Source organism: Salmo salar, chromosome ssa28, assembly GCF_905237065.1.
Source record: "Salmo salar chromosome ssa28, Ssal_v3.1, whole genome shotgun sequence".
NCBI classification, from domain to species: Eukaryota; Metazoa; Chordata; class Actinopteri; order Salmoniformes; family Salmonidae; genus Salmo; species Salmo salar.
This window is the reverse complement of record NC_059469.1, coordinates 2,020,726-2,227,477: the sequence shown is the minus strand read 5'-3', so window position 1 is coordinate 2,227,477 and position 206,752 is coordinate 2,020,726. Positions and strand designations below refer to the sequence as shown.

General features: G+C 43.4%; 1 protein-coding gene across 3 annotated transcripts; it reads right to left on the bottom strand.

Annotated features, from left to right (window-relative positions):
- Positions 1 to 12,518: 12,518 nt before the first annotated feature.
- Positions 12,519 to 205,983, bottom strand: LOC106589304 (thyroid hormone receptor alpha). 3 transcript variants are annotated; one of them, XM_014179099.2, is made up of 10 exons: positions 205,492 to 205,983; positions 128,159 to 128,233; positions 66,617 to 66,867; positions 48,979 to 49,040; positions 38,899 to 38,999; positions 38,166 to 38,313; positions 37,771 to 37,973; positions 28,077 to 28,223; positions 26,580 to 26,838; positions 12,519 to 23,041 (listed from the first exon to the last, which is right to left on the bottom strand). In XM_014179099.2, exons 3-10 carry the CDS (start codon positions 66,670 to 66,672, stop codon positions 22,791 to 22,793), a joined length of 1,227 nt encoding a protein of 408 aa, XP_014034574.1. In that variant the 5' UTR covers positions 66,673 to 66,867; positions 128,159 to 128,233; positions 205,492 to 205,983; the 3' UTR covers positions 12,519 to 22,790. The 3 variants fall into 3 exon arrangements, with proteins under 3 accessions (XP_014034574.1, XP_045566069.1, XP_014034575.1); XM_045710113.1 differs by lacking the exon at positions 205,492 to 205,983 and adding an exon at positions 128,389 to 128,583; XM_014179100.2 differs by lacking the exons at positions 66,617 to 66,867; positions 128,159 to 128,233; positions 205,492 to 205,983 and adding an exon at positions 57,761 to 58,068.
- Positions 205,984 to 206,752: the final 769 nt, after the last annotated feature.

The following is a 206,752-nucleotide window of genomic DNA, read 5'->3' as shown; positions in this document are numbered from 1 at the left end:
ATGGACACCGACAGGATGTTATGACTGCCACAATGACAGACATACACCTTGCTTTACAGCTCTAGTCAGTTCACACATGGCCTTGAATTACAGGACACAGCGAACTGTGTGACATACATTGTAGTTTTTGAGAGCAGTTGTGTTTTTTGTTTTTGCTGACTCTCATGCCCTGATGACAAGAAAAAGCCACATATTACATCTTCAAAAAGAGAGACCTGTACATTTCTCTCTACATATCTTTCTCTCACTCTCTGCGTTATGTAATAGATGGCTGCTATGTAATAGATCCTTCCTGCACGTCCTAACCATAGCCCACCCTCCTCTGCTTCCTCTCTCTGCACGTCCTAACCATAACCCACCCTCCTCTGCTTCCTCTCTCTGCAAGTCCTAACCATAACCCACCCTCTGCTTCCTCTCTCTGCACGTCTGCACCCATTGACTCAGTCCCAGGACCCCTGCTTCCTCTCATCTGTCTGTCTACTTATCCTCTCTCTCCTTGGGCCATAAGCGCCTTATGCCCCATCTAGCATATTGCCATAACTTATTCATAAACACACACGCAGGGTTGGGAAGTAACTGATTACAAAAAAAACTGTAAATGTAATCAGTTAAATTACAAGCAAAAATATTGTCATCAGATTAGACACTTTTGAAAAACTAGATGATTACTTCTTGGATTACTTTTAAATTCAGAAATGATTACACACTTTTAAATACATTATGACACATTGAAAAACTAGATGATTACTTCTTGGATGACTTTTAAAATCAGAAATGACACTTAAATACATTGACACATTTAAGTTTGTTCTACCTGAGCGAGTCTGACCACAGGTCAGAGACCACTATAATGAGACACCAAATGCATTTGGGGCGGCAGGTAGCCTAGTGGTTAGAGCGTTGGACTAGTAACCGAAAGGTTGCTAGATCGAATCCCTGAGCTGACAATGTCGTTCTGCCCCTGAACAAGGCAGCTAACCCACTGTTCCTAGGCTGTCATTGAAAATAAGAATTTGTTCTTAACTGACTTGCCTAGTTAAATAAATAAATACAAATTAAAAAAGGGAAAGTAACTGAAAGTAATCAGATTACATAAATGAGTTTGGGTAATCCAAAAGTTGTTACTGATTACAATTCTGGACAGGTAACTAATGGATTACATTTAGAAAGCAACCTGCCCAACCCTGAACACGGAGCTGCACTGAATCACTGCTATCTAGGAAGAGCTGCTGCCACAAGTGCATCATCTCTCTTACGACACACTCTTTTAATGGGTTTTTATAACTCTAGACATAACTGAATAGCTTTCCTTGTCTTATTTTATGTATGATGAGTTACCCAACTTCCCTGAATTTCAAACTTTTTCTTTGCACTGCCGTCTCTGAGAACCATCTCCTTCCCTTCAAGAGTCCCACTTGCTCCTCTTCTAAAGTCTCTTTCCTCTCCTCCTTCATTAAAGATTTGTGTATCCTTTATCCCCTTCAATTCTCTACCCCCTGGCTCACTGCTTAGGTCCCAGCCAAGGGCTTGTATAATCATCCCCTACTTCCCTCTTCACTTTTCCAGCATAGTGTAGCCTACATATTCCTATGTGTTTTGAAATGGATCTTGGGAGGGGGTGGTGCAGCTGACCCCCTCTCTTGTCCTTACCTGACCCAGCGGAGTGGAGCTGAGGAAGGAGTAGAGACTCTTTGATAATGGACTTATACCTGTGTGGGTTTAGCCTATGTGTATGCGAGAGAGAGAGAGAGAAAGAGCGAGGGATGGAGTGAAAGAGAGAGTGCTGGCAGAGAGAGCGAGAGAGTACCACTGTCAGAGTACATTCTTTCCTGATTGTTTACAACCAACTCGGGGGGGAGGAAGGGGGGCGGGCAACAGGCAGTCATCTCCGTGTCTGTTTTTACATTCCCCTGTTTAACCATCATGGGAAAAGATCCCCGCACTCATACATAAAAAAAAACTGGATGGAATGCAGGTTTTTTTCCCAGTGTTTATATGCTCTGGCACCCCAATGGTGGAACAAGCTCCCTCACGACGCCAGGACAGCGGAGTCAATCACCACCTTCCGGAGACACCTGAAACCCCACCTCTTTAAGGAATACCTAGGATAGGATAAAGTAATCCTTCTAACCCCCCCCTTAAAAGATTTAGATGCACTATTGTAAAGTGGTTGTTCCACTGGATATCATAAGGTGAATGCACCAATTTGTAAGTCGCTCTGGATAAGAGCGTCTGCTAAATGACTTAAATGTAAATGTTGTCACTTCATCCAAGGTCTTTGCTACATTAGTGAGCGTGGGGCAAAAAAAAAGAGCGGCAAGATGGGGTTCCAAACAAATGTGCCGTTGACCTACAGGCAGGAAGTGGATTCACAGTGGTGCTATATGTTCAGTATGGCGATGTGTTTGTGTCAGAGAACGAGCGAGTGAGAGAGGGGAGGAGTGTACGAGAGAGAGGTGAAGCCTCTGTATGCGCCTACACATGCGTGCATATACTTCAATTGACAGCACAGCTGGCTGCGATGTTTGCCTGCCGCTGAGTGGAAAATTCCTGCTACAACTGAGGATGGAGAGAGGGAGGAGAGGAGGAGGGGGCCGCTGAGGGGGCCGTGCTAGGGTCCGAAAAGCAAGGGAGGGATTGGTTGGCGGAAAAGCTGCCTTTGTGAGATCACAGCCCCCACAACAGCTTCCCACCCACATGATGAGTGAGCGGGCTCCCTGCTAAAGATTCTGAGACAAGAAAAGTATCAATGAGAATGCGCATCTGTTATTATACATTTACATTTACATTTAAGTCATTTAGCAGACGCTCTTATCCAGAGCGACTATTTAGGCCTATTTATATTTATTATGTGACGCATTCATATTTACTGGCTAATGGACTGACATTCACATTGATGAACATGTGTTTAAGTAGAGCTAGGCCTTGTAAAAAAAAAAGGAACATTTCATCATATATTGTCCACCCACTTCTGATTTTTGTTCAGTCATGTCAGGTGTATATGTGTGCTAAGGTGATAGCTTGCCCATACTCTTTTTTTTAAATTATCTTGCACATGCTGACCTGAAGCTGTCAAGCTTGGGTGATGCAGTATTTCCACCACCAGAGGGTGACACAGAGTCAGACTGGCCATGTACTCACCTGAGGGACCGTCACATCATCCTGTCTGGGATTGTGAAATTGGGACGTTACCCACCCGCATCAAGTGTTTATTGCTAGATTTCACCTGCAATCTAGCACATGCAATCATCAAAAAACAACATGAAAACGTGAAGAAAACTCAGACAGCACTTCTAACACACGTCAGAGTTGATCAGTCATGGGGGAGAATGCAGTGTGACGTACTGATGAACTGAACAGTGGTAGCAGTCCCTTCCATTCAGTCCCATAGCAATGTGACATGACAGGTTCTGTGTACTCAAACATTTGCTACAATTCGTGCATGATGCATTTCTATCCTTGGCTGACTGTAAACGTGAACTGAGCTTAGCAATGGTGCATTTCCAATGAGGATTTACCCCTGTGTTTTACCCAAAAGGCTCAGACTTTTCTGTTTCCATCTACAGTGCGCGGGCTGGCACCCGTCCATGGCTCCGGTGGACTAATTTAGGACCAAAGCCAGGCCACTGGTACTTTAACTGGCATTGACATCACAATGGCAAACTGTGAACTTTAACACCTTCTCACAAAGCAACAGTCTTGAATGATGCGGAGTTTGTTGCTTCTGCTCACCGCAAGCCTTGAGTGTTACACTCCTGATGGAAACACAATAACACTTGAGGAAACATGAGCATAAAACAGTGGTGACCCACTGGTGTGGGGGTAAGTCTAATTGGAAAAGCACCACAAATGTACTTTTTCCCCCAGAACATTTCTGAAAGCCTTGAAGATCAAAAAAATATAAAAGGGCAGTGCAACTGTATAGTCTGTTTTATATGTGTTGTTATTGAAGTGAAAATGTATGGTGTATGGAAATACAAAGATCCCAGTAAGCAAATTGATGTTGAAAATACATAGTTTAGATGTCTTTTCCAGACGTTGATGTCAGGCGCATTTTAGGTGCTGAATGAAAGTTGAAGATATTTTTCCGGATGTTGAAAATGCATACTTTTCGGACGTTGAAATCAGGTGCATTTTAGGTGCTGAATGAAATATGTAATTTACAGACATTGAAAATACATATTTATCTGTCATTGATTTTATGGCTGAATTTCAACTGCACTTAGAGTACCAGTCAAATGTTTGGACACACCTACTCATTCAAGGGTTTTCCTTTATTTGTACTATTTTCTACATTGTAGAATAAAGACATCAAAATTATGAAATAACACATATGGAATTATGTAGTAACCAAAAAAGTGTAAACAAATCAAAATATATTTTATATTTGAGATTCTTCAAAGTAGCCACCCTTTGCCTTTGACAGCTTTGCACACTCTTGGCATCCCCTCAACCAGCTTCACCTAAAATGCTTTTCCAACAGTCTTGAAGGAGTTCCCACATATGTTGAGCACTTGTTAGCTGCTTTTCCTTCACTCTGCAGTCCAACTCATCCCAAACCATCTCAATTGGGTTGAGGTCGGGTGATTTGTGGAGGCCAGGTCATCTGATGCAGCACTCCATCACTCTCCTTGGTCAAATAGCCCTTAGACAGCCTGGAGGTGTGTTGGGTTATTGTCCTGTTGAAAAACAAATGATAGTCCCACTAAGCGAAAACGATATGGGATGGTGTATCGCTGCAGAATGCTGTGGTATCCATGCTGGTTAAGTGTGCCTTGAATTCTAAATAAATCACTGACAGTGTCACCAGCAAAGCACCCCCATACCATCACACCTCCTCCTCCATGCATTACGGTGGGAACCACCCATGCGGAGATCATCCGTTCACCTACTCTGTGTCTCACAAAGACACAGCGGTCGGAACCAAAAATCTCAAATTTGGACTCATCAGACCAAAGGACAGATTTCCATCTCTCTAATATCCATTGCTTGTGTTTCTTGGCCCAAGCAAGTCTCTTCATCTTATTGGTGTCCTTAAGTAGTGATTCTTTGCAGCAATTCGACCATGAAGGCCTGATTCACAGTCTCCTCTGAACAGTTGACGTTGTGTCTGTTACTTGAACTTTGTAAAGCATTTAGTTGGGCTGCAATTTCTGAGGCTGGTAACTCGAATGAACTTATCCTCTGCAGCAGAGGTAACTCTGGGTCTTCCTTTCCTGTGGCGGTCCTCATGAGAGCCAGTTTCATCATAGCGCTTGATGGTTTTTGCGACTGCACTTGAAACTTTCAATGTTCTTCTGAACCAAACATAGACCTCTGTAATTGGTTCAGATTTGGTCCAGTTCAAACCAAAAATCTACGTCCTTGGACGTTGAAATCAAGGCCAGTCCGAACAGGACCAAATGATTAGTAGTATAAAAAGACATCCAAAAGATGTCTCCTTCGATAAATGCTTAGTGGGATGGGTCCCAAACACTCCTCAGGGAGCCAATGTGCGCTCATAATCTGTCTTGGCTTTATATACAGTGGCAAGAAAAAGTATGTGAACCCTTTGGAAATACCTGGATTTCTGCATAAATTGGTCATAAAATTTGATCTGATCTTCATCTAGGTCACAACAATAGACAAACACAGACTGCTTAAATTAATAACACAAACAATTATGTTGTTTTCATGTCTTTATTGAACACACCGTGTAAACATTCACAGTGCAGGGTGGAAAAAGTATGTGAACCCTTGGATTAAATAACTGGTTGACCCTGCTTTGGCAGCAATAACCTCAACCAAACGTTTTCTGTAGTTACGGATCAGACCTGCACAACGGTCAGGAGGAATTTTGGACCATTCCTTGAGGTCAGGCCACAGCATTTTAAATCGGGTTGAGGTCAGGACTCTGAATGGGCCACTCCAGAAGGCACATTTTCTTCTGTTGAAGCCATTCTGTTGTTGATTTGCTTCTGTGTTTTGTGTCGTTGTCCTGTTGCATCACCCAACTTCTGAGCTTCAATTGGCGGACAGATAGCTTAATATTCTCCTGCAAAATGTCTTGATAAACTTGGGAATTACTTTTTCCGTCAATGATAGCAAGCTGTCCAGGCCCTGAGGCAGCAAAGCAGCCCCAAACCATGATGCTCCCTCCACCATACTTTACAGTTGGGATGAGATTTTGATGTTGGTGTGCTGTGCTGTGCCGTTTTTTCTTCACAAATAGTGTTGTGTGTACAACTCAACTGTAGTTTCATCTGTCCACAGAATATGTTGCCAGTAACCCTGTGGAACATCCAGGTGCACTTTTGCAAACTTAAAACTGGCAGCAATGTTTTTTTTGGACAGCAGTGGGCTTCTTCCGTGGTGTCCTGCCATTAACACCATTCTTGTTTAGTGTTTTAGATATCGTAGACTCGTCAGAGATTTTAGCATGTTCCAGAGATTTCTGTAAGTCTTTAGTTGACACTCTAGGATTATTTTTAATCTCATTGAGCATTCTGCACTGTGCTCTTGCAGTCATCTTTGCAGGATGGCCACTCCTAGGGAGAGTAGCAACAGCACTGAACTTTCTCAATTTATAGACAATTTGTCTTACCATGGACTGATGAACATCAAGACTGTTAGAGATGCTTTTGTAACACTTTACAGCTTTATGCAAGTCAACAATTCTTCATCTTAGGTCTTCTGAGATCTCTTTTGTTCAAGGCATGGTTCACATCAGGCAATGCTTCTTGTGAATAGCAAACTCACATTTTGTGAGTGTTTTTTTATAGGGCAAGGCAGCTCTAACCAACATCTCCAATCTCGTCGGATTGATTGGACTCCAGGTTCGCTGACTCCTGACTCCAATTAGCTTTTGGAGAAGTCATTAGCCTAGGGGTTCACATACTTTTTCCAACCTACACTGTGAATGTTTAAATGATGTATTCAATATAGACAAGAAAAATACAATAATTTGTGTGCTATTAGTTTATGCACACTGTGTTTGTCTATTGTTGTGACTTAGATGAAGATCAGATCAAATTTGATGACAAATTTATGCAGAAATCCAGGTAATTCCAAAGGGTTCACATACTTTTTCTTGCCATGGTACGTGCTCAGTAAAGCAGTGTCTGGAAGGGATGGAGAGAAGGGTTAGGGGTTCTGGTGGGGGGACACTGGTAAGCACTATTTGCTTTAGTTGCCAGGCCTTTCTTTGTGTGTAAGACAAACAATCAGTCAGCTCTAGAATTCCCCTGTTTACATTCCCATGGCGGTGTCTTTTCCTCAGGAGGGTGATGGGGTCACTGACTGAATGGGGAAATGAAGACTTTGATGTGTCTATGTCAGGTCACCCTCTCCGGGGTCGGCAACAACTGTATGCATCTGGTTTTCAGGGGAAATGGAAAGAGAGCCTGTGACGCAAATTCCGCTTTTGGACGTCAACAAAGTGACAACATAACTCCTCCTCCACATTTGACTGGATTGGTACAATAGTGTAGAAGAGAACCTCGCCCAACAGTGTTTTTTTTTTATTCTCATCCGGACCATAAAGAAAGAAACACCGCTCAGGCATTTCTTTTACGCCTGCTACGTTAGGTTAATGTCAGGTAAACATGGGTGAAGTCCAGACGCAACCACCCTCCCACCTTCCCTACCCAAGCATTCTTTTATAGTGGTCCGCTGTCCACAGATGTATCACAATAGGCCAGGCTACACTCAGTAATACTGTATGTCTAGCTGTGCTGCAATAGGAAACACTGGATCTAAAATTACATTTCCAATGTGAGCTTCACATCTACCCAACTATCACAATTACTAGTCATGAATTCAAATGACAATCAGCAGTTTACCTGCCAGCTACTATTATATAATACCCACTCTGCAATGCACGGGCACAGAAATAGCTCGCTAAGCTGATACAAAGCTTTTTTTCTGATATATCTGCTTACCCAATGATATTGGCAGTCTCAGGTAACCAACTGTTAACAAAGGGATGGAGGAGGAAGCAATAACAGACCAGGGAGCGAGGGAATGTAAATTTAGTCACATATTTATTACATAAATATATAGTAAAATAGACCAGCGACAATTACCATAAAAATATCTTCCTTTAAAATCCTGACCATAAACAAAAGGTTTGAAAAAAATCACATACTGACATTTACAAACACGCTGATTGTCTGGACCTGTCATAAGCAGCCCACCACAAAAACCTGACATCACACCACCCACTGGATTCTTGGCGGAAGGGGGGGGGGGATGGACGAGGGTACAGGTTCAGGAGGAAGGGGGTGAGGACCGAGTTTGAGAAACCCTGCCATAGCTACATATGAGGACACCGAGGTGTATTTTATTTATTTTTTAAATGTGGAACTCAGTCGGGGTCTCAACTTACCGATGAATTAGAATAGTACTATTTCAAAACTTTGTTGTGCATTAGCAGTTTCCTCTTGTTATATGTAACTCACTGTCAGTCAATCAATTAGCCCATGTCAGTTAACAATATTTAGATTGGTAAATTAAGGTAGTTAGCTGGCTAGACTATCTAAACTTGTTGTAAGGGGCCCTGACCCCTAGGGGGCCCCCATTTGATTTTGGTAGCAAATCTCAGATATCATATTAACATGTCATGGCAAAATGTGTGGGTGGGGGAGGACCTGGAAGTGCCTGCGACACTCCAGGACCAGGGTTGCCTACTCCTGGTCACTGGTTATGCTGGTCTTACCAGCATCGTCTAGCTGGCAGACACGCCTTCGTTGTGTTTTTGCTGGTGATCAGCGGTTTTTGTTTTTATGCTGGTGACCAGTCTTCATTGTGGTTTCGCTTGTGACCTGCCTTCGTTGTGTTTTTGCTGGTGATCAGCCTTTGTTGTGTTTTCACTGTTGACCACACTGTAAAAACCATAACTTGTTTCTACAGTAACTTACTGGCAGCCAGTTACCTGGTTTAACAGTACATTACTGTAAAAAAAAAAATGTATTGTTAAACCAAGTTTCTTTGGAATTTACAGTAACATACTGTAACGTTTTGCACAGTAACGTACAGGTAACTGGCTGCCAGTAAGTTACCATAAAAACAACTTGCTGTTTTTTACAGTGTACTTTTAGTTTGTTTTTCGCAGCTTTTTATCCATTAGCCAATCAGCATTTCTCCACGTGTTTAAAGGACGTGAATGCATCTAACTGGTATTTACAACTTCACAACTGGAAAATGTTCACTTCCCACTTGGTTACAAACGTAACATTACTTTCACAGTACTTTGAAATGTAGGTGGGGCAATGTGCAGGTGAGGGCTCATTAGCATATTTGGGGGTATGGTCTAAAATATGTTGTATTTGTCCCAACCATTAGTGGAAGTGTTGTACCAGTTTAAGTGGTTTTATCGTTATGTTAATAAAGGTTGAGTACCTCATTTATCCACTCCCAGTTCTGTAGTATTTGTGAGAGCTTGTGACAATCAAGAGCTGCATTGTTAAGAGGTGACTGTGCATGTTCCAATAACATAATGGCAGTTGGTTACTGGGAAGTTCATGTTCAATAACATACTGTCAGCTTGTGGGAAGTAGTTATTGGAAAATTCACAGTAACTGATCTCTGACACAACCAAAAGGTTGAGGCAAGTTTAGGCTGGGTCTCAAAGACTGCGTATTAGTTGTCAGCTAATGTTATAAGCTTTCTTGTAATCAGTGAAAGATAGTGTGAGCTTCTGGCAGCTAGTAAGTTACTGTGCTTTTTACAATAACATCTTACTGGCAGTTAAGGCTGCTAGTAAGTTACTGGTAGTTAGTTTCTAACAGTTACTGGCTATTTAGTTAATGTGAATTTGACAACTTTCTGACTGCTGGTTGCCAATTAGGTAATACAAAATTCGCAGCAACTTCCAGGCAACTAACTTCCATTAAGTTAGTGTGAAATGCACAGTAACCTCTTTACAGTGCAGCTCTTTAATGTCACATGCTCTTTACAAAGATTCCAGAATTGACAGTGTTAAAAGAGGTGCTCAACCTTTGACAACATAACCATCATCCAATTAAACTGGTAAAACACTTCTACTGACGGTTGGCACAAATACATGTATTTTAGATCACACACACAAATATGCTAATGAGCCCCACCAGTACATTGCCACCACCTGGATTTCAAAGTGCAGCGATGATTGTACCTTATATTCAAAATATTGGGTAGGAAAATGTGACATTATACTAGATAATCTGCACATGTCCCCTAAAAAGGAAACGACAAGTACCATGTGAGTATGACCTTTTTTGTACCCCAGGGAACAACACTGTAGCCTAACCGTATCCTAATTTTGAGAGTTTGTGGTTATACAGTGCCTTCGGAAAGTATTGAGACCTATTGACCTTTTCCCCATTTTGTTACGTTACAACCTTATTTTAAAATGGATGGAATAAAAAAAAAACTCAGCTATCTATACCTCATTATGACAAAGCGAAAACAGGTTTTTAGAAATTATTGCAAATGTATTAAAAATGAAAAACAGATACCTTATTTACATAAGTATTCAGACCCTTTGCTATAAGACTACAAAATTGAGCTCAGGTGCATCCTGTTTCCATTGATCATTCTTAAGATGTTTCTACAACTTGATTGGAGTCCACCTGTGGTAAATTCAATTGATTGGGCATGATTTGGAAAGGCACACACCTGTCTATATAAGGTCCCACAGTTGACAATGCATGTCAGAGAAAAAACCAAGCCGTGAGGTCGAAGGAATTGTCCGTAGTGTCGTTGTGTCGAGGCACAGATCTGGGGAAGGGTATCAAAAATTGTCTGCAGCATTGAAGGGGCCCAAGAACAAAATGCCTCCATCATTCTTAAATGGAAGTAGTTTGGAACCACCAAGACTCTTCCTAGAGCTGGCCGCCCGGCCAAACTGAGCAGTCGGGGGAGAAGGGCCTTGGTCAGGGAGGTGACCAAGAACCCGATGGTCACTCTGACAGAGCTCTAGAGTTCCTCTGTGGAGATGGGATAACCTTCCAAAAGGACAACCATCTCTGCAGCACTCCACCAATTAGGCCTTTATGGTAGAGTGGCCAGACGGAAGCCACTCCTCAGTAAAAAGGCACATGACAGCCCGCTCGGAGTTTGCCAAAAGGCACCTAAAGACTCTCAGACCATGACAAATAAGAATCTCTGGTCTGATGAAACCAAGATTGAGGACTTTGGCTTGAATGCCAAGTGTCACATCTGGAGGAAACCTGGTACCATCCCACACTGAAGCATGGTGGTGGCAGCATCATGCTGTGGGGCTGTTTTTCAGCGGCAGGGACTGGGAGACTAGTCAGGAATGAGGCAAAGACGAACAGAGCAAAGTACAGAGAGATCCTTGATGAAAACCTGCTCCAGAGCACTTAGGACCTCAGACTGGGGCAGGACAATAACCCTAAGCACACAGCCAAGACAATACAGGAGTGGCTTCGGGACAAGTCTCTGAAATGTCTTTGAGTGGCCCAGCCAGAGCCTGATCTTGAACCCGATCGAACATCTCTGGAGAGACCTGAAAATAGCTGTGCAGCAACACTCCCCATCCAACCTGACAGAGCTTGAGAGGATCTGCAGAGAAGAATGGGAGAAACTCCCCAAATACAGGTGTGCCAAGTTTGTAGCGTCATACCAAAGAAGACTTGAGGCTGTAATCGCTGCCAAAGGTGCTTCAACAAAGTATTGAGTAAAGGGTCTGAGTATTTATGTAAATGCAATATTTCAGTTAATTATTTAATACATTTTAGAATAAGGCTGTAACCTAACAAAATGTGGAAAAAGTGAAGGGGTCTGAATACTTTCCTAAGGCTCTGTATGTTCTTGGTAATAAAGGTGTACCTGGTGGCACTGCTGAAACATTAATGCACTTCAGCCCAAAAGCTTACAAGTTCAAATCCCCAAAGCAATTATGCACACTTTTCATCAAGTGTCCCTGAGCACTGCTATTTTTAAATTTGTGTTGTCAGATTATCTGACAATTATTGACCTGATTCTGGGATAACTTTTAGCAAGGTGCAGAAATGTATTCTTGCCATTAAATCTATGGCCAATCTCTGTCATGCCCACAGACCTGGCGGTGTAGCAGGAAATTCAGGTCATTAGCAACCAAGAGATGGTGAGTTCAAATCCAAGTGAGGTATAGTCTCAGGTAACCAGCATTCAGCAGCATACTGTCCTTTTACAGCAATAACGCCTTAATTCAGCTGTAAAACATCTGTAACTTGTTGTCGTTTAGCATACTTTCATTGAAACCAGTAGCTGTACACTGTAGTGTACTGTAAAATTACAGGAACTTTAAGTGTAGCATTTTCATTGCATGAAAGGAAAACATGGTGGAGAGGGAAAGAACAGGATGGTTCTTCACAACCATCACAGCAGTAAAGAACCCTTCCTGATATGCCTGTATACTTTGGTCCAGCATTGTCTAGCTGGCCAAGCTGGTCTGCTAAACCACGCCCATAATAATCCTATTTCCCAGCATGCCCTATTGCAGTTTTATTTATATAATTGTTTGTTTCAATATCTGTGTTTTTGCATGTACGTTGATTTATTAATCAATTCATTACACAAAGATAAATAACGTTTTCTAAACTAATCCAATCTGTTAGTTGGATTTATTGCACCCGTTACTGAAATGGTTGTTCCAGTTTAGATGGTTTAGGTAGTCTCTTTTATTTATCTTTTTAACCCAGGCAGTCATTCTGAAAGCAGATTGTGGGTGAATAAAATAGTGAATTGTTGGCTATCCCCACTCAGACTGGATTCCAGTTAAGTAATAAGGCACAAGGGGGTGTGGTATATGGCCAGTATACCACAGCTTAGGGCTGTTCTTATGCGTGACGCATCATGGAGTGCCTGGACACAGCCCTTCGCCTTTGTATATTGGCCATATACCACAAACCCCCAAGGTGCCTTATTATTATTATTATTATAATAAACTGGTTACCAACCTAATAGGACAGTAAAAATAAATGTTTTGTCATACCCGTGGTATACGGTCTGATATACCACTGCTGTCAGCCAATCAGCATTCAGGCCTCGACCCACCCAGTTTATAATAGGAATTAGACGTCACCTTGCATAATGTGATTTTACGCAGGTTTTGTGGGTGACCAGCATATGCTGGTACGCTGGTGACCAGTTTCCAAAACACCGATAAGGCTGGTCACCAGCAACAACACAGAGAAGGCTGGTCACCAGTCTATGCCGTTTTTTTCAGCAGGGTACTGTGTGCTCTCTGGCCACCACCAGTTACGGCAGTCTCAGATTAAGACTACAGCCTTGATAGATTTACATGTACTGCTGGCTGAAGGTTTTTGAATTCTGTTTTATGTAACAATAACCACAAATATAATGAGAAGTTAGCTAACGGACTGGTTAAACAATAATTAGAAAAAGGACAGAAATATCCATAAAAACAACATCGAGTGACAAAAAAATGACTCGAACCAGAGAAAATAAAATCCAACCCAGCCATATTGAGGCTCGCCTCTGCGTCTTTCCATTGGTCAGATTTGGTACGATAAAACCCATAGCTTTGGATCAGGTGTTATGTTGTTTTTGAATAAAATTGGCACACGTGGCCTTTCTCTGGATAGAACAGTGGATTGCAAAAGTTCAGGTGATAGACGTCAAAAAGATCACACACACCCGTACAACAAAACATCGCCCAGAGTGTAGTCCCTGTTCCAGGACTGGAGAACAGTGGAGACAGTAAGAGAGGCAGTTTGACATGGACCCTTCTGTCAGGACCAGCTACTGTAGACTGGATTGAGCAGTGGGTATTTGTGAACTATGGACTCAATTAGACCCCTCTGTTTCTGTGTGGAACTTCTCTGTGAGAACATTTGATCCCTTTTGCTGGATTTCTAAACTAGCTTAACAGAGTATATCACTGGCTGTCCATACAATAAAAAGGCTATAGTAGAGTATTGGTCAATGGGACTGAAGTTTGATCTGTGCTAGGAGGGTACATGTCAGAGCAGTGCCATGAAAAAGACAGGAGACACATTTGATGGACAGCATGGGAAGAGGAGGGGTTAAGGAAAGCACCCTTTGAGGCCTCACATTCAAACCTGATCAGTCCCAACCGATCAAACCCGTTTTCAAACTGACAAACTTTGCATATGCATTCATACATATGGCGTGCTAATTCTCGAAATCAATTTTTTCATTAATAATTCCTTGCTGTCTAGGCGTAACATTTCCGCCGCACCTTTTACAAAAATATCTCCACGATTTACACATTTCAATAGACACATAGGAAGTCCAAGCAGCATAAAGCCGACCAACCAACTATAATCACCTGCCTTTAAAAGCTCCTGAAGGCACTACCTAATAGTGCTAATAACTAATTGGAAAAATATTTGAAAAATGTGGCCTAGTAAGTAACAGACTCAGTACATCACAACCGGACGAATCGCCAGAGCAATCGCTTCACTCCCACTCCCATCCCATTCAAAGATCTTCCCACGTTCTAACATGCACCGCTGTCCATGCCTGAGACAGTGAGCAGGCCACAGTACAGGTCAATGTGCCATAGAAGGGTCATAGTGCTTTTTAATGATTACAGTCATGTGCTCACTCTTACTCAACTTACTACTTGTACACAAGCACATCTAGAGGAGGGCATACCAACACCTAACAGTCACGACTTTGAACACTCCAAGCGCTGCACAATACAAAATGTAGTCGCATAGAGCTGCGTGACCTACTTCTTTCTCTATATCATGCATACACACACGCATGGACGCAGGCGTGCACACACACACACACTAACTCCCTTTTTCCTGTTATCGTTGGCAGGATTAACATGGCAATCTGGTGATTTCATTAGATCCCTCTGATCTCTGAACTCGAAAAATAGTTTTTCTGTTGCATCAGAATTGCCTTCATGGGGGTGTTTGCTCTTGTCATTTCTACTTCTGTGACGATATCCTCATAATGTTATTCTTAGGAAACCGAAGCTGGAAAAACCAAGCAAACATACATATAGGCCTATCTTTCCCCCAAGATCCCAACTCTATTGTCTGCATTTTTTCAAAGAAAACCAATGAAAGTCCACACAAATCATCGATCTCTACATAAAATTCCTGCAGTACAGTTTCACATGGGAGCAATACAAAACACAATCAATAAGGCAGCCGTTTCAAAACCTGCAATGCCAAAAACAAGAGAACTCAGGACAGAGGTAACACTATCAACAGTCTGGTTTCCATTTGCAAGCATAAAAGTCATTCCAGCTGAGCCCCTTTTTTAAAGCATTCCTACCAGCTCACATTCTGCACTTGTGAGTTACAACCCCCCCCTCACCCACCCCCGAACGGTTCAGGGTAATGGAACAGTAACCGAAAGGTTTCTAGTTCAGAATCCCTGAGCCGAAAAGGTGAAAAATCTGTCGATCTGCCCTTGAGGAAGGCACTTAACCCTAATTGCTCCAGGGTCACCGTCAATAATGGCTGATCCCTGACTGCGACCCCACTCTTTGAGGGTGCCTCAGGGGGAGTTGGGAAATGCAACAAAAAAAAAACATTTCCACACTCATCCAGGTTACCCACTTGTACATGGACCCGAAACAGGACAAATGTAAGCACCCCTATTTGACCTATTGAACACGTTATTGGCTACATTCTTCAAGGGAAATAAAAATGTGAGTTTATGACAAGGCTGTTTTTCAGAAATCTGTCTCGTACTGCGGCCTCAAAAGATGCTTAGGGAGTTGGGGAGAACAAAGCAGTGCATGTTCAACACACACATACAAACCGACGAAGACGGACACACACACATACACCACAAACAAATTTGAGCCATACCAAGCTTCCAATGTATCACTAAGTATTGGCATTAAGCACACCTAAATAGAACACGTCTGTGGACAGAGGTGCAAAGCTTTTCCTCAGATGGTGAATTGCTGCCATATTGGATGGATCTGTGATTGTTACAATCTGTTTTGTACACTGTATGCGTGTCTGTATGTAGTAAGCAAAGGTGAGACGTGATTCCTTCTGGACCATAGGGTATAATTATTTTTGTCTGCGGGCAAGGAACTGGCCCAAATACAGAAAAGTCCTGCGTGAGTCAGAGTGTTTATCACCAAACACACGCACGTACATTCACCCACCGACACACATACACACACACCGAAGCAGACAGACATTATGAATACAGAAAGACGGATATACGCACAAACCGACACACGCGGGCAGAAGTCCCCTCTCATTTGAACAAAGCTATGAGGATACGGTGCAGTTTCTTTGTATGAGGAAGGGTAAAGGGGGAAAGAACTGGGGAAACCAACGAGAGGGAGCACAGTGCAAACAGTACATAGCATAACATTCTCCATCCATAGGGCAACAAATATGAGCTAACAATTGTGGTTCATCTAAGGTCTATCATCATTTATTTAGAAAATGTTATTTTGTACCTGAGAGAATCCTTCAATAGCTTTCTTACCCAGTCCGGAGAAACAAGGTGCGTGTCTGCGAGCGTGCATGTTTAGAGTAGGTGTTCTAGCCAACACTCTCATGGGTCATGCATGTTAAAACCAGCCATGCAAATTCATATTGTCTCCCAGTAAATCGCCTAATAGGGTCTGACAAGACTAGTTATACTACAGCACCACTCGCTCACATAACGCACTTCATTCAAAACATTTGTAAAAAAAAGAATGTTGTCAACTGCTGAGGCTACAGCGACACTAATATAACGGTTCAACTAATTCTAAGTAATAGTTGAAATGTTGCAAGCGCTATTTGGTCATTATCGGGTCCAATCAGTATATTTAAACTATTTACGCTGACACAATCATTAACTGCTTTTATATTATTATATTCTCCGGAAAGACTCGAGAATCGAGGCTACTGAAAGTGCGTCTCAACTACGTATATGCTGCTATGTCAGTGTACAGTGGGTTAAAGCTGTCCTGTTTATGTGTGGCGACTTGGTTTGTTCAATGATTGTGCATCAGTGCATTCGCTCGTGCCTCTGAGTGGTCTGGCTTTTGACCTCCATGAGGAGAGGTGAGAGATCATCCGGCCATTGCACAAGTGACTCGCATCTCGCCAATCGTACGTCGCCCACTGAGCGCCATGACGTCTTCAATGACGTTCCTTTGGCCGCTAGATTAAATATTTTAAAGCTCATCTATGCCAGCGGTTTTTCTTTTTTTTCACTCATCTTTCTAAAAGAACGATACAAAAATGTAGGGAGTCGTCTGAGGCTGCTTGGGCCTTGTTAGGTAGCACCGAATCGATCTGCTGAACCATGAGAGCGTTGTATCATGTAGACAAATACTGTAACACAGATAGACACATATCACACACACACACACACACACACACTGATTCTGGAGCAGTTAACAACAGCACAACTTTTCTATGACAGTGCCCTTCCAACACTTGGCCTTTTGTCATTTCAACAAGTGGACTTGTTGGACCCCAGGGACCAGCCGGTGAGCTGGGTCATGGTTGGAGACAGAGCCTTTGAGTATCCCGTCAACCCTGGGCCCCACTCATTTGACAGCCCTGACCCTCAGCCCGCACAGAGTAGCAAGGGCCTTTGTACCCAGATCAAATCAAGACCAGTGGGATTCATGCAGTTGAGTTGGGTCAGGGGAATCCGGACAAGGTTGAAACTGCTTTAATTTAAACATGACTGCCAGTCTGTCTCACCAGTAAAGGGAGCACGCTTTTGGAGTGGTTGTAAGGGATTTGCATAGGCATCTTGCTACTTGCGTTTCTTTTTTTGTTTTCACAAAACTCTACATTTGACATATATGTGGAGCAAACGCAGCCCCCCCCAAAAAAACCGAAACATCACAGACAATCTCCTCCCTCTCCCCATGTTTCAGCCTGTTGGACTGAACCATGCTAAGACTGCTGATGAAAGGACAGGGTAGTTGGGGGATTCCATGAAATGGGCTATCCCAAATTAACATGTAGCCAGGCAAGCTGTGGTTTACGCGTAGCTTTTATATTGAGAATATTGACTGATTTCTCTTTTAGCGAAGTCTTGTAATCCCCCCTCCCCTTCTAAACGGCAATATCCACTACACCTTCACATCCTCTGTCTACTGTGGCTGCTACCCACTCCCGTCGTTAACCTGGAGAGACCAGTCAGTTGGTGGACACACAGTGTATAGCCTTGACTGTATAGCGCTTTGAGCTGTGGCCAGGACATAATGTAGGGATGGCTAGCTATCTCTTTGCAAAGAATAGGAGGCACAGGGATGCTTAACGTCACGGGGTCACTTCTGAATACGGATCGACAAGCGCGTGTGAGAGTGCACACACAAGCACACAGATGTACAGTATGAAGCGTTAATATACATTGCATTCCCCCCCCGCTTATTTTACAAGATGGTGGGACGCAGGTGCCGGCAAAGTTGGTGCTCAAGCCTCAACATCCAGTTTGTGAGTGTTGCATATGTTTTTACATATACTGGTTTTTCATATTTCATATTTTTTTGTATTTACATCCTTGGTTGTGGCCAAATTAAAACAAACAAAAAAATTATAAAAAAAACAAAAGTATTTACAAAAAAACATACTGTATATATTGCACCTTGCAGATGGGCAATATTCTCAGTTTGTTTGCGTGTAACGTTTATGTGACACCACTGTCCATTCTGCTGGTGAGCGGAAGTGAGGTTGTGGGTACCGGGCTCAGATCCAGCCCCGTCCTATCAGCTACATTCAATACCATATAGCACTCAGCCATTACAAAAGACCCCCCCAAGCTCTGGGCCATTCACATTTGACGTCACTATCTATGGTCGTGGATACACCTGGGAGGGGCCAACTGCCAGCAATCCATTTCAGCACCTGTTGATGATGCGAGACTTTACTTTATGTTGTGTCCACAATCCTCCCAGAACCAATTTAATAGGTAGCGAGCGCCAAGGCTTGTGGGTGAGTCTTTTTGTAATTGCTGCAGATGCGTACATGCCACAAGCACATATATACCTCAATGTTATTTTTTGAATGTATTTACGCACTTCCACATGTGCCTGTGAATCATCACTCCTCCCAAGTTCCTTTTGAGTTTTGTGTTGTGCGAGGTATGAGAAGATTGTGTTTCAGTTTCGGTTGCATTATTTTTCCTGTTTGTGATTTTTTTTCAAAGTCTTCTTTCATAAAAAAGGAAACAACATACATACATACACATATATAAAATAAAAAAAATATTCCTGTTTTTTGTTTGATGTAAATTCCTCCTGAAAAAAGGGACGGACAATCAGACAGATACACAGACAACAGAACAGTTGGCTTATCAACACAAACTATAGGTGATGTGAAATGTCTATGTTACGCTGCACGCATGGTCAAAAAGTGACTACGGCTGTTCTTTTTTTCTCTTTTACGCAAAGCAGTTTAAGCGTAAAAAAAATACAGAAACATCACCAAAAAAAAAAACGTTGAGATAAAATGAAGGAAAAAAGATCTCCAAGCGTTTAACTTTTGTTCAGGAGTCTTTTTTTTTAAAGTCCTATTTTTCTCATTTCACTTTTCTGGGTTCATAATCATTATCATCATATATTTCTTTCTCAATAAAAATTCAACTCAGAAGGTAAAAGCAGCATTTCAACCAACCATTTCACACACACACACACACACCCAATAGGCTCACAAGAACTATGGACCTTTTTTTCCTGTCATTTACACTGGTTCTTTGTCAAAGAAGCTTGGAGTTTCATACCAGCTTCCATTGAATGGCGGTTCTGTTTCTGTTGCCGATCGTCTCCATGTGAAAGTTGGTGGCTCTCCTTTATGGAGAGCTGAAGGTGGGGACTCATGTCTCAATGAGGGAGTTAAGGGGTTCATAACGGTGCTTTGACAATGGGTGACAATCCCCCCCTCGAACCCACGCCATATGAAGGACGGAAGGAAGGGCTGATGCCCCCCAGCTTCTTTCTGTCCCGCTCCCTTACGCTCTCTCGTTCACCTCGCTCCCATTGCTGCTTTGCCGTTCACATTCATTCGGTAACGCCGCTCTAAGTGAGCGGTTATGGCCAGCCTTGTCTCACAAGGGAGAGGCATGGATTCAGTTTGGTGTACATTTTTCAGACCTACCGTTGGCCTCCTACATTGAGTTGGGTGAATGGGTGGTTGGGCAGGGGAAGGAGTATGTATGGGGGGGCTGGATCTGGGTAGACTTGGAGACCAATGCTGAGAGGAGAGTGTATGAGTGACAAACAGACCTCGGACCATCCCTCCCTCACCCAGGGACGTCTCCAGCCCAGAGTGGATGAGGGTTGGGGAGGAGGGCTGTTGGTTTAATACTGAAAATGTGACAGGGTTGGTTGGGAGCCCTGTCCCAGTGGCCTATGTTATACAGAGTAGGCCAGGACTCTCAGAGGAGGGGGCATGCCTGACAGATGACTTGGGGCTAGGTTTGAGGATTAGGGGTTGTATAGTTGCTGATGAGGGTGGGGGGAGGGGTTGGGACTACTGCAGTAGTGTGAGGGGGCTCTGGCTGCTCCACTAGAGTGCTCTGAAGTCTGGTAACAGTCGATTTTGGGTTGATTCCACCTACGGCGGTTGAGGTTGCTGCAGTTAGGCTTGGCCGTCTGCTATGAGTACCCGCCATCCTGATCCCACTCACCGCTCGGCTCCGTGTCCTCACGCGTTCCTCCACATGCTCCCGGAATACTGAAACGCATCCATCCATTCATCCCTCCCGCCGCCTCGTTCAGTCGTTCACAAACTGCTGCTTAGCGTTCAATGAAAATTGGTTGTCTCTTTCAACCTTTTTTTCCCCCTCAACAGTGCTAAACCTGCCCGTCTTACGGCCTGGTAACCTTGGGGTTCTCCGCTTGCTCGCGGTGTATCGCTCCTCCAGCCAATCCTCTTCCAGGGCGACAGCCGGACTGTACATGCAATTTCCTCCGTCGTGTGATTTATTGGCTTCGGTTTCAACTGAAAGAAAAAAAAAGAGGGGCTCCAAATTCGAAAAGTGACACGTGGTCCCGCATAACAAAAAAGAGAAAAGCCGGACGTAATGGCTACGTTCCCCCGAAAAAGAGGAGAGAAGTCAGTGAAACCAATGAGGTCCCCATAGGGAAGGGCAGGCCCTCCTGTCTTCAGTGGTATTTCATTACAACTGAGTGGTAGTACTGAGATTGTGTGTTTGAGGGATTTGTCTTAATGTATGTGTGCTTATGAGTTTCCACCCATGCACATGCACCTATGTGTGTTTGTTGAGTATCCTTAAGAGAGTGTGTGTGTGTGTGTGTGTGTGTGTGTGTGTGTGTGTGTGTGTGTGTGTGTGTGTGTGTGTGTGTGTGTGTGTGTGTGTGTGTGTGTGTGTGTGTGTGTGTGTGTGTGTGTGAGGAGGCTGGGGGCTGCTGTCCTGTGTCCAGAGGTGAGGTAGAGCCTGTCGGCACAGGAGCAATGGTGGCGCCCCAGCCTTGAAGGTGTGCCCACTTTGAGGTAAATGGCAGACGTCATTGACCTTGCCCTTTCTCAGTGACTGCTACACTAACAACTGAGTATGGAAGCTTGGAGGGGCCATACTGAGCTGAGTCACACATGCGCAGACTCGGACTAACTTACCCTGCAGGTCAGGGCTACATCACTGCAATGTGTACAGTAAACATGGCATTTGAGTTTCTGAGGTGTGTGTGTGAGACATGAGTTGCCTGCCTTGTTCACTGCTATTCAGACAGGGTGTGGGAGTCTGTATGGATGCTGTTCAGTCTCCAGCCACTGAATCTACTTGCCAGCAATTTAACTCTCTCTCTCTCTCCCTATTCCTCCCCTCTTCTTTCACTCTTACTCCTCTGAGAAAACTCCCGTCAGTGGGCCCCCTTCCATCTTCCCCTCTTTCCTTCGCTGCGATAACTTTCATTGGAGAGAGAAGGGCTCAATTGTCATTCATAAGAGGGTCTACTGCTGGCACCAGCAGCACGGGCAATGACAAGGCACGTCTGCCGTGTGTGTGTGTGTGTGTGTGTGTGTGTGTGTGTGTGTGTGTGTGTGTGTGTGTGTGTGTGTGTGTGTGTGTGTGTGTGTGTGTGTGTGTGTGTGTGTGTATCAGTCACAGGAACCGGCCTAATGACAGAACTGAAGGTAGATACGGAGCCACGGTCTGTAGTTTTACACATTTCAGACAATTAAAGGAGACTTATAAATATAGCACCTGACTTGTTTCAAACATGATCACGCTCATGGCTCAGTTGCGTTGGGAGGTGATAGTAGGTACTGGTAGCTTTGCTCTATGGTAGGCGCTATACGGCACACGCTCAGGACCTCTGTTTGTGTGTGACAGCGTCTCCTGAATTCTTGTTTTACACTAATTCTGAGACTGAAATTAGCGGACCAGTTTAAAACATGGTTGCCATCATTTCAAACAGGTGCAAAGCTGTGAAGACCACCATCTAGTGGCACAGAGTGACAACTGAGGTGCCTCCAATATGGCCCTGGGAAGGGACCCAGAGTGTGTGTGTGTGTGTGTGTGTGTGTGTGTGTGTGTGTGTGTGTGTGTGTGTGTGTGTGTGTGTGTGTGTGTGTGTGTGTGTGTGTGTGTGTGTGTGTGTGTGTGTGTGTGCGTGGGATGGGGATGCAACTCCCACTGGATAAGACTGCTCAGACAGGGAGGGCCGCCAAACTGATTCCCCAAAACAGGTATGAAGAGGTGGTTGGTTAAAAGCAAAAATCATTGTTTGTTTGACTCCTGCTGCTGGTGTGTGGTTGTTGCCTGTTATTTACCACGTAAATGTCGGCGAAACACAAGTCCTGCCTAAACCCTTCCCCGCTCCAGAAAAACGACCATTCCTTTCCCAAGTTGCCCCACTACTATTCGGCAGCGGGCAGCGCCACTCACACTTCCTGGTCCTCGAAGACCTCCAGGAAGAGCGGGGGGAAAAGTTCAGTTGGGCACTCCACCTTCATGTGGAGGAAGCGGCTGGCGTGACACGCCCCAATCATACGCAGGTCCGTCACCTTCATCAGCAGCTTGGGCCAGAAGTGGGGAATGTTGTGTTTGCGGTAGTTGATGTAGTGTTCAAACGCCAGCAGGTAGGTCTCCTGGCACTTCTCGATCTTGTCACTGCTCGTGAGGCCCGAGCGGTCTGTGACCGAAGGCAAGGGGAGGAAGAGGGTGGGAGGGAGGGAGAAGAAGGTGTGTGTCAGTAAACAGAGAGGGTAAAATTTCACCTAGCCTATCATAGGAAAGGAGGACAAAAAGAAAACATATTTTTGTTACATACATACATTTTACATACTACCTTCATTGTACTTTTATATACAACATGATTGGACTCCCAATCACGGCCCGGATGTGATACAGCCTTGATTCGAACCAGGGACTGTAGTGACATCTCTTGCACTGAGATGCAGTGCATTAGACCATAGATGCCACCTTTCCAACAAGTCAGTTTGTCAAATGCCTGCCCTGCTAGAGCTGCCACGGTCAACTGTAAGTGCTGTTATTGTGAAGTGGAAACGTCTAGGAGCAACAATAGCTCAGCCGCGAAGTGGTAATCCACACAAGCTCACAGAATGGGACTGCCGAGTGCTGAAGCACATAGAGCATAAAAATCGTCTGTCCTCGGTTGCCACACTCACTACTGAGTTTCAAACTGCCTTTGGAAGCAACGTCAGCACAATAACTGTCCGTCTGGAGCTTAATGAAATGGGTTTCCATTGCAGCCGTACACAAGCCTAAGATGCGCAATGCCAAGCGTCGGCTGGATTGGTGTAAAGCTTGCCGCCATTGGACTCGAGCAGTGGAAATGCATTCTCTGGAGTGATGAATCACGCTTCACTATCTGGCAGTCCGACGGAAGAATCTGGGTTTGGCGGAAGCCAGGAGAACCCGAATGAATAGTGCTAATTAAAGTTTGGTGGAGGAGGAATAATGATCTGAGGCTGTTTTTCATGGTTTGGGCTAGGCCTCTTAGTTCCAGTGAAGGGAAATCTTAACGCTAAGGCATACAATGGCATTCTAGACGATTCAGTGCTTCCAACTTTGTGGCAACAGTTTGTTGAAGGCCATTTCCTGTTTCAGCATGACAATGCCTCCGTGCACAAAGTGAGGTCCATATAGAAATGGTTTGTCGTGATCGGTGTGGAAGAATTTGACTGGCTTGCACAGAGCCCTGACCTCAACCCCATCGAACACCTTTGGGCTGAATTGGAACGCCAACTGCAAGCCAGGCCTAATAGCCCAACATCAGTGCCCGACCTCACTAATGCTCTTGTGGCTGAATGGAAGCAAGTCCCCGCAGCAATGTTCCAACATCTAGTGGAAATCCAGAAGAGTGGAGGCTGTTATAGAGGGGGGACCAACTCCATATTAATGCCCATGATTTTAAAATGAGACTTTTGACGAGTAGGTATCCACAAACTTTTGGCCACGTAGTGTATATCAATGGATAGATGGATGGCTAGATGTATATACTGAACAAAAATATAAATGCAACAATTTAAAATATTTTACTGAGTTACAGTTCATATACGGAAATCATCAATTTAAATAAATTCATTAGGCACTAATCTATGGATTTCACATGACTTGGCTGGGGCACAGCCATTCAGAATGAGTTTTTCCCTACAAAAGGACTTTTACAGACATACTTCTCAGACACAGATCTGGGGAAGGGTACCAAAACATTTCTGCAGCATAGAAGGTTCCCAAGAACACAGTGGCCTCCGTTATTCTTAAATGAAGAAGTTTGGAACCACCAAGACTCTTCCTAGAGCTGGCCGCCCGGCCAAACTGAGCAATCGGAGGAGAAGGGACTTGGTCAGGCAGGTGACCAAGAACCCGATGGTCACTCTGGCAGAGCTCCAGAGTTCCTCTATGGGATGGGAGAACATTCCAGAACGACAACCGTCTCTGCAGCACTCCACCAAGCAGGCCTTTATGGTAGAGTGCCAGACTGAAGAAACTCCTCAGTAAAAGGCACTGCTTGGAGTTTGCCAAAAGGCACCTAAGGACTCTCAGACCATGAGAAACAAGATTCTCTGGTCTGAAGAAACCAAGATTGAACTCATTGGCCTAAATGCCAAGCATCACATCTGGAGGAGACCTGACAACATCCCTGCGATGGCAGCACCATGCTGTGGGGATGTTTTTCAGTGACAGGGACTGGAAGACTAGTCAGGATCGAGGGAAAGATGAACAGAGCAAAGTACAGAGAGATCCTTGATGAAAACCTGCCCCGGTGCACTACTGAGCAAGAGGACAAGTACATAAGAGTGTCTAGTTTGAGAAACAGACTCCTCACAAGTCCTCAACTGGCAAATTGAGACTGGTGTTTTGCGGGTACTATTTAATGAAGCTGCCAGTTGAGGACTTGAGGCGTCTGTTTCTCAAACTAGACACTCTAATGTACTTGTCCTCTTGCTTAGTGGTGCACCGGGGCCTCCCACTCCTCTTTCTATTCTGGTTAGAGCCAGTTTGCGCTGTTCTGTGAAGGGAGTAGTACACATCGTTGTATGAGATCTTCAGTTTCTTGTCAATTTCTCGCATGGAATAGCCTTAATTTCTCTAATACATGACAGACAAGCAAGTTCCCTACCTTCTCCCTCTTCCACTTGCCTCCTCCATTTTTGCAGTAATGCTGCAATCGGTTGGTTGTGATTTTGGATTGAGCAAACGTTCCTATATATTTTCAATAGCTGCATGTGTGACAACTCCACCAATCCTATTCATAATATCATTAATAAATATAATACCACAAAAAACGGTATATTTGAGTTTAACCATAATATTTGAGTTTAACCATTTGTTGTAATATTTATTCTGTCTTTTCTGGAGGATAAAATAGAAATTGTAACCAGCTTTGTACGGCTTGTTTAAGAAAGGGCGATACTTTGAACAAAGTTTAATTTTCATATAATCAAAATTGAGAAGTCGTAATCCGTATAAATGCAAAAAAGCATTTTCTTTGATTTTTGAACAAAGGATTAATCTTTCTTAGTAATCTACTGCAGAACCAGTTCGGGTTTAAGCATATCTTATGTATGAGTGAAGCTTTTAGTGAGAGGTGTAATGCTTTAATATTTAATAATTTCAGCCTCCCAAAGTCATATTCATTATTTAAATAAGCACGTTTAATTTTGTCTGCTTAGCGTTCCAAATAAAGTGTCATTTTTTTTTCTCCCTCATATGATTTAAAAAACTAGTTGTCTGGAGTAGGCAGAGCCCTAAGTAAGTAAGTCAACTGTGATCGGACTAAAGAGTTAATCAATGTGAGTTTTCCATAAATAGACAGGTATTTACCTATCCATGGTTGCAGAATCTTGCCTATTTTTGCTAACTTTCTATTGAAATTGGTTGTGGTAAGTTCATTTCTATCTTTAGGGATATGAATACCAATTATGTCTACGTCACCATCAGCCCATTTTATTGGTAAATTACAAGAAAATGGTGTCTTTTTAACGATCCAATATGTAATATGGTACACTTATCACAATTGGGATTTAGCCTAGTTACCTTCATCTAATAGTACAGCAACTTTTACTCATTCTTACTTATAATTCGTTTAGATCCACACAAAGTGCCTAGGTGGTAGCGGATGGATTTGGAACTCGTCCTGAATCCTCTCTGACCTGAATGACCTCAATTGACCTCTGTCCATTGACCCTTGACCCGGTCCTCACCTGAGCTCATGAGCAGCACAGCCTGCAGCAGCGCCACCTCCGTGTCGTCCAGATTGAACTGTGCCAGGCTCTTGCCCAGGTCGAAGATGGCATCCGACACCACGCCCAAGCCCCCGTTCTTCAGCTGCTCCCGCTTGACCGCCATCTCGCCACTCAGGGTCAGCGTCTCGCTCTCTGCGTCGTAACGCACGGCGGCTCGCAGCGACATGATCTCCATACAGCAGCCTTTTAATAGGATGATCTGGTCCTCACAAGGCAGCTGGACGGAGGAGAGGAGAGAGGGAGAAGGGAGGGAAAAGGAGGAGAGTAATAGTATAGTTTATTGGTTGCTCGCCGTCATAGACTGTACACCAATTTACAATCAGATTTTTATCAAATAGTAAGATCCTAAAAAAACACCATCATTCTAATACAATCCTATATGAAAAATACAATACAATAATTCTACAACGACCAATATTCGGAGTGGTAGGTTTAAAAACAACAACGATTCTAATTTTGAGTTCTTTGGTAGACTTCTCAAAAGCCACTGGGCTGTGAGGTGCTTGTGCATTGATCAGTTTGGTGAAGAATGGGATAGGAAAGATCTGCTAGAATCCTGTTTGTTTTATTGGAGTTTTCAGGTGGAGGAAGGGAGGGCGAGAGAGACTGTTACTGAATGTAAACAAAGTGAACTTTAAAGGCACTCTTCCATCCTTCGATTGGAATTTAAAAGTATAGTTACGTAAGCCTACATGCTTCCCAGCTGCAGTGGTGTAGGCTTTGCGTGTGGAGTTCCAAGTCTGTATATATCATTCTGTTATATCAGCTTCACTCTGACTGAATCCCAAACCCCCCCCCCCCCCCTTCCCCTCAGCCCTCTATTTACGTGTGTCTCCGCCATATGCACAAGTGTCAAATACTCCAGCTATCCAAGTCATAAACTGTTCTCTCTGCTACCGCACGGCAAGTGATACCGATAAGTCTGGAACCAACAGGACCCTGAACAGCTTCTACCCCCAAGCCAAAAGACTGCTAAATAGTTAACCAAATAGCTCCCCGGACTATCTGCATTGACCTCTTTTGCACTAACTCTTTTGACTCATCACATATGCTTCTGCTACTGCTTATTATCTATCCTAGGCTTGAGGCCCTGGGTCTCAACCCCGCCCTGTGCAATTGGGTCCTGGACTTCCTGACGGGCCGCCCCCAGGTGGTGAAGGTAGGACACAACATCTCCACTTCGCTGAGCACTTGTTGGCTGCTGATCCTGCTAATGACCATAGTAATCATACTGTCATTAGTAGCAACAACACTGCAGCAACGACAGAATCTATACCTAATTAAGTCAACACCAAACACAATGCAGGCTCATTATTGAGGAAAGACTCAGAGACTCAGGTCAACAGGCTTCAATTCAAACACACAAACAAAGACACAGGCAGTCTTTAGAACTGATATAAGGAAGACCGACACATCCCAACACACACACACATACACACACACTTAGGGCCTTACCCCCGAGAACATGGGAAGTTTTTTGGCAAAGTCGACGACGCGGGTGATGGCAGGGGTGATAATCTTGGTGAACTCACTGAAGGCCTCCAGATCCACCTTGTCTCCGTCCGACGTGGGGACCACGGGAGACTGACCTATGTCCTCCGGCTAGGGGACAGGACAGGGGACACATGGACACAACACATGTCAACAGATAGCCCGCAGCTGAGGTTAGGAACACGAGTCAAGAGACTTGAGTTAAGGCCGTTGTTATTCCATGAGAGTTCATTCATTTGTTTGCTGGTAAGATGACACATTTAAGCACATTCGACAAAAGTATGGAATTAGACCTAGCAGACACATTACAATGACTGAATCGTTTTTATTTTTAAGTAAGGGTTGACATCATTGAGGAAGATCAGATCATGTGTAGTAAACAACTGTGCAAAAAGAGAATACACATAGAGATGCAAAGCACATGGTCAAATTCGGTATCAGCGGTTGATTTACATGCAAGACTAGCAGATGTGATTCTATGGACTCGGGCTCCCAAGTGGCGCAGCGGTCTAAGGCACTGCATCTCAGTGCTCGAGGCAGCAGTACAGACACTCTGGTTCGAATCCAGGCTGCATCCCAACCGGCCGTGATTGGGAGTCCCATTGGCCCAGCGTTGGCCAGTGTAGGCTGTCATTGTAAATAGGAATTTGTTCTTAAGAGACTTGCTTAATTAAATAGAAAATAAATAAAAGGTACATCAGACTCAAACTCTTAATGTTGGTCCAGCCAATTTCATTGGGAGTTGAGAAAGGGCTGAAATGTAACATAACAAAAGGCATTATAGGCTGAGGGAAACTGAGGGTTGGGATGTGGAACTGGAGACAAGTGGGAGTGGAGTTGCCTGGTGGGGGTTAGAATGACAGTCAAAGATAAACGTTTTTAAGAAAGTACGTTTGAATGGCACTGAGGGGGAACGCTGTTACATCCAATGCCTGTTTGCCTGAGGCTGATGCCGTGCAGGTGCTTGCACGGGTGTATACCTGCATACACACACACACTTGCTTTAAAACGCACACCTGCATACACACATGTCAATAGTGCCATTCATGCACTAAAATGCATATAGTTGGCCTTGCTGTTTAGATTTTTGCTGTCCGTGATGCCTTTTGTTTTTGCATTGTTGTTTTCCTTAGTTTTTTTCTCTTTTTGTTCATTTTGTTGGTTGTTGGCGCAATGGTGTGGGTGGTTGTTTCGGTTGGGTTGGAGGGGTACAGCGACTTGGGGGGGGGGGCAGTGGAGATGGGGAGGGAGTGGAGGGGGAGGTTTTTCGGGGGGGACTGTGGGTGGGGTCTCGGATGGTTGAGATACAGCTCTCTGGGAACTGTGGGGGGGGGGTCTTGGATGGCGGTTGGGAGCTTGGGCTGGGGGCCGATTGGTCGCTGGTTCGGGTCCCCGAATTGATGCATGACCCTGGTTGCTCCTGTGGGTCTCTCTGGATGGGAGCGTCTGCTAGATGACTGAATGTAATGTAAATGTTGAGCGGCTTCACTGTAGGTAGATTGTATGTTACAAAAAAACATTATCCTTTTAAACAATGAATGACACACAATCTATACAGAGCTTATGGGCGTGACTGATTCAGACTTGAAGCAATGTGGAGTATGCACCCGAGAGTCTCGCAATTACCTGGAATAATACAACAATGGCTTTGACAACAGTACACACATTTGTCTCATCCTAAATAAGTCAGAGTTAAAAAATGTCAGGGTCAGCCGTGTTTGTTTCAGAGTTAAGAAATAGCTCTCTCTTGACAGAACAAAAAAACAAACTGCAAAACTAACCTGTCTAGGGTTCGAAGGTTCACAAGGTCATTCAGGGCCTAAAGATGGTAAACATAAGTATGCTAACCCTGTCTATGTCGCTTGTTAAAATCGGTCAAAGATCAAGCAAATAAACAAAACCAACTTGCACTTACTATGACTGTGATATGTGGTTGTCTCACCTAGCTATCTTAAGATGAATGTACTAAACTGTGAGTCGCTCTGGATAAGAGCGTCTGCTAAATGACTCAAATGTAAATGTCTGTTAAACCCCTAGCAGCAAACTGGGTTTGAAACTAGGTTGGTTGACTACAGTGGTATTTCAGGGGGCACTGGCACACAACGGACAAGTAATAGTCCAAAATCCATTGCAACCAATGCCCTGAAACAACTTCATTATCACTCATGTGGAGCAATTTAATTCAGCGATTTACAGAGGGCCTCTTTCCATACTCACCTTCAATCAAATAGGTGAGACAAAATGTATGGGTCCTCTCCAGGACACAGGGCTGGAGGAGGGAGATGCAGTGGACTGGAGCTTTATTGATTTGGTCGGGTGACTTTGATTCCAAGTGGATGAAGGCAGTCTACAGCTTGTAAATAAGAATTTGTTCTTAACTGACTTGCCTAGTTAAATAAATAAAAATGTAACTGTTAAATGCAAGCTATTTACTAGCATTCATTCTTGTCCAGAGCGACTTACCGCAAGTGTAAACAAAATGCATTTCATACAGTATAAAATGGATGTTAAGTGCTAGATATATCCTTAGGGCATTACATACTGCATATGGATTTTACGAAGTAAGTAGGGAGGTAGTTACTGGCTAATAACATTAAAAATATTCAAAGGGGAGTAGTGTAATCATCTGTTAGGTTAATCATGTGACTTCAGGCTAGATGTGTTATTTTGGTAGTTGGTGTGGTTCGGGAATGCTCTCGGCATTCTTCTAATGCCTGGTATTTGAGTCCCATTTAAATCATTTCTGCTGTGTATAGAGCCACAGATGTTTTGTATCGCTGAGTGTTGTAGGCTATTTGTGGGATGTTCATGTATATATTCATGTTCATGTTCATTTTATTTTTATTTTGTATTTTTTTTCTACTGCATCATTGATTGTATGTTGTTTTACTCCATGTGTAACTCTGTGTTTTTGTATGTTGTCGAACTGCTTTGCTTTATCTTGGCCAGGTCGCAATTGTAAATGAGAACTTGTTCTCAACTTGCCTACCTGGTTAAATAAAGGTGAAATAAATAAAAATAAAATAAATAAAATACCACTGAGTACACCAACATTAGGAAAAACCTTCCTAATACCGAGTTTGCCCTCAGAACAGACTCAGTTCATCGGGGCATGGACTCTACAAGGTCTTGAAAGCGTTCCACAGGGATGCTGGTCCATGTGGACTCCAATGCTTCCCACAGTTGTGTCAAGTTGGCTCAGTGTCCTACGGGCGGTGGACCATTCTTGATACAGGAAACTATTGCGTGTGAAAAACCCAGCAGCGTTGCGGTTCTTGACACAAACCAGTGTGCCTGGTACCTACTACTCATACCCCGTTCAAAGGCACTTACATTTTTTTGTCTTGCCCATTCATCCTCTGAATGGCACACATACACAATCCACGTCTCAATTTTCTCAAGGCTTAAAAATCCTTCTTTAAGAGCAGGTGTTCTTAATGTTTTGTATACTCCGTGTATAAGTTGATAGGACATTTTTATGTTACGGTGTGGTGTCATTGTCGCTGTGTCCTGTCACTTTCTCCGGGCTTTGAGCATTCTGATGTAAATTACACACTGCACTCCCAGCTGTCGGAACTGGCTGCTGTTCCCTGCTCACGCAAAAGCAAACTTACAGATCTGACGTGACTGTTTTAGTCACGGTAATTAGGCTTCTCCAAGGTCTGATGCTGCTGGTGGTCATTAGTAGCCTACCAAACTTGCTAACTGCCTGGTACTCAGCACTCTATTGTCCCTCTAATCACTCTAACATCAATGCAAATGTGATCGACAATCTAATCAAACACTTCATGAGAGCCCATGAGCTCATGTTGATCAACATTTCTATAGGCTATGGAATTGCGGGAGAAAACACAGTGATGGATTCTATAAAAAAAAAAACAGTAGTATAGCCTACCTGGCTGGTATGAAAATGAACCATGGGAAAAGCGTCCTCCATTCGCTATTTAAGTGCATCGATATTTAAGTGCATCGACATGTGTTTTTCCCCTGCCCCTGTTTTGAGACAGGTGCATGATAATGGTCCATTCTAAATCAAAACAAATGTCACACATATCATTTTGTCACGTCCTGGCCAGTATAAGGGTTAATTGTCATTTTAGTTTGGTCAGGATGTGGCAGAGGGTATTTGTTTTATGTGGTTCAGGGTGGTGTGTTAGTTAGGAGGGCGTTTGATTTATTATTTCCGGGTTTTGAGTTATGGTCTATGTTGGTGTATTTCTATGTGTAGTCTGGTTGATCTATTTCTATGTTGAGTTAATTGGAAGTCCTATATTAGTTGGGTGTGTTTGTCTGTGTGTTTGTGGGAGATTGTTCTGTGTTTAGCCTTGTGCCTTGCCAGACTGTCTGTTGATCGTTCGTTCTCTTGTTTGTTAAAATAAACGTCAAGAGTTAATAAACGTCAAGATGAGCTTACACATACCTGCTGCGTTTTGGTCCTCCATTACCAACGACAATCGTGACACATTTAGTAGATGTAAAGACAGGATTAAATCAAGAACAGTCTGATGGGTGACAATATTAGCCTACCACTTTGAATTATATAGTGTATTATGATGCCCAGTGTGCAGTAAGGCAAGAAACAGCATATGCCTTTTTTTTTTGCGTGTTTTTCAAATCATAGTCGCACACCTCATGTAGCCTAGCCCACATGCTTAATATGTTTTGATAAGGTCTGAACTAAAGTGGCCAAATAACATCTTAAAATGAAGCACATTAATCCGCTTTACCACGGATGTAAAGCCTAACTGGCATACATACACAGCTCGTGAGTTTCAAGTTTGGGGAAGATCATTTTCACCATAAAAATGCACCTTTTATAATAAAAGCATTGCATCCATAATCGCATTTGTGGTCACTTTTGAAAATGGTGTTTTCCCGCTAATTGATTGCATTTTGGAACATTCGCGCTTAGAGCCTACTGCAGTGTGCGCATTGCTGCGCTGCGTTCTGATCTGTTGCGTCAGTCTCGTTGCTTAAAACAGTTTTTTTTATGCTAGTGGTTGTATTATTAAACTGTCTCAGACTATGTTTGGAATATTTATTTCTTGCACAGAATAGAATAGGTCGACTTTTATACTATGGGGGACAGTAGAGTGACATAGGCTAGTGCTTTTGCTGTTCATTAGGCCTACTCATCTTGTTGGCTGACGAAAAGTAAATGTGGACAGTTCTTCCAATATATAATTTGTAAGTCGCTCTGGATAAGAGCGTCTGCTAAATGACTAAAATGTAAAAATGTAAAAAATATCTTCAATGTGCACCTTGGAATTGGATGAGGACACGAGCAGTTGTGTCCCCGATGTGTCTATCTTCACTTGTAGCCTGTGAGAAAGACCCGATCAAGTGACGGGCATTGGCTAATAAGAATTGAGCTATCTGAGAGAGCCATGTGAGTGAGAGGTGCTTCGGCGCAAGCAGCCTGGAGAAGGGAATTATAATTATTATATTCAGCCCAAGGGCACAACGGCCACTGGCCGCAAAAGGCATGGATTTTTTTAGGGGGCATTACGGCCATACAAAGGGGATGCAGCCGGGAAATTCGAGGCATTATTAAGTGCTTGTCAAATTGTGAATGAGAGAAATGTGTGCAGCCTGTGCTATTTTATTCAGCTGTGTTCGGATGTATTTGTCATACTATAAAATAATGCCACGGAATTCTAAGCAAATCTTGTCTGCTAAATGAACTAGTGTAGCTCACAGCGATTTGGCATAGCCAGAGTATGCTATTCGGTTCTTCTGAAATAGACTACATTTTCTTCATATCATGTTTCTTTAGACCTGTCTAAAATAAATAATGGATTTATTGTGAAGGTGTAGACTATATCATATGGATTTATTGTACTTTTTAAAATGTAGACGTTCCAAAGGTCTTCATCGGTGGCTAGTAGGCTGTGTGTGGAAGCCAGGAGATGCTGAATGTGTTGATGTTAATTAACGGTCAATTACCGTGAGACCAGTAGTTATTTGCTTGACAATCCCCGGCTGAAAAAATGTCATGACCGCCACAGCCCTATATCCCTAGTTTCCATTTTTTTTTTAACCTTTATTTAATTAGGCAAGTCGGTTAAGAACAAATTCTTATTTTCAATGATGGCCTAGGAACAGTGGGTTAATTGCCTTGTTCAGGGGCAAAACGGCAGATTTTTACCTTGTCAGCTCGGGGATTCGATCTTGCAACCTTTCGGTTACTAGTCCAATGCTCTAACCACTAGGCTACCTGCCGCCCCATGTTGTCCGGGCTAGCCCTGTCAGGATACTCTGTGGTAGTACTGGTAGGCCTATTGATCTGATGTGCTATTCATGGGCCAGGTGGCTCTGGGCACACAGCGGCAGGAGGTTGTAGCTAGGGATTAGGCCTAGCAGGTGCTGAGCTGTCAGCTGGGCGCTTCACTCACTCACAGCATGGCTGACACTAAGCCTTGGCAAGAAGCAGGGGGCTTTATTAGCAACCTGCCCCATGAATGGGTGATCTACCTGGGAGGAAGATCAGAGGAAAAGGGGGTGGTCCTGGTGGGGGTTCCCGAGGCTCACTGTGATTGGAAGGTGTGGTAAGAATTGCAAGGCAACTGTGTTCAACAAGTGGCGTGGTATGAGGAGGAGGAAATGGGACGTGTGGTTTGAACACACAAAAACCTACACACACACTTCCATATTTTCTCACCCTTTCTGTTTTTCTGTCAGGTATTTTAATTGTCTGTATTGTCTACTTGTTGAATGTTTGTGAAGTCTTGATTCGTGGTTGTTTGTAACGTCTTGTTAATTGGTGTTGGACCCCAGGAAGATTAGCTAGCGTTACGGCGTTAGCAAACTCACTCACACACTCACTCACTCACTCACTCACACAATACAATACCGCTCTCATATACCCACATGTGCACACACACGCACACCAGTGTAAGGCCCCAATTCATCCATAACGGCTCTAAATACAGAGAATCATCCATACCACAGAATGTTCACCCGCAAAGCCACATTCAATTTGCCCTAACCATTACGAGGTGTGTGAAAGTACTGACAACCCAAAATCAAACTTTGGATTTGAGAAAGCTGCAATTTATACCAGCCAATATAGAAAATAACACCTTTCAACTGGTGCCAGAAGAAACCCATGAGTTCCTTTTAAAACTTCTATAAATACCTTAACCAATATAACCTTTAAAACATATAGAACCCATATAAACCTTAGTGTATAGCCTAGACTAGAGACCTTATAGACAATTTAGGCTTGTACTTGTGTGCGTGACAGGGGCTGTAGCAATGGTTTTACTGTGGAGAGTTGTAACTAAATGCTGATTGCCAGTCGAGATGACGGACGGCATTCAACATAAATGCTAATGGGACTATTTAGTGTAATTATTAAGTATAGAAGCCCAATTTATCACAAATGAGCCTAACACTGACAGCCAGCCAGTAAAACTGAGAACCAAACAAACACTTAGGGAACCCGCCAGCCAGTCAATCAAAAGCTGCCAACATTATCAGCCCTAGCGGGGGCGAGGCGAACGTTGGTCGTCCTTGAAGGGTCTGGAAAAGTCATAGGTCAGAGTTTGGTGCCCCCGCTGCCATTGAATGTAATAAAGGCTTATACATACAGGCGAGGTCATAGTGATTTGCAATAGACACATTTAAAGCATTCAGAAAGTGTTCACACCCCTTGACTTTTTCCACATTTTGTTGTTACAGCCTGAATTTTAAAATTGATTACATTTAGATTTTTTAAATAAGTTTTCAATCCCTTTTATTATGGCAAGTCTAAATAAGTTCAGGAATAAACTTTGCTTAACAAATCACATTGAATATGCCTTTGAGCATGGTGACATTATTAAAAACACTTTGGATGATGTATCAATACACCCAGTCACTACAAATATAAAGGCGTACTTCTTAACTCAGTTGCTGGTGAGGAACGAAATTGCTCAGGGATTTCACCATGAGGCCAATGGTGACTTTAAAACAGTTACAGAGTTTAATGGCTGTGATAGGAGAAAACTTAGGATGAATGAACAACTTTCAAGTTAATCCACAATACTAACCTAATTGACAGAGTGAAAAGGACACCTGTACAGTATAAAAATATTTCCAAACATGCATCCTGTTTGTAACAAGGCACTAAAGTAATACTGCAAAAAAATATGGCAAAGCAATTAACTTTTTGTCCTGAATGCAAGGTGTTATGTTTGGGGCAAATTGAATACAGCACATTACTCAGTACCACTCTCCATATTTTCAAGCATAGCGGTGGCTGCATCATGTTATGGATATGCTTGTAATCGTTAAGGACTGGGGAGTTTTTCAGGATAAAATAATTAATGGAATGGAGCTAAGCACAGGCAAAATCCTAGAGGAAAACCAGGTTCAGTCTGCTTTTCACCAGACACTTGAAGATTAATTCACCTTTCAGCAGAAAAATAACCTAAAACACAGACCAAATCTACACTACAGTTGTTTACCAAGAAGACAGTGAATGTTCCTCAGGGGCCGAGTTAGAGTTTTGACTTAAAATCTACTTGGAAATCTATCGCAAGACCTGAAAATGGTTGTCTAGCAATGATCAACAACCAATTTGACAGAGGTTGAAATATTTTGAAAAGAATAATGGGCTAATGTTGCACAATCCAGGTGTTGAAAGCTCTTAGAGACTTACAATTTAGTATACACTCTTATCCAGAGCAATTAGGGTTAAGTGCCTTGCTCCAGGGAACATTAACAGATTTTTCACCTAGTCGTCTTGGGGATTCAAACCCATTTCGGTTACTGGCCCAACACTCTTAACCACTAGGCTACCTGCCGCCCCGAAAGATTCACAACTGTAATTGCTACCAAAGGTGCTTCTACAAAGTATTGACTCGGGTTATATTTCTACATTTTATGTTCAATGAATTAGCAAACGTTTCTAAATGTTTTCCCTTTTGTCATTATGGGGTATTGTGTGTAGATGGGTGAGAGAAAAAAAAGTTATATTTAATCAATTTTGAATTCGGGCTGTAACACAACTAAAGGTGGAATAAGAGGTATGAATACTTTCGGAAGGCACCGTAGCAATAGACCACAATGATTTGGCATTCTCAACATACAGGCTCCAAATATTTCTCTGTGTGTTTCATTTGTAAGCTCAAATGGACAATGAGCAGTGATGTCCAACGGGCCTTGGAAAAGCAAAATACTTATCATAGAATATGGGGTCATATGGGGAAACGTATTCAATCTTTTGTAAAAATCCATTGAGTCTAAGTCATGGAGGAGTTTCCTCCCAAGGTCGAGAGAGAAGGCCCTGTTGTACACTCCAGCTGCTAACAAGCTACTTGTAGCTGTGGTCTCATGTCTACAACACTGTTGTAATGGTTAAGTTCATCACCTGGAAGCTTAGCCAAATCTGGTCTACCGGTTTATTGAAGCTCTACAATCAAGCTGTTGTGACATGTTGAATTTGATTACTGTAACCAATTATTGCAAGGCACATTATGATGCAAAACCAGGTATAAACAGAGATGAACAAGGAAGTAAGGCTTTGAGAAAATGTACTTTAGATATGTACTAGAGTTTTGTCCCGGGGGGGGCCTGTCATGTCTGCTTGCTTCAACGCCTGTTATGTCTCTGCTTGTCTTTGTCATTAAAACATCTCATAGTCTTGCAGCCATCCTATCCTTCATCCTCTTACCAGGAACTTGCGTTTCTGTTTCCAGTGGGAGCCCTGTGCATTGGTGTGGCGGTGGGCCTCGGTCAGCATGCGGATCAGCTCCCACTCTGAGCCGGTGGGCTCCGGCCGGTTCTGCAGAGTCTTCACCATCTCCTCCTTCCTCTTCACCCGGTTCTCCTCGATCAGACGCCGCTTGGCCACCCGCTTAGAGTCGTCCAGAACGACTGAGAGAAAGGAGGAACAAAAAAGGGAGAAAGAACATTGATTTCAGTTACATCAAGAAGTCATGACTGAAGGCAGCCGTACGACTTGTAAAATGTTTGTAAATGTGTAATATGTATGACATTGTGCACGACACGGTGTGTGTGCGTGCATGCGTACGAGTGTGAGAGTGTGTGGGTGTGAGAGAGACTCACGGTCCATGGCCATGCCCACTGCGATGCACTTCTTGAAGCGGCACAGCTGGCACTGGTTGCGGGTGATCTTGTCGATGATGCAGCAGCCATCGTACTTACAGGAGTAGGCGGGGTGGAGGTTCTTCTGAATTGTCCGCCGAAAGAAACCCTGGCAGAGAGAGAGAGAGAAGGAAGAGAGAAAGAGGGGAGGGAGAGGGTGAAGAAGAAAAAATGGAGGGAAAGAAAGGGAAGAAGGAAGAAAGAGGGAGCCAGAGGGTGTGTGTGTGTGTGTGTGTGTGTGTGTGTGTGTGTGTGTGTGTGTGTGTGTGTGTGTGTGTGTGTGTGTGTGTGTGTGTGTGTGTGTGTGTGTGTGTGTGTGTGTGTGTGTGTGTGAGGATTTGACAGGGGTGGCAGACAGACCATGATGCAGAGTTGAAGGGGGGGGGGGTCACTTGGACTAGAGTGAGGATGACAGAACTGACATAGATATGACATACTGTAAATATTGAGGAAGCTGTGTGTGTCTGCATTAAATTCAGGCAAAAAACCTGCCCCGAATTGAACGCATGTGAATATCCTTATTTATTTATGGTTGATGTTGAGATGAACCCTTCCCCCATCTGATCTTTGTATTTCCTGACCTTGTCCTAACCTTGTTCTTCACTGACCCAGTGCTTGAAGTGAAAAGAAACAGTGCAGGCTCCATTCAAAAGTTGTGCTCTGTAGGGAGTGCATATGGCCCTGTGTGTCTCACCTTGCAGCCCTCACAGGTGATGCAGCGGTAGTGGTAGCCAGTGGCCTTGTCTCCACACACCACGCACGGTTCATCCTTCTCCAGGTAGCTGGGGATGTACCCTGCAGCACACAGAGGTGGAGAAGGAGAGTGGGATGAGGAGTGAGTATGAGGACAAGACCTGAAGTTCACACTACTGCCACGCAGTACTGATGCTTTAAAGATAGTAAGTATTCGGACCTCAGAGGTTTCAAGATATGCGTAATAGATACAGGTGACTGCCAAAATAATGGAAACACTTGAGTAAATGACAGATACAAAGTGCTTCCACACAGGTGTCGTTCCTGAGTTAATTAAGCAATCAACATCCCATCATGTTTAAGGTCATGTATAAAAAAAGCCTAGTTGCCCATTATTCTGGCTACCATGGCTAGATGAAGGGCATAGGGGGGTTAAAAGGGCATAGGGGGGTTAAAGGATGTGTGTGTGTCAGTCACCAGATCTCAACCCAATTGAACACCGCGTTTTCCACCGACATTAAAGTTGAGGAGAGATTGACTGCATCGCTATTGGTCTTTGTGCGAAGTATTGATCTGTTGCAGGTACCGAACTGTCTGTCCAAGCAGTTGGCACACAGTTAGGACACTCATCAGTACAAGACATGCAACCAGAGGTCTCTTCACAGTCCCCAGGTCCAGAACAGAGGCTGGGAAACGTACAGTATTAGATAGAGCCACGGCTACATGGAACTCTGTGCCACCCCAGGTAACTCAAGCTAGCAATAAAACCAGATAAAAGAACACCTTACTGCACAAAGGGGACTGTGAAGAGACAGCCATTTTATATATATTGTATTGTAATTGGCACTGTATTCTGAATTAGACCTAGATATTGTGTGTATGTACTGATATGTCCTCTATGTGTGATGTTTTAAATTGATGTAGTTCAGTACTTGACTAATAACAACACCCTAGTCAAGTTCAAGTTTCATTGTCACATGCACAAGTACAATGAAATGAAGAAATTATATCACCAAACAAAGATAAATGACATCAAACACAATGGAAAAAGCCTTTGGAGTACCTTAAATTATATCATGGGCAGAAAACACAATTCATCTCCATCGTTTATTGAAGTTGATGGGTCATTTATAACAAAACCTTTCGATATTGCCAATCTGTTCAATGACTTTTTTCACTAGTAGTGGAAAAAATCAGAAGTGAAATTACAACATTGAACAGTGAACCATCATATTTTTGTATAAAAGATCTAAAAATGAAAAAGAACGATTGCTATTTTGAATTTGGTCAAGAACTATTTGGTCAAAAATTACTGTTATCCATCTATAAAGATAAGCCACCAGCTATAGACAACCTTGACGGGAAACTACTGAGAATGGTAGCAGACTGTATTGCCACCTCTATTTGCTATATATTTAACCAAACCCTAAAGGAGTGTGTGTGTCCACAACGTAAATCCACTGACTCTAACAGCCGTCCAATCAGTTTGCTGCCTGTTCTTAGTAAACTGATGGAGAGGATTATGTTTGACCAAATACAATGCTATTTTCCAGAGAACAATTTAGCTATTGACTTTCAGCATACATTTAAAGAAGGGCACTCGGCTTGAAATAATCTATGGGTTTCACATGACTGGGAATACAGATATGCATCTGTTGGTCACAGATACCTTAAAAAAAAGATAACCAGTCAGTATCTGGTGTGACCACCATTTGCTTCATGCAGCGTGACCTCTTCACATAGTTGATCAAGCTGTTGATTGTGGCCTGTGGATGATTGTCCCACTCCTCTTCAATGGCTATTCAAAGTTGCTGGATATTGGCGGGAACTGGAATACGCTGACGTACATGTCGATCCAGAGCATCCCAAACATGCTCAATGGGTGACGTGTCTGCTGAGTGTGCAGGCCATGGAAGAAGTGGGTCAGATCCTTGTGACATAGAGCCCTGCATTATCATGCTGAAACATGAGGTGATGGAGGCAAATGAATGGCACGACATTGGACCTCAGGATCTCGTTACGGTATCTCCATGCATTCAAATTGCCATTGATAAAATGCAATTGTGTTCGTTGTCAGTAGCTTATGCCTGCCAATACCATAACTCCACCGTGGTGCTCTCTGTTCACAACATTGACATCAGCAAACCGCTCGCCCTAATGATGCCATACATGTGGTCTGTGTTTGTGAGGCCAGTCGCATGTTCTGCCAAATTCTCTAAAACAACGTTGGAGGCGGTTTATGGCAGAGAACTTAATATTCAAATATCTGGCAACAACTCTGGTGGACAATTCTGCAGTCAGCATGCCAATGGCATGCTCCCTCAACTTTTGACTCCTGTGGCATTGTATTGTGTGACAAAACTGCACATTTTAGAGTGGCCTTTTATTGTCCCTAGCACAAGGTGTAACTGTGTAATGATCATGCTCTTTAATCAGCTTCTTGATATGCCACACCTGTCAGGTGGATGGATTATCTTGGCAAAGGAGAAATGCTCACAAACAACGATGTAAACAAATTTATACACAACATTTTTGCGAAAAAGCTTTTTGTGTGTATGGAACATTTCTGGGATCTTTTATTTCAGCTCATGAAACATGGGACCAACACTTTACATGTTGTGTTTATATTTTTGTTCAGTGTATACATATAATAGACAAAAACATAAGAAATAAGAGAAGAAGCTATATACAGGTGCCAATACCAAATGTACAATGTGCAGGGACACTGGACCTCCACAAGTCTGGTTCATCTATGGGAGCAATTTCCAAACGCCTGAAGGTACCACGTTCATCTGTACAAACAATAGTATGCAAGTATAAACACCAAGGGACCACGCAGCCATCATACCGCTCAGGAAGGAGATGGGTTCTGTCTCCTAGAGATGAACGTACTTTGGTGTGAAAATTGCAAAACAATCCCAGACCAACAGCAAAGGACCTTGTGAAGATGCTGGAGGAAGCAGGTACAAAAGTATCTACAGTTGAAATCGGAAGTTTACACATACCTTAGCCAAATACATTTAAACTTAGTTTTCACAATTCCTGACATTTAATCCTAGTAAAAATTCCCTGTCTTAGGTCAGTTAGGATCACCACTTTATTTTAAGAATGTGAAATGTCAGAATATTAAAACGAGTCCTTTATCGACATATCGCTCAGCAAGGAAGAAGCCACTGCTCCAAAACCACCATAAAAAAGCCAGAGTACGGTTTGCAATTGCACATGGAGACAAAGATCATACTTTTTGGAGAAATGTCCTCTGGTCTGACGAAACAAAAATAGAACTATTTGGCCATAATGACCATCATTATGTTTGGAGGAAAAAGGGGGAGGCTTGCAAACCGAAGAACACCATCAGAACCATGAAGCACGGGGGTGGCAGCATCATGTTGTGGGGGTGCTTTGCTGCAGAAGGTACTGGTGCACTTCACAATATAGATGGCATCATGAGGAGGAAAATTATGTGGATATATTGAAGCAATATCTCAAGACATCAGTTAGGAAGTTAAAGCTTGGTTGCAAATGGGTCTTCCAAATGGACAATGACCTCAAGCATACTTCCAAAGTTGTGGCAAAATGGCTTAAGGTCAACAAAGTCAAGGTATTGGAGTGGCCATCACAAAGCCCTGACCTCAATCCTACAGAACATTTGTGGGCAGAACTGAAAAAGCGTGTGTGAGCAAGGAGGCCTACAAACCTGACTCAGTTACACCAGCTCTGTCAGGAGGAATGGGCCAAAATTCACCCAAACTTATTGTGGGAAGCTTGTGGAAGTCTACCCAAGTTAAACAATTTAAAGGCAATGCTACCAAATACTAATTGAGTATGTAAACTTCTGACCCACTGGGAATGTGACGAAAGAAATAAAAGCTGAAATAAATCACTCTACTATTATTCTGACATTTTACATTCTTAAAGTAAAGTGGTGATCCTAACTGACCTAAGATGGCATTTTTACTAGGATTAAATGTCAGGAAATGTGAAAAACTAAGTTTAAATGTATTTGGCTAAGGTGTGTGTAAACTTCCGACTTCAACTGTATTTGTGAGTAGAGTTCAGTGTGTGTGCATAGCGTCAGAGCAACAGAGTTTGTGCAGAAAAGGATAAATGAAGGTAGCCATTTGATTAGCTGATTTAGCAGTCTTGTTTAGAAGTCTTATGGTTTGGCGGTAGAAGCTGTTCAGGGCTCTGTTGGTTCCATAATTGCTGTGCGGTAGCAAAGAGAACAGTCTGTGGCTTGGGTGGCTGGAGTCTTTGAAAAATTGTTGGGCCTTCCTCTGACACCGCCTGATATAGAGGTCTTGGATGGCAGGGAGCTCGGCCCCAGTGATGTACTGGGCCGCACGCACTACTCTGTAGCGTCTTGTGGTCGGATGCCGAGCAGTTGCCATACCAACCAAGCTGTGATGTAGCCGGTCAAGATGTTCTTGATGGTGCAGCTGTAGAACTTTCTGAGGGCCCATGACAAATCTTTTCAGCCTCTTGAGGGGGAAGAGGCGTTGTCGTGCTCTCTTCACGACTGTGTTGGTGTGATTGGACCATTCCAAATCCTTAGTGATGTGGACACCGAGGAACTTGAAGCTCTAGACCCGCTCCACTACAGCCCCAATGATGTGAATGAGGGTGTGCTCGGCCCTCTGTTTCCTGTAGTCCACGATCAGCTCCTATGTCTTACTGATGTTGAGGGAGAGGGTGTTGTCCTAGTACCACACTGCCAGGTCTCTGACAACATCCCTATAGCCTGTCTCATCGCCATCAGTGATCAGACTGACCACTGTTGTGTCATGTGTGGTTACACAATCTTGGGTGAACAGGGAGTACATGAGGCGTGAGTAGCAGTGGGTTGAGTAACACTATGTTGGTGTTTATTTTATTATGGCAGTTACCTGTATCTCCAAATACACTAAAAGACCAAAAGTATGTGGACACCTGCTCGTCAAACATCTCATTCCAAAATCATGGGCATTAATATGGAGTTGGTCCCCCCTTTGCTGTTATAACAGCCTCCACTCTTCTGGAAAGGCTTTGCACTAAATGCTGGAACATTGCTGCGAGGACATGCTTCCACTCAGCCACAAGAGCATTAGTGAGGTCGGCACTGATGTTGGGCGATTAATTCTGGCTCGCAGTCGGCATTCCAATTAATCCCAAAGGTGTTCGATGGGATTGATGTCAGGGCTCTGTGCAGGCCAGTCAAGTTCTTCCACACCGATTTCGACAAACCAATTTCTGTATGGACCTTGCTTTGTGCAAGGGAGCATTGTCATGCTGAAACAGGAAAGGGCCTTCCCCAAACTGTTGCAACAAAGATGGAAGCACAGAATCATCTAGAATGTCATTGTAAGCTGTAGTGTTAGATTTCCCTTCACTGGAACTAAGGGACCTAGACCGAACCAAAACAGCCCCAGACTATTATTCCTCCTCGACCAAACTTTACAGTAGGCACTATGCATTTTAGGCAGGTAGCGTTTTCCTGGCATCTGCCGAACAGCACTTAGAGTTGACCGGGGCAGAAATTTGAGAGCTGACGTGTTGGAAAGGGGGTATCCTATGACAGTGACACGTTGAATGTCACTGAGCTCTTCAGTAAGGCCATTCTACTGCCAATGTTTTCTATGGAGATTGCATGGCGGTGTGCTCAATTTTATACACCTATCAGCAACGGGAGTGGCTGAAATAGCCTAATCCACTAATTTGTGTGTGTGTGTGTGTGTGTGTGTGTGTGTGTGTGTGTGTGTGTGTGTGTGTGTGTGTGTGTGTGTGTGTGTGTGTGTGTGTGTGTGTGTGTGTGTGTGTGTGTGTAAAGTACAAACCAGGGTTGAGGTCAATTCCATTTCAATTCCAGACAAGTACACTGAAATTCACTGGACAGGGAGAAGGGAGGGTAGGGATGCTCAGTCTCAGGCTGATCCCAAGCCAGTCTGTGGTTTTTGTTAGGAACCTGAGCCCAAACTCAATAGTGCTGCTGCAGCCCATACCCACTACTATAGTTGCCCCTACTCCAATATCTCAATTGAAGTACTGTCCCATCTATTCAAATTCCAATTCCATATGCTCTGACCCAAAAGGATGTATGTAACTGACCTGTACTATCTGACCCAGTCTGTCCGTATCCATTCATTTCTATTTAGAAAAGAAAAGTCACATTTAAATCTATTTTCACCAAATACAAAATGGAAGGGGCAATTCTTTCTTCATACAAAAATACTACACTTAATCTAGATACATTTAGATGAAATAAAGTCTTTCAAAATAAATTTAAGGCAAAATGACATGCTGTTTATTTTAGGCAACAGCTAAACCTCGACTCAGTTTTGGTAACAAACCACTTCACGCATAATTTTTTTTAAGAAACCCATTTCCTTCATGGGTTATTCAGACAAAAACGTTTGAGGGTGCCATGCCATGCGTCAAACAGGAAGTACAGGAGGGGGCTAAGCACACACCCCTGGGGGCCCCCATATTGAGGGTTAGCATGGCAGAGCTGTTGTTGCCTACTTTTACCACCTGGGGTCGGCCCGTCAGGAAGTCCAGGATCCAGTTGCAGAGGGGAGTGTTCAGTCCCAGGGTCACGAGCTTGGAGGGCACTTTGGTGTTGAATGCTGAGCTGTAGTCAATGAACAGCATCCTCACATAGGTATTCCTCTTTTCTAGGTGGGAGCGTGGAGTGCAATTGAGATCTGTTGGGGCGGTATGCAAATTGGAGTGGGTTCAGGGTGTCCAGGATGATGGAGTTGATGTGTGCCATGACCAGCCTTTCAAAGCACTTCATTATCACAGATGTGTGCTACAGGGTGGTGGTCATTGTGGCAGGATGACATAAGAGTTTTTGGGAACAGGAATGATGGTAGTCAGCTTGAAACATGTGGGGATTACAGACTGGGAGAAGGAGAGGTTAAAAATGTCTGTGAAGATGCCTGCCAGTTGGTCTGGCATACTCTGAGGACACTCCCTGGAATAGTGTCTAGCCCATCAGCCTTACGAGTCTTTACCCATTAAAAAACCTTACATCAGCCTCGGAGAGAGAGAGATCATCCAGGCCTCCGGATTAGCAGGGGCCCTCATGCAGGGCTCTGTGTTATTTTTCGTCAATGCACGCATACAAGGCATTGAGTTCATCTGGTAGAGAGGCATCGTTGGGCAGATCAGGCTTCCTTTGTTGTCTGTAATGTACTGTAGCCCCTGCCACATGCGTCAAGCATAGGCGCCGGTATAATAGGGTTTCCACCTTGTTTGACGGCTTTGCAGAGGTCGTAGTGGGACTTCTTGTACATGTTCGTGTCCTCAGCCGTAGCCCAGGGGTTGGATGCGATAGCTCTCTGAGCGGTAGCTCTGTCCTTTAGCTTACTGCGCACCTCAGAGTTAATCCAGGGCTTTTGATTGAGGAAGCAGTGAACCTTCACTGTGGGGACGATGTCTGCGATGCATTTCCTGATGAAGCCGGTGACGGAGGTGTTTAGCTCGACGACGCTATCGTCCGGGAACATATTCCAGTCAGCGCTAGCAAAGCATTCCTGCAGCACAGCCTCTGCTTTGTCTGACCATTTTTCTACGGAGCGCATCATGGGTACTTCCTGTTTGAGCTTCTGTCTGTAAACAGGAAGCAGGAGTATAGAGTCCTGATCTGATTTGCCAAAGGGGGGACGAGGGAAGGCCTTGTATGCTTGCTTGTGGATTGAGTAACAGAGGGTTGAGTAACACTATGTTGGTATTTATTTTATTTTGGCAGTTACCTGTATCTCCAAATATATATATAAAGTACAAAACAGGGTTGGAGTCAATTTCATTTCAATTTCAGACAATTCAGGAAGTACACGGAAATTCCAATTCCAATTACCTTCAATTATTTTCACGGAGGAAAATTGGGAATTGGAATTGGGTTTACTTTCTGAATTGATCGGCATTGAAATGGAATTGACCCCAACCCTGATATAAGCAGACATACAATAGAACACAGTCAAACAAAAACTCATGATCTTATCCTAAGATCTTGGCCTGAGGACCCCATCACATGAGAGTCAGGATACAAACCACTAGAGGAGACGACAGTGTGACAATGTGTGTTGGTGTGCACTCGCGCATGTATGTGTGTGTCTCTGTTTGTGTTCGCCTGAGAGTGAGGAGGTTAACCTATTCGGTACTGTCTTTTCCTGGCATGTAATGAAGGAGTAAGTACTTAAATCTCCTCACTTGAGAAATGGTACATTGGCAGAGAGAGACTCCAACAAGCACTCTTCAGTGTGAGAGACACTCTAAAGCAATCAAGTCTGCCTCGCCCTTGGGTAGAAGACAAAAACACCCACCAGACAGCCTCTCTCTCTACCTCCTCCCTTTCTCTCTTTCTCCTCCCTCCTTCAGGCCAGTGCTCTTCTAGTCTTCCCCTTCCTAAGCCACCCCAGGAAAAAGGTAAATCTGTACTTTTTCCATACAGAACATTGGGATTTAGTGGGGGAGTGCGTAGAAACAGGAAACGGCCTACAGCCCGCCATTTAATAAAATATATAGCTGTGATACGAGGGGAGGAGAGAGGAAATGGTACGCTGCATGTTACACAAACACACACACACTGCCAATAGCAGATCCTTGGACGCAGCTTAGGGAGCCAAGAAGTAATGTCTGTGTAGGCTCCTCTCTCTGCATTGCTGCATGGTGGTGTGTGTGTGTGTGTGTGTGTGTGTGTGTGTGTGTGTGTGTGTGTGTGTGTGTGTGTGTGTGTGTGTGTGTGTGTGTGTGTGTGTGTGTGTGTGTGTGTGTGTGTGTGTGTGTGTGTGTGTGTGTGTACTATCCCTAGAGAGAGAGAGAGTAAAAAGGGAGTAAACGTGTGGGTGTTTTGGCATGTGTGTTTATGTCTGGCCCACACTGAGTACAGTCTTACTAGTGTCAGTCTGGCCCTCCCCTTATGGCAGAAAAACAGAGGCGAAGAAGTGGACACTGGACAGGGAGAAGTCAGGGAAAGACAGGGTAAGGCAGGGTAGGGATGCCCAGTCTCAGTCTCAGGCTGATCCCAAGCCAGTCTGTGTGGGTTTTGTTAGGAACCCGAGCCCAAAATCAATAGTTCCGCTTCAGCCCACACCCACTGCTATAGCCGCCCCTACTCCAATATGTCCCATCTATTCAAATTCCAATTCCATATGCTCCGACCCAAAAGGATATATGTAACTGACCTGTACTCTCGGACCCAGTCTGTCCGTATCCATTAATTTCTGTTTAGAAAAGAAGTCACATTTAAATCTATTTTCACTGAATACAAAATGGAAGGGGCAATGCTTTCTTCATAGAAAAATACTGCACTTAATCTAGATAGAAAATCAATTTCAGGCAAAATGAAATAAGCCAAAAGTTAAACCTCTACTCAGTTTTGGTAACAAACAACTTCTCCCCAAAAACTATTTTTTTAAGAAACCCATTTCCTTCCTTCCGTGCCATGCCATGTGCCAATGACATAACCTATAACACTTAGGTCATAAGGACCTGCACTATGCCCCACCACCCACCCCTCAAAGCCAGGCTCAGACATATTGTCATAGTTTCCCAGCTGAGATGGACCGTGGTGGGTCACATGATTCAGGTCTAGCTGCCAGAGAGCATGCTAGGATTTGGGGGCCTATAGGCTTCCTCATTGGTCTGTCTGCACGGGCGTGTTCAGGAGATGACAAACACAGAGGTTTTATGGCATCTCGGCAGAGGCGACGTGTAGCGTCCTGCAAATTCCTCAAAGTTGTTTTTCTTTCTCTTCACCCTCCGCCCCTCAACTTCCAAGCTGTCAGTCAGCGCATTCTGCCGCATGAAGAATGAGAGCAGAGTGACAGCCTCTCGTTGAAAGAGATCCCTTTTTTTCCCTTCTCTTTGGTGATAAACACAGACTAAAATGTAAAGAAGGTGGCAGTGATTTATGAGCTGATGCTTCTGGGTCTTCCACACAAGCACACACCATACAACCCAGGTGACAGGTTGGGAACACAATTCAGGTTTTAGTTTTTTCAAAGTTGAAGAGTCTAAGGCTGGAATTCAATCAAACCCACATTGGGTGCGTAGTGTTCTTGTGTGCAAACGGCTGTAAATGGACCGTAACTGTACCTACCAGACATGCTCTTCACCGAACATGAACTGTTCTTTCTTTTCCTTTTCGGGCCATCGATCCACCTGTAGAAGGAAAGAATAAAAGACGGAGAGAGACATAAGTGTATATGTACAGGAGGACACACAGGAATTCAAAACACAGGCGGCGTGAAGGACATGTTTTCTCCTGACAGTTCATCTACAGGAGTCTTGCAGGACTGTAGCAGTGCTCTATCTAAGTGTCTGTGGTCGGGAAAATGGCTGCCCTGCCACTTCAATTTACATTAGAGGGGAAGGCAAGAACAACAACAACAACAAAACACACACGCACATGTATAACGACGCCAAAACACACCAATGCGCGCACACACACATCTGAACATAGCTCTGTAATAGGAGAATTGAGCAGACTGTGAGCTCCTTAGGGAGTTCTGGAAGCACACAGCCTGGGAGAGAGTACACTAACAAGTCATGCTGTAGGATCTATCAGATGTCAACACTAGTAGACTTCCAAGGGTCCCACCTCTGCAACCATCCAAACTCTCCTGTGCACATCTCACCATATTTTATTTATCCTTTATTTAACTAGGAAAGTATTCTTATTTACAATGATTGCTTAGGAACAGTGGGTTAACTGCCTTGTTCAGGGGCAGAATGACAGATTTTGACCTTGTCAGCTCGAGGATTCGATCTACCAACCTTTCAGTTACTGGCCCAATGCTCTAACCACTAGGCTACCTGCCACACCTTTAAAAAAAAAAATAATAAAACATAATATAGTTTACTAAAGTGAATTTGGACACTAGTTTGTCTGGACTAACTCCCCCCCTCTGTTCTCAGTAAATAGCGATCCATCGTTGCCAGGGAAATCCTAAGGACTTAAGTGGCTGTTTCATTGGCCCCCTAATTGGGCTGAAATGCCAACTGCGTCTGACCCTGTGTGTATGCCTTCTTGTTGCATTACCGACTGAGTTGTTTTCAATTACAGTAATGTCGGTGCCACAGTGAACTTAATGGAGTCTTAGTGTGTTTTAACATATAGTCCTCTTTAAAAGAACCAATCTCAGTCCTCTTTAAAGTGAACTCTGTGGTAAAAAAATAAATAATAATAATAATAACTCCATTGTCTTTGTATTACACTGGCTTTGAATGATGACTCAACACTTTTGCCAGTTCACTTCACCCATTTTGTGGTTAAAAGATGAGATTATAATTGTAATCAAAATATACTATTAACATGTATATATTATTGGTAACAAAATGCAGATTAAATAATGCTGTAATTGGAAAATGTACACCCAATGTAGGCTACTGCCCCTTTAAGAGCTAAAATGTATTTTGTACACTATGTTGTGATTCTCACCAAATATGTTGTCTTCTCACACTATTCAAACCCCACTATCGAATAAACAGTTTATGAAGCTCTCATATATATCACATATTGCAAACAAATAATCTGTCTAAAAACTCCACACAAATTTGGGAATTTCTGTGCATACTTGTTCAATATCCAAAACAGCACACGTTTCTTTCGGGTGAATCTGCACACCAATGATCAGTGGTGGAAAAACGTACTAAATTGTCATACTTGAGTAAAAGTAAAGATACGTTAATAGAAAATGACTCAAGTAAAAGTAAAAGTCACCCCGTAAAACACTACTTGAGTAAAAGTCTAAAAGTATTTGGTTTAAAATATACACTAAACAAAAATATAAATGCAACATGCAACAATTTCTACGATTTAACTGAGTTACAATTCATACAAGGAAATCAGTCAAGTGAAATAAATTCATTAGGCCATAATCTATGGATTTCACATGACTGGGAATAAGGATATGCATATGTTGGTCACAGATACTTTAAAATTAGATTAGAAAACAAGTCAGTATCAAGAGGGGGGGGGACCATTTGACTCATGCAGGGCGACACATCTCCTTCACATAGAGTTGATCAGGCTGTTGATTGTGGCCTGTGGAATGTTGTCCCACTCCTCTTCAATGACTGTGCGAAGTTTCTGGATATTGGCGGGAACTGGAAAACGATGTCGTACACGTCGACCAGAGCATCCAAAACATGCTCAATGGGTGACATGTCTGGTGAGTATGCAGGCCATGGAAGAACTGGAAGACATTTTCAAATCCAGAATTTGTGTACAGATCTTTGCGACATGAGTTGATTGCAGCGGATGAATGGCACGACAATGGCCATCAGGATCTCTGTATCTCTGCATTCAAATTGCCATCATTAAAATGCAGTTGTGACCATTTTCCTGTCTTGCTAAGTAATCAAAGTGTAACGAGTACTTTTGGGTGTCAGGGAAAATGTAGTAAAAATTACCGAATTTTCTTTAGGAATGTAGTGGAATAAAAGCAAAAGTTAAAAAAATAGAAATGCTAAAGTACAGATACCCAAAGCAACTACTTAAGCGGTACTTTAAAGTATTAAGTACTTTACACCACTGCCAATGTGAGGATGCACAGAAATGCAAAAATTTGTGTGGAGTTTTTAGTCAGGTTATTTGTTTGCAATATGTGATATATACGAGAGCTTCATAGACTGTTTATTCGATAGTGGGGTTTGAATAGTGTGAGAAGACAACATATTTGGTGAGAATCACAACATAGGGTACAAAATAAATGATAGCTTTTAAAAGGGCAGTAGCCTACATTGGGTGTACAATTTTCAATTACAGCACTATTTAATTCGCAGTTATTCTGCCGTTATTTATTTTGTTACTATTAACATGTATATATTATTGGTATCATTCGATTACAATTATCATCTAATCTTTTAACGAAATGCAATCTATTAGCTTCCAAAATGTTAGTAGGTATATCTAGGTGTCCGATAACACGTTCTGATTAAATGGCTCGTCCTGCACTTTGTAAAAACCCCAGAGTGTATTGAGTGAATGTTGGAAAAAGATCTTGATTCCTTTCTAAACATAGCGATATGAATGCAAAGAGGACTCGGGCCACAAAATGGGTGAAGTGAACTGGCTAAAGAGTTGAGTCCTCATTGAAAGGCAAGGGCAGTGTGAATACAAAGAGAGTTCAGTTATTTACCTTTTTTAAACGCCAAAGTTCACTTTAAAACTGAGAGTGCCTTAATTCAATAACTACTAGAATGGCCATGACGGTTTTTCTGACCGTTTGATATTTCAATTGTATAAATATTCCATAATAAATAATAAATTGATAAACGAATGCATTTATTACGTTAAAATAGTTCATAGGAAACCTCAGGTTCACGAAATGACTTGATTGATCCAGAAGCGCATAGACTGTAAATAGTCAAATAAGATGATAGTGTATTTTCAACTGTTACACAAGTCTCCCACCCAGCTGTCCCGTTCAGACTACACCTTAACTATATTGAAACTAATTTCACACACATAATAATAATAATAATAATAGCAATAGATGTGGCCTAAAGACAAGATTAAATGTACAATAGTCAATAATGGGTGACAATATGACAATATAGAAAACGAAGAGACTGATGTCCTCGGCAGCGTGCATTGACTGCGTGCATTGACGAAGAAGCAAGGCGCTTACCAAATAGCACTTCTTTCATATCATCATACAGAGGTCCATGCAGGCCAGACATTTTGATTGCTATACCATATCTGAAAGTGCAGATTCCAAGGTTTATAATGAACCTATTTTTGCCAAAACTCTGTACAATTGCGCGGATGGTCACTGTTGTAAAATATAACTTTTTCCAAGAATAACCATGTTTCCATGCATTCCTCGTGTGAGTAGGCTACTGGTGACAATCAGCAATAGCCATTTAGAATATTCCATTATATTCTTACTGTAAAATATGTGTTTTGACTGTGGTAGGGCAGGGCCTGTGATGTCTGCTAAACGAACAAGCCTATTTCATTGGCATGGCGCAGCCATAGACTTCACAACTAAGCACAGATAAATACAACTCAAAACATGCTACTCTGTTCTTTTGAAATAAATTGCCTTGTATCATGTTTTTTTTTTATGACCTTCCTAAATTACATTTGAATGGATTTATTTGTGATTGTGTATATTAATACGAGAAAGGCAGAAAGCGTCACAATGACTGAAAACAAATGTAAATGTTTAATTACTCTGCCATTTTTAAAGTCGTGTCCCCCTCGTCCTAGACTTTACCTAAATAAGTCTATATAACATTTGAATGGTTTCCCCGCTCTGTTCCGCTCCTTCTCGGATAGTTGAATGTGCCATGCCCCGTTGAGAATCACCCCGATAATTGCCTCGAGACTGAACCAAAACTATACCGAAACAAATTGTCACACATATAACAACAATATTAAATAAATGAAGTATATTATGATGGGAGAGAATGGGTGAGTTGATGAGTGAGGGGGGGGGGGCGAACGAATCATAATTATGTAATCACCAATTGTGAATGAAGAACAGGCCATTCGATCATATATTCTAATTATTCCTAATTCTCAAAACAGTGTATCCTATATCAGTCCACTGAATCCAAGTATTTGTATTAGTCTACTCTAGACCTACTTGGAGTAGGCTGCACAGTGAGAGCGGGCACAACTTACAATGGCAAGCCCAAAGCTAAAAGGACGCACATGCCGCGTTAGCGTTGCTACAAGATCTGGATGAAAACGACACAGCTGGCGGGGGAAGAAATGGATCATGAGATCTCTGATGATTAGTATTCTGATTCATGCTGAACGGCTTTCCCTATCTGGGAAAGGATCCGTATCGGGCAACAGGTGAGGGAGAGTCGTGATAATGTTTCAGATCAGATGGCACGGCTGTATGAGATGAAAGGAGGAAGGAGAAACTCGCCGCTGGCCTGTTGCTGTGTTTTACAACATGCTTGATTTGGCTGCTATCGTCGCACGCGTGTTGCTCAAGCAGCAGATGAACAACACCCATGAGCAGGAGAGACGTCATCACGTAGCCTACAGTAACATAAACCAATGAGCATGTTATGTTGTTTCAAGTTTTTACATTTTGTATTCTAGTGTTACTTTCATAAACACGACCAAATTACATTGGCACGAAGGGAGGTCCAATTAGGCCAGGCTTTTCTTAGTTGAATGGATTTGTTAGACTGGTGGCTATTGGGTACTCCTCGAGGCCTGGCTATTCTACTAAATATGCAGTCATGGCGCTTTGAGGATGGCGTGCTCAGAAAGTTTTTGTATTTTATGAAATGTGTCCGAAAGTACTGCTAGAGTGTAAAGTTCACATATTTAGGAGAAGTCAGGGACAGGTGGGTTCAAGGTTTTTATTGAAATGAAGTTATTGAAATTCCAAAATTGAAAACGGTCAAATTGACCGTCTTAACGGATCTGGTGTTAAAGAGGAATGAGATGGTTCTTTTAAAGAGGACGATATTTGAAAACACCCTTAAATGTTTTATAGAGAAATGGCTAATTGTGGCAATAATTTTTTGTTGTTGTTGATTAAATACAGTACTTGTAATGAAGCGCATGTGATTTGAGACTCTGCAAACCCGAACATAAATAAAGTGACTTATTTTACTATAGCGTGAGGGCATTTGACCCTCAACCAAAAAGGGCCACAATAACAAGTAGGCACGTTTTATAGGGCTGTAATATACATGTATGACTGCGTTCATGCTAGATATGACAGGATGAGACCGGTCAAATGTTTTCAGACCCCTTCACTTTTTCAAAATGTTGTTACATTATAGCCTCATTCAAAAATTTATTAAATATGCTTTTTTAGAAGACAGAAATACCTTATTTACATAGGTGAGACCCTTTGCTATGAGACTCGAAATTGAGCTCAGGTGCATCCTGTTTCCATTGATCATCCTTGAGATGTTTCAACAACTTGATTGGAGTCCACCTGTGGTAAATTCAATTGATTGGACATGATTTGGAAAGACACACACCTCTCTATATAAGGTCCCACAGTTGACAGTGTCAGAGCAAAAACCAAGCTATGAGATTGGAGGAATTGTCCGTAGAACTCCAAGACAGGATTGTGTCGCGGCACAGATCTGGGGAAGGGTACCAAAACATTTCTGCAGCATTGAATGTCCCCAAGAAAACGGTGCCCTCCATCATTCTTAAATGGAAGAACCACCAAGACTCTTCCTAGAGCTGGCCACCTGGCCAAACTGAGCAGTCGGGGGAGAAGGGCCTTGGTCAAGGAGGTGACTAAGAACCCGATGGTCACTCTGACAGAGCTCCAGAGTTCCTCTGTTGAGATGGGAGAACCTTCTAGAAGGACAACCATCTCTGCAGCACTCCACCAATCAGGCCTTTATGGTAGAGTAGTCAGACAGAAGCCACTCCTCAGTAAAAGGCACATGACAGCCCGCTTGGAGTTTGCCAAAAGGCACCTAAAGAACTCTCAGACCATGAAAAACAAGATTTTCTGGTCTGATGAAACCAAGATTGAACTATTTGGCCTGAATGCCAAGCGTCACATCTGGAGGAAACCAGGCACCGCTCATCACCTGGCCAATACCATCCCTACAGTCATGCATGGTGGTGGCAGCATCATGCTGTGGGGATGTTTTTCAGCGGCAGGGACTGGGAGACAAGTCAGGATCGAAGGAAAGATGAACAGAGCAAAGTACAGAGAGATCCTTGATGAAAACCTGCTCCAGAGTGCCCAGGACCTCACACTTGGGCAAAGGTTCACCTTTCAACAGGACAACGACCCTAAGCACACAGCCAAGACAACGCAGCAGTGGCTTCGGGACAAGTCTCTGAATGTACTTGAGTGGCCCATCCACCCAAGTCATAGACTGTTCTTTCTGCTACCACACAGCAAGCGGTACCGGAGCGCCAAGTCTGGGACCAAAAGGCTCCTTAACAGCTTCTACCCCCAAGCCATTAAACGGCTGAACTGTTAATCAAATGGCTACCCGGACTATTTACATTGACCCCCCCCCCCTTATTTTATTCTTATCTATTAAAATGTTTTGTACTGACTCTCTTGCACAGTCTCGATGTACACTCACTGGACTCTAACCCCACACTCACACATACTACACGGACACTCCAAAACACACACACACATGCATATTGACATTCCTTCACACTCTTCACATATGCTGCTGCTACCCTCTGTTTATTATCTATGCATAGTCTCTTTATCCCTACCTACATGTAACCTGTACCCCAGCACATTGACCCCTTGTATATAGCCTCATTATTGTTGTTTTATTGTGTTACTATTTTTCCTTTAGTTTATTTAGCAAATTCTTCTTACTTTTTTAAAACTCTGCATTGTTTTTATTTGTATGTTTAGCTGACATAATACAATTTCAAAGTATGCATGAACGTGTCTGTAATAGAATACACCTGTCAGAAACGTATGTAGACATTAATAAATGCATTTCTATAGCTTACAAAATACTTTTTACAATGATGGGGGAGTACCAAGATGGTGGCATGGTGGCTTCAACACGACGCCCCCTATCAGTCATCTAGTATGTATATATCAATCATCGGTATGAACCCACTCCCTTATCCTCATCGAGTGCCACTATGGGAGGAACCGATAGAACATGTCCAGCTGTAACAACAATGCAGCAAGTATAGCGTTGTCATTGGATGATAGCCAACGGTAAATGTCACTCCCAGCTCTGGCTTCCTCATCAAAAGCCATCAGATATACCGTTGCCCGGGGTGATAGCCATCAATTTGTCAACCCACTGACAGTGCAGCCTCCTACCCTGTGGCCTTCTGATGCTGCCTGTGTCGCACGAATACACAAGCACGCACACACACACACACACACACACACACACACACACACACACACACACACACACACACACACACAGACAGAGAACAACACCACTTAGTATCCTGATACACACACACACATCGAGACAGAAAGAGTTCCGTCCCTGTTTTCCCAACCAGGGTCTTCACATCTGCTACGCACGCACGCACCAATTCACGACCCCCATCGCCCACCAACCCCCCAAATATACCTCATCCAGCTCCCTAGGGAAGGGGACCCCCCCCATCCCACTCCCTAGGGAAGGGGACCCCCCCTCCCACAGCTCCTGAAGGGCTAAACTAACAGGGTGGCAGGTAGCCTAGTGGTTAGAGCGTTGGACTAGTAACCGAAAGGTTGTGAGATCAAATCCCCAACAAGGTAAAAATCTGTCGTTCTGCCCCTGAACAAGGCAGTTAACCCACTGTTCCTAGGCTGTCATTGAAAATAAGAATTTGTTCTTAGCTGACTTGCCTAGTTAAATAAAGGTGAAAAGAAAAAGTCAATAGACTTACTCTAGGGATGCCACTGCCACTTTCCAAGCCTCCATTAACAACATCACACCTCAGGTAATCAATTCAGAAATACACAACCGCCATCATTACAGTTAAGCAGACTGAGGAGCTTATCACTTTAGCGGACCCCTCAGAAGTAGCTAGCCTAAGCCTAGCGTCCAGTCCCCTCTTAACGCTTTCTGTTGTGCTATATAAAAAAAATGCCCTTCAGAGCTTCACAGCTCAAGTCTTCTGCTGAGGCGAGAGAGAGTGAAAAAGAAGGAAAAAATACTGTTCACTGATCTTTTACAAAACAAACAAATGATTTCACATTTAAATGGTGAGGCTACACATTTTTACCATTAGGGGGCCAAGTGCCTTGTAGGAACCTTTAAAGAACCCCTAGTTTTGCTTTCTTTACTCAAGAAGTAAAGCAAGCAACATGACCTATTTCCTATGTACCATCATTCCTGTGCCCAAAACTACAACACAGCAGACCCCCAACAACACCAACACGAGACAATTCATCTGCTAAACAAAAGTTGACAGTCCAAAAAAGAAGACCATTTCTGACCTTATGACGCAGTGCGAGTGTAGAATATGCATGGCGAGAAGAGTTGCTGGCCTCAAACAACGCTGGCAAATACGAGTCACATCTACTGTACACTGACACTGCTGCCAACCTCGCTATGTTTAGCTCTGAAAAGACCTTGGCTCGCTAGCACACACACCCACTCTGCCTCTCTTTTTTCACTCTCTCAGTCTCTCTCTCTGTATGAATCCCTGCAGACTCTCCCTCTCTCTCTCACTCTGGCTGATCTGTTTCTCTGAATCCCTCCTACAATCCCAACTCTGTGCTTTTCACTGTCTTTTTCTCACTCTCTCTCGTGTCTGTGGCTCTCACTCTCCTGTTAGACCCACCCATGCTCATGATTGGCTGTGGGCCTGCCTCTCCACCTGAGGGGTTGACAGCAGGTTTGGGGATGATTGAAGGTGGGTTGATCTGGCAACTAACAGGTAGCTAGCTGTCAGCTCTGACCTCAAGGCAGGCTCGATGGGTCTATTCTTGTACCTCAGCGACGGAGCCAAAAGCTCAATAACTTGAAATGAGGGCTATTTCGAAACGTAGCTAATTGCCAACAACCCAGTTTTTCAAAACAATTCCGAGGCAAAAACAGAGATTGGCAATACTCGAGTGAAGAAACAACGGAGAAATAAAATCAAACTTACAAGTAGATTGACTGACGCCTTTAAACTGGCACAGTTCGGACACTGAAATACTAAAGGAAACAAGTGTCACAGAAGGCTGACTTTAATATATGTATACTAACCAGCCTATACAGGGCCAGTACTTCACAGCAGCCTATTGTTCCCAGCGCAACGTGCATCCTATCCAACTGAGGTGTCCCCTCCCATACATTCACATTCTAATGGTCACTTTGTTCCTTAGCCATCCCACAATCGTCTAAATTACAGGGTACGGTGGAATGGAGCATGGCACGGTACTAGAGCTAGCCAACTCCCTCTATCAAAACACAGCGGAACACCAGATCACTAAAGATGAACTTCCAAACCTCTAAACAAACACAGGCTTTGTGTTGACTATGTTTGGCGAGAGATTTCTTCATATCTCGGTAAGGTAAAGCCTTCCCTGTGGCTCAGTTGGTAGAGCATGGTGTGTGCAATGCCAGGGTTGTGGGTTCGATTCCCACGGGGGGCCAGTACAAAAAAAAAAAAACAATGCATGAAATGAAATGTATGCATTCACTACTGTAAGTCGCTCTGGATAAGAATGTCTGCTAAATGACTAAAATGTAAATGTAAAGCTCTATAGTGAAATAACATTACTTGCTGGTGAATAAATGACAACCTCTAAGTCGTAAACATAACGGCTACAGTATGCTTTAATTTGGGTGTAGCGATATTGTAGCAATTAATCGATGCCAATGGCAGCCAGAACTTGTAACTTCTATAAAAAAAAAAGATTATTTGCATATCATATTATTTCAGGCACGAAAAGTGCTTGAGAGGTTATTTACAAATAATGGTAGTAAATTTAGAGATTGAACAAGAGTATCTTTTTATAGGCCATTTTACCCAGGATTCACCACTGCGTTGGTGTTTTTATTTGGATTTGCCTTATGTTAGTTGGACACTAAATATGTACTGGCAAACCATGAAGCTGTGACATGACACACACAAACACACGTGGACCTAACATGTATGACTGACCCCTGGTTACAACACCAGGGCTTTCCAAGAGTTTCAGAGAAGGCCATACACACATGTCTGTCTGTCTGTCTGTCTGTCTGTCTGTCTGTCTGTCTGTCTGTCTGTCTGTCTGTCTGTCTGTCTGTCTGTCTGTCTGTCTGTCTGTCTGTCTGTCTGTCTGTCTGTCTGTCTGTCTGTCTGTCTGTCTGTCTGTCTGTCTGTCTGTCTGTCTGTCTGTCTGTCTGTCTAGGACTGGCCTCTCGCGGTGATGTGTGTGGATTGGTTTGAAGAGGTTAACGCTTGTCATTACTGACTTGAGAGAGAGAGAAAAAGAAACAAAGAGAGAGGGAAACAGCAAGCAATTATGATTCTGGTTATGACAGGTCGATGCCAAAAGGAAATCGTAACATTGTTTGTCTCACATGTCCGATGAATGCGTAACAAGATAACAATAGGGTACTACAGGCATTGTTGCTTTTCATATTGTTCATTATCAACCTGAGCATCACATCTACTGCTATTCATTTCCATATGACACAAGGAAGTCATAAAAGCAATATTGAGAGGACAAAGCTCGTATAGCGAAGCCATGGTGGGAAATCCTGATGTCAGCAGGACAAGGATAAGCCAATTGGGCCAAAATCTTGTTTATGTCGCAAGTGACTTCAATTGCATGACATAAATTGCATTTTTTGGTATGGCAATTGAATTAAACAGAGCCACAGAGGCTGGAGAAGGTCAAGAAGGTCAAATGCAATGTGCTAGATGGCTGCTATCTATTTATAAAAAGGCTTGTTTGAATGGATCTCTCAATTGAAGTCGGAAAGTTTCCACACTGCAAAAATGTGTCGAAATACAAATGTTGTTGTCTTATCTGAATGGAGCGGATGAGCGAGTGTGCATGCGAGTGTGCGGTGTGTGTGTGTGTGTGTGTTTGATTCCAGCTGTAGAATGATAACCCAGCCCCTCTCCGTATGTCAATGTGCTCTCTACAGTACATTGACTTCATTGCAACATCATTGACAACAGCGTTAAGGAGCTTATAATTGCATAACATTAGATAGGACAGTGCCTTTTTGGCAAGGTTGAAAACCAAAACCAATAAGGAAACAAAAAAGCTAATGCTAAGCCATTTGTTTCCATCAGCACCCACAAAACCACAAGACCTAATATTACTGTATGCCATTGTTATTATTAAGTGCAATAGTACAAGAACTACTCTCACCTTAGCAGTGTGGCTCAGTTGGTAGAGCATGGTGTTTGCAACACCAGGGTTGTGGGTTTGATTCCCACGGGGGACCAGTACGGGGAAAAAAATATATGAAATGAAATGTATGCATTCACTACTGTAAGTCGCTCTGGATCAGAGCGTCTGCTAAAATGACTAAAATGTATAAATGTAAAAGGCAGTGCAGTTGAAGGGATAGATCAGCAAAATGCAGTATTTAAATTTGTGTTGCCTAACTTGAAACGCAGGAGTGACTGCAATCCACAGTGGCTAGTTTAACAAAAACCAAAGTGTAGATTGCAGTCACTCCTTGTTCATAGACTGCTTTTAAGGTAAGGAAACAAATGTTGCACACATAAGCTCTATCACGTACCTTTTATTAATTAACAAACAATAATTTAGATCCTGACCTGACGAAGATCCTTGCAGGATCCAAACATAGTTTAAAAAACAAATTACGCAACATATATGTTATATATATTTTCTATGCAACATATATCTTTCAACTATACTGTGATGTTTAACGTACAATTTCAATCTATCGAATAGAATCCACAGATTGTGAGTTGAAGATAAATACTTTTACTAAGAGTATTAGTATATTAGTAATTGACTGACCTGGTCTCTCCAGATCTCCTAACAGTACTATTTCTAGGGTCAATTTTAGATCAATGTTATGCATTTTCAGCCATTCCAGAACCTGAGACCAGAAACAGGTTACTTGAGGGCAATACCAAAATAAATGGTGTATTGATTCTGTATCCTCACAACAAAATCTACAGAGCTTAGATGATTTTATGCCCCAAATGTTCAACATTTTGTTGGTGGCAAGAATTCTATATAATAATTTTTGCTGAAAAGCACAAAGTCTTGAATCTTCTGTTATTTTATATATCTCATATATCTCATACACCCTGTACCATAAAATTGGTACATCAAAAATCTCTTCCCAACTATTTTGCAATCTGTATGGTACAGTTGTCAACATCCTGGTCTTCAAATGAAACTGGTATACTTTCCTATTTATGCGATTTTTATTCCTCCGGCAGATTTGATCCTTTATATTGGGCAGACAGACCAGTACCCTACCTCCTCCCGCTGCCACCTGCCTCCCATTTTTGGGGTAATGCTGTAATCAATTGGTTGTACTCTTGGATTGAGCAGACCTTCCTGTACAATTCTGATAACTTCATGAAAGACATAACTCTACCATTCCAATTTACAATATAATTTGAGACCAAAATACCCTTTTCAAACATCTTTCCCATAAATACAGGTAAAGTTGAAGTCGGAAGTTTACATACACTTAGGTTGGAGACATTAAAACTCATTTTTCAACCACTCCACACATTTCTTGTTAACAAACTATAGATTTGGCAAGTAGGTTAGGACATCTACTTTGTGCATAACACAAGTAATTTTTCCAACAATTGTTAACAGACAGATTATTTCACTTATAATTCACTGTATCACAATTACAGTGGGTCAAAAGTTTACATACACTAAGTTGACTGTGCCTTTAAACAGCTTGGAAAATTCCAGAAAATTATGTCATGAATTTAGAAGCTTCTGATAGGCTAATTGACATTATTTGAATCAATTGGAGGTGTACCTGTGGATGTATTTCAAGGCCAACCTTCAAACTCAGTGCCTCTTTGCTTGACATCTTGGGAAAATCAAAAGAAATCAGCCAAGACCTCAGAAAATAATTGGAGACCTCCACAAGTCTGGTTCATCCTTAGGAGCAATTTCCAAACGCCTGAAGGTACCACGTTCATCTGTACAAACAATAGTACGCAAGTATAAACACCATGGAACCACACAACCGTCATACCGCTCAGGAAGGAGACGTGTTCTGTCTCCTAGAGATGAACGTACTTTGGTGCGAAAAGTGCAAATGAAGAACAACAGCAAAGGACATTGTGAAGATGCTGGAGGAAACAGGTACAAAAGTATCTATATCCACAGTAAAACGAGTCCTATATCGACATAACCTGATATAGAACCATTTAGGGTTGAAGTAAAACTTTTGAATAAGTGAAGCTTTCAGAGAGAGGTTTAGTGCTTTTATATTTAATAATCTCAACACACCCAATTGATATTCATGATATAGATAGGCACGTATTGTTTTGTCTGGTTTAACGTCCCAGATAAAGTGAAATATTTTTTGCTCATATGACTTGAAAAACGAATCATCAGGAGTAGGCAGCGCCATAAGTAAGTGAGTAAACAGAGATATGACTAAGGAGTTAATCAGGGCAATTTTTCCATAAATAGACAGGTATTTACCTCTCCATGGTTGCAGGATCTTGTCTATTAGTTTTCTATTGAAATTCATTGTGGAGAGCTTATTTATATATTTTGTGATATGAATACCAAGTATGTCTACTTCACCATCAGCCCATGTTATAGGTAAACTGCAGAGTAATGTAAAAGTTGTATTTTTTAAAGATCCAATATGTAATATTGTACACATCATAATTAGGTTTTAGTACAGAAAGTACAGAAAAGTTATCTAGATCTTCAATTAGACATTGCAGGGATCTAGCTTGCGGACTTAATATAAAACTTGAGTCATCGGCATACATGGACAACTTTGTTTTTAAGCCTTGGATTTCTAATCCTCTAATGTTGTTATTGGATTTGATTTTAATAGCTAGCATTTAGATGGCCATAACAAATAGATATGGTGACAGTGGACACCCTTGTTTAATGCCTCTTGACAATTCAAAACTCTCTGAGAACTAGCCGTTATTTACTATTTTACACGTTGTTCTTTTATACCAACTTTTTTCGTCCCTGCACCCCACTAAAGGGTGTTTTTGTGTGTTTGCATGCGTTTGATCACACTTGACTGGGAAAACAAATGTCTAAATCTGTAATTTTATTGAACTATCCCTTTAACCCCAATATCACTTCAAAGGTATGGAAGGACAACACAGTGAAGGAGAGCTTTAATGAAATCCACTACAGTAGCAAACCGTTCAATCAACTTCAATGTGATTAGCAAACGCTTTAATTCCTCCTCTTCTTTAATTAACACAGCGACAGCAGGCTTAATTTAGCCCTGAACGTCCACATTAAAACACAGACACACACAAACCCACAGACGCCCAAACACATGTGCGCACACACACACACACACACCAGCCCAGTTGCTTATCTACCGACAGGTGTCCATCGCGGTTGAGTAATCTAGTCTGGCTTTCCTTTCATTTGCGCCCTGGTAATTTGCCACATGGATCAGCACCGGGGAATTTGACACAGCATTCCAGGGAGCCAGAGACCCTCTCCATGATGCCATGTGTCACAACCATGACACACACCACACACAAGCACAAAGGAACAACATAAACACACATACATGCACACACACCCACCCAGGTACATGTGCAAGCACACCCACATGAAACATATTATAGCATACTATGGTATAAATACTATGGTATTCACTGTAGTGTTTTTGCTGACTTTACTGTACTAGTCACTGACTAAAGTCTGCAAAAACACTACAGTGAATACTGTAGTATTTACTATAGTATGCTGTAGTATTTAAAGTTATAGTATAAATACTGTGGTAAAAGAAAACTGTAGTGTATATACTATAGTAATTAATGTAGTGTTTTTGCTGATTGCAGTATACTGTAGTGTTTTTGAGGACTATAGTATACTGTAGCATTTACTGTAGTGTTTCTGCGGACATTACTGTGGTATTTATTATAGTGTTTTTGTTTTATTATCTTTGACAAGGAAGTGGGCAGATTAGCGTTTTTCGTCATGAAAAACGCTAATCTGTTGCTGTGTTAATTATTCTGGAGGCAGCTCTGCAGAATGGTCACTAGCTGGCACAGCTACAGTCATACAATCCCATTTTAAAGCTAACCTTAACCACACTGCTAACCTTAATGCCTAACCCTAACCTTAAATTAAGACCAAAGAGCACATTTTTGTTGTCATGAATTTTTACAATACAGGCAATTTTGACTTTGCAGCTGGACTATATAAGGGGAAATTGCTCATTTCTGCCTCCAGGTCAAGACTCATGACAATAAACATCAACATGCTAGAAGTAGAGGCATTCTCCTTGAGGAAACCTACTGGAAAAATACTAAAAGTTATTCCATAACCTGCAGGCAGGCAGGACTGGGGTCTGAATGGATAGTTCAGAGCTTCAGCTATTTTCTATGACCTGTAATGAACACAATATATGGTCTATATTTGGCATGTAGATTTTTCACTTATGGGTGGCACAAATTGGGATATGGGGGAGTGGAATGGGCAGAGTACAGTGCATTCTGAAAGTATTCAGACCCCCTGACTTTCTCCACATTTTGTTACATTACAGCCATATTTTCAAAGAAATGTAAAAAAAAAAAACCCTCATCAATCTACACACAATACCCCATAATGACAGAAACATTCGCAAATTTATAAAAAAAGAAAAAACAGAAATACCTTATTTACATTAGTATTCAGACCCTTTACTATGAGACTCAAAATTGAGCTCGGGCACATCCTGTTTCTATTGATCATCCTTGAGTTGTTTCTACATTTGATTGGAGTCCACCTGTGGTAAATTCAATTGATTGAACACGATTTAGAAAGGCACACACCTGTCTATATAAGGTCCCATAGTTGACAGTGCATGTCAGAGCAAAAACCAAGCCACGAGGTCGAAGGAATTGTCCGTAGAGCTCTGAGACAGGATTGTGTCAAGGCACATAGCTGGGGAAGCGTACCAGCATTGAAGGTCCCCAAGAACATGGTGGCCTCCATCATTCTTAAAGGGGGTGCTCAGGACCTCAGACTGGGGCGAAGGTTCACTTTCCAACAGGACAACGACCCTAAGCACACAGCCAAGACAACGCCGCAATGGCTTCCGGACAAGTCTCTGAATGTCCTTGAGTGGCCTAGCCAGAGCCTGGACTTGAACCTGATTGAACATCTATGGAGAGACCTGAAAATATCTGTGCATCGACGCTCCCCATCCAAGCTGACAGAGCTTGAGAGGATCTGCAGAGGAGAAGGGGAGAAACTCCACAAATACAGGTATACCAAGCTTGTAGCGTCATACGCAAGAAGACTTGAGGCTGTGATCGCTGCCAAAGGTGCTTCAACAAAGTACTGAGTAAAGGGTCTAAATACTTATGTAAATGTAATATTTCAGTTTTTTATTTGTAATACATTTGCAAAAATTAGCAAAAACGTGTTTTTGCTTTGTCATTATAGGGTATTGTGTGTACATAAACACAACAGTAACAGAACACAAACATCATCACTATCAACCATATGAAACTATAGGCTACGCTACCAGAATGTGATATCATTCTAACCTAGCCAGGTGGAGCTGTGCCTCCAATCGCTCCGAGGCATATCAGATTGACTGATAGTTGTGCCCTTTGAGCAAGAGCCGGTTGCTCTTTGATAAAAAATCCCCGTTCCACTCTGCCACAGCCTGACTGGTTGAGACAGAGGAGGTTACATTTCACTGATGTTGTGTTTTAATTAACGATGAATAGGGAAAAAGCCTATGTTCGTGTAGGGCGGACTGGCTTTGAGCGGTACAGTTTGTAAGTTGCAGTTACACACTCACAAGTGTTCAGGGTTGGTGAAGCCTGGAGGCCTAGTTTACAGGTTTCTTAGAAAACAAGATCACTTTTTGGAGCTGTTTCAACTTGCAGACAGTAAAGAAAGTGGAAAGAGAGAGAAAGGCAGAGAGAGATGGAAACGGAGAGAAGAAATAGACGGAGCCGGGAGAGAGGGAAGAGATGGATGAGAGAAAATAAATACTAGCATAGTTAAGCACCACAGCGAGAGAGAGAAACCGGAGAGGAAACTTTCAAAACAAAAAGGTAAAACACACAGTAATTCTACACTTTCCTCAGACAACCTCTAAAACTATAAGACCATTTGATACCTATTCACGCGTGATGTTAGCGGCAGGGTCATAGCCTGTAGGGTTGAGACTAGGAAGTAGGGAGCGGGACTCACAGTTTCTCTTCTCCCTCTGATAGGTTAGGGTCCTGCTCCTTGGGCATGTGTTCCATTCACCTTAATTCCATCCAGCAGCCAATCATGCGAGACTGAGGCGGGCCCCACCCTCAGATGCTTGCTGGTCATTCGCAGATAGGGGGGTCAGTCAGTGCGACAGCACAGGGTCCCGGTCCGGATGGGCTCTGGCCTCCGGAGCGACCCCCCTGTGCTGGCCCTGGGACTGACGAATTGACTGGACCGGACAAGATCTGTCAATGAGAGGATAGGATACATTTAGTTAGGCACAGTTGACCGATGTGGAGACTTGGTGGGTTCCTCCCTTATTCAACCATTCTGACCTCTCCTCCCTCGGTTCTATTCTTCCTCCCCTAATCTCTCGTTCAATGCCTTTCTAATCCCAAACAGAGGGATGGAGGGATTGCGAGCATCAGATTGTTGTTAGTAAAACTGTGGTATAATAGTGGTAACACGTAATTTCCACATAATAGTGTGAGTTGAAAAGCTGTGATTTTAATGGACCACAGGAATACAATTCACTGCATTGCTTCATGAAAATCTCCAAGCTTGCTGTGTTCTATTTCATAGCACATTGATTGATTTTAAAGCTGGAAAGTGTTAGTTTTTGATAAGAAAAAGAAACCTACTACATCTTCACTGTATTCTGTTTTCCTCCAAGAGTGGCTGAATATTTTTCAGATAAAAAAAAAAATCTAATATTTCACTTAAATTAATTAGTTGGTGTATGGATATTCTCTTATTGTAAATGTACACAAAAATCATGACATTTATTTTATGGTCATGTTAGCATGACTATTTACCAGAGGTGTGGACTCGAGTCACATGACTTGGACTCGAATCAGACTCGAGTCACAAATATGATGATTTGCAACTCGACTTTGACACCAATGACTCGTGACTTGACCTTGAGCCTTTTGACTCGACCTGACTTGATACACTCCCCAAGCCCAAATATTAAAAATGATGCTATTAAAAAAAGTGTGCAGCGCATCAACTCTTCATTTAACGGATTACATTTTGAATCGGACAGCAGCCAATCAAATTGAGCCAGCTGAGAAAAAGTTGTGTGCGGCAGTGCAGAGGAACGTCGGCGAGAGAATTCAGATGGAGCCCTTGGAAAGATGATACCCAAAATTATTATTTTCGGATATAAAGATGATGCTGTATCAACAAAAAACGGATTGTAACTTGCAAAACATGCGGGAAGAAAATTACAGATGGAGGCGCAACAATTTCCAACTTTGATCTACATTTGAACCTGCACAATTAATGGTAAGTCGTGGCTAATATAGCCGACAGCTATAAAATGTATAACTTTGCTAGTGTAGCATGTAGGCTAACGTAACGTTAAATCAATGAGCCTCCACACAGTCAGTCAGTGCAGGAACGTGATCATTGCACCCAAGATTGAGCTACAACTGGCTAGGCAGTTGGTAGCCTAAATCCTGCCTGATGTTACTGCTGTTCCTGAAACCATTGACATACGTTAGCCTACTGTAACCACACAGAGCGTGTGTGTGTGTGTGTTAAGGTTGTGCGATTGTGTACAAGCATACATCGCCCAATTGCGCCCCATAGCGATCCTCGATAGTCGATCACTATTAGGGGGGGGGGTCTTTCTCATGGCTACCTGTCACGGTTGTTGGGATAGACGGACCAAGGCGCAGCGTGATTGGAGTTCCACATCTTTTATTACTGCGAAACTTAAACAACGACCGTGAAGTACCATAGTGCTACATGCAATCACTCAAAACAATATCCCACAAAACACAGGTGGGAAAAAGGCTACCTAAATATGATCCCCAATTAGAGGGAACGATTACCAGCTGCCTCTAATTGGGAACCATACAACTCACCAACATAGAAATACAATGACTAGAACACCCCCCTAGTCACGCTCTGACCTAAACACCATAGAGAACCAAGGGCTCTCTATGGTCAGGGCGTGACACTACCCATGTATTTCCATGGAAATATAACGTTTATTTGGAAAGTAATAAATATATCTATATTTTTAAAAGCATTCATGGTTTGCGTAAATGTAATATACTAACTATTACTCTTGTTAAAAATATGAAATGTTATTACATTTGGTGAAGAGCACATTATGACTTGTTTTGAACTCAAAACTCAAAGTTTAGGACGTGAGACTTGACCTGATACTTGACGGTCTTGACTTCAGACTTGACTCGGACTTGCCTGTCTTGACTTGGGACTTGAGTGCTAAGACTTGAGACTTACTTGTGACTTGTAAAACAATGACTTGGTCCCACCTCTGCTATTTACTATGAACACAAGCGTTTAACTACGGCATCATGGGCGAAAACAAGGCGGTCTCCTACAGTGGTGTCATGACCCTAATAGATCATGCTAGTAGCTTAACCATATGCCCCCGTGGACATAATGGCACAATGACCTCATGTTGGATATTTTATATTCTTCAGGGAGTTCATGGCTGTATCAAGGCACTCCAGTACACCATAATCTGATGCAGTGGTGGGGTAATATTATGGTGAACTGGTATATTTTGTATTAACACGTGCTAAGCTGGCCTATAACCTCACCTCACATAGCATGTGTTTGTTCGGAACTGGTTACACGACACACACACACACACACACACACACACACACACACACACACACACACACACACACACACACACACACACACACACACACACACACACACACACACACACACACACACACACACACACACACACACACACACACACACAGGATCCAGCACAGCACATAAGCACTGCATTGTCATAGAGCCTTCCGCGACCCTACACCACAAATGTGAGGACAAGCTGTGGTAAAATAAAAAAATAAAAAAAACTTGGACAGTAATGACACAGAATCACCAGAAGGCCTATCACATGAAAACGAATAGTGGCCTTCAGCCACACATAAACAAACCTCCCTCTCTCTCATCAGATCCATTGACAGAGCTATCTCTCGTGCTGCTGCCTGTGGCTGTTGGAACAATTTGTCCTCAGAAAATAAAACAGAAGAGGATAAAGGGACTCATTGAGTTACAGTCAAAGGGAGAAAAATAATGCAGCCAGGTTTTGAAGTATAAGAATGATGAAATCAGTTAAATCTCCAAATACACTCCATCAGATAAGTTTGGCTCTAGAAATTGTATTTTGTCTATTTATGATGTGCCATTTTTCCTCTATGCAGGGTGTCAATTTGTTTTCTATCACTAGCTCATCTCTAGTTTCATCAGTGCTGTAACCTTGCCTGCACCCTCCCCAAGCACCCATGCGTATGCAGAGTTCTCCCTATAGCCAAGGTCAACCCCATAAAGCAACAGGCTATCAAACAGCTCAGCCCCACTAAAGCTTGTTTTAATATCTGCTCTAGAGAGAGAAAGAGAGAGCGAAAGAGAAAGGATGGGAGGGAGAGAAGGGAGGGAGGAAGGGGGAGAAGAGAGAGAGAGAGAGCGAGCAAGAGAGAAAGAAAAAGAGAGATAAGGGGTTGGGGGAGAGAGAGAAAGAGAGAGAGAGTACAGCATACAGTAATTCTACACTTTCCTCTGAAACTACAGCAAAAGAGAGAGAAGAAGGAGACAAGGAGAAGGGGAGCAAGAAAGAGAGAGGAAGATAGAGGTAAAAAGGGAGCTGGAATTAGGTTACTGTTGGTTGACGTGAGGAGAGAAAATGATCTTAGTTATCAGGGCTTACAGACCAATAACAGGAAAAGGGAGTGAAAATGCTGAATAACAGATTTAAGGGTTTCAGCTGGCTTATGCACACACCCCGTGACTTTTTCTACATGTTGTGTTACAAAGTGGGATTAAAAGGGATTTAATTGTATTTCTTTGTCAACTACACAAAATACTCTGTAATGTCAAAGTGGAAGAACATTTTTAACATTTGTAAAAAAAATCAAACAATTAAACACTGATATATCTTGATTAGATAAGTATTCAACCCCTCAATACATGCTAGAATCACCTTTGGCAGCGATTACAGCTGTGAGTCTTTCTGGGTAAGTCTCTAACAGCTTTATACACCTGGATTGTGCAACATTTGGCCATTATTATTTTCAAAAATCTTCAAGCTCTGTCAAGTTGGTTGTGTATCATTGCTAGACAACCATTTTCAGGTCTTGCCATAGATCTTTAACAGTATTGACTTAAATCTGCTTAACTTGGCCCCTCAGGAACATTCACTGTCTTCTTGGTAAGCAACTCCAGTGTAGATTTGGCCTTGTGTGAATTAATCGCACAGTGTCAATACATTTTGAAAAATTCCAAAAACATGTATTCGCTATGTCATTATAGGGTAGTTGGGTGAGACATTTTTCTTTAAAATCCATTTTGAATTCAGGCTGTAACACAACAAAATCTGGAATAAGTCAAGGTGTGTGAATACTTTCTGAAGGCACTGTAGTCTCTTCCCACAGCCACTGTATCTCTAAGCGTCATGAATCTGGCAAGCAAGACTAGCATATCAATTAGGTATACAGTGCATTCGGAAAGTATTCAGACCCCTTCACTTCTTTCACATTTTGTTACGTTACAGCCTTATTCTTTTGTTTTTTTCCCTCATCGATCTACACACAATATCCCATAATGACAAAGCAAAAACAGTTTTTTTAGACATTTTTGCACATTTATTAAAAATAAGAAACAGAAATACCTTATTTACATAAGTATTCAGACCCTTTTCAATGAGACTCGAAATTGAGCTCAGGTGAATCCTGTTTCCACTGATCATCCTTGAGATGTTTCTACAACTTGATTGGAGTCCACCTGTGGTAAATTCAATTTATTGGACATGAATTGGAAAGGCACACACCTGTCTATGTAAAGTCCCACAGTTGACAGTGCATGTCAGAGAAAAAACCAAGCCATGAGGTCGAAGAAATTGTTTGTAGAGCCCCAAGACAGGATTGTGTCGATGCACAGATCTGGGGAAGGGTCCCAAAAACAGATAGTCCTCCCCCAAAAAATCTAAAGGAAGTTTGTTCTTTAGTGTCTGTCCTAAATATGAGAGATAAGACATATCAGGATATTTTTTTAACCCCTTATTTTTGGCACTAAACAGTCTCCATATATACTTCCATTCATTTTTTCAACTGGTCCTTTTTTCACTGGTCCTTGTTCATTAGAGTCTCACCTTTCCACAGAGGGGTCATATTAGTGTGTAGCCAGAACTGTTTGGACGCTACAGACAGAAGTTGGCAGATTGGCGTTACCGACTTCAGACCAGTCCCAAGTCGCTTGTGGGTGTCATAATAGTTTGTATGTCTTAGTCTTGTGTGCGACTGCTCGGCCATGGAAACCCATTTTATGAAGCTCCCGACAAACAGTTATTGTGCTGATGTTGCTTTCAGAGGCAGTTTGGAACTTGGTAGTGAGTGTTGCAACCGAGGACAGACAATTTTTACGCGCTACATGCTTCAGCACTCGGCGGAAAGTTGGCATCCTATGACGGTGCCACGTTGAAAGTCACTGAGTTCTTCAGTAAGGCCATACTACTGCCAATGTTTGTCTATGGAGATTGCATGGCTGTGTGCTCCATTTTATACACCTGTCAGCACCGGGTGTGGCTGAAATAGCCAAATCCACTATTTGAAGAGGTGTCCACATACTGTACTTTTGTATATATAGTGTAGCTAGGTGGGACAACCACATCACAGTCATAGTATGTACATTTTACCTCAATAAGGTAGCTATCAGAAAGGTCAGAGCTAGTAAGGGGGGGGGGGAATTCAAGTGAGTGTTCTCTTTTTGAGGGGTGGCTACAATTTTCACACTGCTACAGTAGCTACAATGTGGCTACAAACGACTTGCGCTCGGTAGAATTGAATGCGTTATCACGTGATGCTGCAGTAACCTACTGGAGAAGTGCTACTTACTAAGGTAGGTGCCTTTGAAGGCAGGTTGGAAGCAGGCAGCTGCCTTTGGATTGGTTGAATAACAGTAGGCTACACATTGCCCCGCACTGCTGCTCAGGCCACTGCGCTACGGCAGTTCACAATGCTCTAGCAAGCTGTGAGAATACTTGTTACTGGATGGTATGAGGTCGGTTTGCAGAGCCTTTCCCAAACCATATCCTCCTAGGAACGGTACTGTATTGTATAGCCTACAAAAACCGCTTCCAGCTGCCCCCTGGAGGCGATTCTAAATATTCAATATTCATTTCAATCCTCCTGTTGCGGGATTATTTTCCTCCTGCGACGAAATGGGTCATATTAAGATCCAACATCTGTATCTAAGCAATGTGAGCCAAGCAATTTCTCCAGTCACTCTCTCACATGGTCTGATCTTGTGCACCTTGTTTCCCTCTCCACGGAAACAACCCTCCAACTTTTAATTGGGGCTTGAGAATCTAGCCTCGGTCCCAGAGCTGTACTCCTTTAATTGGCCCACTATAAAATGGCAACTTTAAAACGCATTAAAAAAAAGATAACTAGCGAACGGTATGATGTTGGCGTGTGGAGCTGCCTCCATATCAATGAAACATCCCTTTTTTTTTTTTGTTCCCACCAATATGATTGATGTCTCTCTGTTTTTTTATTTGGGGGGGAGGGGGGGACAGGGAAGAGAGAGAAGTTTAGATGAAGGATGTCTGAGTTGTGAAGTTGATGTGAGAGATCTACGGCTGTCGCTTTGTTTGCACCGTGGAGAACTGCTATTGCTCGGTCTGCTGCAGTGTGATCCGTGGAAGTCTCCCAAGACTCCTCCTTTCCAAGTGTGAAGCTAGTGTTAATCAATGCATTGAGCCCACCATTGCTAAAGGCGGTATAGACCATACTGATATTAGTGAGTAATAATGCACGCGTTTCAGTGTTATCACCACCTTAAGGCAGAGAGAGAAAACCTCTTTGTGTTTGTGTGTGTCAGATTTCCATACTCCCACTGGGGCCCCTAACAATTATTAGTAATTAATATAGTTGACCTAGGACCAGTTGTTAAAAAGTAAATTGTGTGTGTGTGTGTTGTGAGGGCATATGGGATGTGCTGCAGAAGCTCTGCCCTCGGTACAGTATGCAGGGCAGGGTAGGGGCCACTTGGAACCATGTTCAATCGCTCTCTCTCTCGGGTCTTTGTTCAGACATATCTATCTCATATTTCATATTTTCTGTCATCAATCAGTCTCCCTCTATCACTCCCTCTCCCCCTCCTCTCTCCTCTCCTCTCCTCTCCTCTTCTCTGTTCTCGCGCTGATCTGTTTTCCTCTTTTATTTGATCCTTTTGAAAAACTATGATGAATAGACAAATTAAACGAAACCCTTAGGAAGCTCAAACTTCTCCGAGACCTGTCTCTTTCACCACTCCGTAATACTAGGCGAATTGTTTCACATTTTGAGACAACATTGCAGCAAAGCCCCCGAGGCATAACGGCGCCCCCAAATCCCATAGAGTAATAAGGGACCTTTTATCCCTAACAACAGAGGGGCTTGTGGGGGCTAGTGAGAGGACGCGAGGGTGTTCTAGGGGTAGATAGAGAATATGATCCAGTTAAAACTAGCTTTTGTGTACAGATCCAGGATCAGCTTACACATCCCGAATTCTAACCTTAAACATTAAAGTAACCGTCCATTGTTTCCAGATTTCCTTCTGAAAGTTCTGTGTGTGTTTTTTTTCTATTGATTTAAAACATTTTGTGATATTCAATTGCGGTCCAATTACGTCTCATCATTGCAACTCCCCAACGGGTTCGGGAGAGGCGAAGTTTGAGTCATGCGTCGTCCGGAACATGATCGAACCCCAGGCTGTAGTGACGCCGCAACACTGCGACGTGGTGCGTTAGACCGCTGCGCCACTCGGGAGACCCAGTTCTGTGTCTGTTTTGACCAGATTTTAAAAAATCAGATACACAGAAATCACAGGTCGCGCACTCTAGCAAAGTGCGCTCTCCACTTTCATCTGGTATTTATTTAGCAAACATGACACACGTCAAAACTCTATACAGAAATGTTGCAGCAGCCTATTCTTAAACATGAGCGATCTGACATGCTGTATGGGATGAAAAAGAGAAGATTTTTCACTCTGATCAACTGTTGGGCAGGCTACTGATAACCGCAGCTGCATATAGCCTATGCGCCTTGTCCCCTTTGGCCAGGGTAAACAAAGTGGTAACGTTACATATTTATAGCCCATTTATTTGTGTTAGGAGAAGAATTTGGATGTGATCAAAGTTTAACGAAACTTGGGCGTGCTAGGCTACATAGACCTTTTCGATCCAAAATTATGAATTGGAATGAATCACAATAGTGATGATATAATTAGATAGACTGTGTGGGTAACTTTTTAATTACAGTTGCACAGGCCTACACGATGCAAACCCGCATAAATAAAGCTCAGCCCCGTGGGTTCTATGTTGGTGTCTCTGTATCTGTGTAAAGGAAACCCCCCCTGATAGTCTAGTTTAAAATATAATTCATATGAACAAGTACGGGTTGCTGCAGTTTGACAATGTTTTCATCCTTCGTAGGAGAGGGACATTGCCCACTCAATTGAAACTTGTGCCCCCCCCAGCTTTAGTTTTATGTCCCTATGTAACAACTTTTTCTATTTAAATAGACTTGCTGCGATTGTCCGAAACGTCTTATCCATCCTCCAAACCACATTCTCTCTCCGCGCTCTGAGTAGACTGTTGTTGTGGCGTTGCGACCATGAAAATTATAATATTGCCACCGTGTAACCATGTCAATTTGACTGGTAAACTCGTGGGTACACTAGCAATGGCTGGCAGTCCTGACTTGAATGGGCACGTCCATTGTATGGATTCTATGTCTATGGTTGTATCGGTCTTTCGCTAAATTTTGAAATACAATCACAGGAAAAACGTAGTTTGGAAAGCAAATGCCTACTGTTTAAAAAGAGAAGACTTATTTGTCTGTAGAAATTAGAAAAATTAAAATGCCCCCTTAGTCACTTTATCCTGGTCCCAGGCCTGTCCCCAGGGCAGGAGTTTTTCCAGGAATTTTGTAAAACCAAGTGACCTGATTAGAAAAACTATGGTCCCATCACAGCCCATATAAAACCTTTTACAACTGATTCATCTCTGTCATACCCTATCAGGTTACTAGATCAGGAAAAACTCTTGGCCCCAGATGACATCATCCTCTATGAGGAAATATCAAGCATTTTTTACATGTTCTGTTAGAGATACAATTTAGAGTTTCAAGTTCCAAGTTTTATTAGTCGTACGTTCACATGGTATGCTTACTTTCAGGTTATTTCTCGACAATGCCACAACAATAAGAAATAAGAAAAGATAAGAATACAAACATAAAGTAAATGGCTCAGTAGAATAGAATAAACATTTTAGCATAAGTATAATAGAGGAAGGCACAATTTATAGTCTAATATTTACATGTCTTTTGGGGAAGGGGGGAGTGTTTAAATTGTGCAGTATTTAGCAATTATAATAAGAGTCTGGTAGTTGTGATGTGTGTGTAGCATGAATGTACAGTACCAGTCAAAAGTTTGGACACACCTACTCATTCCAGGGTTTTTCTTTATTTTTACTCTTTTCTACATTGTAGAATAATAGTGAAGACATCAAAACTATAAAATAAAAAATCATGTAGTAACCAAAAAAGTGTTGGCCAAAAATATGAGCATAGGATGAGTCAACAACATTATTTTGGAATGAGTTAAGAAAACTTACTCTTAAAAGTGAGATTTCATTGGACAGTTTGTTTAAGGGAGAAGGGGGGGTGTTAAAACTGACATTAGATCAGTATCTATGACCAACGTTCTCTTACTTGAAAAGACAGACATGGGCAGCTGTCTGAGGGAGATACAGAGAGGGGCACTGGGACTGATATGAAATACTGAGACTGGCAGTTGTGGGGCTTGTGTGTGTGTGTGTGTGTGTGTGTGTGTGTGTGTGTGTGTGCAAGAGGAGGGCTTCAGATGGCAGGCAGGAGTGGGTGACGGATAGTAGAGTTGTAGGGTTCAACATACAGGGGTGTAGATACACAGGGGCAGTATGGGGGGGATTATAAACAAAGGGGTTTACATAGACAATGGTAGTAAGGGTAGCTGAGGTAAATGCATAGGACTAAATGGGGTCTGTATACAGGGTTGATGGGAGGGGAAAATAGTGTAAATGCACAGATGTAAACAAGATTATAGGCCTGCCCTATATCCCCCTTTCTATCCCAGCCTTCTCTCTCTCTCCTCCATCTCGCTCTCCTCCCTTTCCCCACTCCTCCCTCCCCATTTCAGCCTGTTTTTGGCTTAGACAAATTAAGACCCTGCCAAGAATGTGACTAGTGGTTAGAAAACAAATTCCACCGTTTTTTTTTCTTCCCTTCCTGCTTTCTTTTTTAAGGTAGATCAATCAACACTCGTAAGCCTGGGTACTTCCAAGAGGAAAATAAAAGGGATTTGGAATGATACAGGTCCGCGTCCCTCTTTCAGGTCGCTTGACTTGATTGAGCACAACATATTTTTCAACCACAATCCAACCAACCCCTTGACATAAAGTTAATGTTCCCCCAGCCCACCTTAACGGAAACACACTGTGTGAAAACACACTTTCTGTTCTGAATTTGTTAATGCTCTGTTTATATATATATATATATGGCAACTTCCCACCTCTCTAACTCTTCATTTCCGAATGGCACCTGGAAATGTCTAATTGTAGTGAACTACACACGGGGAATGACTACATATTTGTACTGCTGCCTAACTTGCCACTGAGAGAAAGAAAGAGAGAGAGACTGCAGTGTTCCTCTGAAGTTTCAACACAAACAATCCCACTGTCTGGCCAACAACTGTGAGTTTGTTTTAGGGAAGGGCATTTGAAATAATTTCACAGTTAAAATAAAATGAAAAATAAAAATGTTGGAGACCCAGATAGTCCCCCCAAAAATATATGTTTTACTTTGTTTAAACTTGGACACTTGCTTGCTGCGCAGCCTGCATGACCTCGGCAGAGATTGCAGCAGGCTGGGGGATGGGCAGGGGCCGGTGTGTGTGTGTGTGAGACACAGGAGGGTGAGAGAGAAAAAGTAGCCACTGAGTAGTTCAGCGGTTCACAAACTTACCATGTGAAAAAACAAAAATGTAATTAACAGCAAATGTTTGGGGCGATGGCTGTCAATTGCAATAACAGTATTTCTGATTGTCTTCTCAACTCACGATCACATGCTTTTAATGTGCGGCTATGAGATTCAATTGCAAATCAGCCTGACATAATGTCTCGTATCTCAGCATCACTAATGAGATGGGTGTGCTTGACGCATGTCGCATCGGAGATTCTCAAAGTCAGGGGGCGTGGTTAACAGTGTGCACCTCATCTCTGCTTTCACATTCAACCTGGATCGATATTTGGTTTCAATGCAGACAAGAGCACTGCTGAATCCATATGAGCTGACAAAGGTTACCATGAGTGTTAATGTGCTGAGGGAGATAGCAGGGTTTTCTCTTTGAGTCAGAAACCAAAACTCCTCCTAGTGACCCGTGAATGCATTGTCTGCAGCATTTGGTCACATGACAGCTCGAAAAGCCTCACTTGACAGTTGCACTAGAATCATTCCAATTCAAGCGCAACGGTCAAGTGCGGCCTTTTCCCACAGCCTTTTCCCACAAAGGGCACTCTCTGGTTGAATTTCATCTCTTAGATTTCAATAATTTTCATTTAGATTTTTAAGGTTAACCACGTTACAATGATTTTGAGATACAAAGACTACATACACTGCTCACAAAAAATAAGGGGAACACTTAAACAACACAATGTAACTCCAAGTCAATCACACTTCTGTGAAATAAAACTGTCCACTTAGGAAGCAACACTGATTGACAATACATTTCACATGCTGTTGTGCAAATGGAATGGACAACAGGTGGAAATTATAGGCAATTAGCAAGACACCCCCAATAAAGGAGTGGTTCTGCAGGTGGTGACCACAGACCACTTCTCAGTTCCTATGCTTCCTGGCTGATGTTTTGGTCACTTTTGAATGCTGGAGGTGCTTTCACTCTAGTGGTAGCATGAGACGGAGTCTACAACCCACACAAGTGGCTCAGGTAGTGCAGCTCATACAGGATGGCACATCAATGCGAGCTGTGGCAAGAAGGTTTGCTGTGTCTGTCAACGTAGTGTCCAGAGCATGGAGGCGCTACCAGGAGACAGGCCAGTACATCAGGAGACGTGGAGGAGGCCGTAGGAGGGCAACAACCCAGCAGCAGGACCGCTACCTCCGCCTTTGTGCAAGGAGGAGCAGGAGGAGCACTGCCAGAGCCCTGCAAAATGACCTCCAGCAGGCCACAAATGTGCATGTGTCTGCTCAAATGGTCAGAAACAGACTCCATGAGGGTGGTATGAGGGCCCGATGTCCACAGGTGGGAGTTGTGCTTACAGCCCAACACCGTGCAGGACGTTTGGCATTTGCCAGAGAACACCAAGATAGGCAAATTCGTCACTGGCGCCCTGTGCTCTTCACAGATGAAAGTAGGTTCACACTGAGCACATGTGACAGACGTGACAGAGTCTGGAGACGCCGTGGAGAACGTTCTGCTGCCTGCAACATCCTCCAGCATGACCGGTTTGGCGGTGGGTCAGTCATGGTGTGGGGTGGCATTTCTTTGGGGGGCCGCACAGCCCTCCATGTGCTCGCCAGAGGTAGCCTGACTGCCATTAGGTACCGAGATGAGATCCTCAGACCCCTTGTGAGACCATATGCTTGTCAGGAATCCCGCTTCCTGAGTCTGTTTTCTGCCTGAGCTGACTGTTTTTTGTTTTGGAGTCTGTTTCCTGAGGTTCCTGAACGCACCCTGTCTTGTTGCCAGGCGACGAAGCTAGGCGGGAGAACTCTTGATTACCCGCACCTGCATCTCATCAGCCATCTGCACACCTGGTCCTGATCATCACCTCTTCTCTTCATAAGCCCTGACCTGACATCCATTCCCTGCCGGATCGTTAGCAATAAACAGTATGTTGTGTCAGCGTATCAGCCTCATGTTACCAGAGGTAGTTTTGTTGTTCTGTACTTTTTGCCGGTTACTCACCCCCGTTTACGCTGTCTACAGTCATCCTCCCGGAACATTCAACTCCCTTGCCTGGCCGTCGGTGGTTTCAGTGACATCATTGGATCTGCCTATTCACTCTCATCAACTCACCTCCGCTGCCGCTCCGTCTCCTGGATTATTCTATTTTCACCTCGAGACTGTAAATAAATACTCACCTTCATTTTACTCATCTTGTCCTGGTCTGCTTCTGGGTTCAGCTTTAGAGAATCGTGACAATGCTGGTGCGGTTGGCCCTGGGTTCCTCCTAATGCAAGACAATGCTAGACCTCATGTGGCTGGAGTGTGTCAGCAGTTCCTGCAAGAGGAAAGCATTGATGCTATGGACTGGCCCGCCCGTTCCCCAGACCTGAATCCAATTGAGCACATCTGGGACATCATGTCTCGCTCCATCCACCAATGCCACGTTGCACCACAGACTGTCCAGGAGTTGGCGGATGCTTTAGTCCAGGTCTGGGAAGAGATCCCTCAGGAGACCATCCGCCATCAGGAGCATGCCCAGGTGTTGTAGGGAGGTCATACAGACACGTGGAGGCCACACACACTACTGAGCCTCATTTTGACTTGTTTTAAGGATATTACATTATGTTGGATCAGCCTGTAGTGTGGTTTTCCACTTTAATTTTGAGTGTGACTCCAAATCCAGACCTCCATGGGTTGATAAATTGGATTTCCATTGATTATTTTTGTGTGATTTTGTTGTCAGCACATTCAACTATGTAAAGAAAAAAGTATTTAATAAGATTATTTCATTCATTCAGATCTAGGATGTGTTATTTTAGTGTTCCCTTTATTTTTTTGAGCAGTGTATATACAGTTGAAGTGGGAAAATAGATGGCATCATGAGGCAAGAAAATGATGGGGATATATTGAAGCAACATCTCAAGACATCAGTCAGAAAGTTCAAGCTTGGTCGCAAATGGATCTTCCAAATGGACAATGACCCCAAGCATACTTCCAAAGTTGTGACAAAATGGCTTAAGGACAACAAAGTCAAGGTATTGGAGTGGCCATCACAAAGCCCTGACCTCAATCCCATAGAACATTTGTGGGCAGAACTGAAAAAGTGTGTGCGAGCAAGGAGGCCTACAAACCTGACTCAGTTACACCAGCTCTGGCAGGAGGAATGGGCCAAAATTCACCCAACTTATTGTGGGAAGCTTGTGGAAGTAACGTTTGACCCAAGTTAAACAATTTAAAGGCAATGCTACCAAACAATTTAAAGGCAATGCTACCAAATACTATCAAAAAGAAAGGAAGACCAAGGCACTCTTCATATAATTAATTAATATGCCTTTATTTGTATGGCATGTTCAATAGAAACAACGTTTTAAAAATCCGACGCGTTTCGGCTGCATGGCCTTCGTCAGGGAGTACAAAGAAGAAATACAATGTCCTCTTTTGAACATATTTTCCAATTAGCCCTAATTTGAAGAGAGAGTGGTTCCAAAATTGATTGGTGTGTCCAATCAATTTTGTAACCACTACCTCTTCAAATTAGGGCTAATTGGAAAAGCTGTTATATATCAACCCATCTGTCAGTGCCTGTCTTAACTACATCAAATCGATGTAAAGAAGCCTGCTAAGATAGCCAGCTATGTTAGCTAGCAAGCTAGCTAGGCTAGTTGACGCAATTTTTCTGCGCTCCCCATTCTTGTCTACAACAACTCCATTCAGATTAAACAATAGCCTACCTGTCGGTTGCTCATTTAGCTAACTTATTTCCTTAATTGTAATTCCAGTTTGCATTGATTAGTGATCTCCCACTGTGCCACTTTTATTGGGCAACAATAACAATAAACTACACGCATGAAACGTGTTTAGCCTATGAAGTATATATTTTTATGGGGCGCATGTCATAAAAACTATATTCAAAAGTGTTTTATTAAATTAAGAATTTAAATTGTCATGGTATATCTTTGTGTGTACCAAAGTCACATAGATAATTTTATTTAATTGAGACAAAGCCTTTTCATTGTCAAAATAGGCTCTGATTTATTTTTTCAACAAAATTCATACTCTCGCAACTATTCAAATACTAACGATCGTTCTGATATTTTAAATTGTAATAACCGTGCCAATCCCTAGTTTGTTTGGGGTTTGGATTAATCAATTTTCAAAAACGAATTACATCGCTAAAATATAAAGTCTAAATGGTATTAGATGAACAACAAACTAAAAACTTTAAAGCCATCACTGCTGAGCTGACCCAGTTGGAACAGGTTTTAGCTGTAAGATCATGGGAGATCTGGGAATAAAGGACAATATGCATTTCACATGTCTGTGTGTGTTCAACTGGCGTAGTAATGGCGTATGTCTCTCGTTCTATATATCATACACAGAAATGCATCTATACACCTACATACACGTATTCACCAAACACACACACACACACACACACACACACACACACACACACACACACACACACACACACACACACACACACACACACACACACACACACACACACACACACACACACACACACACACAATATCCCATATCCTTATAGATGGGAAAAGATGGAACAGCTGGAAGTCTGAGGGAGGTAAGCACATGTGAACATATGCTGTGCTGTGTGCGTTTGCCATGTGTGTGTCTGTGTTCATTTCATGGTCACAAAGTGGAGGCGAGGTGAGCATTGGCAGACGCTCAGATCAGCAGGTACACTTTTATGAATGGGGCAGCCACGCCACAAAGGGAATTCCCGCCGCCAGTGTGTGTGTGTTTTAGTGATATCATTAGCCAGGGCAGCCCTGGGTTGGTGTGTGTGACATTAGCCAGGTTGGGAATATGAGTTCCAGGGGCTGGGAGCGGTACTGTCTAGGCAGAAAGCCAAACCAGTGGCACACTCATAAACAGGCACGAGATGGTGAGTTACCTCTTCTACTTGTGCCAGCGATCCGGGCAGTCTCTCTCCCTCCTTCCCGCCTCCTTCAAAAGCGATAGCCAATTCGAGGTAAGGGTTGCCATGCGGACAGCCCAAGGCGGTGACTCAATATAACCCTGGCTGTGTTCTAGGATCTAGGGAAAGTCCCCTGGTCCACAACAAACACTATCTGATATACTAAGCATATGCGAGAAGAGGAAACTAATGAATTAGAGTGTGAAGTGTGCACGAAAATACATGTTTACAAACGCACTCTGACACTCAAGTAGGGTTTCCACAACTTCCCCAATTTGCTAGACGAAGTTCCGCCCCCATTTCATTTTCGACGGGAGCACGCGGAACAAGACGCAGGGGATTATGGGAACGTGAGAGGCGCGAACCCTGCAAACGTTCAGCTCTGCTCTAATTTATGCAAATTGCACACGGACACTGCTGCTGTTAACCAATTAGGTGAGGAGCAGATGTTTGCTTGAAAATCTTGTGTTCATGAAACATCGTTTCGCCTGTCATTAGTTCTGGGCAAGCAACAACAACAAAATTTAGGATAACAAATCTTCGCTGTGTATGGTTTTCCAAATCTACATGATTTTGCTTTACTAGAATACAGATACAAATTCATAAGGTCAGTGACATGGAGGAAGATTGTAGAGATTGTTGGTGTCGATGGTGGGTAAATAGAGATTTGCACAACAATGTTTGCTTATGCCACTAGCTAGCTATGAATATCAAGCAATCTAAACCTCAAAACTGTGATCAAAGCCACCATTTGTGATGGTGGTCAGATGGTCAGATGACTGTTTTGCTACCACAGACTGGAACATGTTCTTCCAATGGCATTGAGGAGAACACCACATCAGTCACTGGCTTTATCAATAAGTGCATCGAGGACGTCGTCCCCACAGTGACTGTACGTACATACCCCAACCAGAAGCCATGGATTACAGGCAACATTCGCACTGAGCTAAAGGGTTGAGCTGCCGCTTTCAAGGTGTGGGACTCTAACCCGGAAGCTTATAAGAAATCCTGCTATGCCCTGTGACGAACCATCAAACAGGCAAAGCGTCAATACAGGGCTAAGATTGAATCATACTACACCGGCTCCAATGCTCGTCTTATGTGGCAGGGCTTGCAAACTATTAAAGACTACAAAGGGAACCACAGCCGAGAGCTGCCCAGTGACACGAGCCTACCAGATGAGCTAAATCACTTCTATGCTCACTTCAAGGCAAGCAACACTGAGGCATGCATGAGAGTATCAGCTGTTCTGGACGACTGTGTGATCACGCTCTCCGTAGCCGACGTGAGTAAGACCTTTAAACAGGTCAACATTCACAAGGCTGTGGGGCCAGACGGATTACCAGGATTTGTGCTCCGGGCATGTGCTGACCAACTGGCAGGTGTCTTCACTGACATTTTTAACATTGTCCCTGATTGAGTCTGTAATACCAACATGTTTCGAGCAGACCACCATAGTCCCTGTGCCCAAGAACACGAAGGCAACCTGCCTAAATGACTACAGACCCGTAGCAACACATCTGCCATGCTGATCCTCAACACTGGAGCCCCTCAGGGGTGCGTGCTTAGTCCCCTCTTGTACTCCCTGTTTACCCATGACTGCATGGCCAGGCACGACTCCAACACCATCATTAAGTTTGCAGATGACACAACAGTGGTAGGCCTGATCACCGACAACGACGAGACAGCCTATAGGCAGGAAGTCAGAGACCTGGCCGGGTGGTGCATGAATAACAACCTATCCCTCAACGTAACCAAGACTAAGGAGATGATTGTGGACTACAGGAAAAGGAGGACCGAGCACGCCCCCATTCTCATCGACGGGGCTGTAGTGGAGCAGGTTGAGAGCTTCAAGTTCCTTGGTGTCCACATCACCAACAAACTAGAATGGTCCAAACACACCAAGACAGTCGTGAAGAGGGCACGACAAAGCCTATTCCCCCTCAGGAAACGAAAAATATTTGGCATGGGTCCTCAGATCCTCAAAAGGTTCTACAGCTGCAACATCGAGAGCATCCTGACTGGTTGCATCACTGCCTGGTACGGCAATTGCTCGGCCTCCGACCACAAGGCACTACAAAGGGTAGTGCATATGGCCCAGTACATCACTGTACATCACAGTACATCATAGTCACTTTAACTATACATTCATGTACATACTACCTCAATTGGCCCGACCAACCAGTGCCCCCGCACATTGGCTAACCGGGCTATCTGCATTGTGTCCCGCCACCCGCCACCCGCCAACCCCTCTTTTACGCTACTGCTACTCTCCGTTTATCATATATGCATAGTCACTTTAACCATATCTACATGTACATACTACCTCAACCAGCCTGACTAACCGGTGCCTGTATATAGCCTTGCTACTGTTATTTTTCACTGTCTTTTTACTGTTGTTTTTATTTCTTTACTTACCTATTGTCCACTGTTGGTTAGTAAGCATTTCACTGTAAGGTCTACACCTGTTGTATTCGGCGCACGTGACAAATAAACTTTGATTTTAATTAAATTGTAAAATTTGACCACCAAAGGATAGAAATCACCAGTAATACATTGCATTCAGAAAGTATTCAGACCCCTTGACTTTTTCCACATTTTGTTACGTTACAGCCTTATTATAAAATTGATAAAATAGTTTTTCTGCCTTATCAATCTAAACACAATACCCCAAAATGACAAAGCAAAAACAGTTTTTTTGTAAATGTTGCTCATTTATATATATATATAAAATGAAAAATTACATTTATATAAGTATTTGTACTTTGTTAAAGCACCTTTGGCAGTGATGACAGCATCGCGTCTTCTTGGGTATGACACCCATTTTTCAAGCTAGCATATAATGTCACAAAAACCCAGAAGACAGGTAAATGCAGCACTAACCTTTGATGATCTTCATCAGATGACACACCTAGGACATTATGTTATACAATACATGCATGTTTTGTTCAATCAAGTTCATATTTATATCAAAAAACAGCTTTTTACATTAGCATGTGACGTTCAGAACTAGCATACCCCCCGCAAACTTCCGGGGAATTTGCTAACAATTTACTAAATTACTCACGATAAACGTTCACAAAAAGCATAACAATTATTTTAAGAATTATAGATACAGAACTCCTCTATGCACTCGATATGTCCGATTTTAAATTAGCTTTTTGGTGAAAGCACATTTTGCAATATTCTAAGTACATAGCCCAGCCATCACGGGCTAGCTATTTAGACACCCGGCAAGTTTAGCCTTCACCAAAATCAGATTTACTATTATAAAAGTTTGATTACCTTTTGTTGTCTTCGTCAGAATGCACTCCCAGGACTGCTACTTCAATAACAAATGTTGGTTTGGTCCAAAATAATCCATCGTTATATCCGAATAGCGGCGTTTTGTTCGTGCGTCCCAGACACTATCCGAAATGGTAAATCGCGCGCATGGCGCAATTCGTGACAAAAAAAATCTAAATATTCCATTACCGTACTTCGAAGCATGTCAACCGCTGTTTAAAATCAATTTTTATGCAATTTATCTCGTAAAAAAGCGATAATATTCCCGACCGGGAATCTCCTTTTCGGCAAACAGAGGAAAAATCACAAAGACGGGGGCGGCCAGGGCACGCGCCTAAGCCCACAGTCCCTTGATCGGCCACTTGAGAAAGGCGATAATGTGTTTCAGCCTGGGGCTGGGATGACGACATTCAGGTTTTTCCCGGGCTCTGAGCGCCCATGGAAGACGTAGGAAGTGTCACGTTAGAGCAGAGATCCTTTGTAAAAGATAGAGATGGCAAAGAAGTTCAAGAAATGGTCAGACAGGCCACTTCCTGTAAAGGAATCTCTCAGGTTTTGACCTGCCATTTGAGTTCTGTTATACTCACAGACACCATTCAAACAGTTTTAGAAACTTTGGAGTGTTTTCTATCCAAAGCCAATAATTATATGCATATTCTAGTTACTGGGCAGGAGTAGTAACCAGATTAAATCGGGTACGTTTTTTATCCAGCCGTGAAAATACTGCCCCCTAGCCATAACAGGTTAAAATGCTGTGAAATAGTCATATGTTTGAAAAATTGAAGTTTTTGTATTTTTGAGGAATTTGTAATTCGCGCCACGCCTATCATTGGATATTGGAGCAGGTGTTCCGCTAGCGGAACGTCTAGATGTAAGAGGTTAAAGGCAATGGTATTGCTGTTGTGATTAGTTTTGTAGTTTTGGGTACCGGTAGTTAGGAGTACGGCAAACAACTTATTTCTTTGGTTCCTCAATATACATTTACCATATTACAATGTAGGCTATGTGTTACAGCACTACTTTTGCTGTCCCCCTCAGGAATTGCTCTTGAGAAAATTTCATGTAATTGTCCCCTCCAAAGTTGATATCAGATTTTCGCCCCTGTGTGGGACCTTATATAGACAGGTGTGTGTCTTTCCAAATCATGTCCAATCAATTGAATTTACCACCGGTGGACTCCAATCAAGTTGTAGAAACATCTCAAGGATAATCAATGGAAACAGGATGCACCTAAGCTCAATTTCGAGTCTCATAGCAAAGGGTCTGAATACTTATGTAAATAAGGTATATCAGTTTTTATCTCTAAAAACCTGTTTTTGCTTTGTCATTATGGGGTACTGTGTGTAGATTGATGAGGGACATTTAAAAAAAATCTATTTTAGAATAAGGCTGTAACGTAACAAAATGTGGAAAAAGTCTAGGGGTCTGAATACTTTCCGAATGCACTGTTCATGTACACACACTCTCACAGACATACAATTTCACATATATGCAGACATGCAACCGCCTACTCACCCAACCACAAAAAAAATGAATAACAGCCTTGTACCCCACCCACCCACACACACACTCACCACAGCTCCTGTCACCTTTCAATATAAAAAGAGGCCCTTCAATGAATCCCCCCCATCTCAGCCACCTCTATAATGAGCAATAACAAAAGGTATAGTAATAGTGCTAGTGGGAGGGAAAAATCCAGACACGCATACACACACATACACAGCTGTAAGCCCCCCGCCCCAGGGCCGGTCCCGACGCGGTCTATAGAGGCCTAAAGGGGACCGAGGTTGGTGTGTGTTTGTGTGTGTGTGTGTGTGTGCCTCGGCCCCTTCCCCTCTGAAGCGGATCCTGGTGACAGGAGAAGGTGGTGGGCTTGGCAGGCGCCGGCGGTTGGAAGGTAATTTTCTTGGCAAGACTTGTAGACCAGGCCCGGGGCAGACCGCTCTCTCTCTCTCAGGCGCCTGTGTGGTCCTGGATCAGATTAGCGCCCCGGCCCACTATAACACACACACGTAGACGCACGCACACGCACACACACACACACACACACACACACACACACACACACACACACACACACACACACACACACACACACACACACACACACACACACACAAGCGTATACACACAGATATACGCACACTCATGTACACACACACACACACACAGTTTGATACACACACTGCATATACAAATCTGCTCTCAAACACACATCGATACACACACTCAGAAACACAAAAGTAGACACGCACACACTGATAAACATTATCCACTCCCACACAAACTCACTCAGACAAATCCCCTGTTCACATACAGTCAAGCTCAGCCAGCCAGACAGACAGACAGATAAGACATAGCGGAGAAAAGAAAACAGATAACAGAGAAAAAAAGGAGAGGAAGCAGAAGGACCAGGGGGGTTGGATTGAAGAGCGAGTTTTTATGGCAAATTGCCCTGGGGTATAAAATGAAACAGTTACTTAATCGTATTTTTTCATGCACACACACACACACACACACACACACACACACACACACACACACACACACACACACACACACACACACACACACACACACACACACGCACACACGCACACACGCACACACGCACGCACGCACGCACACAGAGAGAGAGCCTGTATCGAATTTAGGCTAGAGGGATCTAACGGAAGAAAGTCAGTTTGTGTGTGTAGGTGCCAGCATGTGTGTGTGGTTCTGTGTCCATATGTGTTTCTGAGTCGACACATGTATACTGTCTGTTATTTTCTCTGCCCGTGTTCTCCTGTGTAGCAGTATTAGTGTGTCTTTTTCCTGTCTATGACGATGATGATGACGACGATGATGATGACGATGATGATGATGGTGTGTGTTTAATGGTTGTCTTCTTGTTTGTTTGTGCATGGCTATTTGCTTACAAAGCCCTGGGGCGATGTGCAGCGAGCGCGGTGGGCTATTTATACTATGTCCAGGTCTAATTAATGTGGATGTGTGTCAGGGCATGTACAACTCTGTGTGGGGAGTATGGGTCTATTTATTGATATGTAAACACGTCTCTTTAATTGTCTCTCTTTCTCCCTCTCTTTCTCTCTCCTTATGGCTATTGAACTGCATTGATGTTGAACTGCTGCTATACCTCAGAGTGTGTTTGTGTTACAGTTTCCTTTCCCAGCGCACCAACACAGCTTGACAGAAGGTGTGGTCCCGGTGGTTGGCTAACGAGCGCTCGCTAATGACAGGAGGAGCCATTGTTATGACATCAGTGGATTCGGATTGAAGGCATATGGATGGGAGGGGAAGGGATAGGAGTGGATTCCCTCAAGACTTGCGGTGAGACAGACAGCACACGCTTTACAGCCAGTAACTCTTGGTGTGTGAGTGTGTGCGTGTGCGTACGTCAGTGGAGGCTCCTTAGCAGAGGAAGGGGAGGACAATCCTCCTGAGTGAATTTCATAAAAATTTAAATAGTGAAACTTTTTAGATAAAACTATACTAAATATACGTCACCGAATAACTGATTAAAACACATTTTTTTGCAATGAAGGTCTACAGTATCCTCAACAGCACTCTCTGGGTACATTGACTTCAATACAAAACCTAGGAAGCTCATGGTTCTCACTCCCTTCCATAGACTTAAACACTAATTATGACAACCTCCGGAGGATGTTCTCCAACCTATCAGAGCTCTTGCGGCATGAACTGACATGTTGTCCACCCAATCAGAGGATCAGTGAATGAATCTAGTACTGAAAACATAAGCTACAGCTAGCTAGCACAACAGTGCATAAAATGTGGTGAGTAGTTGACTCAAAGAGAGAAAATGACAATAATTGAACAGCGTTGAACAAATACATTTCTTCAAAAATGAAGGAGAAGCAGGAGAGAGGGAGAGAAAGAAAGAGATAGAGAGCTAGCTATAGTTTGTTGTATTTTTTCACGTTCTCTTATTTGTTGTATTTTTTTCACTTTCACTTACTTAGCTAGCGAATGCAGCTAGCTAGTTTAGCCCACTCAAACACCCGGCTCAAACAGAGAAGGATGCTATGTTAGCTAGCTGGCTAAGGCTATCCAACACTGGAACTCTTCCAAGTCAAGGTAAGCTTTTGGTTTTATTAATTTATTGCCACTGAAGTCCCCAAGCGAAGGGAAAAGGTGAAAGGAGGAGAGTGCGTAGATGCAATGATACATTGAGCAAAGTGATTGTGCTGTTTGTGGCTGCTATGAAAGTGAACTGTGTGTGCGGGTGATCAAAAGTGTATTCATTCCGCCGATTCTGATGGAAACGTTTCTTAAACGGAATCAAACGGAACGAAATGGGGATAAACATACCTGAATTTGTCCAATAGAAACTCTTGTTTGCAATGATTACACACTAAAACTGCTAAATTCAGGCAAGAGTGTACAAGGCTGTATTGAATGTGTCACTATCTGTCACCTTGATTACTCTCATTTATCTCTCGACCTGTGCACCTATGTTGTAAACTTTGTCGTAGGCTAGGTTGCAGCAATGTCATGATGGGTATAGGGAAAATTTGAGTATCATGTAATAGCCTAAACCTATCAATGTTACATTGAGCTGGGTGAATGGAATATGAATGACAGTCATCCAATAAGCTGTAAAAGAATAAGGCCATGCTCATAACAAAAATTAGCGTCCTCCCTAATCTTAAACGGCACTGACCGCCACTGGTGTGCGTGCAAAAGTATTTTCAAATTATTTCATATAAAAAGCCAACTATTTGAAAATATTTTCAAATACTTATTTCCAAATACATTATTTAAAAAAACAAATAGATCTGGGTTTAATGCACTGGAGTATTTATTTGTATTTGAAAATACATTGTGTATTTGAGTATTTTCTAATACATGCCAACACTTTCCAAGCGTATTTCAAAATGCATTCCAATATTCAACTACATGTGTTTTCCCCCCAAAATGATCAAAATACTTACTTCCAAATGACTTTGAAAGTAATTGAAATAGCCTAAATAGTATTTGAACCCATGTTTGTAACAGAGGAGAAAGAAAAAGAGAGGTTGGGGAGAGATGCAGCAGTGCCTAAAACATGACCGTATACATGCACAGCACCCTTAGCCATTCACATTACCCCCAAATGCAAATACAGCTATGCCCTTGAAAGCCATGGCTGTGTGAAGCATTGGCATAACAGATTCCTCCATTCCATTCCAAGCTGTGTAGACTAAACAAGGGCACTCCCTATAGACAGCTAGGCCATGAACTTGCCTATACTTATTTGATCGTATTTGATCAATTGAACAAAATCACTGAACCTCATGTATCAATATAGAGCAGTGCGACTTTCTATGTCAATTACTTTTTTAATTTAACAAGGTTTTGGAACAGGTACGAACACAATTCCCCAAAAGAGCGATTCATTTTAAGTGGGTTGTGTGAATGCACACGGGCTCCCAAGTGGCACAGCGGTCTAAGGCTCTGCATCTCAGTGCTAGAGGCGTCACTACAGACCCTGGTTTGAATCCAGACTGTAACACAACAGGGCGTGATTGGGAGTCCCATAGGGCGGCGCACAATTGGCCCAGTGTCGTCCGGGTTTGGCCGGTGTAGGCCGTCATTGTAAATAAGAATTTGTTCTTAACGGACTTGCCTAGATAGATAAAGGTTAAAATATATATATATATATATATATATATACACTGCTCAAAAAAATAAAGGGAACACTTAAACAACACATCCTAGATCTGAATGAAAGAAATAATATTATTAAATACTTTTTTCTTTACATAGTTGAATGTGCTGACAACAAAATCACACAAAAATAATCAATGAAAATCCAATTTATCAACCCATGGAGGTCTGGATTTAGAGTCACACTCAAAATTAAAGTGGAAAACCACACTACAGGCTGATCCAACTTTGATGTAATGTCCTTAAAACAAGTCAAAATGAGGCTCAGTAGTGTGTGTGACCTCCACGTGCCTGTATAACCTCCCTACAACGCCTGGGCATGCTCCTGATGAGGTGGCGGATGGTGTCCTGAGGGATCTCCTCCCAGACCTGGACTAAAGCATCCGCCAACTCCTGGACAGTCTGTGGTGCAACGTGGCATTGGTGGATGGAGCGTGACATGATGTCCCAGATGTGCTCAATTGGATTCAGGTCTGGGGAACGGGCGGGCCAGTCCATAGCATCAATGCCTTCCTCTTGCAGGAACTGCTGACACACTCCAGCCACATTGTCTTGCATTAGGAGGAACCCAGGGCCAACCGCACCAGAATATGGTCTCACAAGGGGTCTGAGGATCTCATCTCGGTACCTAATGGCAGTCAGGCTACCTCTGGCGAGCACATGGAGGGCTGTGCGGCCCCCCAAAGAAATGCCACCCCACACCATGACTGACCCACCGCCAAACCGGTCATGCTGGAGGATGTTTCAGGCAGCAGAACGTTCTCCACGGCGTCTCCAGACTCTGTCACGTCTGTCACGTGCTCAGTGTGAACCTGCTTTCATCTGTGAAGAGCACAGGGCGCCAGTGGCGAATTTGCCAATCTTGGTGTTCTCTGGCAAATGCCAAACGTCCTGCACGGTGTTGGGCTGTAAGCACAACCCCCACCTGTGGACGTCGGGCCCTCATACCACCCTCATGAAGTCTGTTTCTGACCGTTTGAGCAGACACATGCACATTTGTGGCCTGCTGGAGGTCATTTTGCAGGGCTCTGGCAATGCTTCTCCTGCTCCTCCTTGCACAAAGACGGAGGTAGCGGTCCTGCTGCTGGGTTGTTGCCCTCCTACGGCCTCCTCCACATCTCCTGATGTACTGGCCTGTCTCCTGGTAGCGCCTCCATGCTCTGGACACTACGCTGACAGACACAGCAAACCTTCTTGCCACAGCTCGCATTGATGTGCCATCCTGGATGAGCTGCACTACCTGAGCCACTTGTGTGGGTTGTAGACTCCGTCTCATGTTACCACTAGAGTGAAAGCACCGCCAGCATTCAAAAGTGACCAAAACATCAGCCAGGAAGCATAGGAACTGAGAAGTGGTCTGTGATCCAAACCTGCAGTACCACTCCTTTATTGGGGGTGTCTTGCTAATTGCCTATAATTTCCATCTGTTGTCTATTCCATTTGCACAACAGCATGTGAAATTTATTGTCAATCAGTGTTGCTTCCTAAGTGGACAGTTTGATTTCACAGAAGTGTGATTGACTTGGAGTTACATTGTGTTGTTTAAGTGTTCCCTTTATTTTTTTGAGCAGTATATATATATATTTTTTTTAAATAGCAGAGCTGGGGCGCCACCGTGTAGTACCCTAACCTGACCTATAGGGGGCAGTGTGAGGCAAGAGGAGGGGCGACCGTACCCTTTCTCCACCACTGTAATATTGATTTACCTGTTGCAGCCCTGGGCAGTAGCCTGAGGACATACTACCTACCCAATCCTCTCATATCTATAGGATGACTAGGGTGTAGGGGCTAGGGGTCGATATGGAACGCAGTAAAATAAGTGGCTAGACAGAGTGACTAAAACAGTTACTCTATAGCATCTATTCAATAAATATATCTCACTTCTCTGCATTATGTGTCCCTAGTATACCTCTTTTGGTGAATCTAGCCTAGATTAGGCTCAGACCTAAGCCCTGCTTATACAAATATATGAAGTAAGATGATATTATGTAGTCGTAGGCTGTTGGATCATTATACAGTACTTGCGATCTATCTTCTTCCCGAGCCAGCACAGAGATCATACACAGCCTAAGCTCGTTATTAGAGGGAGATTTGTCTTCAACAATCTTTGCCATACAGCTTATCCATGTGGGAGGAGATGGGGATGGAGGGAGGGAAGTAGGGAGGGATGGAGAGAGAGAGAAGGTGAAGGAGGTTTGGTTAGCTTGCTGGGGGCAGAAGAGCAGCATGCATGTGTGATATCGAGCAGGGAGAAGTGGTGGGGAGAATACTGTCGCAATCGCAAGTTGACATCGCAGGAGATTCACACACACATGATCACGAGCACACGCACATAAAGAAACAGACACACACAGGGGTGGAAGGGGAGTGTGGGCGGGAGTGCGGAGATCCTCACAAGACACATGAACATTGCGCACACACACACAAACACACAAAAAACATAGGAGATCGGACAGAGACACTGATGCTATACATATGGTATCAGCACCTAAGTATCATGATAATATCGTATCGTGAGGTTCCTGGCAATTCCCAGCCCTAGTGTTAACAGTGGTGAGGATTCACTCTCAAAGCCCTCCTTCCTCCCACTGGACACAGATATCAATTCAACGTCTATTCCACGTTGGTTCAACGTAATTTCATTGAAATGACGTGGAAACAATGTTGATTCAACCAGTGTGTGCCCAGTGGGCTCCCTCTCCCTCTTTCTCTCTCTGTCTCCTGCAAGCTGCTTTTCCAAGCAATATAAATCATAACCCCATTCAATCTCACATTCAATACTCCATCAATGCCTGATCCCATCTATTTCTGTGCTAAATTGCTGCTGCTCTCTGCAGTAGAAAGAAGAGTTGCCTCAGCATCGAAATAGAGAGCGAGAGAGAGCGAGAGAGAGATGGCGGGGGGGGGGGAATCTCTCTCAACTCTTGCCCAGTTTCCCAACGCCTGCACACGTGTTACACACAAACACCGCCAGGAAGAAGCCTCTGGACAGACCAGGGGAGCTAGATATTCTGGATCACACAGCTAGCCAGGCATCTGTAAACATCATCCATCTTTCATCCTGTACGACTCCCTCTCTCTCTACCTCCCTCTCTCACTCTCTCTGTACCTTGTTTTCTTGCCTTGATGTGAATGCACAATGCCGCAATACTGTACAGCATTGTGCACCTTGTCCAATAGCGGAAGTTCATAAAAATGGTGGCCCCCATCCATTTACCACAAATGCCTTGTTTGCTAAGTTCGCTGTTCATTAGAACAGCATACGTGATCTAAAATTCTAGCACGGAGATGAAAAAACTGAAAAAGTATATTATGCTGATTTATTGGCGCATTGAACCATGTCGCATGCCGTAGTTTATTCTTAGATCTAAAGTCCCCTGTTTTGGGTACCTTCATGGTTCTGGTTCTGGTACTGTTTCCGACCTACATTTTTGCTTATAAATCAATATGTGGACGCCGTAGATCGAAATGGCTTGTATTGAGTGGTAGCCCTGATTATCACAGACAAAGGACTATGTCTCTTCTGCCTGTGTGAAGCAGGATGTGAAATCTGCCGCCACTTGAAGCTGGGACGCCCCTCCTCACGTCATTTGCTCTTCCGACTGTCCATCAACTCCTGGCTGAACCCTCCATTATGTCACAGCCACTAAAAACGCATATACCTGGAATCCTTACATCGTAACGCAGCAGGAGAGAGTGATTTCGTCGCTATAGCACATTCAGAGATCGATTTTATAGCCAGTAATCTAAAATAATTAATAGATTTTAAAACAAAAACACTTTCTGTTTGTCATAGAGTGGCAAAATTAATATGAGATGAAACGCAAGTTCCTCACGAGTTCAAGAGCTCTGTGAGACGTTCACAGCGCTGGGGACAGACGTTTTGATCAAGAGAGACCTTTAGAAAATATGCACATTTTCTCTAACACTAAATATACAAATATGTATTTACATTTATTTTTTATTTATTTCACCTTTATTTAACCAGGTAGGCAAGTTGAGAACAAGTTCTCATTTACAATTGCGACCTGGCCAAGATAAAGCAAAGCAGTTCGACACATACAACAACACAGAGTTACACATGGAGTAAAACAAACATACAGTCAATAATACAGTATAAAAATAAGTCTATATACAACGTGAGCAAATGAGGTGAGATAAGGGAGGTAAAGGCAAAAAAGGCCATGGTGGCAAAGTAAATACAATAGCAATAGCAATAGCAAGTAAAACACTGGAATGGTAGATTTGTAGTGGAAGAAAGTGCAAAGTAGAAATAGAAATAATGGGGTGCAAAGGAGCAAAATAAATAAATAAATACAGTAGGGGAAGAGGTAGTTGTTTGGGCTAAATTATAGATGGGCTATGTAAGCTGGTGCTTAAAGCTAGTCAGGGAAAGAAGTGTTTCCAGTTTCAGAGATTTTTGTAGTTCGTTCCAGTCATTGGCAGCAGAGAACTGGAAGGAGAGACGGCCAAAGGAGGAATTGGCTTTGGGGGTGACCAGAGAGATATATCTGCTGGAGCGCGTGCTACAGGTGGGTGCTGCTATGGTAACCAGTGAGCTGCGATAAGGGGGGACTTTACTTAGCAGGGTCTTGTAGATGACCTGGAGCCAGTGGGTTTGGCGACGAGTATGAAGCGAGGGCCAGCCAACGAGAGCGTACAGGTCGCAGTGGTGGGTAGTATATGGGGCTTTGGTGACAAAACGGATGGCACTGCGATAGACTGCATCCAGTTTATTGAGTAGGGTATTGGAGGCTATTTTGTAAATGACATCGCCGAAGTCGAGGATCGGTAGGATGGTCAGTTTTACGAGGGTATGTTTGGCAGCATGAGTGAAGGACGCTTTTTTGCGAAATAGGAAGCCAATTCTAGATTTAACTTTGGATTGGAGATGTTTGATGTGAGTCTGGAAGGAGAGTTTACAGTCTAACCAGACACCTAGGTATTTGTAGTTGTCCACATATTCTAAGTCAGAACCGTCCAGAGTAGTGATGCTGGACGGGCGGGCAGGTGCAGGCAGCGATCGGTTGAAGAGCATGCATTTAGTTTTACTTGTATTTAAGAGCAGTTGGAGGCCACGGAAGGAGAGTTGTATGGCATTGAAGCGCGTCTGGAGGGTTGTTAACACAGTGTCCAAAGAAGGGCCAGAAGTATACAGAATGTTGTCATCTGCGTAGAGGTGGATCAGCGACTCAACAGCAGCAAGAGCGACATCATTGATGTATACAGAGAAAAGAGTTGGCCCAAGAATTGAACCCTGTGGCACCTCCATAGAGACTGCCAGATGCCCGGACAACAGGCCATCCGATTTGACACATTGAACTCTATCAGAGAAGTAGTTGGTGAACCAGGTGAGGCAATCATTTGAGAAACCAAGGCTATTGAGTCTGCCGATGAGGATGTGGTGATTGACAGAGTCGAAAGCCTTGGCCAGGTCAATGAATACGGCAGCACAGTATTGTTTCTTATCGATGGCGGTTACGATATCGTTTAGGACCTTGAGCGTGGCTGAGGTGCATCCATGACCAACTCTGAAACCAGATTGCATAGCGGAGAAGGTGCGGTGGGATTCGAAATGGTCGGTAATCGGTTTGTTGACTTGGCTTTCGAAGACCTTAGAAAGGCAGGGTAGGATAGATATAGGTCTGTAGCAGTTTGGGTCAAGAGTGTCCCCCCCTTTGAAGAGGGGGATGACCGCAGCTGCTTTCCAATGTTTGGGAATCTCAGACGACACGAAAGAGAGGTTGAACAGGCTGAATAGGGGTTGCAACAATTTCGACAGATAATTTTAGAAAGAAAGGGTCCAGATTGTCTAGCCCGGCTGATTTGTAGGGGTCCAGATTTTGCAGCTCTTTCAGAACATCAGCTGACTGGATTTGGGAGAAGGAGAAATAGGGAAGGCTTGGGTGCAGTGCTGTTGACCGCGGTAGGGGTAGCCAGGTGGAAAGCAAGGCCAGCCGTAGAAAAATGCTTATTGAAATTCTCAATTATAGTGGATTTATCGGTGGTGACAGAGTTTCCTATTCTCAGTGCAGTGGGCAGCTGGGAGGAGGTGTTCTTATTCTCCATGGACTTTACAGTGTCCCAGAACGTTTTTGAGTTTGTGTTGTAGGAAGCAAATTTCTGCTTGAAAAAGCTAGCCTTTGCTTTTCTAACTGCCTGTGTATATTGGTTTCTAACTTCCCTGAAAAGTTACATATCACGGGAGCTGTTCGATGCTAATGCAGAACGCCACAGGATGTTTTTGTGTTGTTTAAGGGCAGTCAGGTCTGGAGAGAACCAAGGGCTATATCTGTTCCTGGATCTAAATTTCTTGAATGGGGCATGCTTATTTAAGATGGTGAGGAAGGCATTTAAAAAAAATAACCAGGCATCCTGGTTTGGCATGAAGATTTCAGAGTTTTTGGTGGTCTTCCTAAGCCAGGATTCAGACACGGCTAGGACATCCGGGTTGGCAGAGTGTGCTAAAGCAGTGAATAAAACAAACTTAGGGAGGAGGCTTTTAATGTTAACATGCATGAAACCAAGGCTATTACGGTTACAGAAGTCATCAAAAGATAGCGCCTGGGGAATAGGAGTGGAGCTAGGCACTGCAGGGCCTGGATTCACCTTTACATCACCAGAGGAACAGAGGAGGAGTAGGATAAGGGTACGGCTAAAAGCTATGAGAATTGGTCGTCTATGACGTCCGGAATAGAGAGTAAAAGGAGCAGGTTTCTGGGGGTGATAAAATAGCTTCAAGGTATAATGTACAGACAAAGGTATGGTAGGATGTGAATACAGTGGAGGTAAACCTAGGCATTGAGTGATGATGAGAGAGATATTGTCTCTAGAAACATCATTGAAACCAGGTGATGTCATAGCATGTGTGGGTGGTGGAACTGAAAGGTTGGATAAGGTATAATGAACAGGGCTAGAGGATCAACAGTGAAATAAGCCAATAAACACTAACCAGAACAGCAATGGACAAGGCATATTGACATTAAGGAGAGGCATGCTTAGCCGAGTGATCATAAGGGTCCAATGAGATTCAGACAGCTAGCCAGGCCATGGGTAGCAAGCTGGCAGAAGATGGAGGGAGGTCTGTTTTTAGCCACCTCGTGCGTTTCCGTCTGTAGATTAGTGGGGTTCCGTGTGGTAGGGGGGACCAATCCAATTGGCAAAATAGTTATAGTTATAGTGGCCCAAGAAAATTGTCCGATAGACCTATTCATATAGCAGTCAATAAGACAGCTAACGATTAGCGGGCCGCAGATGGGCGTTCAGGTTACGTCGCGACGGAGGGGCCAGTTGGATAACTCCCTCGGGCAGATAACGTCGGTAGTCCAGTCGTGAAGGCCTGGTGGGGCTCCGCATCGGCAGTAAAACGGGTCCGGATAGGTGATTGTAGCCCAGGAGTGGCTGATGGAACTCTTCAGCTGGCTAGCACCGGAATAATTGATGTTTGCTCTGGGACCGACGTTAGACAATAGTCACTCGGATAGCAGCTAGCTAGCTGCAAGATCCAGGTGTAAATGTCCAGAGCTTGCGATAGAAATCTGGGGATATGGAGAGAAAAATAGGTTCGGTATGCTCTGGTCTGAGTCGCGTTGTACAAAACTGGCGATAGCTATTCGAGCTAAGGGATAGCTGATGACCGCCAACCGTGGTTAGCTGAATACTAACGCTAGCTTCTGGCTAGCTTCTGTTGTGGATTTCAGATTTCAGGTGAATAATACTTTTTTTTTTAATTGGTGAGGCGGGTTGCAGGAGAGTGTTTTGAAGTTTAGTTTTTAGGAAAAAAATATATAAAAAGATATGCGAAGAAAATAAGTAAATATATATATATATACACACACGGGACACGACAAGACGAGGACAAAGGACGTCTGACTGCTATGCCATCTTGGTAATGAATGTGGAAGGGGAAATCTTATAGTTAGTCATTTAATACATATAATATACTATATTTAGAAAAAATACAAGTCATTTCAAGCCTTATTCATCCAGTTTTGTTGAATGGGAAATACATCATAAAATATATTTTTTAATCATATTTGTACTGTGCACCTGAGCTTGTGTCCTCAAAAGTGACTACACCTCAGCAATTTATAATAATTTTTTACCAGAAAGGTAAGATTTGATCCTTTCTTGGAGTATATAGCATTATTAGTTATTGTTTATGGCCCTCTCATGATAAATAATTCCTTTTGGTGAAACGTAGATAACATTTTCAATTGCATTTAGTTACATTTTAAGAGGTTGAAAAACTCAGTGGAAAGTGAAAATCCTCTTTGTCATTGAGCTATAGGCAGCGCTAGGAGAGCTTGCCCTAAAAGGCAGAGGACTCACCACAGCCATAACCCCACAAACTCTTTTTCCCCCTGAAAGGAAGAGAAGAGACACTGAGAGGTAGCCATCTGGAAAGTGTCAGGGTTAGTTAAAGTAACTTAAAGTGTCGAAGGTTTCTCTCTCCTCTACTGTAGACGACCAACATTAGCAACCCCACGTCCAAATCCAAATAAAGACATATCAAGACATGTCTGGCAAGGGGACGTTGCTTAGTTTAACAAGTATGACATGCAGCCATAACAGAACCGCAAAGCAAATAGAACTCCCTACAACTCCCACACATCTCTAATGTGTCCTGTCCGATAAGGAAAAAAATGGTGCTTTCTGGCTTTTGACTGTACTCTCTCTCTCTCTAAAGCGAACGCTCCTACTATAGGGAAAGAAGACTTAAGTAGAGGTAAGAGGAGAGCCTCCTGTAGGCCAGGTGCTCAGCAGGTGGGCTCTATGTTTCCTAAGCAACAGCATATTTCCCTGTGGTACCTCTAAGCCAGAGAAAGTTACTCATAAAAGGATTATAAACTGGCTGGTGTACGTTGAATAAAACATCATAGGAGAACAGAGAGACAGCCAGGTTGGGGATGATAACTACAGTAGGTGTGTGTGTGTGTTGGGGGGGGGGGGGGCATGTTTTTGTGTGCATCTCTGTCACACACGCAGGTGATCTTCCTCTTGCCTTTTCATGTCACTGCCTCAGAGAGAAAAGCGCGACTCTGACAGGGTGAGAAAGCCGATGTAGAACAGAGTGCTCACACCCATACGCTATCTACATGGTGAAACACACACTGAGTGTACAGAACACCGGTTTGTGTCAAGAACTGCAACGCCGCTGGGCTTTTCACACTCAACAGTTTCCCATGTGTATCAAGAATGGTCCACCACCCAAAGGCCATCCATCCAACTTGACACAACTGTGGGAAGCATTGGAGTCGACATGTGTCAGCATCCCTGTGGAACGCTTTAGACACCTTGTAGAGTCCATAGCAATGTTGCCTCTAAGCTGCACGCGTGCGGCCACGCACCTCCTCCAGGACTGCCATGCAGAAGAAATGCCAGGCCGTGCAGTGACGCAAGAGATTTAACTTCACTGAGTTCGGCCCATTAGTTCACACTATGTAGACCAATGTTTTTTTCTGTGATCTAATCAACATTATATCAGTCCATTTTCAATGCAACAAACCAAAACAAATCTAACTTTGCAAGATTAAGTCTGTGATTTTGTTGTAGGCAGAGCCAGAGTGCAACGGAGTAGAATTCTATTGGCTGGGGTAGCCCACGAGTGGTCTTTCAATCACCCATGAGTAAATGCACTTTTCAGATCAGTTCAGATCAGAGTCGCACATTTGTTGATATTTGTTGATATTCTTAGCTAGTTAGCGAGTTATTAGCCCAGTTATAGGTAAGTATTGGTCAGCAATGGGGAGTTTCTGCTTCCTTTAAGAGCACAAAACGTGTAGGCTACATTTCAAGCTGTTTTTGAAAAGCCAGTCAGGTAAAAAGCTTACGTGTTAAAGGGGCAGTGTTGTATTTTGAGACAGGCTTGAATATGCAAATATGCCAATAGGCAGAGGGGTAGCCTACAGTACATTGTCTAATTCTCAGCATGGCAATAATAATGCATTTTATTTTGTAAAGTGGTTTGTTGCATTATTCAAAACAATACAATGCAATTTACAGTCACCTATTTGGCCCATGGTGTTACAGACCAAGTAAATAATCATGAATTAATGTCAAGCCCTTCTTAATGCCGTTTTGTGAAACTCAATATTAGGAAAGTGTTCTTAATGTACATCATCTTAGGAAGTTAGGGATGGTTAGGGGCAGGCAATAGGTTGATTTCACACAAGAGTGAGGGAACGCTTTGAAATGCAATGCGAGTCGGACATCTATAGGACAATCTATACTTACACTCTTAGAAAAAACGGTGCTATCTAGAACCTTAAAAGGGTTTTCCAGCTGTCCCCATAGGAGAACACTTTGAAGAACCCTTTTGGAACTATTTTTTTTTCCTAAGAGTGTGTTTATACAGGTTTATTGTCTGGACATATGATATGGGATGGGTGCTGTAGGGCACATATGATACATCTAAAATATATTGGGATGATGTGTCCCTTCTCTTGCCTATGACTTCATACTGTGCTGTATAATATTCCCCATCTATAATGCTGACTGGTGTGACCGCTAAAATGGCTTATCCATCATACGTTACTTTGGTCAAGGGCAACATCATAAACATCAACCAACACGTCAATTAGTGCCCTGAAGTGCTTCCTTAACACTCGAGCGCAGCGTGCCGCCCCTGTATCTTCTGCGGCTTAGTGCCACTTGTATCTCACACTCTGATAGCATTCTCAAGGGGCCCCTCTCGAGTGGGGAGTTGACGACGTGCCTACTGTGTCCCAACTCCATCCCGACCTAAATAAATATTTAAAAAATTCCTACAGTATACAAATTACTCTTTTGAGAGGAGATGGCATATAGGGTGATATGTTATCTAACTGTACTTTTGTTATTTGTCTATATGCCCTATAGCCTACTGTACAGTGTGGTATTTGTACAGCTTGCATTCTTCATGTTATCAACTGCAGATTTCTCACATGGAAACACATTGTATACCGAGTCAATACACGATAACAGAAATGTGTAAAACATTCGAATAATTAACGAATCGCCTGAGGGAGCATACTTTTTTTTTTTTTACTTTATCTTACCCGTACGTTCAATCGTACACCTAAACAGACAAAGGCCCTTTGAACTGTAGCTTGTTCTCTTGTCCACAAAAACAAATAGATGAGCTCTATTGAGAGCGATCGGAAGCATTTAATAAGTCAACACAGCATTGACAACAACGTCATGCCGCTCACCACATACATGTGATTTGGTCTGTGGAGGTCTTACCTCTTCTCTATACTTTGAACCTTTGTTTTTCCATTGGCTCTTTGTTCTTATGAACTTGATCTTTTGAACATACTCCTATGGGTTATTTTAGTTATTTAGTGGGCTTTGAACAACCATCGTTATCTTACAGTAAACTGCTGCTCAGTTTCAGCCTTGGATCATACACAGAAGCAGCCATCATAACCTTCACTTCCATTTTTTGTTTTCAATCTAGAACCTCAAACAACCGCAATACAGTACTTCAGATGCTTCAGCCCACGAGGGGGTCCAATCCGGCCCGTGGGTGGTTTTTAGTAAAAAGAACTAAAACAATAATAATAATATATATATTACACAGGTCTATATATATATATATATATATATAAAACGTGTATGTGTGGGAGTGGGTAACAAACTCAGTATACTTTAAAATGACTAAAACCAAATGGAAACTGTGTAGACATGATTATGTACCTACATTCATACAGTATCTTGACTGTGTCCAGCTCGCTAAGCATCACCAAAATGAAAGCTCAACAGTCAGGGAGCATCGAAAACACTATTCTTTCCTAATTTTGACGACAAGGAAATACCTTGTTGAATTCTGAATGCGCCCCTCCTCTGATTTCTCCACCCACCAGCCTCCACTGGTTCGCTCCCATCCGAACTCTGTGTCTCTCTGATGACTCACCCACCCGGCATAGCTTCTCCCTGTACAGACTAAAGACATACCTCCACCTCATCTGCCTTGTGTACACTTCCAGAGACATAGAGACGAGAGAAAAAGCGAGCATGCGAGGTCACATGAGGGCTTGCTGGATGTTATGCTAATGAGCCAGACATGCATTGTGGATGGATGGATTAGCATTAGCGGCGCGGTCCCTTGGGGAACAACCGCACATAGGAACATTTGAGCCTTCCCGGCTTTCGTCGCTAAAGGTCCATTAGCACCGCCGCGGCGTGCTAGCTGGCCTTTCTCTGACCCTAGTGTCTGCATGCTAAAGCTAATCACATTGTACTGGTATATGTAATTATGTAGCTCATTAAGCTAAAGCCCAGAGATTATCCCTATTAACTCGTGTGCATAACTGTTTGCTACACCAGGCACACATCCACCACACCTCTATGGCTAATTAATATGAATCCAATGGTTCTATTAGTACCCGTTAGCCGTGTCAGTCTGCGATTGTGCCTCTGCATCTTCGACAATGTAATACATTCGAGGTTGTTTGCGCGAGCAGAGGCGAGCTACTGTAACCACCCGGCAGGTTTTGTCAGGAACAAACGGATATGCTAATGAGTCATTAAGAGCTATCTGGGTGCAGCACACGGTCACCTCGTGTCCGCTGTGTGTTTCGGGTTAAAGAGAAGCTTTAGATGTCATACAGAGGCACTGTAAACAGCCAGTAGAGTGTAATGTCTACGTGCGTTAGGTGTGTGGGGCCGAGTCCAGCATCTCTATATGGATGTGAAGACATGAGCGAGTCTACAAAACCACAAATAGGCCTACATTATGTTCATCTGTATCAGAATCACCTTTATTTCGCCAAACACATTTTGCAAACAGGAATTTCACTCAGTGAAATGGCGCTGCCGCAATAAACAGAATATACATATACAGAATACAGCATGTATTTATACGCAGAATTGACACAAATCCACATGCGGAATGCACACGCTACACTATAACCACTAAGCTTCATTAGAAATTATGTATTAAAAAAAATGACAGGAGGAAATACACAAATGAAAAGAGTCAGGCACCTAATGAGGATGTGCAGTTCAAGCAGGGTGCATAGACCGTACACAGATACACCCTCAACACCAACACATACACCCACACATACACCCACAAAAAAAACAGCACCACCTACACATCTGACAGGAGGACTGATTTCCAGTATGGAGGAACCCCTGGTCTGCTGCCCAGGCCAACACGGGAACAATGACATCAGCGCACGTAACATACCGAGCAGCCCACTGGTCTCTCTGTACCCTTCTTTAGCAAGGACCACTGCCCAAACACACTGACTGTAAACTCCACCAATGAGGGCAAACATGACATGTGGCTAGGTACTCCAACATTGTAGGTGGAGAAAGTGACTCATAAAAGGTCTTTGAGTGTGCGAAAAACGTGCTATACTGTCAATCCAAATCATGAATCAATGGAATTGCTGGCCAGTACAGTGCCATGACGCAATGTCCAATTAGTTACATACTGTACATTTAGATTGTTGCTGGAAAGGGCACACCCTTCATTTTAGAAAGCTTCAACAGAACTGATATGCGCGTCTTAATGGAGTTGAGCGGTAAGGCCTGGGCTCTGGGTGAACGCTCACTTTTCTATTGATCGGCTGTGGCTCCCTATTAACAGAGATCTGAGATCCTCCTGTCTCTCTCCCTGATACCTGCAGCACAAAGACAGAGATATATATATATATATATATATATATATATATATATATATATATATATATAGCGAGAGAGAGATAGAGGAGAGAGAAATGGAGATGGAGAGAGAGAGAGTCCCTCCGTACGGATGTCGCCTTTTGAGCCACTAAATCAAACCCATTAAATCAATTTCCTCTAGTCTGGGAAAAAGCCGGACCCGAGCAGGAAATGCCAGGCTCGGCGCAGGGCCCCGGAGAAAAGGAGCCTTTGTGCCTGTATGCAAAGCACAAGCTGAGGAAGATCTGATTAGCCATGTGCCCTGCTCTGTTGGGTGAGTGTGCCTGCCGCTGACAAGCAAGCCAGGCCTTCTCTCCTCTTCCCACGCGCCACTCATCAACACACTCACAGAGTCAAACACACACACCCGTCAGCGCGGCACAGGCCGACCACCAGCTGCCCACGCTGTGCCGTGCCAGGCAAATGCCCAGGCCAAACCAATAACGGATGCCATGTGCAGGTGATATGCCCAACCACACACCCACGTCCACATGGAGGGCTGCTCACTATAAGGCTGTGCACCTGATGGAGGCTATTTCAGGCAAAAAAACGTTGTTTATCGAATACAGATTATTGAATAAAGCCCTGGGTGGGCGCACGGTTTACCACGTGTGGGCTTTTCTTCCATTATTCTCTGCTGATGTGTCTCATGCTAGAGCGATGCATGTACCTCAGGTCTTTCTTTGTACCCCCCATATTTAATGTACATTACAGGCAAATGACAAGCACAGGGTGGTATGTACCTGTCATTAAATCTCCCTGTTGCTATATGCTATGATGTCTTTGTGCCTTTGCATGACTGTCTAAGGGAAATAATGACTACAAAGATAATATTCTCTGGTTGTCCATGAATGGATAATAGAACACGTGCTGTGTCCCCACAAGGAAAAGGGCTATTTTAGAATCAGAATTAGGTTTACAATTAGGGTTAAGATTAGGGTTTAGGTTTAGGAGTGAGGTTAAGATTAGGGGTTTGGGGTTAGGGTTAAGGGTCAAGGTTTATAGTTAGGACTTAGGAAAATAGGATTTTGAATGGGAATCAATTGTTTGGTCCCCACGAGGATAGTAAAACAAACGTGTGTGTGTGTGTGTGTGTGTCTGTCTATTTAAATGCAGCACGGCCCTTCACACACAATCACACAATAGGCCTATTATATTCTATTATATGATTTCGAGTGTGTGCCACAGTAGACTATATGTAACTCTTTGACAATGCAATTGTTGCGGCACCATTCAAGTGGAACTGAAATGAACTGAATGGTATAAAATAGTGCAGATGCAGGACCTGGCACAGAATAGCCTTACTGTATTTTCTGCCGACCAGCTGCTGCTCCTGACTTGATTTCTTTGTTGCTGAAACACGTGCGCCACAAGACAACTTCCTGTTCAAGAACACATCTTGATTGGTCAAGAAGGGTACACACCCCCGACATGCCCACATTTCACTGTTTGTTGTGGCTTCTGGCATCAGTCCCCTAATTTTATCGGCATGGCAATTACAGTTCAGGTTTGCATGGTTCGCATCTGCTGCACACAGCCTTGGCGCTATAGTAACAGCCATGGTGTATTAGGCCAACTGTCTGATCATCAGATCCAGGACGTGTCAAAAGAGGATATTTGCCAAGAGTGGTAATCCAAGTCAAAACATCATCACATGCTCTGCTTCTCCTGACCTCCTGTACTTCTGTTCAAGGGAATTTGCAATGTCTGACGTATGGGTTATTCTCATACTGTGTATCTTGTGTCCAATGTATTTGTTGAAACGTCTGTTGTTACTTATAATTTTGAAGCAAAACTGATTTCCACCTAGGGGACGATAAAGCTCTCTACTGACGACTGATGTTTATCGGCAGACTGAAAGATCTGAAATGAGGTCATAGTGTCCATGACAAGCAGATTGTCAAAGGAAGGATACGACCAAATAGTTTCGCAGATGCACAGGGAGAAAATGAATGACCTCAGTTTTAATGGACAAAAAAGGTTATTTTTATGTATATCCCCATGTCCATATTTTGTGGCACCTTCTAAAAGTTCACCCTGTACCCACTGTGTTATCCCTATAGAGGGGATGTAACGGTGGAACAATCTTTAAGAGTTATCCATCTTTACACCACACCTCGCCTCCGCAACGAGCTTAGAAGCCGCCCATAGGTCCAGAGTATGTGTTTTTTTTGTCTGTGGTCTGTGATTGGCTGTCGTTTACATACGCAGAAACGATCGTGCGGAAATGTAAAGCTCCTTTTTAAAAAAAATTTTTTATGTAATAACTTGTGCATTAGCACATCGGGGGAATTCGCAATTCAACAACTTCAGCAAACTGAATCGAAGTCGTGTGCCTACGGCGGCATGGTCTCTCAAAGTTCTGGATTTTTACTTAAAAGAAATACTACAAATGATACGTCTAGACAAAACGGGGTGGCTGGATCCTGAAATGCATGTGATGTATGCTTTGGCTCGGCAACCGCCTGCCTCTGCATTCAGATTGCCCCTTTGAGGAAACAACATGCGAGAAACCCATTTATGACACGGTTGTTTGTTTTCCTGCTCTTTGGGTATTAGCTGTAGGTTCAAGTTTAAGGCTATAATGCACTGGGTTGGAATGTCAGCTCCACTTGCCATGTAATGACCTTAATCCTTCCGAGCAGGAACTGCTCCTATGCAAACAATGGTAATTTGTTTCCTCAGGGTCAGGGGGGCTTAACACACACTAGCCAGAAGCATAGGAAAACAGTGCCACGGCAGCCATCGATTATGCTAAAAGAGGGGGAAATGTGTTTCTCATTTCGAAGAGCATTGGAAGAGCAGTGAAGGAGAAAGCTGTGAACGATCTGAGAGACAAGGCAAAAAGGGCCTTCTATGCCATCAAAAGGAACATAGAATTCGACATACCAATTTGGATCTTGCTAAAAAAAATACTTGAATCAGTTATAGAAACCATTGCCCTTTATGGTTGTGAGGTCTGAGGTCCGCTCACCAACCAAGAATTCACAAAATGGGACAAACACATAATTGAGACTCTGCATGCAGAATTCTGCAAAGATATCCTCCTTGTACAGAGTAAAACACCAAATAATGCATGCAAAGCAGAAATAGGCCGATACCTGCTAATTATCAAAATCCAGAAAAGAGCTGTTAAGCGATTCCCAAACCTTCCATAACAAAGCCATCACCTACAGAGAGATGAACCTGGAGAAGAGTCATCTAAGCAAGCTGGTCCTTGGGCTCTGTTCACAAACACAAACAGATCCCACAGAGCCCCTGGACAGCAACACAACTAGACCAAACCAAATCATGAGAAAACAAAAATATAATTGCTTGACACATTGGAAATAATTTACCAGAAAATGTAGCAAACTAGAATGCTATTTGGCCCTGAACAGAGAGTACACAGTGGCAGAATTCCTGACCACTGTGACTGACTCAAAATTAAGGAAAGCTTTGACTATGCACTGACTCAGTGAGCATAGGCTTGCTATTGAGAAAGGCCGCCGTAGGCAAACCTGGCTCTCAAGACAAGACAAGCTATGTGCACACTGCCCACAAAATGAGGTGGAAACTGAACTGCAATTTCTAACCTCCTACCAAATGTATGACCATATTAGAGACACATATTTCCATCAGATTACACAGACCTACAAAGAATTAGAAAACAAATCCAATTTGAATAAACTCCCATATCTACTGGGTGAAATACCACAGTGTGCCATCACAGCAGCAAGATGTGTGACCTGCTGCCACAAGAAAATCTGTGAAGAACAAACACCATTGTTAATACATATAAATGTTTCTTTATTTTCTCTTTTGTACTTTAACTATTTGCAAATCATTATATGACGTGTGAAATGTTTTTATTCTTTTGGAACTTTTGTGAGTGTAATGTTTACTGTATTTTTTTTTAGGAAGGAACAGTAACAGTAAACTTATATTTATTATTTATTTCACTTGCTATGGCAATGTACATTTTCCCCCCCCCCTGCCAATAAAACCCCTTAAATTGAAATGGAAATGAATTGATAGGACAAAATGTGAGGGGAAGAGAAAAAAGAAGGAGGGGGGCTGAGATAGATGGTGAAAGAGTCAGAGAGAGTAGAGGAAAGCAGAAAAGGGGAAAGAGGGAGGGGGGTTGAGAAGAAAGGTGCCTCTCTCCATTTAGCTCTGTCTCTGGGGCACAGTGTAGAATAAGGGTAATTAGCCTATCAAACAGATACAGTGAGGGAAAAAAGTATTTGATCCCCTGCTGATTTTGTACGTTTGCCCACTGACAAAGAAATGATCAGTCTATAATTTTAATGGTAGGTTTATTTGAACAGTGAGAGACAGAATAACAACAAAAAAAATCCAGAAAAACACGTCAAAAATGTTAGAACTTGATTTGCATTTTAATGAGGGAAATAAGTATTTGACCCCTCTGCAAAACATGACTTACTACTTGGTGGCAAAACCCTTGTTGGCAATCACAGAGGTCAGACGTTTCTTGTAGTTGGCCACCAGGTTTGCACACATCTCAGGAGGAATTTTGTCCCACTCCTCTTTGCAGATCTTCTCCAAGTCATTAAGGTTTCGAGGCTGACGTATGGCAACTCGAACCTTCAGCTCCCTCCACAGAATTTCTATGGGATTAAGGTCTGGAGACCGGCTAGGCCACTCCAGGACCTTAATGTGCTTCTTCTTGAGCCACTCCTTTGTTGCCTTGGCCGTGTGTTTTGGGTCATTGTCATGCTGGAATACCCATCCATGAACCATTTTCAATGCCCTGGCTGAGGGAAGGAGGTTCTCACCCAAGATTTGACGGTACATGGCCCGTCCATCGTCCCTTTGATGCGGTGAAGTTGTCCTGTCCCCTTAGCAGAAAAACACCCCCAAAGCATAATGTTTCCACCTCAATGTTTGACGGTTGGGATGGTGTTCTTGGGGTCATAGGCAGCATTCCTCCTCCTCTAAACACGGCGAGTTGAGTTGATGCCAAAGAGCTCCATTTTGGTCTCATCTGACCACAACACTTTCACCCAGTTGTCCTCTGAATCATTCAGATGTTCATTGGCAAACTTCAGACGGGCATGTATATGTGCTTTCTTGAGCAGGGGGACCTTGCGGGCGCTGCAGGATTTCAGTCCTTCACGGCGTAGTGTGCTACCAATTGTTTTCTTGGTGACTATGGTCCCAGCTGCCTTGAGATCATTGACAAGATCCTCCCTTGTAGTTCTGGGCTGATTCCTTACCGTTCTCATGATCATTGCAACTCCACGAGGTGAGATCTTGCATGGAGCCCCAGGCCGAGGGAGATTGACAGTTCTTTTGTGTTTCTTCCATTTAAAATAATCGCACCAACTGTTGTCATCTTCTCACCAAGCTGCTTGGCGATGGTCTTGTAGCCCATTCCAGCCTTGTGTAGGTCTACAATCTTGTCCCTGACATCCTTGGAGAGCTCTTTGGTCTTGGCCATGGTGGAGAGTTTGGAATCTGATTGATTGATTGATTGCTTCTGTGGACAGGTGTCTTTTATACAAGTAACAAGCTGAGATTAGGAGCACTCCCTTTAAGAGTGTGCTCCTAATCCCAGCTGGTTACCTGTATAAAAGACACCTGGGAGCCAGAAATCTTTCTGATTGAGAGGGGGTCAAATACTTATTTCCCTCATTAAAATGCAAATCAATTTATAACGTTTTTTACATGCGTTTTTCTGGATTTTTTTGTTTTATTCTGTCTCTCACTGTTCAAATAAACCTACCATTAAAGTTATAGACTGATCATTTCTTTGTCAGTGGGCAAACGTACAAAATCAGCAGGGGATCAAATACTTTTTTCCCTCACTGTAGACAGTAATGGCCCTGATACAGTCACCCAGCACTAACCCTCATCACCATGGGAGGCTCAGCTAAGCACAGACCCTGGGTCAGTTTCCTGTAGTCACTTTGGATGCTTTGCGTTGTGGTTGTGCCTGCTGAGAGCTGATCGTAGACAACGTCTCATTACAGTGTAAAAATGTCTTTATGATGAATGTGCCTTCAAGGGTATGGTGAAAACAACATCTACACAACACAACACAACATAATAACCAAGCCCCATTCAACATCTTTGGCTTACCATTAATCATTTGTCTCTGTTGTTTTCTCTGAATGAACCATTGCCGTATGAAGTGACTAACCAAGCAGTCCATTCACTTGATTTAATATGTGAATTTCAACTAGCAGATCTCAGAGCCTAGCAAATGTATTACTAGAAAATGTATTAGTGTACCAGTCTGTCCTCTGTATCGGGCTATCGGCACAGTACAGAGAAGAGAGATCTGGCTCTACAGTATTAGAGAAACTCCACATACACCTTAAGTTAATTCTACACTATTCCACATCCCACCTCGGACATTTCCAACCTCGACGATATGACAATGGCCAGACTACAGTCCCATTCAAGAGCCATTTGATAGAAAATCAATGAATTTTTATAAGCGCTCAGCATGTGTGAGAGTGATTTCATCAACACTTGCCAGTCACCCATGTGACTACTGTCACGCAGCTGGGCCATCTGGTTCGAAAACACAGACCCTACAACAACAACAAAAATCCGCGTTCCTTCTTCGTATGGATGGAGACATGTTTTGGCTGTGTAACAAAGATTTCATTATTTCCCTTCAAGGTAAATTTCTTCAAAATGTTGGTATTAACAAGCAAAGTAGGAATATTGATCGTCTTTCATATTTAATGTTGTAACAGGCTGTAAATAGTTGGGGGGAAAAAACACACGTGTGTGTGAATGGATGCTCCCTCAAATATGCGCACGCGCACGCACGCACGCACACACACACACACACACACACACACACACACACACACACACACACACACACACACACACACACACACACACACACACACACACACACACACACACACACACACACACACACAATAGGTGTTTTTGGCCTGATTCCAGAACCAGCTTTCTCAATAAACAGGAATGTTACAGCAGGAAAGCAGTGTTTTGCTAATGAAGTGAGATGATAGTGGCCATGTGTGAAGGAGTGAGGGATGGAGGGAAGGAGCAAAAGGAGGAGAGATGCAAAGGCATTAACCTTCCTGCTATCAGAGAAGGAGAGGGGGCGTTTAGAAGACAATTATCTCAGATTGAATGATCTATTTGTCTTTGGAAATGCGAACTCAGGCCTCTACATCTCTGGGCTACCATGCAATATAGTATTTTTTTTGCGGCATGTACAGTGTAATACCTGGGACTGTCTCAATTTTGGTAGTTTCAAAAAAAATAATGTGGCAATCAGCAGCAGAAACAATAGCAAAGCGGGTCCCCCGCACCTGGAATGGTAAAAAGCTGAGGGATGGGGCTGGAGAAATGTAACCACTCTCAAATTCATTAGACAGAGCTATGGTTGCAAGGACTGACCACCCATGATATCAAAATGATATTTTTAACCATACTTTGAGGCTCTATAGTGTTTGTTTACATGTTCTTTGTTTACAAACATTGGAGTAAAACAAGCTTATATTATGGGGTTCTGATGGGGTATGACAGTTGAACTAAGCTCCTGAGGCATTTCTAAGTGATATTCTTCAAGAATCAATGGGTACATATCATTCATTTATAAGTCAAAAAACGGGTGTAGCAACTGCTGATTGCCCCTTTAACGCTAGAACCGCCAGGCCTTTCAGCCCATAAGTACCCGCTAGAGAACGTTGTCGGGCGTCATCTTCAGTATATGTATCAGATGCATATCAAGCCGCAAGGTGGGCAAACATAAGCACCAACGCTTGATAAATAGTGCGTTATCTACTGTAAAGGATTCATTGCATGAAGAAATATTTGTGGAAATAAACCAATAGAAAATCAGTAAGTACTTATTTGTTTAAGGTTAAGGATATGTTTTGTATAATTCTACAAAGTCCTAGAAACCGCGTAGGCCTATAGCCTATTTTTGTTTCCCTTACAATACAAACATTACAGTGTAATCCCTTCTATCAACTTTATTTGTAGATTCGATTAGTAATAGAGTAATATTAATTAATAAAGTCCATTTACAGATTATTTTGACAAAGTAGAAACGAAAAAGATAATAATAATAATATAACCGGCCACCAGTGCATGAACAATTGTAAAATATGAATTGTATAAATAAATATTTTTGGAAATATTTTCATGACAAGATATAGAAAACAGTCATTTGTTGATTGTATCGGAGACTCTATTGTGCCCTTATATGTCTTTACACATGCCTTTACCCAATTTTCGCCCATTCATCCATTTGTCATTCATTCAGTGAGGAGAGAGCGACGCATTAGTGTCTGGCTGGGTACTAACGTCCTACAGCACATTGTCTGCGGGTTAAATTGGGAATAGGTTTGAGAAAAAAAAAACAGGTAAAAAGGCTTTAAATACTTTTCTGTTTGTGATTTCAAAAATTCTGACAAATGAGCGGTGTAAAATACAAACATTTAGGAAAAGTGAGGGAAAAGCAGGACATAGCTTTTACGGGGGGCTGATTTGACTAATTTACTAAATCAAACGTCAGTGGCCGTGGGCCTATGGCGGTTCTAGTGTTAAGGCTATATGACACATTGTAGCGCAGAACTATGTCAACGAAAACATAATGTAAAAATAGGTACAGTACTGTAGAATGTTTCTACTGTACATGTGAATGCTATAGGTTTGTCTATAGGTTAGACTTTACCACCCAATAACCACCTTGTTGACATACACCGTTATCGAGAGGTTTGATTACATGCCACCTTTGTCGCTATGACTACACATCATTAATACGATCTGGGCCGTGTATAGAAAGCAAATAGGCCAAAATAAGCGTCTCTAGGGATTTTTGACATTCTAAAATAGGTTGCGTTCACAGTTTAGCAAGTGTTATGGCAGGTGCAGCTAAATGCTTTTGTTCCTAGTTCCTATCAATCAATTAAGTTAATGTCAAGAAGCACACAATAATCTAACATTTAAACAATAATCCAACATTTTGTACAGCAGTGGATATATAAATAGTATGTAAACATCATTAAAGTGACCAGTATTCAATGACTATGTACATAGTGCAGCAGTCTCTAAGGTGCAGGGTAGAGTGCCTGGTGGTAGCCGGCTGATGACAGTGACTCAGGGGCAGAGTAGAGTACTGGGCAGCTTTTGTGCACATGTACTGTCTCCACCTTAGATGGTAGTGGGGTGAACTGGCCGTAGCTCGGTGGCTGAGGTCCTGAGGTCCTTGACCCACGTGCGCCATCGTGAGTCAAATTGATTTTGTCCACCCACACCAGACGCAATCAGGACACGCAGGTTGAAATATCAAAACAAACTCTGAACTAATTTGGGGACAGATCGAAAATCATTAAACATGCATGGCAATTTAGCTAGCTAGCTTGCTGTTGCTAGCTAATTTGTCCTGGGATATAAACATTGGGTTGTTATTTTACCTGAAATGGACAAGGTCCTCTACTCCGACAATTAATCCACAGATAAAAGGGTAAAGGTTTGTTTTCTAGTAATCTCTCCTCCTCCAGGCTTCTTCTTTGGACATGGCGGTTTGCAACCAACTTTAATGTGCATTACCACCAACAACTGGACTGGAGTGTGGACCTCAGTTCATCTTTCAATTACCCACGTGGGTATATGCTCCTAAAAACCAATGAGGAGATGGCATGTGGGTATATGCTCCTAAAAACTAATGAGGAGATGGGAGAGGCAGGACTTACATCGCGTCGAGCGTCACAAATAGAACCAAGTTCAATGTCAGCGCCTGGCTACGCAGATGCTCGTTGATGTTCGCGAGCAGTGTGGGTGCAATGATTGAATAACATACACAGTTGAAGTGGAAAGTTTACGTACACCTTAGCCAAATACATTTAAACTCAGTTTTTCACAATTCCTGACATTTAATTAAAAAAATCCCTGTCTTACGTCAGTTAGGATCACCACTTTATTTTAAGAATGTGAAATGTCAGAATAATAGTAGAGAGAATTATTTATTTCAGCTTTTATTTCTTTCATCATTTACATTTACATTTACATTTAAGTCATTTAGCAGACGCTCTTATCCAGAGCGACTTACAAATTGGTGCATTCACCTTATGATATCCAGTGGAACAACCACTTTACAATAGTGCATCTAAATCTTTTAAGGGGGGGTTAGAAGGATTACTTTATCCTATCCTAGGTATTCCTTAAAGAGGTGGGGTTTCAGGTGTCTCCGGAAGGTGGTGATTGACTCCGCTGTCCTGGCGTCGTGAGGGAGCTTGTTCCACCATTGGGGTGCCAGAGCAGCGAACAGTTTTGACTGGGCTGAGCGGGAACTGTGCTTCCTCAGAGGTAGGGGGGGCAGCAGGCCAGAGGTGGATGAACGCAGTGCCCTTGTTTGGGTGTAGGGCCTGATCAGAGCCTGAAGGTATGGAGGTGCCGTTCCCTTCACAGCTCCGTAGGCAATCATCACATTCCAAGTGGGTCAGATGTTTACATACACTCAATTAGTATTTGATAGCTTTGCCTTTAAATTGTTTGACTTTGGTCAAACCTTTCAGGTAGCCTTCCACAAGCTTCCCACAATAAGTTGGGTGAATTTTGGCCCATTCCTCCTGACAGAGCTGGTGTAACTGAGTCAGGTTTGTAGGCCTCCTTGCTCGCACACACTGTTTCAGTTCTGCCCACACATTTCTATAGGCTGGAGGTCAGAGCTTTGTGATGGCCACTCCAATACCTTGACTTTGTTGTCCTTAAGCCATTTTGCCACAACTATGGAAGTATGCTTGGGGTCATTGTCCATTTGGAAGACCCATTAGCGACCAAGCTGTAACTTCCTGACTGATGTCTTGAGATGTTGCTTCAATATATCCACAATTTTCCTCCTCATGATGCCATCTATTTTGTGAAGTGCACCAGTCCCTCCTGCAGTAAAGCACCCCCACAATATGATGCTGCCACTCTCATGCTTCATTGTTGGGATGGTGTTCTTTGGTTTGCAAGCCTCCCCTTTTCCCTCCAAACATAACGATGGTCATTATGGCCAAACAGTTCTATTTTTGCAAAATGTACGATCTTTGTCCCCATGTGCAGTTGCAAATTGTAGTCTGGCTTTTTTAAATGCGGTTTTGGAGCAGTGGCTTCTTCCTTGCTGAGCGGCCTTTCAGGTTATGTCGATATAGGACTCGTTTTACTGTAGATATAGATACTTTTGTACCTGTTTCCTCCAGCATCTTCACAAGGTCCTTTGCTGTTGTTCTGGGATTGATTTGCACATTTTGCACCAAAGTACGTTCATTTCTAGGAGACAGAACACGTCTCCTTCCTGAGCGGTATGATGGCTGCGTTGTCCCATGGTGTTTATACTTGCGTATTATTGTTTGTACAGATGAACGTGGTACCTTCAAGGCATTTGGAAATTGCTCCCAATGATGAACCAGACTTGTGGAGGTCTACAAGTTTTTTCTCTGGGGTCTTGGCTGATTTCTTTTGATTTTCCCATGATGTCAAGCAAAGAGGCAGTGAGTTGGATGGTAGGCCTTGAAATACATCCACAGGTACACCTCCAATTGACTCAAATGATGTCAATTATCCTATCAGAAGCTTCTAAAGCCATGACATCATTTTCTAGAATTTTCCAAGTTGATTAAAGGCACAGTCAACTTAGTGTATGTACATTTCTGACTCACTGGAATTGTAATACAGTGAATTATAAGTGAAATAATCTGTCTGTAAACAATTGTTGGAAAAATTCTTGTGTCATGCACAAAGTAAATGTCCTAACCGACTTGCCAAAACTATAGTTTGTTAACAAGACATTGGTGGAGTGGTTTAGAAATGAGTTTTAATGACTCAACAGTATATGTACATTTATTTTGCAATGCTCGCGCACGTGACACGAGTGGTATGGTCAGCATGTTAGGGGCCAAGGTGAATTTCTGTTGCGCCTCCTTCACCACACTGTCGGTGCGATGGAACCATTTCAGGTCCTCAGTTATGTGCACGCAAAGAAACTTGAAGCTTTTGACCCTATCCACTGCGGCCCCGTCGATGTGGATGGGGGCGTGCTCTCTCTGCTGTCTCCTGAAGTCTACGATCAGCTCCTTAGTTTTGTTGACGTTGAGGGAGAAGTTATTTTCCTGGCACCACTCCGCCAAGGCGCTCACCTCCTTCCTCGCCGTTGCTGGTAATCAGGCCTACCACTGTTGTGTCGTGAGCAAACTAGAGGTCAAATCCTGAGGGGAAATGACTGGGTTTGGGTTGAACCAAAGACTGCAGGAAAACTGGGCCCGCTTGTGCGTGCCGCAGCTAGTAAAACCCAAACGCCGGCGCCATCGCACACACATACAATTTAAGCACACACACACGTGCACGTAAGCACGCACGCACACAAACACGTACACAACACACACACACACACACACACACACACACACAAATACAGTAGAAATAGTGTGGTGGCGGGTCGTCAACAGTTTGTATTTTTCCCCCTAATGTATTCAATCTCCCGTATTAGCGGTGCAAGGGTAAAAAGCTTGCTTACTTGACTTAAGGTGTGGACTAAATTCTCTTAGCTAGGACACGTCTTCACAGTCCACACTCTATACTGGCAGTTTTAGTCCGTTTACCAGGAAACCATTTCTTAGTGCAGAGTGGCATATCGCACAAGGAGGGCACAATCAGTGAGCTGTGAAAGGTAGACGCTAACCGCTAGCCCGCTAGGCACTAATGCTATACACTCCCTGCTGGAGGTTAGACTCAGTGATGTATAGGGGGCATTAGTCAGGCAGCCACAGCCCCTGTATATACACACTTGCACAAACACACACGCGTGTGTGTGTGTGTGCGCGTGTGTGTGGGAGTCTGTAAGAGTGTTCGCCCGGGATGGGTTTGGTGGCTTTGGCCTGTCGTTACTGTGCAAGTCTTCACAGGCAAGTGTGTGTTCTGCGTGGGCATGTGAAAGGTGGAGAAGAGAGGGGTATGGCTGGAACAACTCTGACACAATGTACTCTGAAACCGGGGGAAGGAGAAGAACGTGGCAGGGGGCCTGGGCGCACAGTGTGTGTCTGTGTGTCTTTGTGTGTATATAGGTTGCTATAGACAACAGAGTTTCTCTCAGATCCAAAAACAGGTGATCAAAAACATTGAAGTGATTAAGGGAGGAGGGAGCACACGGACAATCTCTGTCAGCCACTGAACAGGGACCTGCCAAACACATCTAGCAGAGCTGATTTCACAATCTCACAAATCACTTAGCTAAAATTGGTGAACTGATATATTGGTGAAAGGATGTCTGTCTGTCTGTCTGTCTGTCTGTCTGTCTGTCTGTCTGTCTGTCTGTCTGTCTGTCTGTCTGTCTGTCTGTCTGTCTGTCTGTCTGTCTGTCTGTCTGTCTGTCTGTCTGTCTGTCTGTCTGTCTGTGCGCATGGGTGTGCTGACTAGGCAAATCGATCATGGCTAATGTTCCTTACAATAACAACAAATAATTGCGGCAGACAGAGTTCACTGGGGAGGAAAATGCTGCACATACTATAGTCCTTCTGGCCCCAGGAGTCCTACTGTGATCTATTTTCTTAACCTTTATTTAACTAGGCAAGTCAGTTAAGACGAAGTGAAATAGTTCTTACTAAATAGCTCACTAAGAGCCTTTGCCATGGAGTGTGTAGGTGCGTTTGTGTTTTTATGTCTTTGTGTATGTCTATGTTAATTGGTTGGTGTGTGTGTGTGTGTGTGTGTGTGTGTGTGTGTGTGTGTGTGTGTGAAGGGGGCAAGCTGGCTGGTGAGAACAGGGCCTAGATAAGGAGCCGAGCGTTGAGGATCTCCAGTAGCCAGTTGTGGAACAGAGGGGTGAGTCGGGCATTGGCCAGTGCCTACATCCTGGCATCTGTCAATGATAAGGGCATGAGGCCTGTGTCAACATGCAGGTGACAGTTCTATTGCTGTTGTTCCCATTTATCAGTGAGGTCCAGGGGCATAGACAGATCAGCCTGATCACTAGAAACGGATTTTGGACATTTGAAAAAATCCTGAGAACGTTTTTATATGCCTTAAATCGGCGCTCACAAAAAAATGTTTTCAACGATTGCCCAGCACTGGCCGCAAACTCATGATGCTCGGAGCCAAAGCGCGCTCAGACCATAATGCATCATTTTTTATTATTTTGTTTTAAGCCTTCCCCAAACCATATCCCTAACCTTAACCACTTGGAATGAATGCCTTGAACTTTTGAGTTGTTTCTGTTTTAACCCTGTAACCATGCGGAGTTAATCATGTAACCACACTGAATTAATGTGTAAAAAAATAAGTTTATCCATAATACTTCGAATTCTGAAGGGAAACTATGAGAACTTGTTGCAGCGATGCCCAACATGCTATCTATAACCTAGATCTATAGATGGGTTGGTTGTTTAGCAACAAAACCGACGCGTGTGCAACTATGGGGCAAAACAGATGGGGCTGGCTTAGATTGTTGATATGTAAAGCTATATTTCGTCTCCAATGTTTATTTTTTCTTAATCAAATCTTTATTAATTTTAGTTAAAAAAAATGTTTATTGAAAACAAATACATTTGCACAATGAGCACTTGTCACTCAAATACATTGTTACAGTTCTTGGTTAGCCAACTAGCTAATTTTATCCATATTAGCATAGACGTGACATCAGTCAAAACACCTCAAAACAAGACACGGTATCAAGAACAAGATAAAACTAGCTGAAACGAGCCACCTATGATTCACCACATGTTAGCTTCTTGTCATTGTTGCCAGATATCTGGCCATCCAGAATCACAACAACACACTGCCTTCTGTCCCATTGAAGCGTGTGCATTGTTTTCATGACGTTCTCAGCTAACCCGTCTATGACAGGGGTGACCAGCTCTCTTCCTGAAGAGCTACCGTAGGCAGGCTGGAGATCCTGCTCTGTTCTAACACACCTGTTTCAGCTAATCAAGGCCCTGATGAGTAGCTGATTAGTAAAAGCCGGAGTGTTAGAGCAGGGTTGAAGCAAAAGCCTGCACAGACACAGACACAAGCGCACACACACACATATACACACACACACACACACACACACACACACACACACACACACACACACACACACACACACACACACACACACACACACACACCAGAGGAGGCTGGTGGGGTGACCTATAGGAGGACGGGCACATTGTAATGGCTGGAACGGGCAGCACTCCTATAGCTCCTCCCACCAGCCTCCTCTGATCCGCACATAAGGGAAGGCCAGTGTACACACAGTAAACCACAGAGGAACCCAAAGCCAAACATGCAGGGGAACTAGGTGGACAGATAAATGTTTGTAGACAAACATCCCCGGCTATACAGCAGTTCACTGAGGTCATATGTTTTATACTCCAGCACCAACACACGGTAGCCTACGAGGCAGAAGAAGAACTGGCTGTAGCCTACCTACAACACGAGTCATTCAATTACTTTACACACCACATTGCCATGGTGATATTTGCTGGTTAGGAGCAGAAGCTCGACCAGCGTTTCACAGTGCAACTATGACCTACCATGCGATATTTCAGGCATATTAAAGCCTTGTTCACGTCCACCTGCTGTTTCAACACGGTTTATAACGCGGGAACACTTTTTATAACATGGGGGTCACTGTGGAGCAGTGCAGAACGACGGTATCTATAAGCTAACGGCCTTGATCTACAGTGCCTCAGTGCCAGCTGCCATGGGCCCTGTATAGGTCTGCACGTTCACACATACAATCCAACAGGTGACTCTAAAGCAATGACGTGGGGCTGTCGCTGCCAAGTCAACCGTAAAATGCCACTTGTTCAACACCAGGCCTTTGCGGTGTTTCGTCTTCCCCAGTTGGAATGCTCTCCAATGTCTTTACGGAAAAAGTCAGCTGCTTGCCTTAATACCAGGCCTGACGCATAAACCAGTAGGAGTATTTCCCTTCGCCCAAATACTGTACACATAGACATTTCTAAGTCATATAAAGTATAGGCTATAGTTCATCATGTAGATTAAATGACACATCCAGTCTGTCTGTCTGTCTGTCTGTCTGTCTGTCTGTCTGTCTGTCTGTCTGTCTGTCTGTCTGTCTGTCTGTCTGTCTGTCTGTCTGTCTGTCTGTCTGTCTGTCTGTCTGTCTGTCTGTCTGTCTGTCTGTTATAACAGGATTCCTTATTTTGTGGATGCATTATTCGCCCGGCACCTATATGCATTTTGGGGTTGACTTTGTTTGAATAATAAATCCTAACAGATGATCTATCAAAGAATGATCTCAATCGTTTAAATTTTGCACCAGTCCTGCTGCTGACAGAGTTCACATCCCGTCAGCACTCAAGGAGAGTGTGCGTGTCTGTGCGACGCGACAGTGTGTGTGTGTGCGATGCGTGTGTACGAGTGTAGGCCTAAGCGGGTGTGCGCGACACACGCGTGCGATGCATGTGAATGAATGTAAGTGTGCGTGCGTGTGTGCAAACACTGCAGACTGTGTCGGCAGAAGCCTTGCTGCACCAGGCGAGATTCACGAGGTGTTAGCCTGTAACCCAGCAATGGGACTCTGGGGGCTGAAGCCTGCGCCTTAACCTAACACCCCCTCTCCAACCCCAAACACACACCACACCCTCCTCTAAACCTGTTAACCCCAAAGCGTGAGCTCATGATGTCTGTAACACCAATATAGCCCCCCCTCCCCCGTCCTCCTACCCTCATCCTTCAGGCAAAACACACCTTCTAAAATATCCTCCAGCTCCCTGTTTTCTCTCTCAAATGACCAAGTAGCTCCCCCTACAGGGTAGCGGAAAATGCATCTTGCTTTCGTCTACGACACCTCCGGTTTACTTTTCGGAAGAGATTCTGATCGAGGCATTTCGAAGAGGGCGATAGTCACCCCTAAGTCTAATGTAATGGAGTCACCCGAAATTGTAGAAAACAGTTCAAGATATACAAAGAGTTATTTTAGTGCCACATCCATCAAACAGGCAGATTACATTTACATGTACATTGTAGTCACTTAGCAGAAAGCTCTGATCCAGAGCGATTTACAGTTAGTGCATTCATCTTAAGATAGCTAGGTGGGACAACCACATATCTCAGTCATAGTAAATACATTTTTACCTAATAAAGTAGCTATTAGCAAAGTCAGTGCTAGTAGGGGAGAAAAAAGTCAAGTGCGAGTGTTAGTTCACAAAAGGCTTTAAAACATATATATATATTTTATGAACTTACGTCAAATGGCCAAACCCATCTGTAGGTACAGTATTACTGTAAGTGCAGAGGTAAACACGAGGCGCCAGTTTAAAGCAGACTAAAAAGCAAACCATTCACCTTTAGCCCCACAGCCATCTCTGGCCAAAATGGCCATTCTAATGCTTTCCATGTCAAAACTGACTCAATGTCTCAACCACAGCTGCCTCCTCCCCTCCCCACTGACTTCACCATCCCTCCTAGATGTGGACAAACAGAGTTTGCTGAAAGCTTTTCTGTACTACGCTGTTGCAGTCATTGTGAGGTATTTCCCTCCCAACATCTGTCCAACAACCCTCAGCTCAATGTTCCGCTTGGGCGGCATTCTCTTTTTCTGCTGTTTCCTAATGCGTTCAGATTTAGGCAAGGATTACACTGGGATTAAGAACTTCCATCCATTTCTCCCTCTCTCTCCCATTCACCCAGCTGGAGAGGACAGGAAATTAAAAGGAGAGCAAATAAAAATTCAAATCACGGAGAGAAAAGAACACATAACAGGAATGTCCAACGTCTATTTATGAATTGAACCCCAACATGCTTATACTCCTAAACTGTCCTGCATGATTTTTTTTGCCACGATGCCACCACCTACAGTATTAGGACACACACTGAAAGTGTTACATTGCAATGAGAGCTAAAACAAACATACATACAGTGCCTATAGAAAGTCTAAACACCCTTTCAAAATGTTCACCTTTTGTTGCCTTATAGCCTGGATATAAAATGCATTAAAATTGTTCTTTTTCACCATTGATTTACACATCCTACCCCACAACTTTGAAGTAAAAATGTTTTATTTTTTTATTTATCTATAAAAATATTCAAATTAAATAGCTTGGTTAAACAAGCGTCCACCGCCCTTTTAATAGTGATCCTATATTATGTCAGGTGCAACCAATCACCTTCAAAATCACACACCAAGTTAATTGGCCTCCACCTGTGTTAAATTGTAGTGATTCACATGATTTCAAGATACTGTAGGTTACTTCTGCTGGGTAGTGAATTGCAAAGCAAACACTCAACCATGAGCACCAAAGAGATTTCAAAAGAACTCCGGGACAAAGTTGTGGAAAGGCACAGATCAGGGGATGGGTATAGAAATATTTCAAAGGCCTTGAATATCCCTTGGAGCACGGTCAAGACGATTATTAACAAGTGGAAGGTGTATGGCACCAACAAGAACCTGCCTAGATCAGGCAGTCCCTCCAAACTGGATGACGGAGCAAGTAGGAGACGAATCAGAGAGGCTACCAAGAGTCAAATGGCAACTTTGAAAGAGCTACAGGCTTTTATGGCCAAGACAGGTCAAATTGTGCATGTGATAACAATATCCCAAGCACTCCACAAATCTGGCATGTATTGTAGGGTGGCAAGAAGGAAGCCATTACTCAAGAAAGCCCACCTTGAATCCCGTTTGAAGTATGCAAAAAAAAAAAAACACTTGGGAGATTCTGTAGCCATGTGGCCAATAGTGTTGTGGAACTTTTTGGCCTAAATGCAAAGTGTTATGTTTGGTGCAAACCCAACACACCACACCATCCCTACTGTGAAGCATGGTGGTGGCAGCATCATGTTATGGGGATGTTTCAGTTATATTTCACTTATCAGGATAGAAAGGAATATGAATTGAGAAATGTACAGAAAAGTCCTTGAGGAAAACCTGCTGCCGGAAGATCAAATTTCAGCATGACAATGACCCGAAGCACACAGCCAAAGCTACAGTGAAATGGCTAAGGAATAAAAAGACATGGGCCTGGGAGGGCATAGGCCTAGCCACTTGGGAGCCAGGTCCAGCCTATCAGAATGACTTTTTCCCCGTAAAAGGGCTTTATTACAGATAGAAATACCCCCCCCCAGACGACCCCGCAGGTGAAGAAGACGGATGTGGAGGTCCTGGGCTGGCGTGGTTACACGTGGTCTGCGGTTGTTAGGCCGGTTGGACATACTGCCAACTTCTCTAAAACAACATTGGATGCGGCTTATGGTAGAGAAATTAACATAAAATTATCTGGCAACAGCTTTGTGGACATTTCTGCAGTCAGCATTCCAATTGCACGCTCCCTCAAAATTGGAGACATCTGTGGCATTGTGCTGTGTGACAAAACTAGAGGTCGACCGATAATGATTTTTCAACGCCGATACCGATTTATTGGAGGACCAAAAAAAGCTGATACCGATTAATTGACCGAATGTTATTTTTATTTTTTATATATATATATTTGTAATAATGACAATTACAATAATACTGAATGAACAATGAACACTTTTATTTTAACTTAATATAATCAATAAAATAATTTTTTAGTCTCAAATAAATAATGAAACGTTCAATTTGGTTTAAATAATGCAAAAACTTATTACAGGAATTATAGGACTATTTCTCTCTATACTATTTGTATTTCATATACCTTTGACTATTGGATGTTCTTATAGGCACTTTAGTATTGCCAGCCTAATCTCGGGAGTTGATAGGCTTGAAGTCATAAACAGCGCTGTGCTTCAAGCATTGCTAAGAGCTGCTGGCAAACACAGTAAAGTGCAGTTTGAATGAATGCTTACGCGCCTGCTGCTGCCTACCACTGCTCAGTCAGACTGCTCTATCAAATCATATACTTAATTATAATATAATAAACACACAGAAATACGAGCCTTTGGTCATTAATATGGTCAAATCCGGAAACTATCATTTCGAAAACAAAACGTTTATTCTTTCAGTGAAATACAGAACCGTTCTGTATTTTATCAAACGGGGGGGCAACACTAAGTCTAAATATTGCTGTTACATTGCACAACCTTCAATGTTATGCCATAATTTTGTAAAATTCGGTCAAATTAATTACAGTCCTTATTAGGAAGAAATGGTGTTTGCAATGAGCCCAAACTGCTGCATATACCCTGACTCTGCTTGCACTGAAGGCAAGAGAAGTGACACAATTTCCCTAGTTAATATTGCCTGCTAACATTAATTTCTTTTAACTATATATGCAGGTTTTAAAAAAATATACTTGTGTATTGATGTTAAGAAAGGCATTGATGTTTATGGTTAGCTACATTTGTGCAACGATTGTGCTTTTTTCGCGAATGCGCTTTTGTTAATAGGGATAGGCGTTCCGTTAACGGGACAGTTGTAAATCATGCAGCGCGTTATGTCAAGATCGCAGATTTTAGAGAAACAACAAATGTCGGTATATATAAGTGTCTTATATTGGCTGAAAGCTTATTCTTGTTAATATAACTGCACTGTCCAATTTACAGTAGCTATTACTGCGAAAAAATGCCATGCTATTGTTTGAGGAGAGCTCCGAACAACAAAACACTTTTTTCACCGCGATAGATTTGATAAATTCACCTCTGAAGGTGAAATGTGTACCTACATTCTGAAATCTTGCTCTGATTTTATCATCCAAAGGGTCCCAGAGATAACATGAAGTGTTGTTTTGTTAGATAAAATCCTTTTTCATATCCTAAAAAGGTCCATATAGCACGCACGGTCAATTTTGTATTTCCACTCGTTCAATTTATAAAGAAAAGGAATCTGTGAAAATCTCACCCTAAACGTTGTTTGAACGAGTCAAATCACGTTCGTATGTATTCCTGAGAGATCCTAGAAGGTAACAAGACTTCACTATTTCATTAGGGGTGTAGTATATCCTATAGGACACCATATTTGGTCAGAGAGCGACGCCTTCATGGCACGCCGATGACGCGGGCGGCCATCACTTGAAGGACTGTATCTTTGTCAAATAAGCACCAATCGGGATCAAAGAGCTGGCTTTACGGGAGTATCCGGAAACCCCATCTCGGTCGCGAAATGTAGGTGCTAACCTTTTGCGACAGCATGCCTTTTACTTTTGGACACAACGTATAAGAATATTATGTTATGAGTTATGAAGTTATGAAAACTGGTTGTTTTGCAAACGTTGAACTTATAATATGGACACTAATACTTGGAAAGCTAAATCAAAGTCCAAGAATACAGATTTGACGATATTCCTGCAGAAAAATGGAATATGAATGAGAATGTCTCCTTTACGATTTGCCCAAATGTACCTGCGGACTTCACACTAAAAGTATTGTTGTTCACTCATTTTTCAAGTTATCCATCTGAAACTTTGCACATACACTGCTGACATCTTGTGGACACTATCAGAATTACAACCAGTGATGGCTATAACTATGACCTTTCTCTTGCATTTCAAAGATGGTGGTAGAAAAAGACTGGTTGGTTTTTTCTTTGTATTTTCTTCTACCAGATCTATTGTGTTATATTCTCCTACATTCAATTCACATTTCCACAAACTTCAAAGTGTTTCCTTTCAAATGGTACCAAGAATATGCATATCCTTGCTTCAGGGCCTGAGCTAAAGGCAGTTAGATTTGGGTATGTTATTTAGGCGAAGATTGAAAAAAAGGGGGCTATTAAATAATCACCTGTTTGGCAAAGTAGGCTGTGATTCAATGATAAATTAACAGGCACCGCATTGATTATATGCAACGCAGAACAACCTAGTTAACCTAGTAATATCATCAACCATGTGTAGTTAACTAGTGATTATGTGAAGATTGATTGTTTTTTATAAGATAAGTTTAATGCTAGCTTGCAACTTACCTGGGCTCCTTGCAGCCACAAGGTCCTTTTGATGCTGCACTTGCATAACAGGTGGTCAGCCTGCCATGCAGTCTCCTCGTGGACTGCAATGTAATCGGCCATAATCGGCGTCCAAAAAGACAGATTACCGATTGTTATGAAAACTTGATTAATCGAGATACATTAATCGGACGACCTCTACACAAAACTGCACATTTTAGAGTGACCTTTTATTGTCCCCCAGCACAAGGTGTACTTGTGTAATGATCATGTTGTTTAATCATGTTCTTGATATGCCACACCTGTCAGGTGGATGGGTTATCTTGGCAAAGGGAGAAATGCACGTTTGCAGGGATGTAAACAAATTTGTGCACCAAATTTTTGAGAAATAATATTTTTGGGCTGGGATCTTTTATTTCAGCTCATGAAACATGGAACCCACACTTTACATGTTGCGTTTATATTTTTGTTCAGTGTATTTTTTTCAATTAAAAAAAAATGTCCCCTTAAAACTGGAGTATGGTGTGTAGATCAGTGGAGGAAAATCCTTCTATAAATACATTAAACTCTAAGGTACTGACACAATGTGAAAAAAGTTAAAGGGGGTGTAGACTTTTTATTGGCACTATTGGCTAACCACCTAGACAGGGCATTTAGACTTATGTATCCATGAACACCACATTATCATATTATTCCACAAAATGTCCCATATTCCAGTGAGTGGGAGTAGGGGGTCTGAGCCGAGCAGACACACAAGGCCCCCGGCTTAGGGAAACACAATGGAATGTGCCTCTTGGATTTCCTGCATTGGACTGGCGGGAGGCAGGAAATGTTACCATTAATATCAGGACCCTGACACTGCAAACGCACATCATTTTGGAAAGAGAGAGAGAAGAGAGAGATGGATGGAGGAAAGAAATCTGACAAGGAGCGCGTACATATTTCCACAGTAGGACGAAGGCAGCATAAAAACCTTATTTGGGAATTCTTGGCATCCGATCAGTGGGAGTCGATACATCACTCTGTAGACGGGGCTATAAGTTACCCTGCCTGAGTGAGTGAGATAGAGAAAGGAGAGAGAGAATGTTTGTGCATATATATATGTGTGTGTGTGTGTGTGTGTGTGTGTGTGTGTGTGTGTGTGTGTGTGCATACAGTCCACAGACATACCACATTTAGCTATAAGGAGAGAGAAGCAGACAGCAGAACGTACCAATGTCTTGTTGTGTGTGGTGGTTAATGACTTCCCCAGGCCTTTAGTATGTTCTGTGGGATGATGGCTTCCGCCCTGTGGGAAATAAACAGGACGTTGTTCAGAGGTGGGGCGAGTAGGAGAGGAGGTACAGTAAAGTTGGAAGGGGGAAATAGAAGCATATGGAAAACAAACAATGCAAGGCAGTACAAAGACCATCAGCAATAGCACCACCCACCAACGCTACCCACCCTCTCTGTAGGTGGTGTTGGGGCTGGACAAGCCTTGTTACTGAGCTAGCTAGCCGGGGGCCTGGGAACTCAGATCTGGATTCTTTACATGTCTGGGACTGAATCTGATTACGAAATCAGCTCTTGTAGACCCCTGGCTTCTGTTATTGTAGACCCCTGGCGTTCACGGCGTCGTTTGCTTTACTCTTAATTGGGCTACATGGGTCTCTGAGAGGAGGAAGGAGAGAAAAAAGAGAGGAGAAGAAGAAATGGGTACAAAGTTGAAACTGTTCCAAGGTTCACGGGGAGAAAGAAGCTGTTAATGTCATTACGGTCCCATCGGAAGGGAAGCGCCGGAGGAGGGTGTGTGTGCCTATGTACAGTGAGGGAAAAAAGTATTGTCCCCTGCTGATTTTGTACGTTTGCCCACTGACAAAGAAATGATCAGTCTAGAATTTTAATGGTAGGTTTATTTGAACAGTGAGAGACAGAATAACAACAAAAAAAATCCAGAAAAATGCATGTTAAAAATGTTATAAATTGATTTGCATTTTAATGAGGGAAATAAGTATTTGACCCCCTCTCAATCAGAAAGAATTCTGGCTCCCAGGTGTCTTTTATACAGGTAACGAGCTGAGATTGGGAACACACTCTTAAAGGGAGTGCTCCTAATCTCAGCTTGTTACCTGTATAAAAGACACCTGTCCACAGAAGCTATCAATCAATCAGATTCCAAACTCTCCACCATGGCCAAGACCAAAGAGCTCTCCAAGGATGTCATGGACAAGATTGTAGACCTACACAAGGCTGGAATGGGCTACAAGACCATCGCCAAGCAGCTTGGTGAGAAGGTGACAACAGTTGGTGCGATTATTCGCAAATGGTAGAAACACAAAAGAACTGTCAATCTCCCGCGGCGTGGGGCTCCATGCAAGATCTCACCTTGTGCAGTTGCAATGATCATGAGAATGGTGAGGAATCAGCCCAGAACTACACGGGAGGATCTTGTCAATGATCTCAAGGCAGCTGGGACCATAGTCACCAAGAAAACAATTGGTAACACACTACACCGTGAAGGACTGAAATCCTGCAGCGCCCGCAAGGTCCCCCTGCTCAAGAAAGCACATATACATGCCCGTCTGAAGTTTGCCAATGAACATCTGAATGATTCAGAGGACAACTGGGTGAAAGTGTTGTGGTCAGATGAGACCAAAATGGAGCTCTTTGGCATCAACTCAACTCACCGTGTTTGGAGGAGGAGGAATGCTGCCTATGACCCCAAGAACGCCATCCCCACCATCAAACATGGCGGTGGAAACATGCTTTGGGGTGTTTTTCTGCTAAGGGGACAGGACAACTTCACCGCATCAAAGGAACGATGGACGGGGCCATGTACCGTCAAATCTTGGGTGAGAACCTCCTTCCCTCAGCTAGGGCATTGAAAATGGGTCGTGGATGGGTATTCCAGCATGACAATGACCCGAAACACACGACCAAGGCAACAAAGGAGTGGCTCAAGAAGAAGCACATTAAGGTCCTGGAGTGGCCTAGCCAGTCTCCAGACCTTAATCCCATAGAAAATCTGTGGAGAGAGCTGAAGGTTCGAGTTGCCAAACGTCAGCCTCGAAACCTTAATGACTTGGAGAATATCTGCAAAGAGGAGTGGGACAAAATCCCTCCTGAGATGTGTGCAAACCTGGTGGCCAACTACAAGAAACGTCTGACCTCTGATTGCCAACAAGGGTTTTGCCACCAAGTACTAAGTCATGGTTTGCAGAGGGGTCAAATACTTATTTCCCTCATTAAAATGCAAATAATTTTATACCATTTTTGACATGTGTTTTTCTGGATTTTTTTGTTGTTATTCTGTCTCTTACTGTTCAAATATACCTACCATTAAAATGATAGACTGATCATTTCTTTGTCAGTGGGCAAACGTACAAAATCAGCAGGGGATCAAATACTTTTTTCCCTCCCTCCCTCACGGCAAGAGTAGATACAGCTCCCAGAAAGCTGGCCCTGTGGAGATGTGGTGGAGGGGGTGGGATGTTAGTGGTAGGGGGGGGTCTCTTCTCGACATGCCTAATTTGTGGCTGATTAGACAGGGTCAGGGGTCAGGAGCTATGTTTGCTCAGAGGACCTGATGGGCTTGTAGACAGAGGCCCAGGGTCAGGGGGGGCTTTTGTGTATCTGTGTGTGTGGGTGTGGTTGGTGGTGGTGGGGGTGTAGTTAAGGAATAGGTATCAGACGTTCCGTGAAGAGAGACTCGCTGAGAATAACTCCACTATGTGCTCATGACGAGGCGATTGAGCAAGCAGTATATGGGAACAGGGTGTGAGAGAAGGCTGGGTCAAATACTTCTACCCCTCTTGTCACAGACAGTATGTGACAAGAACTATCAGGGTATCCATCCCAGCAGTCGTGTTACAACAACTGATGGATGGAGTAGGCCAGGGAGGAAACACAGGGGGAAAAAGCAAAGCAGGAACGAAAAGGAGGAAAAGCTGGAGGGCAGAGTCAAGTTCGAGGAGTGCTTGTATTCTGTTAAAAGAAACAGGCTTCAAAGTCAAGTCTCGGGTGCTTTACCTTCAGAGTGAGACGGCCAGTGCCAACTCCACTATTCTTGCCTCAGCCCTATGAAAGGTTGTCTTTGTCAGAATGAAATTCCACTAATCATTAATAATCCATTTAAAAGCGCGTCTCGGCAGAAATATACAGTACAGTTACAGCCTAATTCTAAAATGGATTAAATAAATAAAATATCTGTAATCAACACACAATACCCCACAATGAAAGTGCAAACATGTTTTTAGAAATGTTTGCAAATGTATTCAAAATAAAAAATGTACATTTACATAAGTATTCAGACCCTTAATATGAGACTCAAAATTGAGCACAGCTGCATCCTGTTTCTATTGATCATTCTTGAGAGGTTTCTTCAACTTCATTGGAATCCACCTGTGGTAAATTCAATTGATTGGACATGATTTGGAAAGGCACACACCTGTCTATATAAGGTCCCACAGTTGACAGTGCATGTCAGAGCAAAAACCAAGCCGTGAGGTCAAAGGAATTGTCCGTAGAGCTCCGAGACAGGATTGTGTCGAGTAAAAGGTCTGGGGAAGCATACCAAAACATTTCTGCAGCATTGAAGGTCCCCAAGAACACAGTGGCTTCCATCATTCCTAAATGGAAGACGTTTTCCTAGAGCTGGCCGCCCGGCCAAACTGAGCAATCGGTCAGGGAGGTGACCAAGAACCCGATGGTCACTCTGACAGAGCTCCAGAGTTCCTCTGTGGAGATGAAAGAACCTTCCTGAAGGACAACCATCTCTGCAGCACTCTACCAATCAGGCCTTTATGGTAGAGTGACCAGATGGAAGCCACTCCTCAGTAAAAGGCATATATGACAACCCACTTGGAGTTTGCCAAAAGGCACCTAAAGGACTCTCAGACCATGAGAAACAAGATTATCTGGTCTGATGAAACCAAGATTGAACTCTTTGGCCTGAATGCCAAGCTTCACATCTGGAGGAAAATATGCACCATCCCTACGGTGAAGCATGATGGTGGCAGCATCAAGCTGTGGGGATGTTTATCTGCGGCAGGGACTGGGAGACTAGTCAGGATCGAGTGAAAGATGAACGGAGCAAAGTACAGGGAGATCCTTGATGAAAACCTGCTCCAGAAAGCTCAGGACCTCAGACTGGGGCAAAGGTTCACCTTTCAACAGGACAACGACCCTAAGCACATAGCCAAGACAACACAGGAGTGGCTTTGGGAAAAGTCTCTGAATGTCCTTGAGTGGCACAGCCAGAGCCCGGACTTGAACACGAACGAACATTTCTGGAGAGACCTGAAAATAGCTGTGCAGCGACGCTCTCCATCCAACCTGACAGAGCTTGAGAGGATCTGCAGAGAAGAATGGGAGAAACTCCCCAAATACAGCTGTGCCAAGCTTGTAGCGTCATACCCAAGAATTCTGGAGGCTGTATTTGCTGCTAAAGGTGCTTCAACAAAGTACTGAGTAAAGGGTCTGAATACTTATGTCATTATGGGGTATTGTGTGTAGATTGATAAGGGGGAAAAAACTATTAGATCCATTTAAGAATAAGGCTGTAACGTAACAACGTGGAAAAAAGTCAAGGGGTCTGAATACTTTCCGAATGCACTGTACATAGAAGTAGGCCTAGGCTACCTGGCCTGTGCGCAAATGTAGGTCTATAAATGTGCCATTTGGGAATCTGATAGTATTTCTGATTGTCTTAACTCACCACCACTGTGGAGCTTCTCAAAGCAATTTTCTCTTCACCTCAAACAGCAAGTAAATTAAGTCTGTTTTTACATCCATTGAGAATGACAATAGTTCCTCAACATAGGCTATTTAAAAAAATCTCTCCAGCTCTCTTTCGATAACCATCACTCAGCCTGAAAGAGGGAAAAATGTCATGCTCTGATCCAGTGGAATTGTCATAAAATAGGTCTACCTGATTACTTCTTATCCCTTGCGCGAATAGCCTACAGCTATGTCTGTCCGGAGCTCACTTGTGCAGGAAACTCTGAGGGCCCAGAATATTTTACACAATGTTGCAAGTTTGCTAAAGAGAGCTTCAGGCCAGACCCATAGAATGTTTCAAGTTCCTTGAAGACAGGCCATGTGTAGCCAATGTGATTTATAGGATCATTATTTATCAGGATTGTTTTCTACCTGCAGACTGAAATGCTTTTATTTGTTGGCTTTATGTAGGCTATTTTTACATAGTTGGCAATGGCAACAGAGGTTACTTTTAGAATTTTGATTAACCATATGATAATGATTTTGAGATACGAAGACTTTGTTATAAATGAAAGGAAACTGTTCCACGAAAAAGTACATATGAAAATCATGGTAATGGTAAGATAAATTGGCACTCCAAATGGAAAAGGTTGCTGACCCTTGGCATAACCTATTACCTACCAGCAAATTCAGGAGCGTAACAGCAAAATCTGCAAAGGCCAACAGCAGCGGGAAGAAGTGGGTCGGGAACAGTTTTCTTTCTTCTGGTTAGGCTATCTCTGGTTCCCTCTTGAGTCATGTGTGTGTCTTAATTATTTGATTACATTGTGCTTAAAGCATCAGACAAGCTCAGTAGCTTACATATTGTTGATTTTATTAAAACACGTAGGAAATGCCGATATAGGGAAAAATACACGTTTTAACATTTCGACCAATTGATCGAAAGAACAGACGACTCTAGGACGACCAGTATTTTTGTTGTTGTCGAGGGCAGCCCTAAATCAATCTGACTTAAGACAAGCCTAGGGGATCGAGGTCAAGCCCTGCCTGCCAACAGCCCTTCATAATCGTCATACTCCACATTTACTATGGGAAGCTGTTAAACGCTTCATATAAAAACAGTCTACTACTTTCAAAGTGATCTGTGACTGGTCCTCTCAATCAATTTCGTTGGTCATGACACGATCTAACACAAAGCAGCCCTGATAGATAAGAGTATGTGCGCAACTTCATCTTGAATCTGAGAACCTTTTAATCAAATCAAAATAATAAGGGCCCCTCCCTGCTAGTGTGAATGACTATGCAGCCTTTCCGAGCAGCTCGCTCGGCACGCACAACAATCAATCCCAAGTGCAAGTCAAGCTGCATTTTTAACATGTGCATGGCTCCAGGGTGTAGGTTACAAGATTCCTGGTTACAAGGCGACTATACTTTTTGTGGGGATGCGTTTCCCCCTCGCTATTGACTAAGGAAGGTGTTGGGTTGTGTGAAAAATCGCACCCCAGCCAAGATAAGCACACCAGAGAAACTCTTCTACAGTGGTTCAAGGCAGATCGCATGAGCATAAGGTATGAAGTGTGTCTGTTTCAACTGAAAACACCTTGGGGGCTAGATTCAGTGGGCCCCAAGTTTTCCCCACCTGAAAAGGCCCCTTCTCTGGTGGCCAGGGAAGGGCTTTGATGTTGTAGGGGTAATTCAATGCCATGTCACAGGTTCAGTGACTGAAACATGGCAAGACATATTAAGATATCCAGCAGCGGGGTTACTGTAAGTCGCCTATGCAGCGATGACCCAGTTACGGCTATTGAGTACTTTTGCAAGTGCGGTAATCAGACATCAAGGGTCACAGAGAAATTTCAACCATTTTACTTTCAAGTGGCTGCCTTTTTCCTGATTTCATAGGTGAAGTAAACCAGCAGAGATGAAAAATTTAATAAGCTGCATTTCTTTCTTGACTAGCCAGCACATGGGTCCGGGGAGCTTGTATTGTTTCATTAGATATGCACTTTGAATCTCAAGCATCCTTCGTCTTCCATATGAAACCAGAGGGTCTGTTGCATCATGGGAGCTTTGGCAGTTGGCGGCTACTCTCTGGGATCAGAATCAGCTAGGGAGCACCGATGGATGGCGTGTGCATCCCTGATAGAGCCTGTGCCATTGGCTTTAGAGTGTTACCATGGTTACTGGACTGATTATGTGGCGACCCCCCTGTTCCCATGATGTTGAACTCTGACTTCCATAACCACCTAAAAACAAACACACTAACCTTTGAATATCTTTATAATCACGTAAGACAATTAAGAAGGCAAAACTGCAAAAACAATCCCAGTCAGGCAGAGAGTAGGTTAGGTTATGAATGGGAAATTTTATCAGGAAACAATGGTAATGCTCAATTTTCATACCAGCAGCCTGGGGGTCGAATGGCTTTTCAAGAGTAGGCAGGGGAGCGATGGCGGGAAAGCATCCATTGTCAATAAAAGACACAGACGGGTTTTGTACATTGATGGAACTCTAGTCACTGCCCTTCCCACACATGGTCTCTGTTTTTGTGTTTGTGTGTGCAAAATCAGGGGGTTGAAAGGGGACCCATGCCAGGGCATGGAATGGACACCCGGGTTGAGTCCGTAGGGCAGGGAAGTGCCAATCGCCTCCATGTTCAGTGCTTGTTCTACACTGTGCCACTGGTCTCGCACATCCTGGCACCACAGCAGAGTTGTTCATGCATGATGGTGTGAGAGACAGGCACGTACACATGCAAGCACCTATTGTGGCATTTGTACATCTGGCTTCGATAGAGATTCAGGTTATTATTGTTCATACAGTGCCTTCAGAAAGTATTCCTTTACATATGTATTCACACTCCTTTGCTATGACACTCCAAATTATCTTTGAGATGTCACTACAACTTGATTGGAGTTCACCTGAGGCCAATTAAATTGTGAAATGATTTAGAAAGAAACACACCTGTCTATATAAGGTCCCATAGTTGACAGTGCATGTCAGAGCAGAAACTATACCATGAAGTCCAAGGAACTGTCCGTAGATCTCCGAGATAGAATTGTGAAGAGGCAAATATCTTGGGAAGGGTATAAAACAATTTCTAGAATGTTGAAAGTTTCCAAGAGCACAGTGGTCTCCATCATTGGGAAATTTTAAAAACATGTAACTACCCAGACTCTGCCTAGAGCTGGCCGTCCGACCAAACTGAGCAACCGGAAAAGATGACCACTCTGACAGAACTACAGAGTTCCTTGGCTGATATGGGAGAACCTGCCAGAAGGATCACAGTCTCTCTAGCACTTCACCAATCTGGGCTTTATGGTAGAGTGGCCAGACGGAAGCACCTCCTGAGAAAAAGGCAAATGATAGTCTGGAGTTTGCAAAAAGGCATGTGAAAGACTCTGAGAGCATAAAGCAAAAGATTCTGTGGTCTGATGAGGCAAAAATGTAACACCTTGGTCTGAATGCAAAGACCTATGTCTGGAGAAAAGCTCCACCCACAAACAGCTCATCACCCGTCTAACACCATCTCTACGGTGAAGCATGCGGGTGGCAGCATCATGCTATGGGGATGCTTTTCAGAAGCAGGGACTGCTAGACTGGTAAGGATAGAGGGAACAATGAATGGAGCCAAATACCGGCAAATCCTTGATGAGAACTTGCTTCACAGTGCAAACGACCTTAGACTGGGGCGAAGATTTACGTTCCAGCAGGACAATGACCCCAAGCATACAGCCAAAGCAATGCTGGAATGGCTTCAGAAAAAGAATGTGAAAGTACCCAGCCAAAGCCAAGACTTGAATCCCATTCAAAATCTGTGGAAAGACTTGAAGATTGCTGTTCAACTCTGCTCCCCATCTAACTTAACAGAACATGAGAAAATCTGCAAGGAAGCAAAGCTGATAAGACGACTCAAAGCTGTAATCGCCACCAAAGGTGCTCCTACAAAGTATTGACTCAAGGGTGTGAATACTTATGTAAATTAGATATTTCTGTATTTAATTTTCAATGAATGTGCAATTTTTTTTCTCGAAAAACACGTTTTTACTTTGTCATTATGGGATATGTGTGTGTGTGTGTGTGTGTGTGTGTGTGTGTGTGTGTGTGTGTGTGTGTAGATGAGTGAGAGAAAAACTCTATTTAATACATTTTGTATTTAGGCTGTAACACAACAAAGTGTGGAATAAGTCAAGGAATATCAATACTTTCTGAAGGCACTGTATAACCAATTCTAGCAGTTGTCTGATCTTATACATGTCTTAAATGGCATTGTTTCAAAAATAACACGATAACCATGCCCGCAATATCAGATGATCACTCTTGCACAACTCCACCATTGTGCAGCCCTTTCAATGATTTATATCCCATGTTCTTTACCTAGGACAAGACATTTACATTTCAGTCGTTGATCAGATGCTCTTATCCAGAGCGACTTAGTAGTGAGTGCATAGACTTTCATACTTCAACTTGATTTCGTACTGGTCCCCGTGGGAATCGAACTCACAACCTTGGTGTTGCAAGCGCAATGCTCTACCAGCTGAGCCACAACAAAATGGTCCAATTCATGCACTTCTCAAGAGAACACTTACACTTTAGCAGACGCTCTTATCCAGAGTGATTTACAGGAGCAACTAGGATTAAGTGTCTTGCTCACGGGTACATTGACAGATTTCTTTGCCAAGTTGGATTGGGGATTCAAACCAGCAACCTTTCGGTTACTGGGCCAGCGCGCTTAAGCTTAACCGCTAGGCTACCTGCCACTCCCTGACCACACACACACACCCATGGACATTACACTAAATGACCTACGGTCCATCTGTGTGTCCAAACTAGCCAAATAATAAAAAATAAAAAAACATGTTCACAGTGTCATTCCAAGGGCGACCGTTTAGAGCAACTAAAATAATACATTCACATTGTGGGCAGCCTTATAATGCACAGCACTCAAAGAGGAGGGGGAGAGAAAAGAGAGAGAGGAGGAGGGAAAGAGAAAGACAAGGCCACGTTGACAAGAGGCTTCACGGCTGGGCAGCTCCCAGAAAAGGGGTGAGAGGGAGGGGGAAGACAATGCAGATGGGTTTTTCAAAACTCAAATGCATTGCTGGTCAAGCAGCGAACAGAAGTTTGCCCCAGTTAATTTGCATGGATGGGTCAGGAAGGATGTGGGGAAGGAGGGAAAGCGCGAGGGAGCTGCTATTGGGCCGTTGTGTATAAATGCATTGTGCTTAACCTCGTGAAAGAAGTAATATACAGAAATACATATCCTATTTGCGGCTCTCCGAGGGGAATTATATATCCCTTGAAGGAAAATGCTATGGAATTGGGTTAGGCCTATGTCTAATTCAGATTACACTCATGATTGGATAAATGCAAACTGTTTAAGTACGGTGCACACTTAGGGCTCTATTTTCGTCTGGCGTTAAAGCGGCGCTAGTGTCAAACATGTTAGACTGCAATTTCGTCATCTCCTGCCCTAACGCCAGGTTCGGCAATTTACCGGTCTTGTATCAGCTCGCTTGCTCTCAGATGGGAGGGGTGGACATTTTTTAGGTGTGTCCTTCAAAACTAGACCCAAAGTGCTAATTTCAGACAGCGCTGATAGGGTTATTTAAGACCAACCGAAGGTTGGTTTTAGCAGTAACACCGTTGGTTATGGTATGAATATTGACAGCGGAAACGCAGCCTATCCAGCTGTGACTCACACTAGTCACTACCCATAGGCGTATGGAACAGGAGTAGCCTAATGTGCTTTTGGTGTCTGTATACTTCGTATTTACAAACATAAAAAACGTATGTTTTTCCCATTTCCTTTAATTTGGTTAAAAACCAAGCATAGCCTCCCATCCTCTCAATTAAGTTTTTTTTGTCCTGCCCAATGCAATCGCGAAGTAGTCAAGACTGTCAACAAAGGGCATAGCTCCTGACACCGCTTCTAAATACATTTTTTTTAAATATAACGTTTGATAGGAGTAAAACAGTGAGCTGACATTCCCTTTTTATCTATGCATTGTAGGCAAACCCACATTATTTTAGCCATGCAGGTCCCGTTTTGGACGTGCTTAAAACCCCCTCAATGATGTACGCTACGTGTCCATGGCCATCATGAAATAAGAGATGAGAACCTCGGTGAGTACTGGTGAACCTCATATTTAGAAGTTATCTGTAACCTGTAACAATTGCTTGTTTTCCATTTCATATATTCAAAACCCAAGAGGTCCCTTTGGCATACTATAACAAAGGCTGGATTAACAGCAATGCGTGTCTTTTTAATCCTGCAGATTTTATGATATTACATTTTACATTTATTTATTGTTGTTGTTGTAGTAAAAAAATAGCAGATTTCTTGTTTTTCATTACATTTTATCACAAATCTTATTAGAAAGATTCACCTTCCTGGTTTTACAGTTACAATGTCTGTGGCACTCACACAATGCAACTTCTGGAGATGTGTGAATGCGATCTGATCTGTAAAATGGTTTTGATTATGTCCATAAAACATAGGTCTATTTGGGAGCAGAAAGGGTGAGTGGACATTTTCACTTTCCCTTGATCTTGGATCTTTGTCGAGCTACTGTGAAAAGTTTGGACATGTCGTAAAACCCTCCATAGTCTGCATTGTTTTAATGTCTCAGGATGGTAAGTTGGTGGTTGAAGATATCCCTCTGGTGGTGTGGGGGCTCTGCTTTGGCAAAGTGGGTGGGGTTATGAGATATCAGCTGATCTAAGAAGGGCTATATAAATACATTTGATTTGATAATATTATATGGCCACGGGATAAATTATGGTGCCTGTAAGTGTGACATAGCCTACTTAAAACAAGTTGTAGTTTAGTTTAGAATTTCGAATTATTCGTTCTCTTTTTAGGCATTATCAATAATGAATTTAATCTTGCTTATTGACAATGTTTGGCATGTCCATACTCAACCATAATGCAATTTACAGTAGGCCTAGCCCCTATATCAATGTGAATGCTATTGAAGCTATGCAATTACTTAGAACAATGTGGACTGCAAATGGGTTCAACTTAACATATTTAGAAAAGATAGGTCTACATTTTTTTATTTTGTTTCTGTAAGCCATTTAACAAACTAGAACGGACTACCATTGAAATTGGAGTTGATTCCAAGGAAATACATAAAAGATCAGAAATACACAACTTGAAGCAACCACATATTTCGCCATGGAGCCCTTTCTGATTGGCCAGTGAGTGGCCAAGCCTCGACACACCCACAACTTGTTTATTCATCAAATCCCAGCCAACGCTAGCAAGTGCGCCAATAATCGTAAGAGTGAAAATAGCTAAAATATTTCTGACACACCCCTAAACCTATAGAGCTCCTGCCTGGACTTAGATTTACCATTGTGTTAGGTTTGTTAAAATAGAGCCCTTAGTGATGGATAATTAAACCAGTTAAACAATCTGGACTGGAAAGCATCGGCTAGGCCTGGTGACACACATGCCAAAGGACCCACATTGGTTTCTAGGAACACCGTGTCCCATTTAAGCCTCTCTTACCAGTAAGGTCAGGTCCCGTGAATGCGAGAACGCTTTAAGCCCTATTAACCCTGTCCTGCCATGTTTGGAACCTTTTATTGGGATGGGCAGCCCACCCTCATGACAGCCATCTCTGTGCCCTTCCCAATATTCACCACTGTGCCCCCCCCCACGTCAAGCCCGATCACAGCTCGCTGGGTGTGAGGCATACAGTAAGCCCCCTGCTGTACCCAAGCCGTTATAGTTACAGTAGAACACATATCAAGACCCAGTCACTTCCCAGTCCCATGTCCATCTCGCGTGTCTCTTTCAACATGGTGCGTCTCATTCAACATGGTGCGTCTCATTCAACATGGTGCGTCTCATTCAACATGGTGCGTCTCTTTCAACATGGTTTCAATATGGTTTCCACATTGGGGGGGGCAACAGGTGCCTGGCAACAGCTGGGGTGTGATACAGGCCGAACAGCATCCATTCACATTGTAACACCAGAGACCAGGGGCAAAGAGCTAGCATCGGGGGCTGAAGGCGATTAGTGCCTGGCGCCCATCCTGGCCCATTCAGCGCTGTTTAGCGGACGTAACACATGCAGGGATTAGTCCGTGCAGGACAGGGGAGGAAATCAAGGGGCTGTATGAAGTCGGTGTTGAAAAGAAGAGAGGAACGGAGGAGTATCAAAATGGGAAAGAAGGGAAAGGAAGGGGAATGAGCCGTGAGGCCAAGAATTCACTCTTCCATAATTAAAGAAGACAGCTGCTATGCGCTGCCATGTCATTAAAACATGGGCCCTCCGAGTTCACAGTCACAGCATAAAAGCTGGAAGACAAGTCGGAATACCACAACTTTGATCTTTGATTCCGCCGCATGAATAGTTCAAGACTCGAACGTCCATTCATTCCATTGGAGAGCTTGGTTTGAAACGAGATAATACATCCACGTTCTGGCGCACATTTTCCGCGTGAGGTCATATTGATAGACAGACATGTCAGAGCATCTGTCAACATCTAAAAGAGTTGATGACACGACCAAAGTTCTATTAATAGAGTTAGCATCAGAAATAGCACAACAGCTTTGTTGGAATAGATTTTTTTTTTTGGTCTATTTATACGAGCACACACACACCTGACACACATACAACACACAGACAGCCAATGTCTCCCTAGAGAGCTAGCGCTCGTCAAGACCGTCTGGTTCCACTGATGTCCCGTTCAGAGATATTGATTGGCCCCATTAAAACAACAGTGACATAAGAGAAAACAAAAATAGTGATTTATAGCACACCCCTAGAGGAGAGAGAGAGAGAGCACATCCCCAAATGCCCAGCATACCCTCCTCCTCACACAATCACATCTGATTCCCACTGACAGGCCGAAGCAGATGGACACACACACACACACACACACACACACACACACACACACACACACACACACAAATCCATTGAGGCGCAAAGAGGATTTGGGAGCTGTTTGTGGGTGGGAGATGTACTAAAAAAGAGACTGTGTGTCTGCTTGGGCATAGCTCAATGTGCTCCTCTCCATGGATTTGTCAGTGTGTGTCTTTCTGTATGTGCAAGGGTGTAGGTTTTAGTACAGAGTGAGCAGCAGTGCTGTAGGTATGTGTGCTGTCTCGCTCTCTTTCTGGCCCCTCCATGTGAAGTCGCATGCCCTCTGCAGACACTCTGAGAGGGAGAGAAAGGGAAAGGGTGAGATGGGGAGAGAGAGAGGAAAAGAGAGTGTGAGCGCTATCAGTACCCTATGACCCAGCCTGAAGAAATCAGAACAAAGAAAGAGACAGAGAGAGATGGAGAGAGAGAGAAAGAGGGAGAAAGAGATGGAGAAAGAAAGAAAGGAAGAAAACTAGGGGAAAGAAATAGGAAAATAAGGTATACCTCAGTTTTGGAGGGTGGGGAGTCCATACCCTATAGCAGGGTTTCCATTAGCCGGTAATAGACCTTTTTTGGGATTTTTTTTAAAAGCTGTTAAATAAAATTGGCACCGGCCAATTATCCAGGAGAAAAAAACATTCCCATAGCAAAATAATGGATTTTAGCCTACTCACTGATTCAAATACCAGTCGATGTAGCGTGAGAGCTGCCGATACAGCTCAAACAGCTGTTTGTTGCTGCTGGAGTGAAACGTGCTTTAATAAGCCCAATCATTGCACAACAGTTATAAAGGAAATCGTGTGTAAAAAAAAACAAACAATGGCCACAATTATAAAGAGCTTCTATTTTTATTTCTCAGCTGGTAATTGGTCCCATGTGGCTCAGTTGGTAGAGCATGGGGTTTGCAACACCAGAGTTGTGGGTTCGATTCCCACGGGGGACCAGTACGGAGAGAAAAAATGTATGCATTCACTACTGTAAGTCGCTCTGGATAAGAGCGTCTGCTAAATGACTAAAAATGTAGTAAATGTATTTGAAGCATGCTTTCCATTCGCCATTCAAGTGCATAGGCAACAAGGCAGGCTTGAGCAAGACACACCACTTTGCAATGAGCTGGAGGCAGTATGCGTTTTGAAACCATTTACTTAATTGTTTGAAACCAGAACGTTTTACTACATATTATGAGGCATGTCTTACCTTGCTTCAAAGTAGCCTAGGCAAAATCCAACCAAACGTGCAGGCAATTATTTTATAAAGACTTCCATATGCCATTGAAACAGTAGCCTTTTTCTCTCATGTTCTATTGGTTTTCAAATCAACTTTCATTCATTGTCCAGTAGCCAAAGGCACAATCCTTGTCATATTAGCAACCCATGTGTCACGTCCTGACCATAGTAAGATGTTATTTTCTATGGTAGAGTAGGTCAGGGCGTGACGGGGGTGTTTTGTGTTTTTCTATGTTTTGTAGTTCTATGTTTAGGTTCTAGTTTTCCATTTCTATGTTGTTGTTTTTTGGGATGATCTCCAATTAGAGGCAGCTGGTCCTCGTTGTCTCTAATTAGAGATCATACTTAAGCAGGGTTTTTTTTCCACCTGTGTTTGTGGGTAGTTGTCTTCTGTTTAGTTTTATGTACCTGACAGAACTGTGCGCTTTTGTTTTCTCTTTGTTATTTTTTCTTTAGTGTTCTGAGTTATAATAAATATTCATCAAGAGCAATCAACACGCTGCGCTTTGGTCCCCTCTCTACGACAGCCGTTACACCATGCTAGTTGCATCTTTAGATCTCCCCTGTTTCTAAATTTCTAACTGATATTTTCATCTCTCACAATGGTGTTTTCCCACTAATTGCATTATGGAATGGACATTTGCAAGTAGCCTACTGCCTTGTGCGCATTGCTGCACTTATAAAGTGGGGAAATAATAGTTTATCAACATTTTATGCTAAACGTTCTGATCTGTTGCATGAGCCTCATTGCTTTTTAATGTTTTTTTGGGATGTAGTCTAGGCCTATGGGTTTTATGAATTTGGGATCTATCGTCCCACAACTGTCCCAGAGTCTGTTTGGAATAGGATATTTATTTCTCGCACAGAACTACAAGCTGACCAATAGAATAGGTACACTTTTCTACTATGGGGGACTGTAGATTGACGTACTACACTTTATATGAATGGGGATATTAGCAGAATAATTTTTAATACGACAACAATTACAGGGTAGCCTACTGTGCTGACACGGACAAACAGATCAATACAAACAATGTTGTCTGATACATATATTATGAAAAGGGGAGACACAAATACAATATGAACATCTAACCTGGAGGAGGAAATTATTGTCCAAAAAACAAACAAAAGTGGCACTGACCCAATGATAAAGACAGTGAATATGCACACTCACTGGGAATTTGATTTGATAGGGCCGTTGTTCTCCGCTGGTACCAATAAGATTGCTCGATTAAGTAGAGATTTTTTATAACTAAAAAGACAGATTGGAATCTCTTCATTGTCTTTTCTTTACAGCAATAACCATTTGTTTTCTAAATAGTTTTTCCCGCGATTGTATTTTTAAATATTGCGATATGCCTGGCTGGGTCTCTCTGCTTTTTCACTGACAGTCGCAACTCAACAATCATCTATTTGGTATAGTATTTGCCACGCGCTCTGCCCAAATTGCGAGCTCTTCCGACAGCAGGTTACCAAATGATCATCAGTGGCCGAATCACGCTTTCTGGTTTAAGAGCCTCTTTTGAAGGATTTATTTCTGTATAGACCGGAGTAAGCTAATTAGGCTATATCATTTTGGCAACTTAATTCAATTTACTTTCGGGAAAGCTTAGCTTCCCCTAGCCTTATGGACATCTTCAAATTGCTCATCGGAATTCGGCAAGAATGACGCACGCCACTTGCGTTCTGAGTTGCATGTTCTGTTAAGATGAATTACCATAAACTAAATGTGATTTCTGTCATCTCTGTCCTTCTGAGAACCGTGGGTGGACGCCCTAATCAGGTTACGCAACCGCTGCATAAATTCGAATGCTGCCGGTCAAGTGTCAGGCGCCGCATTAACAGAAACCCTGCCCCGTAGACACAGACGTTCTGTTCTTCATAGTTAGGGTGAGGGCCTGTCGCTGCTGCTGAGATATATTCTCTGTGTTCATTATATTAAAGGCCGCATGGCAAAATTAGCTGACGTGCTTGATGATTAATGCTCCCATTAAGATGACATGTAATAATAGTATCATTTCCTTCCAGAAACATGGGAGAAAAGACATGGACACACCCTTATTTGTCTTAGCTCAGCTCCAATCCCGCTGCTAGCCACCCTGTGTGTGTGTGTGTGGGGTGTGTGTGTGTGTGTGTGTGTGTGTGCACGCGCTGTGTAAGCGCATCTGTGAGCGCGTGTGTACGTTTATCTGCTAATCTGAGCGTATGTGTGTATGTTTGTGTGTAATGTACACGATTTACTTACCATGACATGGTACTGCAGTACATTGCCAGGCCCTGGGGTAATGCGTCTCTCTTTGGCAGGCCTGTCTGCCTGCCAGGCTGTTTGTTTCTCTGGCCCAGACCCAGGCCACTAGAAGGGGGAACGGCCGCTGCCTATGTGCTCTAATGTTTAAAGGCATTGTCCTTGTGGAGAGGCGACACCAATGGATCTCTACCATGAACAGAGGGGGCTTTATCGGTTAAAGTCACAAGCCTGCCTTTGTCTTTCAGATCGTTGGTGGGGTTATGGCCTCCTTTAACCTTTAGCATGTGTGATAGGGAGAAGGAGTTGAGGGATGGAGGGAGTAGGGGGCGTTGAAAGAGAGCCAACATTCGGAGCGTTGGTAGCAGGCAGGGCCATGAGACTGAAACATTGTCTGTTTACAGACCCCCCCAGAGCCAATAACATCTCATGTATGAGGAGTTCAAGGCTAATCCAGTTCGAGGGCTAAAAAAAAACACACTAGGTTAATGACAGCTCTCGACAAATAGGGTACATCATAAACAAAAGCTGAGGTGGCTAAAGGGTAACTGGGGATCCCTAAAAGGTAAAGGTCATCTAGGTATTCCTAGAAGCCACAAAACTGCTTGCTACAATTACAATAAATCTTTGCTAAGATGGCTAAGGCTACAGTACAGAGCTAGGCCTAGCATAGGTTAACCTAGCCTAGCCCCCTGTCTTTCTCCATGTTTTAATAAATATTTAGCCAGAAGGCTCAGCTGAAGGGAGTCAGACCTATAACAACAAGAGTATACAGGCTTACACTGCCTTCACAAGACCTGATTACTTATACCATTCTGCTCACCAGGCAGCAGCTAATAAATTATAACGGGATAGAGCTACAGTGCAGTGGAATACTGCACCTGGCCTGTCCACACATGAACTTGCCATTGAGCAGCCATTGGTTCTAAAAATAAGCTGTACTGCACCCAGTGACTGACTGGAAAGGCAATGCTGTTCCAAACGTGTAAAAGCCCAGTAATAAACTATAGCACGGTGAGAGCTGGAGCCTAATCATCTAAGAGGGATGTTAGTCAAAACCCCATTCATTTAATGAGTCAGGTGTTGTTTCGGGAATTGGTAAATGTATACTAACTACCTTCTTGGCAATGGGCAGGTGTGCATTGTTAAAAGATCGGTTTACTACCAATGCATTTCAAACGAGCCGTCTATGTCTAATGAAAGCAGAACAAAAAGAAAACATTTACTAGAGATAACAATTATGTAGATATGCAGGTACACTGGTATGGAGATTGATTGAGATAGATATTCAACTGGAGAAGCAGCGGCTGAGTGAATCATTTCTCCACTATCTGTACTGGTCAGTCCTGGCGAAGGCACGGTAGCCAAAATTCCCCAGCTGATCTCGCCTAAGTTCATCATTAAGTCAAGCTAATTTCTCTTCCCTCCCTTCCTCTTTTCCTCCACACCGGATAACCACAACAACAATCAAGTAGTGCTGGCAGGGGAACAAGCATGCGGATGACGGCACAGCGTTCACATTGGCAGTCTCCCAAAACCATGGTTCCCCTAGTAACTGTCCCAAAACAAGGCATGGAGTGGATTAGGAGGGGGAGGTGGGAGTGGGGGCGAGTGCCTCCCACCGTTATATAGCTGTGCTGTGTGGGATAATGGATCCTGTGACAGGTTCTGTTAAACTCCCGCCGCTGGCAGCCCGCCAATGTAGCCGATCGTACAGACCAAACACGCGCAAGGAGGGAGCCACTCCGCACAGGTAGAGTGTCTCTTTACAGTCACCTCCATGCGAATGCAGAGCCGCAAGAGCCAAGATGGTCCCTGACACTCAGGCCTGCAGCCATAGACTGTACATGATGGTGAAACACATGAGCTACAGTGTAGCAGGAGATCAGGTGTCTCCAACAGCAGAACAATCTGTGTGTCGGGTATTTAGGAGGCACTCCTTGGGGAGTAATTGTAAGTGGCACTTTGAATCGGAGAGGTGGCATGTATACGAGAGTGGCGATGAAATCAGTGATAAAGTGGTTACATTTTCCGTGACCTCTCGATGATGCCTTCTCGATGATGCCTGCTTTGTTCCGGTATAATGCATGGCCTGATGAGTCGTGTCAAGTTATTAGCCTAACAGGAATGTCCTACTGTAAAAACGAAACAGTCATAAGTTTAGGCCAAACTGATATGAGACACTAGCAGTTTAAAATAGGCCTAGTTTCTTGGCTGGAAGACATTTCATTATCATCCATTTGTCAACAGACGCAGTAACGTGCGTTAAGATATGTTTTGCTTTTACACAATAAGACTTTATGACCCAGAGCATTAGGTAGAGATGGCAAGATGGACATCCCGAAGACATATGTTATCCCAAAAAGCAGGTCCAAAAGGACACACAATAAATAGTAGCTGTGAGACATAAAAACACCCACGTGGTATGACCATCTGATGCAATACCATCCAAGGCAGTGTAATATAATGATATCATTTACATTCCAATGCCAGGTCCTCTTTTGACCTCACCCTTTCCCGTCCCCTCCCACTCACAAGGCAGGCAATGCACCTGACCTCAACTTTACTAGATGGTGTTCGCCTACTAATCTCAGTGCAACCCCTCTCCAGGCCTCGGATCACTACTTTGTTTCATTTTCTCTCAGATGGTTATGCGCCGTCGCAATTGTCGTTCTCGCTCGCCCACTACTCCATCTTCTTCTATCCTATCATCTCTCCCTTCTGGAAAATCCTTCTACCAAGCTGTCTCCTTTTTTTTGTTGCCTCTTCGACCCTACTCTCCACCCTTTCTGCATCCTATGACTCTCGCTGTCCCCTTTTCTTCCGGCTGACTCGGCCCCCCCCCCCGCTCAGTGACTGAGTGACTCACTGAGAGCTCCCTGAACGGGGGGCTGTGGGCAGCTGTGCAAAAATGGAAGAAAACAAAACTTCCAGACCTATCATCCTTTCAATCCCTCCTCTTTACCTTTCTATTCCTCTGTATCCGCTGCTACAGCCACTTTATATCACTCTAAATTGAACATTTCTGCCTCTAACCCTAGAAAACTCTTTGCCACTGTCACGTTGTATAATGATAGGAGACAGGCGCAGGAATACGAAAATCTTTATTTTTTTCCCCCCTAACCAAAATAGAGTACGTCATGAAATGACAGGGATGAAGCCCAAAACAAACACGTGTGTGTGTGTGTGTGTGTGTGTGTGTGTGTATATATATATATATATATATAACAGAACCTGTCACAGGATCCATTATCCCACACAGCACAGCTATATATATATTTACAAAAATAACACAGGGAGGGATGTAACCCAGACAAAAGAGCGAGGTGTAAACCTCTAATAAATACACAGGACGAGACAAGTAAGAACAATACAGGGGGACGAGACCCGTAATAACAAGTGCACACTAACACGGTATGTAAACCGTAATACAATGTACAGTAAACGTAGCACGGAAGCCGATACAACAGAGCACAGGTACTCACAAGACCAACGGACATGGAACAATAATCGATAAAGACAATGGGGAACAAAGGGAACAATTATACACATACTAATCAGGGGGAATAGGAAACAGGTGTGCGTAATGAGACAAGACAGTCCGGGGTTGGCGGTAATGATCCAGTTCAGTGACGCCTAGAAGGCCGGTGATGTAGACCTCCGGAGATAGTGAACGGAATGAGCAGCAGTACCGGGGGGATCCTTGACAGCTACCTTCTCCTCCCTCTTTTAATCCTTAATTTCCTTTCTCTCCCTCCTCCCTCTCTGCTGACGACTTTGTCAACCACTTTGAAAATAAGGTCGACAGCTGCTCCTCATTCCCTCAGCCTATTGAGTCCACTGGTCCCACTCACATAGAACTACCCTACGCCTTGACCTCTTTCCCCCCTCTCCCTCCAGAATAAATCCTGTGACTAGTGGTGTCTGGCCACCCAACAACCGGCTCCCTCTACCCCATCCCTCCTCCCTTCTCCAGGAAATCTCTGGAGACCCTCTCTTATTCCTCACTTCCCTCATCAACTCATTCCTGACCACTGGCTGCGTCCCCTCTGACTTCAAAACGGCCAAAGTTGCTCCCCTCCTCAAGGAACCAACACTCTGACGTCCAAAACTACAAACCTGTGTCCCTTCTTTTTTTTCAACACTTGCGCATGTTGTCTCTGACCAACTCTCTCATTATCTCTCTCAGAATGATTTTCTTGAACCTAACCAGATGGGTCACTTAACCGAAACCACTCTCCTCTGTGTCTCGGAGGCTCTGTGCTCTGGCAAAGCTGACTCTCTCCTCTGTTCTCCTCCTCCTAGATCTATCCGCTGCCTTTGACACCGTGAATCATCCGATCCTCCTCTCCACCCTCTCAGGGCTGGGCGTCTCAGGCTCTGCACACTCTTGGATTGCATCCTACCTGGCAGGCCGCTCCTTCCAGATGGCGTGGAGAGGATCTGTGTCTGCACTACATGCCGTCACTACTGGTGTCCCCCAGGGCTCGGTTCTAATTAATTGCAAAGTCCCTCTTTGCCATGCAAATGAACTGAATCCCCCAAAAACATTTCCACTGCATTTCAGCCCTGCCACAAAAGGACCAGCTGACATCATGTCAGTGATTCTCTCGTTAACACAGGTGTGAGTGTTGACGAAGACAAGTCTGGAGATGACTCTGTCATGCTGATTGAGTTCGAATAACAGACTGGAAGCTTCAAAAGGAGGGTGGTGCTTGGAATCGTTGTTCTTCCTCTGTCAACCATGGTTACCTGCACGGAAACACATGCCGTCATCATTGCTTTGCATAAAAAGGGCTTCACAGGCAAGGATATTGCTGCCAGTAAGATGCACCTGAATCAACCATTTATCGGATCATCAAGAACTTCAAGGAGAGCGGTTCAATTATTGTGAAGAAGGCTTCAGGGCACCCAAGAAAGTCATTTTCTCTGATGAATCCCCTTTCCCATTGTTTGGGGCATCCGGAAAATAGCTTGTCCGGAGAAGACAAGGTGAGCACTACCATCAGTCCTGTGTCATGCCAACAGTAAAGCATCCTGAGGCCATTCATGTGTGGGGTTGCTTCTCAGCCAAGGGAGTGGGCTCACTCACAATTTTGCCTAAAAACACAGCCATGAATAAAGAATGGTACCAACACATCCTCCGAGAGCAACTTCTCCCAACCATCCAGGAACAGTTTGGTGACGAACAATGCATTTTCCAGCATGATGGAGCACCTTGCCATAAGGCATAAGTGATAACTAAGTGGCTCGGGGAACAAAACATCGATATTTTGGGTCCATGGCCAGGAAACTCCCCAGACCTTAATCCCATTGAGAACTTGTGGTCAATCCTCAAGAGGCGGGTGGACAAACAAAACCCCACAAATTCTGACAAACTCCAAGCATTGATTATGCAAGAATGGGCTGTCATCAGTCAGGATGTGGCCCAGAAGTTAATTGACAGCATGCCAGGGCGGATTGCAGAGGTCTTGAAAAAGAAGGGTCAACACTGCAAATATTGACTCTTTGCATCAACTTCATGTAATTGTTAATAAAAGCCTTTGACACTTATGAAATGCTTGTAATTATACTTCAGTATTCCATAGTAATGACAAAAAATATCTAAATACACTGAAGCAGCAAACTGTGAAAATTAATATTTGTGTCATTCTCAAAACCTTTGGCCATGACTGTACTTGCCTAAGGAGCAGCAAGAGGAGGCACCCCTCCCTACATTCAGGTTATGCTCAAACCCTACACCCCAACCCAAGTACTCCGTTCTGCCACCTCTGGTCTCTTGGCCCTTCCACCCATACAGGAGGGTAGCTCAACCCAGTCAAATCTCTTCTCTGTCCTGGCATCCCAATAGTGGAACCATCTTGCCCCTGATGCTAGGACAGCAGAGTCCCTGCCCGTCTTCTAAAAACATCTGAAACCCTACCTCTTCAAAGATTATCTAAAATAATCCCATAGCAATCCCCCTCCCCTGCACCCCCTCCTCACTACTAACTAACCCACCCACTAGCACTGAGTTTGCTGATTGGAACTATGACTGAGATATGTGGTTGTCCCACCTAGCTATCTTAAGATGAATGCACTCACTAAGTTGCTCTGGATAAGAGCGTCTGCTAAATGACTCAAATGTAAAGTGTGAAATGCTACAGTTTACTATAGAATACTACAGTACTTAATATAGAATTCTGTTGTATACTGCAGAATTCTATACTACACACTGTAGTGTCCTTTGATCATGTGTTGTACTTAGTATATATATTGTTAGTATACTATAGTAAATACTACAGTATTTTCCAGCAAAAAAAATGAAATGTCTGCAAAAACACTTTTTTAAACAATAGTAAATACTACAGTTTTTAATTTGCATTCATCCTGCCCATTCCCCTCCCCCATATCCCAATTTGTGGCACCCGTAACTGAGAAACCAACATGCCAAGTATAGACCATATATTGTGTTTGCTCCAGGTTTTATAAAAGAGCAGAAGCTCCAAACTGTCTGTTCAGATTCGAGTCCTACCTACCTACCTACAGGTTATGGAAAATGTGCTCTTTTAGTATTTAGGTTTCCTCAAGGAGACCCCCCCGCTCCCCCTTCTATATCAAAGATAATAAAACAAAAACACTTTAGTAAATACAGTAAATACTACCGTATAATACAAGCCGTAAAAACACTACAGTAATGACTATAGTATATACTACTCTTTTTCTTTTACTACAGTATTTATACTAAAGTAAACTGTAAATACTACAGTATTCTACAGTATACTACAGTGAATACTATAGTATTCCTACCATAGTACACACCATATCATTTTTTCATGTGGGAGACCTCATGCTCCAATACCTTTATCCCCAATTTCGTGGTATCCAATTGGTAGTTACAGTCTTGTCTCATCGCCGCAACTCCCGTACGCACTCGGGAGAGGCAAAGGTCGAGAGCCATGCGTCCTCCAAAACACAACCCAACCCAACCAAGCCGCACTGCTTCTTGACAAAATGCCCACTTAACCCGGAAGCCAGCCGCACCAATGTGTCGGCGGAAACACCGTACACCTGGCGACCATGTCAGCGTGCAGTGCGCCCAGCCAGCCACAGGTGTCACTAGTGTGCGATGGGACAAGGACATCCCTGCCGGCCAAACCCTCCACTAACCCGGACGACGCAGGGCCATGGGTCTCCTGGTTGCGGCCGGCTGTGTCAGAGCCTGGACTCGAACCCAGAATCTCTAGTGGCACAGCTAGCACTGCGATGCCAGTGCCTTGGACCACTTTCATGCTCCAATACCATCTTCTCAACGGTAAGGGAGCGGACAGCTCGTGGCTGGGGTGTGTGGGGTCCTTGTTGATGCTGCGAGACTTCCTCAGGAACCAATTCAAGTAGATGTCCTGGATGGGTCGGAACACGGCCCCAGTGATGTACTGGGCCATCTGGAGGGCCTTGCTCTCGATTGATCAGCGGTAGTATTTGGAAAGGACCCGGTCTGGCAAGTAGTGGTGCTGTGGCATCCTCTTGGCAGAGGGTGCCAGCGGAACGTCTGTCCTCAACAGGATTTATCAGGCCTACAACCATGCTGTCATCAGCAAACTTTATGATGGAGTTGGTGTCATGCATGGAGCCCAAAATTGTTCACCCAAGCCATGCAGTCGTGGGTGAACGGAACACACCTCTTGAGGGCACCTGTGTTAAGAGTCAGTATGGAGGAGGGGTTGTTGACAATCCCTCCCAGCCTGTGGTCTGCCTGTCAGAAAGTCCAGGATCAAGTGGCAGAGGGTAGTGTCCAGACCTAGGGCTCTGACCTTGATGACGAGATTGGAGGGAACAATAGTGTTGAATGCTGAACTGTAGTCAATGAACAGCACTTACATACACTCTTAAGAAAAAGGATTCCAAAAGGGTTCTTCAGCTGTCCCCTTAAGAGAACCATTTTTGTTTCTAGGCACAACTCATTTTGGGCTCCGCATAGAACCCTCTGTGGAAAGGGTTTTACCTGGACCCAAAAATGATTCTCCTACTGTCTGCTCAGAATCCAGTCCTACCTACCTACGGGTTATGGAAAATGTACTCTTTTGGTATTTCTCCAGTAGGTTTCCTCAAGGAGACCCCCCCCACCCCCCCTTCTATGTCAAAGGTAATAAAACTAATAGTGTAGTAAATACTACAGTAAATACTACTGTATACTACAGTCTACAAAAACACTACAGCAATGACTACTCTTTTTCTTTTACTACAGTATTTATACTAAAGTAAACTGTAAAAACTCATTCAAAATAACAAATTAGTGGATGCAGACACTTAGAAAGAGAAACAGAAAGAGAGATAGACAGAGAGGAAAGGGTCGGACGGAAGGGTCATGCGGAGGTAGAGGATAGAAATAGAAGCAGACAGGTCAGGGGGAAGAGGAGGAGGAGGAGGAGTGTGATCCTCTGTTCAACAAAAGCATTGCTCCACAGACAACGTCTGTATAACACATTTTCCCACTCTGATTTGTCTTTTTTCTCCCTCTCTCTCTCATCTCCAGTGCAATAGAGAGCAGGATGCAGAGACAAGACCAGAGGCAGGACAGCTAGAGAGGGGAGTGGAACAGAGAGGGGTACTGTACTACAGGAAGCCTCCACACAAACAGATGCTCACACACCAACAATCCCCAGCCCCAGCCCACCCCATGAATGTCAACCCTTCCGCAGAAAAGACACACACACACACACACACACACACACACACACACACACACACACACACACCGGACACGGATGAGCTCACCAGTGCGCCAATAGAAAGAATAGTAGAGGATGACTCATAGGGAGGTGGGGGTTAGATCAAAAGTGGCCACTTGGAAATCGATGGAGGGTAAGAAAGACAGCCTTCGCTGCTGCCATTATGCTCCTGAAGTTGGTAATGGGCTACACCAGTGGTCGGCAACCTTTTCCATTTGGAGTGCCAAGTTATCCTACCACTTCTACTGATCTGTGTGCCAGTTATGATTTTCATATGCACGTTTTCATGGAACATTTTCATTTCTAATTAAGTCTTCGTATCTCAAAATCAATGTCGTGGTTAATCAAAATTTGAAATGACGAACGATACAAAATCTAAAAGTAAGCCAACAAGCCAACAAATAAAAACAGACACAGCTGTAGGCTATTTTGCGCAAAGGATAAGAAGTAAACAGGAGGGCCTATTTTATGACATTTTTTCCCTCTTTCATGCTGACTGATAAGCGAAAGGGAGAGAGCTGGAAAGATTTTTCCAATAGGCTACGTCGAGGAACTATTGTCATTCTCAATGGATGTAAAAAACAGACTTTGTTTACTTGCTGTTTGAGGCAAAGAAAAAAAAATGACTTTGAGAAGCTCCACAGTGATTTTCACTTCAGACAATCAGAAATAGTATCAGATTCCCAGCGGGACACAGTTATAGGCAGGCCTACATTTGCGCGCAGGCCAGGTAGACTAATCCTATTTCTATATGTGTAATCAGGTGCGTGTCCTTGAGATTTACAGGAGCGCTCCAAACAAAACACAATTAATAAATTGTTTTAAAAAAAACTTGGAAATGGAATGAAATAAACCCAAACTTTTTTCTCACAAGTGTAGCTTAGGTTGTGCGCTCTGCAAGCAACGTGTCCACTCCTACAATGACAACTGTAAGACTGGAATAATAATATATTTAATGCATTAACAGAAAATGACCATAACCAAACAAACATTGTAGATTAGAAATGATGGGAATTAATGGTAAATGTACTACTGGGTGATAGTGGTGCCCCCCCCGCAATGGATTAGTCCCCTTAGACAGGTGTGAATCAGACAGGTGTCTTGTGTGCCCTATTTTTTGGGGACATATTTGCCACTGCTCGACAAAATAAAATCTTGGTCGACCGACAGCCTATCGACCAAACAATCAACCAGTCGACTAAACGGGGTCAGACCTAGCGCACAGACACACACACACACACACACACAAGCCCTCAAAATGCATGCGAACCTCCTCATTGGGACCTGTAGTATATATAACCACTGTGTAAACAGATAATAATGAATCAATTAGGGCTTTGTTAATTGACATGTACAGTATAATGACAGCTGATCTTAAGGGCTAAGCAAGGTCTGCTGGTCCTTCCCTCTTAAAAGTGATAAGTGCCACTAAGCAAGGTCTCTTTAATTCAAAAGAACAAATTAGTGGTAGCAGACACAGAGAGAGAAACAGAGAGAGATAGAGAGAGAGGAGGAAATCAGACGGAAGGGTCATGTGGAGGTAGAGGATAAAAATAGAAGCAGACAGGCCAGGGGGAAGAGGAGGAGGAGGAGTGTGATCCTCTGTTCAACAAAAGCATTGATCCACAGACATCTGTATAACACATTTTTCCACTGTCATTTTTCTTCCTCTCTCTCGTCTCCAGTGGAAGACAGAGCAGGATGCAGGGACAATGCCAGAGGCAGGGCAGTTAGAGAGGGGAGTGGAGAAGAGAGGGTTACTGTACTAGAGGAAGCCTCCAAATCACACACACACGCAGACGCACATACCAACATTCCCCAGCCCACCCCATAAATGTAAACCCTTCCGCAGAAAAGACACACACACACACACACACACACACAGGTGACCTCACCAGTACACTACTAGAAAGAATAGTAGAGGATGACTCATAGGGAGGTGGGGGTTAGGGGAGGGGGACAGATCTAAAGTGGTCACTAGGAAATCGATGGCGGGAAGAAAGACAGAAAGACCGATAAACACAGAGGGCGGTCATAAAGAGAGAAAAGCAGTGGTAAGGAGGGAAAAAAGTGTGTCAAAGAAGCTTTGCCAGAAGCTATCTAGATTGACATGCAATAAAGTGGGGAAAGGTTGTGCCGAGGCCTCAGAACAGGTTGTCTTGGTCAGCGAACCAAAAATCTCTTCTGAGGCTTCAGCGAAAATAATGTGGAGTGGAAAACAGTAAAACAACGACAATTTCCCCTGGTCCTCACAAGGAAAAGGGCTATTTTAAGCTTAGGAGTTACTTGTTGACCAAACCGGCTCCGCACGTACGCGTCTGCGTGCGCCATTGTACGCGTGTTGATTTTGCCTATCCTGTAAGGGCTGTCGTCGGAAGAAGACCAAGGTGCAGCGGAGTTAGTGTTCATCATTGAATATTTAATAAAGAAAGAACACTATACAAACAAAACAAGAAAACCGACAGCCAAAACAGTCCTGTCAGGTGCAAAACACTAACAGAAACAATTACCCACAAAACCCAAAGGAAAAACATGCTCCTTATGTGTGACTCCCAATCAGCAACAACGAGCTTCAGCTGTGCCTGATTGGGAGCCACACACGGAACATAGAACGCCCACCCAATGTAACACCCTGGCCTAACCAAAATAAAGAACAAAAACCCCTCTCTATGGCCAGGGCGTTACAGTACCCCCCCCCCAAGGTGCGGACTCCGGCGACTCCGGCGGCTCCGGACTGGCGGGCAGCTCTGGCGGCTCCGGACTGGCGAGACCCACTGGAGGCCTAGTCCTGGGAGGTGGCACAGGACGGACCAGGATGGGGAGACCCACTGGAGGCCTAGTCCTGGGAGGTGGCACAGGACGGACAGGATGGGGCTATCCACTGGAGGCCTAGTCCTGGGAGGTGGCACAGGACTGACCAGGATGGGGAGACCCACTGGAGGCCTGGTCCGAGGAGGAGGCACAGGATAAACCGGCTGTGGGGGAGCACTGGAGTTCTGGTACGGACGCTCTTTACCCACACTCCAGGCTGAATGCCCACTTTGGCCCGGCACGGGCGGAGAGCAGGCATTGGGCGAACTGGACCCTCCCAGCGCTCTGGAGACACAGTGTGCAACGCCGGCACAGGATAACCTGGACCGAGGAGGCGCACTGGAGACCAGACGCGCTGAGCTGGCACCATCTGCCCTGGCTCGATGCCTGCACTCGCATGGCACTTGCGGGGGGCTGGTATGTAGCGCACCGGGCTTTGAACGCGCACTGGGGACACCGTGCGCTCCACAGCATAACACGGTGTCTTACCAGTACCACGCTGCTTCCGGTAAGCACGGGGAGTTGGCTCAGGTCTACCGCCTGACTCCGCCAATCTCCCCGTGTGCCCCCCCCAAAACATTTGGGGGGCTGCCTCTCGTGTCTGCTGCGCTCCCTTTCCTCATACCAGCGCCTCTCAGCTCTCGCCGCCTCGATCTCCCACTGCGGGCGGCGATAATCCCCAGCTTGAGCCCATGGGCCACCTTCGTCCAGTAATTCCTCCCATCTCCAGGAATCCTGAACGATCCTCTCCATTTTCTCCAAAGTCCATGAGTCCTTCTCCCGGTGCCTCTCCTTCCTCCGCTGCTTGGTCCGTTTTTGGTGGGTAATTCTGTAAGGGCTGTCGTCGGAAGAAGACCAAGGTGCAGCAGAGTTAGTGTTCATCATTGAATATTTAATAAAGAAAGAACACTATACAAACAAAACAAGAAAACCGACAGCCAAAACAGTCCTGTCAGGTGCAAAACACTAACAGAAACAATTACCCACAAAACCCAAAGGAAAAACATGCTCCTTATGTGTGACTCCAATCAGCAACAACGAGCTTCAGCTGTGCCTGATTGGGAGCCACACACGGCCCAAAACAAAGAAATACAAAAACATAGAAAAAGGAACATGGAACGCCCACCCAATGTAACACCCTGGCCTAACCAAAATAAAGAACAAAAACCCCTCTCTATGGCCAGGGCGTTACATATCCCGACCAGACGCGTTCATGACACGCAGGTTGAAATAGCAAAATCAACTGTGAACCAAATATATTAATTTGGGGACAGGTCGAAACACACAAACATTCATGGACATTTAGCTAGCTTATCATTGCTAGCTAATTTGTCCTGGAAAATAAACATTGGGTTGTTATTTTAGCTGGATCTTAGTAGAAGATCGCTCGCGAGCAGTTTGGATGAAATCATTGAATAACGTGTACAGTGCATTCGAAAAGTATTCAGACCCCTTGACTTTTTCCTTGTCCCCGGCTGAAACACCTGTTCCAAAGAGAGATGGTGACTCATTCCCCACAGAGATCTGTTGTTATTGGGACTATTTACTATGCTGCTTAGAATGGGGATGTGGTTATTCAGTGTCAACAGTGCTCACATACAGTACTTGGACATCAGTGTCTTTGGCCAGAGCAGAGGGTTTGTTTCAAGGAACATGCTAAGATACGCTAACATTTGCTTTTTAGTTTCTATCAATAATTAGCCATGCAGGCTGCATCACATCCGGCTGTGATTGGGAGTCCCATAGGGTGGCGCACAATTGGCCCAGCGTCGTCCGGGTTTGGCCTGGGTAGGCCGTCATTGTAAATAAGAATTTGTTCTTAACTGACTTGCCTAGTTAAATAAAAGTCAAATAAAAAATGGATCTACACACAATACCCCATAATGACAAAGTAAAAATAGGTTTTTAGAAATGTTTGAAAATGTATTAAAAATTTTAAACTGAAATATCACATTTACATAAGTTTTCAGACACTTTACTCAGTACTTTGTTAAATCACCTTGGCAGCGATTACAGCCTTGCGTGTTCTTGGATATGACGCTACAAGCTTGGCACACCTGTATTTGGGGAGTTTCTCCCATTCTTCTCTGCGGATCCTCTCAAGCTCTGTCAGGTTGGACGGGGAGCGTCGCTGCACAGCTATTCTCAGGTCTTTCCAGAGATTTTCCTTCGGGTTCAAGTCCGGGCTCTGGCTGGGCCACTCAAGGACATTCAGAGACTTGTCCTGAAGCCACTCCTGCATTGTCTTGGCTGTGTGCTTAGGGTCGTTGTTCTGTTGGAAGGTGAACATTCACCCCAGTCTGAGGTCCTAAGCACTCTGGAGCAGGTTTTTATCAATGGTCTCTCTGCACTTTGCTCCGTTCATCTTTCCCCCACACCTGACTAGTCTCCCAGTCCATGCCGCTGAAAAACATCCCCACAGCATGATGCTTCCACCACCATGCTTCACCGTAGGGATGGTGCCAGGTTTCCTACAGATGTGACACTTGGCATTCAGGCCAAAGAGTTCAATCTTGGTTTTATCAGACCAGAGAATCATGGTTCTTATAGTCTGAGTCCTTTAGCTGCCTTTTGGCAAACACCAAGCGGGCTGTCATGTGCCTTTTACTGAGGAGTGGCTTCCGTCTGGCCACTCTACCATAAAGGCCTGATTGATGGAGTTCTTTAGAGATGGTTGTCCTTCTGGAAGGTCACTCTGAAGCTCTGTCAGAGTGACCATCGTGTTCTTGGTCACCTCCCGGACAAAGGCCTTTCACCCCTGATTGCTCAGTTTGGCCGGGCGGCCAGCTCTAGGAAGAGTCTTGGTGGTTCCAAACTTCTTCCATTTAAGAATGATAGAGGCCACTATGTTCTTGGGGACCTTCAATGCAGCAGATTGTTTTTGGTACCCTTCCCCAGATCTGTGCCTCGACATAATCCTGTCTTGGAGCTCTACAGACAATTCCTTCGACCTCACGGCGTGGTTTCTGCTCTGACATGCACTGTCAAGTGTGGGACCTTATATAGACAGGTGGTGCCTTTCCAAATCATGTCCAATCAAATGAATTTACCACAGGTGGACTCCAATCACATTGTCGAAAAACATCTGAAGGATGATCAATGGAAACAGGATGCACCTGAGCTCAATTTCGAGTCTCATACCAAAGGATCTGAATACTTATGTAAATAAGGTATTTCTGTTTTTATTTTTAATACATTTGCAAACATTTCTAAAAACCTGTTTTTGCTTTGTCATTATGGGGTATTGTGTGTAGATGTTAAATTTAGGGTTCCAATTAGGTTTAGCGTTCCAATTAGGGTTAGGGGTTAGGTTTAGGGGTTTGAGGATAGGGAAAATTGGATTTTAAACGGGAATCAATTGGTTGGTCCTCACAAGGATAGTAAAACAAAAGTGTGTGTGTGTGTGTATGTACTTCTGCAAGTCTCTACCCGTGTGTATAGTGTATGTCTTTGTATGAGTGTGTTTGAGTGTGTGTGTAACGTCTACCATGGAGAGCACAGTACATGACGTGACTGTTTGTGTGGAGGGGTGGATTGAATGTGGAGTAACGACAGAGTCTGGGAAGGGGAGAATTCCACTCTGGCGCATTGGGAGTACAATACATTGAATAAGCCAAATGGAAAGGCCAACACAATATCTCAAGGCAAAAGAGAGCCAGGGAGAGAGGAGAGGAAAAGAGAAAAAGTGAGAGAGCAGGGAAGGAAGGAAAAGTGAGTGAGAGGGAAAGAGAGTGAGTGAGGGGAGAGAGAAGAAAACAAGATCATAAAATGATACTACAGTGCAGTTAAAGGAGGCTGGATGTCAGCCAAGGGTCTGGCCCTTCCCAGCAGCAAACGTGCAGGGGTGGAAAGAGCTACTCAAACTGGACTGGGAAATCAAGGAGTTACGAGGCCCACAGGCCCACTGAAAAGGAAGATGAGACTCAAAACCGAAGGGTGGATGAGATCAGATACAGAGGGATGAGAACCAATTCCACCCAGTTCAAATCAAATTACATGTTGTTTGTCACATGCGCTGAATACAACAGGTGTAGACCTTACCGTGAAATGCTTACTTACAAGCCCTTAACCAGCAAAGCAGAGTTTTTTTTAAGTAAGTAAGAAAAATGTGCTAAATAAAAGGAAAAATAGTAACACAATAACGAGGCTATATACAAGGGGTACCGGTACCGAGTACGGGTTAGTCAAGGTAATTGAGGTAATACGTGCATGTAGGTAGGAGTAAAGTGACATACATAATATATACTTATATACATACATACATAATAAACAGAGTGTAGCAGCAGCATATGTGAAGAATGTGTGAGAGTGTGGGTGCGTGAGATGTCAATATTCATATGTGTGTGTGTGTGTGTGTGTGTGTGTGTGTGTAAGAGTGTCAGTGAAGTACACTGCCGTTCAAAAGTTTGTCACTTAGAAATGGCCTTGATTTTGAAAGAAAAGCAAATTTTTTGTCCATTAAAATAAAATGATAAACATGGATTAGCTAACACAACGTGCCATTGGAACACAGGAGTGATGGTTGCTGATAATGGGCCTCTGTACGCCTATGTAGATATTCCATGAAAAATCTGCCGTTTTCCAACTACAATAGTCATTTACAACATTAACAATGTCTACACTGTTTTTCTGATCAATTTGATGTTATGTTAATGGGCAATTTTTGAAATTTCCTTTCAAAAACAGTGTTAGGGTTAGTGACCCCAAACCTTTGAACGGTAGTGTATGTTTGATGTATTTATGCAAAGCTCATCTGTAAAAGAGACCCTAGTCTCAGTATGACGTCCCTGTTAAAATAAAAATACTTAAAGAAAACACACATCCTCAATCAGCAGCAAGGGACAGCAGCAACTCTTGCTGGTGTGCTCTTTAACAAACACACAAACGACTACACACACCCACGCCGACACACAGACACTCAGGGGTGTGGCACCGGCCGTGGCACACTTTGCGTCTGGCTAACCTTAGCAGCCTTGGCAGAGGTTCAATGAGGTGCTTTGCCAAAAGGCACGTGGGGAACTTTATTGGACTGCGGGATTATGCAATGACGATAACTCCAGAGGTGGCAGCCAGAGGCATGCATGGGTAGAAAAAGAGGGAAGAAGAGCAAGGGAGAGAGAAGCTTGGCAATCAGCAGGGGGTCCATGATTTAACACCATTATCCATGGTCTTCCTTTATAGTAGGCTCTGGTAGGAAGGTACACTGTACAGTATAAAGGACCATGGATGAAGGATATTATACCAGTGGGAACTAGGCCCACAGTGACATTGGCCACTTTTATTGAAAAGGTGTAGAACATATAGGTAACTGCCAAAATAAAGGAAACGGAAATATAAAGTGTCTTAATAGGGCGTTGGGCCAACATGAGATATTAGATTCTAGTGTCTGGAACTCTATTTGAGGGATGTGACACCATTCTTCCAATAGAAATTCCATCATTTGGTGTTTTGCTGATGGTCATGGAAAACACAGTCTCAGGCGCCACTCCAGAATCTCCCATAAGTGTTCAATTGGGTTGAGATCTGGTGACTGAGACGGCCATGGCATATGGTTTACATCGTTTTCATGCTCATCAAACCATTCAGTGACCACTCGTGCCCTATGTATGGGGGCATTGTCATCCTATGGGCGCAGAGCTATGGTATCCAAAATAATGGCCAGCCCAGCATTTTTATACATGACCCTAAGCATGATGGGATGTCAATTGCTTAATTAACTCAGGAACCACACCTGTGTGGAAGCGCCTGCTTTCAATATACATTGTATCCCTTTGTTTCCATGATTTTGGCAGTTACCTGTAGCTCACTGATCTGGAACTCTTCCAAATACCAAAGTTATGTTATGCATTCCTCTCCCCCCTTGTAAATTCCACATTGAAATTTCAGACTTTGCCTCATGAAAACTGTACCAACCCCTACAAAAATGTATATTAATAATTATAATCCACATAATAATTCACATTTCCTGTTGTTGCAGGATTATTTTCCTGCTGTAGCTAACTGCCTCAAATTAAGATCCTACATCTGCATGTGTTGTGCATGTGGCATAATTAATCCACTGTGCCAAATAACTAGTTTCCTTGCTTTTCCCTCCCTCTGATAGGGTGTATAAAGGGACAGAACTCTATCCCACATGCTCGATAAAACCTCCAACCAGAAACTATTAATTGCTGGAGTTGGAGCTCTGTGTGAGTACAGTACAGGTTACTGGATATGTGAGTGACCCTATGTGTTAGTGATGCCCCTCTCTCTCTCGTTCCACCCTCTGTCTGTGAATAAATGTACCCTCTCTTCTTCTTGCGGCGCTTTGACCTATAGGAACCCCGTTCATTAATCTTCCACAGTGTAGCTCATTTGCGTGGTGAGCATGTAGCAGAGAGGCTAAGTAAAGCAGAATACTTTTTGGGTGGCAACAAAAAAAGGCACGGAATGCTAGCTAACACTGCCCACCGCTACCATCCTGTTGCCACATTCGTCCCCTCTTGTCTCTCTCCTCCCACTCCCTCTTTTTTTCCCCTCACACACTTCTACAGATGTACACCCATGAGAGCATTCTGTAGGGCTGCATCACCGCCTGGTACGGCAACTACACCGCCCTCAACCGCATGGCTCTCCAGATGGTGGTGCGGTCAGCCCAACGTATCACCGGGGGCACGCTGCCTGCCCTCTGGGACATTTACAGCACTCAGTGTCAAAGGAAGGCCAACATCATCAAGGACCTCAGCCGAGCCACGGTCTGTTCACTCTGCTACCATCTAGCAGACAGAGACGGTACAGGTGCATCAGAGCCACGACAGAGAGATTGAAGAAACAGCTTCTATCACCAGGCCATCTGTTGAACTAGCTGGCTACCTGCCCGGTACTCTGCCCTGAACCTTGAGACTGTGCCCCATGTATATAGAGTCACTGAATGCTAGTCACCTTATATTCAGTTTATATACTATTGTTTATTCACTGTGTATGTACTGTATATACTGTATTCTTGACATAGCTCACCCTAATATACCTACTACTGTACATACCATTTTCTTTCCAAATGATATACTGTCTATACACACACCACATATTTATATTCTGGATATGTCTGCATTCTGGAATCTCACTATAATATATCTACTCTGGATTGTTAATTGGACTTATTCTGTAATTTGTTGATTTCTTGTTTGGATTATTTGTATTGTATTTATGTGACATTCTACTGCACTGTTGGAGCTAGTAACATAAGCATTTCTCTGCACCTGCTATAACACCTGCAAATCTGTATACGTGACCAATATACTTTGATTCGATTTTCGTGCTTTGTTCCAGCTTTCTCTCGACTTGGATTACTGGTCTGGTCTTGATTACAGAGGTGTATACTGTATATAAAGCTTTGTGACTCTGTTTACTTCAGTTTGGATGCAATGAACACAGTCATTATGGGCATTCTAGCTGTTCAGAATTGCCCAAAGTGCCCAGGACCACAATGTGTATTTTCTTGGTACTTTCAAGCTTTGAAATCAACACCAGCTCTTTGCACCATCACTGCACCTTTCATTATCACTCAAGCAAGGAACAATGTATGTGTGTTTCGCCAAGCCCTCAACCCCTAACCCACACACACATACACAGTACACACATACACAGTACACACATACACAGTGAGCCAGCATGTTCTTACAGGTACTTTCTCAGGGTAAAATGGCCCACTATTTCCAGACATGGTGTACTACTTATCGACAGAGAATGTTACTTATAAAGCTTTGCTGTGAAGCAGCAACAACACAGTTTTTTTGTCCTCAGCTACACACCATAAGTACTTATCCATGCAAATCATATAGGCTATGATATCCTTATCGCTGAGCACACACAAAGTTAAAAGAAAACACACATCACTGTAGGGAGTCAGGACACTGAGATCAAAGTGGTCCAACCTGGTCCCGCTCTCCAAACATTTCCTTCTATTCTATTCAAAAGGCAAGATTCAGGTCTAGACTGATTGTATAGCGTGGTCGCCCAAATGTTTGAGCAGGGTCTCAAGTTCATATCACTCCCTCCCGGCTGCACCAGATTTTTACTTAATCTGACACCGCCGGAGGGAACAAGGGGGAAATTGAGAGCGAGAAAGAGAATACAGAGAGAGAGAGACAGAGAGAGAGAGACAGAGAGAGTAAGAGACAGAGAGAGACAGAGAGAGTGAGAGAAAACATTCCCATACATTCATGCAGAGCAGCTTTTTTGCCGTCAGTTCTTATTGATTCAAAGGAGAACATTTGGCAGAATGGCTGGAATTTGAAAAATATGACACATTCAATGTATACAATTATGAAACAAAGACGGATTTATGGTTGTAATTAGTAACGAGATAATTCGAATTAGTCCGTTTCCAAAAAATGTCCCCACGCCCTGATCAACAACCACAAGATGAGACCGTGGTCTTGATTAGCATTACAAACCATTTTATAGGTTCCTCCAGCATATCTTTGAGGTACACTACTTCCTTTTGTACAGTGCCAGAAGGAAAATTTCAAGGTTGTGTTTTTTCATTTCTTCTTACTTTGTCTGAACAAGGCACAGACAGAGCCAAACTTAAATAGCACTATTGTTTATGTTATATGACTGGAACTATTCGTCTTTCAAAGAGATATTAATAATGATCTTTTGGCGATGGGTGATTTTTCACCTTTATTTAACCAGGTAGGCAAGTTGAGAACAAGTTCTCATTTACAATTGCGACCTGGCCAAGATAAAGCAAGCAGTTTGACACATACAACAACACAGAGTTACACATGGAGTAAAACAAACATACAGTCAATAATATAGAAGAAAAATAAGTCTATATACAAAGTGAGCAAATGAGGTGAGATAAAGGAGGTAAAGGCAAAAAAGGCCATGGTGGCGAAGTACATACAATATAGCAAGTAAAACACTGGAATGGTAGATTTGCAGTGGAAGAAAGTGCAAAGTAGAAATAGAAATAATGGGGTGCAAAGGAGCAAAATAAATAAATAAATACAGTAGGGGAAGAGGTAGTTGTTTGGGCTAAATTATAGATGGGCTATGTACAGGTGCAGTAATCTGTGAGCTGCTCTGACAGCTGGTGCTTAAAGCTAGTGAGCTCATGACCTGGAGCCAGTGGGTTTGGCGACAAGTCTGAAGCGAGGGCCAGCCAACGAGAGCGTACGGGTCGCAGTGGTGGGTAGTATATGGAGCTTTGGTGACAAAACTGTGATCGACTGCACTGTGATCGACTGCATCCAATTTATTGAGTAGGGTATTTGGAGGCTATTTTGTAAATGACATCGCTGAAGTGGAGGATCGGACATGGTTTAATGATGTTACAAACTCTGCCAAAAGAATGTTGTTTGGACAGCTAGCATATTGTTTGAATGTTCACACCCCTCCAAAATAGGAAAGTGGCGAGAGTGTGGAAATTCTCACTGGTTTGGAAAAGATTTACAATAAAACACTAATGCCTGATTTGTCAATAAAAAGTATCATTTATCAATTTTCATAAGCCATTTAATGACACCAGTTTCGCAAAAACCATACAGTACATGCCCGTATGCCTATTTAAAATACCTATTTAACGGCAATTATTTGTAGGGCTACAGCCTATCTGAAAGCAGTCAGGATACAATGCAGTTGGAAATTGACAGCTGAAGACTGCCAATGAGTGTAATTAACACATGAATTTGGCTTGAAGGCTGCAGACTCCAAACCCCCCACAGCCTACCCACCATTCACCAGCCTGCGTGAGGGTCAGCAGGGGTCAATCCAACAATGCAAAATGACATGCCACTGGTGGACAACTCCAACCTGTTAGTGAATTGCACTGACCTGAACCTGTAGTGTGTCACCTGGGTATAGGAGGCAAACACTGTCGGCAAACACTGTCATACTTGGTTTGGACCAGACAGTATCAGATAGATGGTCTACACGTAGAGAAACAGAGGGGCGCTGTTTCACTGGCTAGGTGGCTTTCTCCTGTGAGATACATTCAGGCTCTTACGAATTGAAGGAAAATGATGAAACACAGAGAGAGGCAAAATATTCATTATTATATGTTATTAAATTTGTTTATTGGTCAATTTTTTTGGAGGAGCCTGGCTTCCCTTGGTATTCATGAATATGCGCCACTGCTTCCCAGTGAAAAAAATTGCGTTCTGATATTTCCCATAGCAGACCCAAGCTCTTATTTCACTTGGAAGGCTGCTGTTTGTCTTTTTCTGGGCTAGTCTAGTCAAAACAGTAAGTTGTGGCGGTAACGAATGGTTCAGTTTGAGCTCAACAACTGTGCCGTGTCTGAGCAAACTGTTGGTTCACCGAATCAACCAACCCCTGTATGACCCATGTCACATGGGCTACTCTGCAACCACAGGAAGTGGAAACGTGTAACCTGGATGTAAGCAGCGAAGATGCAAAGTGTCATCTGTCATTATGTTTTATGTTAAAGCACTGTAGCCTATGTACTGTGTCAACATGAAATAACAGATTAGGTTTGATTGACATGATACAATACCTCCATTGAGTTTGTAGACTAAACAAAGCAGTTGTCCTTCCATCACCCCTCTGTGGACTAAAAGACTCCCCCCATTCCCAGACGTAACCCACAACAAAATTATCTTGAACTAACTCTGACCATCCCAGCCGGTCAGCTCAGGTTACAATACAAATAGAGCCATGAAAGTAAAGTTATCATAACCACGTTTTTTTATGACTCTAAAATACATTGCAAACAGTCCCTCTACAAACCAACGGTTTACTCTTCATCTCGTGCTCTTTGGTTGACCCAAAAACAATAACCGCTCTAATACTTTTGTTGATATAAAGCTGAAGGTCAATAAAATACAACAAATAGTATCACTGAAGAGAAAGCAGTTCAAGGACATTGTGTTCTCTAGACTGCTGACTGTGAGGAGAGGCCGACAAGCCACTTCCCTCCACTCAATGACGGCGCCGTCAAAGAAACCAAAACACTGATCACCAGCACACACTGCTTCGCCTCACTGCATCCTAACATTACAGAAGAGGATGCTGGTAGGAGGAGCTATAGGAGGACAGGCGCTGTTTGACTCCGTTCCATCTATACCATTCCATCCATTACAATGAGCCCGTCCTCCTATAGCTCCTCCAACCAGCCTCCATTGCATTACAGCATGGCACTGGTGACCCTACACTGCAACCTAACATTATAGCATCGCACTGTTGATCCAGCACTGCTATCAGAACCTGCAGCATTGTAACCACTTGCTCTGCCTGCACAGAACCGGTTCCGGGAACAGAACAGAAAACCGCAAAATAATGACATTTTCCAAGGAACAGAAACTAAACCGGGAATGAAAGTGATCCATACTGTTTTGGAACAGAACCGTTATTTTAAAAGCATGGGAACCGGTTAATAAAGTTATTTGACGGTCCTGGCATTTTTTTCTAGTACCACAACAAAACGCAACAAAGGGCCTATGCAAAGTCCTCCCTCTGTCACTCAGAAACATATTTCAGTGTCTACCTGCAAGCTGAAAATATTTGCCTGTGTGTGTGTGTGTGTGTGTGTGTGTGTGTGTGTGTGTGTGTTTAGGCTACCTGCCTCTCTACCAGTGCTTAATCTGTAAATCGGGAGGTGTCAGAACCAAAAAGTGAGTACAAGAGAAGGGTGGGGGAGTTCTGAGGTACTGGAACATATGAGATAAAAAAAAGCATTTTAAAATAAAGCATTGCATGCATATCATCGCGTTTGCGTAGTGGCATAGAGCAGTAGAGTTGAGGCACATACAAAAGTTGCACACATGGGGGAACATTTTCAGTAGCCTTAGGGTCTGGGAAAAATGTGCCCTTTTATCGTCGCATTTCCTGCAATTTTACATGATTGGAGACTTTCGCAGAATCTTTTTTAATACCGCACTAATGATCGAAATGGCAGGCTACTTTGACACTGACAAACGGAGAATCTGAGATCAATAAAAATGACCTTGTCTTGAATCCATCAATAGCCTAGGCCTAGGTGTGTGGAGACACATATTGTAGGCTACAATATGAGGAGGAAAGTATAGTCCTACAAATGCTTTCCAATTTCACTGACTCATCCAATGATGCGCAGCTCACTCGCTTGTGATGGCCGATGCGCTCGTGGCAAAAAGCCTCTCTCTGTCTTGTTTTACTTTGTAAAACAATATTTGGAAGTTGATCAAATATTTTGGTAGCCTACAGCACAGTGTTCTCTTTTCGTCAGGAGCCATTTGCTTTCCAATCGGTGTTTTCCCTCGATTGTATTTGTAGTTCCTTCAGAACCCTTCACGCAGCTATGATTCTTTAGCGAAATAAATGATGAATTGCAACGAGGGAGAGATGAGAATTGCAGGCTCATGTCTACCAGAGCAGAAAGAGGGAGAGAGATCATAGAAAGTGAATCTTGTGAGAGATACAGGCACGCTTCTCACACAGCCACGGCCACCCGTTGGTCTCACACATACATTAGGTTACAATGTTGCGTAAAGCATAAACCGGGGCCGGCCGAACCCAAACCAACTCTTTGAATATTAGGCTCGGGCTGAAAATCTCCTTTCACATTACGTTTTTTTGGTTGCTTTTATTCAAATTTTGACATTGAAAAAAGTGAAACATATTTTTCATGCCACGAGAGTTACCTGATCAGGCCAAATAAGTTCCGGAACAAAACAGTCCAAAACAGAGAGGTGCCGGATCCGGTTCAAATTAAGTTACTGTACTGATGTTACAAGCTTGATTCAGAAGAAAGGGAGAGATTTTTTATTAGTAAGAGAAGAAGGGATTAACTTTTTCCAATGCTAGTTAAGGATACCATAGGCCTTGTTATCACATTTCACTTTGGATTTATTAACTACAAAAAAGGTAAGACGTGTTTTAAATTCTGGTGCCGCTAAATTCTGGTGCCGCTAAATTCTTGTTAGCTAGCTAGCTCAAGCTTGTTAGCTACCTAGCTCAAAGGAAATACAATTTCTACATTGAAGGCACTCCTCCTAGGTATAATTCTGTGCGCCTAATTCAGGTAATGCATGTCATAACACGATGCCCAGCGCTTCAAGCCTCCTCCTCACCCCTCTCGCTCTCGTCCCACCTGCAAAATTTCAGTCGCATCTTGCGCCACACATGTAAACAACTAGCTTTCCTGCTTTGTCCACACCTTCAGGCTGTCTAATGGTTATTTGACCAAGAAAGAGAGTGATGGAGTGCTGCATCAGATGACCTGGCCTCCACAATCACCTGACCTCAACCCAATTGAGATGGTTTGGGATGAGTTGGACCACAGAATGAAGGAAAAGCAGCAACCAGTCCTCGGCATATGTGGAAAATACTTCAAGACTGTTGGAAAAAGATTCCAGGTGAAGCTGTTGGAGAAAATGCCAAGAGTGTGCAAAGCTGTCATCAAGGCAAAGGGTGGCTACTTTGAATAATCTCAAATATAAAATATATTTTGATTTGTTTAACACTTTTTTGGTTACTACATGATTCCATGTGTTGTTTCATAGTGTTGATGTCTTCACTATTTAATCTACAATGTAAAGAATTGTAAAAATAAACAAAAACCCTTGAATGAGTAGGTGTGTCCAAACTTTTGACTGGTACTGTGTGGATATAATGGCTTTGATTTAAATGTCACAGTCTCTAAGCATTGTAATGCAGCAGGGCGCAATGAGCGTCTTTCCAGTAAAGTATAGGCGTAAATGCCCACCTGAACAATTAATTTCTCTCAAATGTAGAGTCAAGGTTCAGAACACATCCGGTCCAAACATACACTGAGCCAGGTTGTGAATCATACTGTTGGAGATGCAGGCAACTAAAAGACTGGAATAAATAGCTTCCCTGTGGCTCAGTTGGTAGAGCATGGTGTTTGCAACGCCAGCATGGTGTGTGCAACGCCAGGGTTGTGGGTTTGATTCCCATGGGGGGCCAGTTCAAAAAAAGGAAAAAAAATCATGAAATGAAATGTATGCATTCACTACTGTAAGTCGCTCTGGATATGACTAAAATGTAAATGTAAATCCCACACTGTATGCTAAATGCATCCCAACCCAGCTCTACAGAAAAGAGGAAGAACTGAAAACATAGCTTGCTTTCTCCATTGTCCCTACTGAGGGAATAGGTGCGTGTACAGGGAGAGAAAAAGAGAATGAGTGATGCTAACCTAACTGCTCCAACGGTGACAGATGGGCAGAGAGGGGCAACACTCTCTCTCTCTTCCACCTGAGAGGCACGAGTGAGGGATCTGTGTCTACTCCATCCCTCTGTGCCTCTTCTCTCAGATTCTCTGGCAAATCCTGCACTGTCAAACACATTCACTTTGAACTGCTTCCTGACTCGCACTCTTCTACTTCTGAAAACACCACATCAAGGCTGTTTCTTACAAACTATAACCTCTAGCTGTTCGCTAACACCTTCCTGCATACACTGCACATACAACATGCTAACTGTTACATATCGACACCAATGGCTTTCATGCTATCACACTATGTTCAAAATGTAAAGAATGCTCTCTTGCCATCAAATGATACGTCACAATTTTGCCCATAGAACTTACTGCACACTGCACAAACTATTCAACATGAAAGCTAGACAATCCACAAATTGATGACAGCCTCACATTGACAGGCTCCTAATTCCTTAAACAGACAGCAGTGGCTGCTGTCATTCATGGACATTATACACATGGAAATATCTGTAGCACGCATAGTGCCAGTGAAAGAAAAAGAATTGCTCCACACATCAATTTATGACACTGTAAGACTGCTATTGTGAACCACTAATCTAACTCTGGGTTGGGCCCTGCTGGAGAGGGGGTGGGAGGGGAAATGTTTGTCTTGTTCGGTCTTGTCACTTGTTTCTTTGTCAATGTGTACCTGTCTTACCAACAACAATGACATTTTGATCACAAAAAAAAGAGCACTCTTCCTAGTACAAAGTGGTCTTCTTTTTCACTAACTAATCACAGTGCACATAAAACTACAGGCTCCCTCACGTGATCCAACAATGCATATTGACAGGAGGCAGTGTTGACCGAGTGGGAAAAAGTGCCAGTTCGGCATTGTGCAAGACATATTCATTCTCCTGAAGTGCTGACTGCACAAAACTTGCATGGCACTGCACAAAACAGTGCACAAAACGGCATCACGCTAATTTCAGTGTGTCCATTTACTGCCCCACCCGGCCTGTCAGCATGGCTGATCTAATTCAACAGTAATCCGCATGAACCAGGGGTACGTGATTTACGTGAAGACTGACTGGACATTAGCTGAAAGTAAAAAGGGGGAGAATGGGGAGGTGGGGGAGCAAGAGCAGACAAGGTGACCCATGGCAATGGCCAAAGATAGCTCCTTGTACTGTATGTACATCTGTGCGCGAAGCAGACATGTCAATGGGCTCATACAAGGAGCAAAGTAAACCTACTCCACTCCCCTCCTCCCTATTCCCAACCACCAAAACCTGATATTTGCACTTGTGGTCATAAACAATGCACTAGAACAGGGGGGAAATAAAACCCTCCCTCCTATTCTGCCTTTTATTCTTGGGTACCGTTAAGTGTCTACTGTACTAACATATCTCACAGATATTTCAAGTAGTTCTCTTCAGCAAAAGGATTAATGACCTCCAGAAACCCATTGAACAACAACTTTCGATGAATCCACACCATTAAACAACTCAATACGGCTGAGGTACAGGTCCGAAAGGTAAAGTGTCCTTATAACACGGTACGTTAGAAAAAGATAAATGTTAGCTAAAAAAAGACTTGATTTTCAAAACCCCTAATCTTTTGGATTGGTGATCCGTGTGTGTTCTGGCTAGCCAGGAACAGGCGACAAGTAGTTAAATGTTCAGGAGGGGTGGAAACCAGAGGAGACTGCAAAGGGTTTGAGGGGGGGGGGTCTAATGGTCAATGCAAAACTCTACGGTATATTTCATGTGACCAGCTTACCGCTAAAAGGCTTAACATCGTAATCCTCCAGCCAAATGAGGTGTCTTACCTAAGGCTTACGCTTGTCAGGGGAATCAAAGGCAATATACAGTGCATTTGGAAATGATTCAGAACCTTTGACTTTTTCCACATTTTGTTACATTACAGCCTTATTCTAAAATGGATTCAATTGTTTTATTCCCTTATCAATCTACACACAATACCCCATAATGCTCCTGAGTGATGCAGCAGTCTAAGGCACTGCATCTCAGTGCTAGAGGCGTCACTACAGACCCTGGTTCGATCCTGGGCTGTATCACAAACGGCCATGATTGGGAGTTCCATAGGTCGGCCACAATTGTGACCAGCATTGTCCGTGGTAGGCCGTCATTGTAAATAAGAATTTGATCTTAACTGACTTGCCAAGTTAAATAAAGGTTAAATAAAAATAAATAAATACAAAATGACAAAGCAAAAATGGAAATATCACATTTACATGAGTATTCAGATCCTTTACGCAGTACTTTGTTGAAGCACATTTGGCAGCGATTACAGCTTTGTGTCTTCTTGGGTATGACGCTATAAGCTTGGCACACCTGTATTTGGGGAGTTTTTCCCATTCCCCTCAAGCTCTGTCAGGTTGGATGGGGAGCGTTGCTGCACAGCTACTTTCAGGTCTCTCCAGAGATGTTCGATCGGGTTCAGGTCCATGCACTGGCTGGGCCACTGAAGGACATTCAGAGACTTGTCCCGAAGCCACTACTGCGTTGTCTTGACTGTGTGCTTAGGGTCGCTGTCCTGTTGGAAGGTGAACCTTCACCCCAGTCTGAGGTCCTGAGCGCTCTGGAGCAGGTTTTCATCAAGGATCTCTGTATTTTTCTCCGTTCATCTTTCCATCGATCCTGACTAGTCTCCCAGTTCCTGCCGCTGAAAAACATCCCCACAGCATGATGCTGCCATCAACATGCTTCACCATAGGGATGGCGCCAGGTTTCCTCCAGATGTGACGCTTGGCATTCAGGCCAAAGAGTTTAATTTTGGTTTCATCAGACCAGAGAATCTTGTTTCTCATAGTCTGAGAGTCTTTAGGTGCCTTTTGGCAAATTCCAAGTTGGCAATATTTTACTGATGAGTGGCTTCCGTCTGGCCACTCTACCTTAAAGGCCTGATTGGTGGAGTGCTTCTGGAAGGTTTTCCCATCCCCACAGAGGAACTAGAGCTTTGTCAGAGTGACCATCGGGTTCTTGGTCACCTCCTTGACAAAGGCCCTTCTCCCCTGATTTCTCAGTTTAGCCGGGCAGCCAGCTGTAGGAATGATGGAGGCCACTGTGTTCTTGGGGACCTTCAAAGCTACAGAAATGTTTTGGTACCCTTCCCCAGATCTGTGCCTCAACACAATCCTGTCTCGGTGCTCTACAGACAATTCCTTAGACTTCATGGCTTGGTTTTTGCTCTGATATGCACTGTCAACTGCTACTATAACTTTATAGCTCCCTGCAACTACTAGATCATTGAGAGCTGCAAACATATACAGTAACAGTCAAAAGTTTGGACACACCTACTCATTCAACAGTTTTTCTTTATTTTTGCTATTTTCTACATTGTAGAATAATAGTGAAGACATAAAAACTATGAAATAAAACATATGGAATCATGTAGTAACCAAAAAAGTGTTAAACAAATCAAAATAGATTTTATATTTGAGATTCTTCAAAGTAGCCACCCTTTTCCTTGATGACAGCTTTGCACACTCTTGGCATTCTCTCAACCTAATGCAATTTACCCAGGACAGTAGAGTACAGTTTACATGCCCTTTAAACAAATGTGTTACCCTTCGAGCAGGCATCGGTCTTCTCCTTCATTTGTCAAAACCCCCTTTGTGTTATTGGCAAAGTATGTACCTTTTGGGATTGCACATCAGATGCTAAGTCCCATCTTTAACGACTGCGAAAGCTCTTTAATCTTTTCATGGATTTTGGACGTGATGACAGGGGACAAAAGGAATTTTCAAGTGTTTTTGATTTGAAACTTTCAGTAAGTGAGTGTACATTTGGAGGATTTTCAGGGCCTCATTTTAAACCCGTAGGGGCCGTACTTGTGAACTTTCATTTAGACCATGGTTTAAAAACCATTGGTCTAAAATGGCTAGCTGCTCGCTGTTCTCATAGGGAAACCTGGCTGATTAGCCATGATGCTGAGGATGGCCAGCTGAGCAGATAATTATATCCTGTAACAGAATAACTAATCAACCTATCAGAGACGTCAAACAGTAGAGCCACCATCCAATCGCATTTGTTCAACAGGTCAATTTGGCCACCAGAGGCAGATTGTTAAATCATCCAATTGCATGGTTTAATTTGTTACTCACGGTCTACTTGGAGTGTGCCAATATATTTTTGCATGATGCATCCTTGACTAGGCTACTGACGTCATACACAATTCAAAAGGATTTTCGCATATATGACCAAACTCCACGTTTCTGCTCATCCATTTAACACACATACATGTGCTTTGACTGAAAAAAGTAGGAGGATTATATAGCATGTAACTTTGTATTCAGACAGCACAAGTCAAAGGCGATGACTCTCGTGGTGCTGTCAGATAGCAGTAATTCACCCACCACTGCTAGCCTGGAGTGGTGAAGTGATCCACTAAAGGAGTCTACACCACAGTATCAGCATATGGTGGCTGTGCGTATGAATCCCATTGAGGCAAGATTATTGTTAAGGAGAAAACCCTCCACTGCTGGTCCTTGATTATATCTTCACATGTTTATGTCTTGGCTGAAACTGAATTTGTTACCGGATACAATTATCTGCTTAGCTGGCCGTCTTCAACATCGTGGCTAATTTGGCCAGGTTGGCCTATGAGAAAAGCTAGCAGCTAGCCATTTTAGACCAATGGCTTACACCATGGTTTAAGAAGAAAAAGGTCACAAGCATTTCCCCGTAGGGAAATCCCTAAAAAGCACAAACATAATTTCAGCAGCAGCAGCTTGAGACTAAGACAACAACTTAACCCCTAACCTCTAACCACAGCTCAGGGTCAGGGGTCAGTAGTAGGTGGTGACAGCACTCATAATTCCACCAACTGCTATCGCTGCCATCTAGAGCCATCGCCGATATCAAATGTTGTGTTCACACACACTAATGGTACCCTTTTAAAGGAGTGCACATTGGCTGTTTGGTGTTGCCTTGAATTTGATTCTTATGCTAATCCCTATGCAAAACCAATGCAATATGGTGGCATTGCCTCTCAGAGACGGATAAATATGCACCGGCACAGGCTGGCCAGATAAGAAGGCCAGCTGCGGGCAGGCAGGGTTAAAACCGTCAGCGGCCCGGGCCTCCCGTGTCCTCCATTTTAAACAAACAGGAGGACAGCAGGAAGTAGCTAAAAGTTCACGGGCTAATAACGTTCCAACCCCACAATCAGGGGCATCCAGGCCTCTCATCAGCGTGCATAGGGGAGGTCAACTAGCAGCAATATATAAGGCCCCTGGTCGCCTGTCACTCCTTTAGCAAGCCAGCTCTCCCTGGCGCTTCTAGTGGCTCGCCGTGTGCCTGTGTGTAAAGTATGTGTGAATTAGCAGGGCAGTGAAGGTGCAGGACAGCGCGTCTCAGAAGCCAAGTCAACATCATTGTATCCCTAATTTGTTTAGGAAAAGAAAAAGAGTGAGCAAAGAGCAGCTAGCAGGATTTTGGGGCTGTGTGTGAACCAAGAGGGTTGAGGGACAAAAAGAGAGAGCTGAAGCCTCTATCAGGGTATGTTTCTGGCACACGATGGGAGACTGGGAGAGGGAGGACTCAATCTGACCCCTCATCATTAAAACTCCTGCTCCTGTATGCTGGTGGGGACAACATAGTTCAGAACCTGTGGCCCATGACAGGACAAATGGAGAGAGGGAGAGAAATAAGATAAATATACACTGAGTATTCAAAACAAAGCTCTTTCAATGACAGACTGATCAGGTGAATCCAGGTGAAAGCTATGATCCCTCATTGATGTCACTTGTTAAATCAGTGTAGATTTTTTATTTTTATTTAACCTTTATTTAACTAGGCAAGTCAGTTAAGAACAAATTCTTATTTACAATGACGCTGAGCCAATTGTGCACCGCCCTATGAGACTCCCAATGACGGCCGGTTGTGATACAGCCTGGAATTGAATCAAGGTCTGTAGTGATGCCACTAGCACTGAGATGCAGTGCTTTAGACCACCGCGCCACTCGGGAGTCCCTAGATGATGGGGAGAAGACAGGTTAATGAAGGATTTTTAAGCCTTGAGACATTTGAGGCATGTGTTGTGGAAATTCTACACTGGGACACCCGAAGTCAATCTTAAATGAATCATCGTTTATTATCAGCAAGCTGGAGAGGTTTCAACCAACTCCAAGTACACATGTCGAACAGGAGCTCCACCCGGGGCAGTCCCGTTAGTTCTCTTATATACAGACAAGTTATATTTGCATGATTTAGCTTATTCATTATGCATAATTAGCTCAAACCGGCGAACTTGGCACCTACCACCATACCCTGTTCAAAGGCACTTAAATATTTTGTCTTGCCCATTCACTCTCTGAATGGCACACATAAACAAATCATTTTTAAGCCTTGAGACAATTGACACATGGATTGTGTATGTGTGCCATTCAGAGAGTGAATGGGCAAGACAAAAGGTTTAAGTGCCTTTGAACAGGGTATGGTAGTAGGTGCCAGACGCACCAGTTTGAGTTTGTCAAGAACGGCAACGCTGCTGGGTTTTTCATGCTCAACAGTTTCCCGTGTGTATCAAGAATAGTCCTCCACATCCAATCTACTTGACACAACTGTGGGAAGCATTGGAGTCAACATGGGCCAGCATCCCTGTGGAATGCTTTTGACATCTTGTAGAGTCCATGCCCCAATCAATTGAGGCTGTTCAACAAGTTTCTCTGGTCTGATGAAACCAAGATTGAACTCTTTGGCCTGGATGCCAAGCGTCACGTCTGGAGGAAACCTGGCACCATCCCTACGCTGAAGCATGGTGGTGGCAGCATCAAGCAGGGATTTTTTTCAGAGGCAGGGACTGGGAGACTAGTCAAGATGGAGGCAAAGATGAACGGGCAAAGTACAGAGAGATCCTTGATGAAAACCTGCTCCAGAGTGCTCAGGACCTCAGACTGGGGCGAAGGTTCACCAGGACAACGACCCTAAGCAAACAGCCAAGACAATGCAGGAGTGGCTTCGGGACAAGTCTCTGAATGTCCTTGAACCCGATCAAACATCTCTGGAGAAACCTGAAAAAATTGTGCAGCAATGCTCCCCATCCAACCTGACAGCGCTTGGGAGGATCTGCAGAGAAGAATGGGAGAACTCCCCAAATACAGGTGTGCCAAGCTTGTAGCCTCATACCCAAGAAGACTCGAAGCTGTAATCACTGCCAAAGGTGCTTCAACAAAGTACTGAGTAAAGAGTCTGAATACTTATGTAAATGTGATATTCAGTTTTGTATTTTTATAAATTTGCCAAACTTTCAAAATCCATATTTGTGTGTCGATTGATGAGGAAAGAAAACAATTTTATAAATTGTAGAATAAGGCTGTAACGTAACAAAATGTGGAAAATGTCAAGGGGTCTGAATACTTTCTGAAGGCACTGTAAATTGCTGGCTTGGAGCATGAAATACTGTATACACCACAGTTCACTCTTCGAAAAAAAGGTGCTATCTAGAATCTTAAATGGTTCTTCGGCTGTCCCCATAAGAAAACCCTTTGAAGAACACGTTTTGGTTACAGGCAGAATCATTTTGGTTTCCATGTAGAACACTTTCCACAGAGGATTCTACCTGGAACCATAAGGGTTCTACCTGGAACCAAAAAGGATTCTCTCCTATGGGGACAGCCGAAGAACCATTTTGGAACCCTTTTTTCTAAGAGTGTATGCCAGAGTAGTAGGTGTGTACAGGCTATGAATTTGACTTTAAATTGTCTGATCTATTCCATTCGGTTCTAGTCCATTTGCTTTCTAATAATAATACATAAATTATTTGGCAGAGAGTATTTGTTATTTCAAAACCCCTCTTGAACTTAAACCAATATCTTTGTGTTTCAAACTAACTTTAATCTAAGAGTGGCCTGTTGATGTAAATAGTTTATAGAGCGGCATACAGTTTATAGAGCTAAGCTGTAGCGAACACACACACACACACATATTAGCTGAGCCAATGTGGAGATTGATTAGCTGGGCCCCTCCAAAATGGGGCCCATCTTTCGCAGGCAGGCCAAGCCAAATAACTCTCTCCTCTCCCTGCACTCCCCTCTGCACTTCAATGCCCAGAGAGAGGGGGAGCAGGAGAGAAATAACGAGGGAAAGAGAGAGAGAGGGTTAGAAAGAGAGAAATACAAAGAGACAGGGTGAAAATGTATATATATATCGAGAGAGAGAGCAAATGAGAGAAAGAAAGAAAGATAGAAAGGAAAACAGAAAGGAAAAAAGAGAGAGAAAGACAAAGCCAGCCTGGTAAGATCGCATAGCGTTTTGATACCCTTTTCAGAAAAAAGGAATGCCTGACCTATTCCTCTGCCTTTTCCCAATCCCTCTCAGTTCTGTTCTACAGAGGAGAGAGTTTCTGGCTGTGATAGGCGGGCATTGCAGAGATTGACGAGTAGATCTTGTGATTTCTTTAATGGTGTAGAGCTGGGTTCCCCAACTTATACACTCTTGGCATTCTCTCAACATAATGCAATTTACCCAGGACAGTAGAGTACAGTATACACGCCCTTTAAAGAAGTGTGTTACCTTTCGTGCAGGCATCTGTCTTCTCCTTCATTTGTCAAAACCCCCTTTGTGTCATTGGCACAGTATGTACCTTTTGGGTTTGCACATCAGATGCTAAGTCCCATCTTTAGAGACTGCGAAAGCTCTTTAATCTTTTCATGGATTTTGGACGTGATGACGGAGGACAAAAGGGATTTTCATAACTACGTCCCATTTAAGTGTTTTTGATTTGAAACATTCAATAAGTGAGAGGCAGATTGTTAAATCATTCAATTGCTTGGTTTAATTTGTTACTCACGGTCTACTTGGAGTGTGCCAATATATTTTTGCATGATGCATCCTTGACTAGGCTACTGACGTCATTCACAATTCAAAAGGGTTTTCGCATATATGACCAAACTTCACACGGGACGAATTTGGCTTGTGGGTGATTTTATTTGGGACCCAAGTTTTCTGAGCAAAAACAAAACAAAAAATATTTTCTTTGACATAAAATACTGTAAAACACCAGAAAATCAGCTCTAAAGTCATCCCACATGTAATAGAGAGATACTGTATATGTGATCATATACAAATGTAAGCAAGGCTTGAAATGATTATGTTTCAATAAATACTATATCTGTTTGGGCTTCTTGCGGTCAATTTGCAGTCTACAAATAATTTGTAATTATGTTCAGGGCCCCTGACCATCAGCTCATGAAAATAATCGTCCCGCGGCTGAATCTAGTTTATGATTACTGGTGTATAGAACCACACAACACATACTTATGTGTTTATTGTGTCCCTTACAGGAAATACAAACAGCTGATGACACAAGTCTGTTGTGATGACATCTCCAGAATTGCCCATGCCTGAACTGTGTACATGTGTGTTAGGGTTTAACAGCAGGAACCAGGTTACCAAGATTTACAGACATTTCCCACCCAAACCCACTTCTGTTTCCAGGATAAATAACTGCGAGAAACTGGTAAATTATAATAAATTATTTCTATGAACACAAATGACGTGAAATGGTACTGTTAAATTATATGCAACTCCACGACCTTCTCTGCTCTGCTATGTGCATGATCAATCATCAACGCTCAGGGTGGGGACAGACAGTGCATCACAGTATGGAGCGCAATTCACAATACATGTATCAATGCTGTTTTCTTTTTAGGTACATTTCCTGCAGCATAGCCTATGCTACAGTAATATTAGGACTAATATATCTGAATGTGCGTCTAATTTACACATCTCCATCTGGCTTTCAGGGGTCACCTCATTTTTTTATTGTGAAGATTACTATTTCATTTAATTAGCTGCAGCTGCTGAGGTTTAAAACAGCCTATCACTCAAACATTGTTGTTTTAAATCAGTGCCCACGTGAGCACTCTGTCTTTCTCTCTCCTTCAATTCCATTCACAATTGCATCCAAAATAGATCATCCTTTTCAAGATTGATTTATATATAGATGTCCTAGCCTACCTCTTTTAGGCAATACATTCAATGCAGTATTAGCCTTGCATTTAGCTCATTAATGATGGGTTAATAGACATAAGCTTCTAACTTACAGCCTCTTGTCTTCACTATGTTCTCTTGCGCAATACCCACCTGCTCTCCGCTGGCCTCTCTCCTTATCAGCTCTTGTGGAGTAATGGGAAAAGCTTGACTAGAATAGCTTTTTGGATTTTCTTTGTGCATTTCTTTTACTAATAGACTTTTTGAAGAGGCATGCAATCTTTCTCTTGTTTGCTGAATGTTAAATACAGTTACCCAAGAAGAAAAGTTGTTTATTTTCAGGATGTAACGTTTGTAAAATACCAGGAAAATATAAAAACACTGCACATTTTCAAAGCCGGTTCAATAATCAGTGATTTCCTTGGAACATTCACACACACACACACAAGTCAAGAGCCCATTACTCGCACGGCGCTGGGTCTAATGCTCGCAGATGAGAGTTTAGACGTAGTTGTACAAACACAAATGCATGGCCTCATGAAAAATGAAGTGAAAGTGCTTTTGTGTATGCTGAATGTATCGTCCGGGGTTCTTGAGTTCAAACATCAAAAGCCTTGTGCTATGTGCGTTTCTTGTGTCCCTGAGTCCAACTCAGTCTACAGGCGCTTAGGGTGATAAGAGCTGTACAGAATAACACTTGCTGTCTGAAAGGTCATCTGTGTGTGAGGATGTAAGAGAGCTGCTTGCAAATGCACTTACGACTGTGTGTCAAACTATGTGTGCCTGTCTGTGTGCACTGGGTATGCTCTTGTGTGTGTATGTAGGTATGTACAGAGAGGGGAAAAAAGTATTTGATCCCCTGCTGATTTTGTACGTTTGCCCACTGACAAAGAAATGATCAGTCTATAATTTTAATGGTAGGTTTATTTGAACAGTGAAAGACAGAATAACAACAACAAAATCCAGAAAAACACATGTCAAAAATGTTAGAAATTGATTTGCATTTTAATGAGGGAAATAAGTATTTGACCCCTCTGCAAAACATGACTTAGTACTTGGTGGCAAAACCCTTGTTGGCAATCACAGAGGTCAGACGGTTCTTGTAGTTGGCCACCAGGTTTGCACACATCTCAGGAGGGATTTTGTCCCACTCCTCTTTGCAGATCTTCTCCAAGTCATTAAGGTTTCGAGGCTGACGTTTGGCAACTCGAACCTTCAGCTCCCGCCATAGATTTTCTATGGGATTAAGGTCTGGAGACTGGCTAGTCCACTCCAGGACCTTAATGTGCTTCTTCTTGAGCCACTCCTTTGTTGCCTTGGCCGTGTGTTTTGGGTCATTGTCATGCTGGAATACCCATCCACGACCCATTTTCAATGCCCTGGCTGAGGGAAGGAGGTTCTCACCCAAGATTTGACGGTACATCGTCCCTTTGATGCGGTGAAGTTGTCCTGTCCCCTTAGCAGAAAAACACCCCCAAAGCATAATGTTTCCACCTCCATGTTTGACGGTGGGGATGGTGTTCTTAGGGTCATAGGCAGCATTCCTCCTCCTCCAAACACGGCGAGTTGAGTTGATGCCAAAGAGCTCCATTTTGGTCTCATCTGACCACAACACTTTCACCCAGTTGTCCTCTGAATCAATCAGATGTTCATTGGCAAACTTCAGACGGGCATGTATATGTGCTTTCTTGAGCAGGGGGACCTTGCGGGCGCTGCAGGATTTCAGTCCTTCACGGCATAGTGTGTTACCAATTGTTTTCTTGGTGACTATGGTCCCAGCTGCCTTGAGATCATTGACAAGATCCTCCCGTGTAGTTCTGGGCTTATTCCTCACCGTTCTCATGATCATTGCAACTCCACGAGGTGAGATCTTGCATGGAGCCCCAGTCCGAGGGAGATTGACAGTTCTTTTGTGTTTCTTCCATTTGCGAATAATCGCACCAACTGTTGTCACCTTCTCACCAAGCTGCTTGGCGATGGTCTTGTAGCCCATTCCAGCCTTGTGTAGGTCTACAATCTTATCCCTGACATCCTTGGAGAGCTCTTTGGTCTTGGCCATGGTGGAGAGTTTGGAATCTGATTGATTGATTACTTCTGTGGACAGGTGTCTTTTATACAGGTAACAAGCTGAGATTAGGAGCACTCCCTTTGAGTGTGCTCCTAATCCTCAGCTCGTTACCTGTATAAAAGACACCTGGGAGCCAGAAATCTTTCTGATTGAGAGGGGGTCAAATACTTATTTCCCTCATTAAAATGCAAATCAATTTATAACATTTTTGACATGCGTTTTTCTGTATTTTTTTGTTGTTATTCTGTCTCTCACTGTTCAAATAAACCTACCATTAAAATTATAGACTGATCCTTTCTTTGTCAGTGGGCAAACGTACAAAATCAGCAGGGGATCAAATACTTTTTTCCCTCACTGTATGTGTGTGTGCATGCATTTGGGTGTATGTACTCCATCCCAGCCAGTGAGTCTATAGCTCTAAAACTCAGTGTTTTCCCTATATTCATTAAGCAGCCGCGGGCTGCCCCTGCTAAATCGTTGCCGCTGCTTAATCGCCGCTGCCACTCCACTTCAGTGTAAACTTAGTATAACGACAGAGGGCGAGACCCAGATGCAGACACAGGAGGCAGATGGTTCAAGTCTCTGATATTTATTAAAATACAAGGGGCAGGCAATAGGCAGGTCAAGGACTGGCAGAAGTTCATTAACCAGGTCAGAATCCGAAAGGTACAGGGCGGCAGGCAGGCTTGAGGTCAGGGATGGCAGAACGGTCAGGCAGGCGGGCTCAGTGTCAGGGCAGGCAGAAAAGGTCGGAACTGGGAGGGATAGAAAACAGAGACTAGGAAAAACAGGAGCACAGAAAAACACGCTGGTAGGCTTGATGAGACAAGACGAACTCGCAACAGACTTACAAAGAACACAGGTATAAATGCACTGGGGATAATGGGGAAGATGGCGACACCTGGAGGAGGGTGGATACAAGCACAAAGACAGGTAAAACATCAGGGTTGGAGTCAACATGGGAGTCCATGCCCTGACCAATTTAGTTTGTTCTGAGGGGAAATGGGGGTGTTCCTAATGTTTTGTACACTCAGTGTATATTTATATTCTGGACTCTGACATTGCTCGTTATGATATTTCTACATTCCTTTATTTTTTGTTGGGGATTTGTGTGTATTGTTTTGTATTGTTAGGTATTACTGCACTGTTGGAGCTAGAAACATCATAAGCCTTTTGCTGCACCTGTGATAACATGTGCAAAATAAGTGTACGCGACCAATCAAATTTGATTTGATTTGATTGGACACCCTACACCACGCTCCCGCGAGTGACAACTTCTCGAGGGGAAGTTAACACGTTCACAGTGTCACGCCCTGGCCATAGAGAGGGTTTAATTCTCTATTTTGGTTAGGCCAGGGTGTGACTAGGGTGGGCATTCCATGTCCTTTTTTCTATGTTTTGTATTTCTTTGTTTTGGCCGGGTATGGTTCTCAATCAGGGACAGCTGTATATCGTTGTCTCTGATTGGGAGCCATACTTAGGCAGCCTGTTTTCCTTTGGGTTTTGTGGGTGGTTCATTTCTGTTTAGTGTTGCTTACCTGACAGAACTGTTTGGCTGTCGGTTTTTGTATCTTTGTTTATGTGTTCTCAGTACAATAAATACACGATGACTTCTCAACACGCTGCGCCTTGGTCTACTCCGTGCAACAGCCGTTACAGAACCACCCACCAAAAGAAGACCAAGCAGCGTGGATTGGAGCACCGGGGAGAAGGATGGACATGGAAGTCGGAACGTCAATTCTGGGAGGACAAGTTAAGGGAGCTACAGGAGCCTGAGAGGCAGCCCCCAAATGTTTTTTTGGGGGGGCACACGGGGAGTTGGGGTAAGTCAGGCAATAGACCTGAGCCAACTCCCCGTGCTTACTGTGGGGAGCGGTTGATGTGGAGAGCACCGTGCTATGCGGAAGTGCGCACGGTCTCGCCCATCCGCACGCACAGTCTGGTGCGGTCGATACCAGCCCCCCGCAAGTGCCGTGCTAGTTGGCACTCACAGCCAGGGAGAAGTGCGCCGGCGCAGCACATCTGGCCACCAGTGCGTCTCCTAGGTCCAGCCTACCCTGCGCCTGCTCTATGCACGGCAGCCATCATTCCCCAGCACAGCCCAGTTCGACCTGTGCCAGCGCTCCGCCCGTGCCGGGCTATAGTGACAACTCAGCCAGGATGGGTTGTGCAGGCCGTGCGCTCCAGACCTCCAGTGCGTCTCCAGGACCCGGTCTATCCTGTGCCTGCTCCCAGAACCAGGCCTCCTGCATGTCTCCCCAGCCTGGTGAGACCTGTGCCTGCGCCCAGAGCCAGGCCTCCTGCAGGTCTCCCCAGCCTGGTGAATCCTGTGCCTGCTCCCAGAGCCAGGACTCCTGCATGTCTCCCCAGCCTGGTGAGTCCTGTGCCTGCTCCCAGAGCCAGGCCTCCGGCAAGTCTCCCCATCCTCGTGAGTCCTGTGCCTGCTTCCAGAGCCAGGCCTCCTGCATGTCTCCCCAGCCTGGTGAGTCCTGTGCCTGCGCCCAGAGCCAGGCCTCCTGCATGTCTCCCCAGCCTGGTGAGTCCTGTGCCTGACGCCTGTCCGGAGCTGCCAGTGTCGCCCGCCTGTCCGTAGCTGCCAGAGTCGCCCGCCTGTCCGTAGCTGCCAGAGTCGCCCGCCTTTCCGGAGCTGCCAGAGTCGCCCACCTGTCCAGGGCCCGCTGCGAGGGTCCCCAGTCTGGGGTTGGCGGCAAGGGTCCCCACTCCAGAGGCGCCACCTAAGTGGGCCAAGCCGAAGGTGGAGTGGGGTCCACGTCCCGCATCAGAGCGGCCCCTGTAAGGAAGGCCCACCCAGACCCTCTCCTTTAGAGTCAGGTTTTGCGGCCGGAGTACGCACCTTTGGGGGGGGGGGTACTGTCACTGTGACTAGGGTGGGCATTCTATGTCCTTTTTTTCTATTTCTTTGTTTTGGCCAGGTATGGTTCTCAATCAGGGACAGCTGTATATCGTTGTCTCTGATTGGGAGCCATACTTAGGCAGCCTGTTTTCCTTTTGATTTTGTGGGTAATTTCTGTTTAGTGTTGCTTACCTGACAGAACTGTTTGGCTGTCGGTTTTTGTTTCTTTGTTTATGTGTTCTCAGTGCAATAAATACATGATGAGCACTCACCACGCTGCGCCTTGGTCTACTCCCTGCAACAGCCGTTACACACAGCACACACGAGCTGTCCTGAGCAAAAAGAAGCTGCCATCGATCTACTTGCTGAGCTTATTTAGGGAAAGTTATTGCCAAGACACATTCGCATTTGTCTTGGCAAGCCTACTGTAGGCAGGTTGATATCCCTTTTGGAACGCTACTGTCTTAAAGATGCACTATGCAGAAATCTCTCAGTCATTTCTCGGTTGCAAAAATTTGAATAGTTTGCCTAATTTCAGTATGACAAAACATCCAAGTATAGTGTAGAGGAGGTATTCCCCCAGGGGTACGCGCAATGCCGTCGGGGGTACGCCAAATAAAAATGTGATTCATATTTTTTTAAATATAATAATGATATTTTTAAACAGTCCATTTAGTATGGCCCGTGTCCATAGAGACACATACCAGCTCTACTTGTAGTACTGCTACTACCAGCAGTACTACACCTGCACCTGTCGACGACGCAAGTTTACATCTGTATACATCTGGCCCTTCTTTGGACACTGTGCTAACAAACCTCCAAACGAGCTTCAATGCCATACAACACTCCTTCCGTGGCCTCCAACTGCTTTTAAATGCTAGTAAAACTAAGTGCATGCTCTTCAACCGATTGCTGCCCGCACCCTCCCGCCCGACTAGCATCACTACTCTGTACGGTTCTGTCTTCGAATATGTGGACAACTACAAATACCTAGGTGTCTGGTTAGACTGTAAACTCTCCTTCCAGACTCACATTAAGCATTTCCAATCCAAAATTAAATCTAGAATCGGCTTCCTATTTCGCAGCAAAGCCTCCTTCACTCATGCTCCCAAACATACCCTCGTAAAACTGACGATCCTTGACTTCGGCGATGTCATTTACAAAATAGCCTCCAACACTACTCAGCAAACTGGATGTAGTCTATCACAGTGCCATGCGTTTTGTCACCAAAGCCCCATATTCTTCCCACCACTCCGACCTGTATGCTCTCGTTAGCTGGCCCTCACTACATATTCGTGGCCAAACCCACTGGCTCCAGGTCATCTATAAGTCTTTGCTAGGTAAAGCCCTGCCTTATCTCAGCTCACTGGTCACCATTGCAACGCTGACCCATAGCACGCGCTCCAGCAGGTATATTTCACTGGTCATCCCCAAAGCCAACACTTCCTTTGGCCGCCTTTCCTTCCAGTTCTCTGCTGCCAATGACTGGAACGAATTGCAAAAATCACTGAAGCTGGAGTCTTATATCTGCCTCTCTAACTTTAAGCATCCGCTGTCAGAGCAGCTTACCGATCACTGTACCTGTACACAGCCAATCTGTAAATAGCACACCCAACTACCTCATCCCCATATTGTTACTTATCTTCTTGCTCTTTTGCACCCCAGTATCTCTACTTGTACATCATCATCTGCACATCTATCACTCCAGTGTAAATGCTAAATTGTAATTATTTCGCCTCTATGGCCTATTTATTGCCTTACCTCCCTACTCTTCTACATTTGCACACACTGTACATATATTTTTCTATTGTGTTATTGACTGTAAGTTTGTTTATATGTAACTCTGTGCTGTTGTTTTTGTCGAACTGCTTTGCTTTATCTTGGCCAGGTCGCAGTTGTAAATAAGAACTTGTTCTCAACTGGCCTACCTGGTTAAATAAAGGTGAAATAAATAAAATAAAAAAGCTGTTCTGCTTCCACGAGCACATCCAATGCTAGCATCAGTAATTCTACATTTGTTGTTAGCCCAGCTAGCATGGACACTGACAATTGTGAATCTGATGCAGCCGAAGAGCTACTACCCCCTTACCCGGGAAAGCACCGAACAACAGACAAGGACGTTGGACCATCGAAGAGGCGCAAATATGATGAGAACTACATTGATTTGGGGTTCACTTATATTGGGAGTAGTGCCTTTCCTCAGCCACAGTTTGTTATATGTGCAAAAGTACCATCTCACAACTCGATGAAACCTTCACTCTTGCGCAGACATTTAGAAACAAAACATGCCAATTTGAAAAATAAGCCACAGGAGTTTTTGGAGAGAGAATTAAGATGACTTTCGAGTAGTGAGACATGTATAAAAGCAACAGATACTATTAATAAGAAGGGGCTAAAAGCGTCTTATATGGTGAGCTACCAAGTGGCTAGGACAGGCAAGCCCCATACTATTGTGGAGGACTTAACTCTTCCTGTTGCCACGGATATGGCTGAGACAATGCTGGGGGAAAAGGCCCAAAAAACTATACATCAAACAACACTGTTTCACGACGCATCAGTGACATGGCAGCAGATGTTTTGAAACAATTGCTGCTTCGCATACAAGCCAGTGAATTCTATGAGTTACAGCTGGATGAGTCAACAGACGTGGCAGGCCTGGCACAGCTCCTGGTATATGTCTGTTACGTTTATGGGGAGTCAATTAAGGAAGACATCCTCTTCTGCAAACCACTGGAAACCAGGACAACAGGAGAGGATATTTTTAAAGTACTGGACAGCTGTCACGTCCTGACCAGTAGAGGGTGTAGTTGGGTCAGGATGTGGCAGAAGAGAAGTGTGTAGGTTGGTTTGTTTCGTTTATTTTGGCCGTGTGGCTTCCAATCAGGCACAGCTGTAGAGGGTTGTTGCTGATTGGGAGTCACACATAAGTAGCCTACTTTTCCTTTGGGGTTTGTGGGTAATTGTTCTTGTTACTGTGTTAAACGTGACAGGACTGTTTTGGTTGTCTGTTTATTGTTTTGTATTGTATAGTGTCCGTTTGATCATTAAATATATGATGAACACTAACTCCGCTGCATTTTGGTCCACTCTCTCTAAAGACAGCCGTGACAACAGCTTTGTGACATCAAATGGACTTTGGTGTTCAAGATGTGTTGGTATCTGTACTGATGGAGCAAAAGCCATGACAGGGAGACATAGTGAAATGGTAACGCGGGTGCAAGCAGTTGCTCCCGACGCCACTTAGGTACACTGCAGCATCCACCGAGAGGCTCTTGCTGCCAAGGGAATGCCTGACAGCTTGAAAGACGTTTTCAGAAGCCACTGACAGATTTCTGTATTGGGCTGCGCTCAGAGTATCCTGCCTTGGCAAATGTTAAGACACAGATGCATTTTGCATCCACGTACCTATGTGAGAGTGGATTCTCGGCCCTCAGTAGCATGACAACCAAATACAGGCACAGACTGTGTGGAAAATTATTTAAGACTGAGACTCTCTCCAATACAACCCAACGTTATGTGCATCCTTTCAAGCACACCCTTCTCATTAACCTGTGGTGAGTTATTCACAATTTTCAATGAACAAATAAGGTTTTATATGTAAGATGGTTTAATAAAGAGCAAAATTATTGATTATTATTATATTATTATTTCTGCCCTTGTCCTATAAGATCTCTTTGTCACTTCCCACGTGCCGGGTTGTGAAAAAAACTCACACTCATTCTTATGTTTAATAAATGTATGTGTGTGTGTGGCAGGCTTACAATGATGACAAAAAACAACATTTGAGTGCGCTGACACTGGTGCTAGAGGGGGTACGCAGCTGGTGGTTGAATGTTTGAAGGGGTATGGGACAATAAAAAGTTTGGGAACCACTGGTGTAGAGAATCATTGTACCATCTAAACCGCTGTGAAATATATTTTCCATAACCCAAAAAATATTGGAAGCATAGAAATAGCGCACATAGAACAGATCTACCGCTTCTTAGACTTGCTTTCAATGAGAATGACAGATCTATAACTAACATTTATATATGAATGTGGTCGGGTCACCCAAAAAGTTACTTATTGCGGCTTTAAAATAGCAGCGCCTATTTGGAGATGTACACAATTTCTCTCTCAAAATGATATACCGTAATTTCCGGACTATAAGCCGCTACTTTTTTCCCAGGCTTTGAACCTCGCGGCTCTAAACATTGACGTGGCTAATATATGGATTTTTCCCGCTTTCAAAAAATAAAAAAAATAAAAACATTCTGTGACGTGCTCAGTTTTTTGGCGGCATGAAGCTTTCATTAGACCAATGAAATTGACAAACGGGTTAAGGTCAAACAACTTTTTTGTTTACTGTTTAGATTAAATCGAGCGCGCTCAAACTTCCCATCATTCTGATTACGGTAGTCATTTTGTCACCCTCATCATGGCAAAGACACGGAGAAATGCATATGATGTAGCTTTCAAGTTGAAGGCGATTGATCTGGCTGTTGGAAAAGGAAATAGAGCTGCTGCACGGGAGCTTGGTCTGGAGCAATGACTTTCTTGGTAGGCTACTGTTTACTGCAAATGTTTTATTTTTTGTTACAAGCCGTGTTTCATTAAAGCCTATTTATTTTTGTTACAAGCCGTGTTTCGTTAAAGCCTATTTATTTTTGTTACAAGCCGTGTTTCGTTAAAGCCTATTTATTTTTGTTACAAGCCGTGTTTCGTTAAAGCCTGTGTAAAGTTCATTTGTTTCATTGTACCGGTAGGCACCTGCGGCTTATAGACATGTGCGGCTTATTTATGTTCAAAATACAACTTTTTTTTAAATTCAGTGGTAGCGGCTTATATTCAGGTGCGCTCAATAGTCCGGAAATTACGGTACTTTAGAAACAAAAAGGAACGCAATTAATACAATGCAATTCTAAAGATGAGAGTAATGACTTACATTGCTAAATTATATTACACAGATTTTTAATATATAACCAAATATAGCCTATTAATAGCTGAATACAGAGAGAAAGCATGCCAACCTGCACGACACCAATGCATTTAAAAACTACACATGTCCAGGCCAGTAGAAATTCTGTTAGTGCCAGTAGATTTTTGGTCAATGGCCCATGACAAAATGTGTAGAATTGCTGGAAACTTGTTTTAAAACTGTAAAACATTTCACTCTGCCCCACGATAAAAACAATCCTAGGAGAAACACTAAAAACTGCAGTAATCACAGTGCAGTTATCACAGTGCAGTAATCTCAGTGCAGTAATCACAGATCCATTGCATCATGTCTTTGAGGACATTTCCTCACATCAAGGGCAACGATAGTGAGAGATGCATATTATCTGCCCTTTCATATGAAAACATAAACACCTACACAGCACCTAAACTTATATCAAAATATTAAATCCATATTGTACATGCATAACACAGTCCAAATGCACACGTACATGCTCATACAGGCCATACAGTGAATTGAATGGAACAGTATGTCGCTGTCGCTAGGCAGACTCCTTGAATTTCACGTTAGATCAGTAGTTGACCTTAACACAAATGCACATACACACACACACACAACCCTTTGGTCATGTACAGTATACTCACACATCCAAGCAAGCAACCTGGAGGGACACTCCCCCCCCAGGGCGTTTGGAATTATTCCCTTTTTCTTTAGTCCAGACCACCTGGCAAACGATAGAAACAGGTAGGAATTGAAAACACCCCAAACACACACACAAACAAACAAACAAACACACACATAGAAAACATATTGGTTTCTTGCCTAGCCTACTCTACTGTACTTAACGTCCATGGATCACTCCCAAGTTACTCCTAGCCTCAGGTGAGACGCCTTTCTAAAGCCTTGGTTAAACAGCATTTCTGTCAATCTGACACCGAAGCCTGCATTCTGAAAGATTATGAAAACTCAGCAACGATGATTCAGTGCACGCATGCCCTACATTGCTCGAAACTGGTAAGTTTTTATGCCTTAATTGGGTTGTAAATAACTTCTTGGTGTTGTACAGAGGTCTTTTTCAAAAGCAGGTTAATGCCTGTCATGCAATGACACAGCACCAGGGCCCAAAATTAGCACCCGCCAAGTGCAGGCGGGTGGTCACTGCTCCACAGTGCAAGCCTTTCAGCCGTATTTGTGAAAAAAAAGTCAAGTATGATCACATTTGTAGCAAAATAAATGCTGCAGTAGCTGTTTTCGAAGTATTTCTGCCTCGCGCTGCAGCACTACATGGCTGGGGGCTGTGAGCGCTTGAAGACATGAGTGACAGTTTCATTATTCGAAGCGCTGCGCACAGGCATAAAAGTTTATCTAATTTACTTGAAACTAAAGTCTACTGAAGTGAGACTTTGTAGTTGTATTTCTTGGCTATTTGCATAGTTTTTTTTTCACAAGCTAGGTTGTTCTTCAATGTTTGAGTTTCAACTGCAAGGGAAGAGAAACAACACAAATACAAGTCAGACTATCTATAGGCACAAACGCGTTACCACGGCAACCTCCCACCCTTAAAGGGGCAAGTGAAACATTATGTCTCATCTGTGATATTTTGGTTAAAAGCCTCAGGACACAAAAAATGAAATAAAATCAAACAATATACCACATTACTTCTTACTAGTAATACATTTATTGTTTTAGAAGCATTGCAAAGCACGCTCATCTGTTTTTGTTTTTTTTGTGTGTAATTTTAGCAGGAACAAATATTTTGTCTGGTAAAAAATCTGAGTGGCAAAAAAATGTATTAAAAAAGTACATTTTAGGATAGCACAGCACTATTTAAATATCTGAAAGAAGTGTCAACAGTTATGGTGTGTCACAGTCAAAGACATGGCTGTTGACTTTTTTGCTTGTTGGTAATGGTATATTAGCTAACAACAATCACCACTAATGTTATGCAAATGATATGTGCTCTATATCTGCACAGGAAATGTAAATGTGTATTAATCACCTGATAAAATAGTGTGACTCGCTTTGTTAATTGTTTAAATGCATCCACTCACCCATGAGGATACAATGAGAATTCAAACCGACAGACAGACAGAGACACACCACAACCCAAATAAATTGCAATGTTACCATCATCAAGTCACCATAAACTACCACTCTCTTCGCACACGCGCGCGCGTGCACACACACACACACACACACACACACACACACACACACACACACACACACACACACACACACACACACACACACACACACACACACACACACACACACACACACACACACACACACACACACACACACACAATCAACATGCCTTCTAATGGCCAAGCTACCCCATGCATGAAGGGACAGGTGTTCCAGGACTGGAGGGGCAGGGAGGGAGGGAGGGAGGGAGGTTACGTTTTTGTGTAGTGGAGAGCCTTTGGAGGTTGGGTTTCCAGCGTGGTTGCAAATCTCATGGGAGAGATCTCCTGCAACCCTCATTAGAGAATCTTACCTTGGCTGGCAACCCAGCCCCAGACCCAGCCCTGCACCCCCACTATCCATCCCTCATCTATCTATCCATCAACATAATTAACACAGAGTACATTGGTTGCACATTCTCTGCATACTGTACATGGAGGACCTCACTGTGTTCTCTTCATTTGACTACAATTGATCACTGTAAATGATCTGCATACTGTACAGTACATGCAGGATTTTGAGGCAGAATTTAAACCAATACTGTATCATGTTCTGTTCATGTGTTGCATTAATTAGTATCACAACTCACATGATAATAATATCCTTGCACCCGTGCAACCAATACAAAATTTGTGTCACACTGCCAAGTCAAACGTTGGAAAATGCGACTGTTTTGGTCGCAGTATCGAACCCTGCTGTGAGGTTCACAGACACAGGAAATCTTCTATTTGAATAGGGAGCGACACGTCACATTTTCTGGCCTATCCAGACAAAGGAACGATTTCCTGTGCCTGTGAACCTCGTGGCTATGCTTACATATCAAACGATGAGAGTCCAGCGGATGCAACAATAGCAGTTTCATCTCGCTGTGATGTTCTCATATGGCTCAACAGGAAAAAAATACAAAAACAATCTCATAGCATTTAAACCAGACCACTGTCTCTTGGTCACAGATATGACTTTGTATTTAAAGCTGAAGTTAACGAGTCTGCACATATTTGAATGGCGTCTGCGTCGCTCAGTGGACGTTTGGCAGAGAAGTCTGTCCTTAGTTATATGAAATGGTGCCAATATTGTAAGTATGAGTATGATCATATTTATTTGACAGTTACAAGAAAGGTGAAATCTTATAGTAAGTCGTTTATAATTTGATTGTTACTATATTTAGAAATATTGCAGTTATTTCAAGCCCTATTGTCTCACTTTTGTAATATCATCCATTTGAAACGCAACCAAAACGAACGGCAAATGCATCCAACAAATGTATAGAGTCACAAGCTTAATGTCGTCATTGCGTGGTATGAATATGGGACCAAATACTTAACTTTTTACTACATTTGTCACGTTTGTGTGTAGAGAAGGACCAAGGCGCAGCGTGTTCTGAGTTCCACATAATTTATTTTTGTGAAACTTTACAAACAACCAAAAGAAACAAACAAACCGTGACGACAGAGGTGCTACGTGCACTTACTCAAAATAAGATCCCACAAAACACAGTGGGGAAACGGCTGCCTAAATATGATCCCCAATCAGAGACAACGATAAACAGCTGCCTCTGATTGGGAACCATACCAGGCCAACATTGAAAACAACCTAGATAACCCACCCTAGTCACACCCTGACCTAACTAACATAGAGAATAAAAGGCTCTCTATGGTCAGGGCGTGACAGTACCCCCCCCCGCCCCCCCAAAAGGTGCGGACTCCTGCCACAAAACCTGACTCTATAGGGGAGGGTCCGGGTGGGCATCTAGCGTCGGTGGCGGCTCCGGTGCGGGGCGAAGTACCCACTCCACTCGTGGATCTGATGGTGGCGGCTCTGGTGCGGGACTTTGGCCCCGCCCAGACCACGGGTCCGGCCATGGAGCCGGGTAGAACGCCGTGCCCGGACTGGGCCTCGGCGCAGAGGAAGGCTCCGGCCATGGAGCTGAGTTGGACACCGTGCCTGGACATCGGTGCAGAGGAAGGCTCTGGCCTTGGAGCAGGACTGGACACCGTGCCTGGACTGGGCATTGGCGCAGAGGAGGGCTCCAGCCTGTGGACCGTCGCAGGAGGTTCAGGACTGTGGACCGTCGCAGGACGCTCCGGACTGTGGACCGTCGCAGGAGGCTCCGGACTGTGGACCGTCGCAGGAGGCTCCGGACTGTGGACCGTCGCAGGAGGCTCCGGACTGTGGACCGTCGCAGGAGGCTCCGGACTGTGGACCGTCGCAGGAGGCTCCGGACTGTGGACCGTCGCAGGAGGTTCCGGACTGTGGACCGTCGCAGGAGGTTCCGGACTGTGGACCGTCTCAGGAGGTTCCGGACTGTGGACCGTCGTTGGAGGTTCCGGACTGTGAAACGTCGCCGGAAGCTCTGGACTGGAAACTGTCGCCGGAAGCTCTGGACTGGGAAGGAGCACTGGAGGCCTGATGCGTGGGGCCGGTACAGGTGGCACCGAACTGGTGACACGCACTTCAAGGCGAGTGCGGGGAGGAGGCACAGGACATACTGGGCTGTGAAGACGCACTGGAGGTCTGGAGCGTAGAGCTGGCACAACGTGTCCTGGACAGATGACAACCCTCGCACGGCAAGTGCGGGGGGCTGGCACTGGACGCACTGGGATGTGGAGGCACACTGGAGACACTGCACCCATTGTACCGGAGCCATGACATGCTCCTCAAAGCGAGTGCGGGGAGGAGACACAGAACGTACCGGACTGGGGAGGCGCACTGGAGGCCAGATGCGTGAAACCGGTGCAGATGACACCGGACTGGTGTCACGCTCCTCAGCAAGCCCACGCTGCAGCTCTCTCATCGCCACCACCTCTCTCCGGAATCTTTCATTGAGTTCCTTCTCCGACTCCCTGACGGTCTTTGGCTCATTCCTCGGCTCCGCCGACCACCCCGTGTGCCCCCCCCCCAAAAAATGTGGACTGTCTTTGTGGCCGCGAACCCCGGCGTCGTCGCTGTCCTCCCTTCTCTCCCTGCGTCTGCTTCAACGGCAAGCTTTCGTATCTTGCCAAGACCTCCTCCCAAGTCCAGGCTATTCTCTCCTCGATCTCCTCGTAAGTCCAGAAGGCCATCTCCTCCTGGGCACGCTGCTTGGTCCTGTTGTGGTGGGATCTTCTGTCACGTTTGTGTCTCAGGGCTCTCAGGGCGTGACAACATTAATACAAATATAAGTGAATTTGTTGCCCTAAAATGGGGGGACTATATCCAAAAACTTTTATCATCCCTCACCTGACATACAAAACATTAGGAACACCTGCTCTTTCTATGACATTACACATTTTAGCAGATGCTCTCATGCAGAGTGACTTTCAGTAGTGAGTGCATGTTGTTGTACTGGTCCCCCGTGGGAATCAAACCCACAACCCTGGTGTTTGTGGGTTCCACTTCAATCAGTGTAGATGAAGGGGAAGAGACAGGTTAAAGACTAAATATTTAAGTGCCTTTGAATGGGGTATGGTAGTAGGTGCCAGGCTCACTTGTTTGAGTGTGTCAAGAACTGTAATGCTGCTGGGTTTTTCACACAACAGTTTCCTGCGTGTATCAAAAATGGTCCAACTTGACACAACTGCGGGAAGCATTGGAGTCAACATGGGCCAGCATCCCTGTGGAATGCTGTCGACACCTTGTAGAGTCCATGCCCCGACGAATTGAGACTGTTCTGAGGGAAAAAGGGGGGTGCAACTCAATATTAGAAAGGTGTTCACTTTGTGATGTATTGCTCATGAGTTTTTATTTTTCTTTCGTTCTTTTTTTCCCATGTATGTTTATTTAGTTTGATCCCTTAGGTCCTCAGGTGGGATGGGATTGGGATGGGGGGGGGGGGTGTAACTACCTTTTGTATGCACCCACACACACATACATACACACACATTATCCCTAGGTCCATTCACTCCATGTTTGTAATTGGCTTTAATGAAAAGCTGCATGTTTCTATTTTAAGGGCCGACTCTGCAACAAGGAGTTCTTATTTGGCCTTGTCTATGCAGCCATTTAGCGTAAAAAATAGGACCCTAGTGTAAGAAGTGGCCTTAAAATCAAAAGGCGCAATAAAAGGATAATGATCAAGAGGTGGGGGGAGTGCTACTGGAATAAGTCCATGCCGATTTCCTGAAGCGTGAAAGAATAGAAAAAAACTGGCCAATAAAAAGCGAATGTTTCTTCACCATAGCCACCCATTTTTTTCCCAGCCTGATTGGGAGCTCTTTAAGTAACGGAGAGCTAAGATCATGGTCATCTTATGTAAACTGTTGTGCTACTTCGTCGATTCCCACCCGGTTTGCTGCAGTTTGATTAATCCTATAAGGCAAAATGCAGACTAAGAATGCTAATTGAGTAAGTGTTTGTTGACAAAGTTAAAATAATTGTTGAGAGAAAAAAATATTAAAATGCACAGTACAATTCGGGAGGTACAATACAAAGCTGTTGAATGTTGATAAAAAAAATAGCAGTTCACTATTCATTCAAGCACCTTTTGTACAGCAATAAAACAAACTGCAAGATACAATAGCTCGGTGATCCCTAATCTGTGTGTCCCGTGTGGCTCAGTTGGTAGAGCATGGTGTTTGCAACGCTAGGGTTGTGGGTTTGATTCCCACGGGGGACCAGTACGGGGAAAAAAAAGCTGTATGAAATGTATGCATTCACTACTGTAAGTCGCTCTGGATAAGAGCGTCTGCTAAATATGTAAAATGTAATCATGGTCCTGGGAACTCAAAGGGGTGAACATGTTTATTTTTACTCTAGCACGACACACCTCATTACACTAATCAATGGTTTGATGATGAGTTGACTATTGTAATCGGTGTAGTACTAGGGCAAAAACAAAAATGTGCAGCCATTTGGGTCCCCAGGAGCAGGAAACTGCAATAACTGATTAGCCAGGGCAAGAACTTGGTCCGTGGCAAGAACTTGGTCCACTGACAACGTTCTAATCATCCCATTTTATAAGCACCTAGAGTTACTGGAGTCGGCATTGATCTTTGCACTTTTGTTTCAGTATTTGCTGATTAGTGAGAAAACCCATAATAATATCATTCAATTATGAAAATACAGTTAATACATTTGGATAAGTACAAGGAAGACATTCCTTGAAAAGATAGTATAGATTACACTACTACTGGTGTCTTTAATTATGATATTGATATTCTGGGTAGACTAAACTAGTTGTCAGGAGAAAATCTTTATACTGCATTATGCTACGCCAGTCAGTCAACCAACCAACTTTATGGTCTTCCCCACTCTTGCCTCTGACATCTCCGCAAATCTGTCACAACTTAATTTCTCTCCCAGTGTGTGAACATACACAGAGTTGCTACTAGGCTCGTGCCAGCCAGCGTCAGTTGGACTCCCACTCGTAAAGCCATCGCCCTGGCAAAAATAAAGCGCCCGTGCCGCACAACAAGTCTTCCTGCTCATGAAAGGGGTTGTGGAGCTAGAGGGAGCAAGCAGTCATAACCAGGACCAGGGCTGCATGACTGCTGTTAATAATAGAAAGGTGTAGCTGTGTAAAACAGCCTCTCAACTCTCCCCGTCCAATAAAAGGATGTTTTATATGTAATTACTTTCCCCTGTGAGCTGAGGTTGGCTGCAGAAAAAGACACACAGAGAAAGAGAGAGAGCAAGAGAGAGAGAAAGAGAGAGAGGGGCAGAGAGGGAGAGAGGGAGAGAGGGCTCATGAGAGTCTCGCAGTCATGATTATACTAGGAGAGGGAAGATGAAAGAAGAGGGGAGGAGGAGGGCGCTCTCTGGCAGCCGTCTGCATGGAAACTCCGGCCGAGGAGAAACAAGCAAATAAAAAGGAGAAGAAACAGAAGAGCTATAGGGACCCTGCCTGCTAGGAAATGAAGAGAGGAGGCTTAGCTCGGCTTGGCTGGAGCGAGGCGTTGAGTGAACTTTGGAAAGCCACATTTGGCTCTGAAAGCAAAACGCAGACGGTTTGTTGGTGGTGGTCTGTTTATGTGTGAGTGTGGTTGTCTGTGGTAGTGTGTTATCTCGAAGACAGCAAGACACTCGACCGCCATCGCAGCAAGCACTGATCAATTCTGTAATGTTCAACGAAGGTATGCTCATCAGTAGTTTGGGGCTGCGTTGCACTCTGCACAGGCTCAAAGAGGCCTGTCAAAGCTTTGTTTGTACTGTATGGATGTCACCATAAGGAATTCAACCGCCAGTTCACTCACGCTCACACTGAGATGTTAACAGGTACCTACACTGTTCATGAGGTTCATTGTATGTGGGATGAAAATGTTTGGGGGCCTGAATCAATCACTGCATCCATGACCTTGATAATTTATTGTTAAAATGAGAGGCTGCCTGGATCTTTAATTTAAAGACCCTTGCTCCCTTCGGTCTCAACATAGACTTTGATCTGAAGCCATTCTTGTGATTATTGTGATTTTGCCATTGTAATTGTTTGTTAGATACATTTTAGACTACAAATGCTATGATCGTATGCTATCCATTTGTTTGTCTTTTTGTATGTTCTTTGTATGCCATTTTTTTTTTTATATTTGAGTTAACCAATGATATTAGGCCACACTTGGCCATGATTACAAACACCTGTGTGTCTCTTGACACTATATAAATGACTCATCTCGCAGTGTTTTTGATGATACCCTGATGAAGACAGCTTTGCTGTCGAAACGTTGGTTATTAAATTTTTGCATCTGAGCTCTTAGAGTGTGCGGCTTTCCCTTATTTTCGAGGAATGTCTGAGCAACATAAGCCTTGTTCACATAAATAATGCATATCCGATTCGAATCTGTTATTTTTCCTGCAGTCTTAACAGCCAAAAAGCACATGGAATTGGATATTTCAAGCCACATTTCAAACCACCTTTGTAGGTTATTTGATGTCAAACACAAATCTGATTCCTTCCAATGTGACTTGTGTCTGAACGGTCAAATCTGATTTTTGTCCTCAAGTGGTTTTTAGACTGTTATTTGTCATATCTTGTTGCTTGCTAGCTACTCTGTTGACAGCTTGACAAGAACATGTGGTAGCTAACTAGCTTTTTCATTGACCCCATTTAGTCGTCTGGTCGATTGTTTGGTCGACTGAGATTTTTTTTGTCGAGCTGTCCTGGGATGGTACAGCCCATCATTATAAAACAGCCATATCCAAAGTAAGGCACACATTCCACGAGGGTATTTGCCTTCAAATCAAATCAAATTTATTTATAAAGCTCTTCTTACATCAGCTGATATAGCAAAGTGCTCTACAGAAACCCAGCCTAAAACCCCAAACAGCAAGCAATGCAAGTGTAGAAGCACGGCTTGGCATGCCATGCAATTTGAGAACATTTTGAAATAAGTGTAATTACCTTCATTTCGAAATTGCATTGGTTTTCCATAAATTGCTACTGCTTGGAACCTGAAACCATTTGTGAATATTCCTTACAGTGTGAAGATCATGTGTCTTGGGTATAATTTAAAATCTTGAGTTTAGTAGGGGAGTCTGGCTTAGACGGTTGGAGCGTCTCGCTCCGGAATGTGCTCTCTCCCACCAATTTGTGCACATTCGATGTTTCATTTCGGGCTCCCGAGTGGCGCAGCAGTCTAAGGCACTGCATCTCAGTGCTAGAGGAGTCACTACAGACCCTGGTTTGATTCCAGGCTGTATCACAACCGGCCATGATTAGGAGTTAAAAAAAAAAAAAAAGATTTCACCTTTATTTAACCAGGTAGGCTAGTTGAGAACAAGTTCTCATTTGCAACTGCGACCTGGCCAAGATAAAGCATAGCAATTCGACACATACAACAACACCGAGTTACACATGAAATAAACAAAACATTAGAGGTCGAACGATTAATTGGAATGGCCGATTAATTAGGGCTGATTTCAAGTTTTCATAACAATCGGTAATCGGTATTTTTGCCCACCGATTTGCCGAATTTATATATATATATTTTTTTTACACATTTATTTAACTAGGCAAGTCAGATTAAGAACACATTCTTATTTTCAATGACGGCCTAGGAACGGGCGTTAACTGCCTTGTTCAGGGGGATTCGGGGATTCGTTTTTGCAACCTTCCTGTTACTAGTCCAATGCTCTAACCACCTGCCTTACATTGAACTCCACGAGGATCCTGCATGGCAGGCTGACTACCTGTTACGCAAGGGCAGCAAGAACCAAGGTAAGTTGCTAGCTAGCATTAAACTTATCTTATAAAAAATTATCAATCTTAACATAATCACTAGTTAACTACACATGGTTGATGATATTACTAGTTTATCTAACGTGTCCTGCGTTGCATATAATCGATGCGGTGCCTGTTAATTTCTCATTGAATCACAGTCTACTTTGACAAACGGGTGTTGATTTAACAGGCGCATTTGCGAAAAAAGCACTGTCGTTGCACCAATGTACCTAACCATAAACATCGATGCCTTTCTTTAAAACCAATACACAAGTATATATTTTTTAACCTGCATATTTAATTAATATTTCCTGCTAACATGAAATTGTGTCACTTATCTTGCGTTCATTGCACGCAGTCAGGGTATATGCAACAGTTTGGGCCACCTGGCTCGTTGCGAACTAATTTGCCTGAATTTTATGTAATTATGACATAACATTGAAGGTTGTGCAATGTAACAGGAATATTTAGACTTAGGGATGCCACCCGTTAGATAAAATACGGAACGGTTCCGTATTTCACTGAAAGAAAAAAACTTTTGTTTTCGAGATGATGATAGTTTCCGGATTCGACCATATTAATGACCTAAGGCTCGTATTTCTGTGTGTTTATTATATTATAATTAAGTCTATGATTTGATAGAGCAGTCTGACTGAGCGGTGGTAGGCACCAGCAGGCTCGTAAGCATTCATTCAAACAGCACTTTCGTGCGTTTTGCCAGCAGCTCTTCGCCCTGCTTCAAGCTGTTTATGACTTCAAGCCGGGTGGGTATAATTTGTGGAACATTCCAACAGGAATCTATTCCAAACACTTCGTAAATAACAAGGTTGCCAAAAAACAACGCATACAAAGTTGTATAGCGGCAGAATAAGATACCGGGTAGGGAGTGGTCTATTTCATTGCGTTTTTCACTCATCACGTTTATTCCGAAAAATGTCTGTCCTCACTCTGGTTGCCTATGGACAAACATTAAGAATAAGCTACGTGGTGAGTTGATGCCTATTCGGCAGCTAGATAGCTAGGTTTGTATATGTTGCTACTTTGTATGCGTTGTTGGTTGGCAACCTTTTACTTTACGTTTTTTGGAACAGATTCCTGTTGGAACGTTCCACAAACTATACCCACCCCTTCAAGCCTATCAACTCCCAAGATTAGGCTGGTGTAAACGATGTGAAATGCCTAGCCAGTTAGCGGGGTGCGCGCTAATAGCGTTTCAAACTTCACTCGCTCTGAGACTTGGAGTAGTTGTTCCCCTTGCTCTGCATGGGTAACGCTGCTTCGAGGGTGGCTGTTGTCGATGTGTTCCTGGTTCGAGCCCAGGTAGGAGCGAGGAGAGGGACGGAAGCTATACTGTTACACTGGCAATACTAAAGTGCCTATAAGAACATCCAATAGTCAAAGGTATATGAAATACAAATCGTATAGAGAGAAATAGTCCTATAATTCCTATAATAACTACAACCTAAAACTTCTTACCTGGGAATATTGAAGACTCATGTTAAAAGGAACCACCAGCTTTCATATGTTCCCATGTTCTGAGCAAGGCACTTAAACGTTAGCTTTCTTACATGGCACATATTGCACTTTTACTTTCTTCTCCAACACTTTGTTTTTGCATTATTTAAACCAAATTGAATATGTTTCATCATTTATTTGAGGCTAAATTGATTTTATTGATGTATTATATTAAGTTAAAATAAGTGTTCATTCAGTATTGTTGTAATTGTCATCATTACAAATAAATAAAATTGTAAAAAATCTGCCGATGAATCAGTATCGGCTTTTTTTGGTCCTCCAATTATCGGTATCGGTATCGGCGTTGAAAAATCATAATCTGTCGACCTCTACAAAACATACAATTAATAATACAGTAGAACAAAAGAAAACAAAATGTCTATATACAGTGAGTGCAAATGAGGTAAGTTAATGCAATAAATAGGCCATGGTGGCGAAGTAATTACAATATAGCAGTCCTCTAGGGCGGCGCACAATTGGCCCAGCGTTGTCCGGATTAAGGTTTGGCTGGGGTAGGCCTTCATTGTAAATAAGAATTTGTTATTCTTACCTGACTTGCCTAGTTCCATTTTTTTTTAAATGACCAATAACCAGTCAAACAATCAAAAATGTTATCCGCTCACATCTATGGGACCATTTCTCCCTTCATCCGAAGCTATCAATCAAATGGACTTTGATATAGGTTTATCCAGCTTAGAAATGTTGTCTGACATTCAAAAAGACAACGTGCCCCAAATACTGTCAATGTTCCCAGCAGAGCAAAAACATGCAGATCAGCTGATGGCATTGTGTGCCTGCGCTTTTCTGAACGGAGACTGTGAGAGCAACCTGTGAGCGCATGGCATAAGGGGTGATATAATCGAATTAATCATAGACATGAGCAGAGAGTGCTTCGGGGGCATGTGTTGTATGACTAACTCTGTATTCAAGTCAAGTCAGCCAACATTAAAACCATTCACTGTCAATGCTAAGAACATTGGAACCAAATACATCATTCTCATAGACAGTACATTGTCCAGTCTCAGTCAATATTGTATAAGTAAGACACTAATGAAATCTGGTCGAATTCCAAGTCTGGCCCCATTGCCCACTCTCAGCCAAGCCCTAGAGTGTTCAGGAAAGGGTTCGACATGTTTGACTACCCAACATGCCCCTGTCTCTCTCTAGGCTCCTCTGCTCTGCTCTTTTCTGCTCTCTCTTACATCATACTACAGTGGATTCAGATCAGGACATCGGCTGCACTGCATAGCCTGCTTATATAACTGAACTTTTTCTAAGCTTTCAGCACCACTGCCCCATACAGAGAGAGAGAGAGAGAGAGAGAGCGAGAGAGAGAGTCAGAGAGACAGAGAGAGAAACCAAAAGAGAGAGACAGAGACATATACAGTACTGTAGACAAAAATAAGCTGGGAGAGGCTGAAGAAGGTCACCTCAGCACCCCTGAAGAGGGCCAGCCTGCCAGCCATCTCAAATACACACACACACACACTGTACAGACACACACACACACACACACACACACACACACACACACACAGAGGGGAGCAGGTCACATAGGGCTACAGAATGAATGCTCCACTGGCCAATACCGCTCTCTTTCTCTCTTATTCATCCCTTATGCCTACTGATATTCCCCCATGCCAAACATAAACAGTATGCACTAATACACATGTAATAGACCATGTACTGTACACATTAGTGCATTCATTTGTTTGTGATGGAACTCAAAATGTAGGAGGCTGAGTTACTGTACACAAGCGGTAAAATGTGATTACAGATGCTTTCCAAAGCTCACAATTGGGTTTATTTGTAAGAGTATGCTTTCAGAAAAATGTTTATGGTGTAATGTCTGATTTGACCAAGGCTAATAATCAACAGAGGCAAGTAACACAGGGTTTTAAACAAGTAGGTAATGATTGATGTACTGTATAGGTGGAAATCTGGATGAAAGCCAAGGGCTCGCTGTGTTAGGTTTTATCATGAAGCTAGGGAAAAATATCTTCCTCACGAATGAAAACAGCTATCAGTAGGCTATCCCCGAGAAAACGACTTGGGAGGTCGTCTTGCTTGCATCCTGACAATGTCAAAAGAAAGGGCATTCTTTCTTCGAGTTGTCCATTTGAATCAGCACAAAACAAAAGCCTTCCATTGGTAATTGAAGTCTTTGAAGATCAAGAACTTCAACATTCTAGCCAGAGAGAGGACATGCGCTGAATGTGCTTTGAATATAAAAACCTGAGCCATTGTAATATAGCTGTCAGAATTGAAATATGGGTCCATAGTATGGCAGATGTAAAAGTGCTATGGAAAGATAGAGGAGAAATTCCTTTAAAGAACATTTAAGGGTCATTGCTGTTTGACAGGGCTAAGAAAAAAGACGTACAACACATTTATTACAATAGAATAGTACGTAGCATTGTACCAAGCTATTAACATTACACAGTAACTCGTGAATTTCCTAAACAAGGCTAAATGATATGGCTGTGCATAACTGTCATGTGTTCCATTACATTTTTCAGGCCAATATTGTATCATTATGCACTATGCGAGTCAGACGGAAAATTGTATTATCGTATCAATATTAATGTAGTTATAGGCCTATAATTATCACTTTCATTCTGCAGTATCGTAGCAAATGTGATGTGTAATTTGAACTGTAACCCTTGGAAGTTGACAGAGTCAATATAAATTAATCTAAAGTATTTTCTGCAAATGTGTTACACACATACCCACAACAGCTTTGAACAATATGACATTTACTGTCTAATTTTATGCCCAAATAATATTTGAACCTCCTACACAAAAAGACACACCACATAGCCTACACACTAATAGACAAAGACGCACATACGTGCGCGTGCTTGTGTGCAGTATCATAAATCCAAATTAGGCCCCTCAATGGACAATGTGAACACATTGCACACTGACTATCTACATTGACACAACTGCATCCACAATGAAAACACTAACAGAAGCCTAATTGCGGCGGATTATATTTTAGCAACCAAACTTTAGGAGGCCAAACTAAAGCTATACTGTAGCCTACATAGTGCTGCTGATCTGTCAAACCATGCAGCTACTACAGTGCCTAGCTTGGACAGATGAATACGCACAAATGCAACATGCAAGGTGGGTAGTACACGTTTGGAAGCAAGTATGCGCCAATGAGACTCACCCGTCAGGTTCTTCCGCTGATTTAGACGAGAATACGGTTGTTTTGAGACAGAAGCTGGGATGAAAAAAAGTCAAAGCCTCCCGGTATCCAGCGCAAGTGAAGTGGTAGGGAATGCAACTGCACAACACTGGGTTTTTCCTATCTAAATCCCTCCGCAACGCACCGCGTACGGGCAAACTGTCTCGTACAGTTCCTCTATTGCACTTAAACAAAGTCGCTAGGTGCTCGTTATTTGGGATTTGCCTTTAGGTGTGTGCAAAAAAAAGTGCTCCAGTATCGTTTCGACTGTGAAATTGAATCAAGAGAACTGCTAGGATTTCTCTTCCCTCCGCTTATGTATACAGTATGGGGCGAGCATAAAACCATTTTTTAGAAAACGATCTACCGCTCTCTACAGGAATACCACTGTAAATTACAAACACATCTGCCTTCTTTGATAAAAACGACATTAAAAAATAGCAAACTTGTTTTGAATATGACGCCATCAGACTGAATAGAAATGAATGTGGTTCCGAGATGTTGAGCATCCCTTGGCATCCACACGTGTCTGGCGCGGCGCGTTATCCTCGTCCTTATAAAGGTCTGCTGAAGATGCGCTCCACCTCCTCCCTTCGGAATTAGAAAGACCTCTAACCTTGTTACCTGAAGATGAGGTGAGGATCAGGAGCTTTTTCTCTATAATACAACATAACAATTTCCAAACATACAACAATAAACACTATCATACATTAAGCATACGTGAGGAAAACATGAATACAACAATTCTTACTATAGGCTATGCTTAATAATTATTGTGTTAAACCTTCAACAGTCGTGTAAAGTACTTAGGGAAAATACTTTAAAGTGCCACTTAAGTGTTTTTTGAGGTATCTGTACTTTACTTTACTGTCTATATTTTTTGTCACGTTTTACTTTACTACATTCCTAAAGAAAATAATGTACTTTTTACTCCATACATTTTCCCTGACACCCTAAAGTACTGTTACATGTTGAATGCTTAGCAGGACAGGAAAATTGTCAAATTCACGCACTTATCAAGAGTACATCCCTGGTCATCCCTACTGCCTCTGATCTGGCGGACTCACTAAACACACATGCTTTGTTTATAAAGATGTCTGAGTGTTGGAGTGTGCCCCTGACTATACTTTTTTTTAAATAACAAGAAAATGGTACTGTCTGGTTTGTTTAATATAAGATTTTTGAAATAATTTATACTTTTACTTTAACTTTTGATACTTAAGTATATTTTAGCAATTACATT

Bases quoted from the DNA above. Each gene is read 5' to 3' on its own strand.
- LOC106589304 (XM_014179099.2), bottom strand. From the start codon at position 66,672: ATGGAACACATGCCCAAGGAGCAGGACCCTAACCTATCAGAGGGAGAA. The intron at 49,041-66,616 runs GTGAGTCCCGCT...TTCCTTCTACAG, and splicing joins TCAGAGGGAGAAGAGAAACT to GTGGATCGATGGCCCGAAAA. The intron at 28,224-37,770 runs GTAAGAGGATGA...CCTGTCCCCTAG, and splicing joins AACAGAAACGCAAGTTCCTG to CCGGAGGACATAGGTCAGTC.